The sequence below is a fragment of the Pecten maximus genome, chromosome 4, assembly GCF_902652985.1.
Source record: "Pecten maximus chromosome 4, xPecMax1.1, whole genome shotgun sequence".
In the NCBI taxonomy this organism is placed as follows: domain Eukaryota; kingdom Metazoa; phylum Mollusca; class Bivalvia; order Pectinida; family Pectinidae; genus Pecten; species Pecten maximus.
This window is the reverse complement of record NC_047018.1, coordinates 45,725,011-45,983,719: the sequence shown is the minus strand read 5'-3', so window position 1 is coordinate 45,983,719 and position 258,709 is coordinate 45,725,011. Positions and strand designations below refer to the sequence as shown.

Genomic DNA, 258,709 nt, shown 5'->3' with positions numbered 1-258,709 from the left:
CTATGAATATGTATAAATAACTTTGTGAAGCACAGTCTGATGTATTTGTCAATAGCTTAATATGACTTAACGTAAAGGCAGGTGATGTCTACGATCCCTCATTGACAACATTATTACCTGACTTTGATCCCTAGAAAATATAGGCCTGGCAGTGTAAAGGTAACAAACCTGACCCCTATAAGATATAGGACTGGCAGTGTGTAAGTCACAATTCTAATTCCATTCGTGTAAATTGCAGGACTGTTAGTGTAAAGGTCACGAACCTGACCCCTATAAAATATAGGACTGGCAGTGTAAAGGTCACAAGTCTGATTCCTGTAGAGTGTGGGACTAGCAGTGTAAAGGTCACAAGTCTGACCCCCATAATGCGTAGGACTTGCAGTGAAAAGGTCACAAGTCTGACCCCTGTTAAGTGTAGGACTGGCAGTGAAAAGGTCACAAGTCTGACCCCTGTTAAGTGTAGGACTGGCAATGTAAAGGTCACAGACCTGACCCCTATAAAATATAGGACTGGCAGTGTAAAGGTCACAAACCTGACCCCTATAAAATATAGGACTGGCAGTGTGTAGGTCAAAAGCCTAATTCCTGTTAAGTGTAGGACTGGCAATGTAAAGGTCACAAACCTGACCCCTATAAAATATAGGACTGGCAGTGTAAAGGTCACAAACCTGACCCCTATAAAATATAGGACTGGCAGTGTAAAGGTCACAAGTCTGACCCCTATAAAATATAGGACTGGCAGTGTAAAGGTCACAAGTCTGACCCCTATAAAATATAGGACTGGCAGTGTAAAGGTCACAAACCTGACCCCTATAAAATATAGGACTGGCAGTGTAAAGGTCACAAGTCTGATTCTTGTAAGGTGTAGGATTTAAGTGTAAAGGTCACACGTCTGACCCCTGTAATATTGTAGGACTGGCAGTGTAAAGGTCACAAGTCAATTTCCTGTAAAGTGTAGGACTGGCAGTGTACAGATCACAAGTCAGATTCCTGTAAAGTGTAGGACTTGCAGTGTAAAGGTCACAAGTCTGACCCCTATAAGGTGTAGGACTGGCAATGTAAAGGTCACAAGTCTGACCCCTATAAGGTGTACGACTGGCAATGTAAAGGTCACAAGTCTGACCCCTGTTAAGTGTAGGACTGGCAGTGTAAAGGTTACAAGTGTAATTCCAGTGTAAAGGTCACAAGTCTGATTCCAGTGTACAGGTCACAAGTCTGACCCCTGTAAAGTGTAGGACTGGCAGTGTAAATGTCACAAGTCTGATTCCTGTAAAGTGTAGGACTGTCAGTGTAAATGCCAAAGGACCTTGGCAGGATTTACCAATTGATGGCCCATATATATGGTTATTATAGTTTTTACAATACATATATCTGGACTATCATTTGGAAAATCGTGCCAAGCCCCTGTGGTGAATGCCACAAATTTGACTACTATTTTTTTTCTTTCTTTTTTTTGTGTGTTTTTATTAATTATAGGTTGGGTAATGTTGAATTGTTACTGTGGGTACAGTGTGAAAAACTTGGTGATAAAGCAAATACAGAAATAATTGTAGCTGTCCAAAAATTTATTCATGAAAATAAAAGGTTCGATTATCATATAGATCTATTACATTTAGATCTGTATGGAAAGCCGGTACGACATGCTTTATGCGACATGCATTATGCGATATGCTTTATGTGACATGCTTTATGCGACATGCTTTATGTTTATGCGACATGCTTTAAGCGAAAGGCTTTTTGCGACATGCTATATATTATATGCGAATGGAGTTACTGCCCATGTCGTGCTTCTTTTCCGGTGTATTTCCCGCCATAAAAATGGAAGCAACCGTAGCAAAGTGCCATAATATGGAAAGCCGGTACGACACGCTTTATGCGACATGCATTATGCGGTATGCGTTATGCGACATGCTTTATGCTTTATGCGATATGCGTTATGCGAAATGCGAAATGCTTTGTGCGACATGATTTTTTCGGTTTTTGGCCGGAAACGCCCATTCGATAATTCTCGTCTTTTAATGTAATTTAAGCACGATAAAATACAAGGCATTCCGAGGAAATGCATATCTTATTGCTGTAATCACAAATTATGTGATCTTGACCTTTGACCTTTGACCTTCATCAACATATGTTCGGATTCATCTCACCATTCTTTACTGAAACCGGCTGAAGTGGTATTTGAGAACACCTTTAAATCAAAAGTTAACAGGTGGACGCACAGGGGCTTGGCACGATTTTCCAAATGATGGTCCATATGTATTATAGTGTCAGACACTATAATACATATATATATGGACCATCATTTGGAAAATCGTGCCAAGCCTCTGTGGGTGGACGGCACGAAAGACACTTGTCAGATAAAGGTGGACAGGTGACGGGCAAGCCATGACAATAACTCACTTAGTGGGGATAAAACATTTGTTATGTTGAATGCATACCTTTGATGTCTTTGCTTTCTTTGAGCATGTTGAGGGGGAAGACATCTGATCAAGGCGTTTACCCCTGATTTTTATGAGTTTCTCTTTCACTTCATTGAGGGTTAGCTGACCTACAAATTTTTTTTTATATTAAATACAATTATTTATTGCATATTTCCTAGTGAAATATCAGGATTTATCAAACTGATAAAACCTATATCATCACTGACAAAAATGCTTATATTATCCCTAGTGATGATATAAGTTTGTCCTATACAAATGCATGTAAAAATCTTGTATCATCCCTAGTGATGATATAAGTTTGTCCTATACAAATGCATGTACAAATCTTATATCATCACTGATGATATAAGTTTTATTGTACTGAATGGGAAACCATTGAATTTTCTATTTATTGCATTTTTTAGTGTCAAAATATTAGCAATAAATGTTTCCACAGTTTGAAATTAGCCTATCGTATAACTCCCACAAAAAGGTAGTTCCGGCATAAAACTTATATCATCAGTGATATAAGAATTTTTGTCAGTGATGATATAGGTTTTATCAGTGTGATAAATCCTGATATTTCACTAGTAAAAATGCAATAAATAATTGTATTTAATATAAAAAAAATTTGTAGGTCAGATAACCTTCAATGAAGTGAAAGAGAAACTCATAAAAATCAAGGGTAAACGTCTTGATCAGATGTCTTCCCCTCAACATGCTCAAAGAAAGCAAAGACATCAAAGGTATGCATTCAACATAACAAATGTTTTATCCCCACTAAGTGAGTTATTGTCATGGCTTGCCCGTCACCTGTCCACCTTTATCTGACAAGTGCCTTTCATGCCGTCCATCTGTTAACTTTTGATTTAAAGGTGTTCTCAAATACCACTTCAGCCGGTTTCAGTAAAGAATGGTGAGATGAATCCGAACATATGTTGATGAAGGTCAAAGGTCAAAGGTCAAGATCACATAATTTGTGATTACAGCAATAAGATATGCATTTCCTCAGAATGCCTTGTATTTTATCGTGCTTAAATTATATTAAAAGACGAGGATTATCGAATGGGCGTTTCCGGCCAAAAACCAAAAAACCATGTCGCACAAAGCATTTCGCATGAAGCATAACGCATATTGCATAAAGCATAAAGCATGTTGCATAACGCATACCGCATAATGCATGTCGCATAAAGCATGTCGTACCGGCTTTCCATAGATCTGTACTGTATGCTACTGTATCAACCACAACATTGTTGTTTGTTGGATTTTTTTCCTCAATATTATATAATTTCGGTGTGTTCGGCCAAACATAATAATGCTTGTCATATTACTTGGGGAGAGGAAATAATATAAGCTCTCATGCAGCTTGTTTTCCAATCCCCGATATACTTTATTTGAACAACTGTTGTAACATTTTCTGAAAATAAAATACTGTTTATACAAGGGGTTTATCTAAATGAAGTACATATGTAATTATGAATTCCAATGACCACAACATCGCCATATATTACTTTGGCATATAGACTGTATAATACTGAGTATGTCGAAGTATAAATAAATCGTTGACAAATATCCAAATATTACTGGTAGAGTCTATAAACAAATTTACTTTTAAATAAATGTTAGAATTAATCAGATTAATCCCATAAAATTGTCAAACAATACTGTTTTTAGGCCTAATAATTTATCGGTGAAAATTTATATTTTATAGAGAAGATACTGTAGGCCCTACTTAATTTAAATAAACGATTTGGGAAAGATTCTGTCGTCTGTACGTGCACGTGTCAAAATTAGAGTTATCTCCCCATGGAAATAATTAATTCCTCTGTATTTTAGGTTTCGTGTTGCTTTTGATAACTTTTCGGGATACTTTGTATGGGATACTATCTTTTCCTTTCCGCAATGGTATTTAGTCATGAAAATTGCAGTAAAAACCCCCATTTCGTCTTTGTTTATGTTTTCTTCCGCTTTGGGTTTGAGAGTAGGCTTGATGTTGCCATGTGACGTGACGCTGTTCTCGCTGACAACTCGGGGCGAGTGTAGGGCTTATGTCAGTAATTTTACTACCATGTAGGGCAATAAAAGGGGTGTGTGCTTGAGGAAAGTATTATTAGATACCCAGTAGTCAATCGAAGGAATTATGGCAGAAAAGAAATTTAACGGAGCTCCATTTGGCACACAGACTGCAAGGCAAGTATGAAATAATAAAAGAAATACAGGCCAGTCAGCTACAAAACAGGCATTTAATCACATTATAAATGTAATGATTGTTATGGGAAATTAAATGCTAAATATTTGTTTTTGGCCACTATTACCTCGGAAATAAGTAATGATTGTTACACGTTACATGGAAGCGATGTATTATATTTTAAAAGTCCTTTAGATTTATCTAAAATTAACTTCTGTATCCAACAACCCGAATACCGAGTATTGCAATATATCACATTAAATGTATTGTTGATAATAATCTTTCGAATCCTGTCTAATACCATTGTAAATAATGGCGATATCGTTGCCTGTAAATTACGTTTGATAAATATAAGCCCAGGACATTTAAATAAACCTTTGTATTATTCTAATTGCAGTTTGAAAAACGGTATCGGATTGTAATCTAATGGAAATTAATACACAACTGTATTCCAAATGTACTGAACAAAGCGAATACGGATTAAGCTTTATCCACTTGTTAAAGAGGATCGCATGAACCACAGTTTTATCTACCTGTTACAGGAATACTATAATTATACTATAACACATTGACAAACTACAAAAGAGTCTGGAAAAAAAATAACGCCCATTAGCATTCAGAAGATTTAAAGGTAGTTTTATAAGCAAGGACAAATAAGGACCATATTTGATGTTTGAAATTTCAATATTGATTGATTAATCAATATTTATTTATCTATTAAAAAAAACAAAGTTTTGTATTGATAAAATATTGATAATTAAACAATTTGTATATTAATTTTTTGTAACTTTTTTTTTCAGGTTTGATGTATCAGGAGTACATCCGAAAAGTAAATATCCTGGCACATTTACAGAGATTCCATATGACAAAAAGTCTATAGATGTACTGGTGAGTCATTTAAAACATTTTATTTATCAGTGTTTCGTTTTGACACTTCACCCCTTTAAGGACAGTTTTAAATTTGTGTGATTTCCCTGTCCTCCAAACTCAAAGTCAGGTAAATTGCTGTTGTCCTTTAATCATGAGTGGGGGTAAATTCCACTGTGTACCCCAAGTCATTTAAATTGACCTCCAGATTAGTCAAAAATATTCCTGGACAAAGTATAAAACAATGTCTATGCATGTCTGTGTCACAATTGGCATAAATAAAAAAAATAAATGACGGAGATATACTGTGTCAGTTTCAGAACACTTCAGCATCATCCAAATGAGCTGTGTACTTGTGATCTGTTTTTTTATGGGTCCTATATTGCATAGACTCATCTATATAATGTTTGAATGTTGAGAGAAACTTTCACAAAATCAACATTATGTGAGTTTCCTCTCAAATGAAGTTTAGCAGAGTAAATTAAAGCATCATGTTTAAGCCAAGGATACAATATCTTTAATATGTGGGGTTTGAACTTATACAACATGTCCAGTTCTGTTGAAAGACCAACACCACTGCTATGCTTCATATAACTGTTAATTTTGCAAAATTTCTTTTGGCCTCTTCTTGACAAAGTTAATTAGTAAAATAACATCAATACCAGTACTTAATTTTGCTCTTTCTGTAGCACTTAGTAAATTGGATTTTAAAAATCCAAGCAATAATTTTGTTTACTGTTTTATATATTGTAGGTATCAAAAGAAAAAAAAGGTCCCAATTTAAATACAGTACAATAATAATGTAACGATCAGAATTTTTTTTTTTTTTTTATATAACAATTCAAGTTCAGTTCAACTTTTAAATGTCTACTGTCATGTAATATTCCTCATGAGATGAAATTAAATTCTGATTTTTTTTTCTCTCTCTCTTTCTCTTGCTGTTCTTCCAGATTTTGAGTAATTGTATTGTAAATTCATTGACATATATATATATGTTTTATATGATATGCCATGCTTTATTTTATAGAATCGACGACTAGGACCAGGGTCATATAAGGTGGACCATGGTGGATTCAGCTCTAAATCTGTAGAGGAAAGGTCAGCGGGACCAGGGTGGGCACGTGCCTTTGAGGTGGAGAGAATGGCTGCCTTACCTCACCTGCTACACAAAGACCAGTGGGAACTAAAGAAAATGCTGGTAGGTTCAGAAAAAATATCATTGGTACTAATTTATAAATAGAACTTTATCATACACAAACAAATTTGACTGCGATAATGTATTAACCTGTAATTGATAAAAATATGGATCTCCGTCTTACAGGAAGACTTAAAAATGACCCACGTCCAGGTGGCAACAACAAACACCAATAGGCTGTTCACAATGCACTAGCCTATACCGGTGATGTCATTTAATGATCAACAATTACAAAATTACAAAAAAAATTACTTTGATCTTAGATATTACACTTTAATAGGCAACATTGTACAATATTTATATAATTTTGAACAATTAAATAAAAAATTAAAATTTGCCCTGAACAGACTTGCTAGCTCACCAGTTGCATCTGCCTGTCATGCCACTACAGTAACGCCACCTATTGGGAGAACCATTAGAGAAAACTATTTCACATTAATTAAATTCCTTGTAGTCAACCTCGCGAAATATGATAACTATTACCAGTGTCATAACACCCATTACATACCTACTCTGTTATCGATCATTTTCTTTTCTTTAGTTCCAACCATTATGATGATTAACAGTCTTGGGGGTATATATGATTCACAAGATACAAAGAAGAACTGTAAAACACTGTGTCAACATTGACTAATCTCCCTATAATACACAGAGTACTGTGGACATTATGTTATCATTAAATTGTTTGTGGATTAAAGAAGAAAGATTTCAGCTTGGGAATTTATATTTCCCAAGACACCAATAATGTATGTTAAATGGTTTGTGGATTGCATAGGTGAGATTTTCTTATACTAGCAATTTGTGTAAATATTTTTATACGAATTAGTAAAAGCTTAGTACAGGTGAATTTTGAGAATATTTGAGTTAAATAACCAACAAAAACCTTTACAGAGAAAACCCACACTGAATTGGGAAAGGCATATGCCTGATGTATCTTGCTATATATTGTAAGAGGTGACATATTGTTGGGCCCGCCTGTAGGTTGTGGGAAGGGTTTGACACCTGTCCTCATATGACCCTGGTTGTTGGTGTTTCCTTATACACCTGTCCTCATATGACCCTGGTTGTTGATGTTTCCTTATACACCTGTCCTCATATGACCTTGGCATTTGGTGTCTCCTTGCCACCTGTCCTCTTATGACCTTGGCTGTTGATGTCTCCTTGCCACGTGTCCTCTTATGACCTTGGCTGATTGTGTCTCCATGACACCCATCCTCATATGACCTTGTCTTTTGGTGTGTCTTTGACAACCATCCTCTTATGACCTTGGCTTATGGTGTCTCCTTGCCACATGTCCTCTTATGACCTTGGCTGTTTGTGTCTCCTTGACACCCGTCCTTATATGACCTTGGTTTTTGGTGTGTCTTTGACAACCATCCTCTTATGACCTTGGCTTTTGGTGTCTCCTTGCCACGTGTCCTTTTATTACCTTGGCTGTTTGTGTCTCCTTGACACTCGTCCTCTTATGACCTTGGCTGTTTGCGTCTCCTTGACACCCGTCCTTATATGACCTTGATTTTTGGTGTGTCTTTGACAACCATCCTCTTATGACCTTGGCTGTTGGTGTCTTCTTGCCACCCGTCCTAATAAGACCCTCCCAGGTGGTTGTGGAGCATTTATCCCTGGAAAAACAAAAGTTACGGACGTCTTTATTAACAGGCATCCTGTTATTGACCTGTACCCTGACATTACTCATCTCAACATGCTAAATAGCTCTTTGAAGTATCACTGAAAGGCGACCCTTTAATTTACTTTAATGTCATTTATATTTTGATGAATTTGGTAAAAGTTAACTGATAGAAATGATACATTAAAAATCATGACTCAAATAAATTTAATTAGCAATTTAACACACTTTAAAGAGCCAGCTCATGTTATATACAAAATGTTGATTATCTGTACATAAAATTTAAAACAAACATTTGTACTGATTTGCCTCTGTCATTTTACAGGAGTGTGCGAGGTATACAGTCCCATATATATGTCCGTCCATGTTTCTGAATGAATAACATTTTCAGAATTCCTTGAAAAGTTTGGTTCATCATCAAGGTCTCCATCTGATTATATTTTGGTGGTCATTCGTCAAGGTTAAAGGTCAAAGGTCACCTTAGCCCCTTCTTCACAGAAGGCATACTAATGCATGTGCATAGGAGCATGCAGGTACATTTATGTCTTGCAGACATTTTCTAGCTGAATCCTGAGTGAACAGCACAGAGAAACAACTGCAGGGGTTAAAAGGATCCCATTATTAAACTAATAAGACTTTATACATGTCTCTTGAATCTGTTTGAGACATACCATATTTATCCATCTATAGGCCCACCCATGTCTGCTGCAGTTCAGTAATACAAATTGCTATTTCCTTCTCCAGCAGTTCAAGTCATAATTATAGGTTCTACAATATTTATGTGAAAAATACATATCCAGTTTTCAGGAAAGCCGCTCTCAAGATTCATTGTCAAAACTGTGATTATTAAAGGGGATATTGACGATTGTTTTCCACCAACTAATTATTACCAGTATCATAACAATAATAATCACCTACCAATTTTGTACATGCAGAAATAACATTTATTATGAAATATTCCAGGTATATGAAAGTTTATACATTTTTCATTACAGACTATGTAGTTATTAACTTATATAAGTTAAAATGGATAACTTTTTTGTGAGGAAAATTACCGGTATCGCAGATCCAGCTATGCCTTTAACGAACCCACTTACCACTATGAGTAAATATTTTAAGAGTTTGCCGTCTGACCTTATTAAAGGATTTATATGGTAATGTACCTGACTGTAGTCACTTAGGTTTACATTTGGTTCGTAATTCAAACATAAAATGTGTATACACAAACACCCTATAGATTGAGACATGATGCTTTAGATAATGATTTATATAGGTACTTGAAAAACATATATTTTTCGTGGGAAGAAGTTGTAACTTTCGTCTGTGTAGCCTGTAGGTGATGATAGAGATTTAAATCTATATATATATCACCTGTAAATTGTATAAATTTGTCAACGTCTCTTTACCTGTAATTATATTATTGTACAAGTTTCTCATTTCATCAGCTGGTTCATTCCAGTAGAATTAGGTTATATATGTTAGATGTTGATAGATATTCCATTACGTTGGTCAGGTGGCACAGTGGTAACACACTTGCCTATCACCTACTAGGCAGCCAGGGTTCAATACCCCGATCGGACATTTTATCTCTGTACATATGTATGTAAGCTTGAAAAGATTTTAATGGGATTGATAAATATCCTTGATGATCTTGCATGATCACATACTGTGATTTTTAGAATATCGCGAAATTTTAAATTCAGCAGTGGCTCAAAAAAGGTTGCTAAAATATTAAAATAAATGTGATGAATACTCCACCTCTGGGACGCGAGTTCGAAACCCACGTGGGACAGTTGCCAGGTACTGACCATAGGCAGTTTTTTTTCTCTGGGTACTCCAGCTTTCCTCCACCTCCAAAACCTGGCACATCCTTAAATGACGCTGGCTGTTAATAGGACGTTAAACAAAATAAACCATTAATGATGAATACTGGACATGAAGTTCTATCAAAAGGATTTAAATAATATATGTTGGGTCTACCTTGACCAGATAAGAATCTGCACTGGATCATACCTAGCCTGTGGTAGATATCTATTATAATATGTAGGCTTGATGGATTCTAATGGTTTGACTTAAATGTCTGGTTCATTTGACCTTAAGTATATGAGTGGTCTCACAGTGTTTGCTCAGCCCTAGACTTAAGTCAATGTTTGAAGTGTCTGGTACACATTGTCTAAGTACTGTGATCCTACAGGGTCATAAATATTCCAACAAAATGTTAATGGGTATTGTATGGTCAGGTGGTGACATGATGGACTGTACAATAAAATTCAAGACAATATGTATAGCATGTTTACATACACTTCTTCGATATATATTGGATAAGTGGGGGTTGAGTGTTCATTAAATATGTTTCTTTTAAAATTTTGGAATTTTAATATATTTCACATCTATTTAAATTGCCTTTTGGGGTCAACTTGATCAAGGATTAATGTACATGTAGAAAGTTTCAGAAGATTGATTTTTATCTAGGTAGTTACTGACCCAGGCCTCACTCACTAGATTAATATCATATTCTGTTCCTGACACAGGCCTCAACCTGACCCAACCAAAGTAACCAGAAAATTGTCATATGTAGTGACTGACACTCACATGGCCTCATTTACCAGATAAATATCATATCCAGTTACTGACCCAGGCCTAACTAACCAGATTATTATCATACCCAGTTTTTGACGCAGACCTCGCAAACCAGATTAATATCCTATCCAGTTACTGACCCAGGCCCAACTAACCAGATTATTATCATACCCCGTTACTGACCCAGGCCTTAATAATCAGATTAATATCATATCCAGTTACTGACCCAGGCCTTAATAATCAGACTAATATCATATCCAGTTACTGATCCAGGCCTCACTAACCAGATTTATATCATATCCAGTTACTGACCCAGGCCTAAACTAACCAGATTAATATCATATCCAGTTACTGACCCAGGCCTTAATAATCAGATTTATATCATATCCAGTTACTGACCCAGACCCCGCTAACCAGATTTATATCATATCCAGTTACTGACCCAGGCCTTAATAATCAGATTAATATCATATCCAGTTACTGACCCAGGCCTCACTAACCAGATTAATATCATATCCAGTTACTGACCCAGGCCTCACTAACCAGATTTATATCATATCTCAGGGATAACTCTGGCTCTTAAAACCTATGGGAGATTTTATGAGATTAGCAAAATTCCTATGAGATTTGTCTGTATAAAGAGGTACAATTTTGAATTTTTAATGAGATTTTTTTGAAAAACATGGGTAAAAATCCCCAAATCTCTGCCCAAAGTGATCCCTGATATCTAGTTACTGACCCAGGCCTCACTAACCAGATTAATATCATACCCAGTTACTGACCCAGGCCTTAATAATCAGATTAATATCATATCCAGTTACTGACCGTGGCCTAACTAACCAGATTAATATCATATCCAGTTACTGACCCAGGCCTAACTAACCAGATTAATATCATATCCAGTTACTGACCCAGGCCTAACTAACCAGATTAATATCATATCATATCAGTAATCTAGATGCTGTCGTCATGTTCCATGAAACAGTATTAGTTTGAAAATCACTTTTGATTTAAGATATGTACTCCTTTAACCTTGCACAAAAAAGTATACATGAATAATAAAATGGAACATCAATTAAATTACTGACCTATTGATTTGCATTACATACAAAGACAATAATTGTCTTCCAGAATAATACAAAAACATTTTAATTGGTATAGTTATAAGGACTGTTCAATAGAAATGGAAATATTTGAACTGAAACTATAACTGTAAAGTGTATTTCCTATGTTGAATCAAAATATTTGTGTAAGGTACATTGTACGGCCTATAATAAAGTAACAGATAATGACAAAATATGGGATTACGCTGTCGGTGTTTACAGAGTACAGCTCCATAGCCAATCATAAAGGAGTATTGATCTGTCGTACTAAGCTACTCTGGCTGAGTGGGTTGAGTCTATCAGTATTATCCCAGGTCAACACAACTGTATCAATAGACTATGTTTGTTGATATTAGCCAGGATGGTTGCTATCTCCGATAGATGTTGGTCCGAGGTATTTTAATCAATTATTGAACACAATTATATTGACCCAATATAAGGATGATACACATCAAATGTTGAGTCGTTCGTACAGGTACATGTATATACCCGGTATTCTTACTTGACCAGGGATCAATTTCTGCCCAGTGTAAAATTACAATACCAAGGAAACTTTTATCTAAGTATATATTATGGACATGGCTACTCAAGTCTCATTTGAGTTAAAAAGCTCAAGAATTCAGACGGAGAAAAATGTTGTAAAGTTGTTTTCTAAAGAAATATTAGACCCGTAATACTGTCATTAAATTCATATACATGTGACCTGTAAACACTTTCTTGTATGTATTCAACATATAATGTATTTGCAAAACAGGCGTGGATCCAGGAATTTGAAAGGGGGGGGGCAGTAAATTAGTGGTAATGTGATTTATTTTTTGGCGAGGGGTCTGGGGGCCAAAATTTCGGAAAATGAAATGATTATAGTGCAAAAGAGTTCTTAATAATTGAAATTTACAACAGAAAATGTGGCTAGGAAGCTGCAGAAAAAGTAATTGTTATCAACATTTGAAGACCTACATAAAGCTTCAGTATCTTAATTACAAATTTATGTGTTGGACAAATAATATTAGCTCTCTGGAATTTATTTATTTCATTTTTTTTTTTTTTTTTTTTGCCTTTATAAGATTAGAATAGAGTATAATAATATTATATATGTGTATTTGTAAAAACCCCTTAAAATTAAATTAAGGGACTGCGATATCTCGGCCAGTTGAAGCGCTGGCCACGTAACCTCAGGTAAAGATCTGAGATATAGGTTTTTGTGTTTCTTGGGAATCTGAAAAAGCGGGCCAGTCTGTGCTATTGTGATTATGTCCTATAGCAAGAAGCTTAATTTAATTGCTCTGTTTGGCATGAGATGGGCTTCCTTTATGTTGTTCAGTGAGGTAGTCACCAACTACTACAAGGAGCTCCCACCTCAAAATAACCCTGGCTGCGCATGGGTTGATAAAACCAGCAAACAAAAAAACAAATCCTTAAATTAAGTAACTATTTGTTTATGAGTTATTTCTTTTTTTTTCTGTTTAAGGCAAGGAAACTTGGTCCAGGTTCATACGACATCAAAGATTTCTTGCAGCAAACTGATGAAAAGCCAAGGAGCTACCGGGGGATCTGTCAGACTTTGTCACATCGCTTCAAGGACCAGTCTGTGGTATGTAGTTCCCCAATGTTTAATACTGCCCTGCAGGTAGAGTGTAAGAAAAGTACCTGCTACCCCCATTGCATGATTGTAAGAGATGACTAAATTTGGGATCTTCATATTTCTCTTCTTTCAAAACAACTTTTTTTTCACTATTGTCTCCCCTGACGCTGCCTGACTTTTGGCTTTTATTTGAGTGTTTACCTCTGTGAGAAAGGCTTTGGTTTCTGTCCCCTGGCCATGGACATTATACCAGAGTCCACAAAAATGGTAGTTGTTACTCCTGCTAAGCGATCAACATTTTTGGGAGTGGGGCAGCTGGCTTGCCCCTTTGTCAGTATAATGGAGCAGGTGCGGTTTCCTGCTGGGTGTCTTCGGCAGTATGTGCTAGTGCTACGTCATTAGTATATATCTATAGACAAATTAGTGTGTGTGACTTTTTCTCAAACTTAACTCTGCTCCTTCCGTTGGTTATGTAACCAATCGTAGGGACAGTTTAACATAGCTAATGCATAGCCTCAAAATGTATGAACTGTATTAAAGTGGCACTTTAATTGTTTATCACAACATGTTACATTACTACTTTAATGCATACAAGTAATTTGGCATTTAACACCTGTTTGACCATTATAGTTATCAGGCACAGGGGCTTGACACATTCCTATGACCCAGAAAAGAAAAAAAGCTTACATGAGGTAGTTGCCTTTCTTAGTGCTGTGAGGTCCTAAGCTATTGACTTTATACCATACAAACATTCATGAGATTTGTGTTTTGTGGTAACCAGGATGACACCCCTGGCCCCGGGACGTATGGTGAAGGGGGCGTGCCTCATGCTGCCATCATTCAGAAGGAGAAGAAATCGGCCAGTACGATCGGAATGTTGGACGCTGGATCATCCACACCAAGAAATCTTCCCTCTGTGGTAAATTATATCACTTATTTTAGAAACTTCATTTTGATAACTGTAGCTTTGAATTGAATTCCTCTTTGACTAAAATTTTTCATAGATGTGTACATGTAGTAAATAAATATGCCTGCTCATCAACACCAAAAAACACATGTAATTGATAATAAAACTTTTGTATATATTGAACTCAAGTATTTCTCAAATACACACACCGAGAAATTCATATTTTCTTTGGTGTAAAGCAAAATCAAAATGCATTCTTTTTTCAATAGAAATATGAAATGGACAAAAATAATTTTCTGTGTTGATTTGATTTTTAATTTTTTTTATTTGACACTTCAATGTACATGTATTCTCAAAAATAGCGAAAAAATTACCCGCTTGAAATAAAATCTTCATAGTTAAGTAACTGATGAACAAAAATTCCTGGTTTCTTATTTACAGGGCTCTGAACTTGGGACCTGGTACATACAACTTTAAGAGTTTTGCAGATGAGCGAGTAAATAAAGTAACGAGTCTACGTGGACCATACGATTTATTTTCTGGTGACAGAAATAAACCAATCACAGTGGGACATTTAGCAGCACCAGTAAGTATAAACAACCAATCAGAATTGACAATTGTAGGAATTACCGTGTAGTGTTGTTCAGAATTTTGTCTGAAGCCTCTTTGGATGATAGGAATCAATTTCATATAAATGGTTGGTCAGGACTCACTGGGGTCTCAGGGGCATGACAAAAAAATCTGAAGTGAAACATCATTGGATAAATTTTTGAGCTTCAGCATCTTTGGATGAAGGGAGTTCAATTTTGTATAAGCTGAAGTTCTGGCCCCGGGAGCAGAGGAGGCATGGACCAATGGGAGAAACCTAGAATTATTGTTTTGTTGAGATAAAGGGATTTTGATTAAGATTTCATCTTCAGCATTTTTGCAAAAGGGGAACCAAATATTGCATAAGTTGGGGGAGGGGTGCAGAATATTGCATAAGTTGACGTGAGGGCCTGCCCCCCTCCCCCTTGAGACAGAAGAGCATGAGGGCCCAGTCACTAGAGGAAATTAAAATGAGTGTTAATTTAAAATGAATATGCTTTGAATCATACCAGAACCAGGAAGCCAAACTAAGATAGAGAAATTTAGTGTTCACCTCAATCATACATGGTATTGGAGGCAAATGGGGAATTCCATTAAATATAATGATATATCCAGGTGAGCTATGCAGGCTCTCTGGGCCTCTTGATTTTTTTTATATGATTAAGTAAGAAATACCAGACTGATTTATTATAAAATTGTATTTTAGAAACTAGCTAATCTGGGACCGGGGCAATACGATCTACAATCATTTGTGGATGATCTGAAGACAATCCACAGGAAACGTCAGGGCAAGTTTGGTAAGGTGAAACAACCACCATCTAAGGCCACAGAGAGGATATTCTGTCATACTTTACAACAGTGTCCAAAGGAAGAGGTGAGTCTCCAATACCAACAGTTGGTGACAAATTTGTCATCTGTATTTCATATATGAATCTGAAAATGCAAGTTAAGTTGTTAAGTCCCACCAACTTCTTGTGTATCCAAGCTTCCAAAGAAAATTTCTCTAGCAATTTTACATTTAATTTATTATCTATCAATTTGAAATCAAAATGGAAAAATAGGGATCGTTTAAAAAATCCATATACATTTGCATGTACAATTTACATTTTATTAATAAGTAGAATAAGTGAGCTTCATAACTTCTTATTAAAGTAAGCTTTATTGCATTTAAGACTAGAAACAATAAGTATACAATGTATAATGATTTACTTTGCTCTTTGACCTCCAGTCATTCCCGGGACCTGGCAGCTACGAGCCAGCAGAACTTTCCAAACCAGGGTCGAAGAATGCACCAGGGTTTCTGTCAACTGCTCAGAGGAACGATAAAATGTCTCAACGATTCTTTACCAGGAACTTTGTAAGTGAATTAAGTTTGTTGTTTATTTGGGTGATTTTAATTCAACTTCAGAAAAGTTCAGTTACAAGGATAAACAATATGTGTATATGTTGTTGAACTTCCTATGTAATAGCAGTAATGAAAAATACCCTGCCATGCTTGGGCTTCCTCGCTGTTTTGAGCAGTCAACCTACCATTAAGGTTGAATGCTTACCAACCGGATCTAATGAGGCGACATTAGAATCTCGAATTTTACACTGTCCTAAATTACCCCGACATTCGACAGGCCTCTCATATATTGCTTTAGTGAGGTAGCCACAAGCTACTACAAATATCTACTACTACGATCCCTACCTTTGGCAGTTTGTTTTTTCTTAGAAAGCCAAGATCACATACAATCCTGTGCTTTCTTGTTCATCTTTGATAATCAGTAAGGTAGCCACCAGCTACTACAAGGTGACCCTGCATCAAAATGATGAGGCTATTACAATGGAGCAACATGCAGTAGACATGTTTTTGTATAAATTCTCATAAAATGTCACTCTATGTCAAAAGTTGATTGGGTTTAAATGTACACACAACTCTTAACAAATGATTCAGATTAAATTGGCTCTATTTGTAATCAAGCTAGTATAAGTGTGTAGAGGATTTGAGATTAAAAATTCCTTTTATTACAGGAAAGTATATTTCTCGGAACTTTGTACTGTATTTTTTTTTAGTTTTATAAAACAAAGGTGGGTGCGAACTGGGAGTTGGAGAGACTATTTATCATATATCATATTATATTGTCTTGTAGAACCCTGTGGGTCCAGGTCGGTATGACATCCAGAAGTGGGAGGAAGCACAGCACAGAAATGGTAACGACAGTGTGTTCAAGTCACGTACAGGAAAACTCAACGCGGCCATGGAAAAATTCCTCAAGTAAGCAGATTAAAAAAAAAAAAATGGTGAAATGTTCATTTAATATTTGTAGCTTCTTATTTTATATAGCAATCATATTGAGGTGTTTTCATGTGAATCATAGGATCTAGTGAGCCTTAGACACAGGGGCAAATCTCCACTTAGTACATGTATTAGAATTATAGCACCCCAACTTCTAAACAGATTAGATTTTGGTCATGGTCTTTCAAGGTTAAATTGTCAAAAGACACATTATACCACTTTGGAAATCTTCTACAAATAATTATATATATATAATCACATACAAAATATAATGTATACTTTTTACCGATGGAGGGGGTGGGGGTTGGAATATCTATGCAGGCCAGGTCAGTGTGGCTTATAAATATGTACATATGTTGCTGGAGTCGTGGATTAATTTGGCCCCTAAAAATTAAATATCAAATGACTAATTAATTTTGTTTTCTCCAAAAGAGGAGCCTCTTGTTCACTCAAGCGTCATTATGAAGATTTCATATAAGAAAGAGGCAAACTATTATCTAGTTGTGAAAATTCATCAATATGCAAATTTGTATCACACATGAAAACAGCTTGATATATAGGTATTTGCAAATTGTATTCACTTTCCAATAGACTTGTAATTACAGCTTGAGGTAAAAGAAGTTTCAATTACCTAGCTAAGGTAGCATGGTGTATTCTTTCAATTTAACATACAGTGTATTATGTTACATAAATCAACATACGTAATTATTGGCAAAATTTGATGATCATCAAAATATAAAAGTTACCCATGGTGGAAGGAGCATACACTATTTGAAAATAAGCATAAAGGATCGATCGAGGCATAAAGTTTGTAGAAGGAGGTGGGCTTATTACAAAAAAAAATATCATTTTTACGGAACTGCAATGGACAAGGGTGGGCTTATTACCAGGCATGGGCTTTATAATTGCTGGAAAAGTATGGTGCTTATCTTATTATACTATAAACCTTTTATAAATTTTGTTTATATTATACTTGATGATTATGGTTTGGGTGTATTTACATTTGGTGGAAGATTCTGTACCGTATTCAACCTTACAAGCACATCTTTTCCTATAATTCCACTCCTCCCTCTTTTCTCTACGGGAAACCTGCCAATCATGAGTCTTTTAATTTTAGGAAATAAAAAGGTTTCTCATTTCACTGGTATGTCTATATAGTCTATTTCTATGAAAGGTGTTCCTAGGAAGTGATACAACACAATTTGGAAAAAAACATTATCAAGACATGATTTCTTATGGAAACGTTTCCCTGAAAATTGCTTTATTGAACAAACTTCTTTTATGTTTTGGAAGTGCACTGTGAAGGTTGAATTCGGTCATTATTAATAAATATATTACTAGAATTCATAACCACTAATATTTGTCTACAGGGAGAGAGTTCGGGCGAAGGATGTGCGGCTAGAAGACCGTGTATTTATAGTAACACCAGAACCTCCGGAAGGTTACATGTTACGAACAAAAGAACAGATGCAATTTGCGGCACGGAAAGCAGCTACTGTGGTATAAATAAACTGAGAATAGATGTTCCGTGCACGAGGCTAGATCTAGCGCTAGCCAATCTTGTTCCTAGCAGTTTTTGTGATGTTTACCTTACCGCATGCACTTTGTGGAAGTCTGTGAATAAGAAGTTATATATTCCATGAACATTATTATAATGCACAGGTTCAGTACACCAAGCATTTGGTTAAGGTGCTAAACACAGATTTTGAAGTTAAGTTCACATAATATAAGAAAGTTTTTTTTTCTAAATTGAATAGCGGATATTTTTTAATGTCATGCACACTAATAAATTCGTGTATGAAGTTATAGGTATAAAGTTCCTGTATTGGGAAGTGATTGATCAAAGCACAAGCTGCATTAAACATCATTTGATCAGCTAATTTCAAATTATAAAAATAACCAAATTGATTCCTGGCTTTATGTACCAGTTTTATACACAATTTTGTTTTTGTGTGAAAAGAGAATGAAAAGAATATGTGTGCAAGATAATAACAGTGCAAGATAGTATTCATGGAAATTTGTAAAAGTTTTCCTAAATGTACAATTCATTTCATTATATATTGTTGTGAAGAATTAATTTGTTGTTTATTGTTATTTCTTTTGTCATTTTTGTTTTGATTTTGTTATCCCATTGTCTTTTGTGGTATAATCATCACTGTATTTTGGGAGAAATTATATTATCTTTGGAGGAAAAAGATACACACTTTTGTCTCAATAAAGAAGAAGTTATTACACCTCTTGGTCACAAGTTCAAAACCCATGTGGGGCATGCATTGCCTTGTACTGACCGTAGGCTGGTGGCTTACCTTCACCTCCGAAACCTGGCACGTCCTTAAATGACCCTGGATGTTAATAGGACGTTGAACAAGATAGTAAACCAAACTTAAGACTTTAAATATGTATGTACAAACATTTCTGCAATTTTTAGATATTATGTTATCTTTAAAGAAAAAAGATTTACACTTTTGTTTCAATAAAATAACAAACTTTTATAAATATAAAGATAGTGATAATACCAAACAGTTCCAATTGAAAGATAGCATATTTGATGTTAAATAAAATCCATCAAGGGAAGTAATCCAATCACAAATCACATGTAATCTCCTTCCTAGAAAAAATGTTCCATGTTTGTAGGACATTCTAAGTTGTACATTTTCGCCCAATTTCTTAACTAAATTTAAACAATTCACAAAACCAGCAAAAATGTATGAGTCTATAAATATGGCTCTTTCTTTACTGCTGAGGGGAGTTGTTTGAAAATTAATAAAACAGATCTTAAATGTTAATTTGCTAATTATTTGTGAGATGAAATATTTGTTGCATGCTTTTTATTTAACTTCATTTCAATTTTTTTTTTTTATGATTTATAAGGATTGCTCCAAGTCCTACACATACAATATTATTTTACATAATATATCATCATTTGGTATGAAATGGTCAGATTAATTTCTTAGTCTTGCTAATTTATTTTTATTACCTTGGTGTATGTATTATTTTTTAGACAAAATCAAGATTATCACAATATGAAAATGTAAGTACTTAAAGTGCTGAATCATGTCCACAACTAAAGTACTCGTAGAGAAAACCTTGAGGGAGAATCGATTTTTAAAGAATTTAGTTATCTTTATAATATAAATACAGTATTATAATATCAATATTATTTTTACACAAATTTGGTATGGCAGGTATCAAGAATTTCGGAATAATTGAATGAAAAAAAAATTGATTTCAAGGCAATATTTGGAAAATAATCTTGAAACCTACTTATTTTCAAAATTACATTTTATTCATAAGACATGGAGTAACTTTTGGCATTTTGTCTACTGACTTTTTTAATTGCATTATTGTGCTATATTTTTAGACAAAATCAAGATTATCCAATTGTGAACATGTACTAGTAAGTACCTACCAGTCCATCTTTATGGACTGTTTTGGCCTTGCACCATCACTAGCAGAAAGAAATACCCTTCCACATGCAGTTTAAACAACTCCTCTGTTTAAAACATGCATATCAACTTGTATTCCATGCATATTACTAGCAACTTGTATTCATATTATATGGCAAAGATATATTGGATATCAAACTTTTGTAAAACTGAATAAAATATGGATTTTTAAAATTAAGAAAAAATATTTAAAATTCTTCAAACAGTTTTAATTATATATTTATTTTCTTTAATTCCAAAATTCCAATTTTTTTATTCCTTTTCCTTGTGTATTTCCAGCTTGTACCAACCTTGCAAGAAGATATTGATATGAAAACACACAATTTTCAGCGACTGGAATAATAATATAACATGTCTTGATTTCGTCACCATAAAATTGTGTTACAAAGTTTTGTTTGCTAGAAATTGCATGTGTTTGTGTTAAATAACTAAAGAACAGAATTTTGCGATTTTTATTTCAAGAAAATAATAGTGAGTTTCACTACAGCACAAGTATACTGTACAGAATGATCAAATTGACGTTTATTTTGTATGAATATTTTTAGTTCTCATACAAATACAAAACCACAAAAATGAATAATTGTGTATGCTCATAAGAACTATTCAAGAGAACCCAGTAAATTTAAAATGTTGATAACAAAGCAAATTTTAATTATTTAAATCTAAATGCAAGAAAAATTCACAAATTTCACTATTTTAAATCTTGTTTCTTGAATTTTATCAGAGATGAGAAAAATTTTCAACATTAGTATTCTTATTGAAAATTGTAGTTATGAATGCATTTTTGTCTTTTCAGAATGGACGGTCAACGGCCTAAGACATAAGTTAAAAAAATAAAATTATTTTGCTATTTAACAGTGGATTATAAATTCATTATGGTTAGATAATGCTTAAAAACAGTATGGAGTAGGATCATGAAGGCCATAATTAATTTAATGTAACTTCAGGTGAGATTTTAATTGTTTTAGCAAGAACAACAGAAGAGGAATTTCATGTACTAGTATATATGTTGTTAATCATGAAAATATTGTAAAGTTTGAAATTCAATAATGAGTGAAATGTTATATACAACAGTTGATTGCTTTCCTGTACAGGAAAAATACTTCATATTACATAAATATCTTCATAGTGAAATCTCATAACTGGTTCAAAACGCATGATTTACGTAAGATGCATTTACGATTATGATAATTGGTGCGATAGATTCTATCAGTATTACCAGATAGATATTTTAGGTTTGACCACAATGCTGATTGTGATTTAAAAATATTTCCAAAGAGAACTTGCTTCAAACTCCCAGATCCATAAATATAGCTGTATGTATATCCAAATCTTTTGATATAAACTACACTGGTAAAAATGTTAGGTTTGATATACAAAAGTGCCAAGAAACCCTACGTTTGAATTGATAGACCTGTTTCACTGCCAATCATATACAATGTACAAATTATGCTATCACAGAAACTGGTAACTTGTATATGTATTTGTCAGCCTGCATAATGAGAAACAGGTGTGTAATTTCCCAGTTATTCCTGGAACTGCAGGTATTAGTATTGGCCTCGATATTTACTCGGATTTATCTGGCCTTCATTAAGACAGAATTTGCATTGTATATTTTGTCTTAAGGCCCATTTATCTGGGAACCACAACATCATTAGATAGTTAATAACATTTCCTACAGAAATGTAGATATAGCTGACGATTTCTGTATGTTATCTGAAGAAATACTACTTCCAATCATTTTCATTCCAAAATCATGTCATTTTTTCAATAGAATTCACAATGGTGTTGGCCAATTCATTTCTCACCAAACTCTACAAATCACATTGTTTCCTGTGTTAACTGCTGCCAGATGTTTAATTGTAAGCTTAACAATATATTATGAATCCATTGTGTATTATTGAAATTTGTATATCACTTGCCTTTTAGTCCTTTTTAAATTATTCGACACATTTTAACATGGAATACTGGATTAGTCTTGATAACCAATTTAATTTACACTACTTGGATATACATTTTGTACACGAGTTGGATCACTTGGGTATTTCAGTTCACCTGGGGATGCGAGGACTAAAAAATGAGCTGCTTATTATATTTTCTTCTGACGGATGAACCTTTAAATTTATAAATGATCAGAAACAAACAGCATGCTTGACATGGAGAATAATTAATAATTGAATCGTTATAATCATTAAAATGTGATTCGGTTGACAAAATTCCAGCAGTATTAAGGAACCATAAGATGGTACTTCTTCCTGGTATTTTTTTTTGTTTGGGAAAGGGGCCCCAAGAATTTCGGATGTTGACATTTTGGAGATAGAACTATGGTAGTATAAAGTTTGTTGCTTAGGCTTGGAGCAAAGCTCAGTCATTTGCTATAAAATGTGGGTTGCTTGAAATATTTTTTAAATTTTTTAAGCATATTTATTTAATTGCTACTGCAATACATCATCTGTGATACTGGTATATACATGTATAGATTTATATTTAAAAGAAAACTTATTATATTTGTGTACATTCATTGTATCAAGTTTGATTGTGAAATATTGCCTGTGAAAGTATTATATGTTTCCCCCTTTTTTGTGCTGCACCCTTCAAATATAAAGATTTTTATCAATATATAATATACATTTTTGTAGTCATTATATAATTAGTTTAATCAGGAGCTTGACATTAAAATTTGTTGTGATGGGACTTTCAACTGCTTCCTTCAATATGGGAGCATATATATGTGGGGAATTTTGTTATGCATTGAAAAAGACATTATCAATGGTTAAGATGGTTTTATTTCTACAGATTCACCTTACCAGAAATACCATCATGCTGATTTTTAACCTTGTGTTGGAGGAATAGATAGTTTTTCAGTGCATTGGGAAGTTCACAGGGACTAGGAACATGACATTACAAACCTAACAGTTCATTTATAATACATAAAAATGTATATAAATGGAGCGTGATATTGTAAAATTGTACCAAGTCCCTGTGGAGCAATTCACTACTCCTGGAATTGGTGTAACGCTCCTGTAAACAAGCTCACTTCAACAGTATTATCATTGTTAGTCCACTCAGTTTGATGTTGTTGCACTACATTTTTGTTTGATTAATTAAATACTGTGTATGGTACCTTGTGTTTTTGTTGTTTTTTTTACCTCTCCTAATTAAATTCAAACGATCTATAATTAATTACTGGTATATTTGTAGAATTAAGGAAGACCCATCACCTCAGAATGCTTTATATCATCTATGTCTATGCTCACCACAAAATAAAACCAAGGCCGTTTCCATTTTTGAACTAGTTATTCAATAATGAAATACAACGGACCTGGTGATTTTATATGGATTTCTGACGAGTCTTGACAAAGACTTCCAAAGCCTGTATTAAAATTTGCAGGACTGTCAAGATAAATGTCTGAAATATTGCATTTCACAAGAATTCCACAGAAGTGGCTCCTGAACAGAAAGTCGGGTGTTCTTTGAAGTTCGGACTTGAAAAACAATCCAAGCAAGCACTTGTGGTAAGGAACATCTGCATGAAGTTAGAGTTTGATCAGCCCAAGGGAAACACAGAAACCTCCGAGGACGCCACGGACATAGCCATACCTATTCGTCGCCTGCACAAAAATGGACAACCAGGTTTGTCAACATATTGACAATGGCGATTTTCTTTGAATTTTACCTAGGCGGACTAATCTAATGGGTGTCCAAAACCTACAGACAGAGCCCAATTTAAAATCATCTGTACATCACATGGATAACAACTCGGTCAAATAATCAATCGCACAATAAAATATTAACAATATCTTTTATTATTGTACAGCATGTAAAATGATTTTCAAATAAAATGTGGAGTAGGCATGACCAGATGTGGAATCATCACAGTTTAAACGTCACAACATTCTCGACAAGTAAAACCAGCCAGTCCATTACGACCGACTAGAATAACTGATCGAACTTGAAGCAAAAGTGAAGACAGTTTGCTTGTGAATACAGATAAAACATTTAAAAACCTGCTTGGACAGTATATGCAAACCTTGCAAGTAAGTGATATAGATCTACTATGCAACACAATGTTGTATCTGAAAAAAGGGATACAAGATTCCTTTTTGAAAATGTATATGTGGATCAAAACTACCTTCAACAGGAACAATACAAGTAAAATCCCTGTTAAAACACAGGAAACTGAAGGTTTACTATAGGGAAAAATGTAGCACTAGAACACTGATGCATATTCTATTCATCTTAAAGAGATGCAAATGTTTGGCACAACGAAGCAAAATCTAAATGTGTGAAGATTTGTTTATACCTTTAAAACTTTACTCAATCAAACAGAATGCAGATTGGGAGAAATCTTTACTTGAATCTGAAGAACCTGCTACCTCATCACAGGATCTATTGCTGTTCCCCTTAGTAACAACACTACCTGTGCCCAATGTTGGGTCTGATGACCTAAAAACAAATTATGAAAGAGACAATACCAAACCAACACTGCACATTAACTTGAAACTTTTTAAAATCTACTAGTTGGTCCACTAATTGGGATTATTCCTACATTACAGCTGGAATGGTTTTGCCCCACATCTAGGTGTAGTAGAAAACTTGATGCCACAATGATAACACACGGTCATCCTTGATCACTTCAATCACATACACAAGACTAAGTACCATTAATGCCCTTGAAAATATTCTGAATTGCACGTTATCACATCACAGAACTTTAATAACCATTTTTTATGAACAGTTTTGGCAGAGCTGCTTCATTGACAACTCCGATACGCAACGTCTGATGTCTAACAACCAAGTTTTCCATATTCAAGCAGCAAGGCTTGTTCATCACACTGGCTTCCTAAAATCTGGAGATAGCCTGGTTTGTGTCCGAGGTGCACATAGGATTTTCCTTTCTACATTTCACAAACCTTTCAGCAATATAATGAACATGGCAACTGATAAAAAGTCATGGATAGGGCTGTACCACTAGACTGAACACATTTGAAAGCTTCAATTCTTCGTTTCATCAAAATTTAACATTTTCGATACATTATCCATTCATACTGGAATACTAAATTAATATCGACACAGTTAATATTGAAAGCTGATAATGCTGAATAGTGTTTCATGATCAATTTTGCTTTAAATGATGAAATATCTGTAATACTCATGAAAAATAAGACTTTGGCAGACTTGCAAAAAGACAGCTCTGCGATTTTCTCCATGGAATTGATAAATTAACAAATGAGTTCAGAGCAGATGAAACCGGACAATGAAGTTAAATGTTTTAAAAGACAAAATGACCCGAATACACAAGTCGTGATTAAACCAGCTTTAACAACTGTGTAGGAAGATGGGAGTGTGTGTAATACATTCTGCAACACAAATACAAACACCACAACCTCTCCCAGCACTAAGATTTGTACAAAAAGGACTGCCCATGTCCAATCTACAGGCTGAGGCACGCTTGGCACGTTAAATCCCCACCCAGTAGATCCACCGATTGCAAGCCAGTCAAAAATTAATTCTAATTTGAAGGACTGAATTGGGAGAACTCCAGACTGCAAAATGAAGTTTCACTATCCATCGGTGGCCGGATAAGAAAAGTTATGTAAACACTAGTCTAAAGAAACAAAATGTACATTTCGTAACGACTGACAAAAACTTAATAGGTACCTAATCTCTAGTTGTTTTTTTTAACACTTGGAAACAAATTTTAACATAGAAAAAAAACAACAATGAAAAATATAACACTGGGACTCCTTTCTCCCACATGAATGTTTAGCTGGTTATGATGTTTATTAAGACCCCCTGTATCTTCTTTGGTAAGGTCATTCTCTTTGGACCAATACCACCATCCAAACGGCAAGTTTTCTCACGCAACATGGTGACACATGGCCGGACCTCAACACGGCTGGAGACTGGGCTAGTGTTAGCCGTAAAGTCTAAGGATCAGTCTCAATCCCAATCTTCCTCATCGTCATCACCGCCTATTTTGGCCGCCTGACCACCAAAACCACTGCCATATCCCGAGTAGGAACTCTGGCCATTTCCAGCGTGTTCTCTTGTCTGAAACAGCAATTAAAAAATGTGAGCTTAATGGTCAATGACAATGTCCTGAAACAGTAATAGAGGTAACAATTATACATTACAATGGTTATATAATTTACCATTTTCAATGGAGACATACCTTTAAATGTTTTAATTTATACCCAATGAAATTTTACCTGCATCACCCTTCTGTTTCCTCAGCAGTTGAACTGACCTTATTTAAGTAATAATTGGCTCAGTGATGTTTCACATTAACTTTCACTTAAAGAGTAGCATTTTGAAGCAAACAAAATTTCAGCAAATTTTCTATATTGAGCCAAACTACTTTTAATTGGACCGGAAATGTCAGCTGACCTAAATATTATTATATCCGATATTGATAATTCCGGCAGCAAAACATACCCTTTCCTGGTCCTTCCTGATGTCCCTGCCTCCAAATCGACCACCTCCAGAATAGGAGCCAGAAGACATACTGCTTTGTCCGCTAGATTCTAACCACTCTGGTACATTTTGTTGAGCCTGTAAAATGACAAATTTTGTGAAATATAAATGGGTCATTTACTAAAAGCAAGATTTTAAGACCCCCTGTATCTTCTTTGGTAAGCCTTAAATTATGCAAACTAGCCTTATAATGGCATCGGTTTTCGAGCACCATATTTACACAGGAGCATGACCATCAAGCGCATCCTGACAAATCTGAAGAAGCATAAGATTTTCTACCTTCTTGATGTATTTTGCCAAATCCAAGAGTTTGGTTTTGTCCAACATCCTATCAGCAGCTATGGTCAAATCCATGACCCCTATATCATTTTTTTTTATAAATCATTTAGCTCTAAGCCAAAAGGAAATTGCATCGTTTATATCATAACGAAAATTTAATAACAATCATCACAATAGCTGTTTTACATGCAGTCATGCTTTTTAGAAGCAACTTACATCCACCAAGATTCTCAAGAGTGGTTTGGCGAGACTGCCGTCCGAGTCTTCAGAGTAGAAGCTGGTAGCCTTGCCCAGATTGCCACAACGCCCAGTTCTGCCTATCCTGTGTACATACTCGTCTATTGACTGAGGTAGGTCATAGTTTATAACATGTTTTACATTGGGAATGTCCAAGCCACGTGCTGCTACTGATGTAGCTATCAGGATGGGAGCCTTGCCTATTTTGAAATCCCGCAGTGCTTCTTCTCTTTCTCTTTGGAGACGATCCCTACAGAAAAATTTACAAATCAAATCAACAATAAAAATATATTTGACAAAATTCAAAATCCATCGATCAATTTCTCTAAGTATTGGCAATATGTTGAAACATGAATTTCATATTAAATTGATTTGATCAGTCAAAATTGAATGTACAGCCGACTCAAAGTTAGCACTAGGTAGAGAAGACCTTGTAATGATCAGGACACCGACAACCTAAACAAGAGGCCTATGGGCCTTAACGGTCACCTGATTTTTGAAATATTTCAGTAAATTTGACACTTTTTGGGATCAGTCAGGGCCAACATGTGCATACCATTAAGCAGTCATCCCATGCTGATAATGTTAACAAATTTAGAATGAATTTCAAAACAACTAAAAGAAACGATAGTCAAAAATGTGATTTCCCTATATAAACAATTTGACCCTTTTTGGCCCCGCCCACCAGCCCCTGGGGGTCAACCAGTGCCAATATGTACATATCATTAAACTGTCATCCTATGCTGATAATTTGAACCAAGTTAGAATGAATTCCAATACAAATGCAACAAATAATAGTCAAAACTATATTAAAGTTTACCCCCTCCCAAGGGGCAAACATGAGACCCCAGGGTCATGAAATTCACAATTTTGGTAAAACCCCTTAACCCTTTGCCACATGTAAGCGCCTCTGGACGCCTTTACCCCTTGCCACATGTAAGCGCTTCTCGACGCCTCTGCATTATCTCCATGTAAGCGCTTCTCGACGCCTCTACGTTATCTCAATGTAAGCGCCTCTCGACGCCATGCCGGTTCGGTAAACTTAGACATGGAAAATCCGGTGATTGAGAGCGACACCTATCTGGAAATCCCTGATACTATTTTAAGAAGATATCAATGCATCGACCAATCAGATTTGTACATGTCATTCATACGAAAGTTTTTGAATAAATTAACCTAGAAAGTGTGAGTCATGAGTGTAGAAAAGTGTGACAACAACGAGGCGTGATGGCGGCTGTGGCTACGATTTTGCGCGACATTTTTGACGACGATGATGATAATTTAGAGTTTGATGGCTTTGGACCTGAATACATTTAGTCAGATATTGATCTTAACGATGTTCTAAATGAACTGTCAACAGATAACGAGTCCGAAAATGAGGACGAACGGCGACTACAGTGCAACTTCCGAAAACCGAACCTTCTAAAAACCGAACACCTCTGAATACCGAACGAATTGACATTGTACGGAATTGGTCCTTCTTTATTATAGTATTAATAAACTTCCAAATACCGATCCCTCTGAATTCCGAACACCGGACCGATTTTGCGTCCGGTTCCTGTTAAAATATACCAAAAATTACTTCTGAAAACCGGCCTTACCTGAGCGATTATGACACGAGGTCAGGCCAGTCAACCGTGAAACAACAACTGTGACGGGTATTGTGTGAAGCCTTATTGTCTCGGGACCTACGTATGTGATTTGTACAGGTATCCAATATATATCCCAAGGGGGCATTATGACGGATGGCCCAGTGTATAATCAACACGATAATTATGAAACAATTTCACACTTCATTGAAGCGCGTCAGTATGTTTATCTTCTCAATGCAAGTAGAGCTAGAAGCCTGAGTTTCACATTTAATTTAAATGAGGCCCAAAGGGGGTTGTTTTCGTAAAAGAAGCCACTGATGTTTTTTTAGACAACAGCGATGTCGGAAATACGACCAGTATCAACTGATCAATTGTAATTGACATTGAAACAAAACATCTTCACACCCTTTAATATTAGTCGATATGTAAAATATTCCGTATTGGACTATCGGCCCCATCCACATGACGGAAGCTTCACCGGATGTAACAAAATGTAGGTCGATCGTAAAGTGTAGTTGTACATGTGAAAAAACTGTTTAAAACTATAGTTAAAGTCATTTGCCTTTCTTATATATTCTGCAATATATACATGTACATTTATTAACTTTCATAATATGCATATTATTCAGACAAACCAAATATTGTCTACGTGCCGGTTTGTAATCGGGTGCATTCTAATAAAAAATCGTCCGACCAATTATATCCGGAATTCGACCGGTCATTTTTCGATCAACTTCTCCAAACCGAACCCTCTGTAAACCGAACAAATAGTCATGTCCCATGCATGTTCGGTTTATAGAGGTTCCACTGTAGTTGTACCGCCGCCATTAGGTAATGTTGACCGAGATTTTTCGCCGATCACAGTAAATGATTTTGTTAGGGAAACGGGGCCAGTACTTCCAGAAACTTTTGATGTTGATACTGCAAGTCCCATTGATTATTTCTACTTTTTCTTCAATGAGAATCAGTTTTCCACCATAGCTCGACACACTAATAACTACGCTCGCTGGCATTTGAAAAACGAAGGTAGATTTGACCCAAAATGGTCGGATACACATTCCTTCGTCGCGACATCGGATATAAAATATTCTAGGCTTAAGCCTGAACTGTTGAAATATTCTTGTGAAAACTTTGAAAATTCAGTTTGTTTCATTTGGGAGTTAATGTTGAATCATTTCATGAATTACAAGAGGCCCAGAGGGCCTGTATCGCTCACCTGGTTTCATGAGACATGAAACAAGAATGATGTCCCATCAAAAAAAAATCATTTGTACAATTTTAAATCCCCACCCCATAATGATGCTACCAGGCAAATATGAGCGACAGCCATTGCTTGGTTTCAGAGAAGAAGTCATTTATATAAAATATAGCCCAATTGACCACATTTGGCCCTGCCCCTCAGGCCCCTGGGGGGTCAGCCCCATCATTTGTACAATTTTGAATCCCCACCCCATAATGATGCTACCAGGCAAATATGAGCGACAGCCATTGCTTGGTTTCAGAGAAGTCGTTTATATAAAATATAGCCCAATTGACCACATTTGGCCCTGCCCCTCAGGCCCCTGGGGGGTCAGCCCCATCATTTGTACAATTTTGAATCCCAACCCCATAATGATGCTACCAGGCAAATATGAGCGACAGCCATTACTCGGTTTCAGAGAAGAAGTCGTTTATATCAATATAGCCCAATTGACCACATTTGGCCCCGCCCCTCAGGCCCCTGGTGGGTCAGTCCCATCATTTGTACAATTTTGAATCCCCACCCCATAGTGATGCTACCAGGCAAATATGAGCGATAGCCATTGCTCGGTTTCAGAGAAGTCGTATATATCAATATAGCCGGATTGACCACATTCGGCCCCGCCCCTCAGGCCCCTGGGGGGTCAGCCCCATCATTTGTACAATTTTGAATCCCCACCCCATAATGATGCTACCAGGCAAATATGAATGACAGCCATTGCTCGGTTTCAGAGAAGAAGTCGTTTATATCAATATAGCCGGACTGACCACATTCGGCCCCGCCCCTCAAGCCCCTGGGGAGTCAGCCCAATCATTTGTACAATTTTGAATCCCCACCCCATAATGATGCTACCAGGCAAATATGAGCGACAGCCATTGCTCGGTTTCAGAGAAGAAGTCGTTTATATCAATATAGCCCAATTGACCACATTTGACCCCGCCCCTCAGGCCCCTGGGGGGTCAGCCCCATCATTTGTACAATTTTGAATCCCAACCCCATAATGATGCTACCAGGCAAATATGAAGGACAGCCATTGCTCGGTTTCAGAGAAGAAGTTGTTTATATCAATATAGCCCAATTGACCACATTTGGCCCCGCCCCTTGGGGCCCCTGGGGGGTCAGCCCCATCATTTGTACAATTTTGAATCCCCACCCCATAGTGATACTACCAAGCAAATATGAATGACAGTCATTGCTCGGTTTCAGAGAAGAAGTCGTTTATATCAATATAGCCCAATTGACCACATTTGGCCCTGCCCCTCAGGCCCCTGGGGGGTCAGCCCCATCATTTGTACAATTTTGAATCCCCACCCCATAGTGATGCTACCAGGCAAATATCAGCGATAGCCATTGCTTGGTTTCAGAGAAGAAGTCGTTTATATCAATAGCGCCAAATTGACCCCTTTTGGCCCTGCCCCAGAGGGTCAGCCCCATCATTTGTACAATTTTGAGTCCCCTACCCATAGGGATGCTTCTGACCAAATTTGTTCAAACTCCGATCAGCGGTTATGAAGAAGAAGTCAAATAAGTCAATTGTTGATGGACGGACGGACGGACGCCACGGTATGGCATAAGCTCACCTTGGTCCTTCGGACCAGGTGAGCTAATAAATTACATTGTCAAAATATTTTGAAATTTTTCTGTTCTGTTTGTATACAGCTGATTTCGTGGTTATGTGTTGTTGGTTTTATAAAGAAAATAGCACAGAATTAAAATTTAAGAAATTCTGAACATAATTGTAACTTACTAACAAGAGGCCCAGAGGGCCTGTATCGCTCACCTGGATTTCATGAGATATGAAACAAGAATGATGATTAAAGTATATTTGTCACTGGTATTGCTATGTCAATATATCATAGGCATTTTATATGGGTACGTGAGGATTTTATGTCAAAAAATGCATTAATCCATGAAATAAAATTAACTTTTGGCACAAACCCATAGGAATGCTACCACACAAATGTGAGTGATATCCATTGCTTAGTTTCGGAAAAGAAGTTGTTTAAACCAATTGACCTCTTTTGACCCTGCCCTCTGCAGGGGAGTGGGGGGTCAGTTCCTTCCTTTATAAAATTTTGAATCCCTACCCAAAAGGATGCTACCAGCCAAATATGAGCGATATCCCTTGCTTAGTTTCAGAGAAGAAGTTGTTTATATCAATTCAGCCAAATTGACCCCTCTTGGCCCCGCCCCTCAGGCCCCCGGGGGGTCAGCCTCACCATTTGTACAATTTTGAATCCCCACCCCATAGTGATGCTACCAGGTAAATATGAGCGATATCCATCGCTTAGTTTCAGAGCAGAAGTCGTTTATATCAATTCTGTAAAACTGACCCCTTTTGGCCCCGCCCCTCAGACCCCAGGGGGTCAGCCCCGTCATTTGTACAATTTCAAATTCCTACCCCAAGGTGATGCTACCAGTACAAGATGAGAGATATCCATTGTTTGGTTCCAGAGAAGAAGTCAATTATATGAATATAGCCCCATTGACAACATTTGGCCCCGCCCCTCAGGCCCCTGGGGGGTCAGTCCCATCATTTGTACAATTTTGAATCCCAACCCCATAGTGATGCTACCAGGCAAATATGAGTGACAGGCATTGCTCGGTTTCAGAGAAGAAGTCGTTTATATCAATATAGCCAGATTGACCGCATTTGGCCCCACCCCTCAGGCCCCTGAGGGGTCAGCCCCATCATTTGTACAATTTTGAATCCCCACCCTATAGTGATGCTTCCAGGCAAATATGAGTGATAACCATAGCTTGGTTTCAGAGAAGAAGTCGTTTATGTCAATAGCGCAAAAATGACCCCTTTTGGCCCCGCCCCAGAGGCCCCCAGGGGGTCAGCCCCATCATTTGTACAATTTTGAGTCCCCTACCCATAGGGATGCTTCTGACCAAATTTGGTCAAATTCTGATGTGTGGTTATGAAGAAGAAGTCAATTGTTGACGGACGGACGACGGACGACGGACGCAACGGTATGGCATAAGCTCACCTGGTCCAAAACCAGGTGAGCTAAAAATGTCTAAAACAACTATTTCACTTTCAAAATTAGGTTTAGAAAAATTAATCAAAACAAAACTTAATTTCTCAAAAACTGCCATTGAGATGGTGTATGTATATTTCAGTCAGCACAATAATGTTGCATTGCAACAATGTATCTTTGCACTATTGGCACAGAGTGCTGAAGTGTTATAACCTGCATGTGGCAAAGGGTTAAGACCCTTTCATCTATGAAGAGTGTTTGATTCCACCTTATCTGAGAGTAGAGAAGATTTTTGAAATTTCAGTCAATTTGACCCTTTTTGGCCCCGCCCCTCAGGCCCCTGGGGGATGGGGACCACATAATTCACAATTTTAGTTGACCTTTAGCCATAGAAGCTCCCTGCCAAATTTCATTGAATTTGGTTCAGTGGTTTTGGAGAGGAAGTTGAAAATCAAATTGTTACGGATGCACGACGGACGAAGACAGACAAAAGGCGATAAGAATAGGTCACTTGAGACTTTGTGTCGGGTGACCTAAAAACTTACAATCTCGACCAAAATAAATTTCTGTAATGTTCCGTGTAATGCCCACCTGTGTAACCTGGTGTAACGTCATACATCAAGCCAAAAATTAAGTGTCGACAACATTTACAATGTCAACAAAATCCATTCAGGCATAAATCTGTCTTGTTACCAAAGACCAGGTATTATTTCAGGTGGGGAAACTGAAAACTACGACCAATCAATTAAATGTTCTATTATAACTGATCATCAGAACACTACCAGCAGAAATCCTATTGTATAATTTATTTGTTTGTTACTGGCAATTAAAGTATTTACAATACTTTTCTAAGAACTTACCCATGTATGCTAGTTGTGGGGAAACCGGACTCTGACAGGTAGGATGCCAAGAAATCGGCATTCCTTTTCTGCTCCACAAATACTAGGGTTTTGTCTGCACCTGAAATATAACATGAAAATTCTGATTAGAACATTTTTTTTTAGACAGAGTGGACAACATTTCAGATGCATGTCAATTATTGTTTGAGAATTTCATTTATATTTAAGCCACAAATAAACTGGTAACAATAACTTTTGATATTTGAGAAACTGAATCTGTGTCAATTTCTGCCAGAATGCATCATCACCAGATTTTGAACAAGAGGCCCATGGGCCTTAACGGTCACCTGAGATTTGAAATATTTCAGTTAATTTAATTTACCCTTTTTGGCCCCGCCCATCAGCCCTCAGGGGTCAGTCAGGGCCAACATATGCATATTATCAAACTTTCATCCCATGCTGAAAATGTTAACCAAGTTAGAATGAATTCCAATAGAAATCAAACAAATCAGTCAAAAATGTAATTTCCCTATATAAACTATAGTAAAATGTAACCCCTCCCCAGGGGCAAACTTATGACCCCAGGGTCATTAAATTAATAAATTTTAGTAGAGCACCTAAGACCCTTCCAACTATGAAGAGTATTTGATTCTACCTTATTTCGGTCTTGAGAAGAAGATTTTTGAAATTTCAGCCAATTTGACCATTTTTAGCCCCGCCCATCAGCCCCTCTGGGTCAATCAGGGCCAACATGTGCATACCCTCAAACTGCCATCCCAAGCTGATAATGTTAACCAAATTAGAATGAATTCCAATAGAAATAAAACAAATAAAAGTCAAAAATGTAATTTCCCTATATAAACTATAGTAAAGTTTACCCCCTCCCCAGGGGCAAACTTGAGACCCCGGGGTCATGAAATTCACAATTTTGGTAAAGCACCTTCAGACCCTGCCATCTATGAAGTGTATTTGATTCCTTATTATCCGAGAGTAGAGAAGAAGATTTTTGAAATTTCAGTCAATTTGGCCCTTTTTAGCCCCGCCCATCAGCCCCTGGGGGTCAACCAGGGCCAACATGTGCATGCCATCAAACTGTCATCCCATGCTGACAATGTTTACCAAAGTATAATGAATTCCAAAAGAAATAAAACAAATAAAAGTCAAAAATGTGATTTCCCTATATAAACTATAGTAAAGTTTACCCCCTCCCCAGGGGCAAACGTTAGACCCCTGGGTCATGAAATTTACAATTTTGGTAAAGCACCTTAAGACCCTTCCATCTATGAAGAGTGTTTGATTCCACCATGACTGGGAGTAGAGAAGAAGATTTTTGAAGTTTTAGTCAATTTTACCCTTTTTAGCCCCGCCCCTCAGGCCCCTGGGGGTTGGGAACCATATAATTTACAATTTTGGTTGACCTTTAGCCATAGAAGCTTCATGCCAAATTTCATTGAGTTTGGTTTAGGGGTTTTGGAGAAGAAGTCGAAAATGTAAATTGTTTACGGACGCACGACGGACGACGGACGACGGACGACGCACGACGGACGACGGACGACGCACGACGACGGACAAAAGGGGATTAGAATAGGTCACTTGAGACTTTGTCTCAGGTGACCTAAAAATCATGCAATTTCTCCATGTCGATTTCTGCTAGGATGTATCCTTACCAGATTCTGATAGAATATCACACAGTTTCTGTCGTTTTTGCTGCCTGTCGACTTGGAAAAAGTTTTGAGACACATCAGAACATGCTCCTCCAACACGACCCACAGTTAAAAACAAATAGTCATTGAGGAATTCCCCAGCTAGTTTCTGGATTTCTTCTGGAAATGTGGCACTGAACATCAGTGTCTGTCTTTCTGTTTTATCTGGAGTACCAAGTTCATGTACAATTTTTTTGATATCTGGTCCGAATCCCATGTCCAACATCCTGTCTGCTTCATCCAAGATCAAGTACTTGAGTTTCGACAGACTTATCTGAGAAAGAAACAGTTCAATGTAAGGAACAGATAAATATACTCCAAGAAAAAAACATGTGTCACAAGATCCAGGGTTTTTGCCAGGCATATTTTGGGTCCGGTACACGGACCCATTCCCAATTGAAAATTGGCATGTATTTTCCCAATTTCGGTCTATATTTTCCCAATTCCGGTCTGTATTTTCCCAATCGCTGTTAACATAGACAACCTAAAAATTTGGATTTATACGAGCTTCCAGTCATTATTTTGTCAACGTTAAAATGTTACCGTGAGTCATCGTGTTGTTGTTGGTTTTGCAATTCGCGCATGCGCTTGGATAGTCTTATTGAAGTCATATCATATCTGCGTTTGAATCGCCCATTTAAAGGGGAGTTTAATGCAAAGCGTTTACGTACGTTGACTCGTTCTATTTACCGAGGTCAAATCAAGTACTGGACTCGGGACGATGTCAGACAATTCCAAATATTACGCAAAGAAGATTTTGCTCAAAGATTCGAAAGATTTAATGAAAGTTACAAGCTTTTTCAAACGAAATACTGGTAATTCCCGATCTGAAAGTCAGGCAGCTGCTTCAAACGATCTCCAACCTGACTGATTTCCCTCTTGACAAGCTTGTTAATGAGTTTAAGCACACTAAAGACAGAAAATTAAACATTCTCTGATTAAAACAAATATCCTGAAAAGAGATGCTGACTTGTATTCATTTGTACAAATATTATGAAAAGAAACAGCTAAGCTTGTATAATTCATATATTTTTCCAATTTTATAATATATTCCCAAATTTGATGAAACACCGATGGTATTTTCCCAATTTGTGGAAAATGCCGATGATATTTTCCCAATTTTTGTTCAGGGACCCTTTCCCAAAATAGCTGGCAAAAACCCTGAGATCATGTCCACATTTTGCTTCTTTGAACTACTACAAGACTTAACATAAAGTCCTTTTGTCATTCATGTTAGGTCAGCATAGCAATGGCATGTTACCACTGAACAATGTGCTCTGTCAGATGTGAACTCAAAATGAAGTTATCAGACAGTTGGACACCCAATTTCATTTAATAGTGATGTAAGAAATTGTCAACAAAATAGAACCAGCAGTAAATATCACATACAGCATGTTCAACAATATTTATCAATTAAAAAATATTATCTGGTTACAACAATTTCAAGTTAAATATATCTCAATTCTTACCAATATCCAACGTATTAAGTCGATACTAAACTTCAGTCTTTGTCACTTAAATCAAAATTCTGAATCAAGATGAGCAAGATGTTGATGCCTACCTTGCCTTTCCCAATGACATCTATCAACCTCCCCGGTGTGCCGACAACAATGTGAGCGCCATTCTCCACCTGCTTAAGCTGATATCCAACGGATGTACCTCCATACAGCACAACTGGCCGCAACATGGTTCCATGCGAGAACTTTCGAGCGTCGTTAAATATCTGCAAAGCCAGTTCTCTTGTTGGAGCCACAACAAGGGCTTGTGGCTCCTGGACCTCAGAAAATGCACTTCCTGTCAGGCCATTCTTCATCATTCCAGTCAGCACAGGCAGCAGAAAAGCAGCCTACAAATTAATATTTATTGAATTACTGTCCACAACAATAGCAGAACTATAGCAATCAGAAATAACATCAAATTTTTTCTTTCTATTTATAGAAGTGAAGTGTACAGTAGGGTTACATTTTAGCGAGCATGGCAGGGCATTGCCATACTTCAACATTATATCAATATTTCTCAATTGTGATTTTATTCCAAAACTAAATTTTGAAATCAATTTTCTGATGATAAATAAAGTATTTTTTCCTCAGTAACAATCCAAACGTGCAGATGGGTGCATGAGAACTTTGGGCATATATCACACCATTGCTTGAAGCAAGGGTGGTTGTTTGCAGTTTTAGCATAATTCAAGAAAGTTTGGACTTTAATCACAGATCTAAGATCAGGGACTATTAGAATGTTCTTTGTCAAGTGTTTCGCAGCTTAAAATCTCCTCCTGATGACTCTCTTATGCCTATTATGTAGATCTTTCTGGCTATTTTGGAAATTGCCAATAAATACAAAATAATGTACTTTTGAAATTAATGAGAAACATATCGAAGTTGCATTGGGCAGTCATTACACAGGGACATGCATAATCTTATAGGATGAAATATAGAAATAAATTTATTGCTTTTTTAATGTCTCTGTGGTCACAGGCAACTGTTTTTGCACACACATGAAATTCATATATATATTGAAGGATATTGGACCATTTTTTCTTGACCATACTATCAAGAAAACAGTAACAAAAAGCTCCACAGAGTGTGAACACAATAATGAAATCTCACAACTACAAGATACTAAAATACTACATTGGTCCATGGTAAGAGAATGTGGAATTCCTTACCGTTTTGCCAGAGCCGGTCTGAGCACAAGCCATCAGATCTCTCCCAGACATAACAATGGGGATTGAAAATTTCTGTACTGGTGTTGGCTTTTCAAAATGTGACTTCACAAGATTGGTCATAAAACCCTCATAAATACCAGCCTCATCAAAACTGTTGATAGAAGCTGGTGCTCCACGACCTGTCACTTCCACTGGAATCTTCTCGTACTTGTCAAAGTTAATGCCCTTCAAGATGCCACCAAATATTTCTGTCTCGTCCTCAGATGGTGCTGGTGGGATGTATGGTGCAGGACGGTCTGGGTCTGAATAAGTACAAAATTATTTTGAGAATAGTTCATTCTGGATAAAAGAAGTTCCTACACTTACTGCTTTTGAACTTTATCTGTGGAAGATAGTACTTCCAATATCTTCAGCGTTGATATATTGTACTGTGTAATCAGAAAGCTGCATCCCACTCGCATTGATTTGGAAATGGTTGGCTGTACTTTAAGTAGGCAGAGTTAAAATTAAAATGATGACAACACTGAAAGAATGAAAAATAATTTTGGCTCATTATTTGTATTCAAACATATCCACAATGATCAAAATAGCAACAGTGGAATGATACTGCAGTGTATCCCGTTTGTCGTTCAGCTAGAGTTCAGGTTGCAGATATTGCACCACCACAATCTGGCTCACTGATAGTACTAGTACAGTTGCGACTAAATCAAATCTTTTTCAGCATCAGTTTTCCTGTTTAACTGAGGATTGATTGATTTCAGAATGCGTTAACCACGCGGCCAGGGCTGTTAAAATGCATTTATATGTAACTTTAGATTAGTTATTAATCACTCCTATCATGGTCATGCATTCAAGCCAAAGCAATGTGGATCAGAAAGAGTCGTCACCTTGGCCCTACTTATTTAAAATGTACAAAAATGTGTTTTTCTAACCAAAAAGAATGTACAAAAATGTGTTTTTCTAACCAAAAAGAAGCTTCCTAGTAACCATTGAACCATTGGTACAAACAATAATTTTTGTTTGCATTCAATCATATGGATATCCTATTTGAGCAGATACCATAAGTTCCAATTTTCCCTACATGGAGAACCACTGTTCAAAGCCAGGCACATGTTCACAACAAGCTGGTGTTGTTGAAGGGCCTGAAGCCCTGCCTACTTTCCAATGAAGAAACATTTTACTCCCCTAAAGAACAGTTTAATGTACAATTGATACTGATAACACTTGTGTTACACTTTCATAGTCCAGAAATAAGGTTAAACGGCACAAGTCTGCGAGATAAACCCAGAGAACCAAACATATAGCCTGGCTCATAGTAGGAGTTCTGCTCATTACAGGGAAATAGACTGTTGAATATGTAACATACGGTAGATCCTATCAGCAATTTATTGTTCACTTTCAATATGTGCTTCTCCGAATGTTACCCAATTATGAAGTTTCTAACCAAGTTGAATCCTAGACTGTTCTGCAATGCAACATTATAAAGCAGTTTCTAACCAAGATGGATTCCAGAAATCTATGTTGTGACATTATAAAACACCCAAATTTCTTACCAAGTTGGATCCCGGACTTTTCTGCGTTGGGACATTCCCGGGAAAAGTGGCCTTGCTCCCCACATTTGAAACATCCACGGTCACCACTTCCTCCACCGCCGCCTCCACCTAGACATACATTAACACCAATTAAACATCCAGTGTGTTTTCGTTCATTCCCAAAGGCAATACATACTAGTATAGATAAAATTACTCCTCATTATTATGTCAGCATTTTGTTCAATGACAAGTCATTAAGTAAATAGCTAAGCATTTGCGTATTTGACAACCCTTCCCATTTGGCAAGGAAGCTATTTTTTCCTTCTGTAACTAAAGACTTCAATCATCAGTAAAAATATTTTCAGATGCCCAGCAAAAACTTAAAAACACTCGTCCATCAGACTAATTGACTAATTTATAACTTTAACAATCAGTAACAAATTAACAAAAGTACTGCAGAGTACAGGTAGATCGTTGGACAAATTCAAGTATTAGGTGGATGACTAAATATATGCAGGATGCACAATACTATACCGTACTACCTCCTCCACCACCTGGAAAAAACATTCCCATTTCAAAACATCCTTATGCAATCTTACTTGTACAAAGTTGTTAGTCAAGGGAAAATAACCCGTCTTGATATTTCTTGAATTAATACAATTATAACTGGATTTTGGTTGATCATCCTCAGCTATATCTGAAACACTCTAGTATACATACATCATGCCAAACACTTCAAAACTTCACTTCCATTTTTGACTCCTTGTCATATCGAAACAATTACTTTTACTCCACAAAAGCATCATCTTGAAACTATAGCTATTCCAGCCAGCCCAAAAACCTATCAAACTACTTGTAATTTATACCTTTAGGACATTCCCTGGACATGTGGCCTTGTTCTCCACATTTGAAGCAAGACCGATCACCACCACCACCTCCACCTTAAAGAAGAGTATGACACATAACTCTCATTTGCCCAATAGATTTTTCTCTTGTGTGGAATGAGGTTTGGAAACCACAGACTAGCGAATCATCAAATAACTATTGTCAGAGATAATGCTCTAGAATCAGGTTTTTAGTAAAATACAAATGATATAGTTTCATGTTATGTAGCAGCACTTTCAAGACGGCTATTAACTACATGATCCTCTCCAAATTAGTATTGAGTAATGAAATGTGATGTTATGCAATCAATAATATATATCACAGCTATAATTCTTGTACCTGAAAAGACAGCAAAATATATAAATGGACATTCGACCAAATCTGAAACCATTGTCGATGTTCACTTTTTATCCTTCTACTTTTCTTTTTTGGCTTAGGCTATCATTAAAGTCGACATTTTTCTACAATGCAATCGAATTGATATCTTCATAAACAGATTATACAATGTATCTTCATTCTGGGATCCACTTATTTCGCTTTACAATATTCCTAAGTCATGATCTCTTGACAACATGAATGGTTCTATTGCAACACATGAGCTAACAATAACATAAAATATTTGAAAATATCAGTGCATGAAGCTAATTAGTGAGCGGTCATATAAAAACAATCTAAATTGATATAGAAAGACTTTACACTGTCCACACAAAATACACCCAGTGCACAATCCAAGCAGCAAGCAAGACTGTAAGTCAAAAGATGGACACAAACGCAACCTATACAGCTTTTTAATATTTGTCCATGATTGACGATCCTGATAAATAAAACTATCACTGGAAGGACATTCAAATAAATTAGCAACTCTGATGAAAAGGAATTACCACCAGATGGATATTTCATTAACAATTTTTTTTCATAAAAAGAAATTACCACCAGTTGGACAATCCCTTGCGAAGTGGCCTTCTTCGCCACACTTGTGACAGCCACTGGAACTGCCACTTCCCCCACCTGTAGACAAGCAAGGCACCACATGCGGTGTTTACAAAGCAGACATTAGAACATACCTAAGCAATGTTTTTAATCAGTATATTTCCCTGCAGCTTGTTTCAGCATTTTGATCAACATCAGCTATTATAATCGGCATGCAAAAGTTAAACAGCATGATGAACACAAAATACAGGATAAAAGCAGAACAAGTATCAGTGTATACATATAGCACACAAGCAGAGCAGGAGGGATGATACAAAGTATAAATGTTGATTATATATATATTCATATAATGATTAATTGGTTTAGATTATACATAAAAACATTCAAAGCTCTAACTATTCTATGATGACAAAATTACATCACCTTGATAAATGTTACAATCCCTTTTTGTCTTGCTTTGCCAACTTAGTGATATTAAAAAGAATTGAAGAGTTAAGTTCAGATTTTGGGAATTTTCGAGTATGAAATAATTTCAATTAGAACAGGTCTGTGATGAATGCAAAGAATTTATTTTAAATTTAATCACAATGATGTAATTTATGTCATTGTATAAATACAGCATCTACTCTACAAGACTGGACTAATATAAGTACAGAGCAGTTAAGACAAGTGACTCACCTCCAAATCCTCCTCCACTGAAACATGTTATTACAAAAGGTCAAAATAATTTACCACATCAACATAACATCATTCAATAATAGAATGCTCAATTCCTTCAATGTTTGCAAAAATTACAAAAAACATTGAAATATGCCAAAATCAAATTATTCAAAAACATCAACACAAATCAAACTTTCAAAAGCAATTATCAGCATAAAATAGAAACATCTGGAGAATTGTTAAGGATCAACAAAGCAGTGAAAGAAACTTGGCATCAATGGGGTGTCCTTGGTCTTCATACCAAGATACAGGGTTGTTTTATATATCGATTTGGTGTATACCTTTACTGTAAAGTTATTTTTTTAATTAAAAAAAAAATTCTGAAGATGAGAGAAATCTCCCTCCATAATTATAAAGACAGTGATGGAATGATTTTTGAAATTTTCCATTCCATAATGAGATGAATTGAATAGTGATACATACCGTGGTGGGCGATCCGACCCAAAACCTGAAACACAACAGTGAAAATCTAATTAAGAATTGGATTTATTGTTTTATCAATATAATTGGCTTGATTTTGTTATCTTAATCAATCTTGTTTGTTGACAAAAACCATCTAATAAAATTTATCTTTTTGGCCATTATTTGATACGGTCCGACAGACTACATCAATATGACCACTTTGATGTACACAGAGCAACACAAGATACAACTTACCACCTCCTCCTCCTCCACCTCCACTACCGAATCCACCGCGGCCAAAACCACCACCTCCTCCATTGGTCATTCCATTGGAATCTCCCCCACCTGTATGGAGATCAAGAAAATATCAATACAAATTCAAAAATAAACCTGTTAAGTGTTTTTTAAAGGATGTTTAACATCTTCACAATAGCCAAAATCTTGAGGAGAGGACCACACAGAACAAGTTATAAACAAAATGCAAATTATCAACAAGAACAATAATTGACTTTACCGAGTGATTTCTTAAAGGAATACATCCAAAATATACAGATCTGCAATAATGACAAAGGTTTAAAATTCAAAACACAAATAATATATAAAGACTATTTGTTGCAGCCATATCAAGTTGCACTAACCTCCTCCATTCTGTGTTTTGGAACCAAATCCACCACTGCCGAATCCTCCACTGCCGAAGCCCTTGGATTCACCAAAGCTTGGCTTGGAGACGGACATGTTTGAAAATCCTCCTGATAACCCACTGTCTCCATTGGTGGTACCATTAACTTCGGCAGAGAAACCAGCCCGTAAAACGCCTCTTCCAAGACCCTTGGTCACTCCTAAATATTGGTGTAAAATGTTTTCCAATCAACAACATTTTACTCGAGCAATCATTAAAAGATAAAAAAAAATGCCAATTTTCCTCCAACACAAGATTCGCAACTCAAATGCACCCGTAGTGCATTCATTTTTATGTGCGAGTGTTTGCTCTGAAGATTAACTTGATACACAGTTATATCTTTATGGCTATACTCAATGCATGCTCTGAACTCCTTTTTCAAATTTAAAGGTAACATTATTAAATCAATGATGTTATTTTCTATAAATGATAATCCCTACCTGTAGATCCTCCATCACCAAAGCTGAAAATCAAATTTCCTGTAGTTGAAATAATACATATATACACAAAAAGATAAACAAATTCAAAGAAATATAGACAACTCAACCTGTGATTATCAACAAATGAAACTTATTTCTAGTTCAACTATTTCTCCTTTCACATGAGTTGAACTTTTAAGGAATACATGGACTACTTTTATGTTTTGTTTTGTTAAAATATGTCATCAAATCCTGTGGTTTTGCAAGGTATATTAGAAATGTAAAATTTGCATCTGAATGAAAATTGGGAAAATATGAAAACCAAATGAAAGAAATATTTCCTGATTTTAACATATGATATCATAATTTAAACTTCCTTCATATCAAATAATTGATCATGACAGGCATTGACACCAACAGCCCTGGCAATGAATTTGTATCAATTCCTGAATGATATGGCTGATGATCGTGCTGTTGGCATTTTTCCTGGAAAAGTGTTTGCTTTCCTTTTCCTTTTCAGTGTATGCTGGAAAAGTGTACGCTTTCATTTTCCTTTTCAATGTATGCTAGAAAGTTTTGCTTTCCTTTTCCTTTTCAATGTATGCTGGAAAAGTTTACGCTTTCCTTTTCCTTTCAAATTTATGTTTGAATAAGATTTAATGGTGTACAGTCAATATAGTGATCTTATTACAGATAAGGTTTTGTAACTGTTATTCAGAGCCTTCTTCTGGAAGTCTATTATTCAGTGTTCACAATAAAGAGCTGTGTGACATTGCGAACAAACCTACCCACACTAAATTGGATTAGTTTTGATCTAGATTCATTCAACAGAAACACTTGCATTTCTTTAATTGAGCTGAATATCAGACCCTACAAATGCACACTTAGCAACAATTTTGAAATCCCTCCAAAGCACATTATTTAGGGCTCACACAACATAATATTTTACTGTTATTACTAGTGACTCCATCCCCTCAATAGTTTTTTTGTACATGAAGCAACTATCAAATTAATTAAGTTTGACATTTTGGCTACCTAAAAAATAAGGTTGTTGTATAGGTTCAATGGCAATAACAGCACAACGGTATTCACAAGAGAGTAACCCTAGGATTTACAGTGGACGGGAAACCCCAACTGGGGAATTCCAGGTTTTTTTCACTTGTGGACATACATATATATACATTATTTTTTTTCTCAGTAGGATTGTATAAACTTGTTTTTCAAGCCTTAAGACATTACTACTTATTCTTATTTATAGGAAGCAGGCCTAAACAAAAATAACTGTTTCCGCTAACCCTACCAACCCTATATTTTTGTGCCTACCCTGAAGTTCTCTGGTCATTTTCAAAGAAGGACTATTAATGTCGAGATTCCCTAAGGCTTATCTACATACTCTTAGTAAAAAGTTAAAAACTATTATAAATATAAAAAGATCTCCCTACCTACCCTATTTTTTCTGGCACGTTAGTGGAAAAACTGGCATTTTTTTAGGCCTTACTCAAAGAGAATAACTACAGAGACATTTTTGTGGCACTTGGTTCAAGTAAAACAGCAGCCGATATATATCACATAAAATGTCAAGACAAATTCATACTACCAAAAGGACTATTCATAACAATTTTCTTCTATTATTTTTTTTTAAACATATTAACAGTTTTTTTAAAATTGATTACACAATTTCTTCCAAGTCTATCGAAAGTACAAAAAGACATCACCTTTTGTCAAAACTGGTGTTAGTTTTCAAATAATTTTTAATTCATTGGATTCAAAACACTTCTACCCTTTAAAGCAGTATACTCCAAACCTACATCAGATTAGTTATAGATGAGTACATACCCTGCTTTGCCAAATCCTCTGCCTCTACCCTGTAAAACAAGATGATTTCAATTAGGACAAGCTTAAATCTGCCCATAATAGTCACATTATCAACAATCAGCAGAATTATTGTACTAAGAGCACACCTACCCTCCTGGCAGCCATCTTCTGCTGAGTAACAAGAGGAAATGACGGTATGCCTGGAGACTCTTTATCAACATGTAGCTATTTTTAGCTTGCTTGGAAGGTTACAAAATTCCCCACCTGAAGGGAAGCAACTCCTACTACATTTAATGTCAACAATCTTTCACCTAATACATGTACTTCAGCACACATGTTCACATATATTTTGATTTCATTCCCCTTTTAAGTTTTCTTATTTATAATAAATAGCTATATCAATGTATTACCAAATCTTGAAATGACAAACATTTCAATATATTTTTTTTTTCTTTTAAATTTCCCAGTTGCAAAAAGATGAAATACCTATATTACAAAGACTTATTTTTCACTGGCATTTACCAGGGAAGGAGCTCACTAAGAAAGCAGTAAATTACTAATTTCACTGCCATGTAAGACTCGACTTCAGGAAATTTCAAACATATCAATCCTTAAAATTTTACAGTGTATCAATAAATTTTGCCAACTTGTAATAAATTTCATATTATGCCCGACTGGGGATGCAACATTACCCTTGGGCATTGCTCCCTAGTGGTGTCATGGTAAAGAGTTGGTGTATCTAGAAGGATACAACAATTACCCTTGAGCATTGCTCCCTAGTGGTGTCATGGTAAAGAGTTGGTGTATCTAGTAGGATACAACAATTACCCTTGGGCATTGCTCCCTAGTGGTGTCATGGTAAAGAGTTGGTGTATCTAGTAGGATACAACAATTACCCTTGGGCATTGCTCCCTAGTGGTGTCATGGTAAAGAGTTGGTGTATCTAGTAGGATACAACAATTACCCTTGGGCATTGCTCCCTAGTGGTGTCATGGTAAAGAGTTGGTGTATCTAGTAGGATACAACAATTACCCTTGGGCATTGCTCCCTAGTGGTGTCATGGTAAAGAGTTGGTGTAACTAGTAGTATCCAATCATTTCCAGTTTGAAGTGTGATGGGAAGTTGAAATGGAATACTAGGTGAAACAGAATCTAAGTTCACGTTTAATTCCCTCACTGCATTATGCATTAGGAGCAGTTGATCAGGTAAATGAGGATTTGGAGAATGTAGCAATCTCGAATCAGCATATGCAATGTAGACTGCAATTGCATTATTGCATTTAAACATTCAAAATATTTTGTTTCCACAGAATACCAAACAAATTTGTCTTTAACTTGTTATTATGCTCCTCTAAAAAATTTAAATTTCTATTTGTTTTAATTATCTATTTCAAGAATTATATATTTTTTTAATTATCTATTTCAAGATATCGAGGAAGTGCGGAATTTAGTGTATTCTCTCAATCTCTGAACAGAAATGAGCTTTGTTTAGTGCATTCTCTCAATCTCTGAACAGAAATGAGCTTTGAAGATGTTCTGAAACTATATTCCAATTACCCCAAAAAATGCTCAGTACATTATTAATGGCAAAGTTTGTGCTGTATTTTCTCTTATATAACTTTTTAAATCACATCAGACTTGCAACACTAACAGTAATGGGATCAGTTTCATACTCTTCCGGAGACTTTTTCAAGTTTTTGTTGTTGTTAAGTTTCAAAGTAGCCAACGCTTTCACTGAACATCTGTAAGGCCAACCTTAAAATATAGTGCTTGGCATTGATCGACCCACGTCTCTGAAGGATGGGTTGGTAGCTATATTTTATTCTTTTTTCTTCAAAATAGAAATATTTGTACTTTATATAAAATCCACACAAGAAAACATAATATAACGAAAATAAACATTTTATTCAACATCAAGCTTGAAGCGTTTGATCAATATAAAATTTACATGCTCTTAAAGCACTTTAGTGACAGAGTTTCTAGTACACAAAGCAGAACTGGGGCCCGTTCGTTTATGCGGACAAACCGGTTCGTCAGTTTTTAAATGTAATATTTCAAACATGTATCTTGACGGACCTGCAAATGTTAATACAGGCCTTGGGAGTCTTTGTCAAGGCTCGTCTGAAAACAATATAAAATCACCAGGTCCGTCTTTATTTCATAAACGAACAACACCGGTCCAAGTGGTCTAACCGTTTGGGCCGCAAAAACGAAAACGGCCCTGGAAATACTCCATTAGCGAAGAGAAAAACAAAAACAAAATGGAAGGCAAAACATTTTCAAGTCTGCAGGTAATTTCCCAGTCTGTCGGTCAATGCCAAACAAACTTAATTTTATTTTTAAAATATTATTTACCTTGAAAATAAATGCCACTGTATAATAATTATAATATATTGCAAATAAGTGTTTAAGCAATTTTGGGGGATTTTTATACAACTGTGGCACGAGATGAGTTTACATAAATAATGAGTGTTATATATGCAAGTTGGTGGGTTTCCTCAACCATAGGTAGCAATGCCCAAGCAAAGGGGAGATAACTCGTATTGCAAATTTGGGATTGAGGAAAATTACGTCACGAAATAGGTCTTCGGAAGTACAGTGATTTTATCGTACTTGCACACAGTAAATCAATGGATGGTGGGGGACATTCATTTATTCGATAACCCTCGATGATTTACTATCTACAATACTGAAGAAATGGCGCGTAGGTAAAACGTGCCAGCTTTATCAAATTTTTACAAAGTGCTCATTTCCTTATTAATGCGAGTTCATCCATCAAAAACATATCACAATGCTAAGTAATATTCATTTTAAATAATTGACTATACAGATCAAAGAGACACAACCGTTCTAGATGTGAAAATGTGGTGTTGATCACACCGAGAAATTTACCGTTAAGCTAACGGTAAATCAAAGATGGCGGACAGGTGCTGTCGGGCGCGGAACGAGAATGTAAACAGAGTCAAAATGTGATATATTTTGGTGTTATTGCTTGTTTTAGTACTGTATAACATCATATCACTTAAAGTTGATGACGTTTTGAATTAATATGAAGATAAGGTCTGTAAATCTACCCATTTAGGCCTATCGTGTAAACTGGGTCAAAGTGAGTGTAACTTCTGCAAGTTCTGCTAAGTTCTGGAGTGTCACGTTATTTAGTTAACCGCGGGTCCTGTCCCACTCACCAGCATCTTCGCTAGCCAAGGCTTCTGATTACGTTACACTCCACGAACCCTTGGCGGATATAGTCGTGTTCAAACCGTCGCGCCCTGGAATCCCAGGGCACCCAATCAAATCGCGTTTTACATTCTGGCTTGGTTTCGCAGTAAACAAAAAATGCGGCACCCAGTACAGAGCTACATTGCCGACTATGTCATGGCATTTTACCTAAATACAAAAAGCACAATCTTTGGGGGAACATTCGCAGTGTTTGATCAATTCATTAAGTCATTGATCACATATCTCATCGAAATGACACCAAACCTCGATGTGTGTTTGTAAACATCACCGATGAAGTAAATCAGTAACGCCTGTTTTGATTGGTCGAAAATTTCATGCTTGAAGGGTGGTAATTTCGAATCACCGCTAGAGGGCCAGAACTGACGACTATATCCGCCAAGGGTTCGTGGAGTGTAACGTAATCAGAAGCCTTGGCTGGCGAAGATGACTCACCAGGGGCAGGGACACATATTCAAACCTAGTTAAGGCCATGTCTATTGTTCCATGTTTTTTAGATAACATTCATTTTATGTGCATCAAAATGCCAATGTATGGGTAGTAGCAATATGCCATATCATGCATATGGTTAAATATTTTTCCTTGGACATAGACTACAAATCCATCTTTTGATTTGTTTAGATGCACTGAAAAAAATCATCAGATTCAAGCAACTTGGATGAATTTCACTTGGATTTTCTATGACAATAGACACATAAGCACAATATTTTTTTCATTTATTTCGAAATATTTCATTGTCAACACAACAAATATAAGACAAAGTATACTTGTATACGTAGATTATAGAAAAATATTGTGACATAGTTGAAGAGTTAGTTGTAAGCAACTATTGTTTTTAGTTTAGATTTTTAGTTAAAATTGAAATAGAGTTTCTTGTAAGAGTAATCAAGAGAGTTCCAGTGATTATACTTGTTCTAGTTCTAGTAGGAGGAATTTTGAGGATTTTTGAGGATTTTTTCCTTTCTAAAATTATTTGTTTTTATGAATGGCTTGATGCTTTCTGGAGATATGTACATGTAGGTGTATGTATATATTAATGATTTTATACAAGTGTTATGAGGTTTGCAATTAGGATTTCTTTTTTATGTTTCTAATTTTCTTCTGAATAAAGTACATGGTGATATGTACATCTTCTTAGACCTGTTGTAATCCTTATGGCTCATAAATATTTGATATATGATCAGACCAGGTACCCTTTTTATCAAAAGTTAAACCTAAATGTTTGTGACAGTCCTGCTGTGTTATTTGATGATTATTAAAGAAAATAGGGGGATGAGGATTTGTTTGTTTATGAGTGAATGTTATTGCTACTGTTTTATTTGAATTAAAAAGGACTTGATAATGTGTGTTTATAATTCTTAATCTTATGCATGTTATTTAATATTAAGTTATCTGTGTATTTATCAAAAATGTAGGATTTATAAATGTTTGTTATTAAAAGGAATCAAGTTAGTAGTACATGTACATTTAAAAGGAACTTTTAAATCATTTAAAATTTCTGATAACAAACCAACTATGTACCAGGTATATGATAAATCAGATTGAACTAAACAAATCTTACAGAACTACACATAGGAAAGGAATCTACCCTTATCAATTTGCAGCATGGACTGCAATGCAGCATATGCTGCAATCATGCTGCTTTTATGCTGGCATCATGCTGCTAGTTTCACAGCATGATTGCAGCATGTGCTGCATAGCAGCATGGTACCATGCTTCTGTACAGCATGTACTGCAACCATGCTTTAAAAATTGAGATAATTGAATATCTGAACTCTATCATGCTGCAATCATGCTTTGTCGACTTAGTTAATTTATCATATGCACTGTATCATGCTGCAACCATGCTGCAATAACTTTGCCAGTTTGGATATCAAATCATATCATGCTGCAATCATGCTGTGTGGACTTGGTAAATTTATCATATGAATTGTATCATGCTGCAACCATGCTGCAATAACTTTGCCAGTTTGGATATCGAATTATATCATGCTGCAATCATGCTGTGTGGACTTAGTAAATTTATCATATGAAATGCATCATGCTGCAATAACTTTGGCATTTTAGATAGGATCTGTACCATGCTGTATTAACTTTGCCATTTTAGATACAAACTGTACCATGCTGCAATTATGCTGTATTAACTTAGTTAATTTAATGAACTGCACCATTCTTTCATGTATTAACATGAATTGTTTAAGTTGAAATGTGTATATGCTTGGCCATTCTGTATTAGCTTAAAAGGGCATTCCTTTGTTCGGACATCACAAAATTTCTGTGGGTGAAATGTAGGTCCAAGCGAGGATCCAAAATCTAGGACCAAATTTCCCAGGTATCAAGATTAACCTAAACAATTATTAATTAATAAAATAAGATACAGAAAATTAACAAAAGTTGGTATTAGATATTTTAGTATCTTTTTTTTAATTTTAAATAAAATATAGAAAATTTCCAGGTATCAATGGTGATAACAAAATAATTTTTAAAAACATGTTTGTGTTGCAGAATTTCTTTTTTATACTTGATCAGTACCACACATATTTATTTAAAATTCAATAACAATTATTTTAATTAAGTATTTCGTTTATAAGTATGTTCGTTGTTAATTAGTATAACGGTTCACAGCTTTTAAATGTGATATTTTGTCAGCTTTCACTTGTAGTTCTATCTCAGAAGGAATTAACTTAAACATTGATGAATGTTGCAAGTTAGTACATTCGTGTGACGACTTAAACCTCATCCCTATACAAATTTCATTCAAATTTTCAGAGTTTAGATCGTTTTTTGAAGAACCAGTATATTGACTTTTGCTTCGATTATACACTTTTTATCGGAGATAGAATCAGTCACTTTATCCAAACACTGACATAAACCAAGACGTTGCCATTTACCATGCACCAGCTTACTACCAGGTAGCAATACAGGTATCATCAGTCTGATCATGTCCGCCAAAACAAAATCGGGGTCACTCTACCAACAGTTACACATGTGCTTGGAATATCGCTTTTAATTCAATCATATAAGATTAAAATCACCTGCTCTTTGTCTTTGTATCGTATACTTTCTGGATATATGCGGTGTTAAGATTACATCTGATAATAGCATACGAAATAACGTCGTGTTTGACACAACATTCATCGCTATAAACTCCAATAAACATGTGTTGAACTTATGTTGTCACTCGGACGCTTCCTTGTAAAACGTATATTGAAGTTAAGCGCTGTGATGATCTCGACCTCGACATGAGTTTACTAACAACAGACGATATTCCCGTACTTTAATCTGAATTATTTGAAATCGTGAACATAAAAAGAAAACGTGCATTGGTCGGTTCCTCGTCTGAAAATACATCCATATTAAACAATAGGCGTATGACAGACGAGGCCAAAACCTCTGGTCAGATTACATGTTTATCGTTCGGTTCACCTATGACCTCGTTTGTTTACCTTGCTCCAGAGATGTGACGAGAGTGCTCCTCGAGCTCGTGCGATCTAAATGTGCACGATGCAAGTATTAAATACTGTAATATTTATCTTAAAAGTATGACAATAGAAGTTTATGATTTAAAATAAAAAACACGCACAAGTAAAAATGAATCGTGTTAATCTCTGGCAGTAAAATATTTATCCCATGATGCAACACACACGAGTTTAGCGGGAAGTCTGATAACCATGTTTGAATTCACCGGATGTTTATTTCCAGAAGAAAAGTATAAACAAACACGACGATAGCCTAAAAACGAAGTTTGTTTCCAGTCTTACTGAAGAAGATCGACTTACTTCAAGTTACCGACGAATGAATATCAGCGTTCTCGTTGTTTTTGACGACCGATGCATATTTTTACCCGACAAACATCGTTACAAGACAGGGTAAGTTTTAATTATATAATCTTCTTCACGTTCTGACATCGTTTCACATTATACGACGATGAATTTGATACAGAGTTCTAGATCTATTCATATCAATAAAACCTAATTATTTATTTTTCAGGGTTTTGATGATTAATTTATCACAGATTACACGGCCGAAGGAAACGCAGTACCGATCCATGTGTTACAATCGTAAGTTTTCAATTTTATTTATTTATTATTAACGATCTTCGGCCCGACTTAAATTGCATTTTTTCCCCACTCACACAACCCTTGTTATGATTATGACGTACATACGTATTCACAAACAATGGTGAGGAAAATTTGTGTTTTGGATAATGAAACCTTTCGTGAAAGATCTTTACCTCCACATTCTTTTGAGGATCGATGTTTGCAGATTATTGCCTCAAATTGAAACGATTAAATGAAATAGGTGAATTAAGATGAATTATAAGTAACATTGTTTTATGTATAGTATATTGCAGTTTCACATTGATATGAACTGATGGAGAATTCGGGAGTAGCTTGATTTAATTAATAATTAAGTCATCCTGGCAAGTTTTATTTTGTAGCTTTGTGTGGCTGGCTTAAATTTTCTTGATAAAAAGGGTTCCAAAGCAAACATAATGAAAATGATAGCAAAGTGATCATGAAAAGTACATAAGTTAAATACATACATTATCTTCAAAAACTTGACAATTATTCTAATTTTGAAATAAAAGAATATTCTAAAAGTCTTTCTTTCTTCCAACAGAGACTGAGTCTGCATGCAGTACATTCTGGAATGAGGAACACCGCATGCATTGTGGTCCAAATTGATGGCATTGACTTAACACAAAGCAGAAAGGAATGAAGAGAAATTAAGAAGTTTTATGTTTCACATTAATTAAGATTATTCGAGATATGTTATCTGTCGAGGTATACAACATTTCCTTTCATAATAAAAGTGTAAACATTAATATATATACAAAAAAAAATCATGTATATAATCTAAAAATCCTTGTTAGTTATTTGTTGTACTAGCAAAAAATATAATAGTCGTCTCAAGCTTGGTTGTATTGAAATCCCCGGGGACAGTGACAGAGATATATCACTACAGTACGTGCTACATCAAACAACACACCATTGTTCAAATTGTCAATCAACATTTCATTTAGTCAGTATTTAGAATTGATTCCAAAATTATGATAATCTTTTCACAGTTTATTAGAAATAATGTTAAATTCGATAGAAGTCTTCGACTGTTGCTTGTTTTTGTTTATTTTAAGTTCACGGACACACATGAAAACAGTTTCCAGTACATCTGGGCTACTTCAAGGAAACTACGTATACTGTCTGAAATCAGTCTTGTGCGTCGGTGACAAAATGTATACATATCCTACTCTAACTCTGCTGGAAAAACTTAATTTACAACATATGTCCAAACAAGATTAATTCTGTCTTTGGGATAGAGATATTTAATTTTAAATAGGTTTCAGAAAAAAAATTGTGTAGAGAATTGTGCCATTTTGGGTCAAATATCATAATATTTTGCAATTTTTGAGAATTTTTTAAGCTGTTACCATGGTATTCACAGCTCTAAAAATCACAGAAAATATCAGTTTACTTATCCTTCAGAGCTCTATTAAAATTGCAAATGTTGTACAGATTTCAAATATATATACTTTATTAGAGGTTATATGTAAGGTTAACTGGCAATGTTTACATATCTAAAGCATGTGCCATATTTTTCAGAATTTGGCATTTTTACTGTACACTGCTACCTTATCAGGGCTGAAAAATGTTATTTTTTGGAAATTGTGCTTAATTATGCTTGATTAAGCTTTATTTTAGTTCATTATTGCTCAAAAATGCATAAAAACAATTTAAAACTTGTTTATTATCAGGCTTGTCATATTAGAGGAATCAAGGGAGGTAACTCGCATATTTACCCATTTTAAGGGTGGGTTAATTAAGCATAATGTTAATGAGTCAGTGTAAATTGAAAAGATATTCTATGTTTTATAACAAACCCAAAATAACTTATTGGGTATCTAACAAACCATATAGACTGAATTCTGGTTTGTTTTACCTGATTTATTACCCCGTATCCATGGAAACTATTACAGTAAGTGTTATTTTTTGAAATATTTGGTGAAACCATTATTTTCAATTTATTTATACATTGGTAAGCATGTAATTTCAATTGATGGAGTGTACGGTTGATACAATATTGTCAATTATTGTCACTTCCTTCGGTAAAGCAGAAAAAATAGCATTTTCCGCATAAAATGGGATCAGCGGACACTTTCATATGATCATTGGTACATATCTGAATTACCGGGGTGGAAACAGATGACTGTGATGTCATAGGCATGACATTTTGAAATCTTGGATGTCATGTCATGATTTATCAGTTAGAATATTGCATGTGTTGCTAAGCTGAGGTTTGGAAAGGAATTTGGTTATTTATTATGACACCATTGAGTATTTATGACGTCATATATACCATCTGATGACGTCATAGTTACTGATGACGTCATGGTAACTATGACGTCATATTACAAGGCTAAATTTGATAGTTGTATAGTATTTTTTGCTTGATTACATGCACAGAGACTCAAAGTACCACATTCAACTCAAAACACAACTTTATTCAAGAGATATACAGAATTATGGGAGTTTTCATCTTTAAAATTACCTCCCCTTATTACTGGATTGGGAGAAAAAGTTGTCAAAATACACCTCTCAGGGAAATCAGCAATACTCGGTGACTATTAAAGATACGCAGTAACCCGATATGTCATTTTGTTCGTCGGAACATATTCTAGACATTCATGGGGTTTTTAGTAAAATTAGAATTAACAAAAGTGATGTATAAGGTAGCACACCACAGTAAGACAGCCTGGCCATGGGCAATTTTTTTGTTAAGCAAATAACTCCTGTATTATGATATGTATAAAAAATGAAAAAATAAATGTACACTATAATTGGTATATCCAGTATGAAGTAGTACATACAGGCTTCACATTTATTAAAACAAAAGTCAATAAATTGGTTCCGGATTTTAAATATCCGGATTTTCCGAACGTGTGTTTACACAGGAAATTTAGTTTCGCCTACAGCGCAAAATGGAAGCCCACAGAAAAGGTAAGATAGCGGAAAAACTTAATTTACAACATATGTCCAAACAAGATTAATTCTGTCTTTGGGATAGAGATATTTAATTTTAAATAGGTTTCAGAAAAAAAATTGTGTAGAGAATTGTGCCATTTTGGGTCAAATATCATAATATTTTGCAATTTTTGAGAATTTTTTAAGCTGTTACCATGGTATTCACAGCTCTAAAAATCACAGAAAATATCAGTTTACTTATCCTTCAGAGCTCTATTAAAATTGCAAATGTTGTACAGATTTCAAATATATATACTTTATTAGAGGTTATATGTAAGGTTAACTGGCAATGTTTACATATCTAAAGCATGTGCCATATTTTTCAGAATTTGGCATTTTTACTGTACACTGCTACCTATATCTTGTTGACTATTTTTGTTGAAACAAACCACTTCTAGCTAGGATGAATTGATATTAGTTGTACTCGAAAATTGTACTAGAAAAGATAGCTGTGTTGTGTATGTGATGGAAGTTTTGAGAAAAAGAATATAAGAGGCAAATAAAATAAGTACCATGGGTAAATTAGAATTAAAATTTGTTTTGTCACCTTCTCATTTCATTGATTAGTTTTAAATGTTTGAACTAAAAAAAACAGCCTGTATGAAAAGTTTTATACCATGTTAATTACCAAATAAAATGTAATACAAAAGTATTCTTCAAGTTTTTATTGCATGATTTTCATTGATTTTGTAAACCATGCTGCCATGAAGCATGATTGAAGCATGATCCCAGCATAATTTGCATAATTGAAACATGCTGGGATCATGCTGCAGACCATGCTGGGATCATGCTGCAGACCATGCTGGGATCATGCTGCAAACCATGCTGGCATCATGCTGCAGACCATGCTGGGATCATGCTTCACAGACCATGCTGGGATCATGCTTCACAGACCATGCTGGGATCATGCTGCGGCCATGCTTCCTTAAAGCATAAATGCAGCATGATCCCAGCATAATTTGCATAATTGAAACATGCTGCAATCATGCTTTAACTAGTAAGAATATATAGTGAGGTAAATTAGGCACCATGCTCCAGTCATGCTTCATTCATGCTGCAATTCCATGCTGCATTCATACTGCATCTATGCTGTGATCATGCTGCAAATTCATTGGGAGTTGTTTGACTGTCCATTTTGCACAAAAAGGCATTTTAATTAAGGTGTTTCCTATGATATGGACAAGTTTTTGTCAGGGGAGACAACTTTGTAAAATAGTTATAGCTTCAAAATCTGTGCCTATGGAAATATTTAGCATGAATTTGTTGCTTTTTATATTAGAATATGATGTTATTTAAATAATGGTCAAAAACATTTTTCTGAATCATAAGTATTTTCAGAGCAATTGGCTGTGTACACTTTTTACCGATTTATTTGGAAAAGCGTTGTTTTGAAGGTCTCAATTTCCATATTTCAAAAATTCACTAAAAATTCAATTTTAATGATAGACTTGTTCTGATTGCTGTTTTGCAATCAGGGGGTGATACTCTTCAAGAAAATTACTCCAAATTACTTCTTGAATATATAAAAAAATTTGGTTGGGCATTGCTACCATAGGTGCTAAGCACATAAGTTTTTCAAGATTGTCAGAATCTTTCAAACTATGTCTTATTATTTACCGGTTTGGGACATCAAATTGGCTCATAACTTTTTAGGAACTTGTGAAGTCATATATCACTAGAAGATCAGAAATCTGAAGAGTCAAAATACATGTCAAATAGAGATGTCCCTTCAACCCAAAGAGTTGAACCTTATTTTCAATGGGGAATCAAAAACTTTTAAACCCTGCTAGGCTGCTTAGAATATCAAATTTAATTTCAAAACTGACAATTTTTGTTCGAATTTTCTTTTAAAATATTTTTTTTCATGATGTTAGCCATTTTCATGATCTAAGTCTGAATTCTTTTCATTGGGCTACTTACTGTAGAGAGATTTCCGCAAAACCTGCGATTGAACATGAAACATAATTATGAAAGAAAAACAACACAAAACGCCTTAATTCGCATCGGAGCACGGGGATCACGGAGAACAATTTTTGCTGCTGTTGCTCGCAGTTGGCTCGTGTAAAATGACTGTCAAACATGACAGAATCGGGTACAAAGTGAGAATCAAACAAATATTGATACAATTTAATTCAAAGATGTTTACATAGGTATTTACAACGGGTCTATTTTTATAAAATTCTGGCAATGAATGGCCGATGAGAAGTCACGGTCTGCTAACTTCTCCGGCCCAAAAATCAGGTCAATGACCTGGTCAACCCGTTTTGATAACTAAACACTTACTTCTGTGGACGGTCCATCATCCCAGTCATCCATAATCTTCAAATTAAAAGTGTTAAGTAAAAATTCTTCAATAAAATCGTTGACTTCCCAATTTCACTTAAAAGTTCTGACAAGCAATTTGTGTTTTGGCTACTAAACACGTGGTTTCAGAATTCCCTTGGTTTGAGCGAGCCGCCAAGTTACCAGTGACACAGAAATATCACAGACTTTTCATTAGTTTTATGAAACCGAAAACTGATAAAACTTAGTCAACAGTACTTAACATCACAATTCAGCGCTTGTCACCAGTGTGCGTCTGACTGTCACTGGCTGTGGTTTCGCGTTTTCTGTCAAACCCCTCGTGTATTTCCCGCCACAATGGAGGCCACTTGCAGCTGAATAGGTTCCGGCGCATGTCGGCATGACGTCACGTCTGCGGCGCCATCTATTGGAAATTTCATGTAAAAGCACCTGTTCGGCAAGCTCGTTCGGTTCAATTCTCCAAAAGTGAAAAACTTGTTTCACAAATAACAAAACTAACAGTATGTTACTATTAATCACCAAATGAATTTTAAAAAAGTTAAACCACACAATTAGTGTGCCCTTTTTTTTAATTGAAGGTTACTTAACTTTTAATTAATCTTTCCCTTTGTACAAATGGGATCAGACACAAGTTTGAAAACCTATGGTCCGTCTAAATGATGAAATATACATATGTGACCGCAAAATTTTAAGAAACGGATGATGATGATGATGATGATGATGATGGTGATGATGATGATGATGATGATGATGATGAAATTCAAAAATATACCTTATGATAATTTTTTTTTTAAATGCATTAGTTTTATCAGAGACATATCACATGTGATATATACGTCTCTGATTATCACTCTATATATAGATATACATATTACATTGTATAACTAAAATCAGATTCCATTTATAACATAGGGAATATCAGTGATGTACATTGTTTAACCAGTATATGTTAGCATTATGATAACTAGCTGACACAACAGAGCACATACCACGTGCCACACATGTGCTGTTCCTTGATGCAATCCGCTATGTAACCATAGTTACACAATGCTAAGAATAAATGATTAAGTTGATATAAACTATATTAGCTAAAACATTTAGTATGTCTAATAAAGTCGTGGACTAATAAAAATAAAGAACAGTTTGATTCAAACTTATTTTATTTGTAAATATACAAATGAGATCAGACACAAGTATATATAAAACAGTTTCCATTATTAGAAAGTTCGTCAGAACCAAAGTAGAAGAAGATCTCAGGTAATTCAATTAAATTTAAATCATTCCCAATATTTTGTTTCCGGCATTTCTGGGGAAATCAAATAATGGATAGTCTAACAGATAATGCTCTTCCATTATCTATTGCCTGTAAACATATACACTGGAGCGACCAAATCAATTAAATTAATGAGTTTAAAATTGGCATTTAAGGAACTACATTTATACCCGAGTCATGTATCAATGCAGAAAATTGACTCTCGATCGCCAGAAGAATAGAACTTCTGAGCACATGCTCCTTTCAACGAAATTTTCCATATAAATTGAGAAATAGTATTACAAGATCGGGTGTGATCTAGAGCTTTATTGTATTAGGTATAAATGATCTTTCAACTTTTAAAAAGTAAATCTTTTATTCTTGGGATTATATAATTACATAATTACAGATCATAATTGCTAAAAGTTCGTATACTGGATTAGTCATAATGTCGTATTACGTTACTTTTTATCTCCAGATTGAAAACATCAATAATTGAAAATGGACTACGCTTTGGATAACATAAAGAAGAAGAAGAAGAAGAAGAAGAAGAAGAAGAAGAAGAAGAAGAAGAAGAAGAAGAAGAAGAAGAAGAAGAAGAAGAAGAAAGAAGAGAAGAAGAAAGAGAGAAAGAAGAAGAAGGAGAAGAAGAAGAAGAAAAGAGACGCTACTCGCCCCTCGCCTCCTCCTCAGACTCCCCCTCCTCCTCCTCCTGCCTCCTCTCCTCCTCCTCCTATCCTCCTCCTCCTCCTCCCCGCCTCCTCCCTCCTCCCCCTCCCTCCTCCTCCTCCTCTCCTCCTCCTACTCCTCCCCCCTCTCCCTCCTCCTCCTCTCCTCCCCCTCCCCGCCTCCTCCACTCCTCCTCTCCTCCCTCCTCCTCCTCCTCTCCTCTCCTCCTCCTCCTCCTCCTCCTCCTCCTCCTCCTCCTTCTCCTCCCCTCCTCCTCCTCCCTCCTCCTCCTCCTCCTCCTCCTCCCTCCTCCTCTCCCCTCCTCCCCTCCTCCTCCGCTCCTCCTCTCCGCATCCTCCTCCCTCCTCTCCCCGCTCCTCCCATCTCACAAGACTACAGAAAAGCTCAGCATTCTGACACGAGCTCTACAAAAATGTCCACAGTCAGAATTCACAACAACGTGCACTTTTATACATTTATATACATGTACATGATATTTACTTAAGTTTTCCCCTGTATAATATTGATAAGTTTGATTGATAGACTGATTGAAAAAGCACAGTTTTCGTCTTTTCGGGCCGAAAAGTCGAAATAACGTTATGGTACAAATCAGTATGGTACATCAAAAGCGGGTGCAGTTAGCCTCTGGCAAGAGTGTGGAGTAATCCAACTATCTTGATTACATTATGATTACTTGTACCACCGAAAACTGACCACGGTGCATGGGGAGTTTCTTTGAAACTTGATAACATTTATCACCGTGACCTCCAAAATGGCACTCCTCTTCTGTTTCCATTCCGTAACATTTGTCCAGATTGCTGGCCTTCATTCAGTAAACACTGATAATATATGTATAGACAATATCATAGACAATAGATATATACACTATGTAAACAATATATATATAGAGCAATAAATAGACAATAATTATATAAACAATATAAAGACAATATATATATATATAGACAATATATAGACAATATTTATATAGAGCAAATATATAGACAATAAATATGTATTTATTTTAAGGCAATGTATGTAGACAATATATAAACAATATATATATATATATATATAGACAATATATATAGACAATATATATAGACAATATATAGAATATATATAGATGCCAAGGACAGAAGATAAATGATAAAATATATAGGTGCTGACATGGACATGTTACTTTGAAGTCACGTTGTGGACGGCTCAAATTTCGGTGATATGTTTATCTCAGAAATTTGTGTTTAATTCCGTGTTAGCAGGTTTATGGGATCCTGAGTCAAAAGTCCAATTGCTCCTGATCTAGTAACTCTACACTCTGAGAAGGTGGCACCTTACCAAATGATTTATAATTGAGAGTTCCATTGGTTTATGAGTCAGTCTCAAAGCCAAGGGGGGGGGGGGGGGGGGGGGGGGGGGGGGGGCAGTAATTTAGTGATCATGCGAGCGGCGTAGGCGCGACCCGATTTTTTTTTCCATTTTTAAGGTTATTAAAAATTGTCCTCCTCCGAAAAAGGGGAGGACCCAACCCCCTCCCCCCTCCCCCTCCCATGGATCCGCTAGTACCAAATACAATCTAGTATAACTACGGAAGCCCTGGAGGGACATTATTTAGTTACCGCTTATTTGTTAACAGCAACATAAACACAAAATGACGAACACGAATAGAATCCTTGATATGTTGGGTAGAACGTCCATCAGCTTGCCTGTTGTTGAATAAAATGGCGGAACAAAATCATAACTGACCACAAAAGCAACGAATTGAAAACAAGAAGTAATAACAAATAAGTGATAGCAAATAAGTAATATAAAATAAGTAAAACCAAATATATATAAGTGGTAACTAAAATGTCCCTCCATGGCTGCCGTAATGAGTTATATCTTATGTTTGGATATTTTTATTTTATCAGAGATAAAAAGGGAGGATAACAATAGACAATATACATTTTTTTTTATCTTTACGTGATAAAAGAGAAAATCTGCAAAAAAAGTTTATTTCAGCAGGAGAATACGGCTGACACCGATAGGCTGTTTGGTGAATACATATTGGCTAGTAATACAGTTAAAATGTGAAAGTTTTAAGAGAGAAATTTAATTTTTTTGTTATTTTTGAAATATTTGAGTTGTAATTACAAATACGACTCTTATGTAATTTTCATTTTTTAATTGATATACTTTTCCCCTATATCGATGGTTATTCACGGTGACTATAACGAAGAATCGAAAATTTACAAAATAAATGTGTAGTTGATTTCTCAGGCACATGTCACAAAGGATTTTATGACATTTGTGTTATTAGCGGGCGTTGATTTAACATTTCAATTTCATAAATCGGATGTTTCAACTGAATTTCTATCTACAAACTTTTGCTATTTATAGATTTCAGTCGCTGGAATCGCGTAGTGTCGACGTGTCTGAAGGACCCGTTCAGTCAGTGCCTGCCAATGATCTTTCCGTTTTTCAAGAACCTAGTTCTGATGTCTCTCCGCCCCAGCATCCGTCTCCTACAGACTCGCAGATGTCGGTTGCTGGTAGTGACGAAACTAATGTGAAGCAAGTATAGGGGTCTCAGGAGGGTAACGCCTCATTAACTGTATGTAGCTGGAATGTCCAGCGTAGTTTAAGTGTAAAACTTGAAAATTCAGATTTTTGTGGTGTATTTCACACTTCAGATATAGTCTTTTTGTCTGAATGTTGGTTAGATAATGAGGATGAGCTTAAAGTAAATGGTTTTGAATCGTGTAAACCAGTTGTTAGAACCAAGTGTAAAGGTGGAGGTATTGTATGCCTATTCAAAACTTGGCTTCGGCCGTTTTTATCGGTAGATTTAATAGAATTGGATAGTATTATGTGGGTCAGAATAGATGGAAAACTCTTCCAGGATAATAAAGATGTTTATATAGCTTTTTCATACATACCTCCAGACAGATCAGTTTTTTACGTTCGCATGACCAGGACATTTTCCAGGTGTTAGAAAATGGAGTCGGTCACTATAGTAGTAAAGGCCATGTTTTTGTTATTGGTGATTTAAATAGTAGAACAGGAGCGGAACCTGATTATATAACATTTGATAGTCTACATAACCGCATAAATAGTCTCGATGATGGTTTTATTTCTTATAATGAAGAGCAGACTGTTCCCATACGTAAATCTGAAGATGTACAACTTAATAGCTTTGGTCGTAATTTGATAGAGCTCTGTAAGTCAACTGGTTTAAAAATTATAAATGGCCGTACTTCTGGAGACAATAGCGGTAAGATAACGTTTTGTAATACTAATGGTACAAGTGTGATTGATTATGCGGTTACAGATTCATTTTCTAATGTTCAACATTTTTTAGTGGGCTGTTTTAATGAATTTTCAGATCATGCCCCTATATATGTTTCATTAACATGCCTTAATATGACAAATAAGGATTGTAATTGCTGTTCAGATGAGAATAAGTATTCCTCTGTTTCCAGTGTAGTCTGGTCTGAGGAGGCCAATGATAACAGAACTATTCTGGAAAACATATTTCTGATTGAAAGATCTATTGATCAGCTAAACAACACAAAAGAAAGTATTGATAAATGCCTGGACAATTTTGTTCAATGTACGCGTTCGTTGTTTGATCAATTTTGTTTACGTAATCGTAAAATATTAAATTGTTCTTGCTCTTGTCATTGTGCCAATGTTAGTAAGACAAAAACTGATAAGCCATGGTTCAATGATCATTGCAAGAGGTTATATTCTAATTATAAGACTGTTTTATCTAATTTTAATAAAAACAGATCTTATGATAACAGGGTATGTCTATCTGAAGCTAAAAAATGTTATAAAGTGTGCGAGGCCAAGCTGAAGCGTGCCTATATACGAATGGAAGGTAACATGATGGAATTGCTAAAACGTAATAACCCCAAAGAATTTTACAGAACGTTTGCTAAGCGACGGGTTGGTGTCAATAGTGATCTAGTATTAGATGATTTTTATCAATATTTCAAGGGTCTCGCTGGACAGCCTACTCGTATGGAGTCCGACACTGATAGCGGCTTCGATGATAACGATAATGTTTTTCCTGAACTAGATCTGGATTTTAAATTAGTGGAAGTAGTCGACGCAATTAAAGGTCTATCCAGAAATAAGTCGGCTGGTATGGATATGATTCTTAATGAATATTTAATTGAATACAAGGACTATTTTGCTCCAGTTTTATTAAAATTATTCAATACCATTATGGAAGTTGGATATTTCCCCCAAGCCTGGGCACAGGGTGTAATTACTCCTTTGCATAAGAAAGGAGATAAAAACAATGTTAACAACTACAGGGGTATTACCCTAATTAGTCATGTAGCTAAGTTATTTACCAGTCTCTTGAATAGAAGATTGTTAGAATGGAGCGAATCTGAACATGTCGTTACAGATGCGCAATTTGGGTTTAAGCCTGGTTTTGGTACACGTGATGCAATATTTGCATTACATAGTTTAATCACAAATACTTTACAACAGAATAAAAAATTGTACTGCGTATTTGTCGATTATAGTAAAGCATTTGACAGTGTTTGTCACGATAAACTCTGGCTTAAATTGTGGAGAAGTGGAATAAGAGGTAGGTTGTTAAATGTAATTAAGTCAATTTATGATAATGTAAAATCCTGTACTAAATTAAGCGGGAAATTATCTGCTTTGTTCGACTTGCATGTCGGACTTTTACAAGGGGAATCTTTATCGCCGATACTATATTCGCTCTTCGTTAATGATATGGAAAGTGCACTAATTAACTCTAATTGTCATAGCTACCAATTGCAACTTTTAAATTTATTTATTCTTATGTATGCTGATGATACAGTTTTATTCACTGAAGATGCTAATGATCTCCAAAATATGTTAGATTGTCTGCAAACCTATTCCGATAAATGGAATCTAACAGTTAACATAAATAAAACCAAAATTGTTGTTTTTAGAAAGAGCAAGCGTTTGACGCCTACCGAACATTGGACTTTTCAAGGGAAGGATATAGATGTAGTTGATACTTTTTGTTATTTGGGATTAGTTTTTAATTATAATGGAAGATTTACTGTCGCACACAATACATTAGCATCGCAGGGAAGGAAAGCTTATTATCTTCTCAAAAGTAGAATTAAAAATTATATGCTTAATGCCGAAACTAAATTATCACTATTCGATACATATGTGTCATGTATACTTAATTATTGTTGTGAAGTATGGGGACATCACCCAGCACCTAAGATTGAAGCTGTACATCTTTTATTCCTTAAAGGATTACTAAACGTGAAGAAAACAGTCAATAGCTCCATGGTGTATTTTGAGACTGGTAGATATAGTTTACATGTACAACGAAAAATAATGATCATGAAGTATTGGTTAAAGTTGTTAAAGACAAATAATTGTATATTGAAGTCATGCTATGTGGCACTGCTAGAGCTCAATATTAAAAAGCCTAATTGTAAATTAAACTGGGTCTATGAGATAAAAGATGATTTATGTAGACATGGCTTTAATTACGTTTGGATTGCTCAAAATGTTAACAATGAAAAACACTTTTTAGAATTGTATACGCAACGCTTGCATGACATATTTATACAAGATTTACATAGTTCCTTTAATAATTCTTCTAAGTGTCAAATTTATAAATATCTTGCGAATGACTTTGAACTTCAATATTACCTGACGAAATCTCTTAATTCTAAAACTAAACAGATTTTAAGTAAATATCGTATGCAGGCACACGCTCTTCATATTGAGTCCGGACGCTATAATGCAGTTCCGAGAGGTGAGCGAATTTGCACCTTGTGTAACAACAATGATATTGAAGACGAAATGCATTTTATTTTATTATGTCCTGCGTATGTAGAATTAAGAATTAAATTTTTAAAGAAGTACTATTACAAACATCCTAGTGTATTCAAGCTAATAGAATTATTTTCATATAAAAATATTAAAACATTACGTAATTTGGGTAAATATTTGGTGCATGCAACAGATCTAAGAAACAATCTAATGAATTTATGAACCTATGCGGTATCGTCTATAGTGCTATATTGTACTTCATTATTTTAATGATATTAATGGTAATGAGTATTAATATTAATTTTGTACATGTATAAGGAATTATCCTCCGCCATCTTGGGACATTCTATTATTATGATTCTTGTATTATGTATTGATATATACCTATATGTTATATGACATTTGGTAAATAAAAAAAATGAAACTTGAAACAAACTTTTGCTATTTAATCTTGCTCTGTGAAGTTATATTACATTTAATTAAATCTATTTACCTTTTGACTTTGACATATTCTATTCATTTTACCATTAATCGGATTAACTCAGTCGCGATATCATTTAATACGCGTGTCAATTTGTCCTTTGAAGTTACGTAACTGGTCTGGCCAGGTATGACACGTAAGTCTCGGAACAAATGTGAGCTAATTATCTCGCTGTCTGTTCTCACAAATAATGTTTTGATTAATACTTAATTTATTGTAACAATTGTAATTTAAGACTATGTATGAAATGTTTGTGTGGCATATAGAATCTGGAGCTAGGACTGTACAGGTTGATTTTTCGGATACTCCGGAAATCGCCTGTCGACTCCTTGAACGTTCGACTTATTAAATTTTACATTTGGACTAATATTCACCATCTTTGGATTTTTATACTTGTTCACAACAAAAACCCTGTGAAACATATCACATATTGTCATCATATTATATTAATGCCGGGGTTTGTTTAAACATATTTTGTTGCTTCTTAAAATCATGTAAGATGATTGGGTACCCGTTATGGAAACGTACATTCAAGCTATTCGTACATTTTATACATTGAAACAAATCTGTGAATCAGTGTTTGAAAGAAGAGACAGATTGAAAGTCCAGGTAAATGACAAGAATGTCGTGAAGCAATACTTATCATTTATACTAATATATTGTATAATATATGTACATAATATATCTGCCTGGCACACACTTGCTACAACACCTCAGCTCCAGTTCTGTTACAATTCTCCATGTTAATTCTCGTACCTAATCATCCTGCTCTAATGTACACGTGTGCGCCTTCTAGGTATCGTTTCCTTGTGCCAGACAGGAAATGAATTTCAATTTGTTTTATTCTCTAATCTCATCTGCTCTTCAAGACTTTATTTCAAGTCTATTATCTGCACGAATGAATATCCTGACAGTGTGACAAGGTGATAAAGATAAGGAGCAGCGACAGAGTAAGGGGAGAGAAACAGACTGGCATGTATGTATATCCAATTGATGGGTTTGACATTGTCCCAAGGCACCTCACCGAGTGTCAAGAGAGGTCAACTTTTAATTGAAGTGTCATGATCGTAAGTAAAATAAAGGGAAAAATATCATTAGACTTTTTAGATTAGGCTATGTTTATAAATGAATTAATGCATGGAATGGTTCTTTTGGATGAGGAGTAAAAGTTTATTGCTTGACAGATAGGGGAGCCAGTGCCGAGTGTGCCTGGTAGCATGGATGGTCAGTCGAGTGTGAGCAGCGAGGAGTGAGGATGGGACAGAGGAGTGAGGACAGAGGAGCGTGGATGAGACAGAGGAGTGTGGATGGGACAGAGGAGAGAGGATGGGACAGAGGAGTGAGGATGGGACAGAGGAGTGTGGATGGGACAGAGGAGTGAGGATGGGACAGAGGAGTGAGGATGAGACAGATGAGTGTGGATGGGACAGAGGAGAGAGGACGGGACAGAGGAGTGAGGATGGGACAGAGGAGTGAGGATGGGACAGAGGAGTGAGGATGGGACAGAGGAGAGAGGACGGGACAGAGGAGTGAGGATGGGACAGAGGAGTGAGGATTAGACAGAGGAGAGAGGATGGGACAGAGGAGTGCGGACGGGACAGAGGAGTGTGGATGGGACAGAGGAGTGTGGATGGGACAGAGGAGTGAGGATGAGACAGATGAGTGTGGATGGGACAGAGGAGTGAGGATGGGACCCCCCCCCCCCCCCCCCCCCTTTTCCGAGGAGGAACATTTTTTATAGCCTTAAAAATGCCTTGGCGACCCCCAGACCCCTCGCAGACCCCCAAAAAAATTCGGCTCGCACCTACAGCGCTCGCAGTATCACTAAATTACTGGGCACCCCCACCTCCCCTTTCGTAAATCCTGATCCGCGCCTGGGAAAGATGACTTTGTCATATTTCTTGAGGATATCTCTGCGGCTGCCTAAACAAGAAAACAAATTGAAAATGGATGCTGTTCATATCTCACTTTCACAGAAAGTAATGACATTTATTTTCTCTAATGTATGCTCGCGATGATCTCATGTTGTGATTGTCATTTGTGGGTAGATCTAAAAACATATATATAATTGGGAAATGGCTTCATATAAGTTTGGAAGCCTTTGTCCAATCCTTTTGTATATATTGATGCAAATAAAACATGTTTTAATCAAATCGAAAAATAAGATGGCCGAAAGTTGAAGCTTGATATATACGTTCACGCACGCGTAATACACTGCGATCTCCCATTTCTGATCCGTTAGCGAAAAAAAATGTTTTAAAAGTCTTTTTATTTTTGTTTTAGGCCATGTTGACTTTATAAAGATGGTGTATTAACGAAAAGTCAATAACTGTCTATACACGAGCAAGTTACAAACTTTCGATATTATTCTCGCACATGAAAGTAACGTCAGATATAACTTTAAATGCATCGATGAATTCGTGCAGCTTACTCTCTAGAAAACGATCCCAAATGATTGCAGATTTGCTATATCCATTTTCCGCTTCTGGAACCCCCTACCAGGGCGCTGCCCTGGACCCGCTGGGGCGGCCCTCAGACCCCTCGCCAAAAAAATTGGCTCGCGCCTATGGCGCTCGCATTATCACTAAATTACTGGACCCACTCCTTTCGAAAATCCTGGATCCGCGTCTGATATGACTTCTGATGTAATTATAAAGTGGTAAATCCAACAAATATTGGGTGTAATACTGAATTAGCGTGTAAGACATTGCTGTCCTGAATCGACGATGGTTCAGGTACATGTATACAATATGAAAACTTACGGAGTCAGGATTTCCCCCTCTGAGACATTTGGATTACAATTCGGCGCTCAGAGCAAATCTAAGGAGAGTAGATCAAACCCAGCAAAGAACTTTGAACAATATGTGGAAATTATGGAGAAAACTAGAAGAAACACAATGATGAACATATCGGCGTGAACAATAGAATTTTGCCTACGAACCAATTTGACCAAAACCAGATGTTATTTGTAGCACCCTTAGAGTGAACACTTGAAATAGGTTTCAAAAATTCAAAAGGTCTTCAGTTTCTTGTCTTTCAAATGATGATATAAATATTTTGATGAAACCTCTAATATGCTAGTATCTATGAAACTATCTCTGAACACAAACTTAGAGGCCCAAGTCGACAAAACACTAAGGAAACACACAGGAAACCTTTTTTTTCATTATTCTTATATCCTTCTGGACATCTCCTTAGCTTTGAAAATGCAATGATATAACTGTTGAATGCAAATATCAAGATTTATCAGGATGTGCTCCAAAGAACACAGAATTACATACTGATTGTGATTAACAATTATCACATATTTTTGGACCGTGTTTAATATATCCAGTGGTGCTTCTACAGGGAGGTCTTTTTAAACAGGTCTTATATATATACTGCCACTACATTTTAATATTGGTTTCTTGGAATAGTGTTTCCTCGCAGTAGGTCTTGGGGCAATGTTTAGATTTCTAGATATATAACAATAAAAAATATAATTAAAAATAAGAAAAGTATTGATTATTTATTTTGCCGATATCTCGCTTATATATAATTAAAGGGAGTTGTTTAATCAAATATATATATACTGTTATAGTCATGACAATAAATATGAATTTTCCCGTAATGTGGTCGTCATATCCATTCACATCTTCGCTAGCCAAGGCTTCCGATTACGTTTCACTCAACGTGGAGTAAATCGTAATCAGAAGCCTTGGCTTAGCGAAGATGATCCATTCAACTCAAATTAAGAGATTTAGCTTCACTCAAAAATTCTTTTCATTGACAATTTTATTACTCACAAAGTTTACCAAATGTGTTACTTCTTTCAGCAAAAGTTATGTCCCAAATAATGTTAAATTTTATGATATCACTCAACTGGCATTCATAAATTGCAAGATTAAAGGCCATACATTTACTTTTCATGTTTGCTTAAAGCCCTGCATTCAAATAGCTGGTGTAGGCCTTTTAGGTCACTTACTTAGTGTTAAAAAATGATTTCATACATAATATCATGTTGAAAGATTCAAAATATTTATATCATCATTTGAAAAACGAGAAAATGAAAAAACACAGCCATATCAATCACATGTATATATGGTGTTGTGTGTTATATGTTGAAATTGGTAAAAGCCTCAGTATATTCATGGGTTACAAATTTATGGCCATTAATTAATGATCCGGGTAAATTTAAAGAGGCTTACCCGCAGACGGACCGGTAAACGGCACATCTCCGATCACTAAATAAACTTCAGTACACGTTTCTATGTGACAAAATTAGAGGCTTTCCGACTATATTTCTTGAAAACAATTACAGAATATGTATTTAAAAGACGTTTTAAAACTCAACCTGAGAGGGAAATGTATGGAATATAACGGCAAATCTTCTTTGCAAATCGCCGCTGCCTTCGAAGTTATCACTGTGCGGCACTGTGCACGTGCTTGTTTCTTTGATGTGTCAATCAAATTAGACTTATTGCGGGTTGCGATTAAATAAATAATCTTTAAAAATGAGGTTTTAATATCACTTTTCAGCGTTTTATAAAGAAAATAAAATGAAAAACTCAACAATTCCAACAATCTGTCATGTGTAAAAAATCTTTTTCTATTAGCCAATTTTTCTGATCTCTCTGCGGGCAAGCCTCTTTAAATGTTGTTGGGGTTAATTTTCAATATTGAACATTAAAACGTTGGAGTTTTAATATTTGAATAATTAAAGGACACGAAGAAATTCTATTTCCCCTACGTACACGGTGACGCATGCGTAATGAATGCGTAATTTACAGAAACTTGGATTGATAGTTTTATTCATTTAAATGATAGTTTATATGATTATGTATAGTCATTTAACTCTAGAGTCTGACCCTAAAAACAGTTATCATGTTAGGCTAATAAAACAATATTGGGCAACATATCTGATGAAAATTACTACACGAAAACAATTTTATGTCTGAACTGTTGTAGCACTAAATCACCTACTTAGGTATCTCTAAAACACAGGGGCATGTCTAGCCTTATATTAGAAAAATATAAATATATACAAATTTCTAGCTATTTTTAAAAATATTAGACTAGACATGCCCCTGTGTCTAGAGGGTTGCCACCCAGATAGTCCTTAGACTACTGATGTAGTTCTGAGATTACATACATGTCAATCATTCCTAAGAAAGGTATACATGGCAATAGATTTTGAACTGGAGAACATAGCCAAAACAGATACGATTTATGGAGAAGAAATTGAACACCAAACAGAAGAAAGATATCTTCAGTCAAAAAGGTTGGAAGCTTGCAATTAACATCAACAACTAACAGATTTCCAGAAATAATAATTTGCAGCCAAGAAATGAAACCATAACAGCGACAAAGATATTGTTGTAATCATACAGACTTGGCACAAATCCAGCAGTTTAAGGACCATAATTTAGAGGCACGAGGGGTTAATCAATTAGAGATTATTGTTTCCAAACAATAAATCAAGGTCAAGTGGACAGATAATCTTACATCTTCACATTGTTTCTTTTTTAGGGTCCATGGAAGGTGAAAGTGTCAAAGGTCAAGGTTACTACAATTCTTTTTTTTTTTTTTTGCACAATGATTCATGTTCAAGTGGACCAATCAAGCTGAGCTGTCAACTGTTTCTTTATTGATAGTGTGTGCTTGTGACTCAGGTCAAAAGGTCAAAGGCCAGGGTCACTTGTAGCATAATTAGTTTCTTGACAATAACAAGGTTTCCTCGGAACTAAAATCTCAACTTCATAAAGCGCTACCCTACTGACACAGTTTGTTTGAGATTGCTTTTTTTTTTATATGAAAGGTCAAGGTCACCATAACTATTAATAGAGAATTTGTTTTATGATCAATATAGTAAGTTCCCTTGAACAGACTCCTCCATCCAGATCACCATTTCCAAATTGTCTATCAGTCACATGATAACATGTTTTATCCTGCAACTGCCACCGCATTGTCAGAATACACCCACCATATATATTTATTGCTGTACATATGGCAGTGACAGAAAACAGCTGTATTTTGGAATCTTAGTACATGCGTCAATTCGACTAGCCAACTTCCAAGTGAAACGTTTAAAAGGCGAACATATTTGGATTATTGTTGATACCGTTTCACTTCAAAATGATTATTTTTGATGACTTTCAGGATAAATAGAATACATGGTCAGTGTCTTAAAATATAGGCTGTATTTTTGGCTCGTGACAGAAAGACAAAAATGGTGTTCTTTCTTTACCCTCGCCAAAATACAGCTTATATTTTAAGACACTGACTATGTATTCTCTATATATTACATGTACAGTATGAATACAATGTTACAGAACTGTACAGAACTGTATGTAATATATTCAATAATGTACATTCAATTAATTAAGTGAATCTCTAAAAGGCTAGAACATGGGGAAATCCTGGTGACATGCCATATCTCCAGGAAGGCGACTCTCTCTCTCTCTCGTCTCCTGACGTGACACCCTACATGTGAAAACAAAACACTAAGAAATCTCAATGAAATTGTTGTGTTTTTATTCAATATGACTAAACTTGAACCAGACATTAACATATTAAAGCATTAAATATGAAAATAAATGTGCTGCATTTATTTATTCAAATAAATGTGCCGCATTTATTTATTCTCTTCAGCATCATCTTTATGGAACAGCCATTTTGCCTAAGTCGTCACTGTTACAATTATGACGTCATAACATGAAAAATATAGCTGACATTTACAGGGATTCAATTTGCACTCTTTTTTTTTCTCATCATGTTTACTCTTCAGCATTGTCGTGCAATGTCAATATATTGCATTTATCAGCCCCTCGCTCAAAATAAACCCAGTCTTCATTTTTTTTATTTTGCAGAATTGTCAATTAAAAATACTTCAAATTAAATACCAAACTTTTACACAAGGGGAGGGACAGCTTAATTATTTGAGGATAAATACAGTACATGTGTACATTTGTCTGTTATTTACAGATTTTCAGAGTTTAACAGATAAATTTGATTCCTTTTTTTATTCTCATCCATCCCAACTTCAGAATATCTTTTTTTTTAATTATTTTTAATATTTCTTGGTTTTTATCTCTTGATTTCATAGTTTCATATAACTTACCACATTAATCCTCAAATAATACCCCCTCCCCTATTGTAAAAATTCAGTACCATATTATATTAATTTTGGCCAGGTGAGCTAAAAATAATGATTTGACAGATGAATGGGGGTTGTTTGTGGATAAATATGTCCACGTTTTCACATAATAACCCAACCTTGATGGACTATTAATGAATTTGTCTAGTTTTATTTGAATAAAAAAGCATTAAAAAATAAAATGAAAAAATCTGATGAATCATAAATTTCATAAAAAAAATACTCACAAATATCAAGCACTTGGCAGATATTCAATAAGGAGCAAAGTGGGCTTTGTGTAGCCATTGCGTTAAACTACAAAACAAATACAGGCTTGGAATGAGTTGTAATATTGGTTCCTGAGCAAGTTTATAATAAGGCACTTTTGGAGTACAGTTAAGGCCATACTGATAGCTCAGTCCATTAGAGCACCGACCACACGAACTCAGGTGAAGATCCCAGGTACAATACAGTTTGACGCTTACACATGTGTCAGTTTGTGTTTCTCTGGAAGCTTTGAAATGGGCCGATCTGTGCTGTCTTGGTTGTGTGCTTGGGCAATACACTTTACCCTTATTGCTGATGGCAAATGACGGGCCTCCCTTACATTGATAATTGAGGTAGTCACCAACTACTACAAGGAGACCCTGCCTCAAAAGGACCCTATATTCACAGGGCGATAATCCCAGCAAACAAACAACAATTTGAATGAGTACTCTACATTGTAGGATCTTTTAAACTTTGCTCTTTGTTTATCTGTTAAAAAATGACTGCTGTAATGTTTCTCCCCATGAGAGACATCAACAAAATAATGCACTCTGTTACATTAGCCTCCATGCCAGACTCAAGAAACATTGCAAAAATATTCAGTCTTCAGTTGCTATCACAAGCATTACTGCTAACCCTGGAATGAGTGACATAATTGTAACAACTTAAAATCTTTCTACAGACTTTGGTAAATTTCTCTATATCTCATTTAGTAGGGCTATAGTCCAGTATGCCCAGGACCTGGGGTTCGATCCATACAGAAGTCACTGAGAAAACTATGGCTATAGTTACTAATACCCAAAACCAGGAAACAATTCTGAGGTGAACAAACCTGAATTAAAACAAGCAATTATAACAAGGAATATTTTTGGCTACTGTTTCTTTTTGAGCTGGGTATACGGAGTGTGTGAGGTGTCCATCGTCTCTGAGTCTTTACACTGGAACTGTCTGACGTGGAAATAAACGAGAAAGAGGAGGAAGTGAGAACAGGAGTACACGGAAACCAATACAGGGAGGAGATCGGGAAGTTTGGGCGGAGGCGTGGCAAATACGGACAGCGCTGTCAGGGCAATCACTCCAAACATCGACCAGTAAAACTGCAATATACAAAAACAAACATGAATGATCACATGCAGAATTTTTATAATTGATTTTTATTGTGTTATTTTCAAAGCTTCAAAAGAACAGTAAATGTTTCTAATACAAGTTAGGTTAAAGTACCAGGTAGTTGTTATTTATATAAATAAACAAATATCTTTTTATCCCAGCTTACATCTGGTTAAACATGAGTCTGGGGTCTTTTGTTTTTCAGAAGAAGTTGTTTGAAGATTTTAACACATTTGAGCCTGTAACAATTCAATACCAGTGAGTCAAGATTTATCAACTGGACAAACTAAAACTTCCTCCCTCTCATCATATATGGTTATTTAAAAGTCAGATCCCTGTGATCTGAAAAGTAGCTCAAGGCCATTCATTTAACAAACCTGAAAGAATTTCATTCCAGAATTATTTTATATGAAATCAGAACCTAACAGACCATTTGTTTACACAAATTTGTTAAAAGAACCCAGAAAATGGCTTTAAGACATGAATGCCCTCTCTCCCATGAAAATAAATGTCATTGATGCGATTTTATATAAATAGTAACAATAACTTTAACCTTGGAATCATGACATACAAAACTCATCCAAGGTGTACTTGTATCAGAACTTCACCTTTACAAAAAGTTTTAAAAACATATGTCGAAATCCCTAAAGAAATGAAGTTGCTTGAATGATGACATTATTTTGTTTGAATTTTTCCTATGAATAGTTACAGTTATTCTTCATTTAAGAACCCTAAAGCACAAACTTATCAAAGATATTCTTATACTCAACATTTGTTGAAACTTTGATTTCACAAGGAATGAAGGTGCTGGTCATGACATTAAATGAGTATGTCTGCAAAACTTACGGTAAACTTTTGTAAGCGACGTTGTAGTCTATATTCCTCGCTCGGCAACACGAATACCGGAGTTGTACTGCGACTTATGATGATGTATAACAAAGTGGTGGAAATGTAAGGGACAAGTAATCCGTCTTTCATCAGTAGAGGCAGCATACTGGACAGAGAAAATCTCAATTTCAGTCTAAAGTGTATCATTTAGCAAAGACAAACTACTGGAGGGAAAATCACAATACGCTGTATCATAATACAGATGATAGGTTCATAGTAATCTCATTTCAGTAGATTTTGTTTCTCTTTAAAATGATAAATGCATAACAAAGCTTTAGTTTAGTTTGGTTTATTTAACGGCCTATTAACAGCCAGGGTCATTTAAGGACATGCCTGGCTTTGGAGGTGGAGGAAAGCCGGAGTACCCGGAGAAAAACCACCGACCTACAGTCAGTACCAGGCCACTGCCCTACCTGGGTTTCGAACCCGCAACCCAGAGGTGGAGGGCTAGTGATAAAGTGTCGAGACAAAGCTAAACGAGAGATTGTTTGTAAAACATGTATTCACCTGCTCCCACTCCTAGGATTATTGCAATAAACTTGACCCCATACTTTAACCCAAAGTTTCCGCCTGGGCTTATTTATTAGTAGTTTAACCAGATAGATAGGCGAGATACTACATGCTTCTGTATAATAGTGTATGTAAAACTTTATTGATAAAGAAAAGATAGAGCTGTAGACAAACTAAATGTTATTTCTAATGTGAGGACTTACCTGAATGTTGATATGATGGTGAACCAGAGATTCCAGAAAGGCAGCTGAACACAAAACAAGTTTACAATTCTGTAACAAAGAATGATATTTTAACTGACAAATGATTTGCATATCAATTTGCATACAATTTGCATGTCAATTTGCATACTTATTTGCATACTAATTTGAATATCAATTTGCATGCCAATTTGCATACTAATCTGCACACTAATTTGTATTACTTTCTTGTTTGACCCGGAGGAATATCTTGTGCTGATATTAACAATTTTACTTACACAGTAACAATAAGTATACTCTTCTCAATTGGGAAAATTGGTCCTCAGGTCACATGATAACATGTTTTATCCTGCAACTGCCACCGCATTGTCAGAATACACCCACCATATATATTTATTGCTGTACATATGGCAGTGACAGAAAACAGCTGTATTTTGGAATCTTAGCACATGCGTCAATTCGACTAGCCAACTTCCAAGTGAAACGTTTAAAAGGCGAACATATTTGGATTATTGTTGATACCGTTTCACTTCAAAATGATTATTTTTGATGACTTTCAGGATAAATAGAATACATGGTCAGTGTCTTAAAATATAGGCTGTATTTTTGGCTCGTGACAGAAAGACAAAAATGGTGTTCTTTCTTTACCCTCGCCAAAATACAGCTTATATTTTAAGACACTGACTATGTATTCTCTATATATTACATGTACAGTATGAATACAATGTTACAGAACTGTACAGAACTGTATGTAATATATTCAATAATGTACATTCAATTAATTAAGTGAATCTCTAAAAGGCTAGAACATGGGGAAATCCTGGTGACATGCCATATCTCCAGGAAGGCGACTCTCTCTCTCTCTCTCTCTCTCTCTCTCTCGTCTCGTGACGCGACACCCTACATGTGAAAACAAAACACTAAGAAATCTCAATGAAATTGTTGTGTTTTTATTCAATATGACTAAACTTGAAACAGACATTAACATATTAAAGCATTAAATATGAAAATAAATGTGCTGCATTTATTTATTCTCTTCAGCATCATCTTTATGGAACAGCCATTATGCCTAAGTCGTCACTGTTACAATTATGACGTCATAACATGAAAAATAAAGATGACATTTACAGGGATTCAATTTGCACTCTTTTTTTTTCTCATCATGTTTACTCTTCAGCATTGTCGTGCAATGTCAATATATTGCATTTATCAGCCCCTCGCTCAAAATAAACCCAGTCTTCATTTTTTTTATTTTGCAGAATTGTCAATTAAAAATACTTCAAATTAAATACCAAACTTTTACACAAGGGGAGGGACAGCTTAATTATTTGAGGATAAATACAGTACATGTGTACATTTGTCTGTTATTTACAGATTTTCAGAGTTTAACAGATAAATTTGATTCCTTTTTTTATTCTCATCCATCCCAACTTCAGAACATCTTTTTTTTAAATTATTTTTAATATTCAATATTTCTTGGTTTTTATCTCTTGATTTCATAGTTTCATATAACTTACCACATTAATCCTCAAATAATACCCCCTCCCCTATTGTAAAAATTCAGTACCATATTATATTAATTTTGGCCAGGTGAGCTAAAAATAATGATTTGACAGATGAATGGGGGTTGTTTGTGGATAAATATGTCCACGTTTTCACATAATAACCCAACCTTGATGGACTATTAATGAATTTGTCTAGTTTTATTTGAATAAAAAAGCATTAAAAAATAAAATGAAAAAATCTGATGAATCATAAATTTCATAAAAAAAATACTCACAAATATCAAGCACTTGGCAGATATTCAACAAGGAACAAAGTGGGCTTTGTGTAGCCATTGCGTTAAACTACAAAACAAATACAGGCTTGGAATGAGTTGTAATATTGGTTCCTGAGCAAGTTTATAATAAGGCACTTTTGGAGTACAGTTAAGGCCATACTGATAGCTCAGTCCATTAGAGCACCGACCACACGAACTCAGGTGAAGATCCCAGGTACAATACAGTTTGACGCTTACACATGTGTCAGTTTGTGTTTCTCTGGAAGCTTTGAAATGGGCCGATCTGTGCTGTCTTGGTTGTGTGCTTGGGCAATACACTTTACCCTTATTGCTGATGGCATATGACGGGCCTCCCTTACATTGATAATTGAGGTAGTCACCAACTACTACAAGGAGACCCTGCCTCAAAAGGACCCTATATTCACAGGGCGATAATCCCAGCAAACAAACAACAATTTGAATGAGTACTCTACATTGAAGGATCTTTTAAACTTTGCTCTTTGTTTATCTGTTAAAAAAATGACTGCTGTAATGTTTCTCCCCATGAGAGACATCAACAAAATAATGCACTCTGTTACATCAGCCTCCCTGCCAGACTCAAGAAACATTGCAAAAATATTCAGTCTTCAGTTGCTATCACAAGCATTACTGCTAACCCTGGAATGAGTGACATAATTGTAACAACTTAAAATCTTTCTACAGACTTTGGTAAATTTCTCTATATCTCATTTAGTAGGGCTATAGTCCAGTATGCCCAGGGCCTGGGGTTCGATCCATACAGAAGTCACTGAGAAAACTATGGCTATAGTTACTAATACCCAAAACCAGGAAACAATTCTGAGGTGAACAAACCTGAATTAAAACAAGCAATTATAACAAGGAATATTTTTGGCTACTGTTTCTTTTTGAGCTGGGTATACGGAGTGTGTGAGGTGTCCATCGTCTCCGAGTCTTTACACTGGAACTGTCTGACATGGAAATAAACGAGAAAGAGGAGGAAGTGAGAACAGGAGTACACGGAAACCAATACAGGGAGGAGATCGGGAAGTTTGGGCGGAGGCGTGGCAAATACGGACAGCGCTGTCAGGGCAATCACTCCAAACATCGACCAGTAAAACTGCAATATACAAAAACAAACATGAATGATCACATGCAGAATTTTCATAATTGATTTTTATTGTGTTATTTTCAAAGCTTCAAAAGGACAGTCAATATTTCTAATACAAGTTAGGTTAAAGTACCAGGTAGTTGTTATTTACATAAATAAACAAATATCTTTTTATCCCAGCTTACATCTGGTTAAACATGAGTCTGGGGTCTTTTGTTTTTCAGAAGAAGTTGTTTGAAGATTTTAACACATTTCAGCCTGTAACAATTCAATACCAGTGAGTCAAGATTTATCAACTGGACAAACTAAAACTTCCTCCCTCTCATCATATATGGTTATTTAAAAGTAAGATCCCTGTGATCTGAAAAGTAGCTCAAGGCCATTCATTTAACAAACCTGAAAGAATTTCATTCTAGAATTATTTTATATAAAATCAGAACCTAACAGACAATCTGTTTACACAAATCTGTTAAAAGAACCCAGAAAATGGCTTTAAGACATGAATGCCCTCTCTCCCATGAAAATAAATGTCATTGATGCGATTTTATATAAATAGTAACAATAACTTTAACCTTGGAATCATGACATACAAAACTCATCCAAGGTGTACTTGTATCAGAACTTCACCTTTACAAAATGTTTTAAAAATATATGTCGAAATCCCTAAAGAAATGAAGTTGCTTGAATGATGACATCATTATTGTTTGAATTTTTCCTATAAATAGTAACAGTGACCTTGATTTTGGAACCCTGAAGCACAAACTTATCAAAGATATTCTTATACTCAACATTTGTTGAAACTTTGATTTCACAAGGAATGAAGGTGCTGGTCATGACCTTAAATGGGTATGTCTGCAAAACTTACGGTAAACTTTTGTAAGCGACGTTGTAGTCTATATTCCTCGCTCGGCAACACGAATACCGGAGTTGTACTGCGACTTATGATGATGTATAACAAAGTGGTGGAAATGTAAGGGACAAGTAATCCGTCTTTCATCAGTAGAGGCAGCATACTGGACAGAGAAAATCTCAATTTCAGTCTAAAGTGTATCATTTAGCAAAGACAAACTACTGGAGGGAAAATCACAATACGCTGTATCATAATACAGATGATAGGTTCATAGTAATCTCATTTCAGTAGATAATGTTTCTCTTTAAAATGATAAATAAATAACAAAGCTTTGGTTTAGTTTGGTTTATTTAACGGCCTATTAACAGCCAGGGTCATTTAAGGACATGCCTGGCTTTGGAGGTGGAGGAAAGCCGGAGTACCCGGAGAAACCACCGACCTACAGTCAGTACCAGGCCATTGCCCTACCTGGGTTTCGAACCCGCAACCCAGAGGTGGAGGGCTAGTGATAAAGTGTCGAGACAAAGCTAAACGAGAGATTGTTTGTAAAACATGTATTCACCTGCTCCCACTCCTAGGATTATTGCAATAAACTTGACCCCATACTTTAACCCAAAGTTTCCGCCTGGGCTTATTTATTAGTAGTTTAACCAGATAGATAGGCGAGACACTACATGCTTCTGTATTATAGTGTATGTAAAACTTTATTGATAAAGAAACACATAGAGCTGTAGACAAACTAAATGTTATTTCTAATGTGAGGACTTACCTGAATGTTGATATGATGGTGAACCAGAGATTCCAGAAAGGCAGCTGAACACAAAACAAGTTTACAATTCTGTAACAAAGAATGATATTTTAACTGACAAATGATTTGCATATCAATTTGCATACAATTTGCATGTCAATTTGCATACTTATTTGCATACTAATTTGAATATCAATTTGCATGCCAATTTGCATACTAATCTGCACACTAATTTGTATTACTTTCTTGTTTGACCCGGAGGAATATCTTGTGCTGATATTAACAATTTTACTTACACAGTAACAATAAGTATACTCTTCTCATGAACTTGGAATGAAAACAGGAAAAATACCAAGGAACAATTTATCTGCAAAACAAAAAATATACATGAAAGAAATTTGATGATTTTGTTTCACCTTTTGACTTTGGTAATATCTGCTCGAGAATTTGATATTTTCTACCTTTAAATTTTGGTGATTTCCTCTTCTGAGAATTTGGTAATTTTTCACATTCATAGACTTGCATTGCATATACATGTATTCATAATCAACTGATTTGACAGTGATTTTTTTTTTGCAATTGAGAATCACCTGGTAAACTGCATATCACATACTACTTAATCATATTGTTATAGATATATCATAGTGATATTACATCAATATGATAAATCTTATAGATATCACATCAATATGATAAATCTTACAGATATCACATCAATATGATAAATCTTACAGATATCACATCAATATGATAAATCTTACAGATATCACATCAATATGATAAATCTTACAGATATCACATCAATATGATAAATCTTACAGATATCATAGTGATATCACATCAATATGATAAATCTTACAGATATCACATCAATATGATAAATCTTACAGATATCACATCAATATGATAAATCTTACAGATATCACATCAATATGATAAATCTTACAGATATCACATCAATATGATAAATCTTACAGATATCACATCAATATGATAAATCTTACAGATATCATAGTGATATCACATCAATATGATAAATCTTAAAGATATCACATCAATATGATAAATCTTACAGATATCACATCATATGATAAATCTTACAGATATCACACACATCATTGATAAATCTTACACTATCACCTCAATATATAAATCTTACAGATATCTCAACATCAATATATACAATTCTTACAGATATCACATCAATATGATAAATCTTATAGATATCACAGTGATATCACATCAGTATGATAAATCTTACAGATATTACATCAATATGATAAATCTTACAGATATTACATCAATATGATAAATCTTACAGATATCACAGTGATATTACATCAGTATGATAAATCTTACAGATATCACATCAATATGATAGAATCTACGATTCACATCAGAGTATAAATCGTACAGATATACAGTGATATCACATCATTGATAAATCTTACAGATATAACATCAATATGATAATCGTACAGATATAACACAATATGATAAATCTTACAGACAGTCACAGTGGATATCACATCAATATGACAAATCTCCTTACAGATATCACATCAATATGATAAATCTTACAGATATCACAGTGACATCACTTCAATATGATAAATCTTACAGATATCATAGTGATATCACATCAATATGATAAATCTTACAGATATCAAAGTGACATCACTTCAATATGATAAATCTTACAGATATCATAGTGATATCACATCAATATGATAAATCTTACAGATATCACAGTGATATTACATCAATATGATAAATCTTACAGATATCACATCAATATGATAAATCTTACAGATATCATAGTGATATTGCATCAATATGATAAATCTTACAGATATTACAGTGATATCACATCAATATGATAAATCTTACAGATATTACAGTGATATTACATCAATATGATAAATCTTACAGATATCACAGTGACATCACATCAATATGATAAATCTTACAGATATCACAGTGATATTACATCAATATGATAAATCTTACAGATATCACAGTGATATTACTTCAATATGATAAATCTTACAGATATTACAGTGATATCACATCAATATGATAAATCTTACAGATATTACAGTGATATCACATCAATATGATAAATCTTACAGACATCACATCAATATGATAAATCTTACAGATATCACATCAATAAGATAAATCTTACAGATATCACATCAATAAGATAAATCTTACAGACATCACATCAATATGATAAATCTTACAGATATCACAGTGACATCACATCAATATGATCAATCTTACGGATATTACATCAATATGATAAATCTTAAAGATATCACAGTGATATCACATCAAAAAGATAAATCTTACAGATATCACATCAATATGATAAATCTTACAGACATCACATCAATATGATAAATCTTACAGATATCACAGTGATATTACATCAATATGATAAATCTTACAGATATCACATCAATATGATAAATCTTACAGACATCACATCAATATGATAAATCTTACAGATATCACAGTGATATCACATCAATATGATAAATCTTACAGATATCACAGTGATATCACATCAAAAAGATAAATCTTACAGATATCACAGTGATATCACATCAATATGATAAATCTTACAGATATCACAGTGATATCACATCAATATGATAAATCTTACAGATATCACAGTGATATCACATCAATATGATAAATCTTACAGATATCACATCAATATGATAAATCTTACAGATATCACAGTGATATCACATCAATATGATAAATCTTACAGATATCACAGTGATATCACATCAATATGATAAATCTTACAGATATCACAGTGATATCACATCAATATGATAAATCTTACAGATATCACAGTGATATCACATCAATATGATAAATCTTACAGATATCACAGTGATATCACATCAATATGATAAATCTTACAGATATTACAGTGATATCACATCAATATGATAAATCTTACAGATATCACAGTGATATCACATCAATATGATAAATCTTACAGATATCACAGTGATATCACATCAATATGATAAATCTTACAGATATCACATCAATATGATAAATCTTACAGATATCACAGTGATATCACATCAATATGATAAATCTTACAGATATCACAGTGACATCACATCAATATGATAAATCGTACAGACATCACAGTGATATCACATCAATAAGATAAATCTTAGATATCACATCAATATGATAAATCTTACAGACATCACATCAATATGATAAATCTTGCAGACATCACATCAATATGATAAATCTTACAGATATCACATCAATATGATAAATCTTACAGATATCACATCAATATGATAAATCTTACAGATATCACAGTGACATCACATCAATATGATAAATCTTACAGATATCACAGTGACATCACATCAATATGATAAATCTTACAGATATCACAGTGACATCACATCAATATGATAAATCTTACAGATATCATGTTGTCTATTCAATGGCAGCACAAAAACACTCTCATACTTACTAATGAGTATTTAAATCTCAGGAAACTTGGTTTTAACAGGAGATTCAGCGACGATGGAAGACACAGCACCAAAGTAGATACAATACTGTAATAAAAAATAAAATCATATCAGTAGAATCATACATGGATAGCGTCATTGAATGAAATAATGAAATTTATTACATTTTTACCAGTGAAATATCAAAAAATATTCATTCTATAAAAGTGATATTTTTCACTAGTGACAAATATCATATTTTTCACTAGTGAAAAATATCACTTTTGCTGATTTGACCAATCAAATCAATGATTAGAAAATACCAAAATAATTGACCAATCAGAAAGCCCGACATACATGTTAGCACCTGGACAGGGGAAACTACTTTTTTTGTTTACAAATTATCGCTGTAGTCCTAGTTAGCATACGGGGTAGGGTTTTCGTTGATAAAAAATGTAATAAACAGAATATCTAACAGTGTCTTCAGTAATACCAAATATATTTCACTCGTGTGGCTAATATTTTAATATTTTTCACTCGTGCTGCGCACTCGTGAAAAATATCAAAATATTAGCCCCACTCGTGAAATATATTTGGTATTACTGAAGACACTGTTAGATATCCTCTATTTCCTCAACTTATCTAAAAGTGATCATTTTTCGACATACCTGACCATACATACATGTCGCCACACATGAACAGATCAGTCCACTCATTTCATAATCTAACTCAATTTTCTAAACATTTGATGGCCATATTTGTTATATGAGTCTATGAGTCGCGTGATTATAAGTGTCACCGAAAACTATTTCAGCTCGAAGATTACCCTGTTTCTAATGAGATCTCGTCAGGTTATTTCAAGCGGTCATTATAAGTATGGCTGCGAAGAGTTGGGAAACTTGGGAGTTGGATTTATATAAAATGAGTGAAAACATCAGAAACTTTGGGATCACACAGCAATACAAGATGGATTCCGTATACAATATCCTTAGGGCCTTCAGTTTAGTCAGGATCGATAGACTTTCTTCTAATGTAGACTCACCACAGCAATACAAGCTGGTCTCTTGTTAAAATATCCTTCAGTTTAGTCGGGATCGATAAACTTTGTTCTAATATAGACTCACCACAGCAATACAAGCTGGTCTCTTGTTAAAATATCCTTCAGTTTGTCTCTTGTTAAAATATCCTTCAGTTTAGTCAGGATCGATAGACTTTGTTCTAATATAGACTCACCACAGCAATACAAGCTGGTCTCTTGTTAAAATATCCTTCAGTTTAATCAGGAATGATAAACTACACCAGACATTGGCCACTTTGTCCTGTAATGGAATGAACAATTATTAGTTTTACTTTGACAGCACTTATTCAATCACATTTTGTATATGACAAATGAAACTTAAGTTGTGTTCAAATTTTTAGCTACGTCTTCATGAAATTAAACAAGAGGCCCAATGGGCCTGTATCGCTCACCTGGCTCTTCAGCAACTTTGAAGTTGATGAGGTCATTTCTAAAGATACTATGTTGATTACCTCTTTATTCAAATATCATTGTAAGCTAGTTTTATTCATATTAAAAATTTTCTAGTCCTTCATTCCAGCATTCTATTGGCCTAATATCAGGTCTTGGAGGCTCTTGGCTATTGCAAATTTCACCCCTGTGACCTTGAATGTAGGTCAAGGTCATTTATTTGAACAAAATTGGTAGCCCTTCACATCAGCATGCTACAGGCACAATATCAAGTCCCTGGGCCTCTTGGTTATTGAGAAGAAGTCGTTTGAAGATTATAGCCTATTTGACCCATGTGACCTTGAATGAAGGTCAGGGTCATTTATTTGAACAAACTTTGTAGCCCTTCACCCCAGCAAGCTACAGACCCAATACCAAGTCCCTCGGCCTCTTGGTTATTGAGAAGAAGTTGTGTGAAGATTATAGCCTATTTGACCCCTGTGACCTTGAATGAAGGTCAAGGTCATTTATTTGAACAAATTTTGTAGCCCTTCATCCCAGCATGCTATAGGCCCAATATCAAGTCGCTGGGCCTCTTGGTTATTGAGAAGAAGTCGTTTGAAGATTATAGCCTATTTGAACCATGTGACCTTGAATGAAGGTCAAGGTCATTTATTTGAACAAACTTTGTAGCCCTTCACCCCAGCATGCTGCAGGCCCAATATCAGGTCCCTGGGCCTCTTGGTTATTGAGAAGAAGTTGTGTGAAGATTATAGCCTATTTGACCCCTGTGACCTTGAATGAAGGTCAAGGTCATTTATTTGAACAAACTTTGTAGCCCTTCATCCCAGCATGCTATAGGCCCAATATCAAGTCGCTGGGCCTCTTGGTTATTGAGAAGAAGTCATTTGAAGATTATAGCCTATTTGAACCATGTGACCTTGAATGAAGGTCAAGGTCATTTATTTGAACAAACTTTGTAGCCCTTCACCCCAGCATGCTGCAGGCCCAATATCAGGTCCCTGGGCCTCTTGGTTATTGAGAAGAAGTCGTTTGAAGATTATAGCCTATTTGATCCATGTGACCTTGAATGAAGGTCAAGGTCATTTATTTGAACAAACTTTGTAGCCCTTCACCCCAGCAAGCTATAGGCCCAATATCAAGTTGCTGGGCCTCTTGGTTATTGAGAAGAAGTCGTTTGAAGATTATAGCCTATTTGACCCATGTGACCTTGAATGAAGGTCAAGGTCATTTATTTGAACAAACTTTGTAGCCCTTCATCCCAGCATGCTATAGGCCCAATATCAAGTCGCTGGGCCTCTTGGTTATTGAGAAGAAGTCGTTTGAAGATTATAGCCTATTTGATCCATGTGACCTTGAATGAAGGTCAAGGTCATTTATTTGAACAAACTTTGTAGCCCTTCACCCCAGCATGCTACAGGCCCAATATCAAGTCCCTGGGCCTCTTGGTTATTGAGAAGAAGTCGTTTGAAGATTTTAGCCTATTTGACCCCTGTGACCTTGAATGAAGGTCAAGGTCATTTATTTGAACAAACTTTGTAGCCCTTCACCCCAGCATGCGACAGGCCCAATATCAAGTCCCTGGGCCTCTTGGTTATTGAGAAGAAGTTGTTTAAATGAAAAAGTTGACGCCGGACGGCCGGACGGACGGACGGACGACGGATGCCGCACCACGGCATAAGCTCACTTGCCCTTCGGGCAGGTGAGCTAAAAAATAATACAAAATTTCGAAGCGTTTTTAAATATTGAACAAAACACAGCTCTAAGCATACGAACCTCATATAAGCCACGAGCAAATGGGAAAAGACGGTGAAGGACTTGGAGTGCAGAATCTTTGTTTGAGAGGAATGGCGCCCAGCACAAAGCAAATGTAGCAAGGACTGTGATTCCAATCTTAATCAACCGCAGTAGCCTGGTATACAAGGAAAATTATTTAATGTGTATTGACACTATTGAATAGTTACGAGTCAGGAATTTGTCTTACATGCAGCAGTTCCTTTTGTGAGTATTGTACATGTAAAAGTATGCATACAACAAATCTATACACTGCCAGTCGCACATTGTGCGATTCGGTGTGATTCGGCGCGATGCGGTGTGATGTGGTGTGATGTGGTGTGATGCTGTGTGATGTGGTGTGATGCTGTGTGATGTGGTGTGATGCTGTGTGATGTGGTGTGATGCTGTGTGATTAGGTGTGATGCTGTGTGATTAGGTGTGATGCTGTGTGATGCGATGCAATGTGTTGGGATACTGTGTGATGCGGTGTGATGTGGTGCAATTCGGTGTGATGCAGTGCCCTAACAGTAATCAGAAAGTTTGTCTGTTCCTCTGTCAATCTGTCTGCACCTTTTTTGATTCTGCACAATATCTTGAGTTCTTTTTGGCTAATTGCAACAACTTTATTTATTACCCGGTGCTTCATTGAAGAAAGTGTTTATTTGTGATGCAGGTAACTTTTTGTGCCCAGAGGTCAACGGTCAGGGTCACTGTGACTATAAAAAGTTAGTTTATGCACAATATCTCGTGTTTTGTGGGGCTAATTGCGCTCCAATGTTATCCAGTGCTTGCTATTGGATGTGTACCACTGGCAAATCATGACTAATACATGTAGTTGGGTTATTTATAGAAACCTAAAATCTGCAATCAGTTGAATAAAAATAGTTGGGAGTTTCTCTATTTGATGTTTTTTTTAAATTCTTTTCAAATTATGTTTAAATACTACTACATGTATATTCATTCTCAAATTACCACCCCCTCCCCCAACTCCAGTGTAAAAGTTAAATGTTGAAAATTGGGGAGGGCTTACATGTGAACAATTTTAGCTTACTTTTTCAAAATTACTGATACTGCAAAATTGCAAGAAGTGGCTATCTATGAGTGGGGCTTATTTCTGAACCATTTTCAGCTTAATTTTTCTAAAACTGATGATTGTGCAAAAATGCAAGAAGTGGACTTATTTGTGAACCATTTTTAGTTTACTTTTTCAAAATTGACGATTCTGCAAAAATTTGCAAGTAAGCTTATTTTAAGGACATGGGCTTATTTGGAAATAAATATGATATAGAAAACATACAAATGCTAGTTACTGACCCGTTCTGATCCTTCCTCCTGAAACACAATCCCAGAAGGTAGAAGAAGAATGGAAAGGCGTGGTACAGCTCCATCTGTTTGTAGTTCAGCGCCAGCACAAAGAAAACAGATCCCCAAAGTTCACGACCCTTACCGATCAACATGACAGCAAGGAGAACAAATCCAAGACTTATACAGTTGTATCTGAATCATAGGTCAAGGTCATTCTGGGGTCAAGGCCATCCTATATGTATGTGACCTTGACCTTCAGCCAAGGTCATAATAACTCAACATGTATTATTGAAAACATACAAGCCACTTTAATGTTTTGGGACCTAACAAACAAAAGAGTCTGATTTTCTTCAGCATTCTTTTCCGCTTGTCTTTGAAATTTTATTTTCAAGTTTTCAACAAACCTAATTTGGACAAAAATTCCTTCTGGGTATGCACTTCATTTTCCCTACTTGTAAAATATGAATTATTTATATAATTGGCATTTAATGATAACAATATCGCCCTAAATAAAAATTTTGTATTCATGATTTTCTCCATCTGTCTTTCACTCTTATCTTAAAAATGAAGGAGGGGGCTTATTAGTAGACAGGGGATTATTTGAGGAAAATATGATATGACAAATCCTATCTATTTTTTCCTCAGATACATTGATAAGAATTAAGCTGTTTTCCTGACAGGGATTTTAATAAAGGATACTGGAAGTGTCCGTGGTCGATGAGGATGAGTCCAGGAGACAACAGCATCAGGATATTGGCCTTACTCTGTCAAAAAAAAAGAGAAATTCAAGGTAGAATGTCTCGAGCATTCTCTACTGTATATCAACCCTCATAAAGCAAAATAAAGAACAGACTCCCTTGCAATACAGCCATGTAATAAATATTGTAAGACACAATGAAACAAGCATGCTGCGTATTACTAAAGCAATACATGTCCCCCCACTAAAAAAGTAACAGTGACATTGTTCTTGACAAAAAAAAAACCCTGAACTTGAGCTTGCTTGAGATATTCTGATCCTTTACCATTGTGAAGTTTGATCAAAATCTTTCAAGAATTAAAGTGCTAGAGTGTTGACAAATTTGGCATTATGTACATAGATATACAAGAAAGATGAAGAGGACCCCCCCCCCCCCCCTTCTATTTTTGCCAATAGGGGACTAAAAACACTGAAATTTGAGACATCCGTCGAATAGGACAAACAACAGATGAAAGGCTATGATGGCAGGCTATGGCATAAAAAAATTAGCTTTGTTGCTGGTAACCAAACACTCCCTATTTTGAATCCTCGACCCTGTGGTTTTTATTGACTAAAATACATAAAGAATGAATCCAGTTCAGAAATCTGGATCCTATTTGAGAAATTTAGACAATGCCAGTAAAAGTGTCACCTAGACGTTTAACTTGCAGAAAATGGTACAAATCTTACCGCAGCGTATTTAGTTTGTCCACTTTTCATAAACATCAGAAACACAACAGGGAAGAAGAACAGGATATCAGCAGCTAGTACTGGAAATTAAAACACATAACGATTACCGGGTAATTACTTGGTATTACAAAGCTCACTGTTAATATTCTTCAGGTTATTGATATCATTTACACCTTACTGCTATAGATGCAGTGGACTTATTACCAAGCATGGGCTTATTGTCGGATAAATGTGAAATTAATAACAAAACCATTTTACCTGTATACCTCATAAACAGCTTGTGTTCAGGACTTTCAAATCCCCTGGAAGACTTTAATGCTACCCAGTCTGGGTTGATCTGGTTTGCACTAAAATCAAAAAAGCATATTTTGAATCATCAAATTACCAATATGTTAATGTGCAATATATGACAGTTGAATTTTGACATATGGTATCCAACATGAACTAAGAAAGAAAATTATCACTATGACTAAGTGATGGATATTTAATCATAGTGTATTCAGCAAAGGAACACCAACACAAATCACTAAGTAGGTATCCTAAGAAATTATTTTACAAGAGAATTCACCAACCAAATTATTAAAAAAAAAAGAAGCTTCATACATGTAACCACATATCCAGCTATGATAGGCAGTCAAGGGGGGATAATCCAGTCCCCAATACTGAAGGTCATTTCTAGCAGTCTGGTTGTACCTAGATGAAAAAAAAAAAAAAAAAATTAATAAAAACAGTTACAGATGAAGTTTTCTGGGGAGATTTAAATTGATTTGTTAAAATATAATTTCATGAAAATAGGACATTTCTTACTTTATTCTTTATTCTTAATTTATGACCTGGTACTAAACAAAGGATACCAGGATCATCTTGTCAATTTGATTTACATAGGCATAAAGTGTCATTGAAACTTCTCGACAATTTATTATCATCTTACTCAAATATTACCACCTTGCATCAAACTCATTACATTTTGCTGTCATTAGTCGGATGAATGTGACAGGATACATTGCATTCTTGCCACTGAAACATCTCACATTTCACTTGTTTTGTTATGTGTGTTGCCATGGTTACGTACCATTCCTGTACAGGCAGGTTGTATGTGATTTCCATCCAGTGTCGCTGAGCCTCATAGTCACCATACATAGGCCCTTTACCGGCACCTAAAGTCAAAAATTCAATTTAATTATTTGTGAAGTTATCAGTCAGTACAGTGATCGAGTTTGAACATTGTAGCTACACATTCATGGGTCATACCATCGATCCCACCAATACTGAAATCCTGACATCTGAAGAACTCATGCACATAATCAAACAAATCACATAAGCTATCGCTTATACTAAGCAGAGACGCCCATCATTAACAGAGATGATGGGCTGGACCTACCACTTATAATTCTCTCCTAGTGTCACATGATTGTCCATCTACACGTGACACTACACAGAGCTGAACACTTCTCAGCGACACATTCGGCTGAGTGACACAGTCAAAATATCCCAATAGGTAAAAATATGTGAAGGGGTTAGTGGCTATACCTGTCAAATAGCTACTGTTGTAGCGAAAATTATTGAAAAAATAGTCGAAAGCGTAAGATATTTTTTCTGTTACAACAGTACGTACATGTAGTTACCTATCAAGGAGACCTCTATAAATCGAACACTAACCCAAGAATATTAAAGACAATTAAAGTGCAATGTGGTAATTAATTATTATCACCCAGAGTTTAAATCCATATTCGCTGTCTATCAATTATCCTGTCTGGATTTACTGTCCTAACCTGATTACCAGATAAAAGTGACTGTTTCACCTCAACCATAGACAACCATCGAATGGAACAGTCACACATTGATCTACTCCTATAACATAAGAGTCCGCTGTTGGCTCTTTTTCTATCGGATATGATTTTGCCGCCGCCTGTCAAAAGTATCTCGCTGTGTAAAACCTCTAACATTGTTGGAGTAACATTGATCATGAACTTCAAATCATTTGGGGATCATTACTGTAAATTATTTCGTAGCACTTCTCCGACCCACAGGTACATTGTACTTGGGGTAAGAAATTATATATTGTATATATATACTATATAGCCTCGTATTACTACGAGGCTATATAATATATATAATTATATATACAATATATAATTTCTAAACGACGTTACCCCAGAGACTTGTATATCAGTACAATACGTCTCTGGTTACCCCAAGTACCTGTGCTCCGACCCTAAAAAACATGTAGCCTAATATTCCACTACGAGGTCTAAAGCGCACAGAAGGGATATGTGTCATGGTTTACTGCCTGACAGGAAGACTGGAAAACTTACCTGAGTATTTGCATAAAGACACACACCATCTGACGAGGACGGCGATGAGAGCTACCAACAACTTCTGTACTAAATGTTCCATACCGGCGAAATGCCCTGTGCGCTACGTCGATATTTTTTCTTCGTGGTTAAACAGACGTTTGTGACGTATGCTCTGAAAGTCTTTATGAACCAAACATACCATTGACTCAGATAATTATGGGGCTCTTCAGGGGTATTTCGAATCTTACTTTTTTTGCACTTTCACTTTCCTTTTATCTTTTTGACACCGAGGAAGATCTATACTAGGAGGTATAGTTTACTGTAAAATGTTTTCACCAGGGCAGGTCAAAGTTTAAACATGTTATCAGTCTAGCTCATTTTGTTTAAATTGACTGTTTAATTCAGTTTTGGCTATGTACTGTATAATTTATTTTATTTGTTGACAGCATGCATGCAGTCGGTAGTTCAACTGCAGTATTTTAAAGGTGAAAAGGAGGTTTAAATTTGTAACATGTAGAGTCTACACAATTCAGTTTTAATATGTTCAGGGATTAAAGGTCATGGGGCTTTGACCAATTAAACACTGAACAATAAATCCCTTTTAATTGATCCTATTACTAAATGTTACTTCATGCAAAAAAGCACTTAAATTATTATTCAATCATTTAAATCCACAAAGTTAAATGTTTAATGAATGCATCAGACGGTACTATTAGAGTATACAGACTCCAATTTGAATTTTCTGATTGATAGCGCTATAGTGTGTTAAAAAAATTATGTATAAATAGCTGTGATCAAAGTCTTCTACCATGAACCAATCCATCAAGATATAACGTCTATATAAGCTAGTGTTCTTGTTTATTTGAATGTGAAATAGCAGAACTCTGTACAAAAACATATACACAATTATATCAGATTGAGTCAATTAAGTTGGTAAAAATCCTGTACGAGTCACTATAAACTCCGAGTCAATGACCATCTGTGCTGTGTCTGAGTACTTTTCTAGGCATTTGTGAAGGGGTTTGGCTATACCTATTAAATAGCTTTTGTTGTAGCAAAAAAAAATTTGAAACTTTGAGAAATAGTTGAAGGTGTAAGTGTTCAGTACTGAACATCTCGATGTCAGAGTACTGATCATCTGTGTCTGAGTACTAAACATTTATATCCAGTATCATACGTTCACTCCTTGTTATTTGATTTGTCGGTTTTTATCATTCTTTATAAATATGTACACTGATAGTAGTAAAAGTGGTTGTGAAATAGACAACACTGTGATGTCTGTATTGTTAAGGGATCCATATTGTCCACGATATGCGATACTTCATTGCTTTTGCTACTAGTAAGAGATTTTTCGAGTCCACCACAAACAGAAAACAATATGAATATACTACTAAGGTACACCAACTCTATATCTTGTTGCATCGCCAGTCATAATCCCAATACACAGAAAGGAGTGTTATAGGTAGACATTGATGTGATACAATTCGAATTAAACCTATCATTACTGCATTTATCCTCAAATACTGTAAGCCCCCTCCACTAGTGTAAAAGTTTAGTACCATATTTATCATAGCCCTCTCCACAAGTGTAAAAGTTTAGTACCTTATTTCTCCTCAAATAAGCCCCTAAAAATTTAGTACCATATTTCTCCTCAAATAAGCCCCATCTCCTAGTGTAAAAGTTTAGTGCCATATATATATCCTCAAATAAGCCCTCTTCCCTAGTGTAAAAGATTAGTACAATGTTTATCCTCAAATAAGTCCCCTCCGCTAGTGTAAAAGTTTAGTACCAATTTATCCATCTGTGCTGTGTCTGAGTACTTTTCTAGGCATTTGTGAAGGGGTTTGGCTATACCTATTAAATAGCTTTTGTTGTAGCAAAAAAAAATTTGAAACTTTGAGAAATAGTTGAAGGTGTAAGTGTTCAGTACTGAACATCTCGATGTCAGAGTACTGATCATCTGTGTCTGAGTACTAAACATTTATATCCAGTATCATACGTTCACTCCTTGTTATTTGATTTGTCGGTTTTTATCATTCTTTATAAATATGTACACTGATAGTAGTAAAAGTGGTTGTGAAATAGACAACACTGTGATGTCTGTATTGTTAAGGGATCCATATTGTCCACGATATGCGATACTTCATTGCTTTTGCTACTAGTAAGAGATTTTTCGAGTCCACCACAAACAGAAAACAATATGAATATACTACTAAGGTACACCAACTCTATATCTTGTTGCATCGCCAGTCATAATCCCAATACACAGAAAGGAGTGTTATAGGTAGACATTGATGTGATACAATTCAAATTAAACCTATCATTACTGCATTTATCCTCAAATACTGTAAGCCCCCTCCACTAGTGTAAAGTTTAGTACCATATTTATCATAGCCCTCTCCACAAGTGTAAAAGTTTAGTACCTTATTTCTCCTCAAATAAGCCCCTAAAAATTTAGTACCATATTTCTCCTCAAATAAGCCCCATCTCCTAGTGTAAAAGTTTAGTGCCATATATATCCTCAAATAAGCCCTCTTCCCTAGTGTAAAAGATTAGTACAATGTTTATCCTCAAATAAGTCCCCTCCGCTAGTGTAAAAGTTTAGTACCAATTTATCCTCAACTAAGCCCCCTCCCCTAGTGTTAAAATTTAGTACCATATTTATCCTCAATTAAACCCCCTCTCCTTGTGTAAAAGTTAAGTGCCATATTTATTCTCAAATAAGCCCCCTCCCCTAGTGTTAAAGTTTAGTACTATATTTTATTTATCCTCAAATAAGCCCTTTCCCCTAGTGTAAAAGTTCAGTACCATATTTATCTTCGAATAAGCCCTCTCTCCTAGTGTAAAAGTTAAGTACATGTACCATATTTATCCTAAAATAAGCCCTCTACCCTATTGTAAATGTTTAGTACCATATTTATTCTCAAATAAGCTCTCCCCCTAGTGTAAAAGTTTAGCACTAAAATCTGGGGATGGCTTATTTATTTGTGAACCACTTTAAGCTTACTATTTCATATACTATTTCTATAAATATGAAGATTGGGGCTTATTTGCAGAAAATATGTTAAGGATGAAAATGTATTGAGTAAATAAACAAAGCATTGCATAAGCTCATTTTTTTTATTTATTGATAAAGTTCATAAATACATGTATATCACAGTTAGAACTAATTTTGTACATGGGTATATAATATGATTTATAAATAGATATAAAAATACTTGACACGCTTCAAACAAAAAGATTTGATTATTCAACTTTTATCATTGCACTTTTCCTTTCAATGAAAAATTCTGAAATAACCATATTATGAATCTGATGATTATAAAATGACCCATAATTTGTTTGACTCATCAGAGAAATAAACATCTGGAAAAAATGTTGAAAAATGAAATTCATAAGTGTAATTGAAGATAGAAAAAATAATTGAGTCAGAAATACCAAGCTGTGCCAAACAGTAGTCACACTATGCAAATCAGTGTTATTTTCTGCACAACCAAATTGGAACTTTATTTTATGATAAAATTTACTTCACATATGTATATTCATGATGGAACATATAATCATGGTGGATAAATGAATGTCACACAGAGTTAAATGACTGTTACCACATTATAAAGAAGTTTACACATATCTTCAGAAATGGTGAACTATACCATAATCAGCTTTGCTTGCCTGTTGTGGTCAATACGATATCATATTAACACATATTGATACAATCAAACACACCTAGATAGCAAAGCTGTACCATAATATACTCTATCGAAATTTTGACAAAGCTGAAAAGTGACATATAAATTGGGAACAATCTATTTATTACATTTTTACCAGTGAAATATCAAAAATTTTCATTTTATAAAAGTGATATTTTTCACTAGTGAAAAATATCACTTTTGCTGATTTAACCAATCAAATTAATGATTAGAAAATACCACAATAATTGACCAATCAGAAAGCCCGACATATATGTCAGCACCTGGACAGGGGGAACTACATTTTTTGTTTACAAATTATCGCTGTAGGCCTAGTTAGCATACGGGGTAGGTTTTTCGTTGATAAAAAATGTAATAAACAGAATATCTAACAGTATCTTCAGTAATACCAAATATATTTCACTCGTGTGGCTAATATTTTGACATTTTTCACTAGTCTGCTGCGCACCCGTTAAAAATATCAAAATATTCGCCCCACTCGTAATCTAGATCTATGCTTGGCTGTATATACCTTTGTACCTGAGAAACAACATATTATGTATGATTTGGTGACTTATGAATGAAAGTGCACCGACATTAAATTTACAGTCAATTATAATAGTGAATAGAAAATTTTCGTGGTTTTTCCCTCATGAGTCCTTGGTTTCCTCAAGAAGATGGATTTTCTCCACAGTGTGTTGTCGACAAGGTGATGGAGGTTTAAAATGGCTGGTTACCGGAACTCTGTTTAGTATTTCTCGGCAGAGGAAACAAAATCCTGTGCTACAGTTCCAACATTTGATATGGTTGTTTCCATGTAAACCCTGCAGATTTTTCCTGTGACATCTAGGACACTGTACCTGTTCTAGTAAAGGATTTGCTGCCATTCTAGCTTGCATGTTCATAATGTTCTACAAGAGAAAATTTGAGTAGCTAGATTATACTTAATTCTAAGTATAAACCAATAACATTTTCCTTCCACACACACGTTGAAAAGTTAAAATCATAAATACATATTTTGTTGATACCGCTTGTTCCGTTATTGTATTGATCTGCAAATAAGCCCCTAGTCACAAATTAGACCCTGTCTACAAATAAGCCCATGTCCACAAATAAGACCCCCCCCCCCAAACCCTAGTCACAAATAAGTCCCTATATCCACAAATAAGCTCATGCCAACAAATAAGCCGGCCACTTAAGCCTCAAATAAGCCCGTCCACAATAACCTAGCCCCCCCTGGCCATAAATAAGCCCTTGGTCACCAATAAGTCCCTTATCACCAATAAGCCCCTATCCACAAATAAACCCCTAGCCACAAATAAGTCCCTAATCCACAAATAAGCTCATGTCCACAAATAAGCCGGCCACTTAAGCCTCAAATAAGCCCGTCCACAATAACCTAGCCCCTGGCCATAAATAAGTCCCTGTCAACAAATAAGCCGTTGTCCACAAATAAGAGCATGCCGACAAATAAGCTAGTCCCCAACCACAAATAAGCCCATACCCACAAATACCAGCCTCTGACCACAAATTAGCCCCTACTAAATGTTTTTTATTTGCAAATCATCGATTCTTATATAGTTAGCTAAATCAGTTTACAAATAAGCCTCCCCAAAATTTCATACTGAACTTTTACACTAGGAACAATGGTCTACTTGAGGGTAAATACGGTATTCATATTAACCTAATCCTGTATATTTGAATTTGTTTGTATCCTTAACTTTTTATTACAGCTCAGGAATAAAATTAAAATGTTAATTAGCTCCTGCCAACATGACTCCACCCATTCCTGAGTTTTGTCTCATCGACTATAGTCCGTGTTCTGTTAGTTTACATACGACGGTAACTCCATCTATTGCTAGGTTTCATCTCGTCGTGTTTCTTTTTTTAGTTAAACTTAAATTTATGATCCCCATCCTATATAGATCTTACCCTAGGGTATGAACATATTTTCAATAGTAGAAACTTTAAAAGCTGTTCACTCTAACATAGTTGCTGTGTAATTTTTACTGTAATTACAGTCGGGGAGAAGTCATGCTTTTATGACAATGCATCATGTTTCAGTGATCATGGCTGACATTTTGTTTGTGAAGGCAGGGTTATGAAGCATGGTTACTATTGTCACATTGAGTAAGTGACGCCATGATCAAAGATAATTTCTCAGCCTGTTTTGGTAGAAGTTCACCTTTGCTTTTAAAGGAAATCAATCTATGACAGTAAAAGAACATACAGAGTACAATGTACCTACTTTGTACATTATACAGTAAATATTGAAATACGTAACAACTGAAAGTCATGGATACTGTCCTTAAACATTGTATTTATAGGATGTAAAACAAAACAAAACACATTATACATGTAATATCGAAAATAAAAGTAAAAAATTCTTCCTACATTTGTCACTCCCATCCTTAAATTTTGAACCATTTAAGCTGTACCAGGAAACAAACATTTGTTGTTTGGCCTGATACAGCATCAAAGTAATTAAGGTATAAACAATGGAAATATGTATATAAAATACTTACAGCAGCTCTCTCATGGTTAAAGTGTGGAAGTGGTCCTCTGTTCCACACCATATCGTTGTCGTCGTATTCAGTAAACGTGGAGCAGGCCCTGTTCTCCTGGAAATGCTGGTATCCAATTTTTGTGATATCCTTTCCGCAGATATAGCAGAGTGAACATCCACATCTACAGACAACTTTGTTACAACTGCAGAATATAAATAATTATGTTCATGTACAGACAGGCAAAATAAATATGTAAATGTACAGACAGGAAATATGAATATGTTAATCTATATACAAGAAATATGAATATGTAAATTTACAGACAAGAAGTATGAATATGTCAATCTACAGACAGGAAATATGAATACTGTATACCTGGTAATTTTCGCCTCCATTTAATTTTCGCCCTTTGATGATTGGGCGAATTTAAGATGACAGCGAAAATTTCAAGCTAAATTGAAGGATTTACGAGTCATCATGCATAGGCCAACTGTAGTCGGATCCAAAACATACCCTCTTACTTTTTAAGTGTTTTTTTTTTCTATACAATCACAAGCAACACGTGTTATATATTTATACTAAATTAATAAAATAATCCATTGTTTTATTCCAATCTATGCATGTGAAATTAAATCTAGATCTAAATCTAGGTCTAATAAATTTGCAATATCACGTTGTGTTAAATCGAGAATAAGGGCTAAGACAGCGAACTAGGTAAAGTATATTTAATTTTAAAAAAAACTAAAAATACTAAGAAACATTTAAAATCCAGTCGTTTTTTTAAAATGATACACACAATATAGCATCAAATTCTTGCTATTGTGAAGGCTGATTTTATGAGTTCACCGTCGCTTGTGGCTTCCTTTGATGACAAATGAACAAGAAAACACTGGTCAGTAATTAGTCACGGCACGGTGAACATACCACTCATTGTGTTTGCTTAAAATCGACAATGCATACCTGATACTACTTGAATCAATTTTGGGTAAAAGTAAAACTGAACACAGGTAAACGTTGTATATTTCACACCTGTTAACATTTCACACCTCACCGGGATATGCAAAGAAAGGAAAGTGGGGGAACACGATAAATCTCGAGTGTTCCGAGTGCAATTGTATCGAGAATTCTGAATGGAATTTTTCGATTGTAAACGAGGAAAAGACATTTCTAAAAGTAGTTTAGGGCGAAATTAAAATGGGGCGAATATCTTTTGTGTTGCTCAAGGGCGAAAATAACCTGGGGCGAAAAATACCAGGTATACAGTATGTAAATTTACAGACAAGGAATATGAATATGTCAATCTACAGACAGGAAATATGAATATGTAAATTTACAGACAGGCAATATGAATATGTAAATGTAGAGACAGGCAATATAAATATGAAAATGTACAGACAGGCAATATGAATATGTAAATCTACAGAGAATGTAGAATATGTCAATCTACAAATAGGAATTATGATTATGTAAATTTACAGACAGGCAATATGAATATGTAAATGTAGAGACAGGCAATATGAATATGTAAATCTACAGAGAATGTAGAATATGTAAATCTACATACAGGGAATATGAATATGTCAATCTACAGACAAGGAAAATGAATATGGTAATATATAGACAAGAAATATGATTATATAAATTTACAGGCAAGGAATATGAATATGTAAATCTGCAGACAGGGAATATGAATATATAATCTAAAGACAGGAAATATGAATATGTTAATTTACAGGCAAGGAATATGAATATGTAAATCTGCAGACAGGCAATATGAATATATAATCTCAAGACAGGAAATATGAATATGTAAATTTACAGACAAGGAATATGAATATGTATGGAGTATGTAAGTCTACGTACAGACAGTAAAAATATATAACAGAGTTAAATCTACAATCAGCTAGAGAATGTAAAGAATTCAGTACAAAGGGTCAAACTTTATCCCTATCTTCCATATACTTACACTTACCCTGAAATTTTCTGTAAATTTGCTTGACAAGAAGGACAAATCTTTGCTTTGGTCTTCAAATATACATCGCTAAAGGCTTCCTCCTTCAATCGTTCTAATTTACGTTTAATAGCTTCTTCTTCATTTGGTTTCCGAACTTTCATTTTTTCTTCCAGATCTTTGATAGCATCCTGTACATCAACACACCTCTCTCCCTGTGATTAAAACCTCCTTTTACAACAAGATTTTGTGCAGAGTTTTATAATGTTCATCTGTCTATAAACAATCAGGCCAGCATTATAGAGAGAAGAATATATTATTGCATGTGAAATTAAGTTTGGAGAAATTCTCTAAAGACAAAGCACAGAGCTACCGAGGGTATTGATCTAGACTGGTCTCCTGTCTCTAGAATATTATTAATTATTTCATAGCAGTCTTACCTGATGCCACAGCTTATTACATATGGTACAAAATGAGAACTGGCAGGGGATACAGTAGGCCAGGTTGAGAGTATTATCGCTCTCTCGCACAACCACACCTTCACATCGCGGACACCACACAATGTCACCCATATTGTCCAGCGCTTTCTGTAAAAAGAAAAGAAAGCCTCATAATATTTTCTTATCACCCGAGTTCTGATATATGTTTTCCTGCTGTTCCATTGCAAAACATGCATATTGAGTTTTGTTAAAGCAATAAATGTCCCCTACCGGTCCCCACTAGCAATTATGGTCCTTAATAATCGTCTGAAGAGCTCCAAGAAGGATTTTCTTGGAATGGTAACAGTGGCCTTGACCCTACAACCATGAATCTGGAACTTGTCAGAGATGTGATGGTCCTTTGTAATTATGTGAAATTTGATAAAAATACCTCAAAGAATGAAGTCACTAGAGCACTGTCAAGTATTTTCTAAAATTAGAAATGGTGACCTTGATTTTGACTCATCAACCTTGAAATTCAAACTTATCAGAGATAATATAGTTCTTCCTAAGTATGTGAAGTTTGATAAAAACACCTCAAGGAATTAAACCATGTGGGAAAAATTTTCGCGATCAAAAGGACGTAATTATCGTAAATTTTCCCTTGCTTAAATCAAAGTTAACATTAACAGTTCATGCAATACACCTAATAATTTTAAAGCAAGACTATTATATAATTATTACTCTACTAATTAAGTTTCAGTAAAACAATTGTTCTTATTCTGTTGTTTATAAGGTTAACTAATATGGACAGATGAATTAACATACAATCTGCTGTACCTGTAAAGCGAGACGTTCATAGCGACTAAACTGTTCCTCCCCAACAACATCTCTGATTATATCTGGTGGGATATCTGTCTTACAATCAGACTCGGGACACCTGTAAAATCAACGTAACATTACTAGACATATTTCATCTGATAAAAACTGTGGTGTTGAAGGATGTCAGGTTTATACAGGGATTTCTTTGTAATGTCTTACCACTTAGGTATGTCTCTTTGTTGGGTTTATCGCCACAATTATCATAAACAAACAGGGTCATTTTGAGGCGGAGTCATCTGGTAGTAGCTGGTGGCTACCTAACAACATATGGGAGACCCAATGTAGGATCATTTTGAGGCGGGGTTTCCAGGTAGTAGCTGGTGGCTACCTAACATCATATGGAGGAATCAGGGAATCCCAACACATGCCATCCAGAGCAATTAAGTAAAGAGTATTGCCAAAGGACACAACCATGTTAGTATAGATCAAACCATTTCTCAGAAACACAAACTACCCTGAGTTAGTTAGGGAGCATCAATCCATGCACTTCAGATCTTCACCTGGGGTTACATGATTGATGCTCTAACCAATTCATCTATTTTGTAATTATTTGTATTTATAAAAATATCAATATACAAATATCCTGAGCTTAAATCAAGCAGAGACAAGATTCTATAATTTCTTTGATAAAAATTAATGATAATTTAGCTAAGAACATTTTATGTGATTATTTACATTTGGCTTTGACATCACTATAAAATGCTGTTTACTTACACAAGCTCAGTGACAGTTCCCTCCTTGACATGGATTTGACAAAGAGCCTGAACACACTCTCGACACACATGATGCCCACACTGTTTCATCCTATAGAAATCGGCCCCTGGAAACTCCATAAAGCACACACAGCATTCATGGTCGGTCCTTTTGAACTGGTAGTTTTCTTCCTGTGCACTGTACCTGTTAAAAATACCTTTCTTTCATATATTTGTTAACATTATATCTGTCTCCTTGACACCTATCAAAAAGACACCAGTCTCCTTGATACCTATCAAAAAGACACCCGTTCCCTTGACACCTGTCAAAAAGACACATGTCTCCTTGACACCTGTCAAAAAGACACATGTCTCCTTGACATCTGTCAACAAGACACCAATCAAAAAGACACCCGTCTCCTTGACACCTATCAACAAGAGGCCCGTGGGGCCTGTATCGCTCACCTGGATGGATTAGACCAAATGTCAAAATAATGTTCATATTCAATTTGTTTTATTTGTAAATCTCTAACAATGCTATATACGGTTATAATGTGGGATTCCGAACTGCTTTAAAGATTTATGAAGTCCAGACTCTCTAAGGTCTGAAAGACCTCAAGAATTGTTTTTAGAACATGCATTTATAACTTTATGACCAGTAGCGATTTAAAGGAATTACCTCTATTTCCCCTATTGGGCCCCGCCCATTTGTCCCCTCGGGAGTCAGAATCACCATTTATGCAAAATCTGTTCCCTTTCTGCTAAGGATGTTTCTGGCCAAATTGGGTTCAAATCCATTCATAATTTTATGACAAGTAGCGATTTAAAGGAATTACCTCTATTTCCGCTATTGGGCCCCGCCCCTTTTGCCCCCTTGGGGTCAGAATCACCATTTATGCAAAATCTGTTCCCCTTCCCCAAAAGATGTTTCTAACCAAATTGGGTTCAAATCCATTCATAACTTAATAACTAGTAGCGATTTAAAGGAATTACCTCTTTTTCCCCTATTGGACCCCACCCCTTTGGCCCCTCGGGAGTCAGAATCACCATTTATGCAAAATCTGTTCGCTTTCTGCTAAGGATGTTTCTGGCCAAATTGGGTTCAAATCCATTCATAACTTTATGACAAGTAGCGATTTAAAGGAATTACCTCTATTTCCGCTATTGGGCCCCGCCCCTTTTGCCCCCTTGGGGTCAGAATTGCCATTTATGCAAAATCTGTTCCCCTTCCCCAAAGGTTGTTTCTAACCAAATTGGGTTCAAATCCATTCATAACTTAATAACTAGTAGCGATTTAAAGGAATTACCTCTATTTCCCCTATTGGGCCCTGTCCCTTTGGCCCCTCGGGAGTCAGAATCGCCATTTATGCAAAATCTGTTCCCCTTCTGCCAAGGATGTTTCTGGCCAAATTCGGTTCAAATCCATTCATAACTTTATGACTAGTAGCGATTTAAAGGAATTACCTCTATTTCCCCTATTGGGCCCCGCCCCTTTGGCCCCTCGGGAGTCAGAATCACCATTTATGCAAAATCTGTTTACCTTCTGCCAAGGATGTTTCTGGCCAAATTTGGTCAAAATCCAATAAGGCCTTTTTGACTAGTAGCGATTTGAAGCAAATGTTGACGGACGGACGACGGACGGATGGAGGGACGGACGGACGGACGACGGACGCTGCGCCATGACATAAGCTCACTGGACCTTCAGTCCAGGTGAGCTAAAAAGACACCTGCAGACCTGCCAACTACTACTATTTTATAGTAATCTTTACTATTTTGTGGTGGTCGTTACTCTTTTTTCTCTCGAAATAGTAGCAAATTACTCTTTTTGATGCAATAGATTTGGCAAGAATTGTTAAGAATTACTCTTTTTTTTGCTCAAAAATGGGCCAAATTACTATTTTTGAATTTGAAAGGTTGGCAGGTCTGCACCTGTCTCCTTGACACCTATCAACAAGACATCTGTTGATCAGACACCTATCTACAATAAACCTGTCAACAACATGCATGGTTGTCAACAGAGCCAGTCCATCAGTAATCGACTGATAATGTATGTAGTAAATCAGACCAAGAAACAACTCTGCTTCTATCCACAACACCCACCTCTCCACTATCTATTGTCATTGGTTGATTCATGACATCATTGAAGTTTTCATTGGCTTATATTTGAAGCTCAAAGGTCATGCTGAGATGACCTCCTACGGGGTATTGTTAGATATTGTATTGCAGTGTATTGTAGAGTATCATAGAGGAGTAGAAATTACAACTTTAATTAGATTGTTTCTAACCAGAACACCCACGCCTTCACTATCTATTGGAACTCTAGTGCATTAGAAGAGTTATTTTGGATCTGGAGAGTCAAATCAAGCCCACCATCCCCATTGACCACCATTAATGTAATATGTCGCTGCTTCATTTAAAATGTTTCAAAAATATTCAATCCGAGTAATATTTCTGACAGAATATCCCTGAATTTACTTTATTTTTTTTTTTATACAAGGCTGTCTGTATAAATTAAGTTGCTGACTTATCTATGGTTCGGGATATATAGTTATGATTGGCTGACTGCCATATAAAGGAACCAATCAATGAGCAGGCCCATGCACTAGATGTGAACACAATAGGGTACTGTTCAGATCAGTGAGTTATGTTTGCTTGAATACATAGCTGAACCTGTTGGGTTTCTGACTGTGGGGGATGACAATGGACACGGAAAGATACATTTTAGTATAAATACGGACAAATTGACTTAATGTGTCGCCTCTGAGGAGTCTTCAGAAGAAGACGAAAGCGTTCAGGTTGAATTACCTTGATAAACTATTGCGCCATTAATCTGTGGCTATAGACAATGTGTACATGCCAACCCATTCACTTGATTTATTTCTATGTAAAGTTACATTACCTTCTAACAATAACATTGATATTTAACCATGATCAAAAATATGTCAAATACAAACATACAAATCAAGTTTCACCAAAATCTGTCAGTAAATATGAACATGAACATTAGAGCAAAGAAAAAGTGGAGTGGGCTGGTAATTTTTTTTCATTTATTTTTTTTTTTTTTTCGGTGACTTAGATAAAAGACCTTTGATAGATCATCAATACTATTAATTTTGATGACGACACACTGATGGCTGGGACAAAAACATAATACTGTAATCTCTACTTTCACAGAAAATAACTCAAACCTCATCATAGTTGTGACAGCTTCCTCAATGTTTAGACAATCTTGTATCCCTCTCTCGTCCACAACCTGATCCTCTGGGCTTGTCTCTCGCAACAATATATGTTCCTGGAGGCCCAGAAAACTGGTCAAAACAAATATTGTCATATCAATGTTGAATTTTTCTTGGAAAGAACATAAAACTGATGCATATATAAAACTTATACTTGATTCAAACATTTATTAAGTACATTGTATGAATACAGATCAGGCAGTGATAATGACATATTGCAGTAACATTATTTTTTAAACCAACAAACTGTTTTGGTTTGCAGCTTGTATTCTGCTCTCAAGTTGTTATTAAAACTAGAGCTGTAAGCTACAGACCGAACCAATGCAACCACAGGGGTTTGACATGTTCCTTTGACCAGAGAAGAAAATATTTAATCCCAGTGTCAAGCCCCTGTGAATACATCTCCCCCATTGGACTATTACTGGGAACAGTAGATAATTGTGTCAGTGACTAGAAACACAGAGTGCAAGTTTGATTAATAAATAATCACTACATCTCTTTGAATTCGCAAAATATATTCCTGGACATTGTTTTTGGGTCAAAATTTTTCACGCGCAAGATATACGGATAGAAGTTTTTTTTCAGCATTTTCAGCACCAAAAAATACCTGTGCAAATTACACTGGTGCGCAAATTACACAGGTTTTTACGGTAGATGTTAAGCCTGACATCACACGAATTTTTACTCTGTTTTGAATTTGTGACCATTAAACGCTATGCTTTTATGAATTACCAGGTATGATCCAACAAAATCGCTGGATGATGACAGGTGACATTCTGGGAATTTTGAATACATTTTGAATATGACCTTTGAACTCTATACCTAAATGAATTATTTTCCAGCCAATCTATCCAGGTGTAGAGTATTGGCATTCCACGGGACTCCTCCCACAGTTTATCCAGCATCGCACACAGTGCCCCCAGCTGTTGCCACGACAACCAAATGGCTGACAAAGTGAATTTTGGGGGTCCACAGGCAGGGTACTCAGGTGGGAAAATCACAGTCAAATTCAACGGTGTTAGGTGGGAAAGCATGATGGATGCTAGAAGATTGTGTCCTGAAAACAGAAATGAATGACTCTGCTGAGATTTCTTATCCTTCCTTTTGTATGTATTGCAAAGTTATTGTTCATATTTTCTTAAACCAATCATACATGGATTGAATAGATTTTTTAAATTTTCATTGTGGCTATGAATACCAGTGCTAGCTACTGGTATTCATAGCCGCAATGAAAATTTAAAAAATCTATTCAATTCATACATTTACATAACCTTTTTTTAAAAAATTTTTATCGAGAAATCGAGAAATTTTATTAAAAAGAATAATTTGTCATGTATAGGACGAAACGCCAAATTATTAGAACAGCCGGGAGATCCCGCCTATGCACCATCGTTTACCGTGTCCTTCCGCACCGCAGTTTGCAGTAGTTTATTTATGTATTTTTTGCTTGTTATTTAAAACAAAGAGACATGAAATAACATCGAATACAATAATTTGTGTTAAATTAGATTTAATTGATGTAAATAGATTACAAAGAAAACATAATTTATGGAAATAAACGAAGACTATTTTTCAAGCGTATTGATATTTTTCTGATGTTATGTGTGGAAAATCAGCACGAGAGACAATGTTTTCAAACGGTTTTCATAGTGTATTCATGGTCATATGTTTGTTGTTTTCACTTGGTATGTTCATATCAGCAAACCACATTAGGAATGTAAATATATATATATACTGAGCCAACAAAAACAAAAGCCTTAATTCATATTCTGGGATTTTCCTTTTGATTTTGATTTCTTAAATCTTTTAAAATTTCATGCAATCTACATTTTCATAACTTGATTTAATGAAATTTTGTTCACTAGTGCGAGGTGCGTACAGCAGCTACATCTATCGAAAATGTAGACTAAAAGTACCGGTGTACTACTTTATTAAGTCTAAAAACTAAATCTAAGTCTATTGTACTTCTCTATAAAGTCTAAAAACTAAAACTAAAGTACAAAAACTTCAAAAACTAGATGTCTTAAAAGCAACATAAATGTCCTAACAGTAATTTTGGTAATGCCTTTTTTTTTTTTTTTTTTTTTTTATAATTCAAATTAAAATTCTTAAAGCTATAGATGGCCATAATGGAAAATTATTAATTAATATAACTAACCATAACCAAAGTAGAATTTGATCTGCATATTATCATTATACAAGTACATATCAAACTAAAGTACATTTTAGTATCCATTACAGAAGATCAGAAACAAAAGATGAAATGACTGAATGATATAAACCATTGGTAATACTACATGCCCCAACCATGAAATAAAGACATAAAGATTGAAAATATGTCGAAGAAGAATAACCTGTCAAGAATTTACCCGGGAAAGTATAAAATTCAAATTTCTGACTTTGTTACCTGCTGAATGAGTAGACATACCTGATTCTGACCGCTTATAGGTGACTGCACCAGGATTTTGAATTTTAGAATCTTGTTCTGTACTTTCTGCTTCTCTGCAGGGCATGCAGACGTCCAATGTTATTTTGTCAGCATCCTGTTTTACTGGCACTTGTAACTGTCAATCAACATAAAGGTTCTATATGAAAACATTTATGTACTAAGCATGGAATTTTACATATTTTGTAGCGATGATTTATTACATGTATACAGAGCTGAATTTTCCATATGAATGTAACCCTGGTAAATACTAGCCCGGGACCTCTGGCTTAATAGTCTTACACTCAACCGATCGAGCTAAAGAGAATATCTCTCTAACCGAGTGGTATATTGCGGCTAGTATTTACCAGGATTACATGAAGTTTTCCCGTGGTTTCATTGTAACAGAAATGACATACTGCCTCCACTAGGGATCAAACCCAAGGTGTCTGGCTTATTAGTCTTACGCTCAACTGATTCACAGAGCTAAAGGTTTGAAAAGGAATTAGCATAAGCTTTTAGCTTGTTTTCCAATCCTATATGTATATATGATTTGTAATGTGATGTTGTATGTAAATACTTGAATACTAATAAAATATTGTTTAAACTAAAGAGATGTTCTCTTAAGTCGAGAGGCCGGTATCTTGTGGCTAGTATTGATAAACATGTGTTAATGTGAATATGTGCAATCTTCTTGTAAAATTATCCTTAATAGTGTACACTTAAAACCTGTACAACTGCATTTTTCAATATTACTTGTAACCTATTTTGTATCTCAAAACCATCAATTGCAGTAAAATTAATTGTTACCACAAATATGTAATCTAATCAACTTATGATAACTACTCTCTGAGGTTTGTTATAGCGGATACACTGATATATTTTCCGGTATGATTTACCTGTAGCTGGTAAAATCTAGAATTCTCCTTGCAATCATCGCTGTCTGAAATTTCCTCTGGTGCTGCAGAAAAAACAGACAATCTGTTTTCCTCTCCTTCAAAAATGGATTGTAAGGCCAGTACCTGTCAGTAACGAATAACAGCTATACAAACAAAATATTAACATTTCAAATGCAACAACAAATAATACCTGCTGGGGGCTTTCATAGTTGATCAGACCATAGAGCATTTTATAGTATGATGTAGTTAAATATATATCTGATATGAGTTGTCATTTTAGCTGGAAGCTGAGTTAATCAACTTCATGGTCCATCCTGTGCTGTGTCGATGATGTTTCTTTGTGCAAGACACTTTACCCCAATATGCAATGAATGTGGGCATGTGATGGGACTCCCATACATTGATGTCAAGTGAAGTATAGCCACCAACTACTACATGTAACAGGAGAGGAGAAACTGTAGCGGCCAGACCGGGGTTCGAACCCGGGACCACCGAACACTAGCTGGATGCTTTACCAATTGAGCTACCTGGTCACCGATGATCGACGCAGTCCAGTCCCGCTACATATATACAAGGAAACCCTATCTAAAAATTTGCCCTGGCTGGTAAGGAAAATTAAAACCCATCATACATTTTTGTGTCAATATTGTAACATGTCTGAGTTAATATAGCAACTGTACAGAAATTCACATGATGTGGTACTCCAACAATGTTAGAAGAAATGCATGGCGAGAAAGTTTAGCGTCAGAACAAAAAATAGCCAGAAACCCTTAGCTAGCTGAAGTAGTGGTGTAGTTACATTATGTTTTATGTCATCAAGAAGAAATAATATATCACGGGATTTAAAAAACAGGAGCATGATAAGCCATGGTTACATATAAAAAGAATCAGAACAATCTTCCTGCAATTTTAAAAGTACAGCTTTATATGTTATTATTTTATAAAACGAGTCAGGCACCTGTGGTTCGATTCACATGTGACCGGGTTCTTATTAGAGTATAGACTAGGAAAACAATTATTTATTTACCTCGTCTTTTTGCTCCTGTAAATTATCGACCAAATGCAATGACCATCCTCCGTTAAAATGGACACCTGGTTCTGCAGCTGTTGCCATTTTCCAGCTGATCGTGTTTTTCCTCCTTACAAGCCTAGGCTAGGCCACGGACTGTCAACTGTCAACAGTGGTATAAACATCACTAGGACGCTTGAATGTACCTCGGAATAGCTTTTGTGATAAACATTTAAACGACTTTGAATTTTCAGTTAAAACAGGTGTTTGAGACTTGCGTCATTTTGTGCAATAGGATTTAGTTTTCTGCGTTCTGTAGACACAATTGATAATTTATTTTGAACATTAAACAAAATCATATATCTAAGCCACTTTTACATATCCAATTTGGAACAAACGTTCAGTTTGACTGCAAAATATAGATCTATCAGTTTGTCGAACTGTCTGCTAAGACAGAGCAATTGTCTCCCTTGACCTTCGGAAATGGTCTTGTGAAACAGCATGCCGGTTGAGGTACCTAAACAAAGGGTACTGAAGTACTCTCAAGCTCTGGTTGGATGCCCAGGGCAGGTAAATTTCCTACAGTGCTCATAATTTCATGTTGTTGGACGATAAATGGCAGTTAGATCAACTGAAAAGTACACTGTACTCGCATTTCAAGTCAGAATACACCCCTAAGTCCCGATTTGATCACAGGGGCATGTCTACAATAGTCTTGAAAATAGCCAAAAATACCTCTATATTATATATACACTGTAGGTATTTCTGACTGTTATTTTTATCAAGAGACAACAGGTCAAATGTTTTTGATGCATGCACATAATGCTGTCAAAAGAATTACTAGACCAGCTAGGCCCAGATCATGTATGCTTTGCCATGGTGAGACCCAGAGGGAAGGATAGTTGATTTTGGACCGAAAGGTACAATCTTGAGGCACTGCATTCCATGTTTTTCCAGTCGATTATCTCCCTTTGGATGATTGCTGTATGTCATGTACACATGTCAATCATAGGTGCTTGGCACGTTTATAAGTCCAAGACCGACTATAGACTTGTGTAGCGGAACTGGACCGGGTCGATCATCGGCGACCAGGTAGCTCAATCAGTAGAGCATCCGGCTAGTGTTCGGAGGTCCCGGGTTCGAAATCCCGGTCTGGCCGTGCATTTCCCCAATACTACATTTGGTGCCATGACCAAACCTTGTTTCAAGTTAGGTGAATATTTGACAAGGGGATACCCGAACCTGGGCTGTGAAGTCTTCGGGGCCGAAGACTTAAAAAAAAGGAGGGATTAGAGTGAAGTGGAACTGGACTGGGTCGATCATCGGCGACCAGGTAGCTCAATCGGTAGAGCATCCGGCTAGTGTTCGGAGATCCCGGGTTCGAACCCTGGTCTGGCCGTGCATTTTTCCACTCCTGCTACAATTATAACAGGAGATAATGTAGCAGCCAAACCGGGGTTCGAACCCGGGACATTCTGAACTCAAGACGGACACTCTACCACTGAACTACCTGGTCGTCAATGATCGACCCAGTCCAGTTCCACTTCAGACTAATATATAGAGTCTGAACTAAGTATTTGGAATATCATTACGGGGATTATTGTTCCTTTGAACATCTATTACCTAACATTCAGTCTAGGTTTGATATATTACTGTTTATGAGTATAGAATATTTCCTAGTTAGTTAAAATTCCCACCTTTTTTTTTTAAAGTAGGCCAAAGGTCACGGTCAAGGTCAGCAGTTGTCAATCACCTGAATTCTGATATGTATATTAATAATGGTGTTTTATATTGAATCTCAGATTGAATACATCTTATTGCTGTGACCTTGAAAGAAGATGAGACGAATAAGCTTCTTATGCCCTTCATCATGGCATGCTAATTGCCTTTTGGTTATTGAGGAAGACGTAAAATTTTAATAAATTTAAACAAACTTTGTAGTCTTTCATCCCAGCATCATGGCAGCATGCTACTGCCTCCATATCATGACCTTTGGCCTATTGGTTTTTTCAGATGTTTAAGGATTCCAAATCCTTAACATGCATTTGACCGCTGTGACCCCAATGCTTTTGGAATTAAGTCATTTGAATATTTGAACACATGACCCCAGTCACCTTGAAAGTAGCTATATATATAGTTCAAGGTCATCCATTTGAACAAACTTGATAACCTTTCAGTCATGCATGGTACTGGCCAAATATCATGACCCTTATCATCCTATGCGACTTAAAAATTTATGTAAATTAGGTGCTGCAAAATTAATCAGTTATATGGTATAAATTACATTAAAAGAATTATTAACTATAAAATTCCTGAAGAATTATTTTGTATCGGCTTGGATGGACGATAAAACAAGGACAGACTGTTGATAATGGTAGAATTAAATACTGCAATCTACTAGGACAGAGATACATGGTCCTAAGGGGTCAAATTGACTTAAATTTCAATAATCTTCTTCAGACCAAGTTATATTAGATACAAGCACTCTTCATAGATGTCTTTAGATGCTTGTCATGTTAGCGATAAATTCAAAGTTGCTGCATTTGCATATGTACTAGAGATCTTGTTTTGTTTACATATTTAGACATAAAAAAAAAAATAAAAAAAATATCAGTATTGGTGGGTAGGTCCGAACTGGTTATCTATGGACCTCGACATTGCGTCAAATGTTTCTAGGACGAATATGGGCCCCATTCCTAATCATGGTTATCTATGGACCTCGACATTGCGTCAAATGTTTCTAGGACGAATATGGGCCCTATTCCTAATCATATTAAATCCAAATTCCTATTATCTCTTAAGTTAACCTCTGAAATTTTCCTGTCCAGATCATCTATTATCCGCCCGAAATATGGCAAAGTTCCCATCCCAAAGTATGATAATTATGCGATAAATGACGGGCATAACAATGTTTTAGGGTATATTATATAATTTGATTTACTGATACAAATTGTCTAGACATTGTAGCTATCATTTAGTCCACTCTTGTGATTCAAATATTTTAACCTTTTCAGGCAGCAGCATATGGGAAATGTGTTGCATCGAAGAGTACAGTTAGAAAGGGAGATTGCGAAAAGGAATTTCTGTTACTCAAAGAATGCATGCAGGCTGGTGTAAGTATTTATGTCCTGTAAAGCTCTGTGTAGTATTACTTAAAACGTCCACAATTACTTCAATGGCTAATTAAGTGTCCAATTTCATTTCCTCAAATATTTCGTGTACATGTGTATTCATTTTCATAAATATTTTCACGATTGAAAACAATTAAATTCATTGGAACCCAGCGATGAAACAAAGCATCTTTTTGAACTCTGCAGGACGTTGGTTCTTGGAGAATTTTCTCTTCTGATTTTAATTAAATTCATTGTTATGGTGTCATAATGATAATATTAAGAAGGGAGATAACTCTGTCACATACTCAGCTATTGGTTCAAGAACACCCATTCCATACACTTTGTAGAAGGATATATTTTAAGTTTTCTGACAGATGTACAGATGTTAAAAAAAAGTCCAAATGCATATTCCCAGATGAAGAAATTCAATTTTAAGCGATGGAATTTTGTTTTCCCTTCTAATTTGGATTCATTTCTCCTTTTGTTCCAGATGAAGAAACTGAAGTAGAAAAGAACTTAGCAGACAATACTTGGATTTTTCTTATGAATTGTTAAAGCTTGTGAACATTAGTATGTTGAACCCCTGTGAGGAACATTGATAGTGTATGACAGTGTTTTACTGCTAATTTGGTACAGATGTATTCATTAACATTATATAATTTGCAAATTGAGTATTAAAATGTAAAAGAAAATTCTTAATGTTTTCTTTTGATGTTTTCTCTCTCCCTCCTACATAATCCAAAATAAACTTGAATGTCCATTTCATATACAGTGTATCACCTAGCTTGGTACCAGAGACTCTATCCAAGTGACTGCACCAGTTGGCATGAATTTGTATATGTACAAACGTAGTTCAGATGTTTTCTGACCAGTCATTGAAAAGTCTTTATATTTGTAAAATACAGCAGATTTGATCAAATATTTACTAATAAAACTGTACAATGTACCTGAATATCATTGCACTTCTGCTTTTTACAATGAATATCAATAAATACATTCTCGTAAAATAAGTATAGTTTCATACATGAATACCGGAAGTAGAATAAGAATGAAAGTGTGATAGTATATGACCTTAAGAAAGACATGTAAATACATGGAGCCAAAAAGATGTGTGAATACACTGCCAGACATGTGTGAATACACAGCCAAATATATGCATCAGAATTAGATTGTCTATATATCGTAACTTAAAATGAGCCTTCTCTATCACACCCTACACAGGACTTGCCTCTCACCTTTTGTAAATGTTAAGAAAATATTAAGAACACCAGAGAAAAGTGACGAATTAAGGTGAAATATTCTGATTGTCCTTCATTTCGTTGTCCATATGTAATTTTTACCAAATTTGGCACCAATCGCATGTTGTTTACTGATCGAACTTGGCAGAAGTGATCCTGCAAGGTTGGAGTCCATTCTCAACAATACCAAGAGCAGTGCAGACTTCACATGGGAACAAAATTTTGAACCCGGTTATATTTCTTTTTGATTTTCATATAAAGTCAAAACTAAACAATAACATTAATTTAAGTCTTTATTGTAAACAAAAAATTATAACAATTCATAAAGTTTAAAAAAAATATCCATATTCATTGAAAGTCTTTTAAAGACAAGACACACTTTAGTTAAAATATTTGTTAATGATATTTCATTTTGTAAAACTGACCTACTCAAAAGTATAAATATTAAAAGTGTGATGTTCATGATAAAAAATGTTTGTTTGAATATTTGTAAATTAACAATTATGAGCTTTCAGTAAAAATTCATGCATTTTTGTGATGAATTAAATGAAGTGTTTATAAAATATGACCAGGAAACAAAGAAAATTAAAATCATGGCAATTTTTTTTTTTTTTTTTTTTTTCATTTAAATTATGCCTATTGAGCTCAGATTTTTAAAAACTAATGAACTAAATCATGCTGCATTTAAAATGGTCTATTTTCTATTACGATTCATTTATATGAAAAAGATTCCGGAGAGTAAAGACGAAGTAAAGAAAAACAAAAACAAGGTTATTTTTGGGCGTAAGAGATGGCCTTTAAAAATGTAGGTCACCAAAAATATTATCAATGGAGCCAAATAATTGCCAAGTCAAAAAGATGCAAAATGTGAGATTCCAAAGGTCGAATATGCAATGTTTACTTTGATCTTTAGAGCCTAGTCCATACAGACTTTTGAGTTATTAAATTCAAGGACTTTTCCAAGATTTTCCAAGAAAACTGATGAACTTTAAGTGAAATATAGTCTGGTGTCCTGTCACATTAACAATTAACTATTCTAGTTGATTTCAACACCAAAGACATGAATTTAAGGACTTTTCAAGGCATTTATACCACATTCTAAGACTTGTAAGGCCTGACACTGAATTCCAAGATTTTCCAGGCAAGGGATGAAATTCAAGGACTTTTCATATATGTGGGAACTATGTTGAAAATTCTTGGCACACTAAATCTATCACAATCTTCAAGCATCAGTTTCTTTTTAAATCCATCAATACTCCTACACAATATTAGTTTTCTCTGAATAATTTAAATTGTCCCCGTTTGAACCCTTTTAAAGAGTAGAACATCATTTTGAGTTCACACACCCCAGTTTCTAGCTGTGTCGTGGCTTTTCTCTTCCAGCTGTTGACGTAGTGTCAATGTAGAATTAATTTCGATGTCCAACTGTATTCCGAGATTCTCATACTCCACTTTTTTCCTTCAATGCGTACAATATATCGTCCTGGCTAACATTTAGCCTCACTCGCATAAATAGGTCATTGCGTCCATGTTCCACGAGAAGCAGTCGTATACTTCCAAGTCGGGAGCACATCCCAGCAAGTTCAGAGGTGGATGGTGGCTGTAAATCTGAAAACAAAAATATCGGTTTTAGAAAAACAACTATGGAGTAGAAAAAGAAATCATTTCGTTTTTTTTTTTTTTTTAAAAACATATAATTTTTTTTTTTTGGGTATTTGCTGATGAAAAAACAAAAAATAAAACCCAAGAATTCCACAGAAGTGGATGTGTCGCCCAAGCTGAAAGTTGGGAGATTACAAGATTTATTGCATGGACAATTTTTTCATTAACTTTGATCATTGACCTTTAGACCAGTAAAAAAACAATCCCATGCTAGCACTTGTGGCAAGGAAAAACTGCATGAAAATCGAGTTTGATGGGCCCAAATGACCTTGAGTTCTATTTTTAGTACCGTAAATATTCGCGTATAGTGCACACTTTTTTTCAAAAATTGACAAGTGAAAAAGACCACTGCGCACTATACGCAAGTACAAGCCTTTTCCCCAGTCAGAATGAATGTGATTTGACGGAGATTTGCGATCGTTTCCTTCCGAAGCAGGATTGATTTAATACTTATATATATATATAACATATATAAAGCATTAAGAAAGTAATAGTTAACAAATAATCAAAGAAATGAATAGTTATCTTGATGTTTAATTCCTTGAAATTGTGTATTTATCAGCAATTACGTGGATATTTAAGTCGATCGTGAGCCACACGTTCCGTACACATACGATCTCACTTGAGCATGTTCTCGTATTCAGGTCCAAAACGATGTATAACATCTCAATTAACATCAAACAAAACTTGAAATGATATAGCAGTACTTCGTTATTTCATACTTCTAAATTAATAACAGAGTACTGCCAGAAACTGATAACGTTCAACTTGTTTATTTACGGAAGCTGTAACAGCACGCATGCGCAATTAGGCAAGGGTAACACTAATGCCTTGATCTCGTGCGGCAGTCACTGGCCATATAAAATACGATCTGACTGTGAAAACTACCGGGGTACTCTTATTTATCGTCTGCACTGTAGATTTATCCATTACACATGTTAATTCATTGATATAAAAGTTGTGACCACCACGACGACAGCAGACTTGTTTCCGTACTGTATACAAAATGGCGGCCTGTGTTACATTACGTAGCAGTCAGCTTACTAGTCAATCGTATTATAATTGAGCTTAATTAGCCTTGTATGTTCGTGGACAGATACCACAAGAGATCATACCTGCATGAAAATCACAAGGTAATTGAGGGTAGGATTAATTATTTTGTTTGTACAATATTTACGGTAAGTGACCTTGACCTTTGACCTTCAAAGGCGAAATTGAAAAGCAATCCTAAGAAAGCACATTTGGTATGGAAATCTGCATTAAGTATGAGTTTGATGGGCCCAAGGGTTTAAGTTATCGCACAGAAACCTCTGTGTGGACGATGCCACCAAAGATGACATAATGATACCTATATGTTGCATGCGGCATTCAAAATCAGATTTCGACTTATTAACCTGTTGGCTCTGTTTTCACTGAAGTTTAGCCCAGTTCTACCTTGAAACTTAGAAAGAAAACACAAACACTCACCATCGAATCTACAAAGGGAGATGTGTTGTGAGTAGAGTTTGGCAAACTCTGCCTCTTCTAACCCTGTGCGATGAAACTCAGCCACAATAGCTCTGAGGAAGACTTTCTCCTGTATAGAACAGCTCCTGTGGAAGCAAGCACAACAGTCAGATGTGTATAAAAATGTAAAATCTTTCAAGTACCCAGCACATTTCTTTCATACTCTCAAATACAGCTGTAAGAATCTTTACCATCTTGTGATGGTGGGCTAAAAACTGTAATACTCAACTGAAATGGAATGAGAATGAATACATTTGAAAATGTTCAGGAAATTAACTTAGAATTTAGAAACTAGAGATGAGGAAGGGAAAGAAAATCCCTAATGTTTTCACCTGGAAAGGTATCATTCAGACATATTTGTACACTATTTTTAGAAACACCTGATAGAAACTGTTTTTATACCTTCCCGATAGATAGTACTTTAGACATACCTGATAGCGACTATTTTTGGTGATGAGAACATTTCCTGCAGAGCTGTGTCCACATGACAAGTACTGACGAGTATGTTTGCCTTTTTGGAGGGCGACATAGCTTCTGTGATCTCCGTTGCCCGGCGACAAATATCCAACGCTCTCCTAGCATCTCCCGAGACAGCTGCCACTTTTCTGGCTGCTAACTGTATGGCATCATCATCAAATGCTTTTAGACTCCTCATCCTGGATACAACTATTTCCTGCAGCTGTCGGAATGTGTAGGGCTGGAACGTCATCCTGGTGAGACCCTGGTTGATATTGAATAACAATTTGATGAGATTAGGTTTAAAAAACAACAATCTAATGAGACCCTGACTTAGGGCATTTCCAGTAAAACATCTACCCCACCCTAGGACTCCAGGTTGGATTAAGGGGTACCACTTATATAATTCATTTAATAAATTACATAGAAGTAATAAGGAGGCAATCCAACCATGGACAGAAGTGATTTATTGTGGAGTCCTGGGGTCAGGTAGATATTTTAATGGAAAAGCCCTTACATAGAACTACAATCTTATTGTAGATTGTAGATTATATCTATTCAGAATGATAATATTGGGCCTGGTAGGTTTCAACTGTTTACAGTTGGGTTTATTTTTTAATGTTATGTTTCTGGCATAAATTCTGACTGGACAGCATCTACGTGAACATATTGAATTTGCCCTTGAATGTCTCTTTTGCAATGCTTACAAAATGCAAAATAAAATTCATCTTTATCTAATAAACAAACTACCCTGATCCAACCTGTCAAACCACAATAAACAAGACTGACCTTACTTGGATGGGGTTAACACATTTAAGTAATGATAATCATCATTGATTCCGGATTACCTAGGCAGCACTTACCAGGCGTGAAGATACACGCTTCATCATTATTCTCTCGGGGAGGTCCATAGTGTTGGCTACAGCCAGGACTACGAGTCGAGCATGAGGGTGTGACGGCCAGTCAAATATATTATACATCACATCTTGTTTCCGTGTCCACAACAGGTCAAGCTGGAACAAACAGAAACCATTGTTACTGACTAAATAAACAAATTAGAAACCATTGTTACAGACTAAATAAACAAATGATTAGAAACCATTGTTACCGACTAAATAGCAAAGGATTAGAAACCATTGTTACCGACTAAATAACAGGATTAGAAACCATTGTTACCGACTAAATAGCAAAGGATTAGAAACCATTGTTACCGACTAAATAACAAAGGATTAGAAACCATTGTTACCGACTAAATAACAAAGGATTAGAAACCATTGTTACCGGCTAAATAACAAAGGATTAGAAACCATTGTTACCGACTAAATAACAAAGGATTAGAAACCATTGTTACCGACTAAATAACAAAGGATTAGAAACCTTGGTTACCGACTAAATAACAAAGGATTAGAAACCATTGTTACCGACTAAATAACAAAGGATTAGAAACCATTGTTACTGACTAAATAACAAAGGATTAGAAACCATTGTCACATAATAGAAACCTTGATTACAAACTGGTAACCCTATTACGAGAGCGTATCCATACCTACTTGGCCAATCTATGTGAAAATTGAAACATCATGAATAGCTGATCGATATTTGTAAGAACTTATCACTTTTATCCGAGCTGTCACGAAAATCTTTTTTCTTTTTTTCTTTCTTTTTTTGTTTGTCATCATTCCTGTATCATGTCAAAATATCTAAAACTATTATAGCTCTCCATTAACTTGGTATCTGGAAATGTCATCAATTCTGAATCAACCAATAAATGAAATCATTTTCATAGTGGCCTCGTTTGTTTTCAACATTCTATCTTGTACAACAAGCAAATTCCTGTGACAAGCCTTTAGGTAACAGACTGAATGCAAAATCATTCCAAATACCATCATTTTATACAACTGACCTCGTCTGCTAGGAGTAGGATAGTTTCTTTTCTTGGTCCCCGTGTGGTGAACTGTTTGTTGAGGAGGTCGGCCGCATGGTCAGGGGTGGCCTTCTGTTTCGTTAATTGCTAAAACATCAAAGAAGGAAAAAGATTTCCATTTAGCTTAAGTTTTTATGAAAGCACCAAAAAACTAACAATGGGCTGGCAGAACTTCATAAATTTGGGGTGAGCTCCAGAAGTCATATCATGGGCGGAGGTCACAAAAATCTAATCCATCTTTTTCTTATGCTATCAGAAACAAACTTGCAGATTTCATTTGATCTAATCAGTAGATTTAGACAAGAAAATTTTTTCAGTTGCCATTATTTGATGAAATATGAACCATCCAACACAATGATTACTATAATTATTTTTTTTTAAATTAACTGTAATAGAGTTGCTAACCTTGAGGATTTGTACATAGGCCTGTCGGGGTTCCGTGAGCTTCATGCCGTTTATCTCAATGTATTTAAAGTAAGGTAGTTCCCCATCGTCACAAGCCTGCTGTAGGGCTCGAGTCACCTCGCGAACGGTTGCTGTCTTCCCTGTTCCTGGTACCCCGGAGATGTACATACACCTAATAACATTGATATGTTACAACGATTAATCATCTCTACAGAAATCTAAGAACAATATTTAATGTCAATCTTTAGTCTGGGCACAATAAAAAGTGTCGTGTTTATTCCTGAATCACAAAGTATGACAAAAACCAACAAGCATACTGGGTATAGCTAACGCAATCCATGTTCCCTACCTTCCCCTCGCTTAAAATAGTAATAGTAACCTTGAACCCCCCCAATGGGCTTACTGTAAGATATAGTCTTATTTGCCGGATAAATACAACAGTATTCATCGCATGACTTACCCTCCAGTTCCATCTAGAATTTTACTTTCCACAAAACTGTAGATATCATCAAATTCCTTATCACGGCATGGTAAGGAATCGGGTACTGCCGATACATGTAACCTGCAAGGCATAATATGTTACATTCATTAAATGTATTCATGTAATTTAAGATTTATTAAAGGGGCATTCCCTCGTTTGAATAAAGTTAAGGCTATCAAAATTAACTTAAACTTACTGGAAAAAATAAAAAATATTTAAAAGTCATATTTCCATCAATAAGGCAGTTCAACTGTCAAGATTAAGTTCTTTGAGTATTAAGTCCTGAAAATTCTTAATTCGACCCAAAGTATCACTAATTACCGCAAAGACATACAGTATTTGTATACGCCTTTTTCCTGTACATTTTGGCGTTAATTTCATTACTTGTTGCCAAAAACACTCATAAAATCATCGTCCCGACATATTTCATCAATAGAAATTAAGCATGTTTCTGATATCCGAATGAAGGAATGCCCCCCTAAGTATATTAATTACATTGTATTACATATATCTTAGATATGGAGACTAGATTATTTTCATTACATATATAACTCGAGAAACAGACTTAAAAATATATTTTCAATACTTTTCTACAATAACTGACATATCATATTTTATATTACCATGACTTTGGTCCAACGTCATATACTATCATAGTATGACATCACAAGTTTCCCACAGTAACAAGCTTAAGATAATATAGAACTGGCGCGGTTAGCAAGCATCATGTACAATAGCATGACGTCATAATAGCTTCCTACAGTGAAAAGGCATATTTTTATATAGTACTGGGTTAGCTAGATACTCGTACCATAGTATGACGTCACAATAATATCCCACAGTGACAAGGCAAATTTCAATGATGATAGTGCTGGGCTTTTAAGTGTAAGCAAATGATAATAAATTGTCATTAGAGTTAAAACATGACTTGTGTCGCAATTGTGGTAAAATAAAGTTTACATTTGAAATGGTCAAACTTATCAAGATTTTGTAGTCAAACCAGATGAATTCTGATTGGTGGAATACAATGTATGAAGGGTTGTGATTGGCTATACCTTGCCCGTGCCTCCTCCAGTATACTGGTGGGTGAAGATAAAGGTTTACACCTGCCGGGGATGGTCGGCGTGGCAACATCTGCTACTGATCTCCTGGACTGTAATGGAATAAATACTGAAGTTGACCATGTCTGTTAGCTGTATATACTTGGCGATTTATTTTTCCTCATTAGAGATTGAGTAAAATCAATTTTCTGCTGTTTTGGAAAATTGTTGTCTGATGGAAATTTAGGATTTTCAGATATTTTTAATGGAAGGATCAGGGAACAAAGAATGCTTGATTTCCAGGCCTTGCATTAAATAGACTTTGGGAAATTTGATAAATTCATAAGGAAAAAGAATGTTCACAACTGGGCAATGGAGCTAAATTTAGACCCAGATAGGTAGGCTTGGTTTATTTTGTTTAACGTCCTATTAACAGCCAGGGTAATTTAAGGACGTGCCAGGTTTTGGAGGTGGAGGAAAGCCAGAGTACCCGGGGAAAAACCACCGGCCTACGGTCAGTACCTGGCAACTGCAACACGTAGGTTTCAAACTCGTAACCCAGAGGTGGAGGGCTAGTGATAAAGTGTCGGGACACCTTAACCATTCGACCACCGTAGGAAGGAAAAACACAGTATTTAAATAGAGATGTATTCCTATTGAGAATTGCTTATTACCTGTGTCACTGTTTTGTTCAAGCAGATTAAAAGTTCTTTTTTTCAGGAGGTGTTTCTTTATTAAGTGATCACAAGCCAAACATGGTGAAAACCTGTACATGTTGATCATGAATAAACTGTAAATATACTAATTTTTGGGGGTGCACAAATTTTAGCGCAAAATCTAATTGAAATGCATTAGCGGAATGATTAACCAGTGCACAGACAATGCTTGCCATATAAAGCTTTGCAGATAAATTACCATTTATGATTAGCGCAATCAAAATTTAGCGAAATTGCTAAAATAAGATTACCGCTAAATTATGCAGGTTTACAGTAGTTTAAAAGTCATTTCTTGAAGATGCCAACCAATTGGAAACAATTAATAAGAGGTTCATGGAGCCTGTAGTGCTCACATAATTCCTTAATCATCTGATTCAAATTACAAACAAAATCTCTGATTTGAATTATAAACAAAAACAGTCTAAGGCCACACCAAATTAATCAGTTGTTCTTCGGGAAACTGGTAAAAAAAATTGGGGCGAGCGAGCGAAATTTTTTTTTCTAGCAAAAAATTTCCATTTAGAGATTTCAAGAGGCGAAGCGTTCAAATGATGTGCGAGCGATATTTTTTTCCATTATTTTTTTTTCATTAAATGTTGGAAATAAACTGAATACCATATTGAACAGATGTTTGTGTCTATTTGTGATCAATTCAAGTACATGTATATCATGAAGTGATTTCATACACAAATAACTAAACAATTGTATGTAAAATCCAACAACAATTTAATACCTGATCTACTTGATCAAATCAAACTTAACACAGTTCTCTCATTTGTATGGAACAAATACCGGTATAATAGAAAATAATGTATAAAACAAAAGAAAATTGGCACAGAAAAAACAAAATCACTATATCATATATAATTATCTGGAACAAAAATAATAATACCATATAAAACAGAAAATTGGCATACATATATATTAGAAACACAATCATTAAAATGTATATGGCTGGGAATTCAGCATCTATCAAATATAATTGACTTTTATTTAACAGTAAAACTAAGGGCTTTTCCAGTAAAACATCTACCCTACCCCAGGAGTCCAGTTTGTTTTAGGGGTACCACCCAAAGAATTTATTTAATTAATTTTAATACACAGAAGAAGTAATTGGAGCAAAATCTAACCATGGACAGAGGTGAATTGTTTTGGAATCCTGGGGTCATTTAGATATTTTAATGGAATAGCCCTTATACTAAGAGGACAACTGTGAAATGATGAAATTGGAATAAAATAATTCCACATTTTCTGATTATTATTATGGAATACAAATAAAAAAAAATATCACATAGGTACTGACCTTATTTAACAAAAAATATTCTTCAAAATAAAATAAATACTTTGATTGTTACCACATTACAAAAAATTTCCAAGGTGGTAGTTTCCAATTATTGTATATAATGACCCATGTAATGTATATACCATTGATAATAAAATACTGTTTAAACCAAGGTGGTAGTTAATACTGCGGATAAAAAGGTCATAAAACGTTTCATTGTTCTCCGCTTCGATCGCTGTATTTAACATTAGTGCACCCGACCCCCTCTGTACACTTACTATAACCCATACTATTACAAGAATTTACAGCAGACTATCCTCTACTCCTATACGTATATGAGGTCTTATTCCACCTGATTACATTGGTGGATATCGTTACATGACAGCCTGTCAAAAGTTTCCTGTCGTGTAAACCTCTAATGTTATTGGAGTAACTATCCTCGTGCTAGGCCGGAGCCTTTCCGCCATTTTTTTTTCATCTCTGCATCAGGTATCAATGAAACGCTTGTTTGGGTCGGCGTTTCAAGCGTCGAAATGTGTTGTAATAACCGGAAAAAGAAGTCGGAAAACGGGAAAAAAAATCCGGATTTGACGATTTTTTCGGAGGTGCGGGAAAAAATTATTTTTATTTTTTTCTCGACTTTGATATTTTTGGAGCGGGATTCCCGACGAACAACTGATTAATTTGGTGTGGCCTAAAGAGGAGGCAGAATGTTGAAACTTTTAGATATGAAATCTGTTTATTTTTGATGAAATTGCTTATATACTGTTATCTATAAACCAAGTATTGTTCAAACATCATATTCTGGTCCTAATGCTCAGACCAGTGTTTTTGAAATTGTGAACAAGACCAGCATCTTACTGTTAAACTAGCTACCTTTGCATTTTTTGTTGACTGTTTGCGAGAGGATAGCCGATTGTTTTTTTTCTTGCGTGCTGAAATGATAAAATCAATTTCTGTGTCACTTAAGTTTTCATCGGTGAAAACATCCTCATTGTCATGATTCTCCTCTTCACTTTCGTACTTCACTGGCGTGCAGTCAGCGTCTGTATAATCCACCTTCCTGAAAATAATAATAATAATAATAATAAAAAAAAAATTAATCTCTTAATTTTTTTTAAAATTATCTATTTTAAAGATTTACTCATAGCTACTTATATACATTTTTTATATCAAAATATATCTATGTACAGTGGAACTTCGTTAACTCGAACTCAGATAACTCGAATACCCCGCTTAACTCGAAGTACCTCGCCGGTCCCGGCCGAATTCTCTCTTTATCTTAGTAAAAAAAAACTCGGATAATTCGAATAACTCGAAAAACTCGGATAATACCAAGTAAAAATTTGGTCCCAACAATAAAAATCCTACTTGAAATGTTCGAATAACTCGAAGTATAATTTTCGTCGATCGGTGGCAAACGCCGACATTTTTTAAGAGCTAAATTCTGTTTGTAATACTGAACATATCGGCACTACTAACCTACATGCTATTATAAGTGTTTCATAAATTCATAAAAGAAATTGTCGGTTGAATCTTATAACAACAAGTCTTGGTGATAAAAAGTACTGCTTTACTTACATCAGGTAATTTCCCAAGGCGGTCGCCGATATCAGTACACACGATAGTCAACAACTCATCTACCCGTTCGCTCAAGCGGAACTAATCTCTGACACACCGGTAGATCTACCCGGCTGATGTTTTTACAGGTGTAGAAATGACACAGTCACCGGCGCCTATTAAATCTTTAAACTGCTGAAACAATAGCGTAATTACTGCCGAGGTGTTCAGAGTACAACTGTAACGGTCAGTGCTGTCTATTAAATCGGATAAAACGCCAACTCAGTTACAGTAACATTTTATACGCACATGCGCAGCCCAACTTCCGGTGCTAATACACATGGAAATGGCGTGGTTATCAATAAAAAGTAAGTAGGCCGATCAAACGGTATTTTATATATGTCCAATAAAAGGTAATGGTTCTGTTACGTTTTGTATGAAATCTGTATTAAACTTAAACGGTTATTTGTTTTGACATTAATAACTTGTTATTTTGTCGAATTCCGTTTTATCGTTTACCTTTTGCAAACATGACTTGCACATCAGATCGTTATTGAAGTGACTAAGTGAAAGAAACTTTATCGTGACTGTATATCGGCAAAACTACACCAAATTACAAGTGACATAACGAAACATTACATATATATTTACATGTATTGACCAGTCTTCACACTAAACTGATGAGCGACAGAGCGAAGTTATAATGATTATATAATGTTGACAAATATTGACCAAACTTTTCACCAAAAACGATAACTCGCTTAATTCGAACACTCGGATAACTCGAAGTTTTTTCGTGGTCCCGTCGACTTCGAGTTAACGAAGTTCCACTGTATATGTTGGAAATAGAATCAGGGGTGAGATTTGTGCCTTCCAAAAAAGGAGGAAAATACGTAAGAAAACAAGGAAAACAAGAGATCCCAGAGGGATCTTGGCGCCCACCATTGAATGATCTTCATAGGTTCCATGTTAGATTGATCTTTTCTCTACTTTTCCCTTCATTTTACTAATCTGTGCAAATTGAGACATCCCTCCAGTACTTTTCAAACAAGGGAATCCTAGCTATATAAGAAAGAGAAGATAATGGCTGTTTGTTTGCCAGGTTGTTTTCAGGACAGACTGGTCCAAAAATGCAACACAAGAAACCAAGGGGAACCTACTATGAAATTTGAGAAAGATCCATTCAGTACTTTGAGAAATAGAGATAACAAACTTCAATTGTCAAAATCAAAGATGGCTGCCTGTCGGCCATGTTGTGTTCTGATTGGTCTCAAAACGCAATATGCATAACTAGGCACCAAGGGAAACCTACATATGAAATTTCAGAAAGATCCATTCAGTACTTTCTCAGAAATAGTGATAACAAACTTAAATTGTCAAAATCCAAGATGGCTGCCTGTCGGCCATGTTGTTTTCTGATTGGTCTCAAAATGCAATATGCATAACTAGGCACTAAGGGAAACCTACATATGAAATTTCAGAAAGATCCATTCAGTACTTTCTCAGAAATAGTGATAACAAACTTAAATTGTCAAAATCCAAGATGGCTGCCTGTCGGCCATGTTGTTTTCTGATTGGTCTCAAAATGCAATATGCATAACTAGGCACTAAGGGAAACTTACATATGAAATTTGAGAAAGATTCCTTAAATACTTTCTCAGAAATAGTGATAACAAACTTCAATTGTCAAAATCCAAGATGGCTGCCTGTCGGCCATGTTGTTTTCAGATTGGTCTCAAAACGCAATATGCATAACTAGGCACCAAGGGAAACCTACATATGAAATTTGAGAAAGATCCATTCAGTACTTTCTCAGAAATAGTGATAACAAACTTCAATTGTCAAAATCCAAGATGGCTGCCTGTCGGCTATGTTGTTTTCTGATTGGTCTCAAATCACAATATGCATAACTAGGCACCAAGGGGAACCTACTTATGAAATTTGAGAAAGATCCCTTCAGCACTTTTTCAGAAATAGCGATAACAAACTTCAATTGTCAAAATCCAAGATGGCTACCTGTCGGCCATGTTGTTATCCGATTGGTTTCAAAACGCAATATGCATAACTAGGCACCAAGGGGAACCTTCATATGAAATTTGAGAAAGATCCCTTCAGTACTTTCTGAGAAATAGCGATAACAAGAATTGTTTACGGACGGAGGGACGGACGGACGACAGACCACAGACGCAGGGCGATTTGAATAGCCCACCATCTGATGATGGTGGGCTAAAAACTAACCCTACCTGCAAAAACATCATTTTATCATTTTTGAGATTTTCAGACTGAATCCAAAAGTTTTTGTCTTTTAGAAACTTTTAGAACTTTTAGAACAAAAAAAAAGAAAATCCTCATCCCTGTAGAATTCAACACAGTATATACAATATCTTTAACCTTTTGATCAACAACACATTGATTTATTACTATTAATATATTATGACAAAGGAAAATAATTTTGATACTCGTGCCTTAGCCCACAGTCTGTAGCACCTTATCACCTAGCAAGAAATACCCTCAGCTTAAACCACTTCACCACATCAACGTTCTTAAAAAGAATGTTTCAATGCATATGGTGCATGATGGTCGGCCCCGATACATGTGACATGTTCATAGTGACAAATCTTCCATACGATGATATGAATACTTATGTTAATGTACATGTAATTTAGCAAAGAACTTAAATACATACCCAGCTGATCAGCACATACACTGCATGTATATTTATGGTAATGAGTTATATTTTCAGCAATATATTCCAGGACTTTTAAGTAAATATTGTATTAACATATCAAATCAGATATAAAATTAACCAATTACAATATGACCTACATTGAACGTCTCCGCAGCGTCCTTCCTCCAGAGATTGGTGTGTTTCGACTCTCTCGGTCAAACATAGAGCCGAGCCCTCGACGGGCTGGTCTCTCTATGCTATCGGGTGTCTGGTTCCTGAATGACTCGTAGTTACTGCCCACACGTTTTACTATCACACTTGGAACTACTTTCCTCCTCTCGACCTTGCTTGCCGACCTTGAAGTGTCCTCCTGTCTAACACTCGTCCTACGGGGCTCTGTTCTACAACGTTTAGCTCCATCATGTTCTCCAGATTTACCTTTCCGTTTTGGAGTTGTAACTTCTCTCCCACTGTTGCAAGTGTCTACATTTGCTTTGGTTGCAGCAACCTTGTTTAGCGTGCCAAACTTCACAGGTTTAACCTTCAATGGAGTTCCTGTCCTTGACCCTGTGTCGCTAACCTTGGTGGGTGTTTCCGACCTTGCGCCCTTGACCTTTGTTGGAGTAGCTGTCCTTGACGTTGAATTTCTATCCATGGACACACAATCCATAGGTGTTTTGGTGCGTTTCGGACGTGTGGTTGGCCCCGATGTATTGGAGATTCCACTGTCAGACGACATAGATATGATGGATAAAACATCACTGTCGTCATCCTTGAGATCGCTGAAGAAATTAACTACGTCCTCACCTTTGTACCACGGATACTTAGCACTGCCTCCTTTGACTTTGTCTAATGCTGGAGAAGAAAGGAGCTAGGCTTAGCATTCTGAACACATGCATGCAGGCTAGGGTTGGAACAACTTTTACATACATAGATTTATCGCTTTCAAATTAACAGTATAACACTAGATTGCCAAACTCCTCCGAATCATAATGAAATCACATATTCAAACACTGTATAGGACAAAAAAAGGAATGCTTGCAATTCCATAAATTTTACCGACGCTATATTTTTCTGGCTATTTTCAAGGAAGGACTATTAGTCAATTTTAAGATTCCTAGTCTATAAAACATGAAAAAAAAATCAAAGTACTGGAAGTACTGTAAACGAACATTATTGTTTAATGCAAAATCAGTAATCTTCTTAGTTTTAAGTTGATAAATTTACTGATATCGGTTTAGGAATTAATTGCAAATAATTTGAAATGTTTGCAGCTGTTCTGATTTGATTGTACACATGCATGTTTCTGTAAGGTCCTAATTGAAATTGGAAGTTTGTTGATCTATCTTGGATCGATGAAAATAAAATATGTCTTCTTTCTTTCGGGAAGGCATCATCAGTTATAATACAGCCAGGACTCTCTGACCTTATTGATGCCAACTTCTAATATGCACTAAATTTAGGCTAGTTCCATCGTTAGTTTGGCATACATAGTTGTATTTCAACTAAATATGATGAAACACACATAAAGAATTACTGAAAACCAAAACCAGAGCTGCTAATCAAGGCCCGAATTAGGAATGTATCCTATTGAAACTGTACTCAAGCATTTATGGTACTTCAAAACAAAAAAACCTGACTCCTTTTGTTCAGGAATCATTTGATGTTAATAAATCTGTATATGAGAAGATAAACTTCTGTTATAATTACAGTATTGTAAACAATGTGATAAAGAATAACAACCAGATAAAGACTATCTTCATCGAATAATTCAGCAAACAGGAAAAGAAAACTTCAAGATTCATTTTCAACTTCAAACCTGATCACAAAGATTACAGTTCATTCGATGGGACGACACATTCCCTATTTATTGTCCTTTTACAATCATCCAATCATACTGAACCACACAATTCAGCAATGTAATTGCACAAATCACACCTTTATGTGGTGAGAACATTTTTGGGGGTGTTATAAGATTCCATAACTGTATGCAAATTGTGAAGCATTCCATATCTATAACTATATATATAACAGTACGTGTATATATTTAAAAAATTGGAATGACACAGGAGATTTGCAAGTTTAAGTTCACCATCAGTCATGGGAGGTTTATGTAAAATGTTATATTTACCGGGGTAATTAGTAATTTTGAGAATATATTCATGAAGCTCTATTCTGTACATTCTACCAGTGCTTAGAGAATGGACACAATTTTATGTTCTCCAATGTCAAAATTAATCATATGTAAAATATTAGGGGTTTATTCGCCATTCTAGGCCTGATTGCCGTCATAGTAAAATTACCAAAATGGACTTGAAATCAATATTTTTAAGAGAATGATCTATGACTTGAATATTTCATAAAAATAATGTAATACATCGTTTATTCACTTCATTCAGATCTTCAGACACCACATAATTTGTGAAGTCATATATAGAAATATATGAACCATTTTGTTATTATTTATAGTTCACACAAGTAAGCACTAGATGTAAGCAGTAAGTATATGTACCGCTATCTACTGGCATGACTTTGAGTACAGTAAACTACACTCGCTTTGTGGATATTGACAGGATAACATATATTTACATACTAATTCAATTTTAGAATTGTAACTGAAATCTTGTAACAGCATGGCACAAATAGTCATCTGAACATGTGTTGTATATTGAAAAATTATTTAAGGTAAATTTTCAGTTTATCAATTCATTGATTACTCCGTGTTTGAAGTATGGTGTAGTGAGAATTTCAAGTCTTGATCATGACTTGATGAAAATTTTAAATTAACAAATTATTAAAATGAATTTGTTTGAAAAATAACACAAGTTCCACAGCAATATTATATAGAGAATCAATCACAATATATCAAAAGTTATAAAACTACAAATAACAATTAACGGCTGAATATCAAATTAAGTGAATATCACAAGTCTTTTTGCATTTGTTCTTAGATAATCCGGATTTCGGTTTTCCGGCTTTAACAAAAAAACGAGAAGTATTTTAATTGCCGTTATAGTTGAATTACCAAAATGGACCTGAAATCAGTATTTTTAAAAAAACAATGATCTATGACTTGAATATTTCATAAAAATAATTTAATACATCGTTTATTCACTTCATTCAGATCTTCAGACACCGCATAATTTGTGAAGTCATATATAGAAATGTATGAACCATTTTTGTTATTGATTTATAGTTCACACAAGTAAGCACGAGATGTAAGCAGTACGTATATGTACCGCTATCTACCGGCATGACTGAGTACAGTAGACTACACTCGCTTTGTGGATATTGACAGTATAACATATATTTACATACTAATTCAATTTTAGAATTGTAACTGAAATCTTGTAACAGCATGGCACAAATAGTCATCTGAACATGTGTTGTATATATATAATTGAAAAATTATTTAGGTAAATATTAACTCATTTGCTTGACTTCAATTTTCAATTTATCAATTCATTGATTACTGTGTTTGAAGTATGGTGTAGCGAGAATTTCAAGTCTTGATCATGACTTGATGAACGTTCTAAATTAACAAATTATCAAAATGAATTTGTTTGAAAAATAACACAAGTTCCACAGCAATATCATATAGAGAATCGATCACACTATTTCAGAAGTTACAAAACTACAAATAACAATTAATGGCTGAATGTCAAATTAAGTGAATATCACAAGTCTTTTTGCATTTGTTTTTAGATAATCCGGATTTCCGTTTTCCGTCTTTGAAAAAAAATTACGTAGGCGTATTGCATAGTAAACGTAGCCATGTGTACATATATAACAGCTGATTTCAATCAGATTGACTTAACATGAACTTAACACCGTCTCAGTAGTTCGTCACAATTGAAAATTTGATCGTGAATTCGGTATTTTGCAAATTCTTTCAAAATACTTCCAGGTAAAGGAAAAAAAATGCATATGGTCTCTATACACACACCAAAGATTAATAGATCCTATATTGGGTCCATTCTCTCGTAAAAATATCAATTTGGGTCCACTATCGGCCATTTCGGTAATTCAACTCTAACGACAATCGGGCCGCGATTCGCAAATGAAAAATTAATTTAAAATTCGTAAACCTCTAATATTTTACATATGATACAATTAGGCATTGAAAAACATATATATGTGGGTCAATTCTCTGAAAATAATGCCAATTTATATTATAATTAAGCCCCATTTTTCTTCGTTTCGGTATTTCCAAGTCTGCTTCACCTGTGGTCCGTTTCAGTAAATATTCTCGACTTTGCCGAAATAAAAACAAGCTATATAATTGTTCATTTTAAACATGACAACTGCCGACCACAAGTATCTAAAAGTGTTATTGTTGATATCATCTGAATATTGCCGTAGTTATCTGTCACTTCGATTGTAAACCCATTGCCAAAGTCATGGAAGAATCGACCAATCAAATTGGTTTAACGTTTGATTTCCGTATTCTTGCAGTTACCTCCCTTACAACAGTAAATACGTTCTAAGTATCGCCTACAACAACCAATCCTGTGCACATGGCAACAAGATATTATCATTTGCATTTGATTTATTGGTCGTTTTCGTCAAAGGAAAATGGAATATGGAAACCGATGACAATGTTAACGCTATGACCAGTCACCCTGACCACAAATGCCACCTAGTATCTACCTTTCTCGCAAACATGTACTGTACAGTAACCTATAGTATGATACAATGTATCGTCTCGTATGCCGTTATTGATATATTTCTTTCTCTAAATTATATAAATACTCATCTAGTTGATAATGATGTAACATTCTAGAATATATATAATACACATTTAAGTAAATCGCGGACATATTTGCAGACCGATGCTATAATGTCAGCCGTTTTGGAATGAACACGGAAGAGCAAAACTTTCTAAACATCCGGAGACGAACGCGCCTGCGCAATATTTGTTTACATAAATATATTGACCTGGAGTTATTCGCAAAGTTCAGGTTCATTTAGTCTTCACATTTCGCTAGCGTTATGCATTTCTCAAATCGTATGCATCTTGAAAACATCTACTGAATACATTTCAACATTTTCGGTAAAACTACTACATAAAACGAAGATGTTTTTGCAAGTAAATTATTTGAAGCGTAAGGCAATGGGGGCAGCCATATTTCATTGAAACAGACAGTAGATGGCGTATTGGTGAATGTGGCTACCAAATATGGTCATATTTCTCAGTCCAGTTCTTGATGGCAATAACCGAACATTAATGTTCGTTTAAAAACAACCACAAAAACCCCTGACCCACCTAGCTACAAAAACCCCTGACCCACCTAGCTACATACCATGTAAAAATCCACTTGCGCGGCGTCCCGGGCAACTGAAACCCGAGTTATGGGAAGCAAAAAATGCTTGAACACTTCGCCCGGAACAAGCAAGATATATCTATCTCTAACATGATTTTCATGTTCGACAACCCTGAAACTCAAACTTGATCAAAATCCCTCAAGGAATGAAGCCGCTAGAGTGCTGACAAACATTAGTGTTATATATGTACCTACAAGATGGAAAGGAAAACTGTAGCCCCCCCCCGGGCCCAGTTTTTAGTCAATTCCAAATTAAACACTTCCTCAGCTAAAGCTGGCATATGACTTTAGTTTAACACAGTCACATATATATGTACACTTACCCAAATTAAGGGGATTTGTGTAATAGTAACATATAGAAGTTCATAATTGAACAGGAATCTTGTACATGGAGAAAAATCATACTTGCTTGCATATTTTAGACCTTACTTATGGCATCCTGTTCTACATGGAGATATGTAAACTTACACAGAGAATTCGGACTCATTGTTTTCACATCTCCTTCCTTGTTGAGCCTTCGGACCGGTTTTACACTTCTTCTTTGCTGTTGACTTGTATGCATGTCATAAACACTTCCGTTACCCTGCAAAATGTCACCACCAGTAGAATGCCTTGTTGGCCGGATTTTATTGGTAGAATTTTCAAAAGGTTTGCCAGTAACTAGTCCACAGCCTAATGATCTCCGTGATGAACGATTCGCATATTCATTTTCTTTCATGACTTTTCTTCCAATCTTTGAGTTAAGATTTGATAACACACCAAATTTACTTCCATTGTAGGATCTTGTGACATAGAACTTGTCTGAAGACTCTCCTTTTGGTATTTCTCCAGGCGGGCAGGTTTCAATCTGAAATACAGAAATTTCATCTTATGACTGCATTGTAATACAAGTTAATATTATTAATATTCAAAATATATGCCATAGCTAAATAACTACAACTATAAAATTTAATGAATCAAGAGAGTTGTACGGCGTCTAATTACACTGCTACAGCCATCTAAGGCTGGACTAAGCTCCTGAAAATAAGCATACTGAGTATTGCTAAAGCAAGACATGTCCCCTACTGGCCAAGCTATAATACTGTAATGAAACTTGGGACATTCTAAAAATAGTAACAGTGAACATTGACCCAACAACCCATAAAGTCAAACTTGTCTGTCATGGCTAGAGACTATTAAAAGGAATCTTGGAGGATACTGATACAAACCAACCACTGCAAACTCGTAAAAGAAGTAATGGTGTGAAAAAGTACCAAGTTTTATCAAGTTTTCCCCATAGCCCCAAGAGGATAATAATGCAGCCTACTTTTTAGCTGTTGACAGATTGTAAGGACAGACAACTCTGAATACAGATTTGTCCATGTGTAAGACAATTTGGTGAACAAGTCCCTCAACGGATGTGAAATGCCAAGAATGCAGATGTGTGAAGTTCCAGTGACTATTCGTGGAAGATATTCCAGACAAGATAAGTGCGGAAAGATGGACGAATGGACACCATGCAAAACTCTAGTGACTCCCCCCCCCCCCCCCCCCCCCCCCCCCTCCATCCCTGAACCAGTAGGGGGATTAAAAACAGCACTTCATCTTGCTGACGAAATTGAATATCCGTAATGAAAATTACTAACCGAACATTTTCCAATGATAGTGTCTATATGTATAGTGTCGTCAAGGTTTCTGCCGTTGTTGAGAAATACTTCTTTGGGGTCTGTTGGTCCATCCTTTCTTTCCAGACGTTTTAGCGCTTTCTTCAGCTCAAATTGGCGCCAGTACCATTTCACTATTGCTTTTGGCTCTGATTTCTCACGTCCACGTTCTAAGAATTTGTCAAACAACGTAGATTATTTCTAAGAACTACAGCTTACCTTGGTGAACAAAATAGAAGGGCATATGTGCATTCATTGACAGATAATTGGTTAAAACCTCATATAATGGTCATGTACAATACAGGTAAGCAGTTGTTATCAATAGCAGTGATTTTCTTACCCTAATTATACAAGGGCCTGTACCTTTTCCATTGGGAAAAAATAGCCATATTTTTTCAATTTGGGAAAATGTACTTTCTTCCAAGCTCAAAAATAATCACAAATCAATGGTTTAATATCATTTTGAATATGCATTACATAGCTATGATCAATCAATTAAAGCATTGGCTTGTGAAAACATTATGTGAAATGTATTATGATCAACATTTCTTCATATCTATCAATACAAGGAAACTTGCAATTTCCGACTGGGAAAATATGAACTAACAAGAGATCCCAGAGGGATCTTGGCGCCCACCATTGAATGATCTTTATAGGTTCTATGTCAGATTGATCTTCTCTCTATTTTTCCCTTCCTTTTACTAATCTGTGCAAATTGAGATATCCCTCCAGTACTTTTCAAACAAGGGAATCCTAGCTATATAAGAAATTTGAGATTTAACGATAATGGCTGTTTGTTTGCCAGGTTGTTTTCAGGACAGACTGGTCCAAAAATGCAATACAAGGGACCAAGGGGAACCTACATATGAAATTTGAGAAAGATCCCTTCAGTACTTTGAGAAATAGAGATAACAAACTTAAATTGTCAAAATCCAAGATGGCGGTCTGTCTGCCATATTGTTTTCCAATTGATCTCAAAATGCAATAAGCATAATGAGGCACCAAGGGGAACCTCCATATGAAATTTGAGAAAGATCCCTTCAGTACTTTCTCAGAAATAGCGATAACAAACTTCAGTTGTCAAAATCCAAGATGGCTGCCTGTCGGCCATGTTGTTTTCAGATTGGTCTCAAAACGCAATATGCATAACTAGGCACCAAGGGAAACTTACATATGAAATTTGAGAAAGATCCCTTAAATACTTTCTCAGAAATAGTGATAACAAACTTCAATTGTCAAATCCAAGATGGCTGCCTGTCGGCCATGTTGTTTTCCGATTGGTCTCAAAACGCAATATGCATAAAGAGGCACCAAGGGGAACCTACATATGAAATTTGAGAAAGATCCCTTCAGTACTTTCTGAGAAATAGCGATAACAAACTTCAATTGTCAAAATCCAAGATGGCTGCCTGTCGGCCATGTTATTTTCAGATTGGTCTCAAAATGCAATATGCATAACCAGGCACCAAGGGGAACCTACATATGAAATTTGAGAAAGATCCCTTCAGTCCTTTCTGAGAAATAGCGATAACAAACTTCAATTGTCAAAATCCAAGATGGCTGCCTGTCAGCCATTTTTTTCCCTGATTGGTCTCAAAACGCAATATGCATAACTAGGCACCAAGGGGAACCTTCATATGAAATTTGAGAAAGATCCCTTCAGTACTTTCTCAGAAATAGCGATAACAAACTTCAATTGTCAAAATCCAAGATGGCTGCCTGTCGGCCATGTTGTTATCCAATTGGTCTCAAAATGCAATATGCATAACTAGGCACCAAGGGGAACCTTCATATGAAATTTGAGAAAGATCCCTTCAGTACTTTCTCAGAAATAGCGATAACAAACTTCAATTGTCAAAATCCAAGATGGCTGCCTGTCGGCCATGTTGTTTTCCGATTGGTCTCAAAACGCAATATGCATAACTAGGCACCAAGGGGAACCTACATATGAAATTTGAGAAAGATCCCTTCAGTACTTTCTGAGAAATAGCGATAACAAACTTCAATTGTCAAAATCCAAGATGGCTGCCTGTCGGCCATGTTGTTTTCCGATTGGTCTCAAAACGCAATATGCATAACTAGGCACCAAGGGGAACCTTCATATGAAATTTGAGAAAGATCCCTTCAGTACTTTCTGAGAAATAGCGATAACAAGAATTGTTTACGGACGGAGGGACGGACGGACGGACGGACGACGGACCACGGACGCAGGGCGATTTGAATAGCCCACCATCTGATGATGGTGGGCTAAAAATTGGGAAAATACAGCAAAACTTCTTAAGAGGAAGGGGCCTGTATTTGGCCCCTCATCCCTGTGCTCACGCTATCGATCGCATTTTGCGCATTTCGCGAAATGTAATCACTAATTGCGAAAATATAATTAAGTATTTTCGCAACTTTTGCGAAACTGTTTTTAACTTAAGACATACTATAGACTGCATAAATATCCCCCTGTCGTAAATCTTTAATTCAACCACTTACGTTTTCACTAAATATGATGTCATTGCATCTAACTTATCCTATGATCGAACTACATGATTAGCACATGCCATGTATGTTCCGGAAACGGAAGTACTTAAATAGATCTGAATCATTTGAGCGTTTGTTTGATGGGCAATGCTTTGTAAAGCATTTAGATAACTTGGGCAAAACATGGCAGCTGTGACCCTATGGCAGACGAATGTTTTGCCTGTGCCGCAAGCTTACGTTGCTCTAAAAACAAAATGACAATTGTCTGTTCAATGTTATTTCAACTTTCATTAATTGTATGTACAATATTATTTAGTATTTAACAAGTATGTATCATTCAATGTCTTGTATCACGAACATATTACATAAGGTACAATTCACGGTAAACTCCACGTTGTGACAGGGCTGCAAAATTATTTGTTCAGGGTGATTTACGTACGTATGAAGCATCTATTTGGAAATGCATCTGTTTGGAAATGCTGTGAATAGGTTATGCAGCAGATATTCTCCAAATCCAATTACTTATAATTATCACCAATATGATCTAAAGGAATAGGAACAGTCGATTCAATTTTCGCAAAAAAATAAATAAATAAAAGAAATAAAAAGTCCCTGGAACGATAAGATTAAAACATAAGTTGTGGTTTGAAAATCAAGTTGAAAATAACATTATTTCAGCGTAATCTCAAGTTTGTTCTTTTTCAATATGTAAATAATAGCAGCTAAAACACAACTGTTTTGGTATGATACACTGCTTTTTTAGTTGGTTGAATATTTTTTGTTTACGCTGAGGTAAAACATGATATTTGGCAGTATTTTGTAATTTATAAATTCTTAAAAAATGAACACTTTTAATGCCTGCCTTTACTAATAAAATAGTTTAACACATTGTATTAATATATATATATCAAACAAATATGCGTGTGCTATATTTAGTTATTAAATTCTAAGCAATAACATTGTCTTGCTAAAACCATTTCTTATTAGCTAAAGAGAAAAAAGGTATTTTAGCAACTTTTGCTAAAGGATTTTTACGCCTAGAGTAAGCAGAGCATCCATGCCAAAAAAATCACTGAATAGCCTTTATACAAGTATGGAACTTTACTGATAGTCGACGCAAACTCAACTTCGTTTAAACATTTTTGTTTGACAATTGAATTCATCCCATATAAAATACTTGAATAATACATTTCATTTCAAAGGTTTTCTTCCTTTATTTACTGATCAAAAACATATCTTAGCAACAAAATTTGGTTTTGACTCATTTTTAAAGCATTTTTGGCTTAAAATTGTCTGAAACTAATGCAAACTTCATCATCCTACCAATAATTGTGATCAGGGGTTTTTTGACTCCCCAAAATGATATTTGACTCTTTGGTTAGTAGGGATACGTCTACTTCACTATGTTTTGAACCTTCAGATTTCTGAGAAATCGTTATTTGACTTCTGAAATTGCTGAAAATCGAGGGTGAACTTGCTGTCCTGGTGGTCACACACATACCTTCTTGAACCAAGTCCTTGATCTCAGCAATATAGGCACCTTCAATTCCTTCTTCATTGTCAGCATCAATGAATACAAAATCGCCTAAACTGTATTGAATCTTGCCCAGTGAAAATTTCCTATTAAAAGAAGCAATGATTTATATATAAGTACAAAGATAAATTCGCATTTGTAAGTTATTACCAAAAATCTGTCAATGGACAGGGCTCAAAGTGGCACCTTAAATTTACCATTGGCGACCAGTTATTGACCTATAAGGCGCCTGCATGGCCACTAAAAAGATTGTGTAAATTTGTAATTTGGTTAATCTTTCAACGGGTGCAGTCAATGCTAAAATGACGTTCACAATCGAAAAAGTTACAGAGAGATGTTACACTGATCTAAAGAATTGAAAGTTTTTTGTTTTTAATTTAAGACAACTTGGCCAGGCAACTAACTTTTCCAATTGGCGCCTAGATTTTATGACTTGGTAGACAAATAGGCCACCTGGAAAAAATGTCCACTTTGAGCCCTGAATGGATATAATTCCTTTTCAGATGATTATTACTGATTTTATGGCTTCCCAAATCACTGTTTTTAAAGTGTAAAAATTTCAAAATAAAAGTTGCTTGAAATAAACAAAAGAGAAGTTCGCTTCAGTAAGGGGTTCAATGTGAGGCGATGTCTGCAGGGTCGACTGTCCCCATCAGGTTGGACACATGTTAATGTATTGCTGTTACAGCTGTATATAACCGAGTCTGTAATAGCTATACCAAAATTATTGAAAAACCATTTTTTGAAGGATAAAAAAGCATACATGTGTGCAAATGTAACACTTGAAAATTGCAGGTGATGTTTATAAACATTTGAATTTATATATTGCAATGTATTTGGATTTGAAACAATAGAGCAATTGCTAAATTAACTTAAATCTGATCAAAACTACTTGCAATATGTTGGATTATTGTTTATACCATCCACAGCAAAGTGTTTGTTTTGCATGCAAGCCCTGTAATTGTCAACATTGGGAGAGAGGCCTGGATTGCTCAATAAGAAGAGAAGGACTTTTATCCAAAAAAATGCTTTTCCTCAATTAGATGGTATAGCTATAAATCTGCTAGATATTTTAGCTATAATAGCGATAGATAGGGGAACACAACCAACTTGCATATATAATATACAATCTAACATGTTTGCATTATAGCTTTGTTACTAAAAATAGCCAAAATTACTTTAAACTTCACTTTTACATTTTTTTTGTCAAAGTCTGATTTCTTTTGTCATGAAAAATCATCAAATGCAAAAATTAAAATCATTTGCATGTTAGAAAGTATCAAAAATTGATGCCATACTTCTGGTAGTGTAACTGTAGTAGGAGAGGATTTCAGGGACTGATTAAAACTAAGCATCGTAAAAACAACGTACAGTATTAGATATTATATTATTTTGTTACCAGTCAGCTCGACGTCACCAGGTCATGTCTGGCTGAACCTGTTATTGTCGCTTATCCAGTTGTAGCTGTTTATAAATAGATTCGCACGAGCATGCCTGGGGTGCAATCTCGGGTATATATTCGGGTGTCTGGCTCGCTCAGTGGGCAGTCGAACGGATTTGTTTCCGGAGGTGTGCCACATTTCAACAGGCCTTCGCTTAGCTGGATAGGTAGCAGAGGGGTACGTAAGCTTAGGCAGGGTCATAATGTTATGTGGCGCGGGAGTCAAGCTCCTGTAAGATCATGACCAAGGGAGGGGTCCGTGGGCTGATCTAATGTATATAGTTATTTGTGTGTGAACGTATTTTCATCTGTACATAATTCATCGACCCTTATTAAATATCATTAACTTTAAAATCATGTAGTTTGTTATCTCTTCAATATCCGACAAGTGTTAGAACCTAACCGAACCTGGGTTGATAACACTAGGCGATGCGGGACTTCGGGACATACTAATAGCCGGAGCGGTGTGTTACGCCCGGAGCCCCGACTCGTCCTACTACATAACACTGAGTTTTTAGTAGACAACACATACTTTCAGCAGGTTGGGGAAAACTGGTACCGTCATCATGTGTATTACATTATACAAGCCAGTTCGAGTATGGATTTTTTTATTAAAAAAAGATTCAACAGTAAATTTTGCAATATATTATTTAATGGCGATTTAATTTACTGAAAGCATTGCCTACCTAGAAACTTGATGTTACACTACTGGAAGTACAGCATCAATTTTTGGTACTTTCCAACGTGCAAATATTTTTTACTTTTGTAATTTGTACGACATTTCATGACTAAATAGATGTGACTTGGACAGAATTTTTTAAAAGGTTAACTTTAGAGTGATTTTGGCAACTTTTAGCATTACAAAACTATACCTCAATCGGCATAGAATATGCAAGGTTTTCCCCACCTCTGTTCTTTTAGTAAAATATTATTTTTCCTTGTCATAAATGAACGACTTTTAATAATAAATTGCAAAATTTACTGTTTATTAAAAGCAATTTTGGCTATCATTAGTAACAAATTCACACCCAATTGGCATATAAGTGAGTTTGTGTATTATACACAAGTTGGTGGTTGTCTCCAACTTTTTCCTTCACCATTAATTAGCTACATATATAGTTTAGTCCGATATATGATAAAATTACTTAAATTAACGAGAAATACCTATTAATTTATAGGTATTTCTAGCTAATTCTTCATATCAGACCCCTCAATTACCTAAAGTAGGTGGACATGGTAACACAATTTTAAGAGTTGTTTCATTGTATGTGCACGCTAACGTATAGACCAATTTTTTTTTTTTGAAAAATATACGGTCCAATTTGCAGTTTTTATGCCACACAACTGGTTTTATGCACGTTATCCAACCAAGATACGCCTTTATTAGCTACTTTTATCTAACAACGGTGTCGGCGAAGAGGACAGAGGTAACAGTTACAGATGTTAATTGCTCAATGCCATATACACTAGATACAGTAATCCCATCGTGGACTACAATCACAATGCATAAAACTTTTGAATTGTTGTACCGTCATTGTGGCGTACTGTACAAATAAAAAAATAACACTAACTTAAAATGTTTTTCGGTGCATCTCCGTCTATCAGTCACCTCTCCCTCTCCTTTCCACGAAAACTGTTTTTCATTGCTGGCAGCTGAGAAATATTTCTTGGTCATTTTCACCTCTTCGCCACTTCCTATTCTCAGCTGAGAATTCTTTCCCGCCACCAGTCCCAAGTCAATCCTATAGTTTATTTCTTATTAGTTCAAATATTTATAAGTCATGGCATAAAAATCGTTGTTAAGACTACAAAAGTAATGAATGATGTAAACAACTACAACATATATACGTGTTGTAAAGAAAGAAGAATGTTTATAACGGAAATCAGCGGAAGCCAGTTGAATAACGTTTCAATACTAAACACAGCTTTTCTGAAACACAATATAGCACCACTTACAGTTTGGATACTCTCTAGACTGATCATTCGAGTAGAGAAAAACTCCAAGATGTCATGAATTACTTTAATCTAAGTTTTGAGAACGTTTGTAAGAAATGTGTTTTCATGCATTGTTTTGAAGTTTCATTTTAACCTCAGGAGCGTCAGCATGGCGAACCGAACAGTGAAGGATGCTCATTCGGTGAAAGGGACAAATCCTCAATATTTAGTAGAGAAGATAATCAGAACAAGAATTTACGAATGCAGATACTGGAAAGAAGAATGTTTTGCGCTCACAGGTAATGTTGGTCTGGTTTGAGTATGTACGAATTTGTACTGCATTGGATATTTGACGGTTATATCGGATCATAACACAGAATATCCTGTCACCGTCTGTTTTTAACTTCTGGACCACCTCCTCGATCTTTATCTTATAAGAATATTTAATTCTACATTTGTATGAAAGACGGAGGTATATTTGAACTTATTTTTCGGCGTGTCTTGTTCATTTTGGATTTTTTCCATTTATATTTTAAGAAAATACATAATGTGAAGGATTGTGGATTGAATGTGGATGACAGATATCAGAATCATCAATTTACATATATGTTTTTTTTTATCTGAGAAAACTATAATCGTAGACTTAATACTGCCCGATGTGAATCACATCACGCTTGTTGCTGTAATAGGAAGGAGTAATGAAAAATACCCTGCCAGTGCCAGGGTTCGAACTGGCGACCTTTCGCTCTCAATGCAAACATCCTACCACTAGGCTAAAGGGAAATTCCCACTAGTTTGAGCTAGTAAGGTGACCTTATACTCTCTACTTTTACACTACTCCCACCTTCACAAAGTCTTCGCCCCCAACCTATTTCACCTCTATACCACCGACGTGGGTATTTAGTTGGGCACCATATGTAAAAGGAGATGACGCCGAATACTAGCTGGATGCTCTACCAATTGAGCTACCTGGATGCCGATGATTGACCTGGTTCAGTTCCGCTACACTATCGGAAATGGGACCAATTCCATACCCTGTAGAGCAGTGTAGGCACTGAGGCAGGTATGTATTGGTTCTAGCTGGATTGGAATTCCCCCAAGTGTTGACCTGGAAGGCAAACCAAGTCTGGGACTGGGAACGGTGCACAGATTCAATCCAACCCTGATGGGGGAAATGTCGATATTAGTTAACTCCCACTGGTTTCATATGCCATGGCGAAGCATGTGAATAAATCATTTAAACTGAGTATTACCTGATTTATAATCATAGGACATAATGTTTATATTATTGATACTCATGAAACTGAAATTTGATTGTTTTCTGATATTTTATTACTTAGGCGATGACCACATTTAAGAGGTAATTAATGTTTTGCAGCTGCCTTGCTGGTGGACAAGGCGATGGAGCTCAAATTCATTGGTGGTGTATATGGAGGAAATGTAAAACCGTCTCCATTTCTGTGCCTCGTACTCAAGATGCTGCAGATCCAACCTGAGAAAGATATCGTGGTGGAGTTCCTCAGGAATGAGAACTTTAAGTAAGTGTGGATAGCTGTTGTTATCGAATATTTTTACCACTAATTGTAGATCTTTTTATGCTTACTGAAATAAAATGAACCTTTTACTTCTGTCCTAGTCTGTTTATTTATGCAGACAAAACTGGTTCCCCTGTTTTTAAATTTAATATTTTAGGTAGAGTAGACCTTGACGGACCTGCAGATATTAATACATCATTACTGTCCTTGGAAGTCTTTGCCAAGGATCTACTGAAACCAGCATAAATTCACCATGACTGTCCTTATTCCATTAAGGAATAGTTCTGGTGCAACTGATAAATGAAAATGACCCTGGTTTAAGATGTCATATTAAGGCTTGTTTTTCACACAATAAATGTCATTAATGATGCATTTTAATATCAAAAAAAGATATTTTTTATCAGACATGTTGGGTAATGTTATGGGTCAATAATTTGAGAAATAGAAATAAAAAAAAGCTGAATAAATTAAGCTCATCAGGACACATTCCCTGTTCAGTCAACATTTTTCGTAGACAGAAACGTTGAATTTTTACAAAACAGTGTTGTGTCAATACTAATGAGGATACAGCTTAGGTATTTGATATGTGTATTCTTTGTGATAAGACCTCTCTGCTGGTACTTAATTTGGTGACCTTGACTGTGGCCTTTGACCTACTTTAAAAAAATCTTTAACCTTGACCAGTGTATGTTAACCGTATGAGATGGGGCTTTCATATTTGATGTGTGTGTTCCATGTGACAAGACCTTTCTATTGGTAGTACATTTGCGGATTATTAACTTAGTTAAAGGTTGTTTGTACTCTTACTTGTTGCCAGGTATGTTCGAGCGTTGGGAGCATTTTACATGCGACTGACAGGATCGTCCTTGGACTGCTATAAATACTTGGAGCCCCTGTATTACGATTACAGAAAATTGAAACGTCAGAACAAAGATGGTGGTAAGAATTCATGTTCATGTAGTAGTATGCAAATGTTCCTTTCCATTAAATTCAGATAGATAATTAGAAAGTAAGATAATTAGAAAGAAATTGTTCAAGACAAGATTGTTAAAGGAAAGTGTGTTAATCCCCATATGCTTGGTCCTGAGACACAGGTCCCAAGCATAGGAAAATATTTGTAACATTACTTAAATGAGAGATTTTTCCATGATCACTGAAATATTAGTGGTGTAGGCTCTTTTGGCCTCTTTTGTATTCGTGTATAGTCAGCTGACATCTCTAAGTGAGGAGGAACGTGTGGTTGTAAAAGCCAGTACAAGGATATATATATATATATTGCTGGCCAAACATAATTTGTTAATATGAAATGATGAATTAACTTTATATCGATCCTTGCCATAACTTAAAGGTGCCACTTTACCAGTCCAGTGTGTTTGTAGCACTGATTGCATCAGGTGACTAAGATGAAGTATCTTGGGTGTTAAAACTAAGTATCTTGGTGTCAGTGATAATTTCAGTGTAAACGTTTGTCATAACCTGTGTAGGTACAGTTCTTTCCTGATTGGGTTCCAATTGCTTCTTTATTCCCTGATTTCATATCAATAATGTTGCATTTCATGCGTTGACTTACTTGGAGGAAATATTTTTCAGGGTTTGAGTTGATACACATGGATGAATTCATAGATGAATTACTCCGAGAGGAACGTGTCTGTGACATCATCTTACCAAGAATCCAGGTAGGCCCGTATCTGTTATATTATGTAAACTTGATCTGAACAATCTCCCAAAAGTCATAACCTTTTTCACTGCATGTTTGAGGATGAACTAAAAGTGCTCCTCCCTCCTCTGCATAATCGAGGCTTTTCTTCCTTATAATATATTAAGGATTTTACTATTGAAATGTAATTTTGATGTGTCTACAGAAGCGAACAGTGATGGAGGAAAGCAACACACTAGATCCTCGTGTCAGTGCGTTGGAGGAAGACCTCGAGAACATGGACACGTCGGATGATGAGGAGGCAATGGTTAGTTTGATATTTCACGTTACCCAAGAGTACCTTTGTCATTTGCGCCCGACATTTAGCCCAACACGGAGATTCATTCAGTGGTCTGATTCAATGGAGAGCATTGTTGACATGTTTCGGCTATAAGGTAGCCGTCATCGGTTTGAGCAGAATTGTTTGTTTTCTAAACAAGAAGTGACCTTATGGTCCTGTGTTGCTTTTGGTTGAGCCCTGATGAAGGCTGTGTCAACATCTGGAGGTCCCGTAAAATTTATGCCTCAAATGTTGCATTAAAAAAAATGATGAACTGGTTTATCCGTATAAACCTACAGGCCCAGAATTTAACAGATTGAAAAGAAAACATAGACAATGTTTTCAGTTGATTGCTTAGGCGTATATGAGTCATTTAGGAAAATTGTCATGTACAGAACTATCAGTTGTCAAATTGTTTTATTAATTTAATGTATCTACTATAAAATAAATGGTTAAGCCAGAAATAAAGCTCAGAATTTTTATTTAGAATTTTAAGAAAGATTCTGTTGGTTGTTTCAGCACGAGAGGAGTCCGTCCCCAGAACGCAGGAGAGGGAGTTATAAAGATGCTGACAAACCCAACAGAAGTCCTTCACCTCGACACGCTCGTAGTCCCTCACCCCACAGCAGGTAATTATATATATAAACAGCGATCTACCTAGGTAGATGTTTCGAACTAAAACAAGAAAGAAAACCCCTAAAAAACCTGCTGTTTGAATACTTTACTATGCACTTGTTAATTTGTTTCCAGGACATGTTGTATATAGGAAATATTAACATTAATTAAAGTTATAAACTTGTTTTCAGACAAAACTTGGTCATAATTAATGTACTTTTTTTGGCACAATCAAATGTTAATGAAATGGTATGATACAAAAATTTGTACACATTAAAACAATGAGGGATTAAGGCATATGAATTGCTGTAGAATTAGTGTACAGAAAGTGTAAATAATACGAATATTATTATGCTGATTTCTTTCAGTGTAAAAAGCCCTAAAAATAAGATTACTTCTAAGACATGTACGTTTACATTATACTGAATTCAGTTTTGAAGAAACAAAATTGTCAGAAAATCAAATACATTGTTAACAAATAATTTGGTGTTCTTCAGACTGTCACAGCCAACTGGTCAAACAGCCAGAAAAACAATCTCACAGGGATGACTCAGTATCACCAATACATTGTGATTTTAGACGGTAGGATTAAGAAATTTCTTTGGATAACAGGCTTCAACAGCTCTAACTCCAAAGATTTTGCAAATTGTGAAGGAATTTAATTAATTAATTTGTTTGGCTTTTCAGATCTAATCGGAAGCGTTCCCGGGACAGAGATAGGGACAGAGAAAAACGTCACAGATCACCAGGTAGTGTACCATTGTATTTCACGCCGAGTATTCAATGATGAATTAGAGATTTTGTTAAAACCACATTCTGTAAAATTTGTATGATTTTTGTCTTTGATTAATTTTTCGATGAATTTAATTGAGGCAACCCAATTCTTATATATTTGTCAACCCTCTCCCCCACCCTCCAGAAAAAAAAAAAAAAAAAAAAATTACACCTGTTAATATTATGATTTTAATTGGAATTTTGAATTTTAAATCATATCAATAAAAGAAAAACATGGTTTGAAAAGCTATTTAAACCTGTTTTGTCAAAGGCAATTTGATAGATACCCTAGCTTTATTATTACATAATACCTACATAGATCTGTGTCAGCACTGTGAAAGTTTTTTAACATGGACAAATTGTAACTTGAACAGGTTTTGAATATATGTTAAATGAAAGATATACTGATATCTTGAGAGAAATTTGGTGTCATAAATCTATGAAAGTACAGAATTCCCTGAGTTGACTTTTACTCTGCAGACATTGTGTTATTTGGTTTTGGTTTGACAACTGCAGTGTTTGTTTGATTCACAGAGAAGTCACACAAGAGAAAAACGGGTAAATTTGGTTCTGGGTAAAATGTGGGATCTCCTGGTTTATAGTGGTTTTTCAGGGTTATGTCAAACTTTTTTCATAATTTTGTTTGCTTAGAAAAATACCAGTGGTTGGTTTATCTAATATCAGTATGGATGAAAAATTTCTATTTAAATGAAAAATCTGACTGGCTTCTTTCATAGGGGCTGTGATAGCTCAGTCGGTTAGAGAGCTGGTCACATAATCTCGGGTGAAGATCCGAGGTGCAGTGGTTCGACACTCCCTACCCATGTCAGTTCGTGTTTTTCGGGAATCTGAGAAACGGACTGGTGTGTGCTGTCGTGGTTGTTTCCTTGGGCAAGACACAAGATTGGGGCCGCGGTGGCCGAGTGGTTAAGGTGTCCCGACACTTTATCACTAGCCCTCCACCTCTGGGTTGCGAGTTCGAAACCTACGTGGGGCAGTTGCCAGGTACTTGCCGTAGGCCGGTGGTTTTTCTCCGGGTACTCCGGCTTTCCTCCACCTCCAAAACCTGGCACGTCCTTAAATGACCCTGGCTGTTAATAGGACGTTAAACAAAAACAAACCAAACCAAACCAAGCAAGACACTTTACATTAATTCCTCTGGATGGCATGTGACGGGCCTCGTGTATGTTGTTCAGTGAGGTAGTCACCAACTACTACAAAGAGACCCTGCCTCAAAATCACTGACTGTTTGTGGGGTGATAAACCCAGCGAACAAACAGTTGTAATCCTATTAAAATATGGATTATATTTACACAAAAAATATGTTGAAATGAATATCTATATTTCGTGAAGAAATATGATTTAGTTGTTAACAACACAAGACCAACAAGAATCAGTGATTTAAATATACAAACAGTGTATTTTATTGTCCAAAAATAACAAATGGACGAGAGACGTGTTCTTCCAAGTTTTTTCTGTATCTGTATAGACAGGAATCAGTACGAGAGATTCTCGGTGGTGGCTGGTTAGTTAACTGTCTTATGGCATGTCAATCTGGTGAATTTCCTTTACAAAAATGTGGCATGATGTCGAGGCTAGTGAGAAGGTATAAGGATACAGGTGCCTTATAGTGATTAGCTTATCTGTCGGCCTGTCTGGTTCATTTGCACAATATTGATGGAAGTTAATGGAGAACATTTTTACAAGATGATTTCCAATGCATCCTAGTTCTGCTTGGCAATTTTTCGAGCTGATCAGTTTCAAAATGGCTGAAAATCAACCATCTTGGATTCTGACATTAAAAAAATTGTTTTGGTCTCTTCATATCTAGGAGTCAAAATTTATTTTGGGAGTCAAAATATCCCACGATAGTTCACAGAAAGACACACTGCTTAGTATAGATCAATAGAATCTAACATAGGTCTGTTCCGTGGACAGGGATATCTCAACCTAATTGTAAGAGTTTGGTTAGTAAGCATGAGGCTTGCCGAGTGCTGGCCAGCTAAACTCTTACAAGAGGTTGAGATATCCTTGTTCGCGTAACAGACCCATGTTTGATTATTTTTCTCACATACTTGCAAGCAAATGTAAGATTTTATGAATTTTTTTCATTGTGCCATCTACAATACTCCTTGGAATTTGCTCAAAATTAATGACGTCATCATTTACGACTTGGTTACTCGACGTAAAATGATGACGTTACGTTATTGCAACAGCGTCATATAGCGCATGCCAGGTATCTTATCCCCCCTGTGTAAGAACGATTTATCTTTTCCCTAGCAACCGCGGGATAATCCTGTGAAGTATGTGAGAATTTATTTTTTATTTCAGTCGACATCGTTCTCTTCTTTGATTTAATAGTACAATGTAACAACTTTTTGTGTTTATTAGAAGGTGCCTATTCTCATATGTTGAATTTATAACACTGCCTTTAAGGTTGCTTACAGTGATATAGGTATACATTGCTTTTGTTTTCATTGTCATAGTTTTCATCAGCTCTGAATATACATTGTCCTAGTTTTCATCAGCTATGAATATGCATTGTCCTAGTTTTCATCAGCTATGAATATACATTGTCCTAGTTTTCATCAGCTATGAATATGCATTGTCCTAGTTTTCATCAGCTATGAATATGCATTGTCCTAGTTTTCATCAGCTATGAATATGCATTGTCTTTATTTGTATTGGCTATGAATGTACTTTGTTATTGTTATCATTGGCGATGAATATATATTACCTTTGTTGTCATCGACTATGAATATTTTTCTTCACCTTGGGGATCAAATCTCTGTTTTCTCGTAGCAATTGGTGTAGAAACTTCTTCTCAAGGATGTGTAGAGATCTATTTGTAGATACATGTATTGTAGACTAGTTATCTTACATAAACAATATTGTTTTTATTTTATAGACAAATCAAGACATCGTGATGATGATGATGACAGGTAAGTTGATTTGATTCAGATTCTCCAGGTGTTATTTATATATCTGTAAACTTTGATTATTCGTCCCCTACCAGTGGGACTATAGGTTTCCTTCTTATCTGTCCATTTGTCCGTCTGTCTGTCCACTGAGTTTTTCCCCTTTTTGAGTCATGCTTTAAGGTATATTGGTGAAAGTTGGTATGTAACTTTAGTATGAGTACCTACTGATCAATTTCGAGTTTCAGGATTTTGGGCCATGATTGAGGTCACTGTTACTATTTTTAGTGGGGCTGGTAGGGGACATGTATTGCTTTAGCTTCAAGCAATACCCAGCATGCTTGTTTTATCTGTAAACTTTGATTATCTTATCTTAACCTTTGTCAATTTCATTTGCAGAAGAAGAAAACACAAAAAACACAAACACGATCACAAAGACCATAAAGACCGCAAGGACAGTGATCGCCATCACAAACACTCGGACGACAATGACCGCCATCACAAACATTCAGATGACCGTGATCGGGATCGTGATCGTGATCGCCACAGACACCGGGATCGACGGGATAAACGTGAGAGTGGCTTATCACAGAAAGAATTGGAAATCAAGGAGGCAAATGAACAGAGGGCAAAACTTGGCCTGGCACCTTTGAAATAGGAATTATTCAAAATCACTGTGGAAAAGGTTATTTCTCCGACGGCTTGCTTATAATCTTTTGATGTGATGGGACTTACTGGTTAAAAGAAAGACTGACAAATTTAACACAGTTCCACTTTGAATAGCTTTTAATGGGCTCATTAATGGATCAATGCGGTCATTCTCAAAATCACATGGAAGGGATGCTAATATGATTAGGGATAATGAAATATTGGTCAAAAGGAAATTTGAAAATGTTGGAAAGTATTACAGGAAGAGATTATTTTTAAGAGTCACACTAGATCCAGGCTTGTTACAGCTGTGGAAACACTTCATTCATTATAGCTCTAAGCCAAGATACCAAATTCTGATGAGAGAATTTGGAAGGACATTGTCAGCAAAACGACAGACATATTTAATAAAAATCTTTAATTACATGATGACTTAGAATCATTCTTTAGCTTAATATGACCACTTTTCCCAGCCTTACCACAAGTACCAAGAGGCCCAGAGGGCCTGTATCACTCACCTGGTTTATTTGAGTAAACATCAAAATAATGTTCATGTTATATTTGTTAATGTCTAACAATGCTACAATGTATATATATATTTATGGGGTGGGGATTTTAACTGCTTCAAAGATATAACCCAGAAACAAAGTCAAGACTCAACATGATTGTGTTTAAAGAAACCTAAATCCCTCTGGGGTGGGGAAAGACCCCAGAACCTTTTTTTTGTGTTTTGTCTTTAGATGCCCAGCAATGCTATATATGGTTAGGGGTTGGGGATCTCAATAGTTTCATATAGTCCTTTATAGCAATATAGTCAAATTGATCCCTTTTGCTCTGCCCCTGAGGCCCCTGGGGGTTCAGCCCCATCATTGTTAAATGGCCCCTTTTGGCCTTGCCCCTCAGGCCCCTGCGGGGTCAACCCCCATCATTTTTAAATGGTCCCTTTTGGCCCTGCCCCTCAGGTCCCTGGGGGGTCAGTTCCCATCATTTGTAGAATGAATCCCAACCACCTAGGGATGTATCCGCTGAAATATCAATGTCATACTTCGATTAAGTCCAGAGAAGAAGTCGTTAATATCAATATTGCTAAACGGTCTTGCCCCTCAGGCCCCTGGGGATCAGTCCAATCATTTCTATAAATCTGAATTCCAGCCACCTAGGGATTCTTCCTACCAAATTTGGTTAAATTCTGATCAGCGGTTAAGAAGAAATAAATTGTTGATAGACGGACCCCGAACACTATGGTATGGCATAAGCTCACCTTGATCCTTCGGAACTGGTGAGCTAAAAATTCCCATATGTATGGGTTGATGTCCTGTCTACAGCTATGGTCATTTAAAGATAGCCTCTACTTTGTGCGAGATTGATGTGTGTGTTATAACCTCTATTGTGTGGGAGATGGATGCGTGTGATGTGTCAATTTATAACCCTGGGAATGATTCCTTGTTGAAAAGGCTATGGAATAATTCCATGTTCAAAAGGGCTACAGGTCTTGAAATGACCTTGGTAAATGATTTGATGGTGTAGTGGTATGCACATCCTCATGCCTGTAACCTGTGCAAAGTATTGTTGAACTTACTTCGAGAAAATTGCATTTCTGAAGTTCATTGTAGGAGACTAAAGCTCTTGTCACACCTGTAGTAAATAGGGTAGCTTAACATTCTCAGAAATAACCTTAGTAATTACCATTTTAACTATGATACAGTAAGTTATACTAGGATCAATAATGAAGTCTGTTGAAGTACAATATGATAATCAGTTACTGTAATTGTTGCGATTTCAATACGTAAACTATACGCGTGGGGGTAATTTTCGTGATTGATCCACTTTTGCTTGTAGTTCAAGATTATTGAAATTGATATCAAAATAATAAACGTGGGTGAAATTTTTCGTGAACAAAAGGAGTCCGCGTAATCAGCGTAAATTTCCCCCTCGTGTAAATTTAAAAATTTACAGTATGGACTTTGGTGAGGTCCTTAATTTTCATGATATTAGACATGAAACTTGTTTGCAAAAGGGTGGAATTGTGTTATATATATATCTTGATAACAGAAAATACACTAGGACATTAATTGTGATGTCACAATGATAATGACGTCATAAACTCAATATTGACTCTGTTTCTAAAATTAGAAACATTGGATTGATATCACAAAATATTAACCTCCTTGTGACCATGTTTAAGCCAATGAGAATGGAGGAAAATTGGACCATGTATATGTTAAGCTACTGTAGTTAAGTTAAATTACAGCAGTAAGTATGTTGAAGTACAATAGTGTAGTTAGATTCTACTGAAGTAGGTTATTTCTAACTATGTTAAGCTTTTAAAGCATGTGTGATCAAGGCTTAATAATGAAGACAAGGACGTCAAGTATATTTGACAGTTTTATTGATCGACAATAAATAATCTGCAGCTACAGCCGAGATTTCCAATAATTAAAAAAAAATAACAGAACAATACACACTTTTCATTTTCACTTCTCAAACTTTTTCAGTAACATTCAATCTTTCTGTCCTTAACAACTGGACAGTATACCAAATACTCTCTTAACATTAAACCCTTCAAACCCTAAAATCTACAGTGAAATCTTCTGTTCTAATCAATATCAACAAGTCTACCCTATGTTTTAAGGGTTGGAAGGGTCCTAACACAGCCTTGCACATTTCAAATAACATCATCACAATGTCAAAAGATCAAAAATGACAATTTCCACATAAAATATATTTTCAACTTTAATAGTCCACCATATTGCTTATGACTGTCTTAAACATCAACGTGTCTTCTGTTTCACTCAAATCAAGGCAGCTATTGATTTAGGTACTGACAACTGAGTGTTTATACAATGTAACTTATAAACATTGTCAAAACTACAAATGAATCATAGGATACAATATCTTTTATTGACAAGTGATATATTGGCAGCCACTATCACTGACAAATGTTTGAAAGGCAATAACTGTATACAATAACAACAAATCTGCTTTATTGGAACGTTCTGTGAAGTACACATATTCAAGGGGAGATAACTGTCTTCTGCTCCACTCTTGCTAGAGAAATGGATTTAAATCTCATCCGAGTAAGTAGATAAAGTGCATTTTATGCATATGTGTATTATTACTATCAGCTGGCCCCTGAGAATCTAATGGGTCTAACATTCTACCTGTATTAATCTACAAATCTATGTTATACCAAAATGGCACATTACAGTGTTGGCTGTCCTCTGAACCAGACAAATAATCTGCTATCCACACAATCCACACAATCCACACAGATGAATGGGTCACAAGGCTTTAGTCACCAAGACGCAAATGACCACTATCCATGGAAGGCAGGCCACATGACTAATGTCACCAACACATAAGTGTCCGCTATCCATGGAAGGCGGGCCATATGACTCATGTCACCAACACATAAGTGTCCGCTATCCATGGAAGGCGGGCCACATGACTAATGTCACCAACACATAAGTGTCCGCTATCCATGGAAGGCAGGCCACATGACTTCTGACACCAACACATAACGGTGCATGTTATACATAGATGGCAGACCACGTTTTGGTGAACTAGACTATTTGAACTCTAGCTACAAAAGACCTCTGAATGCTATTTATAACAAAACACTAAATCATGACATATGTACACACAAATTTTCTTATTAGGTAACATGCAAAATTGTTCTATTAAATATTCAATTTAATTACAATCTTTACATACACTACAAATCTGTACTTATAACCTGATGATAAAAAAGAAGCAAGGTTTTAAACAAAAGAAGAGAAGCAACTCCTAAAGCCATATTACCAGCCAACCGGCCCCTGCCTGCATGATTTTAGATTTCATTTCTTACACCAAGAGGTCTCCTGAATCTGTGAACAGTAGAAAAAATTGCCATTGGTTCTTGGGGATTTGTCTCTTTATTTCATATAAATCCTAAAAAAGCTAAAAAAATTTCATGTGATTGTTCATCGTCACCAAAAGTAAGTCTTTCCTCACTGCTCTGTCTGTCTGAGCTTTGTTTAACCCCTAAAAACAAATATCAATTCATCTAGCACCGCCAGGTTCTCACAAGCACAGGGACCGGTCTTATACATGAAATATATATATATATATAAATGATACAAGCACACCCAATTTGAGTTTTTGTAAACAGTTGAAAACAGTAGTTAAATATATATTTATATATAAATGATACATATATTGACGATGTACAAGGAATTTGTCAAGTTTCTGTGCTGATAAAGAATCGCTTATATCAAAGCTATCTGATGCTGACCTAAAATCTATCATCACAACTAGGTCACAGTGACCCGAGGTTACACTGGTTGTTTACTGTCTGTATTAAACAGAACTACCAGAATAATATATGTTGTATACTGCTACTACAAAAGCTCTTTTACTACTGTTTTCAACTGTTTACAAAAACTCAGATTGGGTGTGCTTAAAATCATTTGCATGTTACAATGTGAAATCAGGACTGTGAAAAAAACCTTTTTTTCTTTTTTTTTAAATCAAAGCATCTACCGTTACTGTGTATTAATGATTCTCAGGATTATTTTTACATACACAGTTCTAAAACTGTATTGACATTTCAGTGAAGTAAGCAACTTTTTATGAAGGCTGAATAAAACCTCACAGAATGAAGGGGAAAAAAATGATAGAAACCTGATGAAATATGCATTAGGATGTATCGGCTAATATGTATGTGAAAAATCTAAAGAAATCCAAAGTGCAGAAAAATCTCCACAAGGATGTACCAAAAATAGCACAGTATACTTTATTGTGGACATCAGTGTGGTGTGTATCCATAGTCACATGAAGTTGAGAGTCCGGACCAATAGTCACATGATGTTAATGAGTCCAGTCCAATAGTCACATGATGTTGAGAGTCCAGTCCAATAGTAATATGATGTTGAGAGTCCAGTCCAATAGTCACATGATGTTGAGAGTCCAGTCCAATAGTCACATGATGTTGAGAGTCCAGTCCAATAGTCACATGATGTTGAGAGTCCAGACCAATAGTCACATGATGTTGAGAGTCCAGTCCAATAGTCACATGATGTTGAGAGTCCAGACCAATAGTCACATGATGTTGAGAGTCCAGTCCAATAGTCACATGATGTTGAGAGTCCAGACCAATAGTCACATGACTTGACAGTCCAGACCAATAGTCATATGATGTTGAGAATCCAGTCCAATAGTCACATGATGTTGAGAGTCCAGTCCAATAGTCACATGATGTTGAGAGTCCAGACCAATAGTCACATGATGTTGAGAGTCCAGTCCAATAGTCACATGATGTTGAGAGTTCAGTCCAATAGTCACATGATGTTGAGAGTCCAGACCAAAAGTCACATGACTTGACAGTCCAGACCAATAGTCACATGATGTTGATGGTCCAGGCCAATAGTCACATGATGTTGAAAGTCACATGATTGTGACAACTTTTATGAAGTCAATGTCAACAATTTTATGCTAAAAATAACAATATTAAATATAATCTTAGTGATAATTATGTAAGGAACAACATGGCACAACTCCCTCCACTAACTTTCAATAAGTGCAGTAAAAGTAACTAAAACCCCTGAATACTTTTTGTTGAAACAGTTCAATGATGTCGCGATGAACAGCCTCTAACCATGCCTTTTGCATGTTTTCTCACTTTCCTATAACCTGTGTTTTGCATTTGTATATCTTAAATTTGAAATGTATAACCTAGATGATGGTGTGCGTGTCTGATGACAGTGATTACACTGGCATTGTGCCTAGGGGATCTGGGTTCGATTACCTGATCGGGTGGGAAAAGCTATCAGGCATCAACTGCACAACTACGTGGGTTCTCTGTGGGTACCCTGCTGTTTTATGATCCCAAGAAAAATCCCTCAACTCACATCCATCAGAGTCAACAACACTGACTGATATAATTTGATATGAATTGTTTGGATAAACACAAGTTACAGACTGCATTGCTGTAGTGATATTCTTACTGTCATACAATCAGCTTCATCAACAAGACACTTCTTTGTAATAAGAGACTAAGCATTTACATAGCAATGATCTACTATTTTTTCCAGTTGATATTTCAAATTTTCACCACTGAAAGTTTGAAGAAAAAAGATACATTGTTTGTAAAAGTTATGGAACAGACCACAATTCTTCACTTTAATTTTATTTCCTTGCTATCTCTTCACCATAACTATTTTAGCAAAGTTTTTAAAGATGAAGACCTTTTCGTTTATACAGACCAACTGGTTTGTTGATTGTTAAATGTAACATTTCACACAATTTTTTTAACAGAAATGCAGAAGTCAGTACAGACAATGGAAATCTTTGTCAAGGCTTGTCATTATACCTAATATCTGTTTTGACAAAGATAAATTCAAACGGCCATGTGAAAATATTTTCCTAATTTCTTGCCTACGTAATGCCCTAAACTGTCATCCCAAGCTGATAATGTTAACCAAGTTAGAATGAATTCCAATAGAAATCCAACAAATAATAGTCAAAAATGTGATTTCCCTTTATAAACTATAGTAAAGTTTACCCCCTCCCCAGGGGCAAACATGAGACCCCAGGGTCATGAAATTCACAATTTTCCTAATTTCTTGCCTACGTAATGCCCTAAACTTCGGACGAATTGAATGCTGATGTAGAAATACACATTTATTCATGATACTGGGTATTTAAGAACAATAAACCAAAACCAGCCTAAAACGAAGGAGTCTAAATACCAGACCTTAGGCACATCTGGAAACACACCTAGTCCTGAGAAACTAATCACAATCTCAAAATTCAATCTAGCTATCATAAATGTTTCAATATTCCAACTAAGTCTTACATGGCGAGGCCAGGTGAGTACAAGTCTTGGCTATTTCACACAGGAAGATACACCGTCAAGGGAGATAGTCGTCAAGGGTGATTAGTTTCAGACTAACAGAAGGTTCATAGGTCTAGAACTAATTCCCTAGACTTGGTAAACTTTACATTTTTTTGAAGATGTTCAATATTGATAATGTACAGGTATGTAATTGCAAACTTAACTTTAATACCTGCATATGATTTATGTTGCACAATGTCATACTGAACATAGTTTAACAAAATACTTAACAAGAGGCCCATGGGCCTTAACGGTCACCTGAGACTTGAAATAATTCAGTAAATTTAATTGACACTTTTTGGCCTGACCCATCAGTCTAAGGGATGATCCCTTAGACTGATGGGTCAGGATCAGTCAGGACCAACATGTGCATACCATTAAGCAGTCATCCCATGCTGATAATGTTAACAAATTTAGAATGAATTTCAAAACCAATAAAACAAATGATAGTCAAAAATGTGATTTCCCTATAACTATAGTAAAGTTTTTCTCTTCCCATGGGGCAAACATGAGACCCCAGGGCCAGGAAATTTACAATTATGGTATAGCACCTTAAGACCCTTCCATCTATGAAGATTATTTGATTCTACCATATTTGGGTTGTGAGATTTTTGAAATTTCAGTCAATTTGACCCTTTTTGGCCCCGTCCATCAGCCCCTGGGGGTCAACCAGGGCCAACATGTACATACCATCAAACTGTCATCCCATACTGATAATTTGAACCAAGTTAGAATTAATTCCAATAGAAATCCAACAAATAATAGTCAAAAATGTAATTTCCCTATATAAACTATAGTAAAGTTTACCCCCTCCCCAGGGGCAAACACGAGACCCCAGGGTCATGAAATTCACAATTTTGGTAAAGCCCCTTAAGACCCTTTCATCTATGACAAGTTTTTGATTCCACCTTATCTGAGAGAAGATTTTTGAAGTTTTAGTCTATTTGACCCTTTTTAGCCCCGCCCCTCAGGCCCCTGGGGGATGGGGACCATATAATTCACAATTTTAGTTGACCTTTAGCCATAGAAGGTCGCTGCCAAATTTCATTGAATTTGGTTCAGTGGTTTTGGAGAAGAAGTTGAAAATGTAAATTGTTTATGGACGGATGGCGCACGACGACGGACAAAAGGCGATTAGAATAGGTTACTTGAGACTTTGTCATGTGACCTAATAAAAACTTGACTAGTATGGCCATTCACACAAAACAAACAGTATATAAGTTTTCATGTACAACACCATAGCAATATCATCTGTGTACATGTCTACAACAGCATAATTAATCACAAAATAGTAATAAGCCATCTTGGCCAATTCTGTCAAGGCTTGAAATCAAACAGAACTGGATGAGAAGTTTCACAAGAGTTAGAAAGGTATGGATGCCCTTTTTCATATGTATCATGAAACAAGACAAAGAAAAGTAAAAAAAAAAAGACGAGTTGGACAGATTTTCCAGATACCCAAACCAAAGGTATTTCATCTGTGTGAAGAGTGAATTAATTAATAATGCAATGACGTCATGTAATTACGTAGGTAAATTAATATTCAATTTATAATTGATTAAAAGACGTGAAATTTAGAAAGATGGAAAATTCAAAGGCATGCAGACACAGTTGCTAGGAAATATGTAGCCTGCAGTTTACACATTTTTGACCACATATTAACTAATTCTATGTGTGTCCATTGTAACAAATGATCTTGCCCTATCTGTAGTTTTATGAAGCAATTTGGTCGCCACAAGAACTAACCCTGACTGAAGTTGACCCCTGATGACATGCAGTATGAAAGGTTACCATGTAAACGAAATTTTATCTCTGATTACATTCAGTATGAAGGGGTTGCCTTGACAACAGAACTTCACCCCTAGTTACATAAGAGGAATGAAGATGTCACCTTGACAACAGAACTTCACCCCTAGTTACGAATGAAGAATGAAGGCGTCACCTTGACAACAGAACTTCACATCTAGTTACGTATGAAGAATGAAGGCGTCACCTTTCAACAGAACTTCACATCTAGTTCATATGAAGGTGTTACCTTGACAACAGAACTTCACCCCTAGTTACATATGAAGAATGAAGGTAACACCTTGACAACAGAAATTCACCCCTAGTTACGAATGAAGGTATCACCGTGACAACAGAACTTCACCCCTAGTTACGTACTAAAAATGAAGGCGTCACCTTGACAACATAACTTCACCTGTAGTTACATATTTTCTTCGGTATTCATACATAAGTTTGTATATTTAGCCAAAGTAGAGATGAATAACACAGTGTGCACATGCAATGGTTGGTCCATTGCTCTGATAGGTTAAAGCAACATGCTTTCAGGAGGGTCCATTCAGGATAGGGGGTGGGTGTAGTTTCTTCAGTTCTTGTTTCAGACTTGGCAAGAGGCCTCCGAGCCGGCGGTTTGAGTACTTATTCGTCCAGCCCTCCACCTCCTGAAAGTTTTAATATTATTCAAGTTTACAAACACATACATTAATTTGTGATATTAAATCCAAACACTTCCTATTTTTCTGCATTTAAAAAAAAAGGAAAAAAAAAGAGGGAAAAAAAAAAGGGTTTTAATGAATGTTTCCCTATTTGGCCCACTGCCTCAGTTGAGTAAAAATCTAGGCATTCTGTAGGTTTTAAAAGAAAAACTGAACCATGGCATAAAACTTGATATCAACATGTTAAGGTCTCTTTTAAGTGACTCCCCCAACTTCTGCCAACTTTCTAACTCAAACTCCAGGGACATTTATACACTACATACCTCTAAAATCTTTTTCTTTTTGTGGTAAAAATGTGTTTTGATGACGTCTGCAAACTCTGGTGGTGGGTTCTGTAGCTGGCCAATCATGGCATATTTTATGTTGTTGTAACAACAATCTGAAAAGTAAAGATGTTTATATTCCAGAACTTTTCAAGGGTTGAAGACTTTTCAGGACTGCAAGCCCCCTAAATTTTGTCTGAACAACTATCTATGAGTACCATTCCTTTGTGTATAGTGTAGAACATGTCCCGTTTTTTAATGATTCTTTTGAGGACTTACTAACACTTGGACAATTTTGAATATAATTTGTAATTACTGAAATTATTAATGGAATGTCCACTACTGATATATCGGACAAACCCATAAGGTGTTGGATTTATCACATTATCACTGTTAATGTTATGAAGTTTTTTAAGGCCATTTAAAACCAAACATGGTCAGATAAAGTACTGCTATAATAGTTTGGTTTACTTTGGTTTACTTTGGTTTATTTTGTTTAACGTCCTATTAACAGCTAGGGTCATTTAAGGACGTGCAAGGTTTTGGAGGTGGAGGAAAGCCGGAGTAACGGAGAAAAACCACTGAAATACAGTCAGTACCTGGCAACTGACCCACGTAGGTTTCGAACTCGCAACCCAGAGGTGGAGGGCTAGTATTAACGTGTCGGGACACCTTAACCACTTGGCCACCGCGGCCTCTAGTGTGAATTTCACTTTCAGGGCGAATTGTCAATTTGTTGATATCATCGAAGCAAACCATTTCGGCACAGCATGTATATATATATACTTTGTGGGACAAAATGACTTAACGAAATGACAGATTATACAAGTTATGCACTCTAGTCATGCTAATTCGGACGTATAAAATTGACTTCCAAGATTCTGGAAGTAGTCATTTGATTGGCTAATCCAAAAGGAAAACCACATTTTTATCGGAGAAGGTAGTTTTCTAATACTGTTGCAGCTTACATTAAAGTCTTTTTTATTCTTCAGAAATACTCATTAGGAACCAGTTTTGTATTATGAAGCAATGTTCTACAACACAACAGCATTCCTTTTGACAATGTATTATTTAAATACAATTGATTATGCTCCTAATTTGTGCACCATTGTATACATTTACCTGCATTATATTCGTCGCTGTGCTTTTTACCTCCCTCCGTTCCGATCTCTAACTCAAACCCAGGCTCATTGAAGTAAGGATCTTGAACCAAGATAAGGGACTGGATGGACACAAGGACCTGCCATTTAAAAGTCGTTTAAATATTCCACACAGCTTTTCATTTTCATTTTCATGCTAAATTCAGCAATAAAAATTCTCGGGAATTAAAAGATCTACAATAATTTTAGTTCCAGGTAAATGAGGGCAAATAGAATGCTAAACTTGATAAAATGACAAGAAATGACTCTCAGTTGACCAATTTATGCAATTTTTCATATTCTTGCCTCACATTTGATAGATTCAAAGAACTTTCTTGTAATTCTCTGAAGGTTTCTAATTCTGGTCTTTCTCAAATTACAGTCAAGGATCTGACCTGTAGCACTGTCGAGGTTTTCTCGTTCTGGCCTTGCTAAAAATAGATTTAGGAATTTTACCTGTAGCACTGTCGAGGTTTTCTTGTTCTGGCCTTACTAAAAATAGATTTAGGAATCTTACCTGTAGCACTGATGAAGTTTTCTCGTTCCGGCCTTACTAAAAATAGATTTAGGAATCTTACCTGTAACACTGTCGAGGTTTTCTCGTTCTGGCCTTACTAAAAATAGATTTAGGAATCTTACCTGTAGCACTGTCGAGGTTTTCTCGTTCCGGCCTTACTAAAAATAGATTTAGGAATCTTACCTGTAGCACTGTCGAGGTTTTCTCGTTCCGGCCTTACTAAAAATAGATTTAGGAATCTTACCTGTAGCACTGTCGAGGTTTTCTCGTTCCTGCCTTACTAAAAATAGATTTAGGAATCTTACCTGTAGCACTGTCGAGGTTTTCTTGTTCTGGCCTTACTAAAAATAGATTTAGGAATCTTACCTGTAGCACTGTCAAGGTTTTCTCGTTCCGGCCTTACTAAAAATAGATTTAGGAATTTTACCTGTAGCACTGTCGAGGTTTTCTCATTCCACTGCTCTCCTTTCTGTCCTTCCCATGTTCCCAGTAATGATAAACACACCTTTCCACATCTACCAAAAAACACTTTAAAGTGTCACTTTTATTTGTTCGTTTGTGTTTTTTTTATGTTTACAGGCATTTGAATTAAGCTAATATAAATAGGATTTCTTGTAGACATAGATTTCTATAGTGAAAAAAAACAAAAGTTTGCAATCTTATGTCATTAATATACATAGAAAATTAGAAAGTTTGAACACAATAAGGTATTCTGACACCTAATGAATGTTTTTAAAGTATCTCATGTTATATTTGATTTACTTGTGAACAATAACACATTGTAATAGCTGGGTTTTTTTTTAACATCCTATTAACAGTCATTTAAGGACGTGCCTGGTTTTGGAGGTGGAGGAAAGCCAGAGTACCCAGAGAAAAACCACCGACCTACGGCCAGTACCAACCAACTGCCCCACGTGGGTTTCAAACTCAAACAGATGTGGAGGGCTAGTGATACAGTGTCGGGACACCTTAACCACTCGGCAACCGTGGCCCTTTAAGTGAGAGACACTTACGCATAAAGATTGGGATTGAAGCGAACTTTTCCTGAACCAGTGGTCTGAAGGTTCACCAGAGGTGGAGACTTGGGGTAGGCCGGTGGAAAGTAAATATCAAATACATAACAACCTCCTGAGTATGGTGTTCCTTCAGGGCTGAAAAACGGCAATAACAAAATAGGTCAGAGGTCATGCATTACATAATAAAAAAGTTGAAAATCTTTAGAACCAGAACTGATTTCAGTAAAATTGAACAATTACTGAAGTCATGTTTACTATATACTGATTGAGATATAATTTTTTTAATGATTTCCCAGGAGCAAAATCTTCCAAAATCTGATATTGAAATATCATTACAAATTCAGGTTTGTGAATACAAGAAGATTATAAAGGAAATAATCAATATATGATACATGCACACAATGCCACTGAGAAATATTTCTTTATTTTACATTAGATAAAGACGTATATTATCACCTCGGAGAAGAGCTTCAGTACAATATATACTGATGCAGAAACATATTCAGGTACCCTACCAACGCAAATCACATTTTGCTAGTATGTGTTGGAACGTGGGTATACATCTAAAATATACAAAAGAAATATATAATTTTTCTGTTATGATTTTAACAACTTACCCAGTAATAAGTGCTTTCATTAACGTCAACTTGTCATCGTCCTGGAAAATAACATTATCAGATATAGCACGGCTCAGTATCTGGAGAACAAGCCATGAGGATTATGATGGAGAATACAGATCAGCTGTACCCTGTAATTCTGTGTAGTACAGGGTTCAGGGCTCTCCCATCTTGAGAGTATTGTTAAAGACACTTAAAGGTGTGTGCTTTTGTGTTTACCCATGTAATAAAACAATTTACAGAGAAAAGATTTTTAAAAAAGGAAGAAATGTTGGAAAATTTTTTTTGCTCATTTTGAATTTTTTTTTTCATTTCTCTGAACTGACAATTGCATTGGCAAATACGAGGACAGAAACCTTTTTACAGGCTTCACTTCAGCAGACCTCTTCTTTTCCTAGAAAGAATGTAGGTGTGTGCTGAAGTTTGCTTATTAGGTTAGATATTGAGGTCAAACTTTTATCATATCCCAAATTACAACTGCATATACATATGTATCTTGAAAGTACAATTGAATTAATTATGAAAACTTAAAGCTTCAATTTAATATTTGGCTCGTAATCAATAAACAGCATGGATAATGTATGATAAATTTTCTACATTAAGTATGTTAAATTATGGACAAAAATTCTATTGATCAACGGTCATGAAAATGCTTTTATTTGGAAAAATCATGTTAGTAACTTCTAAAAGAGAATTTTCAAAATCTATTCTAATTAGAATCCCAAGTATCAAGACAATCTCATGCTGTAAACTAACAAATTCTATCTTCGGGAAAAGAGCCAACGCCATTCTTCTAATTTAGGTTCTGTAGGTTGCGTAATCCCGGCTTGGATACCTCTGAGTATGCAGGGCGATTGAGAAAGTGGGGCAATATATCGTTAGAATTCAATCGCAACAAGCAACAGGATTTGAGGTTTCTTGGATATTTATTTGGTCTACCGGTTTCGCCCATAACAAATTCTACTTACACTTCGCACAAAGATGGCGGATGACCAATCCAAAGGCAGTGATGAGGATAAGGAGGAAAGTTCTTGGGCAATTCGGAAAATCTGAAAAAGGAAGCAGTAACGTTAGATTGCTTGAATATTTCAGCTAAATGAAACAACTGATAATTGTCATCCCATTGCATGCATTTAATTAAAACATTTCTCTTCATTCATAGCCTTACAAAATTTTTGTAAGTTATTTTTTGTCTTTAATATCTCGTTTTCACCATCTTATCTTCTTAAAAATAATTATTTTGATTTTACAAAGCAAATAGTTCAAACAAAAGGTTAAACTGCGTCTTTGTCGTGGCTGACAAGAATACAACTTTGGATCATGTTGGCTCTGACAGGTCTGACTTGTACAACATGTTTCTAAGGACATTTACCTGGTTTTGTCGAGAACTCTGAGCTGATTTAAACTGGCTTGCAAAATGGTGTGCCCAATTTCCTTCCACTGCAAAACAGATGAAATTTATGAAACAGAACATGAAATTTATGAAACATTAAGATTTGTTGGTATATTTTATATCTATATTGTTTTCTGACCTTGGATCCACAATAGCTCAGTTATTTAGAGCATCAGCTTACGTAACCTCAGGTGAAGATCTGAGGTCTGTGGTTCAACACTCCTTAACCGTGGCAGTTTGTGTTTCTCAGGAACCAAGTAACTTGAGCAATATACTTTACTGTAATTGTTATAGATGGCATGTGATAGATCACTGGTATGTTGTTCAGTGAGATATCGTACTTTGGGATATTTTGGATGTGGTTATATTTTGGTTTATTTGGAGCCTGGAGTGAATGAGCTAAAATTAAACACAAAAATTTCACGAAAAAAAATGTCGGAACAATATCCGGATTACCGCAACTGTCTTTCCGTTCATTTGCTAATTTTGCTACATACCCATTACAAGCTTCCTCGATCTGTGTTGATGTGTGTTGTAATATTGCTTTTTGATAAAAACGCGTCAATAAAGGTATGTTTTCATCTAAATGTGTCATAAAATTCATTCACGTTGTTTTCATATTGATTGTTGTATTAGCTGTGTTCAAGGACAACTCGCGTATCGATCGATCGATTAACTTGTGTGCAAAGTGAAGACTGTTTTCCTGTGCAACCAGGTGAGACGAAAAATAAGGCTTATTATACTGATATTCTCTCAGTAAATAACTATTCAAACAAAGGCTATATCTCAGGTAGGTGATTAAATCCTGTCACTTAGTCACAGAGCTTTAAACCCCTGTGTACGTGTCCACGCGACATGGCTTCTAAATATGTAGATTTACGTAGCGTAATGAACAAACATATCAATTATATAACTACAGGTAAGCGCCAAAATTTAACACACATGATGGTAAACACCAGAATTTGACGCACCAATATTTAACCACCCTATTTTGACCAAAAAAACGCCAAAATATCCCAAAGTACAGTAGTGACCACTAACCACTGCAAGGAAATCCATTTTAATTTTTGGTTTTATTTTTGTTAAATGTCCTATTAACAGCCAGGCTCATTTAAGGATGTGCCTGGTTTTGGAGGTGGAGAAAAGCCGGAGTACCCGGAGAAAAACCATCGGCCTACGGTCAGTACCTGGCAACTGCCTCTTGTATGTTTCGAACACACAACGCAGAGGTGGAGGGCTAGTGATAAAGTGTCGGGACACCTAAACCACTCGGCCACCGCTGCCCCATTTACCCATCTTAAAATGACTTTGGCTATTTATGGGTCGATAAACCCAACAAACAAAATATTTGTAAACCTGCATGTAGTTATGTATAGCTGTTCAATTTTGTGGGTCTCATATTTCACAGTTGTCTAGTCAGAACTTTTAATTCCTCTAAATTCTTGAATATATACAATGGTATTTATATTTGTTGGGTTTTCGCACTAGATTCAATTACCAGGAGTACAGCATAAATGAATCCTGTGATAATTACTGGCTATATTATGAGTACACCAGATTTTTTTAATTACTTTAATTCATCATCAAGCAGACATGGTCCTTCTCATTTTGACCGTGCTGAGGTGTAAAGACAAAAATCGGAATACTTAACACATGTTTTATTCATTCATGATTAGAAAATCAGCAGATGAACTTTTTTCATTTTTTGTTTTATTTCTTGTTACACTCGACTACCGAGTAGAGATTCAAAATCAACCGTTTCTCACAGCAGTTATTTATAGAACACTCGGAGATCACTTATAATAATTCAGAGCTTGCTTTATCAATACTTACATGAAAAATCTGTACTATAAAACTGCATATTTCGTAACACTTGTTTGTACTGGAGTTCTGTTGCATCAAGCTGAAAAAACAAGGAAACTGGTATACGGGATATGGATGTGGTTTGGTTGAGTCTGTGATCAATCTCCATGATAAATAGAATCATGTACTATTTCCCATTGAAAACAAACTATGATTTTTATGGAGACATTTGAAACAAATTTAACATTTGATTTTTGATTACAAAGAGTAAATTTTACACTCTCTTAAACCTCCCACTGTAAGTTTTGTCTGTGATCAATCTCCATGATAAATAGAATCGTCTACTTTTCCCATTGAAAACAAAGTTAACCATGATTTTTATGGAGACATTCGAAACAAATTTAACATTCGATTTTTGATTACAAATAGTAAATTTTACACTCTCTTAAACCTCCCACTGTAAGTTTTGTCTGTGATCAATCTCCATGATAAATAGAATCGTCTACTTTTCCCATTGAAAACAAAGTTAACCATGATTTTTATGGAGACATTTGAAACAAATTTAACATTTGATTTTTGATTACAAAGAGTAAATTTTACACTCTCTTAAACCTCCCACTGTAAGTTTTGTCTGTGATCAATCTCCATGATAAATAGAATCGTCTACTTTTCCCATTGAAAACAAAGTTAACCATGATTTTTATGGAGACATTCGAAACAAATTTAACATTCGATTTTTGATTACAAATAGTAAATTTTACACTCTCTTAAACCTCCCACTGTAAGTTTTGTCTGTGATCAATCTCCATGATAAATAGAATCGTCTACTTTTCCCATTGAAAACAAAGTTAACCATGATTTTTATGGAGACATTCGAAACAAATCTAACATTCAATTTTTGATTACAAATAGTAAATTTTACACTTTGTTAAACCTCCCACTGTAAGCTTTTTTTTTCACCTTATCTACATGGACGCTGACATCCATTACTGATGTGCCACCATCGTTTGATATGGACATCTCCCGCGCTGACGCCGTCGGACTACACTGCTCACCACTGGGAGATAGGCCCTGCATAGCCATCACATCTGCAACATTCAGGTCAGTGGACAGGGGTGGGATGAGGTCACATGAGTTCAAACAGGGTCATATTTTAAGGTCACAAAAGGTCAAACAAGGTCATATTTTGAGGTCACATGAGTTCAAACAGGGTCATATTTTGAAGTTACAAGAGGTCAAACAGGGTCATATTTTGAGGTCACATGAGTTCAAACAGGGTCATATTTTGAGGTCACAAAAGGTCAAACAGGGAAATATTTTGAGGTCACATGAGTTCAAACAGGGCCTCATATTTTAAGGTCAAAAGAGGTCAAATAAAGTCATAATAAAGTAATTTATTTTTACTATTTAAAATATTCAGTCCATCTGAAACCATGATGTTGAAAACATCAGATATCTACATAGATAACAATACTCAATGTTCATCTGGCATATTTAGGATTAAGGTGTTAAAATACATAGAAGTTAACAAGTACCACACTAGAACAAACTAAACTAAAGAAAACCAATCTGAGGCATAGGAGTTTTTGTACAAGTCACTTCTAAGATTTACTTACCATTTACATTGTTGAAAAGTATCACAAATTCTCTGAAAACGAAACAGTAATTAATGATAATTATACAGGATCACAATCATAAACATTTGTATGAACTTTTCCAATTAATCATAACAAACCAACATCATGTTTTTAGCATACTACCAACTGATACAAAGAAATCATAACTGTATATGGTGATGTACGATAATGTTCCATTTTATGACAAATACCTGGCAAGTTTTTCCTCTGCAAGTTCTGCGTCTGTGCCAAGTGCCGAACAAGAAGAGCTTGACCCTCGACAACGACTAAAACAGTTGGGCAATATATTGAAGGGGGTGGCGTTGGTATCTCCTTCAGGAGCCGTACTTGTCTGAGGACGAGGAACGCTACCGTTTCCAGCCTTACACATGTGCTTCAGGATCAGGGAAGCCTGTATAGATATTCAATACAGAATACAAAGATGTTGCATGTACACAAACAGATATTAACAGAATACTCTGCCCTAGTTATTATCAATAATCTCATCGCACATCTACTACTTGTTTTTCTACACCAGGTATTCACTAATTAAACCATTCTTTCTGTTTTCCAATATGCAGGATGAATAAACTTTTTTCTCATTCAAGATTCTTTGTAGTTAACAAACTTTTTCTCTACACTAGGTTTTCAGTCATTTATCCAGTATTTTCCAATTTATAGCTAGCTGACCCACCTTTTTCTCTTCACTAGGTTTTCAGTAATTTACCCAATATTTTCAAATCTTTATAGTTAGCTGACCCACCTTTTTCTCTACACTAGTTTTTCAGTAATTTACCCAGTATTTTCCAATTTTTATAGCTAGCTGACCCCCCCTTTTTCTCTACACTAGGTTTTCAGTCATTCATCCAGTATTTTCCAATTTATAGCTAGCTGACCCCCCCTTTTTCTCTACACTAGGTTTTCAGTAATTTACCCAGTATTTTCAAATCTTTATAGTTAGCTGACCCACCTTTTTCTCTACACTAGGTTTTCAGTAATTTACCCAGTATTTTCCAATTTATAGCTAGCTGACCCCCCCTTTTTCTCTACACTAGGTTTTCAGTAATTTACCCAGTATTTTCAAATCTTTATAGTTAGCTGACCCACCTTTTTCTCTACACTAGGTTTTCAGTAATTTACCCAGTATTTTCCAATTTTTATAGCTAGCTGACCCACCTTTTTCTCTAACTGCTCCAGCAGCTGGTATATAGACAAAGTTTGGTTTGATAAGGAACACAACAGGGGAAGCAACTGTCGTTGTCGAGCTGTAAAGACAAAAAAAATCATAAAATCATAGAAAAAACAATAAAATAAAATAAATTATATCAGAAAATAATTGACCTTAGAACCAAGTAATTAATTCTATTTAGCCTTACTGTATGCTTTTCTAAACTGTAATTTTTCTTCTCCTAATACACTGATCATCAATGAATTTAAAATAACTCCCCCCCCCCCCCCCCTTTTTTTTATATACTTACCAATTTCTTTAATGATATCTACGATGAATTTATATACCTGAAAAGAAGCAGAATTTTCATTACATTTAAGTTTGATGTAGTATCCTTCAAAAACTTTTAGAAGTTTTCATCTTGTCTGAACTTTCTGAACAAATATTTGGACATGAAATGACAAGGTAGTTTAAACGAAGCAGAGCTTCAGCATTGAAATATTGTACAGTGGTAAACACACATATTCTAGTGGTAATCTCATTTTGAAGGAATCTTTGAAGCCAGCGGCCATTTTGAAAAATGCATTATGCAGACGGACGGCCAGACAGACAGCAAGGCCGATTCCAGCATACTAGGAAATTTTGGGTAAAAAAAAACAAATACATGTATTGCCCTTGTGCCATATACTGTAAAAGTGGATATTTTCGCGTATGGAAATTTTCGCTTAGCCAGCTTCCAAAGTGTTCGCGGTGTGGATATTTTCGCGCCGTCAAGATATTTTTGCGCTAACTTGTATCTTTTATATTTAGTATTTTTATGTGTTAATATATTCGCGTGTGGAAATTTTCGCGGAGATTTACTGATAGTGAAATAAGCGAAAATTTCCACACCGCGAATATTTCCACTTTTACAGTAATCAAATTTTTGCTGTCTCTTTAAAAGATTTGACAACAATGAACATGGCTATGAAGCTACATTAAGTGAACAGGGAACAGTACTGATCTGTTATATAACTAATGCTAACATGGCCTTCAGAATAAGGACGGAATTCTCTTCAGATTCCACTAAATGGAAGTCAAGAATCACAATTTTCATCACGAGGCAAATTTAAGAGTAGATCTATAACGAAAACAAACCTCAGGTTATCTATATATATATACATGTACTAATTAATTTAGGCTGACTAGTAAGCCACTTAACGAAGTCACTAGCAAATTGTGGTGCTTTTCCAGAAAATTGTATCTACAACAGGAGGACTCAACATTTGTCAAACAAGAACCACCTACCTAACAGAAGTTGCTTAATTCAATTTAACTACATTTTCTCCTGTTACCACAATCAACATATTTTTCCTGGTGTACTCCCATAGTACAGTGTATATATACTGCAAACGTACATATTTTGGCAGTAACCTCATCTTAGCGCTCGAAGCATTCAGCTAAATTGTGATTGGGTTAATTGAAGTTTACCTACATTGGTTTCTATGGCAATCATTGTTGGTGCGCTAATTCATAATTCCACTAATCTTTTTTAATCTGGTTTTGCGCTGAAATTTGTGCCTCAAATGATGTATGTTTACAATATTTTACAGAATAATAGCTTTTAATGATTTTTGTCATCGATTTGATAAAAACTGTTTACCGTAATCATTATTCATCAGTAGGCAAAACAACTGTTAAAAGTTTTGTTAAATAAGGTATATTCCGTACTTACTTCTGAATGTCTGCAAATCTCTAGAAAAGAATCGGCTCTCAAGTATTGCTACAACAAAATCAATCCATCATTACACAACAGGAAAGAAATGCTTATATTGATCAAAACGTTTAAGGAGAAATATTAAACTGCTAGTATGTTAAAATTGGGCATCCACAAATATCTGTATATCAAAACTATTTATAAATAAATACCTTGAAAAAAGTGTTCTCACAAATATTATATGTTGTACAGTATGTAGCATGATAGAAGATGCTTACACAAGGTATAACTGTACAGTACACTCGCATCCTTATATTATTCACTATTAATACCTCCATGAACGGGATCACTGCTGACCCCTCCACTACCGAGTACATATCCTGGACAGGGTCTATAGACTGGCCAGTGTCTGGGGTTGCTACATTTGGGTCCGGTTGACCAGGAGGCCTTGGCTTTAGCTGAGGGGCATGGTTTGCATACAGAACTTTGAACTCCACCAGAATCTTGTGCAATGCATCCTCTATCTGAAATACCATTATCGACCAAAATTTATTTTTGAGTTTATTTTAAAATTGTTTCCAAATTACAGCTCTATGTACCTTGACACAATTAAGGAGTCACATCCCATGGTAAATGTGACCTCAGTCAAACACAATTATCTTACCTAGACACCACTAGGGAGTCACGTCCAAGGGTGAATGTTGTGTCCTCAGTCACACACAACTATCTTACCTAGACACCACTAGGGAGTCACGTCCAAGGGTGAATGTTGTGTCCTCAGTCACACACAACTATCTTACCTAGACACCACTAGGGAGTCACGTCCAAGGGTGAATGTTGTGTCCTTAGTCACACACAACTATCTTACCTAGACACCACTAGGGAGTCAAGTCCAAGGGTGAATGTTGTGACCTTAGTCACACACAACTATCTTACCTAGATATCACTAGGGAGTCACGTCCAAGGTTAAATGTTGTGACCTCAGTCACACACAACTATCTTACCTAGACACCACTAGGGAGTCACGTCCAAGGTTTAATGTTGTGACCTCAGTCACACACAACTATCTTACCTAGACACCACTAGGGAGTCACGTCCAAGGTTTAATGTTGTGACCTCAGTCACACACAACTATCTTACCTAGACACCACTAGGGAGTCACGTCCAAGGGTAAATGTGACCTCAGTCACACACAACTATCTTACCTAGACAACACTAGGGAGTCACGTCCAAGGGTGAATGTTGTGTCCTCAGTCACACACAACTATCTTACCTAGACACCACTAGGGAGTCACGTCCAAGGGTGAATGTTGTGTCCTCAGTCACACACAACTATCTTACCTAGACACCACTAGGGAGTCAAGTCCAAGGGTGAATGTTGTGACCTTAGTCACACACAACTATCTTACCTAGATATCACTAGGGAGTCACGTCCAAGGTTAAATGTTGTGACCTCAGTCACACACAACTATCTTACCTAGACACCACTAGGGAGTCACGTCCAAGGTTTAATGTTGTGACCTCAGTCACACACAACTATCTTACCTAGACACCACTAGGGAGTCACGTCCAAGGTTTAATGTTGTGACCTCAGTCACACACAACTATCTTACCTAGACACCACTAGGGAGTCACGTCCAAGGGTAAATGTGACCTCAGTCACACACAACTATCTTACCTAGACAACACTAGGGAGTCACGTCCAAGGGTGAATGTTGTTTAACTATCTTACCTAGACATCACTAGGGAGTCACGTCCAAGGGTAAATGTTGTGTCCTCAGTCACATACAACTATCTTACCTAGACACCACTAGGGAGTCACGTCCAAGGGTGAATGTTGTGTCCTCAGTCACACACAACTATCTTACCTAGACACCACTAGGGAGTCACGTCCAAGGGTAAATGTTGTGTCCTCAGTCACACACAACTATCTTACCTAGACACCACCAGAGAGTCATGTCCAAGGGTAAATGTTGTGACCTCAGTCACACACAACTATCTTACCTAGACAACACTAGGGAGTCACGTCCAAGGGTGAATGTTGTGTCCTCAGTCACACACAACTATCTTACCTAGACATCACTAGTGAGTCACATCCAAGGGTAAATGTTGTGACCTTTGTCACACAACTATCTTACCTAGACACCACTAGGGAGTCACGTCCAAGGGTGAATGTTGTGTCCTCAGTCACACACAACTATCTTTCCTAGACACCACTAGGGAGTCACGTCCCAGGGTAAATGTGACCTCAGTCACACACAACTATCTTACCTAGACACCACTAGGGAGTCACGTCCAAGGGTAAATGTTGTGACCTCAGTCACACACAACTATCTTACCTAGACACCACTAGGGAGTCACGTCCAAGGGTAAATGTTGTGTCCTCAGTCACATACAACTATCTTACCTAGACACCACTAGGGAGTCACGTCCAAGGGTGAATGTTGTGTCCTCAGTCACACACAACTATCTTTCCTAGACACCACTAGGGAGTCACATCCAAGGGTGAATGTTGTGTCCTCAGTCACACACAACTATCTTACCTAGACACCACTAGGGAGTCACGTCCCAGGGTAAATGTGACCTCAGTCACACACAACTATCTTACCTAGACACCACTAGGGAGTCACGTCCAAGGGTAAATGTTGTGTCCTCAGTCACACACAACTATCTTACCTAGACAACACTAGGGAGTCACGTCCAAGGGTGAATGTTGTGTCCTCAGTCACACACAACTATCTTACCTAGACACCACTAGGGAGTCACGTCCCAGGGTAAATGTGACCTCAGTCACACACAACTATCTTACCTAGACACCACTAGGGAGTCACGTCCAAGGGTAAATGTTGTGTCCTCAGTCACACACAACTATCTTACCTAGACACCACTAGGGAGTCACATCCCATGGTTAATGTGACCTTTGTCACACACAACTATCTTACCTAGACAACACTAGGGAGTCACGTCCAAGGGTGAATGTTGTGTCCTCAGTCACACACAACTATCTTACCTAGACACCACTAGGGAGTCACGTCCCAGGGTAAATGTGACCTCAGTCACACACAACTATCTTACCTAGACACCACTAGGGAGTCACGTCCAAGGGTAAATGTTGTGACCTCAGTCACACACAACTATCTTACCTAGACACCACTAGGGAGTCACGTCCAAGGTTTAATGTTGTGACCTCAGTCACACACAACTATCTTACCTAGACACCACTAGGGAGTCACGTCCAAGGGTAAATGTGACCTCAGTCACACACAACTATCTTACCTAGACAACACTAGGGAGTCACGTCCAAGGGTGAATGTTGTTTAACTATCTTACCTAGACATCACTAGGGAGTCACGTCCAAGGGTAAATGTTGTGTCCTCAGTCACATACAACTATCTTACCTAGACACCACTAGGGAGTCACGTCCAAGGGTAAATGTTGTGTCCTCAGTCACATACAACTATCTTACCTAGACACCACTAGGGAGTCACGTCCAAGGGTGAATGTTGTGTCCTCAGTCACACACAACTATCTTTCCTAGACAACACTAGGGAGTCACGTCCAAGGGTGAATGTTGTTTAACTATCTTACCTAGACATCACTAGGGAGTCACGTCCAAGGGTAAATGTTGTGTCCTCAGTCACATACAACTATCTTACCTAGACACCACTAGGGAGTCACGTCCAAGGGTAAATGTTGTGTCCTCAGTCACATACAACTATCTTACCTAGACACCACTAGGGAGTCACGTCCAAGGGTGAATGTTGTGTCCTCAGTCACACACAACTATCTTTCCTAGACACCACTAGGGAGTCACATCCAAGGGTGAATGTTGTGTCCTCAGTCACACACAACTATCTTACCTAGACATCACTAGTGAGTCACATCCAAGGGTAAATGTTGTGTCCTCAGTCACACACAACTATCTTTCCTAGACACCACTAGGGAGTCACATCCAAGGGTGAATGTTGTGTCCTCAGTCACACACAACTATCTTACCTAGACACCACTAGGGAGTCACGTCCCAGGGTAAATGTGACCTCAGTCACACACAACTATCTTACCTAGACACCACTAGGGAGTCACGTCCCAGGGTAAATGTTGTGTCCTCAGTCACACACAACTATCTTACCTAGACAACACTAGGGAGTCACGTCCAAGGGTGAATGTTGTGTCCTCAGTCACACACAACTATCTTACCTAGACACCACTAGGGAGTCACGTCCCAGGGTAAATGTGACCTCAGTCACACACAACTATCTTACCTAGACACCACTAGGGAGTCACGTCCAAGGGTAAATGTTGTGACCTCAGTCACACACAACTATCTTACCTAGACACCACTAGGGAGTCACGTCCAAGGGTAAATGTTGTGTCCTCAGTCACATACAACTATATTACCTAGACACCACTAGGGAGTCACGTCCAAGGGTGAATGTTGTGTCCTCAGTCACACACAACTATCTTTCCTAGACACCACTAGGGAGTCACATCCAAGGGTGAATGTTGTGTCCTCAGTCACACACAACTATCTTACCTAGACACCACTAGGGAGTCACGTCCCAGGGTAAATGTGACCTCAGTCACACACAACTATCTTACCTAGACACCACTAGGGAGTCACGTCCAAGGGTAAATGTTGTGTCCTCAGTCACACACAACTATCTTACCTAGACAACACTAGGGAGTCACGTCCAAGGGTAAATGTGACCTCAGTCACACACAACTATCTTACCTAGACAACACTAGGGAGTCACGTCCAAGGGTGAATGTTGTTTAACTATCTTACCTAGACATCACTAGGGAGTCACGTCCAAGGGTAAATGTTGTGTCCTCAGTCACATACAACTATCTTACCTAGACACCACTAGGGAGTCACGTCCAAGGGTAAATGTTGTGTCCTCAGTCACAAACAACTATCTTACCTAGACACCACTAGGGAGTCACGTCCAAGGGTGAATGTTGTGTCCTCAGTCACACACAACTATCTTTCCTAGACAACACTAGGGAGTCACGTCCAAGGGTGAATGTTGTTTAACTATCTTACCTAGACATCACTAGGGAGTCACGTCCAAGGGTAAATGTTGTGTCCTCAGTCACATACAACTATCTTACCTAGACACCACCAGGGAGTCACGTCCAAGGGTAAATGTTGTGTCCTCAGTCACATACAACTATCTTACCTAGACACCACTAGGGAGTCACGTCCAAGGGTGAATGTTGTGTCCTCAGTCACACACAACTATCTTTCCTAGACACCACTAGGGAGTCACATCCAAGGGTGAATGTTGTGTCCTCAGTCACACACAACTATCTTACCTAGACATCACTAGTGAGTCACATCCAAGGGTAAATGTTGTGTCCTCAGTCACACACAACTATCTTTCCTAGACACCACTAGGGAGTCACATCCAAGGGTGAATGTTGTGTCCTCAGTCACACACAACTATCTTACCTAGACACCACTAGGGAGTCACGTCCCAGGGTAAATGTGACCTCAGTCACACACAACTATCTTACCTAGACACCACTAGGGAGTCACGTCCCAGGGTAAATGTTGTGTCCTCAGTCACACACAACTATCTTACCTAGACAACACTAGGGAGTCACGTCCAAGGGTGAATGTTGTGTCCTCAGTCACACACAACTATCTTACCTAGACACCACTAGGGAGTCACGTCCCAGGGTAAATGTGACCTCAGTCACACACAACTATCTTACCTAGACACCACTAGGGAGTCACGTCCAAGGGTAAATGTTGTGACCTCAGTCACACACAACTATCTTACCTAGACACCACTAGGGAGTCACGTCCAAGGGTAAATGTTGTGTCCTCAGTCACATACAACTATATTACCTAGACACCACTAGGGAGTCACGTCCAAGGGTGAATGTTGTGTCCTCAGTCACACACAACTATCTTTCCTAGACACCACTAGGGAGTCACATCCAAGGGTGAATGTTGTGTCCTCAGTCACACACAACTATCTTACCTAGACACCACTAGGGAGTCACGTCCCAGGGTAAATGTGACCTCAGTCACACACAACTATCTTACCTAGACACCACTAGGGAGTCACGTCCAAGGGTAAATGTTGTGTCCTCAGTCACACACAACTATCTTACCTAGACAACACTAGGGAGTCACGTCCAAGGGTGAATGTTGTGTCCTCAGTCACACACAACTATCTTACCTAGACACCACTAGGGAGTCACGTCCCAGGGTAAATGTGACCTCAGTCACACACAACTATCTTACCTAGACACCACTAGGGAGTCACGTCCAAGGGTAAATGTTGTGTCCTCAGTCACACACAACTATCTTACCTAGACACCACTAGGGAGTCACATCCCATGGTTAATGTGACCTTTGTCACACACAACTATCTTACCTAGACACAACTAGGGAGTCATGTCCAAGGGTAAATGTTGTGTCCTTAGTCACACACAACTATATACTTTAATACCATTAGGGATTAGACTACAGACTTTAGCGCCAATATCTTTGCTTGTTGTTCTAAAGTGTTATAAAGGAATACTGCTGTTTAGAAAATTTTTGAAAAGTTAGGGTCAGTTTTGGATATATTACATATAAGTTAAATAGCTTACTTTGTTATCTTTTTCTTTCTGGGCCGCTATATATGCATTGATGTCCCATTCTGTAAAATCAATCAAAACTTTGGAATCAGAAACCAAACATCATTTTGTCTTCATGGTCCCTATCTTCTATCAAAATATATTTCGTCAACTAAATCAGACAAAAAAATTGTCAGTAATAGCATTTATCTGGTCTTTGGTTAAGCTAAATCAATAGCATAAAATTCTTTAAAATATTTCATACATAAAATATTCATTTGAGAAAAACTGAAAATACATCTATTGAAAAAGACATTTGTCGCCTAGAAGTAGAGAGGGTCAATTTTATTAATACAGATTTTGTAACTCAAAGACATATGCTGGACAGTCTGTCATTATGTCGACTCGGATAGTTCAAACTTTCGTTATTTAACAATGTTGACTTGGCTAGTTCAAATTTAAGTTTAATTTTTTCAAATATATTTTCAAACAGTTCGACAATTTTTATTTAATTTTGTTCTAACTAACAGGAGATTTACTGTAAGAAAATGAACTTGATTCACTAAACTTCACTTAATACACATTTTCTTGAAAGGTGAATAGTGCATGTACATAAACAAGACATGCTGAATTTTAGCACAGCACTTGAATTATCACTTCAGAGTCTGTGGAACTGTATTACTCTCAACTCAGTAAATATTTTCTGGACTACCTGGTCTGACAGTAAATACATGTGTTTTCACACTTTAACACTGAAAGAGATAATACCTGGTCGGAATTGGTGTCCGTAACCAATGCCCTTAGCCCAGTACTCAAGATCATTCTTAGCCAATTTCTTCTCATTCTGCAATAAAAACAGTACTAATGAAAACATCTTTTTAAATTGAATGAGGGGGCTTGTTACAGGGTTTATATGGCTCCATCAACAGCTAGGGTCATTTAAATCTGGTTCCCCTCGTAGTAGCTGGTAGCTACCTCATTAGACATCATACTGGAGGCCTCAGGTAAGCTATCCTGAGAGAGTGGGTTAAAGTCTCTTGCCCATGGACACCACCAAAACAGCAGAGGACGGCCCCTAATTTCAGCTTCCTAAGAAACACAGACCACTTTGAGTAGTGATTGAACCTCAGGTCTTCATCTAAGGTCCAGGAGACAAGACTAATTACCTACTATAAAATCAAATCAAATATTGTTTTACAATTTTACCATCTTGTATTAATCACTGTTGTCCCGATAAGGAAGCCTGATTACCTGGGCAGGTAAGCCCAGACTAGATCATGTCACTTACCATTGAGGCTGGGGCAGACTTCATTCCATCAACGTTTAGCTGGTACCTCTGGTTCACACGTGGCACAACTTCACTGACCTGTTAATACACAAACATCAATCACAATGTCCTGACACAGTGCATTAATCAAGGCCAATACACCAAGACTTATACACAGAATAGGGATATTAACATTTAGGTTTCTGTTTAGAGAAGATGACTGACAACATTTTTTTTTATTTTTAAACATTTGTTTATCTCGACTGACAACAGTTTAATTTTTTTTTTAAATATTTGTTTATGTTTGACATCTAGAGTCGTCTGTACAAACAGCCATGCAGCACAACTATATAAAGGAAACAATAATGTACATGTTCTTTCAAAGTGTTTACATTTCACAGAAACGAATTATAAAATTCTCATTTTACATCTGGACTGGAGTATATTAAACTGTTTTTAGATCAGCTGAACATTACAGACAAACACAGTGTAGGATTTACAGAAGGTGGGAGATCCAGCGTCTATGTAAACAGTTCGGTATGATTCAGTGTTACCCAGTAGGATTGTAAACTATACTCACCAATGCCAAGGTAAGAAGGTGGTGTTCCATCTCCAGGTAAGCTCCATGGGGGTACCGCTTCAGATCGTTCCTCTCGCTGTCCACCTCCAGTCTGTTAATACAGAGTTACACTTAATTAGATGGTGGGTATTCATTGAAGATAGCTGGGGTTTTACTACCACAACTTTTAATACATAGACTATACATTATAATCCCACCCCCCCCCCCCCCCCCCTCCTTCATCCAATCCCCTATTAGCATAAACTTATTAAACAAACCCGTTCACCGATCCCCAACAAACACCATATCAAGTCAGTAACCTATATATTAAATCTATTCCCTGTTTCTCTACAATCTAAAGCTTTCCAAAACAAAACCTCTGATATTTCCCAACCCTCTCCCACTTCTACTTACAACACCCAGTACCATCTTACCCACTGACTCAATCCCCTATACCTAACTCTCGTCCCACACAGACATCATATACCCACACAGACATCATATATCTTATCTCCCTATACCTAACTCTAGTCCCACACAGACATCATATATCTTATCTCCCTATACCTAACTCTAGTCCCACACAGACATCATATATCTTATCTCCGTATACCTAACTCTAGTCCCACACAGACATCATATATCCCCCTATACCTAACTCTAGTCCCACACAGACATCATATATCCCCCTATACCTAACTCTAGTCCCACACAGACATCATATATCTTATCTCCCTATACCTAACTCTAGTCCCACACAGACATCATATATCTTATCTCCCTATACCTAACTCTAGTCCCACACAGACATCATATATCTTATCTCCCTATACCTAACTCTAGTCCCACACAGACATCATATATCTTATCTCCCTATACCTAACTCTAGTCCCACACAGACATCATATATCTTATCTCCCTATACCTAACTCTAGTCCCACACAGACATCATATATCTTATCTCCCTATACCTAACTCTAGTCCCACACAGACATTATATATCTTATCTCCCTATACCTAACTCTAGTCCCACACAGACATCATATATCTTATCTCCCTATACCTAGTCCCACACAGACATCATATATCTTATCCCCCTATACCTAACTCTAGTCCCACACAGACATCATATATCTTATCCCCCTATACCTAACTCTAGTCCCACACAGACATCATATATCTTATCTCCCTATACCTAACTCTAGTCCCACACAGACATCATATATCTTATCTCCCTATACCTAACTCTAGTCCCACACAGACATCATATATCTTATCTCCCTATACCTAGTCCCACACAGACATCATATATATTATCTCCCTATACCTAACTCTAGTCCCACACAGACATCATATATCTTATCTCCCTATACCTAACTCTAGTCCCACACAGACATCATATATCTTATCTCCTTATACCTAACTCTAGTCCCACACAGACATCATATATCTTATCTCCCTATACCTAACTCTAGTCCCACACAGACATCATATATCTTATCTCCCTATACCTAACTCTAGTCCCACACAGACATCATATATCTTATCTCCCTATACCTAACTCTAGTCCCACACAGACATCATATATCTTATCTCCCTATACCTAACTCTAGTCCCACACAGACATCATATATCTTATCTCCCTATACCTAACTCTAGTCCCACACAGACATCATATATCTTATCTCCCTATACCTAACTCTAGTCCCACACAGACATCATATATCTTATCTCCCTATACCTAACTCTAGTCCCACACAGACATCATATATCTTATCTCCCTATACCTAACTCTAGTCCCACACAGACATCATATATCTTATCCCCCTATACCTAACTCTAGTCCCACACAGACATCATATATCTTATCTCCCTATACCTAACTCTAGTCCCACACAGACATCATATATCTTATCTCCCTATACCTAACTCTAGTCCCACACAGACATCATATATCTTATCTCCCTATACCTAACTCTAGTCCCACACAGACATCATATATCTTATCTCCCTATACCTAACTCTAGTCCCACACAGACATCATATATCTTATCTCCCTATACCTAACTCTAGTCCCACACAGACATCATATATCTTATCTCCCTATACCTAACTCTAGTCCCACACAGACATCATATATCTTATCTCCCTATACCTAACTCTAGTCCCACACAGACATCATATATCTTATCTCCCTATACCTAACTCTAGTCCCACACAGACATCATATATCTTATCTCCCTATACCTAACTCTAGTCCCACACAGACATTATATATCTTATCTCCCTATACCTAACTCTAGTCCCACACAGACATCATATATCTTATCTCCCTATACCTAACTCTAGTCCCACACAGACATCATATATCTTATCTCCCTATACCTAACTCTAGTCCCACACAGACATCATATATCTTATCTCCCTATACCTAACTCTAGTCCCACACAGACATCATATATCTTATCTCCCTATACCTAACTCTAGTCCCACACAGACATCATATATCTTATCTCCCTATACCTAACTCTAGTCCCACACAGACATCATATATCTTATCTCCCTATACCTAACTCTAGTCCCACACAGACATCATATATCTTATCTCCCTATACCTAACTCTAGTCCCACACAGACATCATATATCTTATCTCCCTATACCTAACTCTAGTCCCACACAGACATCATATATCTTATCCCCCTATACCTAACTCTAGTCCCACACAGACATCATATATCTTATCTCCCTATACCTAACTCTAGTCCCACACAGACATCATATATCTTATCTCCCTATACCTAACTCTAGTCCCACACAGACATCATATATCTTATCTCCCTATACCTAACTCTAGTCCCACACAGACATCATATATCTTATCTCCCTATACCTAGTCCCACACAGACATCATATATCTTATCTCCCTATACCTAACTCTAGTCCCACACAGACATCATATATCTTATCTCCCTATACCTAGTCCCACACAGACATCATATATCTTATCTCCCTATACCTAGTCCCACACAGACATCATATATCTTATCTCCCTATACCTAGTCCCACACAGACATCATATATCTTATCTCCCTATACCTCCTTCTCGGATACTAACCGAGCCCACTGTTGCAGGAAAGTCTTGATCTCCTGTATAACGGTCTTCATGTCTTTTGTTGGACACCAGTAGGACAGTTTCAGAAGCTCCATGTTTGTCACTCTTTGCATCATGGAACCCTGTAAAACAAGGATAAGATCATTAAGGAACCCAAGGGATGTGTGACGACCATAAATGGGACATATTCAGCTGTTTTTTAATTCAATGTCAAAATTGCATGATAAAAGCACTAATAGAAATCAAAGTTGGTAATATGTGCTTTGGAAATGTGTTTCTATGGCAACAGATAAATTTCAACAATGATTAAACATGATTGATGTAACATGAAACCCTGTGAAACTTTCAATTAAGTCACCTGCTGTAACATGGAAACCTGTTACAAAAAAGTATTACAATTATAGTATCACAACGTGACATGTGAATTGTCAGTACATACCTGTAATCTAGGTCTCATGACCTTGACGAGTGGAGGGTAAAACGGGTAAAGGTCAATCTCGAAGGTCTGCAAATACAAGTGTACATCATAAGTCAACTTAGAATGCCTCATTATACCACACAGCCTGTTTTCTTCCACATGAATTAATGCATTTTCTACCACAATACCCTGTGTTATTCAACTCTCAGACCATCAGTTAATCATTACAGCTGTTGATTAACAATCTGTTTATACCACACGTGGTATAAACTCTGTATGCATTTCGATTGGCTAACACGGTGAACTTTGACCCAAGCTGCAATTGTTATTGACGTCATCAATAATCTAATGACGTCACATCACCGGGTCCCGGACGTCACCGGTACACTTTATTTGCATACACGAAATTATTCTTGGCCACGTTTCCCTTTGATTCAAGCCGATATTATTGTGGTAGAAACAGGTCACACGACTCGAAATTGTTGGATATGGAATTTATTTCACACTCGTAAGTTATTTTTTAAAAGTTGCAAAAAACACTCGCTAAAGCTCATGTCTTTTGTAACTTTTAAAAAATAACTTACTCGTGTGAAATAAATTCCATATCCAACAACCACTCGTTGTGTAACCTCTATTTCAACGATGAACAATCTAACAAGCTATTCTTATTTTCCAGAATTGATGAATTTTTTTTACTACAGTGACAATATAAACAGCTAAAATGTTATCAGACAATATACCCCGAGATTGCAGTGAGAGGGACAGATCTTGTTCCTATAACATCTCATAACGGCTAAAAGGTTACTGATGAACTAATACCCCGAGATTTTGGTAAAGGGACACACTTTGTGTCTAAAACAGCTAAAATGTTACTGGACAAACTGATACTCTCAGATTGTTTTAGAGAGGGACAGATCTTGGAGGACAGGAGCAGACCTTGTTCCTATAACAGTTAATATGTGATTGGACGACCAGATACCCTGAGACTGTCGTAGGACAGACCTACATTGTACATCTTATCACTCACCATCTCCAGTTCAATGTAATTGTACCCAAATTTCTCCTTGATTTCTCTCAGGTCCTTGGCAAGATCACTACAACACATCACAAGAGAAAATCGAATTACTACATAACACTACTCAGAAATAACTGCAGACTTTTACAAATATATTTCGATCTGACAGCTGACTTACAAATATACTTTTCGTTGTTTTTAAAAATTTATATAAACTTTTAGATATTAACCTTAAATTGACAGTTCAAAACCTACCTGATTTCATTGAAAATTTCAGAGAGTAAAAAAAAATTAAATGGTCTATTTCAAAGTTTGACCTTGAAAAGCAGCCGATATGAACTTGAACCTTTTGACCTATATTTGTGAATTTGACCTTGAACTAATGGTCCTGTAACACTGTTTGACTGCTGACTGTTGTGTATAAATAGATTGATTGTGGCACCAACAATATTGAATTCTGATCACAGACACCTGTATCTGGCAAGTACATGTATTTATAGGGAAAAAATATTAGCTCCTACTACTACATATACTGTAAATCACTTATATTTCGCCAGTACTTAATTTCGCGAACTCACCTCATTCGACTTATTCGCGAATACATAATTTCGCGATTTCGGATCTCAAAATGACTTTAAATTTGCGAATGACGTTTACAGGTCGGCGATATTTCCATGTGGAAAGTGAAGTGAGTTGTTTTCAATGTAAATAAAGCTATCACGTCCGTTCATATATAGTGTTTTGTGATATAAAATTACACTCTGATATAAGTATATATTTTATCATTCTATTATTACTTTAACGGTGATGTCTGTTCACCATCTAAAGATTACGATATTTGAATTCGCGTTTGACTCTCCTCGCGAATTAACGCGAAAATAAATCCCACGCGAAATATAAGTGATTTACAGTACTACATCAACACGGTTTAACAATTGAAGATGGGATGATACATCGACTGTGGAACTGATGTAGGCAATCTATCTTAGAGCTGTTTTAAAACAGACAGTCTGATTGGTCACAATTATAGTTAGTATTTTTTACAAAGCTGTCGATCAATCAGATTGCCCATTGCAAAACCGCTCAAAAATATTTAGACTATTTCCGTTCCACAGTCAATGCATCGTCAGCTATTAAGTCCGCTTTTGGTACATTTTCTCAGCTTCAAATCATTGTCAAATGACAAAAGAATGACATGCATTGTATTTAAAGATCCTAAACCAAGGTATGGTACTGAAGTTTATGTGCATTTAATATTTTAGTCGGATCGAACTGAAATTCAAAGTGAATCAAAGCTTATCCCCCACTTCCCACTTTTCAAGTGTTGATGTAGATTACCGGCTAATATTTTTTTTTTATAAATACTTACCAGATGCAGGCACCTGCGGTTTAAGTTTGTGTACATAAAGGAAGTATTTTATTTACCAAAGCTTATAATCTTTCATATGCGAGTCCTTTCAACCAGATGCAATTGTCTTCCTTGCAAAAAATTTGTTACAATTCTGAAACTTGCACTACCTGCTAAAATGATAATCACCATGCAGTATTTATCCTTAAAAAACTGACCTCACCAAGAGCAAAAGTTTACTATTAAAGTTTGGCAAGGGCTTATTCATGAATCACTTTCTACTTATGATTTTATGATTCTGCAAAAATAGGGAAGGGGGCTTATTTATGGGTAAAGGCTTATTTATGGGTAAATGCTTATTTATGGGTAAAGGCTTATTTATGGGTAAAGGCTTATTTATGGGTAAAGGCTTATTTATGGGTAAAGGCTTATTTATGGGTAAAGGCTTATTTATGGATAAAGGCTTATTTATGGGTAAAGGCTTATTTGCAGAAAAATATAGCAATAGCCCCTAGGTACTTCAATATGTCTTGTTTTACCTTTCAGCAAAGTTAAAAATCTTTACTCTCCAGTTATATATATTGTCCTCAATAGGTTCAGCAGTGAAGCCAACTTCCTGTAATGGTGGAAAATAAGAAATCATGTCAGCCTTCATTTCTAGTATATAGTTGCTTGTTTTTGTTTTTTGTTTTTGTTTTATGTCTTTTGAATTAAGTGCACAAAAAGTTAATTCCCTGAAAGTCTGTATTAATGCATATTCAACATCAATTCAATTCATTTTAATGTACGATATTGAACTCTGTATGAATTAAACATCTTTAATTTCATCCTCCTAAGCCATTATCCACAGAGAAAATCTTGTGAGTATGAACCTTCGATTATCAGATATAAACAATGAATAAAACTATAAAAATATTTCACAATTTCCCAATAATTTATATAAACCTGTAATCAATAATCAATGGTCTATAAACCGTACCTGTTCTCCTTCCATGATCTTGACTAGGTCATTGGTAAGGATTCCTGCAGCAGCATTACTAGTAAAAATCTGTTTGGAAGGCTTGTTGTCAACACTTGGACCCACTGCTGCACCAGCTATCAACAAAAAATGTTTATCTATAAATATAATCTGGATAAGAAAATAAATAAACAAATATATCAAATAAAAAGATTATGAACTGCAGTTACGTACTAGTGATACATAAAACTGGTTTTTCTGGGACCGCTGTTGCTACTGTGGTGTTCATTTTATTTATTTTAAGAGGGCTTTGCATAACTTAAGGTATTCTCTTGAAATCCAGAAGATGAATGATTATAACACAACCTTACAGGACATTGTTTTTTGATGATTTTTATCAAATTTTAAAAGCATTGATTGGATACAAACTCCCTATTGGACAGATATTGAACAATGGGTAAACAGTTGTTGAACAATGAGACAACATACATTGAACAATGTGACAGCAGACACTGAACAATGAGTGAACAGTCATTGAATGAGTGAAGAAATTGAACAATGAGTGAACAGACATTGAACAATGAGTGAACAGACATTGAACAATGAGTGAACAGACACTGAACAATGAGTGAACAGACATTGAACAATGGGTGAGCAGACATTGAACAATGAGTGAACAGTCACTGAACAATGAGTGAACAGACATTGAACAATGGGTGAGCAGTCACTGAACAATGAGTGAACAGACATTGAACAATGGGTGAGCAGTCACTGAACAATGAGTGAACAGACATTGAACAATAGGTGAACAGACATTGAACAATGAGTGAACAGACATTGAACAAGAAGTTAACAGACACTGAACAATGAGTGAACAGACATTGAACAATGAGTGAACAGACATTGAACAATGAGTGAACAGACATTGAACAATGAGTGAACAGTCACTGAACAATGAGTTAACAGACACTGAACAATGAGTGAACAGACATTGAACAATGAGTGAACAGACATTGAACAATGAGTGAACAATCACCGAACAATGAGTGAACAGACATTGAACAATGAGTGAACAGACATTGAACAATGAGTGAACAGACACTGAACAATGAGTGAACAGACACTGAACAATGAGTGAACAGACATTGAACAATGAGTGAACAGACATTGAACAATGAGTGAACAGACATTGAACAATGAGTGAACAGTCACCGAACAATGAGTGACAACTGTGTTACTTGGAGTAAGAAATACAAAATGAATAACTTAATTCTAAAAGACAATAAAGAAAAGGCCCTTCATTGCTGGTATTCACTTCTTTGATGATTCTCTGCCTTTCAGTTAAAAGAACTTCCTTCTGTGTTTTGACAAATTTGACAACTGTGAACTTTAAATAAGGGTAAATGTCATTTCTTTTCTCAAATTTTGTTGAGCATCACCCCAGGAACTTACCAGCCAAATATTTTGATTCAAGGAATTTTGGTTGACCAAAATGAGTTGTTTTAGAGTTTATCAAATTTGACCCAAGTAAACTTGAATAAATGTCAAGGTCATTTTTTTCGCTTAATTTGTTGGGTCCCAAGAACCTACCTACCACAAAATATCATGATTCTAGACTTTTCAGTTAATCAGAAGAAGTCACTTGAGCGTTTTAACAAATTTTACCCCTATGCCCTTCAATACAGGTCAAGGTCATTACTTTTTATGATCATAGATCTTTTGGTTTTGAGAAAAAGTCATTTAAAGGAAAACATTGATGCCCATGGATGTTGGACCCCGCACCATGGCATAAACTCACTTGGCCCTTTAGCTAAATCGTCTTGTTGATGCACTTTTTTTTTAAACATTGATCCTCTCATAAAGACATCAGGATTTTTTATCTGCAAGCAAGAGGCCATGGATGAGTGGCTCATACTCACCTTGGGAAGTTCGGGCTTTCTTCATCTCCTCTCTGATCTGTGCTTCCTTTTGTGCCCATCGTTTCTACCCAAATTAAAAGATATTAATAATAACAACAAAATTCCCAAAATTTCATATTTGGGCAACAGTACATTATTTACTTTTCCATATAATTTTATTTTGGAATAGGTCAAGGTCACACAGATCTGGGTAGTTCACCTTTTTTGGAGCTCTGACAAAAAACCTATTTTCATCGATTTATTGGAAACTGCGTATGATCTTTTTTGGCATAATAATGTGCGAGTGAACCGTCACCATCCTCGTAAAAATATCTCTGGATCTTTTTTTCTAAAAATGTTGATTTTGGACATGTGAAATTTGAACAATGGATTGACACCCAGCTGGTGAACACTGTTAACCAACACTACACTTACCTAGATTTACCTGGACTACACTGACTATATTCACTTTATGAACTGTATTATCTACTATACAAAGGAGTAAATATGCCTACCGGCAATCGTCATAGAAATGGAAGTACAAAGTCAGGATCGGAAAAAACCATTGATGACAGACTAGAGGAAATAACTGAAATGCTGTCCAATGTAGTTACTAAGCAGTACATGGAGGAAAGATACAACAAGCTAAAGGAAGCTATCAGAGCAGAGAACAAACAACTGGTAGAGGAGCTGAAAGGAAGGGTCTTTGATCTTGAGACAGAAAATGAAAATTTACGCCAGAATGTTAGCAGTCTTGAGGGAAAAGTTGCTGAACTGCAAAATTCGAATGAAATCATGGAGGCGAGGAATAATGATTTAGAGCAGCATGGGAGGAAAAACTCACTCAGAATAAATGGCCTGGAAGACTCATCAGACTCGGAAACTGCTGAAGACTGTGCTAAGAAAATTGTAAAGTTTGTGAATGAAAAACTTGATGTGCAGCTTACCAGTTCTGACATTGACATTGCTCACAGACTAGGAAAATTTAACAAAGACAGACCCAGAAATATCATTGTGAAATTTGTGCGCCGTTTCAAACGAAACGAAGTGATAAAATCCCGGTACAAGTTGAAAAAATCTGGTATTACTATTTTCGAGGATCTCACAAGGACCAATCAAAGGATACTGGCGGATGCTTACAAACTTCCCTGTGTCAAAAACTCTTTCAGTATCGACGGAAAGCTTTTTGCCATACTATCAAATGGAAAAAAGAGGAGACTTTCACTGGGTACTCGGCTCACCGAAAGTTTTTTGAAGAATGATTCCAACTTCCAGTAGACTTAATTTTAATGGATAATATATCGGTATGGAACTTTGGCACCACGGTGCCGCCAGGAATTCATTCCTCCTGGTTAATACCGATAACTTTTGACAGTGTTTGGAATTTAATTGGTAATATAATGTGTACGCGTGTGTATGTGTGTCTTTTCTTAGTGTGTGGCGTGTTTTCCATGTGATTACGGGACATACATTTCTGTAACACCAGGTAAGATGTAGCTTTTTTGTATATGTAGCCTGTGATTTTTTCCCCCTTTATTTACTCAAAATTCTACGCACATTCCAATATGTAGAAATATACATCTAAAAGTGCATTAATCTCTTTGGAGTCTGTCCATTATATAATCAGTAACATCTGGCAGAACATACTTGCCCTGTTTTTTTGTTTGTTTTTTTGTTGTTGTTTTTTTTGTACACTTCTTTCAAATACCAATGTTTCTCTTTTATTTATCCACTGTTTTTAGATATAAGATTTATTCAGTACATGCTCGAATTTCTTGCCAGTCTGTTTGACTACGTACATGTACATACATTATACTGGTTGTTTGTGGCATAAGAGTAGCTACAATGTATATATTTTTCTGGTTTATATTCATCTAGGTCTATATTGTATATGTTTTATCTAATTTTCAAGGGAAAAAAATCAGTATGGGTTGTATTTATTGTTCTTGTGCAAAATCCTGTCAAAGTTACAATGTACAACGGTGTTAAATAATCAGTGACAGCTGTAGGGTTACCTACAACGTTAACACATTAAATATTGGTACTTTATATAAAATGCATACGATATCTCTTTTCCGGATTACACCAAGTCCGGAAATGTATTATACAACTTCCGGTAAGATAACTCTTGTCTGACAACAATATGGTGGTGTAGATGCTGTTTCAGAAAGAAAACGTGTGTAGTATGTTAGGTTGGCAGTGGTCTTTAGGTCGTTGACCTCACGTATGTATTTTATGTCTTTATACAGTCTATTTCTTTCTATCTACTCGCTGTCTCTTTCTCTTTCTTTCTTTGTTCTCGGGATGGGGACAGTTAATTTGATAGCTTTGTGTTTATACCGTAGATAGCATTTCGATTATATCAGCAAATTGTCGCGGCATTGGAGAAAAAACTAAACGAACTGATATTTTTTCTTACTTTCGATCAATGCAATGCAATATTATATGTTTACAAGATACACACTTTACTGAAGAAAACGAAGGTATCATTAGAAATCAGTGGGGTTACCAGTGTTTTTTCAGTTCTTACAAATCCAACTCGAGGGGTGTTGCCATTTTATTTAAAAATAATTTTGAATTTAAAATATTTAAAGAGAGAAGAGGACCTAATGGTAATTTTATTGCACTAGCAATTGGCATTGAAAATTTTAACATAACACTCATTAACTTGTATGGTCCAAATGAAGATAACCCTGCATTTTATAATCTTATATCTGAGACAGTTGAAGACTTTAACAATAAATATGTTATCATCTGTGGCGACTTTAACCTAGTCTTAGACCCCAGTTTAGACTATGATAATAGTTATAAGCATATCAATAATCCTAAAGCTAGGGACAAAGTTTTGGAAATTATTGATAATTTCTCTCTTATTGATATTTTTAGGGAACATCACGAGAATTTAAAAAGGTACTCCTGGAGGAGAAGTAACCCCAAAAAACAGGCCCGTCTAGACTTTTTTCTTTTGACTGAAAACCTACTTTCAAATACAGTAAAATCAAACATAGAAACAGGATACAGATCAGACCACTCTTTCCCATCAATATCTCTTAAACTTACTGAATTCAAAACAGGTAAAGGTATTTGGAAATTTAATAACAGTTTACTACATGATCAAAACTATCTAAAACTTGTTAAGGAATGTATTTTGGAATCTAAAAGAATAAACTGTCTGCCTTTATATAATCTTTTCAATATATCAAGCATACCAGATGCAGACCTTCAGTTTACTATTGATGATTCTCTCTTTCTAGAAACCTTATTGACACACATCAGAGGCAAAACAATTTCTTATTCAACCTATCTCAAGAAACAACGAAATCTTAATGAGAATAATTTAAAAACAGCTTTTCAAAAACTTGAAGAAGATGATATTAATTTTGCACAATTAGAATCTAAAAAGAAAGAATTAGAAAAAATAAGACAACATAGAATTAAAGGCAGTATAGTAAGATCAAGAGCTAAATGGATTGAAGAGGGTGAGAAACCAACTAACTACTTTTTTAATTTGGAAAATAGAAATTTTACCTCGAAAATAATTCCTAAATTGCAATTAGATGATGGAAAAGTTATTACAAAGCAAGATGAAATCTTAGATGAAGTTCGCAGTTTTTATGAAAATCTTTATAATGATGAAAATGAAATAGAAGATGTTCACTTGCAAGATTTGTTAAAAGATTGTAATGTTTGTAAACTAAATAGACAAGATGCTGAAAAGTTAGAAGGTCCTATAACTCTAGAAGAAGCAGGAAAAACATTAAAAAGCATGAAAAACAACAAGAGTCCTGGCATAGATGGTTTTACAGCTGAGTTCTTTAAATGTTTTTGGAAATATTTGGGTAATTTTGTGGTAAGATCTATAAATTCAGGGTACAAAAAAGGTGAATTATCTATTTCTCAACGTCGTGGAATTGTGACTTGCATACCAAAGGGTGACAAACCAAGGCATTTTATAAAAAACTGGAGACCAATTACATTACTCACTGTGATATATAAAATAGCATCTGGAACAATTACACATAGAATAAAAACAGTTTTAGACAAAATTATAGATAAGGATCAGACAGGTTTTCTCGCTGGACGATATATTGGGGAAAATACACGGTTAGTTTATGATTTAATGAAATATACAGAGGATAATAATATTCCAGGGATGCTGCTTATGATAGATTTCCAAAAAGCCTTTGATTCAGTCTCATGGAAGTTTATTGAAAAAGTATTAAATTTTTTTGGTTTTGGGGAAAACATACGAAATTGGATAAATGTATTTCACAAAAATGTCAGTGCCGCAATCATTCAGGGAGGAAACTTGTCTTCATTCTTCAATGTTAAAAGGGGATGCCGACAGGGTGACCCGATAGCCCCGTATATCTTTATCCTATGTGCAGAAATATTAGCTATCAAATTACGACATAATAAAAATATAACAGGCATTGAAGTCAATAGAAGTCCGATCCTACTCTCACAATATGCAGATGATACATCTTTGGCATTGAACGGCTCAGAGATATCTCTTAAAGAATCAGTTAATGAACTTAATTTATACGCTAAAATTTCTGGTCTTAAAATTAATGTTTCTAAAACACAGGTAATTTGGATAGGTAGTAAAAAGTTCAGTGACGATACTTTCCTACCAGATCTTAATTTGCAATGGGGCAAACACAAATTTACGCTATTGGGGATTGAATTTCATGTCAACCTACATGAGATACCAAAACTGAATTTCGATAAAAAACTAATTAAATTAAAGTCACTTCTTAAAACCTGGAAAAGAAGAGTTTTGACCCCTATCGGTAGAATCCATATTATTAAATCGCTCCTCATTTCACAATTTAACCATCTCTTTATTTCACTCCCTAGTCCTAATGAACAGTTTACTTCAACACTAAATTCCATTCTTTTTGAATTTTTGTGGAATAGCAAAACAGATAAAGTAAAAAGAGAATTTATTGTTCAAGATTATCTAAATGGTGGTTTAAAAATGATAAATATAAAAGCTTTTATAGATTCATTAAAATTATCTTGGGTGAGAAGGCTTTTTCAAACTACAGCCAAGTGGCAAGCTATTTTGAAAAGTTACATTAACATTGATTTGCTAGCCAATTGTGGCAATGATTATGTGCAGAAATGTGCAAAAAGTTGCAGTAATATATTCTGGGCTGATGTGTTTAAAGCCTGGTACAATTTAAATCTATCAATCGAAAAAAATAGCATTATGAAAGATTCTATCCTAAAAACACCACTATGGTTTAATAAAGATATAACTGTTGGCCAGAAATCAGTATTTTTTAAGAATTTCTATAACAAAAACATAATTATGATAAATGACTTGATATCAGATCATAATACTGGATGTTTTCACACTTTCCAAGAAGTAACTCGCACATATCAAGTAAAAACTAATTTTCTTCAGTATCATAGCCTTTTGTCAGCAGTAAGAAAGTTTTTGTCTTCAAAAGAAATTCCTGTATTAAAAATCCCATATCCTTGTTTGCCAATGAACATAGAATTATTCATGAAACACAGAAAAGGCTCAAAGGATTTCTATAATATTTTTATTAAAAATAACAATGTTCCTACAGGTAAAAAGAAGTGGAATGAAGTTTTTAACTTGAATGATACAACTTGGACTAGGATATTCAAGATTCCCTTTATTGCTACAAAAAATACCAAACTTCAGTGGTTTCAGTACAGAGTTAATCATCACATCTTAACCACAAACTCTTTTCTTTTCAAATCACAGCTAGTAATTTCTCCTCTTTGTACTTTATGCAATTCTGAAATTGAAACTATCATACATATCTTGTGGGAATGTTGTGAAGTTCAGAACTTATTAGAAAGTCTTAGAATTTTATTAGATGCTCTTTTTATCCCATTTAATTTCAATAAGCAATCTTTTATTTTTGGACTACTATCTCAAAATCCTAATAACTGTAAAGTTGACAATGAAATTCTCCTTGTTATCAAACAATATATTTATAAAATGCGATGTTTTCACAAGTCTTTAAACATCAATGGTCTGATAAGTGCTCTTAAACAATATCATGAGACGCAAAAATTTATTGCATATAGTAAAGGAGAAGCCTGTAGGGAAAAGTTTGAAAAAGAGTGGAAAAACTGGGGGAAAATCTCCGACTTATAATTACCATATCTCTTTTTTTTTTTTTTTTTCTCCAGTGCTGTGTTGCTGATACTCATTAAATAAGCAGATAATAATTACTTTCCATCTCCTATCAAGGTATATTATTTTAATTTTATGTATTAAATGGTCCCATCCTTTGTCTATCTTCTTTGTCTATCCCCCCCCCCCCCCCCCTCCCTGTTTTCCAATTGTGTGTGTGTGTGTGTGTGTGTGGGTGTGTGTGTGTGTGTGTGTGTGTAAGAGGTACTTATCAGTGTGGAGCGTGGTCAATCCTGCTGATGACTCGGTAGACGTGGATAGAGTTGATATGACCAACACAGAAACTGAGCCCTCAATAGGATTGATCAGGCTACCAGGAAACTGAATATGTATGTGTGTGAGGGTGTATGTATGTCTATCAGAGTACATTCACATTTATAGGAGTTTGTATGGTCTCCTATGTACATGCATTTACCTTTGTAGTTAATGATGATGATATTATGAAGATGATTAGAATGATGATTAATTATTATGATGAGTATGATGAGATTATGGTGATGATACTATGATGATGAGAGTATGTTGACTTGTATGATGATGTGATTACGATGGTGATGATGAGTATGATGATGCGGATGAGGTTGCTTTTAAGACAATGAAAGATCTTGAGGTTATTCTGATCATGATGATATATAATGGCAAACCATACATTCTGGAACTGATGTGTGTATGTTTGAGGGTATGTATGTGTGCATGAGGTTATTATCTATTCATGTATTAAAAATGTCTTCAAAAATTAAAAATTAAAAAAAAAAAAAAAATATAATTTTATTTTGGGCTTACTTGATGTCTAGAATAAATGTGCCAGAATCAAGTCTCACTAATTACTAATATCAGAATCTAAATACATAATAAACCATATTACTTTCCTGATTCCAGTCGATTTCATGTTGGTAATGGTTTAACGACCAATGAGTGGATGGTAAGTATATTTGTTTTCTACAATCTAACAATTGAGGGAATGTTTACCTTTTTTCGAGCCAAGTGTAGATCCCATTCTGTTGTAAAAGCATCATCATCTGCCAAAATCATCTCCTGTAGTTACAAAAAAATCATCGAATCAAAAAGTCTGTGTTATAAGGGGGAAAACAAAGCCAAAACATTGCATCCAAAACACTCCAAATTGATTTAAGACCCAGCACAGGAACCTTAGTGTTTAAAATACTGATGTGTTGCCATCTTGTCAGCTTTTCAAAAACTTACACCAAACATTTTAAAGTTTTGGGGTGGGACACTTTGGCCAATGCCAGGGTGACAGCATTAGCTCTTGGTTACTTGTAGCTGGTGTGTTAATAAAACAAGAGGCCCAGAGGGCCTGTATCGCTCACCTGGTTTCATGAGATATGAAACAAGAATGATGCTGAAGTATATTTGTCGCTGGTATTGCTATGTCAAAATATATCATAAGCATTTTATATGGGTACATGTACATTGGTTTTATTTCAATACTGAAAATTCCAAAAAGTGCATTAATCCATGAAATGATATTGACTTTTGGCGCGACCTCATAGGGATGCTACCACACAAATGTGAGTGATATCCATTGCTTAGTTTCAGAGAAGAACTTGTTTAGACCAATTGACCCCTTTTGACCCTGACCTCTGCCCCCTTGGGGGTCAGCTCCTTCCTTTATGCAATTTTGAATCCCTACCCCAATAGGATGCTACCAGTCAAACCATTGCTAAGTTTCAGAGAATAAGTTGTTCAAATTAATTTAGCCAAATTGACCCCTTTTGGCCCCACCCCTCAGGCTCCTGGCGGCCCGGGTCAACCCCAACATTTTTACAATTTTGAATCCCCACCCCATAACCATGCTACCATACCAATGTGAGTAATATCCATTGCTTTATTTCAGAGAAGAAGTTGTTTAAACAAATTGACCAATTTTGGCCCCGCCCCTCAGGCCCCTGGGGGGGGGGGGGGGGGTCAGCCCCACCATTTGTACAATTTTGAATCCCCATCCCATAGGGATGCTACCCGGGAAATATGAGCGTTATCCATTGCTTAGTTTCAGAGCAGAAGTCGTTTATTTTAATTTTGCCAAACTGACCCCTTTTGGCCCCGCCCCTCAGCCCCCAGGGGGGTCGGCCCTGTCATTTGTACAATTTCAAATTCCTACCGCAAGGTGATGCTACCAGCCAAATATGAGCGACAGCCATTGCTCGGTTTCAGAGAAGAAGTCGTTTATATCAATATAGCCGGATTGACCACATTCGGCCCCACCCCTCAGGCCCCTGGGGGGTCAGCCCCATCATTTGTACAATTTTGAATCCCCACCCCATAATGATGCTACCAGGCAAATATGAGCAATAGCCATCGCTTGGTTTCAGAGAAGAAGTCGTTTATATCAATATAGCCGGATTGACCACATTTGGCCCCGCCCCTCAGGCCCCTGGGGGGGTCAGCCCCATCATTTGTACAATTTTGAATCCCCACCCCATAGTGATGCTACCTGGCAAATATGAGCGATAGCCATTGCTTGGTTTCAGAGAAGAAGTCGTTTATATCAATAGCTCCAAATTGACCCCTTTTAGCCCCACCCCAGAGGCCCCCAGAGGGTCAGCCCCATCATTTGTACAATTTGAGTCCCCTACCCATAGGGATGCTTCTGACCGAATTTGTTCAAATTCTGATCAGCGGTTATGAAGAAGAAGTCAAATAAGTCAGTTGTTGACGGACGGACGGACGGACGGACGACGGACACCACGGTATGGCATAAGCTCACCTTGGTCCTTCGGACCAGGTGAGCTAACAAAGGGTCTGTGGTGACACTATGCAGGGTTTTTTTTCTATGGAGAGAAAATCTCCAAACAATTTTAAAGAGGAAATTCTTTTATAAAATGTATTTACCTCTTCATCTTCTTCTTCCATTTTGGCATCATCACTGAATTCCTCCTGAGACAAAGATAAATGTGAAGTGTACAACAGTAAAGAGCAACCATACAAACTATTATCTATGTTATAAATACAACTACTTAATAAAAATGTCCAAAATACAATCATGTATGATACTCCCATTTGAAGTTTCATTCCAGGTATTACAGGCCCTTTTGGCCCTTTCCAACTCCTATATTACAGTGAGTATCCTTCTGAGAATAGGTCAATATGTCAAAAAATTTGAAAATTGGAAATATAAAAAATTAAAAAAAAAAATTCAGTTCTAAGCTCCGCTAAACAACACACAATATAAAATGATATAAAGTATATGAGAGTATTTTCACTGCAACAACACTGAGGTACACTTACCTCTGATGTGACAGGACTACTGCTGCCACGCCCCTTCTCCTCCCGATGTAGACTCGCAGCTCTGTAAAATATACACTCAGGCACTGAGAACACTGCTGAAAGTGGCACCTGGTACCACAGACCCAACCCAGGCAATCATTTTAGTGAAGCCTACTTGGGTTCCAGTAGACCCCTGAGGGCATGTTTTTGACTCCCAAACATATAGTAAGACACTTCATCTCTCTGAGGAATGGAAAATCGATTTATGATATTGCTATCAATCAAGGTTCAAATGAAAGCCCTGGAACCTGACACTACATACCCAGATATTAAAATCATTGTAGAATAATGAATATGAAACAGGTCCTTTATAGTGAGGTACCTCTTACAAGAAGCCCCAAAGGCCTGAAACTGTTTAAGGTATCATGTAGAAGGATGTAAAATACTATATGACATATTTCTGACCTTGATGGATACTTAAAACATATGAAATCATATGGAGACAAAAAAATGAAGTACTTTAATTTGTACTTACTTGGTTAAAACATCCCGTAAACTTAGCTTCTGACGTGTGTCCAGGAGGAACTGTAAACATACATTAACTCAAGTGTTTTCCTCATCACTGATTGGCTGATCTGCTATCACATGACCAATAACACAATTTATTTATCCATAGTTTATTATTACTAAAGTTATTCCTCTCGTCTGAATCATGCTGTGCTGTTCTGGAGTTTAATAGTAAATGTTTTGCTTGGTAGATTTATAGCATTACCAGGATATGGTTGATGTGGTTTACAATTCAAATAGGCACCTAACTGCAAGAAGCTAATATTGTTGTATACATGTAAGTACAGTTCTTTGAAAAAGTTCGTAACTTTAGCAAGGTCTAAGTAAACAGGATCCGTTTTTTATAGAGGATAAAATACCTGATTACCATTATCATTCTAAAATTTCCAAGATCACAAACCCCCCCCAAAAAAAGGAATTGAAAAATTCTGACCTCATTAAAAGCTGAGCTCCATTCCTTGATAACAGGATCAGATTCCACGAAGAAATTATCTTCATAGTCAGGATACCCTGGCAATTTAAGCATGAATATATTCAGTTACATACAATGAAAACAATAATGATGATTTCAAATTGTACAAGTCTTTAACCTACAAATGATCATTGGCAATTTTGGTCAAAATATGTCAAGTCATTCCAGTTATATAGTTTTTGAATAAAAACTTTTGTTTTGTATTGTTTAACATCCAATCAACAGCTACGGTCAAAGAATGGCCTCCTGCATGTGTGCAAAATGCATGCATGCATGTGAGGAGTGCATTTGTGTTTTGGGAGGCTGCGGTATGTTGAATTTGTGTTTGTTCCCTTGTAATGACACAGAACTGATGCTGACTTCATAGTGCTACCTCACTGAAGCATACTAGTACAGCTGAAGAGACCCAGCACATTATAATGACAATGGACAAACCAATCGTCCCATTCCCATAATGCTGTGACAAAAGCAGGACTGTTAGAGAGATGATGTAAGCATGAGTATTGATTTTGTTCAGTTCACTGATTAAAATGTTGTTGACTGGCAGCATACTGAATTGACCTTTAACCCATTGCTCTGCATGATCTTCGACTTTTAATTGCCTGGACCTTTAAGTATTTATAAATGTCTGAGAATTTATGGCACTGGCATGAATATCATTCTCTAAAAATTCATATTAGGAAAGGTGTTGAAATTTAGGACAGAAAGCTGTTGCATTTCTATCTAGTTAAATACCTACCATATTGGACAAAATATTGACATACATTTAGCTAAATAATCTTACCTTCCATCCTTTAACACATATATGACAAGTTTTTAAGTTTTTGTCCACATAAAAATTCTAAGTAAAAAAATATGTCAAAAAGCAGTTTTTTCCCCAAAAAAATCTTTTAATTTGACTCCAGGAGGGGATGGTATATGGCAGGGACCCTTATACCAAATATCAATAGGCCTTTCAACACTTGTACCAAAATGTTAATATTAGAAAACCAATGCCAACACCAATACCGAGGTGGCAAGATAAGCTCTCCTTCTTCTTCAAAAGGGCAAAACAGAAATGCAAACATATATACACACTACATGTATTTAAAGATCTTACCTGCAGGGACAAGAAGTTTGAATTCATGTTCACATGCTAACAACAAACTCAGGGTTGCACCTCCGCTGTCCTTAACTGTAGCCTGAAATAAAGTTACAGGGTTATCTCCCTTCTAAACAGCTAGGGCCTATTCGTTTATGCGACAAACAGGTTCGTCAGTTTTTAAATTAAATATTTCAAACATATATCTTGATGGATCTGTAAATGTTAATACAGGCCTTGGGAGTCTTTGTCGAGGCTCGTCTGAAAACAATATAAAATCGCCAGGTCCGTCTTTTTTTCATAAACGAACAACACCGGTCCAACTGTCTGGACCACAAAAACAAAAACAGCCTAAGTCTATGTTTTGAACAAATTAATAAAATTACAGGGTTATCTCTCTTCTAAACAGCAAGTCAATGTTTTAAACAAATTGAAGTCATAGTATCTACAATAATTCATGTGTAAAATGAAACCCAGATTAAAGGAAAACTTTAGACTCTCAGGTTGAATAAATGAATGAAATAACTTTGTAGTAATTCATTTTTACTGACATTATCATAACTGACGAGATATTGATGATAGTTTCTAGCCAAAATTGCTAACTAGAAATCTTATAATCAGAGGTGACCACATTTGTAATTCACAAGAACACATGTTTTATACAAAAAAGATAATTGCTTATTGTGAAATGATGTATAGTCATTTTCACTTGCCCTATGATTATTCGGAAACAAATAATTGATCTGCTTGACATCTTCATCTGAAAAATACACATGGTGCATGCATGGTTGCTAATTTCTAAAATGAAAGATACTGAGGTGTTCCGAATCTCCTATATTTACAAGTGCACATGTACATATTAGAATACTACAAAAAGTACTAGCTGATTTTAAGATGTATCCTTCATATAGTTTTTATTTTCTGTATCATCATGCATGCAGTGTTAAATGGATTTTGATGGAAAATCAGATAGGCATATGACAAAGAGAAAGTTTTGTCAACAACAAAATTTTCAAAATAGTTGGGACCAGGACTACCTCAGGATAATTTCAGACAACTTTGAGCTAAACTCCGCTGGTCGAACATTAAAATGCACGTTGTTCAATAAAACCATGATTGTATAGAAGATTCAGTATAAGTGATTTTGGGTGACAGCGAGCAATGATGATGGGTGATCTATATGAGTCTGGAATGGTAATTAGCTGGTTCATCACTTTGTAGAGTAGTATATGAGGCTGCCGTGGAAGAACTGGACCGGGTTGATCATCGGCGACCAGGTAGCTCAATTGGTAGAATATCCAGCTAGTATTCGGAGGTCCCGGTTTCGAACCCCGATCTAGTCGTGCATATTCCACTCCTACTACAACACCCAAACTCTACATGAGCAGCAGCAAATCAGACAATTTATTGTCAAATTTGGCTATATAGTCAAGTCTGATCCCAGCTACAAGTGTATAATTATATAGCTGCAGAGTGTGTGCTAGCATTACTGTTTCTAATATTTACTAGGACTTGGGGCACCTGCATGCCGAACCCTACTACAAGAATATTAGAGGTTTTACACGGCGAGATACTTTGGACAGGCGCCGTGTCTCAGTCGGCAAAATCATATCCGATAGAAAAAGAGCCGACCAGCGGCATCTTATGTTATAGGAGTAGCCGAACCCATGGTTAAACTTCAAGAATATTACTCCAATAATATTAGAGGTTTACACGACAGGAAACTTTTGACAGGCTGTCGCAATATCCACCAATGTTATCAGGTGGAATAAGACCTCATATACGTATAGGAGTGCAAGAATATATGCCCAGTGATAGCCGATTGCAACATGCCAACGCAAAACTCGATTCCGTTACATCTTTGATTAAAACATAATGTAAGTTGTAACACCCTAGATCAATTTTAAAAGCCTTATGCGTATTTATTTGGCTGCCAAACTATGAACAACAAAATATTTTTATTTAGATATTACTCGATTTTTTCGTTTTTTTTAATCTGGAGACGAGATGGACGACGCACTATTTACATATTCATGGTCAAATTTGACACTGCGCAATTGTGTTTTGTGGAATGTCACAGCCAAAATTTACCTCTAAAAGAAACACTATATCCGAATCTTCATCTTTTTGCCATTCTTCGAATTCCTGTACAAGAATATCAGTGTTTTTCTTCTCATTTTCAGATGTCATCTTAGTATTTTTCACGGAAGTGACGTCATTTCTACCTCCTTCGCAGAAGAGCATCAACATTCAAACCACGTGACGCGCACCTGTACATCGCGCGAAAAATAAAAATTACCTCAATCAGATTAGCTCAAATTAAATAGGTGAACTTGCCAATAATGCACATTTGATAAAAAATCCGACGGATATTTACCGATAAATGATGTCTTTTCACCATGGAATTAGATCTGGTGACACCTATTAATTTTTGTTTGCATTTGGCTTTGTAAAATCAGGGACATAAATTATTATACGTCCCTGGTGAAATTTAGTAAAATCAGGATTCAGATGTGAAAACGAAAAATTCAAAAGAGGCAATACATGTACCACTAATTTGATCAATGTCACATAGTCCATTCTAGGTGTAAATATATAACCTATTCCAATTTGGTATTTAACCGATTTAAACATATTATGTTGATATACGGCATATCCTGAACTAGAATTATTTCATTGATACAGAGACGTATATACCCTGATATGCAAGTCTCTGATTGATACCTTGTGCATACAGATGTATCATGATCATACTGTTTGGAAATTGAATATCTAAATGATTACAAACATACACGGACGGAAGAATCTGTTTTGTTTTTTTCTTTGTGTATGTGCTCCACCAGGGTAGTTCAGAAGTCTGTCTTTGATGTACATTTCTGTAGGTCAAAGCTAGGTTACAATGTGGGTTAGAGTGACCTATTTTTGGTAAGAAATACTGGCTCATTTAGGTGAACCCGCGCCCCAAGTATGAATGCCTTTGTTACGAAGTGTAAACGTTTTCTTTATTACTAAAATTCGACTGTCAGCTCACAATTCAAATATAGAAAAAGGTCGTTATCAAAATATCCAGCGACACTTGAGAATTTGTAATGTAATCTAAATGATGTCGAGGACGAATTTCATTTTAGTCTAAAATGCCCATGTTATTCTGATATATGTAAGAAATATTTGAAAAGCTGCTCTTTAAAAAAAAGTATATTTACAGTGGAAGCTCGGGCTAGTCTAGAATCTACCTTTATTTTTTTTAGATTTTTTTTAATCAAAAGTTATCATAAATTTATTTTTTAGACGTAAAAAAATAACAAAAAACGAAAATGAAAAATATCACAAATAATATCTTGATACCAAAAATTGAATTCCTGATGAAAATGTTTCTATAAATAAAAAAAAGTCACTAAATAGTAAAATGCCACCCTCATAATGGTGAAAGGAGACACTTTTTAAAGAAAATTAGTAATTTTCCTTTTAAAGTATGAAGTATATAAATGGAGGGGGTAACACAACAGTTATGTGCAGAGATATGTTGCAATTTTATACATATAATTTGCATTTTTTTCACAACAAATATTATCACAGCATGGGTTCTTCAGTATAGATCTTTTAATTTTTGAACTGTCAACTTTCCAAACAGAGTTAATTCCATCACCATGGTCAATAGATCAGTTGATGAGATTAAAAAGAAATGAACAGACATCCAATCTTTGACAAAGAAAAAAGAAGCAGAAAGGAGAAGATGCTTGAAGGCTACAGGGGAGGACTCCCTACTGACATTTTCTATAAGGCATTGGAGAACCTGGTAAATAATATTTGTTTTTTTTCTGCACATACCTGCAGTCAAATTCACCAAGAGGCCCAGAAGGTCCGCATCGCTCGCCTGGGTATTTAAATTATCATGGGAAAGCCCTCCAATTTAAGTTATATAACAAATACTTTTTCCAATCAGTACCATGCATTACATTCAACACCTTAAGCTGACATATAACTTTCTTTTCTCCAATGTTAGCAAGAAAGTTGAATATATTTATATCTCAAGTTCAGTGAAAAAACAAACCAAATTCAAAGTTTTGTAACAATTAAAATACATATTAAACACATTTTCACACACACACACACGCACTCTCACACACACACATCTTAAGTCTAAGAATATATATGTTTGATCTAATGAACTACACCGATATAAATATTCACATCACATCTACATTATAAGGGGAGATAACCTCTACAGGTACATTTAACCTTGTATGTAATCAATGTAATCAAGATAATACAAAATTATATTTCCAAGCTACAAATTGATATAATTGATCCAGTGACATTGATCTTTTGCTGTTATTTATTCTAATTTTGTAATTATGTCAGTGTATGCTCAGTTTAATATTTTCTTTGAAGGTGTTGCAGTCAGTTTCAGATATGTAGTATCGAGGGCATCAGCTGTGGAATCGATTCAACAGAGATTGGTATGTTAAATGCAGAATCCTTATTCATATGGTTCTTAACATTATTGAAGTAGAGCTGTTGCTATACATCCAATGTGTCCATATCTTGACACGGTATTAGTTATTAGTAACCCTAAAGTCCTTTGCAGATGAGGGTTCTATAATATAATCTTTGAATCCACATCACCTTGTTGTATATAGATATATACATATATATCCAGATTAAGTGAAACTCCAATTAGCCATGATACAGAAAAAAAAATGTTTAAAAGCACTAGTGACAGACATTGCATGACAACATGACAACACTTAATACAAGGCATAAATACAGCTACCAATGGTCATCAAAGTTACAAAAAGGCAAAATCACAACTGGTTTATTTAATTATAGACTAAGTTGTGTAATGCACAGTCAAACGAAAGACTGTTTACAAACTGTATATTGCAAATATATATATGTGGAAAGTATCACCATATTCACAAGATTATGATCAATTTATCTAACTAGTCTATGTTCTCCTTTATTCATTTTAAAAGTATTTCTTAATTTTGGAGGAGTTTTAGATTTGGGTACATAGTTATTAAACTCCATATTGTGATTTCATAGACAGTTTGATTTTATCATTATAATCAAAGAATGTTCATCAACCCTAAGCCAGGCTGCCACAATACCAATTCTAGTGTCTGATGAACCCTCTACACATGGTGAGTTGTAAATTCACAAGTTCTTTTTCCGAAGCAAGTTTTTTCTCAAGTTGGTGTGATATTTATCATTTGTGTGATTTCAAAATTTAATAGAGCAGAAATTTCACTGAATGTATAATTCCAAGTGATGATATTGTTTTATTGATAATATTAAAAAATTCCTTGTTCACAGGTGACAATGCAAGGTGTAAAACCAAAAAATCAACAAATAAATCAAGTTTGGATGTACCCTTGGATGTTGAAAGTAAGTTGACACAGCCAAAACCAAAACGAAATGAGACCGCAGAATGCGAAAATGCATTATTCTGGAAAGCACTCCACAGACTTCAAAGTTCAAAGAGATCGGATTGTAACACCTTGAGACACAATCGTGATATATTGAGATCGCCAGATGAAATAGCAAATGCCTTTGAGGAGTATTTTAGCATCGTGTTTAGTAGCTCGTCTGCTGACGCGAATCTCCCGACTGAAGAAAGTAATCCCACATTGAATACCTCGCTCTTTGAGAACATTAACAGCGAAATAACATTTGTCGATGTTGAGTCAGCAATCCGGTCTCTTAAGCTTGGGAAAGCCGCGGGTATCGATCGACTACAAAATGAACACTTAAGATATGGCAGACGGAAACTCATCGAGCAACTTGTGAAATTATTTGAAAATGTAGTCAAGTTCAAACACTGCCCCGACATATGGAAGTATGGCGTAATATTACCAATATATAAAGGCGGTGGAAAGTCAAAAATGGATTCGAGTAGTTACCGACCGATATCCCTCTTATGCTCCGTTTTTAAACTGTTTGAGAAAGTAATAAACACTAAACTTCAATTCTGCCTACAATCTCAAATAGAGTCATTTCCTAGCCAGCATCAATACGGATTCCGTTGACAACTTGGTTGCTCAACAGCCTCTTTTCATACACAGGAAGCTATAGCATATATAACGGAAAGTCACAGTACTGCATACGTTGCTTTTCTCGACACCACGAAGGCCTTCGATACGGTCTGGCACCAAGGTCTTTTTTCTCAAATCACGTCGCCTTGGATTAAGTGGACCCCTGTTTTGATATATAATACATGACGCATATAGCGGCATGATGAGCGCTGCTACATGTAATGACGTAACGTCAAAATGGTACCCAGTTAGGTCGGGGGTAAGGCATGGAGGAGTACTCTCTACTTTTCTTTATAAAGTCGCCATTAATACTTCGGAAGCTGCAGTCATCAAATTATGGTGTTAATATTCTTTCGATTCCAGCGGGAAATCCCACCCTGGCTGATGACATCGCGCTTATCTCCGTATCGCCAGCCGCTCTCCAAACTATGCTAAACATCTGTTATGAGTACAGCGCTAGTTGGAAGTTGAAATTCCAGATATTTGGAAACTTCGTACCAAGAACGCCAAATTTTAAATGGATCTTAGCGACAGAGCCCCACTCATCACAAATCCACCTCGGTACCGTATGCAGTACGTCACAAACGAATGGTGAACGTATTGTCCGTGCATGTGAAAAAAGGAGAAGTACACGCTATACTCGGATTTAACAAGTGGAATGCCAGTGATATTAATACACTCATAAAGATTTAACTTTATAAAAGAGTAATTTTGACAAATATCCTCTATGGCTGTGAACACTGGTCCCAGCTAACCATCACCGAAATCAAGTCTATTCGACAATTACAGCACTACGCAGCAAAACATATATTAAATGTCCGTTTATCTACAAGGTCCGACATGATACTGAAATATCGAAGAGAAAACTGTTGTTCCTTCAAAAACTAATATCGCTTGACAGTCGATACTCAGTCAAACTGTTGTTCCTCGTGCGAACGTTTCAGTATGTCATCGCAACGGAAAAGTGGAAAGCAACAAAAAGGCTTCGTTCCCGACATAACTTCGATTATGACCAAATACGGACTCATCAAGCACCTCGATATATACCTAAGGAAACAAAGTTTTCCGTCCAAACGTGAATGGAAAAGATATGTACTTGTTGCCATCTACCCAATTGAAAACAAGTTACTCCACGAAAGAATGGATAGTGACTCTGATTTCGGCAGGTTTAAACGTGTCCATTGCAGTTAGCGCCTCTTGAACTCCTCAGGGAACCGACAAATGCACGACAGTTGCGCAGCTTGTACCTATCCGTGAAACTTTTGACCGCTGTTCCCGATCTTGCCTCCAACTGGTTGTGCAGCCACTGTCAAGACGACATCGCATCATCCAGCTTTAGCGATGCCACGCTACACTACGTAACTGAATGTGGTATAACCGAGGAAACCCGGGCAGCATTTCTCGGTAACATTATAAACTCATTCGGAGCAGAGTGTTTCATAAACATTATGAACATGAATGACGAAATGTTCCTTGTGACAGTTCTTGGAGCAGATTAGTTAACATTTGATAGTGCCAATTGTAAACGTCAGTTCCTATAATATAATTTTCTGGACAAAGTATCTCAGGCTTCCATAGAATGAGAACTCCCAAGATGTGAAACTTACGCGACGCTTCTTCATGCTCATTTCCATCAATTTAACTCTACTTGATAACTAATATATAAAACGTTCTTTATGCAGACTTTGAACCTGGCGTTTTTAACTTAAGGGTCATCTATATAGCAGAATAATGTTGAATTTCAAACACGAATAAATACCTAAAGATTTGCACAAAAAATGTCATGTAATATACCAAAATGTTTGTTTGGACATGTAGCTTCTTACAATCACCAATAAATTGCTATAGATGCTACCAGTTTCTTCTATAGAATAAATTAGTGGTAAGATGTAGCATGGAATAATTCTAAGTCACGCAAATGACCAAACCTGAAAAATAGCCAAGCTGTTATGTTCACAAGTGTCTATAGCACAGGGTAGGAGCATTTGTTTGACCGGATTTTACTGTATGTACGTATAAACACTTATTTTGTTTTGACCTTGGAATGCAAATGGCGGCTGTGAATAATTTTACACAATTTGTTAAACTGGTGAGTTTGCAGCCTTTTTCAGAAATAGGCATATTTTACCCCAAACTCAACGGTTGAACATTTTTTCATAAAAGTAGTCTTCTTGCCACTTTATATTGTCTAATAAGAGCATTTTTGATGTTTTAAATACCTCCTTATATGCCGTATTTGTGTGATATCATTCACGACCGCCATTTGCAATTCAAGGTCAAAATAAAAACAGCGTTTATACATATAATAACGTCAAAGCTGGTCAAACCAATGCTCCTATTTTGTGCTTTAGACACTTGTGAGCAAAACGACATGGCAAGTTTGTGTAATATATGGGATACAAATGAGTTAATTATGTCCCCCTGAAACATGCATTTTTCTTACGTTTTGTTGAAATTTACAAACAGCTTAACAAATTACATGTCAACAGCAAGTCCCACGGTTTGCCATGATACATACTAAAGGTTCATCATGTTACTTCTGTGACATTGCACCATAATATGGATTTATAGGCCTGTAAAATATCAATGTTTTGACTGGATTTGCTGTTTAGATGCCCCTTAATATTTATAATTTATATTTCAATTTCATGCATTTTCATTGTAAACAAAACAAAATCTCCAAATGGGGGAAATAAAGATTGATGATTTCCTCTTCATTCAAAGATGCTAAACTTTAATGTAAGCCACAATTCTTCTTGATCATAGCTGAAATAGAAAGAGTAAAGCTGTTATTTTGATATTGTTAGTTATACGTACTTATACATTGAAATTTCAGATGAAGGTAGAAACCAAACTGCATTCTCTCTCTACACAGAATTGGGCAAAACAGGAAGCAAAGGGACAGAAAAGAGGTGATATGCAGTTTGTAAGTTGTTATGCCAACAGGTTCATCTGAGTCACATTTTTCTTTTTCATACATTGTTGAAAAAAAAGAATGTAAAAAATAAGTATTATTCAAGGTTTTTACACACATTTGTGTGACTGCATAGTACATAATTTACAAAAAATACATATAAATAAAAAAAATTGGTGCCTGTTAATGTACCTGTTAGTGTTTCTGTTAAAGTCATACAAGTTTCATGTATAAAGTGTACCTTAATTCAAAAGAATTTGTTATATAAATTCCTTGTTTAGTGTTGTTATTACATTGAAACATAATTCCCTTGTAGTTAATGAAGAGACGTGTGTATAGGAAAAGTTCATACTCTTAGAAAAAGACAAGATTGAGAGAGCAGAGTCCTACAGAAGAAGAAAATTGGAAAGAATGGAAGAGATGCTCGTGCTACAAAGAAGGAAAACAGAAGCTATTGAGAAAATTGTGTCAATAGTTGAAGCAGTCCCCAAAGATTCCCCACCACTATCTTTATCCCCCATGATAATTTTTTTCTGAAAATGATACTGACAAAGCTGGATTTAGTTTTATCTTTTGCATCTATTTTCCCCTTGGTCCTAATCCTGTTGTTTATATTCATTCAGATTTGACCAAGGTAAAGTTTTAAAATAGATTACCCAATGTGAAAATGTAAGGGGAAGTAACTCTTTCTAAAAAATACCTGGTACTTACATTCAGAATCTTTGAACTGGTCTGTCTCGTAGAGCTGAAGCTGTCATGTTGTTGTCTATTGGCACAAGATACGGATCATTTCCAACCTCTGGCTCCACTACTTCCATTAGTGGCACTTTATTATCAATCGCCAAATTATGAAGACGGATGGCACATTCAATAATTCTAACACACTTTTGTGGTTTGTATGGTAGGCTGCCTCCCGTCTTTTGTATGCACCTATCGAAATTTAATGAAATTATGTTGTTTACATGTTTTCTTGTACGGCAGTGAGCTGAATTTGAACCATTTGAGCTGACCTGGTTCTGGACGGTTAATAGGGGTCGTAAGCCACTCTTTTGAATGATAACCAGAGTCTCCAAACAACTAAAAGGAAGGTTAACAGTGTAACAGAAAGTAATTTACCCTAACCCTGTCGAAATCAAAGATGGCCATCATTCTGCCATTTGCTCTTTTTATCAGTATAAACGGTAACCATGCACAACTTAGGTCTGAGGGAACTTATGAGAGACCATCAGTACTTTCTGAGATAAAGTGATAACTTTTTAAGGATGGATAACTGATGGACCCTAGGGTGATTTGAATGGCTAAATGTGGGATAAAAAGATTGTTCCGTCAACTTTTACCATCTTGCAGCTTCATTAGATATTGCAATGTATGCTTCCATTTATAAAAAAAAATGAGTTCCGTTTGCTGGGTGATACCTACTTTACACCCAATTTGATTGAAATCTCTCGAATTCAAATAATTGTTTGGTTCAAATCCCACCATCCCTACAAACTACCAAATGACAGATTAGCTGCCCATAGGCTGTCTGTCTTTAGACATACATATGTGCATGAAGGCTGCCCATTTCACGTAATTTTATCATTGAAATATTTCCTTACAGAATGACCAAGTTCCCATAAAATTCCACACAATACTCCATCTGCATGTGAACCGTTGTGCGCTTCCATCCAGGCGAACAAGGGTGTTGCTAAATATATAAAGTTTACTTTACATCTGACATAATATGATACTGGCATATTGAAATCCAAATGGTTTATAGAAAAAGTAAAAGTAATATTTCAAAACGTCTACATGTACACTGTACTCTGAAATGATTAGATACATCAAAGTCATGGTCAACGGCCAGTGAAAGGTCGCAAAGATTTATTTTGTATCTTAACTGAGAGTCATTCATAACCATTTCATATTTATTGCGATTGTCACTTAATTCTATATGCTTTGAAAAATAAGATCGCCGTGGCCTGCTTTTCCAACAATCGTCATTGTTGACAAAAAATACAATTGTAATGCTTTCGAACTCAACAGTACTTTCAGTACTTTAATTTTTACATACCGTCTATATACCGCTGTATTAGTTCAGGATCCGTTATTGTGTCGAGAACTTGGGTTCCGTCTCTGAAAACTCGCTCGATCGCGTTTTATGTTTTCTCTCTCTCTCTCTCTTACCGTATTAAATATGAATGCAGCCATTTTCCTATTTTTTGCGTAAGTTAAGATGCATAAATTAAGAAAATTCGTAACTTAAAGGTGGCCCTAAGCTGCAGTAAGTTACAACGTTATGTTATTCGTAACTTAAAGCCACATGCTCCCGAACAACCTAAAATTCTAGTTGCATACGTGTATCAATGGCAATCCAAGATGCTCATTCACGCTCTCCTAACATTAAAATGACCACTGGCCTGAACGTTTGACCGGATGAGTCCTTGAGACATCAGTATATAAAAATAAAAATAGCAACGTGCACTGCCGATAAACTACACACATGGCCGTTGTTTACATATCGAGCATACGCGAACTTTGCCTAATAATGCTTTCATTTAAACATATTAGCAGAATATTCGCGTATTACCCAGGTAACTGAACAAAATAAACAAACATTGTTTAAATTTAAACACTTAATTTAAAAATGTAGCAATATGCATACAACAAAACATCGATAAAATCTTAGATCGGTGAAGTTGACAATGTTCAAAAGCTAACCAGCAATCCAATAGACGTCCGGAAAAATCGTAATTCGAGTCTATTCTTTTTTCTTCTCTCGTTAAGTTCCAACGAATCATTTCCTTTCCTAAGAAAATACTCTGGTTTTGAAGGTTTCACTCACTTTTGTGTCTTTTTTTTGGGAGAATCTGGCTGCGTTTTCGCAATTCCACGCTTGAGGCGTTCCGCCATTTTGTAAGGACTGTAAAACCTGCCGTTGCACTGTGGGACTAATTTTCAGAGAAACTTGGTCCAGCAGCCACAGTTATTATTTTTAGAAATTCCCCGTATACTTTCATCAATACATATTTTCTTTCAGTTTCTGATTCACGATGATCTGTTAGGTATGTAAGTCCGAAAACTGTAAAAAAAAAATGTTAACATTGATATACGTTTCCTCGTGAGTATGTGGCTTTAAGATACGAAAACACCCACACAAGTTTAGTAGGACGGAGATTTAATGTAACTTAAGGTTACGATACAAATCGTAACTTAAGATGTTTAGAAAAACTCATTACAGTACAATAACATTTTATTTTTTGATTAGTTAGATTGCATTGCTGTAAATTGATCATAGCTACGATCAAGGCGTACTCTACAAGCACAATGCACTTGATGTAAGCCACAGAATAATGTGTTTAACTTAGGCGTACACGCGATTTTATCACATTTTTTACTTCTTACGTGTTTTCATTTAGAGGAAGTGACGCAATGCGAATTTGACCATAGCATGTGTCGTCGATGAATCAGTTAGAAGACGCTTTCCCTTTCGGAACATTCCTGTCATCTTGCACTTTTCCCCGAGTCTCCAGGCAAGGCTTATTTTGAGTTTTTTTAGGTACACCCCCTAATTTCGTTTTGATGTGGATACTCTCTCCGTTGTTTCTCGGAGAATACTTTTCCAACTTATATATAATTAGACATGTTCAGTTCCTAGTTTTAATTGTGTTTGTAATAAATTTTAAGATCAAAAGATATATCAGATTGTGTCTTTGTTGCAATAAAGCAGTACTTCAAAAATCGAGAAACATTCAGAATTTTTTTTGATGCCCTTGTCTCACGTATTGCGATGTTTGTAACTGTTTTGTGACGTAAATATCCGTCTTAAAACATCAGCTGCAGGATACACAATACAAGAAGATTATTTAAAGTCGTATGTGTTAAAAAAAGAAGATTAGCTCTATAGAGCTATTTCTATGACTAAACATGAGTAAAATACAGAGAAAATTTATAACCCCCCCCCCCCCCCCCCCCCCCCCCCCCCCCCCAAAAAAACAAAAAAAACCGCGGTGATATCACAACGTGCAAGTTATATGAAATGACTAGGAGAAATGAAAAACAACATCGACAATGAAAGGTACATAAGTACATGCATTCCATTTTCCTTTATTTCTGATCAATTACCCCGAGAGCCCAGTCTCAATGGTGGTCATATCAACTCTAGCCACATCAACTGAACTATCGATTTAATTGACCAGTCTCCTCGCCAGGCCGCGGTTCTATTTGTCCAAATTTACCCAGAACAACAGAAGTGCATCCTCGTGGTTTGAAGTGTAAATACCAGACTTTTTAACACGAAACACAAAAAATGGCCAGCACAACTTTGTTAAATTAAGTTAAATACGTACTAACAACAAATGATATGTGTGATGTTATAATTGCGTTTTTAAGAGTTTGAAGGACATTTGATAATAGTAATGATTGTATTAAGTGCACGATTTAAAGTATGGTCTACTTCATCTCTTCTGAAGTCATGGATTAATGTCCTATTGATACAAAGGCTACAAGCAGGGTAGTACACATAATACGTGGTTTAGTGTTTTACAGCATGTCCTAAAAATAGGAAAAGATAACACTGGAATGTGACCCGTGATTTAAAGTACATCAATCGTCATACACATATGTACACGTGTGTACACTTTTTCGTTAACTCAAGAGTTATTTCCCCTGGATAATACTTTGTAAGGCTTCCCTGTATTTCATTCCCTAGTTAACAGTGTTTTTTTTTCTTTTCTTCCCTGTTTGCCCGAAATAGCTTCACACCTTCGGACAATTACAGGTAGATTTTGAACGCTATCTTTTTAACACAGGCTACAGATTGAGTTGTGGACACATGACTGTGAGTGCCTGTGGTAAGGGTTGGACGTTTAAACTTAAAAAAAAAAAGAAAAAAAAAGAAATCAATGTTTCAAATATCTGAGCTTTTGTGTTTATAAAATGCAGATAAACAAAACGTTATCACATAATGTAGATTGCTAATAACTACAGGGTTTGGAGATATACCGAGTAATGGACATATTGGTGTTGTGTGATCGGTTCGTTAAATTCTGGCAAAATGTCGAATCTAATTTAAAAGATTCGTCTATAACAATTTGTATCTGATATCTGGTTGTAAAACGCCCATTTACCGTTTCATTTTCCGATACAGAAGCTCAAGGTCCTCTACATCGGTCTCAAACATGCATACAACTGTACATGTACTCGCATACAGTTAAGTATAATTAGATTTATTTGCGCACAAGTCTTTTCTGTCACGGCCTGATCACAGTTATCAACGAAAAAAGACTCACTTGGAAAAAAGCTTAAGTATTGTTCTTAAGTAAAGGTAAAAGGTTGTAAATTTTTTGGTTATGGTGGTATGAATACCTTTGTTTTTAGTTACGTATCATATTTCGTGCGGATGGCAATCGGTTTCTGAGATATTTCCGGATTGTAGACACAAACTGATAGTCTACAGGACGACCTCGTGTGTCACCCCACAAGGGCGAGCGGGTTTTGCCCCGATTTGTTTGGTCAATTACGTGGTGTAAAATTAGAATTCATTTAACAAAATAGAATAATATTTATTTATTTGGTACCGAGCGAAGGGCGAAGATATTTATTTAAAATTTGAAACCATTTAGACAAGTCTTCTCACGGTCTTCAATTTTTAGTACATTTAATTCAATTTACATTCCGTTCGGAAAGGACAGGGGAATAATGTCCGGTTGTTGATTGAAAGTTATATTTAGTGTCGAGTTACTCGTGGCGAGCGTAGTTCAGTCTATTTATAGAACACAGGTTATCTTTTGAGTTGCTATCGAACGCACCTACCTGTTGGCTTCCGGCGGAGGGTCTCACTAGTTACCGACAAGAGCCGACAAGAGCCGACAAGAAACTAGATTTACCGACAAGAGCCGACAAGAAGTTAGAATTACCGACAAGAAAGGAAATGAGAGATAAAATAGTTTTTATTTATTAATACAATGTAAGATTTGTTGATTTTTTTTATTTAGGAATATTTTGTGGTCTGATATAGATGGTTGTGACAGGTAATATTGAGCCGACAAGAAAAATAGATCTACCGACAAGAGGCTTGAATTACCGACAAGAAAGAAAATAAAAGATAAAACACATTTTATTTATCAAAACTATGTTTGGCACGTAAACCTGGGCAAAGAAAACGCACAATAAATGCAAAAACTCTATCGCTTAAAAAAATAAAACTTCAGTGAGTCTGGTGGGACCGTCAGTGGTGGAATATTTAACTGTTGAGACCAAAAACATTCACCAACAGAATATGTTTAACTTCGAATGCAAAACAAATACATGAAAACAAAAACAAAAAACAACTAAGAAATAAAGAATAATATATACATACTTTGTCTCTTATCGTCATCTTGTCGGTAATTCCAGCCTCTTGTCGGTAGATCTATTTTTCTTGTTGGCTCAATATTACCTGTTGCCAACATTGAATTAGACCACAAAACAATCCAAAATAAAAATATAAACAAATCAAACATTGTGATAATAAATAAATTAAAAAGCAACTATTTTGTATTTCATTTTCTTTCCTATCGGCTTCTTGTCGGTAATTCCAGCCTCTTGTCGGTAAATCAGTTTTTCTTTTAGGCTCAATTACCTGTCGCCAACATTAGATTACATTAGACCACAAAACAATCCAAATAGATAATAAATAACTAATAAATAACCAAATCAAACATAGTATTGGTAAATAAAATGCGTTTTATATCTTTTATTATCTTTCTTGTCGGTAATTCCATCCTCTTGTCGGTAGATCTATTTTTCTTGTCGGCTCAATTTTCCCTGTCACCACCATTGTATCAGACACCACATAACAATCAAAAATAGAAAAGAAAGAGAGAGAAAAAAAGAAAAGAAAAGAAAAAAAAGCATATCAAACATTGTATTAATAAACAAATTAAAAAAGCAACTATTTTGTATTTCATTTTCTATCTTATCGGCTTCTTGTCTTTTAATTCAAGCCTCTTGTCGGTAGATCTATTCTTCTTGTCGGCTCAATATTACCTGTCACAACCATTATTTCAGACCACAAAATATTCCTAAATAAAAAAAATCAACAAATCTTACATTGTATTAATAAATAAAAACTATTTTATCTCTCATTTTCTTTCTTGTCGGCTTCTTGTCGGTAATTCTAACTTCTTGTCGGCTCTTGTCGGTAAATCTAGTTTCTTGTCGGCTCTTGTCGGCTCTTGTCGGTAACTAGTGAGACCGCCGGCGGAAGGTACAGGAGAATGTCTGGGAAGTGTTGACACAATGTGTGGTGTTGGCTAATTATTAAGTAACACATGTTAGTCATCCGCCAATTGATGAAACAATTTAATAATGATGAATGAATTATCGTTAATTAACTCTCTCGTGTTGTTGGTATTACAGGTAAGTTGTTAAAATCCTGTTCGTTAGAAAGGATTTGCAGTCGTGAGTATCGATATCATTCCGAATAATATACGGACAAATTAAATCGTAACATTTATTAGCCCACCATCATCAGATGGTGGGCTATTCAAATCGCCCTGCGTCCGTGGTCCGTCGTCCGTCCGTCCGTCCGTCCGTCCCTCCGTCCGTAAACAATTCTTGTTATCGCTATTTCTCAGAAAGTACAGAAGGGATCTTTCTCAAATTTCATATATAGGTTCCCCTTGGTGCCTAGTTATGCATATTGCATTTTAAGACCTATCGGAAAACAACATGGCCGACAGGCAGCCATCTTGGATTTTGACAATTGAAGTTTGTTATCGCTATTTCTCAGAAACTAATGAAGGGATCTTTCTGAAATTTCATATGTAGACTCCCCTTGGTGCCTAGTTATGCATATTGCATTTGGAGACCAATCGGAAAACAACATGGCCGACAGGCAGCCATCTTGGATTTTGACAATTGAAGTTTGTTATCGCTATTTCTCAGATAGTACTGAAGGGATCTTTCTCAAATTTCATATATAGGTTCCCCTTGGTGCCTAGTTATGCATATTGCATTTTGTGACCAATCGGAAAACAACATGGCCGACAGGCAGCCATCTTGGATTTTGACAATTGAAGTTTGTTATCGCTATTTCTCAAAAACTAATAAAGGGATCTTTCTGAAATTTCATATGTAGGTTCCTCTTGGTGCCTAGTTATGCATATTGCATTTGGAGACCAATCGGAAAACAACATGGCCGACAGGCAGCCATCTTGGATTTTGACAATTGAAGTTTGTTATCGCTATTTCTCAGAAAGTACTGAAGGGATCTTTCTCAAATTTCATATATATGTTCCCCTTGGTGCCTAGTTATGCATATTGCATTTTGTGACCAATCGGAAAACAACATGGCCGACAGGCAGCCATCTTGGATTTTGACAATTGAAGTTTGTTATCGCTATTTCTCAAAAACTAATAAAGGGATCTTTCTGAAATTTCATATGTAGGTTCCTCTTGGTGCCTAGTTATGCATATTGCATTTGGAGACCAATCGGAAAACAACATGGCCGACAGGCAGCCATCTTGGATTTTGACAATTGAAGTTTGTTATCGCTATTTCTCAGAAAGTACTGAAGGGATCTTTCTGAAATTTCATATATAGGTTCCCCTTGGTGCCTAGTTATGCATATTGCATTTTGAGACCAATCGGAATACAACATGGCTTGGATTTTGACAATTGAAGTTTGTTATCGCTATTTCTGAAAAAGTACTGAAGGGATCTTTCTCACATTTCATATGTAGGTTCCTCCTGGTGCCTAGTTATGCATATTGCATTTTGAGACCAATCGGAAAACAACATGGCCGACAGGCAGCCATCTTGGATTTTGACAATTGAAGATTGTTATAGCTATTTCTCAGAAAATAATAAAGGGATCTTTCTCAAATTTCATATGTAGGTTCCCCTCGGGTGCCTAGTTATGCATATTGCATTTTGAGACTAATCGGAAAACAACATGGCCGACAGGCAGCCATCTTAGATTTTGACAATTGAAACTTGTTATCGCTATTTCTCAGAAAATAATGAAGGGATCTTTCTGAAATTTCATATGTAGGTTCCCCTCAGTGCCTAGTTATGCATATTGCATTTCGAGACTAATCGGAAAACAACATGGCCGACAGGCAGCCATCTTGGATTTTGACAATTGAAGTTTGTTATCGCTATTTCTCAGAAAGTACTGAAGGGATCTTTCTCAAATTTCATATGTAGGTTCCCCTCGGTGCCTAGTTATGCATATTGCATTTTGAGACTAATCGGAAAACAACATGGCCGACAGGCAGCCATCTTAGATTTTGACAATTGAAACTTGTTATCGCTATTTCTAAGAAAGTGCTTAAGAAATCTTTCTCCAATTTCATATGTAGGTTCCCCTCAGTGCCTAGTTACGCATATTGCATTTTGAGACTAATCGGATAAACAACACGGCCGACAGGCAGCCATCTTGGATTTTGACAATTGAAGTTTGTTATCGCTATTTTTCAGAAAGTACTGAAGGGATCTTTCTCAAACTTTTTTGTAAGTTCCCCTTGGTCTGTAGTTCTACATTTTGCATCTTGGGACCAATAAGAAAACAACATGGCCGACAGGCAGTCATCTTGGATTTTGACAATTGAAGTTTGTTATCGCTATTTCTAAGAAAGTGTCAGAAAACAACCTGGCCGACAGGCAGCCATCTTGTATTTTGAAAATTGAAGTTTGTTATCACTATTTTACAGAAGGTACTGAAGGGATCTTTCTCAAATTTCATATGTAAGTTCCCCTTGGTCCCTGGTGTTGCATTTTGGGACCAATCCGAAAACAACATGGCCGACAGACAGCCGTTATCGCTAAATCTTAAATTTTATATATAGGTTCCCCTTGTTTGAAAAGTACTAGAGGGCTGTTTCTGAATTTACACAGATAAGTAAGACTTAGAGGAAGGGAAAAGTAGAGAAAAGATCAATCTGACATGGAACCTATAAAGATCATTCAATGGTGGGCGCCAAGATCCCTCTGGGATCTCTTGTATTCATTTTGTGGCAGTTGCCTTTTAAGATTTGATTACACACTTATGGCACTTGATTAATGGACGAGTTTATATGCAAATTTGATTTAGTTCGTGCGAACCATATCTTTGTATTTACTGAGTGGTTTAAAGTTATTACTGCGACGAGTACCATACTCTACATGTTTACAATGTACTTGTTCATGGTTGGGTCCATTGTGTGGTTTTACAAATGTAAATAAGTCATATTCTACACAAGTATACACAGTCATTCAGCTTTTTACAGTGTGTGGTTGTTTATATATACGTTCTAGTAATTTCGGTGCTAATCTTTGTTTATTTCACACAAATTTTTAGGTATGCCTAGGTCTAGCAAGCGTTTGAGGGGCAAGCAACACCCTTATGCCCCTGCCACTACTGCGGTTGAAGTAGAGGATTCAGTTCCAATACAGATGCAGACCCCTCTAGCACCAGTACAGACTCCAGTCCAAACTCAATCAGCCCAGAGTTCGACAGTGCAGCCCACAGTCCAGCCTTCAGTTGTGGTGCCACACCATCAGGCACCATCAACACACACCTTTGAGCAGACAGAAGATCAGCATAATCAGGCGGACAGTACTATGACTAGACCAGGTATAAACGTTACCAATATTGTTGACAATGTCATTGATCTATCTAACCCTTCGCCACTGCTTAGTGTGTGTGGTGAGTTAGGTGTTAATGTTCCCTTGAACATCAAGGAAAAAATATGGAAAGGGGAATTTTTGGATTTGGGCTTGTTGTTAGCAACTGACCCAGATAATTTTTCTCAACAGCCACTTATTGTGAAAAATGGATCTCTTCAATTAGGAAATATTAGCAAGCGCAAGATTGGGTCTATTTATGAGTGGACCGACAGTTTCTTAGTATTTGCTAGCATATTTTTGGCTAAATACCCAGCGAGGACACAGGAACTTTTGAAATACATAAACACAGTTCGTTCAGCGCACACTTCTTTCGGGGGGTATGGTTGGAAGAACTATGATAGTCAGTTTAGACTGCGTCAAGCGAGTGATCCATCTCGCTCATGGGGGACTATTGATGCTGAGTTGTGGCTGACTTGTTTAGGTCAATCATCATTTGGTGTGCAGCAAAATAGGGGGGTCCAGAACTGGCCTACTAACAACCAGAAAGTTTGTTATGCTTATCAGAAAGGAGCTTGTCAGCGTTTCAATTGCCAATTTGATCACTTGTGTAGTAGGTGTTGGGGTTCGCATCCAAGCATGAATTGTTACAAATCCGGCTTTGCCCAAAACCCATTACGAGGCGCGGGTAATATGAATTTCTCTCGTCCTCAAAACCCAGCGTCTATTCACCCTCCCAATCAGTCCAACCAGTTTCCTTTTCGACCAAGGAACCCACGACAAGGTTACTTTAACAGGACAATTCGTCCCTCTAACTAATCAGGTTGTTTGTTCATTAGGATTTAGCCCCATTAAAGTGCCAGTTTTAAGACAAAAGATTGAGTCATATCCATTGAAGGATGTAGCTATGGAGTTGTCTGATGGATTCGAGAATGGCTTTAGGCTTCACTACCAAGGTCCCAGACAGGCATTTGAATGTAATAATCTTCAGTCAGCAAGGTCTAACCCAGATCAACTTGTAGAGAAGCTTAACTCTGAAATTAATCTTGGCCGTATAGCAGGCCCTTTTAAGGTAAAACCTTTTTCTAATCTTAGAATTTCACCCATAGGTTTGGTTCCAAAAAAGTCAGGGGGGTGGAGAATGATTACCAATTTGTCTTACCCCAAGGACTTAAGTGTAAATGATTTCATTAATCCTGATTTGGCAACAACATCTTATACATCATTTGATAAAGCAATAGAGATGGTATTGAAGTTGGGTAAAGGTGCATTTTTAGGAAAAAAGGACATTAAGTCAGCATTTCGTCTCTTACCAATTCACCCAGATGACTTTGTATTATTGGGTATGAAATTTCAAGATAATTACTATTTTGACAAGTGTTTACCTATGGGTTGTAGTATTTCTTGTTCACTGTTTGAAAATTTTTCTACCTTCCTGGAATGGCTGGTTATTGATGAAGCTGGGCATGACACAGTCGAACATTACTTAGATGATTTTTTGTTTGGAGGAGCAAAATCTGAAACTGAGTCACTTGCAAGTTCAGGGGGTACTTGTCAATTACTGATGGACACTTTTGATGGTCTATGCTATGAACTTGGTATTCCAGTAGCTGATGAAAAAACCGAAGGCCCAACTACTTGTTTGTCTTTTTGGGGTTTGGAAATAGACACTATTGAGATGGTAGTTAGAGTTCCATTACAAAAGGTGCAGGAGGTTATTAGACTCATAGATCAGATACTTCCAAAAGTCAAGGTCAGGTTGAAGGAGCTACAATCTTTGGCAGGTAGTTTGGCATTTTGTACAAGAGCTATGCCTGGGGGAAGGGCATTTTGTAGGAGGATTTATGGGGTGATGTCCGGAGTATCTGAGCCCCATTATTTTATCCGTATTACTAAAGGTGTTCGTGAGGACTTGCAGACTTGGTTGGAATTTTTCAAGCACTTCAATGGTATCTGTTACATTTCTGAAGCTAATTGGTTATCCAATGCCGATTTGCAATTATATACGGATAGCGCTGGGAATGCTGGGCTCGGCTGTGGGGCAATATTAGGTAACCAGTGGTTTGTTTGGGCATGGCCTAGTCATTGGGCGTATAGCGTCGTTATTAGAGACATCACCTTTTTAGAATTAGTACCAATAGCCTTAGCTATTTGTGTTTGGGCAGATTCGTTAAAGAATAAAAAGGTGATTTTTCACTGTGACAACTTAGCTTTAGTGAACATTTTGAATAACAAAACTTCAAAGTCAGAAAGAGTAATGAAACTTTTAAGACCATTGGTTATTCTTGCCTTGCGAAAAAATGTTCAGTTTAAGGCGAGACATGTTCCTGGAGTTTGTAATTCTGTAGCAGACGCTTTGTCTCGTTTTCAGTGGTGCAGATTTCGTCGGCTAGCACCTTGTGCCTACCAACTACCATGTACAATTCCGCAGGAATCATGGGACAGTTTAAAGCTGAATTCCATTCTCTAATTTCAGCATCGCTAGCTGATAACACTAAACTTGCATATGAAAACTCCAGACGGGTTTTTGAAGGTTTTTGTTTGCAGTTTGACTTAGAAGTTATTTGGCCCCCTCCTTTGTCTCACTTAGTGAATTTTGTTCTTTTTCTGTCTAGTAGAGAGTTAGCTCCATCAACAGTCCGAGCTTATATTGCGGGTTTAAGTTTTTACTCCAGATGTAGTTTAGGTATTGATAACACCAGTAATTTTCTAATTAAAAAATTGCTAGAGGGCATGAGGAGGTCGAGAGCAAAGCCCGATAGTCGAGCTCCTATTACAATAGACATGTTGCAAAAAATGCCAGTAGCATTATCGCGGGTTTGTAGCTCCCAATTTGAAGCTTCATTGTTTTTATCTGCCTTTTTGTTGGCATTCTTCGGTTTACTGAGGGTAGGGGAGTTAGTAGTATGTAAAAGAAATGCGGGCAAGGTTCTTCAGATCAGTGATGTCATACTTCGGCAAGAAGCAATTGATTTGATTATTCGTTTTTCTAAAACTGACCAAATTGGTCGCTCTACAAAACTAGTTATTTCAGAGTCCGGTACAAACCTTTGTCCAGTGAATGCCCTAAAAAAGTTCTTGAGTATTCGTCCGAATATTGGGGGCCCTTTGTACTGTCATTTTAATCAGGATCCGGTCACCAGATATCAATTCACATCTGTTTTGCAAAAGGCATTGAATTTTGCAGGGTTTGACATTTCTAAATTCAAAACTCATTCATTCAGAATAGGGGGGGCTACTCATGCTGCTTTGCAAAGTCTGGATGGTCAAGCTATTCAGAGGCTGGGTAGGTGGAAATTGGATGTGTATAAGAAATATGTGAGGATATCAGGAGGGGGGAGTTCAATGGCTTAAGTACATGCTATAACTGTTTAACATGTGCTAACAGTCATTTAAAGTTTTCAGATCCGGTCAAAATCTTCATTGTTGGTTCATCAATTGTGAAGCGTGCACAACATCATGCGCAACTCAGTCCAATTGGGCAGCATTTAGGTCTGTATAGCAGTAGAGGAATACAAGTATTTTGGCGCGCTCAGGGGGGTTTGACAATTGATAATTTAGTATATCAAGTGAATGAACTGGCTCGAATTTCAGGTACCCCTGAGGTATTAGTGTTGCATTGTGGCGGGAATGACATCGGCCAGGGTGCAAATACATGGGAGTTGTGTAACTTGATTGTTGGAAATTTGACACACCTACACGAATCATTTCCAAACACGCTCATTGTTTGGTCTCAGATTCTCCCAAGATTTAACTGGCGGAATTGGCCTGCCGAATGTCACCATTGGTGCGAAAAAGCTAGGGTGCGAGTTAATAGAGCAGCAGTTTCATATATTTTGAACCACTGTGGGGGTGCTTACATCAGGTACCCAGCTTTGAATTTAAATGCTCCGCATATGTTTCGTTTGGAGGATGGGGTGCACTTGTCAGATCTAGGGAATGAAGTATTTTTAGATACAATTGCGAAGGCTCTTCAGTTCTTTCTTCATTACAATAAACGGATTTTCCCCTTCTAACAAATTTAAAAGAATTCCAAAGCGACTAAAGGAAGTTAAAGTACTCAAAATTAAAAGTTAAGGTAAACAATTAAAGGCAACTTAACACAGTTAGGTAGTCAAGTTAAAAGTAAGTAAACAAATAGTTAATATTGTCGAACACCCTCTCCCCCCACCCCCCATACACTGCACGGCTGGTTTGTCGATGTTCAGGGCGCCTCGCATGTCCTGGCATGTTGGCGGTGGCCTCCTTTACTTGTCGTGCAAGCCAATGAGGCCATTTGGCGGAACTTCGACAAACACTAAAGTTATTGGGCCTGTTGGAGAACCTCAGGCAGTTATTGGGCCTGTTGATGAACCTCAGGCAAGTTATTGGATTGGGCCTGTTGGAGAACCTCAGGCAAGTTATTGGATTGGGCCTGTTGGAGAACCTCAGGCAAGTTATCAGAGCATAAAGAATTAAATAATACTTTATAATTTAAATAAGTAAATATTCAAGTTTAAATTTAGCGGAAGTGATGTCATATTATTCCGGTTGTAAACCGGAAGTGGAAATTTAAGAGTAAACTTGGTGACTATATTGAAATTTGACACTATTGTGAAATTTGAGTCTTAATGATATTGATGTATAAAATTGGATTTTGTAAATTGGACATTGCCATTATGCCTATGAGGCGTGCATGTCAATAAAGCCGTGGCCTTGAATTGTCTATTTGCGAGTCTGTTATCTTTTATAATTAGATTTATTCTCTAATGAATAAATCAATTTATGAAAGTAGGACCGCCTTTGGGCTACTTAGGGGTTGTCTGTTATATTTTGGTGTTAATCCTTTGAAAATTACCGGAACATAACTTTCAACATCAGCCCGGAAATACGTTTTCGCATAGAGCATGCGCACAAGTCTTTTCTGTCACGGCCTGATCACAGTTATCAACGAAAACCCTCCCTCCCTTCCCTTTTATAAGTATTTGTGTATTTGTGGGTGTTTCGTGGACATGCTGTTGCTCCCCTCTTTTTTGTTTATTTTTTTTTCAGGTTCTTTCTCATGATCAGCTACAGATGGGGGTACAAATCAACGTTTGCACAATTGGAAAATTATTCGTAGTCGGAACTCTTGACTTGTGAATTTATTCTTCTAGGATTGTCTGCTGGTTACCCTCTGGCACATATTCGGTATATTGATTGATGGTTAAAGTGTTATTTACACAAATTCTCCAAGTTAATTATCGCGGAACTTCGACAAACACTAAAGTTATTGGGCCTGTTGGAGAACCTCAGGCAGTTATTGGGCCTGTTGATGAACCTCAGGCAAGTTATTGGATTGGGCCTGTTGGAGAACCTCAGGCAAGTTATTGGATTGGGCCTGTTGGAGAACCTCAGGCAAGTTATCAGAGCATAAAGAATTAAATAATACTTTATAATTTAAATAAGTAAATATTCAAGTTTAAATTTAGCGGAAGTGATGTCATATTATTCCGGTTGTAAACCGGAAGTGGAAATTTAAGAGTAAACTTGGTGACTATATTGAAATTTGACACTATTGTGAAATTTGAGTCTTAATGATATTGATGTATAAAATTGGATTTTGTAAATTGGACATTGCCATTATGCCTATGAGGCGTGCATGTCAATAAAGCCGTGGCCTTGAATTGTCTATTTGCGAGTCTGTTATCTTTTATAATTAGATTTATTCTCTAATGAATAAATCAATTTATGAAAGTAGGACCGCCTTTGGGCTACTTAGGGGTTGTCTGTTATATTTTGGTGTTAATCCTTTGAAAATTACCGGAACATAACTTTCAACATCAGCCCGGAAATACGTTTTCGCATAGAGCATGCGCACAAGTCTTTTCTGTCACGGCCTGATCACAGTTATCAACGAAAACCCTCCCTCCCTTCCCTTTTATAAGTATTTGTGTATTTGTGGGTGTTTCGTGGACATGCTGTTGCTCCCCTCTTTTTTGTTTATTTTTTTTTCAGGTTCTTTCTCATGATCAGCTACAGATGGGGGTACAAATCAACGTTTGCACAATTGGAAAATTATTCGTAGTCGGAACTCTTGACTTGTGAATTTATTCTTCTAGGATTGTCTGCTGGTTACCCTCTGGCACATATTCGGTATATTGATTGATGGTTAAAGTGTTATTTACACAAATTCTCCAAGTTAATTATCGCGGAACTTCGACAAACACTAAAGTTATTGGGCCTGTTGGAGAACCTCAGGCAGTTATTGGGCCTGTTGATGAACCTCAGGCAAGTTATTGGATTGGGCCTGTTGGAGAACCTCAGGCAAGTTATTGGATTGGGCCTGTTGGAGAACCTCAGGCAAGTTATCAGAGCATAAAGAATTAAATAATACTTTATAATTTAAATAAGTAAATATTCAAGTTTAAATTTAGCGGAAGTGATGTCATATTATTCCGGTTGTAAACCGGAAGTGGAAATTTAAGAGTAAACTTGGTGACTATATTGAAATTTGACACTATTGTGAAATTTGAGTCTTAATGATATTGATGTATAAAATTGGATTTTGTAAATTGGACATTGCCATTATGCCTATGAGGCGTGCATGTCAATAAAGCCGTGGCCTTGAATTGTCTATTTGCGAGTCTGTTATCTTTTATAATGTCAAGTTTAGCATATCATGTTAGCTCTGTAATTTTAAACCATTTCCTGATCAATTCAGTGTTTATCAAGTCTGTTTTTGAATGTACTAAGAGATGGTGCTCATACCAGATCTTGTGGAAGACTGTTCCATAATCTTACTACTAGTAGAGAAAAGAAATGTTTCCTTAGTTGAACATTTGAATGTTGTGGGTACAATTATGTTGACTGACTTCTGGTACCAGGGCGTACATAATGATAGTGTCATTTGTTTTTTGCCATACCGTGGCGTCTGTCGTTTGTCCGTCAACAATCGACTCCTTGACCGGAATTGAACAAAATTTGACTGGTAGCATAATTATGGGTACTCCAATAATATTAGAGGTTTACACGACAGGAAACGTTTGACAGGCTGTCATGTAATATCCACCAATGTAATCAGGTGGACTAAGACCTCGTATACGTATAGGAGTACATTATGGGATGGGGATTAAAATTGTACAAATGGTGGGGTGACTCCCCTTGGGGCTGAGGGACGGGGCCAAAAAGGGTCAATTTGACATAATTGATGTAAACAACTTCTTCTATGGAACTAAACAATCGATATCACTCATATTTGACTGGTATCATCCTTATGGGGTAGGGATTCAAAATTGTACAAATGGTGGGGGCTGACCCTCCAGGGCCTTGATGGGCGGGGCCGAAAGGGTTTATTTGGCTGAATTGATTTAGATGGCCTCTTCTCTAAAACTAAGCAATGAATATCGCTCTAATTTGTCTTGTAACATCGTTTTAGGTTAGGGATTCAAAATTGTACAAATGATGAGGCTGACCCCCCGGGGGCCAGAGAGTGGGGCCAAACGGGGTCAATTTTGCTAAATTCATATAAATGACCTCCTCCCTGAAACTAAGCAATGGATATCACTCATATTTGACTGGTAGCATCTTTATGGGACAGGGATACAAAATTGTACAAATGGTTGGCTGACCCATTAGGGGGCCTAAGGGGCGGGGCTAAAATGGTTCCATTTGGCACTATTGATATTAATGACTTCTTCCCTGGGACTAAGCATTGTATGACATTGTTATTTCAGTGGTAACATCCCAGGGAGGTTGGGATTCAAATTTATACAAATGAAAAGGCTGACATCGCCAACCCCATCCCCAACCCCTGGGGTTTGGGGGTATTTCTCCACCATTGAAAACTTATTTCTTTTGTTTTATCTTTGAAACCGTGCAGATCCCCACCCCCTAATCATATAAAGCCTTGCTTGGCATCAGGAAAGGAACACAATCCTGATGTAAAAATAGGTCCAGGGTTCTTTCCCCAGACCAGGTGATTTATATTTAAATACAATCATGTTGAATCTTTGACTTTGTTTCTGGGTTATATCTTTGAAGCAGTTGAGATTACCAAAACATAATCATGCATCAACAAATGAAGCTATTAGCAGATGGAACATAATCATTATTTTGACGTTTGTTCAAATAAACCAGGTGACCGATACAGGCCCTCTGGGTCTCTTGTTTTTAAAGATAACTGGCCGATATGTTCACAGGAGGACTGCATTACAGGTGTCAATCGGTATTTACTGGACATGCATAACACAAGCACTATAGGGAAGGGATGGCGGACTGTGTAACACTGGTCAGACTGTCGTACCATAGAGAAGGGATGGCGGACTGTGTAACACTGGTCAGACTGTCGTACCATAGGGAAGGGATGGCGGACTGTGTAACACTGGTCAGACTGTCGTACCATAGGGAAGGGATGGCGGACTGTGTAACACTGGCCAGACTTTCGTACGATAGAGAAGGGATGGCGGACTGTGTAACACTGGTCAGACTGTCGTACCATAGGGAAGGGATGGCGGACTGTGTAACACTGGTCAGATTGTCGTACCATAGAGAAGGGTTGACGAACTGTGTAACACTGGTCATACTGTTTACTGCTCCACTCTCATTGCCAAACATGAAACTGGTCGAGATTTCAATTAAAGCTTCCACATTTCTCTAAGAACGATGAACACCACTATACATTTGTTTACCAACTGACACAATATTACTACAAATATAAAGAAAAGTGACATATAGATAATATAAAAACATTTATTTTTATTGATTTCAATTATTGACAAGCAGTACGTAGATTTGTAATAATTTACACCGAGCGGAGTGCTACCGCCCAAAAGAAATCCATTGGTAGATATGACTGAAACTAACGGAAAAACATGTAAATTTGAACATTAAAAAACCACACAAACGAAATATTCCGTCATGAATGAAATCATATACCCTTTCTTACAGTGATAGATTACGATAAATGAATATTAGATTGAGGTAGAGTAAAAATATGTTCTTACCATGAAAATATAAATAATCCAACACATTATTGTCGTTTTTTTTTCTTAACCCATATAAATATGAGTGATTTCCCCTTTATATTTTAATTGTTCAATGAAGTATTCACCAACTACTACAAGGAGACCCTGCCTCAAAATGACCATGGCTGTTCATGTGACGAAAAAACCAGCAAACAAACAACAAATTAGTCCAAGTCCATGTTTGGGTGGGTAAACTGCCGTTCGTCATATAAAATAAGCAACCAATCAACATAAAATAAACTCGTTGCATAGCAAAACAAAGTAAAAGGAAATATACATATATGGTACATTTTAAAATATAGAGTTAAAAGGTCACACCGGAAATTATTTAGAGGGCTCAATTACATCTGGACATTGTCGTCGTGTTTCATATTCTTATTAAGAACTATTCTAAATAGCCAGATGGCCTTTTTGGCAGGATAGAAAAAATGGTTTAACTTGAATATCAGTTCAACGACCATATTCACCATGGAACCTATCGACGTTACATTACGTTCATCATATAATATTAACATTTACGGTGTTTGTTCATGATGTGACCTTAGTAACGGAAACATCGTTTACAAGTGTGTCAACATCAAATTTGACGCGTAGGAATACAAGCCGGACCGGCACACACGTGCGCAGTTAGTGTGGATGCGGAATGGCTACTTTCGTTTCTGTTTTGACTTTTTTTTTTCAAAATAAAATATGAATGGAATATAGTAGCATTAACTAATATAGAACGATGAAAACATAAAATGTTTGAAATATCTTACAGGAATAAAAAAGTTTTAAAAAGTAAATATTTTAATTAACCATATAGTTGACACCTTTCCCGCCAAATTGGAATCAGTTGTATAGCTATTTCATTAATTGCCCGGCTGTTACGTCTATTAGTACAACGCCGAAAAAAGAACGCCTTTCTAATTTTTAATAACATTAAACAAAAAGGGGTAAACATTTATAATTTATAATTATAAGGCATAATTCTTGTTTTTTTATCGTAAAATTAAATGCAGTTTAAACACCAGTAAACAATTATTCTTTAAATAACAAGTAACATTTGGGTAAAGAAATCAAACTTGTTGAAAACATTGGTTAGATTATTTAAATAACTTTGTGTACAATACATGTACGACTACACCTAACTTCAAATATAATGTTTCAGATGTATATTCAGCGTATAAAGCAATATAATTGCACTCTAACAAATACATGCTAACAGTAACTTGTTTCTGAAAAAAAATTATCGCAAATAATGCAGTATTTTTACAATAAAAATGAAAATATTCAGTATATACAATCATCTATGTACACAGACAAAGAATCCATCAATGATACAAAATCCTTCTTATTGCTCCATCTTTGATGATCACAATAAATAAACAAACCATTAAAATTATTATCTATAAAGTGGATTATATCAACACGGTACATTTAATGCAGTCATCTTGTAAGGTATAGATATGTTTAAACCACAAAGGGCGATGTTGCATATGACTCATAATGTTTATATTTGGATAAAACAATTACAACTGACGAAGGAACAAAATGTATTTATATAATACATATAATGGTTTTCATTATCATCTTAATAGCTATTTATCAAGTTAAAATGAGTACAATTGATTCATTACATTACTGTTTCTGATGATTTTGTAGAGAGAAAAAAAATATTGCAGTTAAAACAAACATACAATTAAACTGTCAATGTAATAATGTAAGTATGAATGTAAACCCGAAATAATCGCCTAAATGGTCTGATATCCTCGGTAAGTAGCAGTAATAAAAGTATCAACCTAAAAAAGACATCATCGCATTTCATATAACAACTAGAACTTCGCCAGGATGGCTGACTAATACCCCCGCAATCTGCACGAGTCAGTGGTGAATTGGAACTGTTAATTAGAGGCTAACTAAGATAACCCAGTAATGTAGTGACCAGTTGCCATAGCAACTATAATTTTGAGAAAAAAGAAAGTGGCATGCACATCTACACATGGTCCTCTATATTTGTGTGAAGTTTCAATGAAATCGGCTGTTTGGTTTAGGAGGAGTTGTCCGGACAAAATTAAAGTTATGTTTCTTATCGGAAAACCTGTGTAAAGTGACCAGTTGGCATAACAACCATAATTTTGAGAAAAAGAAAATGGCATGCACATCTACACATGGTCCTCTATATTCGTGTGAAGTTTCATTGAAATTGGCCGTTTGGTTTAGGAGGTGTTGTCCGGACAAAATGTGTCTACAGACAGACGGACGGCCGGCCGGCCGGCCGGCCGGCCGGACAGACAGACAACCTGATTCCAGTATACCCCCCTAACTTCGTTGCGGGGGTATAATTACATACCTACATCACGCCTACAAACGCCCTCACTGAAAGCATTTTAATGCCGTCTTCAAACTTACAAATACACTCTTAGGTAGCACACTACAGTAGGACAGCCTGGCCATGACGATTTTTTTTGTTAAGCAAATAACTCCTGTATTATGATATGCATAAAAAATGAAAAAAATAAATGTACACTATAATTTGTATATTCAGTATGAAGTAGTACATACAGGTTTCACATTTTTTAAAACAAAAATTAATAAATTGGTTCCTGATTTTAAATGTCCGGATTTTCCGAAAGTGTGTTTACACAGGAAATTTAGTTTTGCCTACAGCAAAAAATGGAAGCCCACAGAAAAGGTGAGATATCGGAAAAACTTAATTTACAACATATGTCAAAACAAGATTAATTCTGTCTTTGGGATAGAGATATTTAATTTTAAATAGGTTTCAGAAAAAAATTGTGTAGAGAATGGTGTCATTTTGGGTCAAATATAATATTTTGCAATTTTTGAGAATTTGTTTACTGATTCTTCAGAGCTGTATTAAAATTGCAAATGCTGTACAGATTACAAATATATATATACTTTATTAGAGTTTATATGTAGGGTTAACTGGCAATGTTTACATATCTAAGACATGTGCCATATTTTTCAGAATTGGGCATTTTTACTGTACACTGCTACCTTACACAAAACACTTACACATCTACACCACGCACCTATTCATCCTTACATACACACATCACATATATTTTCCTTCAAAAACACAGTCATATATATCTTCCCTCACACATTCACAACTACACACCCTTTCTTTTACTCATATCTATATAAATATATATATCAATATACACACGAACACACCTGTAAGGATGTACAATAAAATGAGATTCGTGTAAATACGTTAAAGACTTGCCAAATAAGATATGTATACAAAGTTATTGATACAAATATATGCATAGCATGCGCTATTTTAGAATAAGCGCTATAGCGTGTGAATCAAAAAAAAAAATTTAAACGCCCATACTTGATCTATTATATGTAGTTTGATCAAAGTCTGTTTAAAATGAAGTCACTTACGGGACAAGCAAATATTTTCTTTATACAATACATAGTAACCTGTCCTTGACCTTGAAACATAAATTTGTCCGAAGTAGATTAATAGAGGATATCTAACAGTGTCTCCAGTTATACCAAATATATTTCACGAGTGGGGCTAATATTTTGATATTTTTCACGAGTGCGCAGCACGAGTGAAAAATATCAAAATATTAGCCACACGAGTGAAATATATTTGGTATTACTGCAGACACTGTTAGATATTCTGTTTATTACATTTTTTATCAACGAAAACCCCACCCCGTTTGCTAACTAGGCCTACAGCGATAATTTGTAAACAAAAAAAGTAGTTTCCCCTGTCCAGGTGCTGACATATATGTCGGGCTTTCTGATTGGTCAATTATTTTGGTATTATCTAATCATTAATTTGATTGGTCAAATCAGCAAAAGTGATATTTTTCACTAGTGAAAAATATCACTTTTATAGAATGAATAATTTTTGATATTTCACTGGTAAAAATGTAATAAAAATGCTTATTAAACATGAAGCTGCTAGAGTTCTAACAAAGATTTTCTTGAAAAGAGTAACAGTGACTTTGTCCTTGACCTCGACACAATGAAACCAGCACGGGTTCGAATTATCATTATTCTTGTCCATTATATGGATTTCGATTAAATCTTGTTAAAGTGAACTCGCTAGAGCGCTGTCAAAAAGTGAACATATGAACGTATAAACGTACGTACACATCCCCTACGAACGGAACGTTATATGTCCTCCCCCGCGCGAGTGGATACAAATACCATCCACAGATATATCATTCTCTAGGAGTTTACTTGATAACCAATTTTCTAAATTTATATCATTTACCTACTAAAACAGTTGATGGAACGCATAAAAAATAATTCATCTATATTTAACTCAATATCATTAGCTGTTATTGATTTGATTTTAACACACAAAACGTAGACAAAGGATGATGATGCATATTTTGACCATAATTAGCTTCGCTATATGTTTCATTGTAACATTGAAATTCATAATAAATTCCCAAAATCTCATACAACTTTCCATCTAACCTGGCCAAGACCAACATATGAGAAGCAAAATATAAAAGTTTCAACATAGCATGTTGTGTACTTTCTGGAGATAGCTGTCAAAATGTGTCACCAACGTAGATTATATACATCCGGGTCAGGGGTAGAGGTCGAATTAGGACTCTTTACACAGGATCCCGGAGCACAAAACACAAGATTAATATTATTATTTTACATCGCAAAGCCTAGATTGACATCTCTACTATAAATCCACATTAAATTCATCAACAAAAATTAAATTCAAAGAGGCCTTTGATTTGTTTTCCTGAAATACATACATTTTGAGGGGACTTCATTCGTGGGGCCTGAACCCGGAAGTACTTAATTGTGGTCTCAGTCCACAGGCGTCTGCTTCTGGTCAGTATTATAGAAACAAATTAGCCCCCAGCAAGGTGTACCATTCGCAAAAACCGGAAGTGGGGATGAACTTCGATTTACTTTGAAATTAAGTTCAATTCGATTAAAATATTAAATGCATACAACTTCAGTATTGTACCTTGGTTTAGAATCCTTAAATATCAGTGCATGTTATTCTTTTGTCGTATGACAATGATTTAAACGTGAGAAGATGGATGGAATGCGATTGCAATCTGATTGGTCGATACCTCTATATACTATACTAACTATAATTATCGACCAATCAAGTATACTTCCGTTCCACAGTCGATGCATCGTAGTGTTACACCGTGTTGATATAGTAGGGGTAGGGTCAAATATTCTTTTCTATTAATACTAACGAGAAGCAAACTTCGTCCTACTAGTATTATATGCATCAAGACATTTTATTCATACAGTATAATATGCCTTACTCTCTGGTATAAGGGGAGGTAACTGAAAGCAGAGTCTGACAAGCTATATGGAGATGTTAAAAATGCTTATAAATATTAATGTGTGTATTTTTTCAAGAAGGAAAGGAATTGATAGGGACTGACTTGCTATTTAGAAGCAACTCCTTTGAATTTGATTTATTTTTGCATGATGCAGTATTCATTTATAATGCTATCTAATATATATTTATGACACAGCGTTACTGATGTTATATTTGATAAAATTATTATCTTATGATCAAGCTTTTTTATGTGTTACAAATCAAGATACATAAAGTAATATGTACTGAAATATAGATCCATCTTAATGCATTTTAAAACCATTGACGATTCTGAGTCACTTTCCATTCCCAGAAATTCTGGGTTATTACTGTGATCTTTTATTTTTTTTTGTCTTTATGAACAATTTTTTGTACCGTAAAGGTGTTTTGAACATTGAGGATTTGGATAGAATAGTTCCAAGTCAATAGGAACAAACATTTCAAAGTACAATGCACAATAATCATAGTACAGCAACATTTTTTTCGTTTATCTAAAACAAATTTTAGATTGATTTCTATTGTAATTGATAGTTCCTAAATAACGGTTAAATGAAATATCGTAGGCCAGAGAAATTGAATCTGCTGTATATCTCACATTGATGATTATTTTCATTCCTGTCACCAGATATCATGTAAGATATATCTCTGTATATATCATACATGAATGATTATTTTTATCACACACCTCCTTGTCGCTAGATATCGTAAGGTATCTCTCTATATATAATTATCACATGGGTGTTTTTTTATCACACACGTTCCTGTCACCAAATATCGTAAGGTATCTTTGTCTGTATCTCACATGGATGATTATTTTCATTCCGTCATTAGACGTCTTAAATGTATATCTGTCTATATCTCACATAGGTGATTCTTTTTATTACACACGTTCTTGTCGTTAGACATCGTAGGATTTGATTGATGTCATTTTCCGATTTAATAGGGTAACATTGCACAATGATGACGTCATTCTGATGCCGGACAGAACGGTTTTAGAATAGAAGAGCAATTCCACTGTCTTTTCTGTACTATCTGGATAACAGATTTGTCCTTCAGGCTCAAGGGACATCCATGGGCATATCCTGCATGAACAAAAAAATAAAATAAATAAATGTTATTACAACAGTTTTGCCCACTGAAAGATTTGTAAATGGCAATAAATTTTCGTAAAGGAAGCTAAGTAAAATACAAAGTTCCTTGTAATAGGATTACACCAAATATTGTGTGGGAACATTGTCAAATACAAGCTCCTTCATTGAAATATAGTTGTATATAATTTTGTCACAACTGGCCACAGACACTTTTATGCAGGAAAGAAACGCTCTTTATGCGAAGTCTATATTTATCGAATTGATGCCAACTTTTGTTAACTTGAATGCCTCCGTAAAATACCTTAGTGCAATTTAATGAAGTTATGACGGCGTCAATGTCCATGTCGCATTCCTGAATTGCAAGAAGAAGCGTGTTGACAGTTGGACAGGGTTGGGTTTCTTTTATGTACTGCTTCAGCATAGCAGTTATCTTTTCGAGACTGTCTTTGTGTCTGAAATTGACATCAAACTCCTTTATCTGTGTCGGATGGAATCCTAGCTCCAGGAACAGGTTGAAGTAGGCTTTAGGGTCCACGTGTTTCGCAATATTAGGGGCGTCATTTACAGCTAGACATTTCTGTAGACAACTTGCCGGCAAAGCTACGACTGAAAAGAATGAACATGTAGAGCAATTGGTATCAATATATTTTGAGAGAGAGAGAGAGAGAGAGAGAGAGAGAGAGAGAGAGCTATACAAAAGAACTTGTGTCTTACCATCAAATATAGTTTGTCTATTCTCGTCCACAACGGTTGAAAGTTTTCCTTGATCTATTCCGTGTCCCAACATTGTAACTGCAACTCTCGCAAAACTGAGATCTGTCATGTTCATAAGAAGGTGAATAAAGATCTCCGTATAGAGAGATCTAAACGACAATCCATGGTTCTCACTCCTCATCCGATCCACATCCTCAACAGGACAGCCTAATTCGCCAAAGAAAACCGAGAACGATTTCCCGATGTGTTTAGAGACTCGACCAACCTCTTTGAAACTCAAACTTCTATCAGGTAATTCATTTGCCAGTTCTGCAATATTAGATATCCATTAATATTATAAAATACAAATAGATAGAACATTTAAACATCTAAAGCATAAAATATAAACGTTCGTATTTGAAAACACTACAAAGCAACCCTTAGAGTTCGGGAATAATATTGTTCCTAGTGCTTTCATAATTATTGCAATGTTATCATAAATATTATTTAAAATGCTGATGACGTTTTATTTGAAGTTTAAAGAAAATATACCGATATTGCCAAACGAAATTAAACTTACTGTATTAAGAAAATCAAGTAAATTCAAATTACCAAACGGGTTCAACGATATTGACTTACTATTATGCTCCAAATGGGTCCCCTTGGCCTGAAAAAGAATTATAATCAAATCACCAAATTATATTTGAGGCAACATCGGATGAAGTATGAGTGCAATAGGCACGACAGAACTCAGAATATTGTCAATAAACTGATTTTCTATTTATAGGAACAGTGACACCACAATCAATAAAACGACGGCGAAATATGGACAACAACTTTGATTTACCCAGATATCATTATGAAGGTACAAGAGAAATGAAACCGAAATAGTAAGCGTATTCTACTACATCGGCAATGACCGTCATACAGATCTAAATCAAATGTAAGGTTTAGTCAAATTCCCAAAATGAGCACGCAATATTAATACTGCATAACTATATTAATGGTGACATTGACCAGCTAGCCAGTCAGACAACCAGACAGACACACAGACAAAAACAGACAGAGACAGACATGATTGATATAGATCATCTTGAGATGGAAAGATTTATATAACACATTTTAATTATAAAGCGTTACATGCATAACTGTGTTCGGATTCTGTGAAAACAATATGGCAACTGATTTCATTTATTCAAACTTTTAAATGTTCTCTGCTTTTTATCTTATGATGTATTCATATACAAACAATAGAATTACCTTCCAATCTGCTCCTTTAAACCAGACGCGGAGGTCTTCTCTTTCTAGAAATCGGCTATCATTAGAGCTGTGACATTGTAAGCGTGGGGTCCGTTCGAGTTTGGCTACCTTCACCATCTTGTCATCGGCTGAGAAGCTGTAGTCGTTGTGGAGGTAGAACTGGTACTTGAGATGACTCTGGTGATTCAATTTCAGAATCCTTTTGAGATGAAAATCTAGAATACTGAGTAGGTTCACTCCGGCTCCTGCTGGTACTGATTTATCCGTATCCTTCTTGAACATTGTAATCTTCATGACATTTTCGCTGCAGTTGATGATAACGTTCCACAGAAAGTCTACAGATAGACAGACAAATCCGCGTTGGATAAACGTTGAACCGTCATACCCGCGCTCATTTAGTTGTTGGAATCTGTGGATGCAGGCAGCGATAACCTTGTCCCACACGGCTTGTGGGATGAATGGATTGTCGAACTTGATGCAAAGAGTGACAGTGGTGACAGTTTCAGTGTCATCTAGTATTGGTCGAATGATCTCGGGATCCGCCGTTTGGAGCATACTTGGAACTATGTAATAATCAACCTCGTCATTTGATTTATCTAACAATGGATTTGCTAGCAAGCCAAGTGTTTCCATGATGCTGCAAAGCGTATTTATGTTGTTAAGGAAGATTTCGTCCTCGTTTGTCCGCCAAAGTTGCCGGATAAAGTCGAGTGTTAGAATACCAGATTTCTCATACTTTCTCCACCGCAATTTTAGCTGCCTCGACAGGCCGGCCGTGAACTTGCGATCCGTGATAATGGCCTTGAATGCATCAATTATCCACTGAGGTTTAAGAACGATAAATGCTGTATTGTTTTGAAGGTTAAAACAAAGAAAAGACCCAGCATACCTCAGGTTCCTGAAAACAAAATATGAAATTAAGTAATTTGTCAAAATAAATAAACATCACACGTGTTATAATGCTTCTACTAAAGCAGTAGGACATATAGCCCTGTGAAATTATGTATATATGATATTTTCTCTTCTTTAATCATCCAATAACAAGGAAGCCTGCATATAAAATTAAGAGACATCTTAGAGAAACATTTTCTGTGAATTAGAAATAGCAAGGCAAAACTTCAACTATCAGCAATTTTGCTTTTTTCTGGATCAAACTCAAAATAGATCTAGGACACAGAGGTCAGGAAGTACCCCATCATTTGGCAAGGGAGCAGAATATGCATCACATGCATCTGGAAATATGTTGCGCTAACAGGAATGGAAATACTTGTTTCATTCCTAAATACGTCTCCCAATAAGAATCAGGGTTATTTTCAAATGCGATTTTTTCTTTGACGTTTTCAACTAAATGTCAACTACCTTTTACCCAGTGACTTTGACATTTTGACAGATGATTCATTGTTTAATTCCAACCAAATTTGCCTCATAAAGTCTGAACAAAATATATATCAATGAAATGATACCAAACTGAGATTTGATCGTTGGAAAATGACCTTCACATTTGGCAGGAGGATTCATTGGTTAAATTCCAACCAACTTTAATTCACAATCTCATAACAAAATATTAGTCAGTGACAACATAAAAAAATGTGACTCTGGCTTCTGGCTCAGTGACCTTGACCTCTACACAATGGCTTTAGCATTTGGTCAGTTGTCTCCGTATTTGATAATAAAAACAAACTTTGATCAATCATGTCAAAACAAAATACTGTAAAAGTGGAAATGTTCGCGGCGTGGAAATTTTCGCTTATTTCGCGATCATTAAATTTCCGCGAAAATATCCACACGCGAATATAATAACATGTGAAAATATTGGCACGCGAATATTTCCACATCCAATACACATCCTGCTGTAAACCATGTCGTCCTTGATGTGTAACGTTGTCATGGTCGGTCATTTGTCTGAGACATTGATATACTAATTATTTAAGTAATTAGTAAAATGATAATATTGCATCTAGTTTAATGTTGATTGATCATTAAACTTTCTTCATTTCATGATAATTACGATCGCTTCTACGTTACTGTGCATATCAATCGCAAAGCTGGTCGGTCATTGTGTAGCTATAGGCCCCAAAACAGCACACGTTTCAGTTGTGACAAATAAATAAACTTGCTTGTATTAAAAATGTTTATGTTAAGTATCCGCGTGGTTATATGTTTTGTTTGAATCACAAACTATCGAGTTAACTGTAATGAATGGTCTGTTTAATATATTGAAAATACGAAAGGGCTACTATAGAAATAGGTCTATATATGTTGGTAAAATTAGGTCAGAACATCAGTTTGTCTGCTTTTTAATGGCCAAGTCGTATTTAATTACTACCAAACTTATTTGATACCTGCAAATCAACTATCGCTAATTGGGACACCTGGCGTTGTTTTGACTAGACATTAAAGCATAACACGTCACTCGGCATGACCGGACGTCCGATCCTTTCAACTTGACCGCGACTGACGCCTTGCGTGGCCTGTCTACCTAGCTTGAGGGAGCAGGCTTTTGCAGCGCGAAAATAAACTTTTATCATGACTGAGAGCGCGAAAATATCCACACCGCGAACAGTTTGGAAGCTGACTAAGCGAAAATTTCAACGCGCGAAAATATCCACTTTTACAGTATTCATTAACATAAATATACAAATTGTGACCAATATTCTCCTCAGTGACCTTGACTTTCGTTCAGTTGAACAAGTTTGTTTCATACTGACATCACAAAAGGTTCATCAGTATAAAGCTGCAAAATGTGACCTTGGACTCTAACCCAGTGATCTTAGCCTTTAGTCAGCCGACTCCTTGTTTAATTCTGACACACTCTGCTTCATAATGTCTTAAAAAATATCCACCAATGAAAATATCTTTGACCTTTACCGTTGATACCATTACCGTGATCTTTGGTCAATTGACTCCCTGTTTAATTCTGAACAACTTTTCTTAATAATGTCTTAGCAAAATGTTCATCAGCGAAAAGATACAAAAAGAGGGCTTGGCCTCTGACCCAGTGATCTTGACGTTTAGTCAGCTGATTTTTGTCAAAATCAAAGATGGTTGCCAGTCTGTCATCTTGTTTCCATTTAAAACTCAAAATCAGGTGGACACAACTACAAACCAAGGGGAATCTTCTAGTCAAGTTTGAGAAAAAAAATAAAAGCAATAACGATAAAAAACTTCAATTACCAATGTAAGATGCCCGCCTGTCTGCCGTTTTCGTTTTTGGATTAGATTCGAAATCAAATGGGTACAACTAGGGACCAGTACGAGCCTACATGTGAATAAATATATCTCAGGTAGCTTCCAAGACATAGCGATAATAAACTTCATTTATCAAAATCCAAGATGGCTGCGTTGCGGCCATTCTGTTTTCTGGATCAGACTCAAAATCGAATAGGCACAACGATCGACCAAGAGGAAACCAATGAGTGATGTTTTAGAAAATAAAAAAGTACTTCTCAAGAGATAGCGATACTAATCTGCAATTGTCAAATTGTTTCCAGGTCAGACTCATTATCAGAAAGGCACAACTAAGATCCAAGGGGAATATACATTTGAAGTTATAAGAAATATCCCTGCGGTCGTTTAACAGCGATATCAATAATTGTTTACAGGCGACGGACGGACGATGGACGACGGACGCAGGGTGATTTGAATAGTCCATCATCTGATGACTGTGGGCTAAAAACAGCACAATATCGAACACTTTTATTTGATATTTTTGTTGTAGGATCAATTGCATCTCAGTTTGTATTGCCACGATTCAATCATGTATATTTATATGTGTCACTGTTTACAAGGAGTGTTTCTGTTTACCCGTTTGTGTACTTAGTGTCCATATGCGTGCGGTAGTTATATAATATTGCGTCTATATTCATCTGTAATCCGTGTGTCCGGTGGTGTCTAGGTATAACAGAGTTTGAAGTACATGTATGTGAGTTTGAACGTGAATAGGTGCTGAAGTGGAGAGTTTGGAGGATCGTGCATTAACCAGGTATAGACGAACGAGTATCAACTAAAACAAAGAAGCAATGGATTTGTTGTTTATGTCCCACTATAACACTTACCTAAGGAAATAAGGGATTTCATGTTCTGTTAGTGGTACTGCTGACTTTCTGTTTATTTCCAACAATTCTTCATACGTAAGAATGATGCCACCCTCCTTCTTAAGTTTTACCAGTTGGTATTCAAGGGCGACCCATTTGGCAGGGACAGGTTTTCCCCATCGAGATTGAAGCGGAGCAATTTCTATGATCTTCCTCCACACCTCATCATATATGTCTTGATTCTTTTTGGAATGATTCAAGTAGGGTATAGGATAGACTCCCTGCACATGTTTTTCCATGATTTCACTCAGGTGTGGATTCTCATACAGCTTATTCAGCACCGTGGCGAATGCGGCTTCTTGTTTTTCTTTCTGATTAGAGGAAGCATAGGTTGGATTTACTATACTATTTTAAATGGATAGTGCTGTAGTTGCAGTAAAAACTATTGATTCATGTTGATATATATCACAGTACATACAAAAGATGAGTTGAAATAACGGCGGTTGAAATTTAGCACTTCAGCAATATTATATAACAAACGTATATTACTATTGTTATATTAAACACATGACGCCCACGATTGTCGCTTAATTAGATTCAACAATTCTGACAAACGTATGAGAAGGTTATTTATTATCAAAATGTGAAAAGGTAGCTTAGAAACTAATACTGGTTTCATTAAAAAATGCCAGGATGGTACTAAGTAATATTTCAGATACAAGAAGATTGTCCGATTCCACAAATACCTCTGTAGTTTTCTTGTTGGAGTGGGGATGACAAAAAGTTGTATCTTGTTTAGCTTTTTTATCTCTCAAATAAGCCGCTCATAACGGTAGCACAGAACTACATCAGATAATGCTCACTAATACGTAATTATTCAATGTATATTTTATTCCATTGCTTACATCAGAAGAAATGACATCAAGGTGGGATCCCACCAGGATTACAGGAGGCGTCCCTTTACCAAGGGCTGCTTGGTCAACAGCAAAGGTAGCGATAGACTTCAGCCAGGTTTCGATCCTTTCTGTAACACAGAAAGAAGACATGAAAAGATAAAAAAAAGTAATAGAATAGTGCGCAATCATCTTAGAAAATATGTCCGTATGTTAGGAAAGTCAGTTTGCTGCAAATTACCGTAACCATCCTTGGATCTGACAGGATCTAGACACATCGCCACGTCGAATACCAGGACGAAAACCATGTTGCTTGACATGAAACAGTGATGGGTGTTATAGAACACTTTCTCTCCTCCAAAGTCACAGATTGTGATGAAACCCTTCATCTGTTTATCATCTTCCTTTGATACAGTGAGCATTATCTCCTCTATAAGTTTTTTTTGTTCGGAAGATAATGCTACGGACCGGGCTTCTTCATTTAAACGGGAAGGACGCGCTTGCGATTTTGTTTGCCGTTGAACTTCTGGAAAGTATAAGAAATAGTAACTATTAGGATGCTGAATATACATTTAAATCTTCGTTATTTCATTCGGAAAATATTAAGTTTACAACAGTTAACGTTTCAACGAATGTATTCCAAAGGCTGCACACTTGGTATATATAAGTATATTGAATTAAGACATTGTTTCAGTGAAGAACAAATGAAACATTAGCATTATTGACATTAGAAAATATTCTGCTCTTGTTCAATGCATTTTTTACTGTGCATAATTAATATAATTAGTTTATTTTTGATGCATCTATTTCATTACAACTCGAACTGGAATTCTTACTATTTCAGAGAAGAAGAAAAAAAGAGTGCTCACTTCACCAGATAGCCTGCAACAGATCCTTTCGAAACGTATAGGCCACTGGCAATACACATTAAAATACGGAAGCATTCCAAAATATTACAGAGCTATATCATTTTTAATTGAAAAATAACATTGAAGTAATAATAACCTTTTGTCGTGTATGATGAGGAAGGTAATGATGTGGATGCGACTTCATTTGTGGGTGTTTCTTTTATCGTAGGTGGCGTTTTATCCTGATCCTGTATATTCGGCGTACTTTCAGATGGATCTTTATCAGTCATTTCCATTTTGTCATATCTATCTATGATCCTTTTAATTCGTTGCCGGCCGGTCTCTTCTTCCCCATTTTCATCAAGTTCCTTTCGGACGCCGGTGTCCGGATTGTAAGCTAGATGGTTTATATACAAATCAGCGGTGTCCGTCGAGTTTGGCCCACCTTCCGGAATATATTCTTGTTTGATTTGTCTGACGAAACATGTTTTCCCTACTCCTTTGTGACCTACGACAGTGACAGTAATGTTGCAGGGGGTTTCAACATTATCAGCTATTCCAGCCATAAATTTCTGTTGATCTAAAAATATCAAAATTCAACTTTTTATTTAGAGTTGCATAATTAACTTTACATATGGAATGCATGTCTCCTTCCTACACTCTTCAGCTACGGGGCGAGAATTACATTGAAACGACTGAATACACTGATTTGTCCGGTCGATAGTATTGTCTGTAGAACATAGTATCTCTGCCAGTACAATAATCTACTTATTAATACAAATACATATATATTGATTCTTTTATGATTACAATTGTATATACTTGAAAGGTATTTTTAGCCTGTAAATCCATGAAAATATTTAAAATTTTGTTGTTATTTTTTAATTATAATAATATGTACTTTGTAGATTTCGAATAAATCTGTACATAATGAATATGCATTTTTCTGTATATATTCTATGTGTCAAATCTATCATGATATGTGGACCGGCCTATCCCCACAACACAGGTGCCTGCATCTGATTAGTATTGATAGGAAAAAATGTTAGCCCCTAGTGTTACATTTTTGGTATCAAACATTATTTTCGCTGTATCCATAGCACTAAGCAAAAACTTCATAGAATATCGACATTGTTTGGAGGTAAAGTTCAACATTAATATAAATCTATTTAGTGTTTTTAAATCATTCTTCTTCTCGATACTCCCGCAAAAATGAACACAAATGATTTACTCTCTTAATTGTCAATGTTTGCGTGATTAAACTTTTCAAAGCAAGTCAACCTTTAATTAAACGTCTCCGTCTGGTATCGTCCTTCTCCTGACATGTCGCCCAGATTGTTGCTGTTGAGTACCAGTCCATCTTAACAACTTTCATCGCCGTCAACAATCTGCCTATGGTAGCCTTTTCCTTGAATGTTTCTTTCCAATAATGGAGGAGTGCTTTCATCTTTAGATTAAAACCAGATGGAAAAAGCATTTGATGCTCAATGACTGTCATTGACAGTCCCATTTCAAGAAACAGGTTGACAAATGTATTGCCAATGAAATTAGTTATTTCCTTTACTTCATCATCAGATGGAGGTCTTGCTAACACTTCAATTGGAACTATATCTGCAAACATAATCATTTTATATAATCTGAGAAGTTATAGCAAGAGTACGGGGAATATCTTAATTAAATAGCTAAAACAATTAAGTCAGTCATAACTTAACCATCCAAACGTAAGTAGTTGCTAATTTGAGTACATTACAATATGCAGAAGGAAGAACTGCATATCATAACAGACATCATTACTAAAGATTTGTTTGGTATATTTCAAATTTGCTATTAAAGTTTTGTATGGTTATTGTTATATCATTGGTTGTGTGTCAACCTTTATATATCCTCTAACATTTCAAAAACCTAGTAAAAGTCTAATAGAGTTAAAAGTAGTTGATATATAAAAATATTGGTCTGATTATCTTCTTACCTTCCACTACACTTTCTTCCTCAGTTTCGATCACCTCTAAGATATGGTCCGTGTTCATGCCAATGCACGTCATAGCCCGTTCGATGTGATGGAACGTTTGCTTAGGATATGCATAAGTCCAGCGTAAAAACAGCTTTGTGATATATGTGATATGCGCTAAAGGATAGCAATCATGTCTTACTGACTCGATGTCTTCGAAAGAAAGACCAAGTTCAATAAACAACATCGTAACCATTGTCGCTTCCACCAGAAGGGACAGACGACTTAGTTCCCTTGGGGTCGGCCTTCTGTTTAAAATACCAGCACCATCCCTCGTCGTATCTTAAATATTGGGATGTTAATAATAAAATAAGTGATCATGTATAAACATCATGAAGATGAGTAGCATGCTCCCACTTGGAATGGAATTTAATCTAAGTTTGCCTACGCGTTATGCAACTCCCAAGACATGAAATAATCATCACAACTGTTGAATAACAAACAGTTTATACCAAACGCGGAATAAACTCTAAACGCGTTTTGGTTGGTTGACGCGATGATCTTTGACCGGGACTATTTTTGTAATCTTGTGATTCAGTGCAGTTTGATTGGCTATCACATTAAGACCGCTTCACGAAGTCCCGGAAATGATAACGCATCAGAAGAAGTTTGCAGAGATTTTCGCCATATTTTTAAAATCATAAAGGCCTATATATTTATATTTCGACACATTTCCGAAATTGTTAGTCTTGCATATTAATTAGAGGCTTTTCACTTTAGGTCATATCCTTACCCCCCAACAGATTTTGTGAAAAAAAAGACACAAAACAATTCAATTTATCCAAAAAAAAAAAGCTTTTCTATTGTAGAGGAAACAGGTCACGCGAACTCGTGGCTTGTGTTTTTGTAACTTTTGAAAAAAAAAAAAAACTAACTCGGGTGATAAAAATTCCATATGCAACGACCAATCGTTGTGTAACCTCTATTTATTTCTTTACATTATGAAAACGTATCATATACTCATACTAATAAATTATAACAATGAAGGTTTACTTATCATCCGATCTCATTGTTTAAATATCAATATTCCTTCCGTAATCAGGTACTTATTCTATGATACTTTTGACCAAGATTATTGCATGTACACATTTATTTTTCAACACACTCATTTTATATCAGAAAATTTAGCTAAAGATTTAAGCAACACATGACAGCACATGAGAAAAGCATACTGAGCATTGCTAAATAATTTGTGTGTCATACCGACCTCCACTAGCTATTGTTTTGGAAAATGAAGGTTATATATTATTTTTATAAAGTTGTATAGTCAGTATTATGACAGAGGAAAGGTATAAAATGAAATGGGCTAAAAACAATGGAGACCTAGGTCTTTAACAAGTATCTAAAGTTTGATCAAAATACCTCAATGAAACATTGACAATGGATTTTTAAAAATAGTAACGGTGATCTTGACCAAACAATCCTGAAACTGAATCTTGACCGGAATATAATGGTCCTTATTACAGACTGAAGCATGATGAAAATCCTTCAAAGAATGATGCCACTAAACGGCTAACGTTCATATAAAAAGAAACGGTGACCTTGACACCACAAATCTGACACTCATACTTGTCCAAGGGGTTATAATCCTAAATAAGAGCTAAAAGTTTAAAGAAAACCCCCCTCTATACGGCTGAAATGGGGTTTTCAAAAACGAAACGGTGAAATTCATCATGTCGGAGATATTATGGTCCTTTATGATGGCGTGAAGTTATATTGACATCCTTCAAAGAGTGAAGTCGCTAGAGTGCTTACAAAGATTTAAAGATATTAACGCTGGGAATAGTATGGTTTCTCAAGGAACCAATCCTTTAAAACGCTGGAAAAGGATTTCTTAAAATAGGAACTGCGCCCTGACCTTGAACGAAATTTGAAGTTGTCTTTGAGATCATGGTCATTTGTAGGTGTGTGAAGCTTGATCAAACTTCCTCAAGTAATGAAGACACAAAAGCGCTGACAAACGGTTTTATAAAAATAGTAACAGTAATCTTTACCTTGAACAAGCCTTAGTTGTACATGATATCATAGTCCTTCATAAGTGTGTAAAGTTTGATCAAAATCCTTTAAGGAATAAAGCTGCTGGAGGAGATTTTTTTAAATTCTAAGAAAATAACGATGACCTGGATCCAACACACCTGAAACTCTAACTTGTAATGTTATGGTCTTTTGTTTATGTGATCATAATCCCTAAAAGAAAGAAGCCGCTAGATGTTATGCTCATACGTACGTACAAATAGGTACCGTTATGAAGAAAAGATAACGATGGAATAGTTAGTTCGTTTAGGGTGTTATTGTTAATAAACGCACGTTTCTTTAGCAAACTATATATAGCTGAATGTCAAACAGATCTATGTTTTGCAATTATAACACCTTTGTCATTGTTGAAGACAGCATTGTCTACGTATTTATCATGCACTCACCAGGTTTGGATATATTTTCTGACATGGTCACATCTACAACATCTTTGTCTCGAATCTTTGAGGCGTCCTTAAAAAAAGGTTTAAGGAACTAATTAGTTATAACGCATTGATAGGGTTTCGAAAACAGCAAAACATTGAATGATGGTTGATAATATCACTTATTGCTATACACCATATGGTATCGTCATCAGAGCACACATACTGAATTGGTGTTGTGTAACATTTGGCGAAGATCAGCCAAATGAAATCAGGCTAAGTTTATAAAAATACTAACTTAACTATTGTATTACTTCACTTATTCGATGTAATAAGTTTCAACGTATATGCTGTCAATACAGATATTGGTAATTTGAATACGTTTTAACAGTTGATGACAATGAATTGTGATTAGATACTTACGTTAGTGTGGTCGGCCATATTTTTCTCATATTCGAAATAATTGATGATAGTCGAAAAACATGCCAATGCATTAAAATGAAGTAAAAAAAGAAATTGAGAATCAATTATCTGTAACATATTGCATTTTGCAGCATTTTTCTGGTTTTTTTTTATGGTAAAGTTCGAGGCCACTGACATCCTTGATACTCCAGAGGTTACGATAGCATACGCTCTCTTCGCTATTATTCACTCTTCAATATATTAAGGCAAAATCGACGCTCCCGCAAATAAATCTGGTAGGATTAGAACAGTTTTCAGTGGGAAAAACAATCAAAATGCCCGATATCATCTTCCGGCTCTGTAATTTGTTTTTGTTAAAATCAACATTGCGACTGTTGGCTGTCGTTCGCCTGTGACAGCTTACCAGCGAAACACTGTCGACTGTCGAGTACAATTTTTCATGGTACTTGAACATCTACACTACCTTCCAAAAGTCTACACTTCTATTTTCATAAATATGATCAAAGTACAGAATCATGCCAATCTTGATTATCACATTGATGTATTATTGATCAACTTAATTGACAATCAATTCTGACGATTTTATTAAGTTAAGGTAATATAATATATAATGTATAAATTCAACTAGAACTAAAGTAACTTCATTAATATTTTGTTATATCATCCATGTGCTATATCCTCAACGTGCTCTAAGTACAGCTTGTACACGGTCAGGCATAATCCTTATCAATGTTCTACATCTCCTAGCAGGTATACCTCCTGTGCAAGCAGTAAGGCACCTTCAAGCACCCTTGGGTTTCTGCTGTTGAACGTTTTGAATTTTTTCTATCGGGCGGGAGTTGAGGGTCTGTACGGTCCTCTCAAAAGACTGAATATTGTTTCCTCCTTCCATTCATTCACAACTTTTGCTCGGTAGCATGGTGTACCGTCACCCTGGAAGAAATAGTTGTTTCAATAGCCAAGCAGATGTGCAAATGGTAACGCACTGTTTTCTAAGATGTCAATGTTTTAATTCCATTTAGATTTACTTTCAAAGGAGTGGAGTGAGGTTTTCTGTCCCTCAGTGGGATATTGCATCCCAAACTGTCACGCCTTCGCTTTCGCCTTTGCTTTCGCCGCCACCGTCACCGCCACCACTACCAAACTTCACTGCAGGCACACCCCACGTCCTGGTATTCTTTTGGAAAAGGGTGAACCTAGACTCATCAATCAATAAAACTTTCAGACAGTCTATCAAGTCTAATTCGCATTCTGGGCGAATATCAATATCTTCTGACAATGGGTAGCAGTCAAAAGTGGTTTCTTGACAGCAATACAACCTTTTAAACCGGCAATCTTCTCCTCACCGTGGTATTGGACGCAAAACTGTAAATAACTGGTTCTACCTAATAAAAGTATCCGAATATACACATAAAATTTGCAAATAGGTCATTGGTCATTCACTTACCTACTGGTTCAAATCATCTTTACACTTGGTAAAACACCATGGAATCGGTCTTTTTTTTTTTAAAGTTTGATAAAAGTTGTATTTACATATTTACCAGTAAAATCAAAATGCAAGCAGAATACCAGTTTGACTTAATATAACATCGAAGGTAGTAAATACTTAGGTAAGAAACGTATTACAAGAAAGAAAAACATTTAAAGATTACACATGACTCTACAAAGGAAGTTATTTACCAGTTTATTCTCCTGGAATGGTGAAAATCTGGATCGTCGAATCCTATTGTTTCAATGTCCCTTTACACTAAATTTATCGCATATACAATGTATATGTAATATGAAGAATTCAGAAAACAAGAACGTGTATCCATGCTTTTCAACGTTTTATCCAGCTGTTTTAGGCTTTGTAGCGATTTGAATGGTCGGAAAATACGTAATGCCAGAGGCACAGCTCGCACTTGCCGGTAGGTGGCAGACGCAAGATCCATATTTTCACAATGGCATATTCGATGGGTGAAGAGAGCGTTTGCGACCTTAACCCCTGTAGTATCGAGGGGAGGCTACTGGTAGACTCGCCCATCCGTATTACTTTGGGTCGAAATATCCGTTATGTAGTATAGGTCTCTGCAAGGTCGTGTATTTATGGAATCGTTACAGAATACATTAATTTTACTATATCTTAGTTAATTATATAAATGAAAGTGGAATTTTTGAATAGTAATGGTGACATAGACTTCAAGCCCGAAATTCTAAACCTGTTTAAGAAATTATGGTAATTTACAGGTGCCCATAGTTGTTCTAAATTCAAGGAATACAGCGTCTAGAGCGCTCACAATGCTTTTCTAAATACAATCTAGAAAAAAATAGACTTTCTAATTTGTCTAAGATATTATGATCCCTATTAACAAGAGATGGAGGTTTGCGGTAAAAGATATATATATATATATATCGAGTGTTACGTAAAATGGTATGAATGCTGATTATGAATCGAGGCTGAGATTGTTTGTTTTTGTTTTTGTTTTTACTTTCGTTTACTATTTTTGTATGTATTATTACCATTCTGCTGAAAAAAGTGGTATGCAAATAATTTGTTTTCCTGACGGTAAAATAAATATCATTTCTAAGATATTACATGCAATTTTTACATGCTATGTTCATTCATATGTGTAACTATCAATAAAAGAATGTCTCCTGAATGTAATTATACATGACCCGACGTATAAACTGAGCACATTGAAATAACTTTAAAACCGACGTGGTGATTTTCTTTCCAAGCATTTGACTACTGACTCTGGTTGATAGACCACTGTGTTAATAACTGGTTTGTTTCTCCTGACCGCTGTTCATGTATACATATCCTACGACTCTATACTATTGTTTACGTAAATTAATTACGTTAAATATTCTAATATGTAATTAATTGTTTTATTTAAGCATTGATATATTATAGTTTCATAAGGGGTATTGAAAAATAGTTTGAAAATTGTATGAATACGATTCTTATTAAATTCGATTTTTTTCATACCGATATGAATAAAATACTAACATCAATGCTAATAACTAATTTCTGAAACTGCATTTCAAATTTAAAGCACGTTTTATTTAATATGGTATTTTTTGTTTTAAAAACAAATCAATACGCAACACCAATGGTCATATTGTCACTTCAAAATTCATTTTTCATAAAGGTATGACTAGAAAAATTCAACCAATCAGAAAGTTGCATTTTGCATGCAAACAATGGAAAATTAACCATATAGGAATGACATTGCCTTCAACGTAAATTAATTCCTCTTGAAAAATACCATATTCAGCTCTTGTGATGACAGCCCTCATGTACTAGTTATTTTAATCGAAGTAATTCACAATTACCTTATCAATACCACCAAACGAAAAACGAATGAGCTGTAAACAATTAATTGTTTGATTTGCATTCTGTCTAGCCGATTATTAGAACTTGTATGTTTTGTTCAGTTTTGTTGCTTTTACGAGACAAACATTATTTATACCATGTCTCTTGACGCATAACTAAAAGACAGATATATTGTAGAACATGCATCCTTTATCCATTATTGGAATATAATCACATCCAAACTTTTTTCTCCTTTTATTAACACGTGTTCTAATATAATGAAAGGTTGTTGAGTTATATTTCCACAGAGTACCGATACGGTACCAATGCCAAATCTCCACAACGTCAGCGTTGTGCTAAATGTTTAATTTCGCAGATTTAAGTGTAAAAGCAAATATAGCGAAAATAAAATCTCCGCGAAATACAACCGCTGTAAAGTAGACTCAAAAGGATATCTGTGATTGCTTAGTTGTTTTAAAGTGTCCCAAAACCCCATATATCTCAACAAGATATATCATATTATTCAGCAATATTTTTTTATTATTTACTGTAATTCAAACAGGATCTGAAAGTGCAATAAACCAACTCACGTCGTCTTCCATAGTTCTGCGCCGTAGTGATACAACCTCTCTGGATTAGATTGATGATCACCGGTTCATCTGCAGATAAAGCATGATGGGATATGAGTCTTTCTCTCATGTCATCATTGTAAACACAACACTGATTTGAAGCTCTCCACACAGGTAGATACATCAGTATACAGGTAGATCGTATTATGCACAATTAAGAATTTAAATAATGAATTAACAATATGTCATTAACTATCGCCTTCACTCCGACACACAATGTAAATGTATGAAAATGTCACGAGTGACGAGAAATTACAGCTAATTACATAAAGGTGCCAAGTAAAATGTTGTCTTATTAGTCGGTCAATGCCTCGTCACCGTTTAAATAATGTACGGCATGACTACCCAGCGTTATCAGTATACTGATTGTATTCAAGCACAAAGCGTAAATATTGTTCTACCCAGAGGTTAGACATATCAAGTACATCGAAGTCATAATGTGCATAAAGGTATCGAAACTTTGTCAGCTTTGTAAGTGCATAACACTTTTTAAAAATATATTTTGTTTTCTGTATCTTCAACTTGATTTTTAAACGATCCTGCTTTATTTACAAATTAGTAATACTCAACATGAAAATTATAATATAAACAAGATACTCCGCTGGAGTTTTGAAACCATGAGGAAAACATAACGCAGAGTCAACATCAGGACACATTTACCACAGGCGTCATGTGAAGGACACGTATGAAATAGCGTCAGGTAAAGGACACATTAAACAAAAGGTTAACAAAAGGACATATATGTACATAACAGAGCGTCAATTGAAGGACACATTAAACATAGTGTCAACAAAAGGAGACATACCATAGTAGCAGCATACGGACACATGCTTCATGAAGTCAACACAAGGAAACATATATCAACAGAAGGGCGCCAAATACCACGGCGTCGATAGATAGAACACATAAACCACACCGTCAACATAACGATACATGCACCACAACCTCAAATGAAGGACTCATATACCATAACGTCAACACAAGGAGACATACATTCACAGCAGCAATAGATGAACACGTTTTCTAATGCGTCAACGGAAGGACATAAAAATACCATGGCGTCAATTGGAGGATAGGAAAATCATAACGTGAAAATTGAGACATTCTTGAAATATTATAAAGGGCTTACCTGCGATATTCTAATAACTTGTCCAACCAAATGTCCTGCCGAGCGTCCGTCGGTACCAGGAGAGCATTGCTGTAACTCCATGATATCGGTCACAGTAAATTGAGGAGTCCACTAAACATACCAAGAGAAAAACACCTGAAAAGACTTTAGAATGAGTCATTGTCTTCAATGGTGTTTTAAAAGTTATACACAAAATAAAGTTGTGTTATATACAGATTTGATGATTTTTCAAATTGATGTTTGTAAGTCAAAGATGGACATTACTTGTATATGATAAGTACATGTATTTCCTTTAAGTATGTCAGCAGAGACCACCAGACATGTTTTTATCTTTTTAGATCTACTTATCTTAACCATAACATTTAGTAAAAAATCACTTTTTGATTTAACAAATTATGTAATGCTTCAGAAATTTGGTGATATAAAAGAATACTTAGTGAGTTTTCCTGGTTTACAAGTAACACGAATAAGACATTAGAAGCTGATACGTATGTATATCGCGTAATATTTTTAAGTGGTATTATATTCTATTTCGTAATTCACTTCGCTGTAGTAGTAAAGCTAACCAAGCAATAATTATTCATTCAAGAATATGGATTGGTATAGGAATGGAGTATCAATAATTAATGATTAAGTTAAAGAAAATAGCAATGGTAGATTTTACAGCTTTACAGAATTTATGGAGAATTTAATATTCGTACCAACTTTCTCTCTGATCAAGGTGTAATAAGTGCTATAAAAAAAGTCTTTTTTTTCAAAAGAAGATATCTCTACTGAATTCATAAAACGACATTACATACCTGCCAACTTAGAATTTTTTTTCAAACAGAAAAGGGGAGCAAGAGAATTTTATAACTGTCTGTGTAAAAATAATATAACATCTACTGGGAAAAGAAATGGGAAGCCTTGTTTGATTTTGATGATAATATATGGAAAAAGATATATTAAACACCTTTCAAAATTTCTAAAAATACAAAATTACAGTGGCTTCAGTTGAGAAAAATCAATATATTCCAACTACAAACTCATATCTCTATAAAATAGGCCTAGCTGATATTCTATTCTGTTACCATTGTAATACTGAGAATGAAACAATAGTTCATGCATTATGGGAATGTGAAAAAGTACAGCTATTTTTGACAAATTTTGAATTTTGTTAGATTTATATTTCATTCCCTTTAGTTTTAACAAAGCGTCGTTTATCTTTGGATTTTATGAAGGTAAAAACAATGTTGATAATTTAATTATTTTAATTATCAAGCAATATATATATAGCACAAGATGCCAGGAAAAGAGTCTGTCTTTATCAGCTTTGAAAAATTACATTAAAGAAACATACCACACTCTTAGATATACTGCAACCAGTAAAGGGGAAACTCATCTTAACATCTTTAATAAGGACTGGGAAAAATGGGAAAGATTACTGGTCTCTACATAAATTACAAATATGTTTAGAGGTTTCATTCTATTTTTCGGAACTCTATGAGACACTAGTGTAGCTGGTTCCTCCACATAGCATGGTATCTTATGGTAAATGTTTGGATTATTTTTCACAAGTGAAAAGTATCATAAAAAACTTATATTGAATGAATAATTTTCGATTTTCACTGGTAAAAATGTAATAAAATTATTATGACTTGGTGGTGCTTTTCAGTAAGAGTTATTGCCCTTTTGTATTTCTATAGTTCACTTATCTTATCAAAGTCCCTGGCAATATGATCAGATTCACTTATTTCTTATTTAATACATCAAACCCATTGTCAAATCCTCATGTACCCTTCTCCCTCTTATTAAACAATTCTTTCTCCACACTGACTTTCTTTTTTCTATCCCTCGTTCTTTCTTTCATAAATACAGTACATGCGAGCTTTTTAAAGCTACATTGTAGATCATTTATATGTCATATTCAATATACTGTTGAATTTTAACTAATTATGAAGAATGGAAGGATTGTATGTATGATGTATGGATAAATTGAATTGTAAATGTATTATGTACTGTTGAAAAATCTTCTAAAATTTAAAAAAAAATAAAAAAAATATTACTTTTTGATTTAACAAATTATGTAATGCTTCAGAAATTTTGATGATATAAAAGAATGCTGAGTGAGTTTTCCTGGTTTACAAGTAACACGAATAAGACATTAGAAGCTGATACGTATGTATATCGCGTAACATTTTTAAGTGGTATTATATTCTATTTGGTAATTCACTTCGCTGTAGTAGTAAAGCTAACCAAGCAATAATTATTTATTGTTTTTATGGGTGAGTCATTATTGTCTAATACACCGAATATGCAATGTTACTTAAACCAATTCATGTGCAGGGTGCGTACTGAAATAAATATAAACGAACAAAAAACTTAATATCCTAATGGATAGATAATATTGAATACTAATTCGATGAATTGTTTTGAAGTTATGGCAGTGTGACAAATGGGACAATGTGTTATCTTGAATATGTATATATCAGAAGAAGCACTGAAGAGACAACCCTGCGGGAGATCAGTCGTAACCTCTCGGTCAATTCCGTCGTCAGGACTCGGAATCAATTATTGATCCTTGAAGATATTGACCAAGCTGTTGCGATTGGATGTGTTTCTCCAAGTTAAACATTTTACTATTCAGTTCGTATCCTGAAATATAAACCATATCTTTCTATGAAATGTGTGGTTTATGACTATTTCATGAGACATACAACAACTGAATTATTAAAGGTTAAAGGGTTCAGAAACAAAAATGTTTTCCCCAACTGTTTTTTTGGCTTGTTTTTTTTTTTTGGTTTGGGAGAGCCTGCGCCTAATATAGTGATAATCCAAATATATAATGCAATTGTGACCATCTGTTGTGAAAAGAATTACCAGGTAGTTGTAAACAAATCTATACTATTTGAAAACAAAGGTATGAATTATTTCTTTGGATTTAGATGTAACAAAATGCGTGGCAAACAATTATGATATATATCCCAATTAAAATATTTGGTATTTGGTATACAATTAATAGTTTCGGTATATATTAGTGTTTTAATTCAAATCTACCAAACAGAGCGTATATTTGCAGTTTTTACACAAACGGGCTTTTTTCAACTTTTTTCCAGCTTTTATTTTATTCAGCATTTAAGGCCTCGAGCCCACAGTACATCATAAGAAACATGTATAAAGTTTGTTCCGAAATATAATATTTACAAAAACAAAATATTGCAAAAAAAGTTTGATATACAAATAATATGTGCAAATCAATATGCAAATCAATATCATATTTATCATAAAAATAAAAAATAAATGATGGCCAAAAGACTGCAATGACAAAAATGTTAAATGCATTTTGTATCTCCTTTTGTGACACAAATACTGATGGACAGGTATAAGAAAATACACATAGTAGCATACACTTTCACTGCTATTAACATGAATTTAAGATATGACGTACTTATATAGTTCATAGATTAAAGTTGTCCTGATTTACTAGCTTACCAGTATATTAATATAACTACAATACCTGTATAATATATTATAATATGAAATATTAAAAATTTTAATTTGACTTTGTTTGTTCAGATAGTCTTCTCTGGCCTTTAAGGAATCTCTCAAAAACATACCAAACCTCTTTGCATACCGTAGGTCGGTCATAAGAGTGCAACATATACTAGCTGTGTCACTGTTTGAGGAAAAATTCACACTCTGATACAGCTCTCTTCGAAGATTTTCATATAAAGAACATTCAACGAGAAATGTTTCTCGTCTTCGACCACAGATTTTTGGTACATATTGAAACAAAAGACACATACTCCCTCAGATCTGCACTGACCCTTCTAGATATAATTTGTACTTTTATAATGAGACAGATTGTATGCTTTTATGTTTCTTAAATTAGATGGTTCACAGAACTGATTCTATTTCCCGAATGTCCTACCATCAAGTACACGTGTAGCAGGGCATCCAGTAGACCCTTGAGAGTATGTTTTTGACTCCCCAAATTGAGATCTGACTCTTGGGTTTGAAGGGACATGTCTATTTGACATATGTTTTGACCCTTCAGATTTCTCAGAAATAGTGATTTGACTTCTGAAATTGCTAAAAGTCAAGGGTCAACTGGATGCCCTGGTGTAGTAGGCGATGAAACAAAACAAATATGGCTAAATAAATTTCAAAGCAAAACAAAACAAACTCACTGTTCCTATGAAGGCACCCTTATATACCTACGTTTCCGATTCTCTTGACTACTTAAATGTCGATGTAAAATAATAAATTAGCTACATTTTTCATCAATTTACTAAATTGTCTAATCTTTGTGCCTTCTTATGATACAAAGTATTATATTGATGTCGTGTAACTATATGCGTCTTTAATATACTTTGTCTTAACAGATCAATTGTCAGAATGTACTTGTCCTGACGTTATCAAGCCCTATCACAATATTCCCTTAAGGGCCTCGTAAACTGGAACATTCCTTGTACTGTTTATATACTGTGGCCTAGATTAGTTAAAAAAAACGTGGTATTATTTGCAATGGTTTGCTGCCAATGGTTAACCAACATATTTTTCAGAATGAAGAAATATTTGTTTAATTAGTCGAATGGTGATAGGGGTATTTTAAGTGAAGTATATAGGTAGGAGTTTGTTAATGGTTGTGGAGAAATATTATCCTTAATGTAAAAGGCTCGCATTTATAAAAGATTTTTTTTTTTAAACTTGAATTAGGCTATATATTGACGAAACTCACTCCTTCCGTCATCACCCTATTGCCTTTGATAACAATGTATATATGGCAAAAGAAACTTTATTTGACCTCATGAATTTTTGGAGTGATTGTGACCTACATAGGTCTGCAATATTATTTAACGTTATAGTTGTCAATGCAACGTAGAATTGTTATAATTAAACTTCGTCCATATGCGCATAATCTTTCTTTAGAAACCGACAGAAGTAGAAATATTTCCAGAATTAATAGTCATTGTAATAACTCTGACTAAGATGGCAAAATATTGTGTGTGATTTTAAACACACAGCAAACAATAAAACTATACACGAGGTGTTGTTATTCGATG

The 258,709-nt window shown here is 35.9% G+C and overlaps 9 protein-coding genes and 2 long non-coding RNA genes across 23 annotated transcripts; 5 read left to right on the top strand and 6 right to left on the bottom strand.

Annotated features, from left to right (window-relative positions):
- Nucleotides 1-4,401: 4,401 nt before the first annotated feature.
- LOC117326248 (lymphocyte expansion molecule-like) lies at nucleotides 4,402-23,909 on the top strand. Its single transcript, XM_033882921.1, has 12 exons — nucleotides 4,402-4,610; nucleotides 5,409-5,496; nucleotides 6,503-6,673; nucleotides 13,449-13,571; nucleotides 14,344-14,490; nucleotides 14,921-15,055; nucleotides 15,764-15,931; nucleotides 16,286-16,414; nucleotides 17,190-17,314; nucleotides 18,706-18,835; nucleotides 20,337-20,366; nucleotides 20,697-23,909. The coding sequence occupies exons 1-12, from the start codon at nucleotides 4,561-4,563 to the stop codon at nucleotides 20,817-20,819; spliced, it is 1,419 nt and encodes a 472-aa protein (XP_033738812.1). The 5' UTR covers nucleotides 4,402-4,560; the 3' UTR covers nucleotides 20,820-23,909.
- A 660-nt stretch (nucleotides 23,910-24,569) lies between these two features.
- LOC117326246 (ATP-dependent RNA helicase DED1-like) lies at nucleotides 24,570-59,102 on the bottom strand. 5 transcript variants are annotated; one of them, XM_033882916.1, is made up of 17 exons: nucleotides 58,724-59,102; nucleotides 46,204-46,232; nucleotides 44,389-44,411; nucleotides 43,908-44,108; nucleotides 43,525-43,614; nucleotides 43,291-43,315; nucleotides 42,826-42,842; nucleotides 42,148-42,225; nucleotides 41,199-41,273; nucleotides 40,354-40,461; nucleotides 38,801-39,102; nucleotides 37,694-37,978; nucleotides 36,097-36,406; nucleotides 34,451-34,550; nucleotides 27,754-28,024; nucleotides 27,220-27,336; nucleotides 24,570-26,835 (listed from the first exon to the last, which is right to left on the bottom strand). In XM_033882916.1, the coding sequence occupies exons 1-17, from the start codon at nucleotides 58,754-58,756 to the stop codon at nucleotides 26,725-26,727; spliced, it is 2,175 nt and encodes a 724-aa protein (XP_033738807.1). In that variant the 5' UTR covers nucleotides 58,757-59,102; the 3' UTR covers nucleotides 24,570-26,724. The 5 variants fall into 5 exon arrangements, with proteins under 5 accessions (XP_033738807.1, XP_033738808.1, XP_033738809.1 ...); XM_033882917.1 differs by having other exon boundaries at nucleotides 43,528-43,614; XM_033882918.1 differs by lacking the exon at nucleotides 58,724-59,102 and adding an exon at nucleotides 46,333-46,396.
- Nucleotides 59,103-73,429: 14,327 nt separating this feature from the next.
- LOC117326245 (dolichyl pyrophosphate Man9GlcNAc2 alpha-1,3-glucosyltransferase-like) lies at nucleotides 73,430-77,318 on the bottom strand. Its single transcript, XM_033882915.1, has 4 exons — nucleotides 77,298-77,318; nucleotides 77,023-77,091; nucleotides 76,268-76,415; nucleotides 73,430-75,411 (listed from the first exon to the last, which is right to left on the bottom strand). The coding sequence occupies exons 3-4, from the start codon at nucleotides 76,412-76,414 to the stop codon at nucleotides 75,187-75,189; spliced, it is 372 nt and encodes a 123-aa protein (XP_033738806.1). The 5' UTR covers nucleotide 76,415; nucleotides 77,023-77,091; nucleotides 77,298-77,318; the 3' UTR covers nucleotides 73,430-75,186.
- A 1,152-nt stretch (nucleotides 77,319-78,470) lies between these two features.
- On the bottom strand, nucleotides 78,471-93,417 carry LOC117326244 (dolichyl pyrophosphate Man9GlcNAc2 alpha-1,3-glucosyltransferase-like). Its single transcript, XM_033882914.1, has 14 exons — nucleotides 93,296-93,417; nucleotides 92,053-92,137; nucleotides 91,584-91,673; nucleotides 91,239-91,327; nucleotides 90,981-91,060; nucleotides 90,254-90,318; nucleotides 89,564-89,746; nucleotides 88,250-88,385; nucleotides 86,239-86,324; nucleotides 85,029-85,113; nucleotides 81,802-81,872; nucleotides 81,527-81,595; nucleotides 80,773-80,920; nucleotides 78,471-79,916 (listed from the first exon to the last, which is right to left on the bottom strand). The coding sequence occupies exons 1-14, from the start codon at nucleotides 93,375-93,377 to the stop codon at nucleotides 79,692-79,694; spliced, it is 1,494 nt and encodes a 497-aa protein (XP_033738805.1). The 5' UTR covers nucleotides 93,378-93,417; the 3' UTR covers nucleotides 78,471-79,691.
- Nucleotides 93,418-97,354: 3,937 nt separating this feature from the next.
- Nucleotides 97,355-111,178, bottom strand: LOC117326241 (E3 ubiquitin-protein ligase RNF14-like). 2 transcript variants are annotated; one of them, XM_033882910.1, is made up of 11 exons: nucleotides 111,005-111,174; nucleotides 109,978-110,100; nucleotides 109,082-109,217; nucleotides 107,476-107,710; nucleotides 106,606-106,725; nucleotides 103,440-103,622; nucleotides 102,684-102,783; nucleotides 101,865-102,011; nucleotides 101,446-101,639; nucleotides 99,492-99,675; nucleotides 97,355-97,877 (listed from the first exon to the last, which is right to left on the bottom strand). In XM_033882910.1, exons 1-11 carry the CDS (start codon nucleotides 111,089-111,091, stop codon nucleotides 97,617-97,619), a joined length of 1,770 nt encoding a protein of 589 aa, XP_033738801.1. In that variant the 5' UTR covers nucleotides 111,092-111,174; the 3' UTR covers nucleotides 97,355-97,616. The 2 variants fall into 2 exon arrangements, with proteins under 2 accessions (XP_033738801.1, XP_033738802.1); XM_033882911.1 differs by lacking the exon at nucleotides 97,355-97,877 and having other exon boundaries at nucleotides 99,572-99,675; nucleotides 101,440-101,639; nucleotides 111,005-111,178.
- Nucleotides 111,179-111,423: 245 nt separating this feature from the next.
- Nucleotides 111,424-114,794, top strand: LOC117326243. The gene is made up of 3 exons (XR_004532447.1): nucleotides 111,424-111,556; nucleotides 114,001-114,099; nucleotides 114,590-114,794. It is a non-coding gene; the product is annotated as an uncharacterized LOC117326243 (long non-coding RNA).
- A 1,913-nt stretch (nucleotides 114,795-116,707) lies between these two features.
- On the bottom strand, nucleotides 116,708-203,328 carry LOC117326577. The gene is made up of 48 exons (XM_033883336.1): nucleotides 203,216-203,328; nucleotides 201,143-201,224; nucleotides 200,005-200,081; nucleotides 199,540-199,589; nucleotides 199,026-199,086; nucleotides 198,630-198,674; nucleotides 196,749-196,814; nucleotides 189,620-189,683; nucleotides 187,722-187,837; nucleotides 187,282-187,358; nucleotides 185,407-185,473; nucleotides 184,401-184,466; nucleotides 183,965-184,083; nucleotides 180,870-180,960; nucleotides 180,311-180,388; nucleotides 179,791-179,866; nucleotides 179,056-179,105; nucleotides 172,782-172,973; nucleotides 172,468-172,515; nucleotides 171,064-171,100; nucleotides 170,762-170,850; nucleotides 169,798-169,997; nucleotides 169,586-169,617; nucleotides 168,930-169,057; nucleotides 168,000-168,069; nucleotides 166,146-166,213; nucleotides 165,742-165,822; nucleotides 164,774-164,814; nucleotides 164,154-164,291; nucleotides 163,568-163,655; nucleotides 162,607-162,724; nucleotides 161,485-161,600; nucleotides 161,054-161,167; nucleotides 144,353-144,545; nucleotides 143,020-143,203; nucleotides 139,975-140,093; nucleotides 135,987-136,174; nucleotides 134,830-135,208; nucleotides 129,196-129,892; nucleotides 125,686-125,872; nucleotides 122,827-122,924; nucleotides 121,751-121,852; nucleotides 121,291-121,462; nucleotides 120,865-120,972; nucleotides 119,825-119,974; nucleotides 118,937-119,226; nucleotides 118,467-118,591; nucleotides 116,708-116,945 (listed from the first exon to the last, which is right to left on the bottom strand). Exons 1-48 carry the CDS (start codon nucleotides 203,312-203,314, stop codon nucleotides 116,779-116,781), a joined length of 6,003 nt encoding a protein of 2,000 aa, XP_033739227.1. The 5' UTR covers nucleotides 203,315-203,328; the 3' UTR covers nucleotides 116,708-116,778.
- On the top strand, nucleotides 143,524-152,275 carry LOC117326242 (pre-mRNA-splicing factor 38A-like). Its single transcript, XM_033882912.1, has 9 exons — nucleotides 143,524-143,682; nucleotides 144,762-144,921; nucleotides 145,736-145,857; nucleotides 146,509-146,594; nucleotides 146,781-146,882; nucleotides 147,414-147,523; nucleotides 148,197-148,258; nucleotides 151,192-151,225; nucleotides 151,601-152,275. Exons 1-9 carry the CDS (start codon nucleotides 143,553-143,555, stop codon nucleotides 151,857-151,859), a joined length of 1,065 nt encoding a protein of 354 aa, XP_033738803.1. The 5' UTR covers nucleotides 143,524-143,552; the 3' UTR covers nucleotides 151,860-152,275.
- Nucleotides 203,329-206,233: 2,905 nt separating the features above from the next.
- Nucleotides 206,234-210,051, top strand: LOC117326240. The gene is made up of 3 exons (XR_004532446.1): nucleotides 206,234-206,268; nucleotides 206,441-206,512; nucleotides 209,996-210,051. It is a non-coding gene; the product is annotated as an uncharacterized LOC117326240 (long non-coding RNA).
- Nucleotides 210,052-215,290: 5,239 nt separating this feature from the next.
- On the top strand, nucleotides 215,291-227,238 carry LOC117326238. 8 transcript variants are annotated; one of them, XM_033882904.1, is made up of 2 exons: nucleotides 215,291-215,378; nucleotides 220,378-227,238. In XM_033882904.1, the coding sequence occupies exon 2, from the start codon at nucleotides 221,551-221,553 to the stop codon at nucleotides 223,111-223,113; it is 1,563 nt and encodes a 520-aa protein (XP_033738795.1). In that variant the 5' UTR covers nucleotides 215,291-215,378; nucleotides 220,378-221,550; the 3' UTR covers nucleotides 223,114-227,238. The 8 variants fall into 6 exon arrangements, with proteins under 8 accessions (XP_033738795.1, XP_033738799.1, XP_033738800.1 ...); XM_033882903.1 differs by lacking the exon at nucleotides 215,291-215,378 and adding an exon at nucleotides 217,275-217,367; XM_033882909.1 differs by having other exon boundaries at nucleotides 215,329-215,385.
- A 7,117-nt stretch (nucleotides 227,239-234,355) lies between these two features.
- LOC117326237 lies at nucleotides 234,356-253,772 on the bottom strand. The gene is made up of 14 exons (XM_033882901.1): nucleotides 253,665-253,772; nucleotides 252,497-252,565; nucleotides 248,213-248,279; nucleotides 245,754-246,074; nucleotides 245,066-245,395; nucleotides 243,942-244,364; nucleotides 243,178-243,462; nucleotides 242,949-243,067; nucleotides 242,065-242,414; nucleotides 238,010-238,907; nucleotides 237,389-237,416; nucleotides 236,771-237,079; nucleotides 236,358-236,662; nucleotides 234,356-236,047 (listed from the first exon to the last, which is right to left on the bottom strand). Exons 2-14 carry the CDS (start codon nucleotides 252,506-252,508, stop codon nucleotides 236,024-236,026), a joined length of 3,471 nt encoding a protein of 1,156 aa, XP_033738792.1. The 5' UTR covers nucleotides 252,509-252,565; nucleotides 253,665-253,772; the 3' UTR covers nucleotides 234,356-236,023.
- Between the last annotated feature and the right edge of the window lie 4,937 nt (nucleotides 253,773-258,709).

Bases quoted from the DNA above. Each gene is read 5' to 3' on its own strand.
- LOC117326248 (XM_033882921.1), top strand. From the start codon at position 4,561: ATGGCAGAAAAGAAATTTAACGGAGCTCCATTTGGCACACAGACTGCA. The intron at 15,932-16,285 runs GTGAGTCTCCAA...TTTGACCTCCAG, and splicing joins AACAGTGTCCAAAGGAAGAG to TCATTCCCGGGACCTGGCAG. The intron at 17,315-18,705 runs GTAAGCAGATTA...ATTTGTCTACAG, and splicing joins GCCATGGAAAAATTCCTCAA to GGAGAGAGTTCGGGCGAAGG.
- LOC117326246 (XM_033882916.1), bottom strand. From the start codon at position 58,756: ATGGATGACTGGGATGATGGACCGTCCACAGAA. The intron at 39,103-40,353 runs GTAAGAAATTTG...GTACTTATTCAG, and splicing joins AAAGTCCGGGATCCAACTTG to ACCCAGACCGTCCTGCACCA. The intron at 28,025-34,450 runs GTAAGTTCTTAG...ATTTTTCTGTAG, and splicing joins CCCACAACTAGCATACATGG to GGATCGTCTCCAAAGAGAAA.
- LOC117326245 (XM_033882915.1), bottom strand. From the start codon at position 76,414: ATGCTGCCTCTACTGATGAAAGACGGATTACTTGTCCCTTACATTTCC. The intron at 75,412-76,267 runs GTAAGTTTTGCA...TGTATATTGCAG, and splicing joins GTCGCTTACAAAAGTTTACC to TTTTACTGGTCGATGTTTGG.
- LOC117326244 (XM_033882914.1), bottom strand. From the start codon at position 93,377: ATGGAACATTTAGTACAGAAGTTGTTGGTAGCTCTCATCGCCGTCCTC. The intron at 89,747-90,253 runs GTATCCTTTATT...CCTATGATTCAG, and splicing joins ATCGACCACGGACACTTCCA to ATACAACTGTATAAGTCTTG. The intron at 85,114-86,238 runs GTGAGTCTATAT...TTTTTATTACAG, and splicing joins GACCAGCTTGTATTGCTGTG to TATTGTATCTACTTTGGTGC.
- LOC117326241 (XM_033882910.1), bottom strand. From the start codon at position 111,091: ATGGCAACAGCTGCAGAACCAGGTGTCCATTTTAACGGAGGATGGTCA. The intron at 109,218-109,977 runs GTAAATCATACC...GTTGATTGACAG, and splicing joins CTAGATTTTACCAGCTACAG to TTACAAGTGCCAGTAAAACA. The intron at 106,726-107,475 runs GTATAGAGTTCA...TGTTTTGACCAG, and splicing joins CTGGAAAATAATTCATTTAG to TTTTCTGGGCCTCCAGGAAC.
- LOC117326242 (XM_033882912.1), top strand. From the start codon at position 143,553: ATGGCGAACCGAACAGTGAAGGATGCTCATTCGGTGAAAGGGACAAAT. The intron at 145,858-146,508 runs GTAAGAATTCAT...AATATTTTTCAG, and splicing joins ACGTCAGAACAAAGATGGTG to GGTTTGAGTTGATACACATG. The intron at 146,883-147,413 runs GTTAGTTTGATA...TGGTTGTTTCAG, and splicing joins CGGATGATGAGGAGGCAATG to CACGAGAGGAGTCCGTCCCC.
- LOC117326577 (XM_033883336.1), bottom strand. From the start codon at position 203,314: ATGACATCTGAAAATGAGAAGAAAAACACTGATATTCTTGTACAGGAA. The intron at 125,873-129,195 runs GTAGGTCATATT...TATTATTTTCAG, and splicing joins ACGCTGCGGAGACGTTCAAT to GAAGGTGGATTATACAGACG. The intron at 120,973-121,290 runs GTTAGCAACTCT...TTGATGTTTTAG, and splicing joins CCTATGTACAAATCCTCAAG to CAATTAACGAAACAGAAGGC.
- LOC117326238 (XM_033882904.1), top strand. From the start codon at position 221,551: ATGGAGTTGTCTGATGGATTCGAGAATGGCTTTAGGCTTCACTACCAA.
- LOC117326237 (XM_033882901.1), bottom strand. The intron at 243,463-243,941 runs GTTATTATTACT...TATACTTTCCAG, and splicing joins CTCATCATACACGACAAAAG to AAGTTCAACGGCAAACAAAA. The intron at 237,080-237,388 runs GTAAGTCAATAT...CTAATATTGCAG, and splicing joins GACCCATTTGGAGCATAATA to AACTGGCAAATGAATTACCT.